Source organism: Sorex araneus, chromosome 1, assembly GCF_027595985.1.
Source record: "Sorex araneus isolate mSorAra2 chromosome 1, mSorAra2.pri, whole genome shotgun sequence".
NCBI lineage: Eukaryota > Metazoa > Chordata > Mammalia > Eulipotyphla > Soricidae > Sorex > Sorex araneus.
Window position 1 is genome coordinate 241,077,457 of NC_073302.1, and position 288,358 is coordinate 241,365,814.

The 288,358-nt window shown below is 44.0% G+C and overlaps 5 protein-coding genes and 1 pseudogene across 10 annotated transcripts in view; 4 read left to right on the forward strand and 2 right to left on the reverse strand.

Moving 5' to 3' along the window:
- PAN3 (poly(A) specific ribonuclease subunit PAN3) overlaps positions 1-3,703 on the reverse strand; it is a 135,693-nt gene extending 131,990 nt beyond the window's left edge. For 2 of the 6 annotated variants that reach the window (XM_055132246.1, XM_055132241.1), the window contains exon 1: positions 2,790-3,691. In XM_055132246.1, coding sequence (XP_054988221.1) covers positions 2,790-3,231 — 442 coding nt within the window. In that variant the 5' untranslated portion in view covers positions 3,232-3,691. Of the gene's footprint in view, positions 1-2,789 lie in introns of all 6 variants that reach the window. The other 4 variants (XR_008629289.1, XM_055132235.1, XM_055132260.1 and 1 more) reach the window with 4 other exon arrangements.
- Positions 3,704-58,832: 55,129 nt separating this feature from the next.
- FLT3 (fms related receptor tyrosine kinase 3) lies at positions 58,833-165,839 on the forward strand. Its single transcript, XM_012931837.2, has 24 exons — positions 58,833-59,105; positions 82,930-83,048; positions 106,540-106,742; positions 110,010-110,125; positions 115,081-115,210; positions 117,955-118,082; positions 119,127-119,266; positions 119,764-119,917; positions 121,207-121,375; positions 134,964-135,067; positions 136,008-136,116; positions 136,386-136,564; positions 138,518-138,624; positions 138,711-138,843; positions 138,932-139,036; positions 142,960-143,070; positions 144,054-144,207; positions 147,283-147,365; positions 148,550-148,677; positions 150,122-150,244; positions 152,390-152,501; positions 153,327-153,426; positions 158,928-159,033; positions 165,234-165,839. The coding sequence occupies exons 1-24, from the start codon at positions 59,063-59,065 to the stop codon at positions 165,354-165,356; spliced, it is 2,979 nt and encodes a 992-aa protein (XP_012787291.2). The 5' UTR covers positions 58,833-59,062; the 3' UTR covers positions 165,357-165,839.
- LOC129401172 (small nucleolar RNA U3) lies at positions 69,346-69,546 on the forward strand (annotated as a pseudogene).
- Positions 165,840-171,472: 5,633 nt separating the features above from the next.
- Positions 171,473-182,585, forward strand: URAD (ureidoimidazoline (2-oxo-4-hydroxy-4-carboxy-5-) decarboxylase). Its single transcript, XM_004604554.2, has 2 exons — positions 171,473-171,674; positions 181,894-182,585. Exons 1-2 carry the CDS (start codon positions 171,500-171,502, stop codon positions 182,238-182,240), a joined length of 522 nt encoding a protein of 173 aa, XP_004604611.2. The 5' UTR covers positions 171,473-171,499; the 3' UTR covers positions 182,241-182,585.
- A 7,873-nt stretch (positions 182,586-190,458) lies between these two features.
- On the forward strand, positions 190,459-196,179 carry CDX2 (caudal type homeobox 2). Its single transcript, XM_004604650.2, has 3 exons — positions 190,459-191,011; positions 194,343-194,488; positions 195,934-196,179. The coding sequence occupies exons 1-3, from the start codon at positions 190,459-190,461 to the stop codon at positions 196,177-196,179; spliced, it is 945 nt and encodes a 314-aa protein (XP_004604707.2).
- Positions 196,180-234,422: 38,243 nt separating this feature from the next.
- PDX1 (pancreatic and duodenal homeobox 1) lies at positions 234,423-238,869 on the reverse strand. Its single transcript, XM_004604555.2, has 2 exons — positions 238,467-238,869; positions 234,423-234,865 (listed from the first exon to the last, which is right to left on the reverse strand). The coding sequence occupies exons 1-2, from the start codon at positions 238,867-238,869 to the stop codon at positions 234,423-234,425; spliced, it is 846 nt and encodes a 281-aa protein (XP_004604612.1).
- Positions 238,870-288,358: the final 49,489 nt, after the last annotated feature.

Here is a 288,358-nt window from a genome sequence, read left to right on the forward strand (position 1 = left end):
GGAACCTGCTTGCCTGAGACTAACCCAGGTTCCATCCCAGACACTACATAAGGCCTCCAGCACCTGGAGTTACTCCTAAGCATAGCCAAGAACAGCCCCTAAGCACTGCTGTGTGGCCCCATACTCACCTTCCTCCCAATCAAACAAACAAACAAAAAAAACCTTTCAATACACACATACTGGAGAGAAAGTACCGAAGGAACCTGCTTGCCTGAGACTAACCCAGGTTCCATCCCAGACACTACATAAGGCCTCCAGCACCTGGAGTTACTCCTAAGCATAGCCAAGAACAGCCCCTAAGCACTGCTGTGTGGCCCCATACTCACCTTCCTCCCAATCAAACAAACAAACAAAAAAAACCTTTCAATACACACATAGATGATTCAGATTATCAGGTAAATTCAGGACTGCTTCATATTTAAATTTTTTTTTTTTTTGCTTTTTAGGTCACACCCGGCAATGCACAGGGGTTACTCCTGGCTCTGCACTCAGGAATCACTTCTGGCGCTGCTCAGGGGACCATATGGGATGCTGGGAATCGAACCCGGGTCGGGCGCATGCAAGGCAAACGCCCTACCCACTGTGCTATCGCTCCAGCCCAGGACTGCTTCACATTTAAAAATAAGTGCAAAAATGAAATGAAAGCAGAAAAAAATTGTCTCATTGATGCTACATGATCATATCACACCATAACAAAACCCTGAAATTTTCCTGTTAGCAATACCTTTTAGAAGATCGGTATTGGTGCCTCACAAACAAGTCCTCTAGAAAAAAGAAAAATTACAAAGTAGAGAGTGAACCAAGAATTAAAAATTAGATTGAAAATTAAACTTCATTTGAAACTTAAAATTCAAAGTGGCCATTATAGCACCAACAAATCTCTTCTCAGATTCCTGAACCTTATTTGCCACTGACACAAAATAATTTTATCTCATCCTTAATGTCACAACCTCTTTCCAAATGAGAGATAGCAAGATTGTGATATTGACATTATCACAATCATGTTAATAAAGCACGTCCAGGAGCTGGAGAGATAGTACACCAGGTAAGGCATTTGCTGTGGCTGACCAGAGTTTGACCTGACATCTCAGCCATATGGTCTCCTAGGTTCCACCAAAAGTGATTCCTGAGTGCAGAACCAGGAGTAACTCATGAGCACTGCTGGATGTGGCCCCCAAACCAAAAAAATAAAACAAGTCCAACAATTCAAATACATACATCAGTTATTTAATCAAATGCTATAAATGAATAAGAATTCATTTGAAAATGACCTCACTGTTAAGGGCCTATCCTCTCAAGCAAGATCTAGTCAGTATTAAAAGGCTACAATTTTCTTGGTTCCCATCCTTGAATGTCAATTTTTCTTCCACCAAGTCTTTTTACCTCTCACTTTACCTTTTTGTACCTTTCACGTTCCCAGAAATCCAAGAAAGATCGTGTTTATTGAGCCCAAGAGGCACACTGTTGCAAGTACATCTTTCTACAGGTAACAAAAGTACAATTCGGCTTCACTGCTTGCTAATCAAACCTAGTCTGAGGGACAGTAAAAACTGCAAAGGCGCAGCACAAAAGTGACAAGATCCCACAAACAAAGTAACCTTTCTTACAAAATCTTTGAAGGTTTCAAGTTAACATCCTGAGTCAACATCTCCAAATACATTCGTGGTAAAGGCTACCTGGACAAACGATACAGTATTTGCTGAGGGGCACAAAACACCTCGCCCGGCGGATACTTAGTAATCGACATGCTGCAAGGAAGTAAACCCACGAATGGAATTCATGTGCAGGTCTAGAAAGTGTTCTCGAGTCCAGGTGAAAGTAACCCCCACCCCACGTGAAAAAGCCAAGAAGTTCCGAATTCCCCCTCGCGTAGGAAACTTTCCCATTTGGCAGCGAAACGCCTCCCAGCGACTCCAAAACGAGACGAGAAAATCTGACACCTGCTCTGCATTTTTCTGCAGGGCAGCGCAGGGCCAAACGGGTTTCACGGCGACTCCTTATCGCCACTGTCAATTCTGCGGGCCACCGGAAAGTCGCCACCAATGAAAACCTGGAGGGGTGGGGGAGGCGCAGCACGTCTTTCTTTGAAACTGCCCGACTGCACCCGGGGCGCGCGGTGCCACACCTGACACCTGGTCCACCGCACGGAGCGTGGTGACGGCACGGGGCGGCGCGGGTGCGGGATCCCCGCCCACAAGCCGACAGAGCCGCGTGGAAACGCCTCCAACGCCGCCGAGACCCCGAGCGTAGCCGTGCAAACGCCGCCGAGTCCGTGCGGAGCCGGGCGAATCCTTGGAAAGCATTTCCTGCCTGGAAAGCCACGCTCCTCCAACCCGAGGACAAACTTTTTTCCTCCCCACCCCACTTTGTCCCCCCGGCTCCCGCAACCGACTCGGGCCTCCCACCCCCGGCCCCCACCGGGGAACCCCGAAGCTCGGCAGTCCCGGCTCCCCCCAGCAACTCCCGTGTGCCGGCAAAGCCAGCCCCCTAGCGCACCCCCCGGAAACGGGCCCCCAAGCTCTCATGCTCCCCCCCACTCCCGCCCCCTCCCCGGCCCCCACCTACGCTCCCGGGAGCCCGGCCTCCCCGCACGTCCCCGGCTCAGGGGAGGCGGCGGGGAGGGGAAGCAGGAAGGAGGAAGAAGGGCTCCGGCCGGGCCTAGGCCGCTCGGCGCGCCGGGAGAAGAGCAGGGGGTTCCGGGGGAGCACCGCGGGCCCGGCTCGGGGCCAGGGCCCCCCTCTCCCGCCCCGGGCCGCCGCGCCGCCCTTCCCCGCCCCGGCCACACTCACTCGCCAGCCGCGGTCCATCGAGCACCCCGCTGCTGCCGCCTCCGCCGCCGCCGGCCGCTGCGGCCCCGGGGCCCCCCAGCTCCGGCTTCTTGGGCCCCGGAGGCGGCCCGGCTCCGCCGCCCGGCACCGCTCCCGGCGGAAAGCCGGCGGCCACGGGCGCCACGGCCAGAGCCAGGGGGACGCTGTTGCTATGGAGGCCGAGGCCCGGGGCAGCCCCGGCGGCCGGGTCCTCATGCAGGAACTGACACTCCTCCCCGTAGAAGCAAGTCTTATCCTTGGCGTAGTAGCGGCAGTACTTGAGCTTCACTCCCGCCGCCGCCGCCGCCCCGCCGGGGACACCCCCGACCCCCGGCGGGGCCACCACGGCCACTGCCGCCGCCAGCGACGAAGAGGACGGGGAGGCGGCGGCCGAGGGGGGCGGGAGGCCGCCGCCACTGTTCATGGCAACGCCGCAGCCTCGCCTGCTGCCGCCGCCGCCGCCACCATAGACGGGAGAGGGGAGAAGAGGCGGCCGGTGCCGGATGAAAGCCCGGGCGGGTGGGTCTGTCCCGCAGCGGGCGCCGGAGCCGCCCGGGGAGAGGGGGAGGGGAGGAGGGAGGGGGAGGGGGCGGGCGGGAGGGGAGGGGGCGAGCCGGGACGCTCGCTCGCTCGCTCTGCGCTTCGCCTTAAAGGGGCCGCGCGGGACGCTGCACCGGTCGCCCGGGCCCGAGGGCCGCCTCGGAAAACTCGCGCGGAGGGGAGGGGGCGCGGCGGCGGCCGGCGGGTGGGGCGGGCGGAGGGCCCGATTTATTTTTAAATTCTGCCTCCTCTCGCCCGCTCGCGCTCCGCTTCCTCCTGGTTGTTTATTCCAGGTTCCTCTTCCTGAGACGGCCGTCGCCCCTGCGCAGGCGCGCGGGCACGCGGGGGCTTGTGGGTAGCGGGCGCGCGGCGCTTCGCGGGGAGAGCGGCGTGGGGGAAGCGGCGCAGGACGTCGGGGGCTCCGGGGCGCCCGCGAGCCGCCGCGTCCCTGGCCACGATGATCTGGCGCGCGACGGACCCTGCCCTTTGGGCGCCCGACCTCTTCTGTGTAAAGCCAGCCGCCGCCTCTTGGTTTTTTTAGTTTTGGTCTTGTTTTTTCCTTTAATGGAAAGGACGAGGAAACCAAATGTAAATGGTCGTTCTGAGAGGCCGCACCTGGGAATTGAACCCTACTTAGCCTTTGCTGTTGGAAGAATAGTTTCTCTCCTGTGTGTCTCACTTCTTCTCTTGACTTTTTCATCACCCGCCTCATGCTTCCTTCCCCCTTGATGCTCCTGAAAACTGTCGGGCTGATGGCTCGAACTTGTGGGCCCTGGGTCAAAAACTGATCCGAAACCGTTGCATAGTCCGAGTCCCCTGCTTGGTACAATTCCCTGCAAACTTTAAGTTCATTGAGGGGGGGCTGGACATAGGATCTCCCCCCACACCACATACACTCCCTCCCGATTAGCACTGCCAGAGCCCACCAGAAGTTTTCTCTTCTAAATGGACTGGGGCTGCTTTTCGGTAATACGTTCACTCTTGGTTTGAAATCGATTTCTAAAAAATAAAAATCGGACACACACTTCTGTCCGATCCAGTGCTTTGCCCCTATAATGTTTTTTTTTTTCCTAGAATTTTAAATGATTGCTGCTAGGGAAAGATAATGTGAACATTTTGGTTTTTCTTAAAGGACATTCTCAGAAGAAAGTAGTGCCATGTTGGGGCAAAGGGGGTGTTTTCTGGCAGTACTGAAGGAATTGTGGCAAGAAGAGGAGGTCAGCGAAGGAAGGATAGAAGCAAATGTAGAGGTACTACAAAAGGGGAGAAAATAGATTTTATAAAGCATCGACTAGTAAGCCTGGTGATGCACCTTAGCAAAATCGTAAAACCATGCTGTTGTGTTGCATCTTTTAAAAGTGTCTTCATGGGGCTGGAGCAATAGCACAGCAGGTAGGGCTTTTGCCTTGCAGGCGGCCGACCTGGGTTCTATTTCCAGTATCCCATATGGTCCCCTGAGCACCGCCAGGGGTAATTCTGAGTGCAGAGCCAGGAGTAACCCCTGTGCATCGCTGGGTATGACCCAAAAAGCAAAATAAAATAAAACTTATGCAACGAATATGAATGTCTGTTAAGGGTACTCAGAACCAAACTAGAAACTAGAGTAGCAAATGTTAATACTGTGCAGTTTTGATTGAACGTGCATGACTTCTCTGTACTCTGGATTGGGGAGGTGCAGAGCTCGCCCAGCCATTATTAATCGGTGTATTCGCTATCAGAGGATATTGAAGAGGTCTGACTCCTAGAGAACGGCCAGACCTTGCGGGAACAGAAGGTGAAAACCTCTGCTTTGAAATTGAATGTATTTGTAACAAATTGAGACCCTAAACTCGAAAGCACTTGGGTAAGTTGCTGCACTTCTCTGTACTTGATGCTTGGAGTCCAAGAATAGACTCTACTTCCTGAAGTGTAGACTAATAACGTTTCTCAAGTGCCACATACTTCCTTTGTAGCTGCTGAGGAGATCTCTGCCAGAGTTTTTCACTTACAGCAGACTGGAAAGGCCATTCTAGGCTACAAAGCAAACAGCTTATGCCAAATGGCTTGAGGTGAGAGATTGGTTGTTAAGAAGGAAAGAAAAAAAAAAGTGGAGAATTGAGTGGAGGATCATACCAGAATTGGCCTTACACGGGCATATTAAAGTATTAGGCCTGGGCCAGAGCAGTAGTACTGGTAGGGCACTTGCTTGCCTTGCATGCTGCAGACCCATTTTCCATCCTGGCACCCTATATGGTCTCCCAAGCCCCTCCAAGAGTGATTCCTGAGCGCAGAGCAAAAAACTATGGCCCCAACACCAGGAAATAAAGGATTAGACCTTTTCTTGAGGACAGTAAAAATGTTATGGAAGGGTTTGTAGGCCAGGTAAGTAGCTCAAAGACCCAGCAAGTTGGAGGCCTTGAGTTTCATCCCTGTAACCACCAGGCCCCTGAGCACCCCTGAGAGTGGCTCCTAGTAAAAATTTCGAATTACAATAAAGTAAACTTGCAATATTTTTTTAAAAAGTGATTTCAGAGTTTTTAAAAACTCAGTGGCATGTCCAAATTTCCCTTTAGAAAAGAAAAATTGTTGAATCTCATAAGAACCCTATGAGGAGAATAAAGATGAGTCATCACCACTTTGTCCATAAACAAATTGAGTATGGCCTGGAAGTTACAGAAGTTTCCAGCTTGTAAATGGCTGTGCCTTAAACTCGGGGCTTCTAATTATAAAACCTGTGTTCTTTCATTCCACACTGTTTGATTTCTGAATGAACACGTATGTCCTTTGATGGTTTGGATAGGAAAGTAGTGCCTAATGATTTTATTTAAGATTGTGCCAATTATGCATATCATTCATTCCAAGAATGAATTTGGGGCCAGAGCGATAGTACAAAACCATGCTGGGTTTGATCCTCAGCATCCCATATGGTCCTGTGAGCAACTCCAGGAGTGATCCTTGAGTACAGAGCCAGGAGTAAGTCCTGAGTACCACTGTGTGCCATGACATAATAAGCTGGTCATTTGACTTTTTAATCTTTTAATTTCTTAGGTTTTTTTGAGCCACACCTGGCTGTTCTCAGGGTTTACTCCCAGTTCTGCAGTCAGAGATCACTCCTGGCAAGCTCAGAGGACTAAATGGGGGGCAGGGGATCAAACCAGAGCCAGTGCAAGGCAAGCAGAGTGCCTGCTGTACTATCTCTCCAACCCCTAAATTAATATGTCTTAATTATGGTCGTTTGCTTCCTCTTTGAAAAATAATAGCTTATTTTTTTATGGGAGAGAAAATTACCTGTTGACTTGAAGAAGGAATGGAATATTGCTGTGCATACCTATAGTATGTCATAAAACCAATGGGGATGGATAATGTGGTAAGTGACAACTTGGGGACTCTTCCAGCCTCCCTGGTCTCTGCTATAGAAGCAAGATAAAGAAGGGATTTTTCATTTGAAAAGCATCACAAGAAGATGAACACCAAGGTGGCTTATTATTTTAACCCCCAAACTGAGGTTTAAGGCTGGAGAGAGAGCTCAACAGGTTGTACACATGCCTTGTATGCAGCAGGCCCCAGATCTGTCTCCAGCCCCAACATGATCCCCTGAGCACTGCTTTGGTGTGATTCGAAAATCAAATCCCCAAAAAAGAAGAAAAAAAAACCTCAAAAGTTTTTTGTTTGTTTTCATTTTTTTGGTTTTTGTTTCTTGGGCCAAACCCTGCAGTGCTTAGGACTTACTCCTGGTTCTGCACTCAAAGATTACTCCTGGTAAGCTTGGGGACCACATAGGATGCTGGTGATCAAACCTGGGTCAGTTGCATACTGCCCTACCCACTGTACTTTCACTCCTACCCCTAAAAAAGCTTTTAAAATGTGCATTTCTCTTTTTACTATTACTCTACTTGGCAAATATCTCCTAAGAAAATAGAAATAAATAAGAAGTTTAATGTACCAGGGTGTTTGAGGTACATATGAAAGCCAAGAAGAAAAACAGTTGCAAAAACCCTGAGTTATAAAACACAGGGGTAATGGATAGTAAAGGATTCACCTTAGCTTTTATGTTGCCATTAATAATGACAACCCTAACATAACATTAGGGATACAATGTAAACAACTGTGGCATTGTCCTCCTGTTATTCATTGATTTGCTCTAGCCACCACCAGTAACATCTCCCTTGTGAGACTTGTTGGTACTGTTTTTGGCATATCAAACTCGCCATGGGTAGCTTGCCAGGCTCTGCGGTGTAGGCGGGATACTCTTGGTAGTTTGCCAGGCTGTCTGAGAGGGGGGACGGAGGAATCGAACCTAGGTCAGCAAGACAAATGCCCTACATGCTATGCTGTTGCTCCAATCCAATGTAAACAATATGAAACAAAATGCTATGTGCTGAGTTGAGCATGTACTGGGCTGGAGAGAGCCTGCAGTGGGCTGGTGCAGCCTGCAGTGGGCCAGAAAACATGGTTTGAACAGGGGTTTGATTCCTGGCACTGCATGATTGCTTGAGCAAGAACATTAATGACCTCAAGGGTGTGGCCCCAAAACAAATTAAAAAAATTGTATGTGCTGTCTCACTATAAAAATGTAGACAAAGAAAAGTAGAAACAAACATTGAAGCAATCCTTTCAAGACATTACCAGATGCTTTTCTAAGGCAGTAAGGAGAATGAGATCTTACATTTTTTTCTCTCCTTCCCAAATCTGTATTATGAATGTAGTAATACTTGTTCTATAATAGAAAAAACAAACATTAAAATGCAAGTTGTATTTGGTTTTGTTCTGGAGCTACACTTGGCAGTGTGAGGCAACCATGCATGCAGTGCCAGGAATCAAACCCAGGTCTCCAGCACAATCAATTTTTTTTTTTGAACCTTAAGATGTAATTTAACCAAAACATTTTAATTTGAGAAGCAAATACTTAGACGTCTGTTGGATTGTTCTCTGTATTGTTTCAAATAAATTATTGGTTTGTTTTTTGTTTGCTTTTGGAGCACACCTGGTACTGCTCAGGCTTACTCCTGGCTCCGTGCTCAGGAATCACTCCTGATGGTGCTCAGACCATATGGGATGCTGGAAATCGAACTGGTTGACAAAATGCAAGGAAAGCACCCTAACTGTTGTACTAGGCCCTATTTCGTGAAGACAGCCTAGATACTTCTTGGCAATTCTTTGAATTTTCACTAGTCCAGTGTTTCTCAATGTGTATTCCATGAAAGACTGGTCCAATAATATATTAACTGGTATTATACAAAAGAAAAATGCTCTGTTGGAAAGTTTGGGAAATCAAATCCAAGGCTTTTTCTGAGACTTTAATATACTAATTCTTTAGAATGAACATTAAAGAATGCCGTTCCTTTTTAAATGTAGAATACACTAACCAGTTTCTAGTTTTTCTTCCACAGAACACTTTTCCCTCCTGTCATCTTGCCAAGTTAGCATTCTTCAGCAATAGAACACTATTCTAGCCACGTTTCTTCATATTTTCTCTATATAACTTGCTTTCACTTTTTTTTTTCAAGGGATGGAGAGACAGTATTAGGGCTCAGGCACTTGCACTGCATGTGGCCAATTCTAGTTCCATCCCGAGCACCACATGTGGCTCACCATGAACTGCCAGGCATCATCCCTAGCACATCCTGAGAACTGCTGGTATGGTATAGCTCCAAAACCTAAAACCTGTCTACTTTTTTTAGTTTCCCAACCCTTCTTCTTGCTTTTGACTTTTAATGTACATAAGAAGAAAACACTATTCTAAGTTATTGAATAGTAGTTCTTTCAATTTTCTTTAACTCATGTCCTCAACATATCTAACACTACTTCAAAAACCTAGTCATTTCCCTGCTGCTTTTTCCTAACTCACCTTTTAATTAGTATGTGAACATATAGAGTCGCATTTAAAGAACATTTAAGGCATCCATTTCTTCAATTGTGCAAGGCTGGAGAGATAGTAAGTCAGGTTTTTTTGCCTTTTACATGCTCACTGGGGATCCCCAATGCCCCATATGGTTTTCCCTGAGTACTGCCAGAAGTCATCCCTATGCATAGATCCAGAATTTAGCCCTGAACACTGCCAGATGTACCTAAAAAAAAAAAAAGCAGACAAATAAACAAACAAAAACTTTGTGCAACCCTTATAATTAGAAGCTAAAAGGGAGTGCAGATGTGGAGAGATAGTTTGTGGGTAGGGTGCTTTCCTTGCACACAGCTCATCCAGATTCTATCCTTGGCATTCCATAAGGTCTCCCAAGCCTGCCAGGACTGATTCCTCCTGCAGATCCAGAAATCACCCCTGGGCACCACTGGGTGTGACCCAAACCAAATCAAAACAAATATCAGAAACAACAACAACAACAACAAAATAATGTGAGTGGGAGAAATTGGTTCACATCCAGTTGTATTGCAGAGCTATTCTTGGCTCTATGTTCAGGGGTGATTCCTGGAGGTGCTTGGGATCAAACCCAGGTCGACACATGCAATAAAGCAAATTAACTGTACAATCTCCCTGGTCCCAGAAAACACAAACAAAAAAGTTTTTGTTTTTGTTTATCTCTGTTTTCACTTGCTTGGCCTGTGGCATGCCATCTTTGAAGATACCGTTAGCTTCAATGTTATGGAGGGTTTTGCCAACCTTGTCTTCAATGTACCTAAGGATTCTGGTCTGATATTGAGGTCTTTAATTGATTTTGATCTGACTTTTGTACATGGTGTTAGGTAGATATCTTTTATGTAAAATCATGAAAATGTATTTCCATAACTATATAGAGAGAGACTAGTAGACTAAACATAACATTTTAGTTTTATAAGAAAAATATAGGCCTGCTTCTATGTAATTTAGAAATTTGGTGTGTGTGGGGGGGGGTGTAAAAAAAAGGAGGAAGCATTGCACATCCCGCTGTGCTCAAGGCTTGCTCCTGGCTCTGCACCCAAGGATTACTCCTGGCATTGCCGGGAGTCTTATGCAGTACAAGACATTGAATTAGCTTGGCTGGATGAAAAGCGAGCATTTTACCCACTTTACTATTTCTCCAGCCCCTAAAATTTTATTTCATAAAATCAAAAGGGCCAATAGAGAGCTGTAGCAGTAGAACACAAGCTTACTATATACAAAGACCTTAGTTTAATCCCACATATCTGTTTTGTTTTGCTTTTGGGCCAAATTTGGAAATGCTCAAGTTTTACTCCTGTTTCTGCACTCAGGAATCACTTCTGGCAGTGTTCAGGGGAGCATTGGGGAATCTCTGGTTGGCCGTGTGCAAAATAAGTGCCTTATCCACTACAGTATCCCTCCAGCAAAATTCCCTGTGTCTTTGTGGCCTCCCAGGCATATTATTTTGTATTGTTTGTTATGAATAATCTGCTAAAAATGATCCAAAAATTCTCTTAGAGGAAAGTGTGTGAAGATTATTGTATTTCACTCTGGAGTCATTAAACCCTTGTTTTATGTGTTCTTTAACATTCTAAAGTATTGTCTATTTTTGCAGTGCTCTTCCCTTGCATCCCTTATCCTTCTTTCATTTATCCTGCCACTATAGTTCCCTATATTATAAGGAGCTGTCCTTGAGCCATGCTCAGCCTCAGTCTTCTGATGCCGCTTATTTGTAGACTCTGCAGAAATAATTGGGGCCAGAGATATAGCACAGCAGGTAAGGCACTTGCTGTACACACTCCAGACCCAAGTTTGATTGCTGGCAACAATATGGTCTCCCTCCACCCCCTGAACTCTGCCAGGACTGATCCCTGAGCACAGAGCCAGGAGTATGTCCTGAGCACTGCAGATGTGATCCCCAAAGCAAAAGAAAATAGAAGTATTTGTGAATTACATTTCAAGTAAATCACATTATTAAAATTTAACATAATTCATAGACTAGCATTTGAGTGAGTCTATGGAACACAAAATACAACATTAATGAGATAAAAAAATTTCATTGGATTTGAAAATTAAAATAAATGGAAACAGTTTTTTTTAAACTTTATTATACCTGGGTAGCACTTAACAAGTCTTTTAACCTCTCTGTTTCAGCTTCTTCATTTTAAAACATGGGAATAATACCTACTTTATAGTTTTGAGGTTTGAATGATATGATGAAAACCTTGTGGGAAAATTCTATTGCCAGTAAGTAAACATTTTTATTTGCAAAATAATTTTAACCATCTTTCTGTGTCAAAGGGACTCTATGTCTGACAATTTTATATTTTATTACCTTTAATATATTTTTTGGCATGCTAGCTCCTGCATCCCTCTAATATGATGATAGTGGCAATTACAGTAATGATGCTTCAAATTCTGTAGTGTGTCACCACTTATCAATACAGGTTTTCATTTATTCCTCCAGAAATCTTATAAAACAATTCAAATGAGAATATTCTAACATTGGGGAGTTGAGACATTTGAAAAATCCTATAAGATTCTATGACTAGTCCCATAATACGTGAATGTAGCCTCCTGTGAAGTGAACTCCTGTGATCTATGTTCTTTCTCCTGAACTATAGTCATGTCATTAGGATGCATGCCTTCCCACACTGGATTTCTTAAAGTTGCTTTCAACCTTCCTAGTATTAAATCTATTTCCTTCCTATCTTTCACTACAGTACAGTAAATCCATATTACATTCCCTTGTATTCTGAGAAAAAACTCATAAAACAGTGATTATATTATTAGAATATGAATGTAAGAAAATAATATTCCCGTGTATTTTTAACAATAAGTGTTTCATAAGAAAAATACTAGTCATACATTTCATTTTTCAAATTATCTAAGGATGTGAACATTCACACAATACCTCCTAAAAGACACATTTTACAAAAACAAACCAAAAATGTGGGGCCAGAGAGATGGTACAGTGGGCAAGGCACTTGCCTTACATGAAGACAACCAATGTTTAATCCTTGGCACCCCATGTAGCCTCCCAAGATGCACTAAGAGTGATCCTTGAGTGTAGAGCCTGGGTAAGCCCTGAGCACAACCAGATATGGCCCCAGAACAACAACTACATGCAAGGAAAACACATTTGGTAGGTACCTTCCTAGTCCTATAGCAGAGCTGTCTCTAGGAAAGATTGATTCTTGAGTATCCTTTACCAAAATTAAATCTTCAGTCAACTCTAATTCATTTTCTTGTTAATGAAGCTGTCTCTAAAACTATCATCATCATCATCATCATCATCATCCCATTGATCGTCGATTTTCTTAAGCGGTTTCAGTAATGTCTCCATTCGTCCTAGCCCTGAGATTTTAGCAGGCTTTCTTTACTCGTCCCTCCCAATGGTGCCGCATTGGAGGCTCTTTCAGGGTCAAGGAAATGAGACCCATTATTGTTACTGGTTTTGGCATATGAATACGCCATGGGGAGCTTGCCAGACTCTCCCATTCCAAAACTATAAGTAATCCATAAAATCATAAATTTGGATTGGGATATATTATGAGAATTGGGTAGCCAACAGTAACAATACTACACAAGCAGTCTACTAACAAGCTAATGTTACTATTAATTTGTATCAAGTACCAATAACTAGGATGATGGGTGATTTGTCACCTTTTTTTGAATGGTTATTGCCAGAAACCTGAGTTCTAAAACTTTCTCTCAGACAGACCTGATTAGAAACTCCCTATAGATAAGTTAGAGTTGACTACTTTTCACTTTTTTAACTATTTTTGACTTTATTATTACATGTTTTTTTTTTTTTTTAAATTTGGCCAAACCCAGCAATGCTCAGGGGTCACTCCTGGCTCTGCACTCAGACATTATTCCTGATGGTGCTCAGGGTGCCATATGGGATGCTGGGAATTGAACCCAGTTTGGTGTTGTACAAGGCAAGTGCCCTGCCCACTGTATTATCACTCCACCCCCTGCTTCCCATTTTTTTGTTTTTTATCTAGGATCTGTGATTTACAAAGTTGTCAATTATCAGATTATAATGTTCCAACTCCAATCCTAGACCCAGTGCTTGAGTCCCCCCATCAATGTCCCCATGTTCCCCCTTGCCCCAGTCCACCTCCCTATATATTCTTAAAATTGTATGTCATCCTATGCTGTAAATTCAGTTATATGTGTCTATATAAGTTTATTAGCAACTGTATGATGTTCATGTTATTTTCACAAAATTTTTGTATGTGCAAATCAAAAGCTTTCCTGTGTATAGCAACTATCAATGACGACTATGTTGAAAAATTTTGTTATTGTTGGTTTGGGGCCACACCCTGTGATACTCAGGGGTTACTCTTAGCTCTGCATTCAGGAATTACTCCTGGTGGTGCCTGGAGCACCCAGGATGGAATCCAGGTTGGCTATAAGAGAGGGAATCTCGTAATTGCTGTGCTATTGCTCTAGCCCTGTTGTATCAATTTTTGAGTTATTGTGATAGTAAAAGCAGTTTGTCACTTTTGATCACAAGTTTTCAAAGTACTTAAAGATTTTCATTCTTAAATCCTTGTGAGATATCTTTAAGGAAAATTAATTTTAATAGGAATTGCACCTACCTTGGAAATAAACCTGATAAGTATATTGTGTATGTGTGTGTTGTGTTTTTGTTTGTATTTGTTTTTTGATGCTGTTGTTTTGTTTTATTAGCCACACCTGACAGTGTTCAGGGCTTATTTCTGGCTCTGTGCACAGGGATCACTCCTGACGGTGGTCTGGGAACCATATGCCATGTCAGAGATTGAACCTAGATTGGCAACACGAAAAACGGCTTTTGTACTATCTCATTGGCTCTTAATAAGTGTATTTTTATCACCTGTAAGTTACCCTTGGCCTACAAAAGTGCCTTTTGTATAGCAAAATCACTATCACCATTTTTGTTAGCTAAATGCCTCTACTTTAGAAAATCACTTACTTTTAATATTATCACTTAATTATTAATCATGGTATTGTAATTTCAAAAATTATATGTTTGTTCCAGGGCAGATTTTCTACTTCATTTTCTGTGATTTAAATTTTTAAACCAATAAGACGCTGAAAATGATACATATTAAATACATGCACATTAAGAATATAATAAGATATTCCATTAGTACAATTAAAATAAAACTCTAGGACATAAGAAATTTTGTCTTTTACATCCTGTTAACCTCTTCAAATGAGTTAGGATCTAGTTTTATTATTCATCTAAAGTTTCTCACATTTGCCTCAACTTAAAAAGAGAAAATTAGGTATAGAAATCTTAAGACAAAGCAAGTATGAAAATAATAGATACTAAAAAAAGATAAAATGTACATCCCACAAAATAATAATAATAATAATAATTTTTTGCACCAAATGTTAATCCTGAATGCAAAAATGGCAAAATATCTACCAAATATAAGAATTTTATTAGAGGAACTGGAGATATAGTACAGAGGTTAAGGTGCTTGCCTTGAACATGGCTGACCCTGGATCAATCCCTGAGCACTCAGCAGGTAACAGTTTCCAAGCACTGGTAAATATTGTCCAAATCCACCCCCCAAGAGAATTTGATTGGATTCACAAAAATATATGCATGCACAATTATTTAACATTAGTTTATTAAAGCTTTAATAATTTAATAGTGGAAAAATGAAAGTATATTAATGGTGATATTTTAATCAGCTATCTTGATTTTTTTAATATTAGTAATTAGAACTTTATACCATATTACCAAAATAGACATTCTATTTATATATAATCATGGAAGACTTATTAAAAAATTAATTTAAAGCTTAATTTAAAAGATGTGGATTTTATTTGGTACATTTTCTAATTGGACTGGAGCGATAGCACAGTGGGTAGGGCATTTGCCTTGCATGTGGCCGACCTGGGTTCGATTCCTCCGTCCCTCTCGGAGAGCCCAGCAAGCTACTGAGAATATCCTGCCCGCACGGCAGAGCCTGGCAAGCTACCTGTGGCGTATTTTATATGCCAAAAACAGTAACAATAAGTCTCACAATGGAGACATTATTAGTGCCCGCTCGAGCAAACCTATGAACAAATGGAATGACAGTGCTACAGTGCAGTGCTACATTTTCTAATTACAAGCCAATCCACCTAGAAATCTATGCACAAAAATGAGGGGAATAAAACCTACTCATACTCTTTCAGACTTTTCAGAGGACAATGGGTATTCCTCCAAAAAATAGGAATTAAGCTTTCATATGACCCAGAAATTCCACTCCTAGGAATATACCACAAGGGCCAAAAAACACAAAGCAGAAAAGACATTTGCACTCCTTTGCTCATTGCAGCACTATTCACAGTAACCAAATGTGAGAACAATCCAAGTGCCCATGGACAGGTGACTGAATAAAGAAGCTATGGTACATATGCACAATGGAAAATTCTACAGCTTTAAGAAAAGATGAAGTCTTGAAATTAGCTGATACATGGATAGATTTGGAGAGTATCATGCTGAGTGAAATAAGTCAAAGGGAGAGGGATAGACACAGAACAATGACACTCATATGTGGTACATAAAAGAAACATAGTAGGGAATAACTAGTGACCAAAGGCAATAGAAACAAAGATTGGGAGAACTGACTGGTCCTTAGTAGGAAGTCTGTCACAATGTCGGGGAGGTGGGAGTGGGAGGGGGTTGGTGTAGGTCAGGGAAGGGACCACTAAGACAATTATAGAGGGAAGTGGAGGAAGACTAGATGCTAAAAGGAGGTCAAGTAATATGCATGATAGACTATTAGACCACAATGTGACTCAATGGGATTCAGAGGCAGAGACCCTCTGCCTGCTAACCCCCAACCTCTGGTGACCCAGGGATCACACCCATAAGCCACACCCTGCCACACCCTGCCTGCACCAGATAATCTCCTCATCAGCCACCCTCCAGATCTCAACTGCTGCTCCTCCCAGATGGGAGTATAAAATGAGGCCCCCATAGCCATGCCACCGGATTCCACACCAGGCTGTTTTCACTCGGGGCACCCGGGAGAGGGGGGGAGGTGAGAACTCTCCCCTCCCTAAGGGACCTAGCTCTGGCAGCTGACTTCCACTACCCAACTGCCGCCATGCTCCAGGCCACTTTCTGGACCGTGCAGCCATGAAGTTGCTGCACGACACTTTATAAGACACTTACTACCCATTTTCCATAATTACCACACCATATTTGATGGGGTTCAAACAGCAGGCAACAAATCATAGAGAATAATATATATTTATACACACACACACACACACACACACACACACACACACATCTATGTATCTTGGAGAGCCCGGCAAGCTACCAAGAGTATCCCGCCTGCACAGGCAAATCCTGACAAGCTATCCATGGCGTATTCGACATGCCAAAAACAGTAACAATAGGTTTCATTCCCCTGGCCCTGAAAGAGCCTCCAATCATTGGGAAAGACGAGTAAGGAGAGGCTGCTAAAATCTCAGGGCTGGGAAGAATAGAGACGTCACTAGTGCCCGCTCGAGTAAATCAATGAACAATGGGATGACAGTGATACAGTGTAGACCACAGTGCTGAAAATGGAGGGAGGGGGAAGGAAAAAATGCCTGCTATAGAGGTACACTGCAGGACTTGAAGGACATGGGGGGACACTGGTAGATAACTGTAGACAGTGGTGAAGGGATTGGTGTTGGAACATTGTACACCTGAAACTCAATCTTGAATTACTTTGTAACTTTATTAATTCATGGTGATTATATATATGTACATATATATGGATATGGATATGGATATGGATATATATTTTTTTTCAAGGACCTAAAGCCTATCTATTGGAAAGTAGATGAAGATGTTTATCAAAGCACTTAAAACTTACTTTTAAATTCTACAGGACCAAACATAAATAAAACTGAAATTCCAAACATCTGAAAGTCAAATGAATATGGAAAAAAAGGTCTTTTAAAAATCTATCTGGTATAGATATGATGTGTGGACACCGCACGTCTCTGCTACCTTGTGGTGGGCAGAAAGCTGGGGGCTGGACAGTCTACTTCCCTGCCACTCCCTCTTGGTCACAGCCTTCCCTGAGGCCTACACAGACTTTGGAGATCCTTCAGAACACTACAGAAGCAGAGATTAGCCATGCCCTCCCATGGGTGCTAAACCTAAAGATATATGTGGATTTTTATTATTAAGGACAAGAGAATAATAAACAAAATGAGCCAAGAGAAAGGAGGATAAGGGAATATTACTAAAGGATGAAGTAGGAAGCATGGAAAAGTTTTAGAGGAGCGGAGAGACAGTATGGGGCTTATAAGGTGTTTGCCTTCATCCCACGAGAAGCAAATTCAATCCCTAGCACCATTTATATGTGCCCTCAGTTTGATACCTTGAGCACCACCAGGGGTCTCTCCTGAGAACTAGGAATAATCTCTGAGCACCACTGGATGAGGCCCCGCATGCAGTGGTCCCCTCCAAAACTTAATTAAAGGGTTAAAATACATACAATCCTGGCAAGAGTGGCAATTAAAAGCAAAATATTCTTATTTATATCTTTAAAAAAATTTTTTAAATTGGCCAATCTTGGGGCAGAGCAATAGTGCAGCAGGTAAGGCATTTGCCTTGCAGGTGTTGGACCTTGGTTGGATCCCCGGCATCCCATTTGGTTCCCCAAGCACCGCCAGGAGTGATTCCTGAATGCAAAGCCAGGACTAACTCCTGAGCCTCCCTGGGTGTGACCCAAAAAATGCCCCCCCCCCCACCTAATTTGCCATCTAGAATTCAACACCCAAAGAAGATATCTTTTCAGGTTGAAGATGAGGGCAGGAAAGATAACTCAACAGGCAAGCATATAATTTGCATGTAGCTGGCCTGGTATGATCTGAGTCACCACATAGGATCCTCCAAATACTAACAAGCCTGAGCACAGAGTGAGGAGTAAGCCCTGAGCACCATCTGGTGTAACCCGACCTCATTTCCCCCAAATTTAGAGACTGTGTCACTAGCTGACCCATTGTAGAGGATTTCAGATGGACTATAAAGCTGTTTTGTGCAAAAGCAGTGCTTTTCAACCTTTTCACACTGTAGGACTGGCACCTACGCACTAGGCCACGGAATGGCCCTTAATAACCACTGCAGAAAGCCAGTGATTTTAAACCTTCTCATACCTGAAAACATGCGCTGGCAATTGAAATCGCTGACTTACTGTGATATAGAGGGCTAAATAAGTGGCTAAAGTTAAATGAATATGGTTCCATGTAAAATAATAATACCTTATGTCTTAAGCAAAGAATTAGAATACAGAATATGCTTTGCATGCAGGAGCCCTGGGTGTATTCTCATCACCACTTGGTCCCCTAAGCACCTCCAGGAATGAGCTGGGTGTATCCCAAAACACCACCACCCTCCCCTTTACACATACACACACACACACACACACACACACACACACAAAACAACACATACAAACAATAGTGCATAAATCATAAGCAGATATAAAGGACCATTTCCTGTACATTCAAAGAAATAAAGTAATCATCTTAGACTTCAATAAATTACAGACACATATTATAATCTACAGAGTAGTTACAAAAAGTAAATTCTATATGCAGCCATTTAAGAGGAGAAGGGATAGGATAAATATTTGATCAAAAACAAATCATGAGGTGCAGGAGTGATAGGGCTTTTGCCTTATTCCTGGCACTCCATATGGTCCCCAGATCCTGCCAGGAATAATTCCTGAGCACAGAGCCAGGAGTAAGTACTGAGCACTGCCAGATGTGCCCCCTCCCCTCAAAAAATCACAAAAGGAGAATAAAACTGAACTAGAGCAGTCAGAACAAATGGAAAACAAGATAGGCTTAAGCTCAGATGTGAATCATCAACATAAAGCATCAAGTTCCAATTTAAAAACTTACTTTCAGCCTTTCTCTGGCACCACCAGAGGAGTCCATATGGTGGTGTTCTGGGTTCCCACGGTAACTTAATGGGACACGTTCATCAAGTAGGGGAGCCCTTGCCAATCAGTAAACGAGGTGAAGGTCCTCCAATTCCCCTAGCAAAATCCCCTTGAATGACATCCACCTTGACTTCCAAAGAGAAGAGAATGTGGGAGTAGCATCTGCTGATAACTCCAGGAATGCAGTCTTTGCTGATAAATGAGTGTCCCAAAGTTCAGGGATACCACCAGCAAGCTGTGCTGGTTTGCTGCTGCCACTGTGCCACACCCATGGCTTTTCTCCTACAACTTTCCGTTACCAGATCCAGATGGTGCCTTGGAACCAGGAAGCCACGAATCGGAAGATGGACAATTTATCCCAGGACACCTTACATTACCCCGCGTGCCCCTGAGTAGTGCTAGCAGGCACCGCTCAGACCCCAGCCCAGAGCTCACTCGTGATCTGCGTAGTAGCTACTGTGGCCAGAAGTTCCCTGAGCACCCATGAGAGGGGACGGCTGATGTCTACTACTGGAATGTTCTGAAGGATCTCCAAAGGTTGCACAGGCCTTGAGGAAGGTTGTGACCAAGACAGAGTGACCAGATAGTAGGCTGTTCAGGTGCCAGCTTTCTGCTGCCCACCCCAAGGTGGCAGACACGAGGAGTGTCCACACATCAGCATGCTCCCACTGCTCAGACCGCAGGGAAGCCAGGAAGGGCTGATGGTTCTTCCAGAGACTCTTACACTGAAGATGGAAATCCAGTTTCTTGTTAAAAAAAAAAAGACAAATAGTCTCAAATTGGTTGGAGAGAGGAGAAAAAACTACACATTTGTGTGTGTGTTTGTGTGTGTATGAGAAAACTCCACATATGTAAAGTTTCAATTGGAGAAGAATAACTAGATTCAGGGATTCGTTTATATGATTGATCTATGTGCAAGATTAGATTTACATGATTGGGGTGCTGGTAGCTGCACGGCAGGGCACAGTGGGAGCCACAGAAAGTCACCACCACTACTCCAATGTGGGGAGTCCTGGTTGCCCGGGAGAAGGAGAGAAAACTAGAGCCTAAAGAGGCTGGAGCGGTAGCACAGTGGGTATGTTGCTTGCCTTGCACACGCAGTTGACTGGGGTTCTAAACAAGACACACCTATGGTCTCCTGAGCACTGCCAGGAGTGATTCCTGAGTAGGTTTCCCCTGAGCACCACTGGGTGTGGCCCCAAACTCAAGAAAGATGGGGGGGCATGGGTGGAGTTGAGTGAAATTTACAGGTGCATACTGGCCCCTATGGCAGTTTCTCAACAACTTCAGCATTATCCCGGGTAGCACATACTCTCAGCAGGTAGAAGCAGAGAAGCAAGGACCAATGAACCAGCATTAAAGGCTGGAGCACAGGCCTTGCCTGCAGGAGCCATTAGTCCACACGCTCACATTGCCAATGCATTGCTTCCAACACTTTTGGGCTCAAAAAGTAAAATGGGGGCTGGAGCAATAGCACAGTGGGTAGGACACTTGCCATACATGTGATCGACTGGGGTTTGATCCCTGGCATCCCATATGGTCCCCCAATTACCGGCAGGAGTAATTTCTGAGCACAGAGCCAGGAAGAAACCCTGAGCACCTCCAGTTGTGGCCAAAAACAAACAAACAACCACAACAATAAAAGCAAAGCAAAACAAAAACATGAAAGTAGCTGACGGGACTATAGACCTGGCATTTCCCCCACACCGAGGACAGCTTTTAGCTCAGTGAAAATGTGTGCAAGTGACCTTGGTGCCAAGTGTCCTCCATTGACTGTGGGTTCACTTCCACCTCCCAAACCAGATTCCTCCTATGGCCAGCATGAATAGAGAACCATACTGGGGAAATCATGACTGTGAAATGCAAGTTCTACTATACCTGACTTACACCACGGCCACGACTTATCACCACGACCACACACTCTTTTGCTTCACATATTTTTTGTTTGTTTGGTGACCACACCTGGTGGTGCTCAGATGCTGCTCCTGGCTCGGGGCTCTAAGATTGCTTAGTGGTGCCTGAGGAACCCTGCAGTTCCAGGAATTAAACCCTGGCCTCCATCATGCAAAGGATATGCTTTAGCATATTTGAGCTCTCCCTCTCTGTTCTGACTTTAAATTTTATTTTTTTTTTTTGCTTTTTGGGTTGCAATGCACAGGGGTTACTTCTGGCTCATTCACTCAGGAATTACCCCTGGCGGTGCTCAGGGGACCATATGGGATGCTGGGAATCGAAACCAGATCGGCTGCATGCAAGGCAAATGCCCTACCCGCTGTGCTATCGCTCCAGCTCCCTCACTTCAAACATTCTTAAATTTAAAATACAAACAATAGGAGCCAGAGCAATAGTATAGTGGATAGGCCACTTGCCTTTCACACAGCCAACCTGGGTTCAATCCCCAGTATCCCATACAGTCCCTTAAGCACTGCCAGGAGTGATTCCTGAGTGCAGAGCAAGGAGTAAGCCCTGAACCACCAGGTGTGGCCCCATAAACAAAAACAAAACAAAAATACAAACAATAGCAAAGGTATACTTCCCTGAGATGATTGACTAATCATAATTTTTAAAGAAGCAGTCATGAGGCTGGAGCAATAGTATAGTAGATAGGGTGTTGGCCTTGCACACAGCTGATTCGATCCCTAGTACCACATAGAGTCTCCTGAGCTCCACCAGAATTGGCCCTGAAAGCACAGCCAGTCGTAGACCCTGAGCATCACTGGATATGACACCCACCCCCAACGAATAAACGACCCCCTCATACACACCAAGTACAAAATAAATGAAACATCCTTTATACAAATGAGGGTAGAGTGTCTCATTGTTAGGTCAGGGAAGCTTAAAGAGTTTGAATGCATATGATAAGCTGGATACTCATAGAATGTGGTCCACAGCCCCAGCCCCACTCAGGAAGCCCTGGTGTCCCCTGGCACCCAAGCAGCACTGCCTCTTTAGGGATCAAGAATTGCAGGGGTGGTCTCCAGGTCCCTTTAGCATCACTGTCGATTTCATCGATTTTGCTTGAGCGGCACCAGTAACGTCCCCATTGTGAGACTTGTTGTTACTGTATTTGGCATATCAGATATGCCATGGATACCTTGCCAGGCTCTGCCATGCGGGTGAGATACTCTCGGTAGCTTGCCGGGCTCTCTGAGAGGGACAGAGGAATCGAATCCGGGTTGGCCGGTTGGCCGTGTGCAAGGTGAACGCCCTACTCGCTGCGCTATCGCTTCAGCCCTTTCAAAACACTAAAATATATTTCCCTAAATGGAGGTTGGGGGGTAGTGAAGGAAGAAAAAAAGTAAATGCTATTATATGCAAATCCTTCCTGCAGAGTTGTGACAGGGAAAGCATTAAGAATAGAATTATCATAGCTTGCAAAATTACTCCCCCTGCCCCAAAATATCTATTTGCCTATTATTGGGTATTATTCTAGAATTATACTCTCCTATTGATATCCTATAATACAAATAGCACAAGTTTAGCTATTATTAACTATTATTATTAAAATATATTATTTATATATTTAAGTATATTAAAACCAAAGAAAGAGAAGAAATAGGTCTTACAACTCTGATTTCTGTAATTCTATCATGTTATTTATACTACCAAGTATACCTGCTTTTTTCATTATGCCACTTGGTTTTCACAAAAGACCTACATTAATGCCTGTTTTTTGGCTAAATGAAATCCAAAGAGGATTTTCTTTCCCAGTGATGTGTGTGTGTGTGTGTGTGTGTGTGTGTGTGTGTGTGTGCGCGCGTGCGTGCGCGCTTGCTGGGAATGAACCAGATCCTCACATATACCATGTTTGTGCTCTACCACTAATCTATATACCCGGCTCAGGATTTTTGTTTTAGGAAAAACAGCCCAGGTGAAAAAGCTTTCAGGGTCTGTTTCATAGTGAGCCATTCTAGAGAAGACTGCAACCCACACACTATAATGTAATCCCACACATCTTCCCTAGGTATTTTAATTGTGGCAGCTGGCTAGTCTGAATATTCTCCCACAATACCTCCACTAACCCACCCCAGCCCCCAACCCCAGCCTTGCTCAGGGATTAGCACAAGGAATTCAGCCATGGTCCAAAGTGGAGAAATCTAATGCAGACTGGACATGACTAAGGTAGATGTGGCCATAGAGCAGGGGAGCAGAAGGTCTCTGTGGCTCCCCTGTCCACTGTTTCCCACCTGCCCTCCCCCACACACACTGAGATCAGTCCCAGTTTGGGGCTGTCAATCTCAGTGTAACCCTCCTCACTTCCCCAACTCCAGACATAACCACAGAAATACAGAAGAATTCTAACTCTAAAGCCACACCAACACCTGCAGGAAAGTGAAAGAAACGAACCCACAGAGAAAATTGGCAGATAGCCATTGTAAAAATAAATGGAATCCCTCAAAGACAATGACAAGTCTTAGGAGAGAAAATTTAAAGACACAGGAAGTAACTTTCAACGAACTGAGAAAAACCATCATCACCAAATGTAACAATGTTAGAGAATCTCAACTAAACATATATTCACTCCCAAAATGAAGATATACTGGGCCAGAGCTATAGTACAGGGGTAAGGCACTTGCCACATGGCTGATCTAGGCTGATTGCTGCATGTGGTCCCCACAAGCACCAGCAGGAGTGATATATGAACCCAGCGTCAAGAGTAGGTCCAACCAAGCATGACCCCAAATCCAAACTTTCTTCCCTGCAAAATCAGAAACTTAAGACAAAATAATAATGAAGGCTGTGCAATGTAGTGCCTGCCTGGCATGCGTGAAGCTCTTGGTTCGATTCCAGCACTATTACTAATAACTAGAATAGAAGAGTAGAGAGAAACAACCTTGAGGAAAAAATGAAGAAAATCCATGAGAAATATAATGTTTTAATAGAAAGGTGAATACCAAAATGTTGAGGATTTCAGAAGGTAAAGAGAAAGAGAAAGGAGCTGAGCTCATGTTTATTTACTTGACTTTGGGGCCACACTCAGAAGTACTCAGGAGCTACTCTCTGCTCTGTGCTCAGGACTCTCTCAATAGTGCCTAGAGGACCATGTGGTGCCAAGGATCAAAGCCAGACAAACTCACATGCAAATCATGTGTTTGTCTTTTAAAAAAATGATATACTGTGGTTTATAGTACTGTTTCTCATACACATAATTTCTCACACACATAATGGTTTCTCATGCATGTAATTCCAACACCATATCCATTACCAGTATACCCACCTCCCTCTCACCCCTCCTACTTCTAAAATCACCTTGCTCAGCTATCTCTCTGGCCAAAACAGAGATCAAAAACAAACAGAGATAAAAAACAAAACAGAGATCAAAAACAAAAGTCAAAAACTTTGCAAACCTAAGGAAAGAATGATACAGAAATATCCAGGGAACCCAAAGAACACTCCAAGTTTTGAATCCAAAATGACCTTAGTGGGGCTGTAGAGATAGTATAGTGGATAGGATGCTATGTTGCATGCAGCTGACCAGGATTTAATCCCTGGCATCCCATATGGTCCCCTGAACACTGTCAGAAATAATTCCTGAGTGCAGAGCGAGGAGCAACCACTGAGCATTGAAGAGTGTGGCCCCCACCCCAAAAATGACCATACAAAGTTATGCCAATGTGAAGTGATTTAATTTTTAGTTTATGATAAAGAAGTATCAAAAGCTAATTGAAAATAAAGGTAACATCCAAGAACATCCCTGCCAAATTTCCCCAAGGCCTCTCAGCAGAAACCTTAGAGTGTAGGAAGAAGTAGACTGTCATAGTCGAACTACTCACAGTTCTACACTACCAGAACAATAACACTTTGCGCTATAGAATTATGTAAGATGGAGAAAGAGTAGCTTTTTCATAAAAGCAGAAATTAATAGAGTTTACCATCACTGAACCTGTGCTAAAAATCATGGCGAATGGATCCAGAGAGACAGTGGATAGAGCCTTTGCCTTGCATGTGGCCATTTAGGTTTTGATCCCCCAGTACCCCATATGGCCCTCTGAGTGCATTAGGACTGATTCCTGAGGGCAGAGTTGGGAGTAAGCCTTAAGCACCTCTGGGTGTGGCACTGCATCACTGTATCACTGTCATCCCATTGCTCATCAATTTGCTTGAGCGAGCACCAGTAACGTCTCTATTGTGAGACTTGTTACTGTTTTTGGCATATCAAATACACCACGAGTAGCTTGCCAGCCTCTGCCGTGCGGACGGAATACTCTCGGTAGCTTGCCAGGCTCTCTGAGAGGGGCGGAGGAATCGAACTCTGGTCGGCTGTGTGCAAGGTACACGCCCTACTCTCTGTGCTAGCGCTCCAGCCCTGGGTGTGGCACAAAAATCAAAAACAAACTAACAAAGAAATTAAAGTGAAAGGAGCTGCTTGAAAAGTAGCAACAAAAGATAAGGAAATCTTGAGCAACATGATAACCACTGCTACAGAAGCAGAATCATGAACAATGGTAACATAGGACAAAAACCCAACATAAAAGCAGAGGACGAAAAGCACAGAATTGGCATGATTCAAAGATGATGAGTCAATACCAGCACACACAAAGATTGTTTTAGATATAAAGTTAAGTTTACAAGTTTGCTACAACTATCAAGGAAACTACAAAACAAAAAAATTTGGAGCAATTTTTTATTATTGTTGTTGTAATTTTTTTTTTGATGTGTATGGGGGCACATCCAGTGGTGCTCAGGGTGAACTCCTGGTTCTGTGCTCAGGGTCACTCCTGGCAGTACTCAAAGAACCACATGCGGGGTTGGGATCAATACATGCTGGCCATGTGCAGAGCAAGCACTCCAGCCCCTATATGATCTCTGGCCCCTGGAGCAGAGATATTTAGAAGAAAAAATTATATAGAGTGAATAACAAAGGGAAAACTTTTCACATAAAAATTTAGATAAAAAATAGGGGAGCCAGCAAATACAGACAGCATTCGCATCAGCAGTGGATGAAAGTTGCTTTCTCTCCACATCCTCACCAACACAGATTATATGTACCATTCTCACTGATATGAGAGGGTATCTTACTGTTGTCTTGATATGGATTTCTCTGATGATAAGTGATGCAGAGCATTTTTTCATGTGCCTACTGATCATCTGCTTATCTTCCTCTGAAAAGTGTCTAGTTCATCTTCTCTCCCCATTTAATAGGATTTTTGAATTTTAGTGAGGAATATAGCCATATATTCAAAATACAGATTCAACAAAACTGAAAACACAAGATCTAAGTGGCAACCACCAAAACTTTGTAATGTGTCTGTCAAACTGGCAGGTGGGAGTGGATGGGGATTAAGGTGGGGAGAAAATATGAAAATCACTGGTGGAGGGAAGTTGACACTGGTGGAGGGATTGCTGTTGAATTACTTTATGCCTAAAACTTGACTATCAGTAACTTTATAAATCATGGCTCTTTAATAAGAGTTTAAAAAATAAAAAAGGAAACTACAGACAGCAAAATCTCTAATGGCAGTAAGCTTCAAATATCAAAAATAACTCTAAATGTGTGTAGTGTTGGAACATTGTAAAACTGAAAAAAACCAATTATGAACAACTTTGTAACTGTATATCTCATGGTGCATCTATAAAGAGAGAGAGAGAGAGAGAGAGAGAGAGAGAGAGAGAGAGAGAGAAATGTGAACACGCACACAAAGCACAATTTGCTATGATATATACATAATTTAAAAGTTTTGCATCTGTAAAAATTTATAATAATAATGCTATAGACCTTTTTCTTTGAGACACACCTAGCTGTGCTCAGACCATACTCCTAGTTCTGTGCTCAGGGATTACTCCTGATGGGATTCAGAGGACTATAGGTGGTGCCAATGATTGAACTGGGGTTGACTGTGTGCAAGGCAAACATCTAACCCCTTCTACTAGTTCTCAAAAAAGGATCCCAGTGTTGGGGAAATACTTTGCATGCAGAAGCCCTGGGTTTGATCCCTGGTACCATATTGTCCCCCAAATACTCCCAGTAGCAACTTCTGAGTACCAGTTTGGGTGTAGCCCCTGAGCACCACCAGGCGAGGCCCTCAAACAACAAAAGCTCAAACAAAAAGAAGTCTCCAAAGTTATATGTGATTCAGATCCTTCAAAACTTGGGGTTCCTCCCTTTATTTCTAATAGCAAGGGGAAAATACTAGAGGATTCAGAGTTTAGGAGACACCATGAATACAGATGCTTGAATATTGGTATTTGCTACTCAGTTAAGAAGAAATTGCCTCCAAATTCTAAGTTGTAAAGTCACTGGAATAATTATTTAGAAAAATAATCACAACTACATGATTTTTTAGATATTTGGTACATATATTTAGAATGGGCTGGAGCGATAGCACAGCAAGCGGTTGGGCATTCGCCTTTCACGCGGCCGACCTGAGTTCGATTCCTCTGCCCCTCTCAGAGAGCCCAGCAAGCTACGAGAGTATCGAGCCCTCAGGGCAAAGCCTGGCAAGCTATCCGTGTGTATTGGATATGCCAAAAACAGTAACAATAAGTCTCTCAATGAGAGACATTACTGGTGCCCGCTCAAGTAAATCGATGAGCAACGGGATGACAGTGACAGTGATATTTAGAATTATGTGCAAATTGGGAGCGATGTTCCATAACATAATTAAGCAAATATACATATACATTTGTGTGTTGTATACATATTTGTTTCATTTTTTAAATAAAAAGGTTTTTTTTTGTTTTTGTGCCACACCTGGTAGTTTTCACGCCTTCTGCCTCTGTACTCAGTACTCCTAGAAGTTTCAGGGACCATATGGGGTGACAGGGATCTAACCCAAGTGAGCTACATGTGAAGTAAGTGCTCTATCTAATGTAATATCTCTCTAGCTTCCTTTTTATGTGTATCTATTTTAGGTTTTTTTTTTTTAATTTGGAAAGGGCCACCAATGCTCTGGGGACCATATATGGTAGTGAGTATAAAACCTGGGTTGGCAGTGTGCAAGGAAAGCACCTTATCAGCTGTACAATCTCTCTGAAATAGCCTTACAAATGCCTTTTTTGGATATTGTTGTTTTAGGCCACACCAGGCTGTACTCAGGGCTTATTTCTGATAGTGTTTGGGGAACCATATGAGATACAGGGATTGAGCCAGGGTTGACCTTGTGCAAGGCAAACACTTACTGCTGTAGTATCTCTGGCTCTTTCTTTCTCTCTTTTTTTATAGCCAAACAATGATGCAGAAGGAAGAGAAATTATTTTTTTAAAATCTCTTTATTAGTATGTCTAAAAATTCAAATACCTAGGAATAACTTATTAAAGGAGGTGAAAAAGTTATTAATTTAAAGCTATGAATCATTGTTAAAAAAATAGATGAGTAACACAGAAACGGAAAAATAATCCTCATTCATTGGCATTAAATGTGGTTTAATGACTATCTCACACAAACTACTGTATAGATACAATGCAATTCCTGTTAGAACTCCATGACATTCTTCAAGGACATAGAACAAATACTGCTAACATTTTTTTTATTGAACAATAAAATTTCCTGAAGAACCAAAACAATACTGAGAACAAAAGAAGATGAAAGATGGGGCCAGGAATGTGACGCAGCGGTCAAATGCATGTCTTGCATCATGAAATGTGTGATTGGATCCCCAGCACTGAAGAAACAAAAGAAGGAGATGGTGAAAGAGAAAGAGTAAGTAATAGGGAAGAAGGAGGGGGAAGATGAGAAGAAGTGAACTTTGTATTCCTTGGCTTTCGGCTATAGTCAAAACAGTGTAGTACTGAGAGCAGAAAAAAAAAAGTATATGATTGTAAGTCAAGAAACTACTAAGATCAGAAATTACAGAAATGTGGAACACGGTAGATGATATAAAAGATGCAGTAGAAGCTCTAAATAGCAGAGTAACAGCAGCTGAGCAAAAGATCAAGGAGCCCCAAATGAGAAGGAACAAAATACTAGAAAATAGCAGAAAGTGGAAAATAGTCTGAAAAGAAGTGAAAAGCATACCAGAGAATTATGGGATGAGTTCAGGAGCTACAAAATAAGAATCATCGAAATCCCTGAAGAATAGAAAGGCAAATTTGGTAAAGAGACAATGGTTACAAAAATCACCAATAAAAGATTCCCAGAGTTGAGGTTTACAGGCACTAAGATCCAAGAGGTCCGAAAGGTCCTGGTGAAAATAGACTCAATTAGAAAAACTCCAAGACATAGTATTCTCAAAATGACAAAATCCAAAGATAGAGACAGAATATACAGAATATTGAAGTAATAAAAAAATGGAATCTTACATACAAAGGGAATCCCAGAGACGTATAGCAGACCTATTGAATAAGACTCTGCAAGCTAGGAGAGATTAAAGAAATATAGTGTGAAACCTCAATGAAGTGAGCACCTCACCAAGAATACTCTATCCAGCTGGATTATTATTCAAATTTGAAGGAATAATTCAGGACTTAGAAACAGGCAACAGGTTAGGGGATTCATAGCCTTGAAACCAGTTTTGCAAGAAGTGTTGAAAGTTTGTTATGTGCCTGCCACGGGGGCCACGCTAACATATGGGAGGGAACCTGGGGACATTGGGGGAGGGATTGAACATTGGTGGTGGGATTGGTGTTGGAACATTGTACTCCTGAAACAGCTCTATTATGAACAATTTTGTAAATCACAATGTCTTAATAAAAAAAGCAAAAAAAAAATAGTGTAGTTACTGAACTATAACCAGTATTACCAAGGGAATAGAATTTAGAATCCAGAAACAAAACCTTAGTTAAATGGTACAGTTAGTTAAAGACAGAGTCAAGAGCATACAGTGGAAGAAAGTGTCTTCAACCAATGGTATTGGGAAAACTGGTTAGCCACATGCAAATGAGTGAAACTAGATTACCACCTTACACCACATACAAGTTAATTCAAAATGGATTAAAGACGTTGATGTTATGACTGAATTCATAAAACATATCAAAGAAAACATAGCCAAAAATTCTTCGTGATGTTGACTTGAGAGATTTCTTCCATGATTTTGATGCATTGGCAAAAAAAAAAAAAAGTAAAAGCAAAAATAAACAGATGGGACATCAAACTAAAAAGATGCATACTGTGAAAACTATGCTAAATTAAAAGACATCCTACAGAATTGGAGAAAGTATTTGCACACCATACATCTGAAAAGGGGCTGGAGCCATAGCACAGCAGGTAGGGCATTTGCCTTGCACATGGCTGACCTGGGTTTGATTCTTCTGTCTCTCTTGGAGAGCCCAGCAAGCTACTGAGAGTATCCCGCCTGCACAGCAGAGCCTGGTAAGCTACCCGTGGTGTAAAAACAGTAACAAGTCTCACAATGGAGATGTTACTGGTGCCCACTCGAGCAAATAGATGACCAACAGAGAGGACAGTGCTACAGAGCTACATCTGAAAAGGAACTGGAGCAATAGCACAGTGGGTAGGGCATTTGCCTTGCACGTGGCCATGAATGTGGCCAACCCAGTTTCAAGTCCTTCATCCCTCTCGGAGAGCCCGGCAAGCTACTGAGAGTATCTCGACCACAAGGCATAGCCTGGCAAGCTACCCATGGCATATTTGATATGCCAAAAACAGTAACAACAAGTTTCACAATGGATACATTACTGTGCCTATTAGAGCAAATCGATGAACAACTGGACGACGGTTCTATGACAGTGCTACAGTGGTACATCTGAAAAATGGTAATATAGAAGATACATACATAAAGCACTCACAAAACTCAACAACAAAACCCCAGCAACCCCATCAAAAAGTGGGAAATGGCTGGAGAGATAATTCAGTGTTTAGGGCACTTGCTTTACATGTAGCTAATCCGGTTTCAGTCCCTGGCATTGCATATGTACACGACACCTCATCCCCGCAGCATTGCTAGCAGTGATCACTAAGCATAGAGCCAGGAGGAACCCCCAAGCACTGCCATATGTGACTTGCTGGCAGACGTATAGCAGACCAAAGCAAGCCAAGAAAAAAATGAAGGGAGCAAAGAGTTAAACAAATATTTCTCCAAATAAGACAAACTAGTTGGCCAATAGACAAATGAAAATGAATTCAATATCACAGATTATTAGGAAAATGCAAATCAAAATGACAATGCCATATCACTTCACACCAGTGAAAATGACCTACTTCAAAAAGTCTGAAACAACCAGTGCTACTTGGTATATCTTAAGAAAGGGTCCCTACCTAGTTCACTGCTGATGAGAACGTATTCTGGCTTTATGGAAAACAATATGGAGACTGTTCAAAAATTTTAAATAGACCCATTATATGATCTAGTAATTCCACTCCTTGGCATCTCTCCCAAGAACATAAAAACACTAATTCAAAAAAAAACATGACACACCTACATTCATTGCAGTGCTGTTTACTATAGCCAAGATCTGGACACAACCCAAGTTTCAACAACAGGTGAGTGTATAAAGAAATTATATGTGTGTGTTCACAATGGAATAATAATCAATTATAAAAAAAAGAAAAACCCTTGCATTTTGCTAGAACAAATGACACTAGAGGTTGTGTTGTTAAATGAAATAAGTTAGAAGAAGGAAGATCATTATCAGATGATCTCACTCATATGTAGAATCAAATGAAGCAAAGTAAGCAAAAGCAACAAAGTAAGACACTTAATAATGACCAATGAAAATAAGACTTTGTTTTAGACTTTGTCAATAGAACTGAGTTTAGTAAGTATGGCAGAGGGCAGGAGGAAGGTGGACAATAAGGGATCTAGCGGTGGAGGGATATTGGCACTTGGTTGGTGGTGTGGTACAATAACATTGCATGATGAAACCATAAATAATAATACTATTGTAAAGCATGTTACTTCAATAAATAAATGTGATCACTATAGTCAATCAATTGTGTAATTACATATTATATGCTTGAAATTATCCAAAACTTGAAACATAAAACTTGTTAAGGGAGTATATAATAAATGCTTTGCCAGACACAAAAAAGTTAGTTAATTATGTGAGCTGATGGATGTGCTAACCTAATTGTGGTAATTATGGTGTAGAATATACCTGGGTCAAATCATCACAATTCATATTTCATTTATCATCAAAATAAGATGCCATTCAGCACAAGTTCACTTATCGTCTTACATAATACTAAGGTAAAAGTCTGATAATTATAAATTTTATCTTATATTTATTTAAAAAATCTAGAATTATTTAGGCATTGGGTTTTTAAAACTTGGGTGGGTCACTTAAGCAGTATCTATAATATAATTAATATAATATACTTTTTTGTTTTGGGGCTATGCACGGCAGTGTTTAGGGTTTACTACTGACTCTCGCTCAGGGATAATTCCTGTCAGGGTTCAGGGAGCCATATGAAATGCTGAAGATGAACCTAGGTCAGCCACATGCAAGACAAGCGTCCTACTTGATTTATTATCACTCCAGCTCCTATAATAGAATATTTTCTGATATAAAACAAATAACTCTTGCTTAAGATAAAATATTTTGCACTTTTATAGGCCAAGAATTTTTCTTAACTCTCTTCACTCTCACTACATTTCACATTTGTAGGTTTTACTTATTTCATGTAAATATTGAATTTATAAGCACAAACATTTTTTAAAGATTTTATTAATGACAGGGAAGACATGATAATTACCACAATGAGATCCAAGTGCTAAATAACATTTGACGCAATATATTTGCATTTATATTTGCAATATGTATGCATTATCACTTATATGATGAAAACTTATTTAAAACTATAAATGATAATAAACCTTATATTGTATTATATTAAATGCTTTGAATCTTTTATTTACATAGGTTAAAATCATAGAGCAATCAATCATGACAAACTGACTTATTGATTTATTTTCTGATATTCATTTCCTAGTCCTTTAACTTCGTTGGAGTGAGTGATATGAAATACATTTGTTATTTGCCTGCCAAGGAGGCAGGCTAGGGGGTGGGAGAGAACACTGGTGGAGAGAGGGTCATTGGGGACATTGATAGAGAGAGGGTCACCCTGGTGGTACGATGGGTGTTGAACATTGCATGCCTGAAATAACTCTATTATGAACAACTTGGTAAATTACAGTCCCTTAATAAAAATAAATCTAAAAAATAAATTTAATCATATTGGCATTGAAAAAATTGGGCTAGAGAGATAGCTTAGGGGTTAAGCTACTTGCCTTACATGCAGTGAACCATGTTTAATCCCCAGCACTACATATGATCCTCTGAGCATTGCCAGGTGTGATCCCTGAGCCAGAGCCAGGACTAAGCCCTGAGCACTGCTGAGTGTGGTTCAACACCCAACCCCCAATACAAACTAAAGATATAAAAATCGTATACACTTATGCATAAAAAGAAAAATACAAGCAAGTTAATGTCTATTTTTTACTTGTTTTATTTTGTTTGGGAGCCACCTCTGGCAGTGCTCAGGATTTGTTCCTGATACTATGCTCAGTGATTACTCCTGGAAGTGCTCAGGATTTGTTCCTGATACTATGCTCAATGATTACTCCTGGAAGGGCTTGAAGGATCCTTATGTGGTGCTGCTGGGGATTGAATCCTGGTTAGCTACGTGCAAGACAAACACCTTACCCATTGTACTGTTGATCTGGCCCCTAAAAGATTTTTTCTTTTTTATTCTTTTATTTTTTTTAATTCAAAAACTTTTTTTTAATTATTTCACTCTCAGAGCCCAGTTCTAAATCACTTTCTTATTCAGAATTATTGATTGTCTGTAACTTTTTCCACAGTCTTTAAACAGCAAAAAAAAAGACTGAATTTAGAGCAAGGTTTGGGGGAAGGAGTTGGGTTACGCCCAGTGGTGCTCTGGGTTTACTCCTGGCTCTGTGCTCAGGGACCAATATAGTGCCAGGGATCAAACCTGGATAAGGTGATGATGCAAGACAAGCTCCTTAACGCCTGTACTATCTCTTCCCAGAACTACATATTCTTTTTTTTTTACTTTTTTTTTTTACATATTCTTTTTATGCTTACATTTTCTTACCATTTCTTCATCATTGCAGTGGGACAAAAACAATGAATTTTTATCTGATATTTTACACACACAGCTTTGTAGGTAACTCCTCTCCTTTGTAAAAAAGGGTTTCAGAAGGTTACTTCTACTCCTTGACTTACTGTGTACAATGCACTTTAACTTGTTATCTAGCAGGTAGGCACAACATGCATTCTTATCTCCACTTTGCAGATTGGTAGCTGAGTCTTAACTTGCCCAAAGTTATGCAGCAGATTAAGGGGTGGGACGAGATCTGGAGCCAAGTCACTCACCAGAAAAACCCAATTTTCTACGTGCCTACTCTTCCTTTCTAACTGCATCGACTCACACCACATTCTAACCACTGCAACTTTTGTCAGCTGTAGAACTCTCCCAAAGATCTAGGGCTTCTTTAAAAATGAATAGTCAATACCTATGGCAGGTTGGCCGTGGCCATCGCTATAGTCAGTACTGGTCATGAAAGCACTTGATCAAGATTTCAGTTCTTGGCTAGAGACTTGCCTAGGCTGATGCATCTAAGCAGAAGAGTATGGTCTTGACCTGGCAGTCAGAGGGGTCCACCAGTAGGTAAATTCTTTAGATTTATATTTGTTTGTGAGGGAGGGGAGAGCACTGGGTTGGGAAGGTAAGTTTATTGTTGGGGATAGAACCCAGACTTTGTCCATGGGGGTGGAACTTGACGGAGCCACACTTCCAGGTCAAGATTTAGATTATTTTTAAATGCTTTAACTCTACCTTTTAAATATTATTAAGCCGGGGGGGGGCGGTGGAGGTTGGCCATAATTGGTGTTTCTCAGGGTTTATACTTGCTTCTATCACTCTTGGTAGGGCTTGGGGACCATATGTGGTGCTGGGGATTGAACCTTGGTCTGCCACAGTCAAGACAAGAGTCTTACCAGCTGGACTAGATCTCTGGCCCTGTTTTTTAAAATTTGAATCAATAAATCAAGAAACATTTTTTCCACTGAGTAAATGACCTACTGGGAAAATACATCTGTCTAGTTAAACAAAATAAAAAACTTTAAAGATGAAAATTGCTTAATTACTAGGTAACTAGATTGCTATATGGAATTTTTCTGTCATTAAGGGGGAAGAGTTTGGAGTTAGTAATAGGACTACAACATATATACTCTGTTCTCTTTCTTGGTCAACTTAGTTGTAAATGGTTGGTTTTCAATTTATAAGGAAAAAAAGAAAAAGAAGAAAGAGAAAAAAGAAAGATAAAGAGGCAAGACAGGGGAGCAAGGTGGAGAGAGAAGGGAGAGGGTGTGTGTGTTTGTGTGTGTGTGTGAGAGAGAGAGAGAGAGAGAGAGAGAGAGCCACACATTAACTGTATTTTCTTTCTTTCCTTCTCTCTTTCCTTCTTTCTTTCTTTCTTTCTTTCTTTCTTTCTTTCTTTCTTTCTTTCTTTCTTTCTTTCTTTCTTTCTTTCTTTCTTTCTTTCTTTCTTTCTTTCCTTCCTTCCTTCCTTCCTTCCTTCCTTCCTTCCTTCCTTCCTTCCTTCCTTCCTTCCTTCCTTCTTTCTTTCTTTCTTTCTTTCTTTCTTTCTTTCTTTCTTTCTTTCTTTCTTTCTTTCTTTCTTTCTTTCTTTCTTTCTTTCTTTCTTTCTTTCTTTCTTTCCTCTCTTTTTTCTCTTTTTTTCTCTCTCTTTCTCTTTCTCTCTCTTTCTTCCTTCCTTTTTTTCTTTCTTTCATTTTTGTATATTGTGCAACATCTGGTGGTTCTCAAGGCTTTCTCTTGTCAAACCAGGGCCAGCCACATGCAAGGCAAGTGCTTTATCTGTATAGTATTTACTTGGTCCCACTTTATTTTCTAATCCTTAATGATCTTGCTTTGATTGGAATTCAGCCTAAACCTAAGATCCTAGTCCCCTGCCCCTATTTATAAAAAGGACAAAAAAGTTTTAATTTTAGTTAAGTAATTGAACTGATGAGATGAATATTTGTACTCTTTATTGTAGTTCTCTGTTAAGTATCAGGAGATAGAACACTCTTATTAGTGATCATAAGCAGTCTTTTGAGATGAATCTTGTGTCACCATCCAAAAGCTAAAGTTATTGTTTATCTTTCTGGAACTTTAAAAAAAATTATTGAAACACCGTGAGATAGTTACAAGCTTTCATGTTTGGGTTACAATCACACAATGATCAAACACCCATCCCTCGACCAGTGCACATTCTCCACACCAATATCCCCAGTATATCCTCCCCTTTACCCTCTTCCCCCTGCCTCCATGGCAGACAATATTCTCCATACTCTCTCTCTACTTTTGGGCATCATGGCTTGCAACACAGACACTGAGAAGTCATCATGTTTGGTCCATTATCTATTTTTGGCATACATCTCCCATTTCAATGGATTCCTCCAGCATTATTTTCTTAGTGATACCTTCTCTATTCCATCTGCCTTCTCCTCTCTGCTCATGAAGCAGTCTTCCAGCTATGGGGCAATCCTCCTGGCCCTTGTATCTACTGTCCTTGGGTGTCAGTCTCATGTGATGTTATTCTATACTCCACAGATTAGTGCAGTCCTTCTATGTCTGTCCCTCTCTTCCTGATTCATTTAACTTAGCATGATACTCTCCATGTCTATCCATTTATAAGCAAATTTTATGACTTCATCCCTCCTAACAGCTGCATAGCATTCCATTGTGTAGATGTACCAAAATTTCTTTAACCAGTCATCTGTTCTAGGACACTTGGGTTGTTTCCAGATTTTGACTATTGTGAACAGTGCTGCAATGAACATATAGGTACAGATGTCCTTTCTACTGTGCTTTTTTGCATCCTCGAGGTATATTCCCAGAAGTGGTATTGCGGGATTATATGGAAGCTCAATTTCTAGTTTTTGAAGGACTGTCCATATTGTTTTCCAGAAAGGCTGGACCAGTCAGCATTCCTACCAACAGTGAAAGAGCGTCCCTTTTCCCCCATATCCACGCCAGCACTAGTTGCTTTTGTTCTTTTGAATGTGAGCCAGTCTCTGTGGTGTGAAATGGTATCTCATTGTTGATTTTATTTGCACCTCCCTTTTTTTGTGAGTCTTGCTAGAGGTTTATCGATCTTGTTTATTTTCTCAAAGAACCAGCTCTTGGTTTCATTGATGTTTCAAATTGTTTTTTGAGTTTCCATCTCATTAATTTCTGCTCTGAGTTTTATTATTTCCTTCCTTCTATTCGGATTGGGCTTCTTTTGTTGGTCATTCTCCAAGCTCTTAAGCTGTGAGGTTAGGTTACTTATGTGGACTCGCTCCTCCTTCCTGAGGAGTGCTTGTAGAACTATAAACTTTCCTCTTCACACAGCTTTTGCTGTGTCCCATAAGTTTTGGTAATTCGCATCCTCATTTTCGTTCATTTCCAGGAATCTTTTGATTTCCTCTTTGATTTCCTTTCTAAGGCACTTGTTGTCCAATAATAAGCTGTTTAATTTCCAGGTGTTTGATTTAGTTTTCTGTTTGTGTGTGTGATTTACTTCTAATTTCAGTACATTGTGGTCTGAGAAGATCGTTGATATGATCTCTATCTTCTTAACTTTATGGAGGTATGTTTTGTGGCTCAGCATGTGGTCTATCTTGGAGAATGTTCCATGCACACTTGAGAAGAATGTGTATTCAGCTTTCTTTTTTTTTTGCTTTTGCTTTTTGGGTCACACCCAGCCATGCTCAGGGGTTACTCCTGGCTCTGCACTCAGGAATTACTCCTGCTAGTGCCCGGGGAACCATATGGGATGCTGGGAATCGCATATGGGTTGGCCACATGCAAAGCACAGCCCTATCTGCTGTGCTATTGCTTCAGCCCCTGTATTCAGCTGTTTGAGGATGAAGGTCCTGTATATATCTACTAAGTCCCTTTATTCCATTTCTTCCCCCAGATGAAGCATGTTCTTGCTAAGCTTGAGTCTGTTTGATCTATCAAGAGGTGATAAAGCCATGTTGAAATCTTCCACTGATGTCTTTCTTCGGTCCCTCATTAGGTGCATATATATTTAGTATTGTAAGTTCTTCCTGTTGTACAGATCCCTTTATCAATAAGAAATGACCTTCACTGTCTCTTCTGACCTTCTTCAGCTTGATATCAATGTGGTCTGATATTAGGATGGCTACCCCAGCTTTTTTATGGGGATTTTTTTTGACTGTAGGATTGTTTTCCAGCGAGCTTGTGTTTGCTGTGACTGTTGAGGTGTGTTTCTTGCAGGCAGCAGAATGTTGAGTTTAATTTTCTAATCCATCCTGCCACTCTGTGTCTTTTAGTTGGTGCGTTTAGCCCATTGATGTTGAGATAAATTATTGTTATGGGATTTTGTCCCATTTTTCTGCTGAAATTTGGTATATTTGAGGGGCCTGTCTTGTCTTAAAGTAGCCCATTCAGTTGTTCTTGTAACCATGGTTTTGAGTCTATGAAGTTCCTGAGCTGTTGTTTATCTGTAAAACTGTGTGTTGTTCCTTCTATTATGAATGGGAGTCTAGCTGGATAAAGTGTTTTTGGTGAGGCATTTATTTCATTGAGTTTTTTCACTCTATCTCACCACTGTTTTGGGGCCATGAGGGTTTCATCAGACAAGTTGGCTGTGAATCTTAAGGATGCTCCTTTATAGTCAATTTTTTTCTTTGATCTAGCTGCTTTCAGGATTTTATCTCTATCTAAGGTTTTGGTCATTTTGATCAGGATGTGTCTTGGGGTATTTTTATTTGGATTTCTTCTAGCTGGTAGCCTTTGGGCCCCCTGAATGTGGTTGCATATTTTCTTCAGTTCTGGGATCATCGTAGCAATGATGTTTTTGACAGTTTCTTCTTCATCAGGGTTTTCTTCCTGTCTCTCTGGGACTCCAATAATTCTTATGTTACTCCTCTTGACTTCATCATGATCTTCTCTTGCTATCTGTTCCTGGATTGTGAGTCTCTTTTCCATTTTCTTTTCTTTTCTAGAGAGTCTCTGGACTTCATCTTTGAGCTCACTGATTCTGTCCTCAGCAGCTGTTACTCTGCTGCTGAGGCCTTTCACTGAGTTTTTTAATTCACCTACCAGGTTTTTCAGGTCTGAAATTTCCATTTGTAATTTTGTTTGCGTTCTCTGCATTTCTACTTTCAAATCCTCTTGTATTTTATTGGCATTGCTTTCCATTGTTTCTTTTAGTTCCGTAAGCATCTTTAGTAGCTCCCTTGTCTGACAAGTAAATTCCTTGTCAGAGAGGTTGTCTAGCATTTCTTTGCTGTTGGGGTCTTCTGGGCTAGCCTCTTCAATAACTAGTCTTGGTGGAGTTCTGTGTTGCTTTACCATAGTGACCTATATGGTTTATCCCTTCACGCTCACCATTACTATTCTGCTTATGACGCAATATTAATTGAAGTGGGCTTAATAAGTTATTGGCTAATGTGTTTCTGGTGGTTAAGCTAACCCAGTGAAAGTTCCAACAAAGAGGTTAACTTATGGTTCTTATGGGATATGAGCGGGGGAGAATAACTCCCCCAGGAAGGAGCCCTGACAAGGGTGGAATACCTGAATGGAATGAGCAGAGGGTGCCCGGAAAGTTGCAGCTTCAGGTGCATGCAGTGCGCCTCAATTCCCATCCCCTGCAGATCAAGGATGAAAACCGGCTTTCCTGGGGTCTAGTTAGAATCTCGGATCCAGGAAGGAGCCCTTACAAGGGCCGGATACCTGAATCTGTCTTTCTGTAACTGTTAAAGTTAAATGTTTATATGGGTAGGAGTGGAATTGCTGTAGTTATAAACATATTCAGAATCAATGCAGTATTAATTTTTTGATGAGAAAGTACTATTGATTGCAATGTTTTTGAAAAATTACTTGCAATATCAACGAAAAATGACTGGGGAGCCAGAGAGATAGGACAAAGGGTTGATTGCATGCTTTGCATGTGCAAGCCTTCAGCACCTCCCGGTGCCTGAATCACAGAGTGGGAAGTAGCCCCTGAGTATTGCTGGGTATGACCCCTACTCCAAAAAACAAACAATAAATGATGTGTTCCTTCCATAACTCTTTAGTCTTTTTGATTGCAATCACTATATATATAAATGAAGATTTTTGTTTCTTTATGGCTACATCTAGTACTGCTCAGAGCCGACTCCTGGCTCTGCACTCAAGAATTACTCCTCGTGGTGCTTGGGGGACAATATGGGATACTGGGGATTGAACCCACATCATCTATACACAACACAAGAACCCTACCTATTTTACTATAACTCCAGTCCCTTAATGGATAATTTTAAATTCCCAAATTTTCATGACTATGAAATACATGTGCACTGGGTGGCAGTATAGGGGTTAAAGGTACTTGCCCTACATGCAACTGACCCTAATTCAATAGTAGGAATTACGTGGTCCCTTGAGCACGTCAGGGAGTGACTTTTCCCCCACTCCAACACAGAACTAGAAGGAGTCCTGAAGTATCTGGGAAAATCTGAAGTATCCCCCCAAAACCAACCTCAACATGTGGTTGCTAAAAAATCTCGAATGCATACATAACTCTCATTATATTTCTATTGAAATTTAATCTGTTCATTTGAAGAGATTGATTACTTCAATTTCAATAGTCTTTTGCCATATCTCTCTCTTTTCATATAAAAAAATGGGGGAGAAGGGGACCCATCTGGTAGCAATTCCCAGCTCTGTGCTTTGATGATCCTCAGATTTGGGGAGCAAGTGGTGCCTGGAATCCAACTCAGGCTCCCACAGGCACAGTCTGCTTTCAACAGTTATCCTCTCTCTCTCTAGCCCTAACCATTTTCTTTAGCTATTAGTTATACACTCATTACACATGATTAACTTTAGCTTCTAAACAAATTATTGGCAAATTATCAACTTGCCACATGAGAATGGCTAGCTCACAGTTGCCCTGGGTCAGGAATCCAGAATGAGGTGGATTATTTCACAGGCAGCAATCAAAGCCAGGGCTGTAGTGGAAGGTGACTTCCTAAATGCCCACTACCAGTGATTGTAAGGCCTCAAGTTATTATTGGTTGTTGGCCAGAGACATTCATTTCTTGATGCTGGACTTTTCCATGGGAAAGTACTGGATTTCCCTTGGAGTGAATAAGTGAGAGAGCCAGGGAGCTCAAATAAGATGGAAGCCTCAATCTTTCTATGACCTAATGTCAGAAATGGCATCCTGTAGCTTTGCCATCTTCTTAGGCATATGGCTCTAGGTCCATTTTACTGTCAAGGGAGGTGATAAATAAAGTGATCAATACCTGAAGGTATTCAGGACCTTTGGACTATATTACTGGCTATCTGTCTAAGGGAATAAACTGGTTGTGAGCTGATTAATAATTTCTTGATGACTGAGACTGGTTCAAGGAAGCTAAATCTGTTTCCTGTTAACCATAAGCCTAAGTATCAAGTATTTGTACATGGCAATTTCATGTTCATTATAATCCTCACTAAAAGCATTTGGTAACTGCTAGAATGCTGAGGTTCTCAGCATTGTGTTCAAGATGTATTCAGTATATGAATTCATGATGTATCTGCTAAAGACATATGCATGAATATTAAATATGGTTCTTTACCTAAAATTATAGTATCATCACTGAAATTCTCTGAAATGTATATTTTTAAAACCCATAGCCTGCCAGAATTATAGTACAGTGGATACTACTTGCATGTGGCTGACCTGGGTTTGATCCCTGGCATCCCATTTAGTCTCCCATGCACTGCCAGAAGTGATTCCTGAGCTCAGAGCCAAGAGTAAGCCCTGAGCACTTTTGGGTGTGGCCCCAAAACAAAAATGAAAGCAAAAATCCATAGCCTAAAGTGCTTAGAATGACTTTGTTTGTGGATAAGTAATCATTACCCATCCTTAAAGACATATCTATGCTACTGGCAAGTTTTCAATATTGACAGTATTTCCACAGCATCAAAGTTTGCACTGCTCAGAGTGCCAACCAATTCCCATTTCAAATTAAAGTCTTTGGATAAATTTGATCCCCTGCCTTACATTTAACGAGATCATCTAATTCATCTCTTCTTCTATCCCAATAGAACTTTTCCATTGTGAACTGACTCATCATTGATTTCTCCCAATAGGACCATCACATAATAATTGTCCTAATTAATAATAATAGATCCTTTATATCTCTCTATCAAACCACGTGTTCCCCTTTCTGCCCTTTAAAAATCTGCTAAAGTTCCCCTTCCAAACTAACCTCAGGAGATTCTTAATCACACAAATCTAATTAGAGTTGAATTGAGGTACAGACCAGTAAGGAATTGGGGAGTTTCTATTAGGAGGGTGTATTGACATTTAAGATTTTAGAGGAAAAGGAATTTCTAGGTACAACCATAAAAATGAACATATATATCAGTAAGCAAAGAGACACACAGAAGCAAAAAGAAAAGCAAACGGGATACATGGGGATACATGTCCAAGGCTGAACACGGATTGAAGAGCAAGACTCAACTGATATATTTTGATGAAAGTTGTTGGCAGCAAGGGTGTCAGACATCTTTGAGAGTGGACTGTTGGATGCCAGTTAGATGGAGAAGTATGAATAAATGATGAGAGAACTGGAATGTGGGTTGTCATCCCCTCTACTTTCTTCTAGAAGCAAAAAGCTGCATGAGACTGCAAGTTTAAAAGGGTGGCAGAGGCTAGAAGGAATACATAATGAGCTAACTTTATTTTTAATTAATTTTTTTCTTTTGTTTAAACACCATGATTTACAAAGTTGTTCATGATATACACATTCAATGTTTCAACACCAATCGTTCCACCAGTATCCCCAGTTTCCCCCTCACCCCAAGCCTGTCCCTTTAGCAGCCACAGAATAATTTATTTTCTATTGCTTGCTACAATTAAATGACCAATGGAATTATTAGAAAATATTTCAATAATGGAAAATTTATAAAAATTATTATATCTCACCATGGGATTATGATGACCCCTGTGCTGAGAGTTAATTGAGCTGTTTGTTGCTAGTTGAAACTTTTGTGTTATTATTTTTGTTTATTGAGCTTTTTGGCTTGTATGTTACTTTCCCATATAATTTGATGAACTTCTACTGGGCTGTCAGCACTTGGGAATTTGGAGGTACTGCAAAGCCACTGATGTGACTGCACATGCCAGGGACTCCAGGAGCTATAGAATTGGGCCGATGAGTTTACATGGTTGAGGTTGTGGAACGTAAATGTGGCTGCTGGGGCTTCTGGAGCTTGGTTGGGGGAGGCTGCCCTGCCCCCTGCTGAAGAAGACCCCAGAGTTCTCAGCCTGAAAACAGATATACCTGGCATTTTCATTGGTTTGGTGTTTCTACAAATCAAATATGAAACAGTGTATTTGGGCCTTGGCTTGGAGGCAGCTGTGGGATGTGGATACAGCAGGGCAAGGACTTGGCCTGCCCCCTCCTGAGGACACCCCAGAGTTTTCAGTTAGAAGACCATTGTGATTTGAATTTTTGCAGCTAGGCTTCCATCTCGTCTGAGATTTAATGAGCTAGAAGTTAGTTAAAACAAAACAGAACAAAACAGTTTGAAGACATAATCAGCCAAATAGGCTGGTCTGAGTTACTATGGAAGGTGTAACAAGTCCTCACCTCATGATGTCAAATCTATAATCTATGATCCTGAGTACATATCACAACTAGTCTTGATCTTTAAAAAACAAATTTCAGCCTTGACTCTTTTTGAATCAAATAAGTAAACTTGCATCTCAGAGGTCAGACATAAAAATAAGCACTAAAATGGTAATGACCTGATGCCAAATTATAATGCTAATATTTTTGTGTAAGTGGTATGATAAATTGTGTAATCATTGTTATTGTTTCTAATTTTTCACAAGATTTGCGATATTTTGGTATGTTTAAGAGTGTCTATGGGCTGGAGAGAGAGTATGGAGGTGCTTAAAGTCCTTACCTTTCATGCAACGGACCCTGGTTCAATGCCTGGCATTGCACATGATTTCCTGCTTCCAGGAATGATCCTGAGCACAGTCAGGTGAGACTCCCAAATGAGAGAGAGAGATGGAGAGACAGAGAGACAGATACAGGAAGATGGAGAGATAGACAGACAGAGACAGAGAGAGATGGAGAGACAGAGATACACAGAGACAGAGAGAGATGGAGAGACAGACAGAGACAGACAGAGAGATAGAGAGAGACAGAGACAGAGAGATGGAGAGACAGAGACAGACAGAGACAGAGATAGGGAGAAATGCAGAGACAGAGAGACAGAGATAGAGATGGAGAGACAGAGACAGAGAGACAGAGACAGAGAGAGATGGAAAGACAGAAAGACAGAGAGAGAGATATAGAGAGACAGATACAGAGAGATATAGAGAGACAGAGACAGGGAGAGATGGAGAGACAGAGAGAGACAGATACAGAGAGACAGAGACTGAGGCAGAGAGAATCTTATATCTTAGATTTGGAGATTTGGGGATAGGGGGATTGGTCCCACCCAGTGGTGCTCGGGAACTATTTCCAGAGATAGACCTTGGGTCTTTCCCAAGCTAAACATGAGCTCAGCTCATTAAACTAGTCTGTGTTTTTTTCATTTTCTTCTTGGTTTTGGGGCCACACCTAGAAATGCTCAGGAGTAGCTCTTGGTTTTGCACTCAGGAATCACTCCTAGTGGTGCTATGGGGACCAAGTGGGATGCTGAGGATCAAATCCAGGTCTGCTTCATGCAAGGCAAACACCTTACCTGCAATACTATCTCTCCAGCCTCATTTCTAGTCTGTGTTTCTAAATGAATAACTAAGAAATAGTTAAATTTACAGTCAATATTTAAGCATTTAAGATACGCTATTATTAAATCTGCAAACTTCACCCTAATGTGCATATAAATTTATATGGTAACAAAGTTTGATTAGACTTTATTAGATGTTTAAAATGCTAAAGAGGAATAAATTAAGGGTGTGTTGACAATTTGAAATGTTTAAGAAAATTTGGTAAAGTTTTAAATGTTTAAGGATATTTAATAGTGCATCAATAATGGATAATTTAAATGTATAAAATTATGTATGAATAAATTACAAATAAAATGAATTTGAATTTCAGTAAGAACATCTGATCTATAAATAAAATAGATTTATCCATCAAGCTGAAAAGATTTTTAAAAATCTTCCAAAATTTGCAACTGCATCTGAATATAAAAATAAAATAGCTATAAAGTGCCCAATTTATGACACTTTTATTATTCACCCAAATGAAGAAATTTTCTTATTTTGTAAAAAATCTTTAAATTAAAGGTTATTTTTTGGGTCTTTTTTTTTTGCTTTTTGGGGTCACACCCAGTAATACTCAGGGGTTACTCCTGGCTTTGCATTCAGGAATTACTCCTGGCAGTGCTTGGGGGACCATATGGGATGCCGGGGATCGAACCCGGGTCGGCCGCGTGCAAGGCAAATGCCCTACCCGCTGTGCTATCGCTCCGGCCCCTAAAGGTTATTTTATATTTATAAAGTTGTTCACAATAATGTATTGCATTCAACATTCTAACACCAATCCCACCACCATTACACCTTCCCGCCAATAATATTTTGAATTTTTCCAACCACCACTCAATATATACTCCTGGTATAGACTATGAAATGTCACATGGTGACATTTGCTTCAGGAATTCTAAAATTTTTAACAGGGTGATATAGCTGGAGTTAAATTTTCAACTGGATAGTGACTTTAAAGTCTGGAAGCATCTTTGCAGCTCTGATCTCTTCCAAGATTTATTTGTGAGTTTCTGGATCATGGCAGCAGAGGCAGTTCATGGGCATGACTCCCTGGCTCCCAAAACACAGGGAGACAGGGGAGAGGTGGGGAAAGGAGGTTACCCATCCCTGACTCCGTGAGAGCTTGGAGATTTCAGTCAAAAAACACTCATATCTGAGTTTTTTTTAATGGATTCACTCATGAATGAGCCTCACCTAAGTTTGTGGAGATCTTCCCTGAACATGGTGGCAATTGAGTTCTAGAGATTTTTGACTGCTGTGTCTCTGTTGGGGTGAGTGAGTCCCCCCACCTGCCCCCCTCTGGGTTGCCCCAGATATGAGGTTCAGCTTAGCATGGGGTCTGGAGGCATCTTTCATGACCCCCAATATTATGGCCCCTAAGCCTCCAGTAAAGTTTTGTGGAATGTCAACAGGAACTGCATTTGATTTTATATTTTGCAGGGGGATGCCTCCAGTGGAACTTGGGGGCACTGATATATATATTCCACATATTCCACAAAATAGGTATTCCACTTCTTTGAGCTACATCTCTTACCTCTAACAATTATTTTCCTTTTGGGATTTTTGGCCACACCTAGCAATGCTCAGGGACTAATCCTAGCTGAGTTCTTAAAAGTCACTCCCTAGCTGTGCCTTAGGGATCATGTGGTGCTAGGAATTGACCTCAGGCCTTTAAACCATCTCCTTGACACCCAGCATTAAAAAAAAAAAATCTATCCATAAAATAACATATGTAAATGACTCCATTGCTTATTTATTGTTTTGTTTTGAAGCCACACCCAACAGTGATCAGGCTCCTAGCTCTGTGCCAAGGACCACTCCTGGCAGAACTTGGAGGACTATAATGTGGTGCTGGGATTGAACTGGAGTTGGTTGCATGCAAGACAAATTCTCCACCCACTGTACTATCTCTCCAGCTTATGACCCTACTTTTTTTTCTTTTTGGGTCACATCCAGCGATGCACAGGGGTTACTCCTGGCTCATGCACTCAGGAATTTCTCCTGGCGGTGCTGGGGAGACCATATGGGACGCCGAGGATTGAACCCAGGTCATCCGCGTGCAAGACAAATGCCCTACCCGCTGTGCTATTGCTCCGGCCCCATGACCCTACTTTTTAAAACAGGAATTTTTAAAAAATCTATGTATATTTGCTTATCTTTTATTGCATTAAAAACATACATTTCTGCCAGGAAAAGAACATTCTTTTTGGACTGGAGACTTCACTCAATAAGATGAACACACGCTTTACCTTCAAGAGGCCTGCATTCAATCCCCAGAAGGGCTGGTCCCCTGAGCACTCCTGGGGGCAAACCCTGAGCACTGAGCCATGAGAAACACCTGACAACTACTGAATCTTCAAACAGACTCAAATGAACATTAAAAATTTTTTTTTTTTTTTTTTTTTTGCTTTTTTGGGTCACACCCAGCGATGCACAGGGGTCACTCCTGGCTCATGCACTCAGGAATTACTCCTGGCGGTGCTCGGGGGACCATATGGGATGCTGGGATTCGAACCCGGGTCGGCCGCGTGCAAGGCAAACGCCCTACCCGCTGTGCTATCACTCCAGCCCCGAACATTAAAAATTTTTATTTAAGAAGCTGGAGCAATAGCACAGAGGATAAGGCATTTGTCTTGCACACGGCCGACCCGTGCTTGATTCCCAACATTCCATATGGTCCTCTGAGCACTGCCAGGGGTTATTCCTGAGTGCAGAGCGAGGAGTAACCCCTGTGCATTGTCAGGTGTGACCCAAAAAGAAAATAAATTTATTTAAATATGCCTGCATGTATGTCTTTATTTCTCAGTGTCAGGAATAGAACCCAAAGTCTCACATGAGAGGCATGCACTTTACCACTGAGTCACATCATTAGACACCAAAAGTATTTTTTTCATACAGAAATTTTAAAAAATATAATGATATGGCAGTAACAATGCAGAGTGAGGAGAATGTCATATTTCAGACACCAGCATATACTGAAGGGATTGGGGGTGGTGGCAAGAATAAACAGCATTTGCAAGGATTAGGAAGGAAGTAGTTTCAGGGCCAGAACACTAGTACAGGAGTTGGTGCCTTTCACACAATTGACCTGGCTTCAATTCCTGGCACCATTTATGAGCCATGCCAGGAGTGATCCCTGAACACAGATCGAGGAGTAAAATCTGAGCACCATTGGGTGTGGCAAACAAACAAACAAAAACCCAAAGCAAAACAAACAAAAAAAATAAAGAGTTTAATTTCCTTGAGGTGAAACCAAGTTTAAGTTTCTCAGGCTTGTGGGTAGAGGGAATGTTTTCTAGAGAACTGAGCATGTTTTCCTTTGGGACCCGGACATGACTGGCACATGTTCCTATCCAAGTGTCTATAACTTGGTATGAGTATTTGTTCAAGTAGCCATTGGGGTCATATTAGATTATTCATGCCTCTGAATACTGAAATTCCCTCCTCACTTATGTAATCTCAAGGCCCAGTACACAGGACAGCATTATAAATGTTGGCTGAAAGGGGGAAGAAGAATGAACTTTTTTTGCCTCTCCATTTGAAAATGCTGGCTCTGATTTGAAGACACTGCTCCCCATCTCACACCCCAACTCCTCAACCCCCAAAAAACCAACCTACTCTGAAGGATCTCATGGCCACACTGCTACAGGGACTGACGTTTTTCCCACTGAAATGACGTTTTAATTAAAGCATCATCTCTACAGACAGGATCCTTAAGAACTCTATTGATTCGAGAGAAGAAGCCAGCCGTTCTGGCGAGCAACGCGGCCGGAGAATGCTCCAGACCCAAGAGCAGGCCAGCAACACCGGGATCCAGACAGAGGAGGTACAGCCACTACACCTTCTCCAGATGGAGCCCTGGCGACAATGAGCAGCAACTAACACGGCTCCGGGATTCGGGACTGGGACAGCTCCGAACCGACCTTTTCTAAAAACTGAAAACATACAATCTTTTATTGCCATCCAACATGTTTGCCTGCTGGAAGAAAACCTCCAAATAATGATAGTGAGATCCCTGTTGAAAATTGAATGTAATCAAAGTAAGGAAAGAGTAAAGTGAAAAATGTCTGCCACACAGGCAGAGGGGGAGTAGGAGGGGGGTATGCGGGGGGTTGGTGGTGGATCAAATATAAAAACTTTGTAACTGTATCTCAGTGATTCAATAAAAAATAAAATTAAAAAAATAGAACTCTATTGATCCCCAGGAACCTCATATGGTCCCCAGAGCTTGTCAGGAGTGATTTAGAGCACTGATTCAGGGTAACTTCTGAGCATTGCCAAGTGTGGCACCAACAAAAAGAATTAATTTGGAAAACTATGAAAGATTTACCAGCTAAGTTTTATGAGATCTTTATCTAAAAAACAATGTAAGATATTTTTAAAAGTATTTATTATTTCAAGCTATTAAATTTTATTTATAGGGGCTGGAGTGATAGCACAGTGGGTAGGACGTTTGCCTTGCACGTGGCTGACATGGGTTCGACTCTCAGCATCCCATACTTGAGCACCACCAGGAGTATTTCCTGAGTTCATGAGCCAGGAGTAACCCCTGTGCAAAGCCAGGTGTGACCCAGAAAAAGAAAAAAAAAAGATGCTAAGACCATTTGTGTACAAGGTAGTGTTTGGACACCTGCTTTCATTCCTGTTGGGTTCCCAGGAGTGTCACCTATGAGACACATTTGAGCTCGGTTTTTGCAGAACTGTGGGGCTGTTTCCCAAAGCACCAGCACCACTTCCCTTCCCATCAGTGATGTATGATGGGACTGTGTCCCCACCAACTCTGGATATCTGTCATTTCTCAGACTCTGCTCCTCTCTCTGGGTGTGGGGTGTAAGCTCAACTAGACTGTCCTTCTAATCCAGTAGCCTCTAGTACCTTTGAATCCTGTAGATTTTTTTTTAAAAGCAAGTCCTCTTTGTTTCCTCAAATTCTACTCCCGGGCTTTGTGCCAATCTGCACACACTTCAGTAGCTATCTTCACCTTTCCTGAAATCTTCCTTCTATTAGTGGGGAGGGCTAAGGAGCAACCTGCCACCCACCCCACCCGCAGTCTCCTGATTTGTCATGCCCCACAAGCAGTGGTGCCCAAATGATCTTTACCTTCTGTTTTTATCAGGATAGTAGAGTCACTTATAGAACTGAGTCTAAATTTGCTCTCCCAGCCTTCTCATAGGACTACTCCTTTTACCCTTCTGCCTGAAGTATGCTAATTAGCTAGTTATTGGAACTTTCTTATGTTGTGAAAATTACCTCTTTATTTCAATTTTTTCCCCATTAATGTCTAGATTGCCGGTATTGAAGTCATGATTTCCTCATGGAGCCATTATTATTTAGCACGCTTCATTTCTAAGTTTCAAGATTTGGGATTCAAATTTTTATGTTATTCATTGTGAGATTTACAGACAGAGCAAGAGAAACATTTGTGTACATTGCTAAGGATAGAACTCAGAGTTTCATATATGCAAGACCTGTATCTTGCTCCGACCTACCCCCCTCAGTCTTGGTCTGGTTTATGTTTTTTTTTAACTAATTTATCAAATTTGGGGAGCACGTCTGTTGGTGGTAAGAGTTACTCCTGGCTCAGTTATTCCTGGTGGTGCTTATGTGACCATGCATGCAGCACTGGGGAGCAAACCAAGGTAGATAACACTCAAGACAGAGCTTTAACCTCTATACTCTCTCTCTAGCTCTGTTTTAAATTTATTTTTATTGAAATAACATAGACTGGAGTGATATCACAACAGGTAGGGCTTTTGCCTTGCATGTGGCCGACACAGGTTTGATTCCTCTATCCCTCTCGGAGAGCCTAGCAAGCTACCGAGAGTATCCCGCCCACACATCAGAGCTTAGCAAGCTACCCGTGACATATTCAATATGCCAAAAATTGTAACAAGTCTCACAATGGAGAGGTTACTGGTGCCCACTTGAGCAACTTTATGAACAACAGGACGACAGTGCAACAGTTCTACAGAAATAGCATTAGTTTACAAGAAGATAAATATTTACTTTTTAGGGGTTCAATGTTACCACACCACATCTACCACCAAAACTTCAAGATCCCTCTACTATAGTCCACGGGACCTTTGCAGGGACCCCATCTCTTGGTGACCTCAATTATGTGGTCAGAATCTATAAGTTTTTTCCCACTGGACATGCACTGTCTGCCCTGTTACTCTACATGTCACATATGATTTCATTGTCATTTGTCTTTCTTCTTTAGACTTATTTTGCTTAACACAACCTTCTCCAGTTTCACCCATGTTGTTGCAAAAAGTCAAGACTTACTCTTTTCATCTTTTCTTATAGCTGAGAGGTATTCCATTACATCTATGAATTATCTATCTATCCCTCTATCTACTACTTAGATATATCGCAATTTCTTTTTCCACTCTAATCTTTTTGTGCACTTGATTATTACTTGGCTATTATAAATAGTGCTGCAATGAACTCAGTGTGTCAAGTATCATTTTAATGTTATTTTTTTGAGATTTATCTCTATGGCCCAACATGTGTTTCAACATTCATGAAGGTCATAGAAGTATCACTGTATCACTGTCATCCCATTGATCGTCGATTTGCTCGAGTGGGCTTAGTAATGTCTCCATTCGTCCTAGCCCTGAGATTTTAGCAGCCTCTCTTTACTTGTCCTTCCCAACGGTGCCGCATTAGAGGCTCTTCTGAGTCAGGGGAATGAGACCCATCATTGTTACTATTTTTGGCATATGAATACGCCACAAGGAGCTTGCCAGGCTCTCCCATGTGGGCAGTAAACTCTCGGTAGCTTGCCAGGCTCTCTGAGAGGGAGAATAAGGCTATAAGCATTTTCGGCCACATGCTTCCAGGATCTTGGTTTTATGGTCTCTGGATGTTGACCATTGATTGGATTACATGGCTCCTGGGGCAGTTTCTGGTTGTGACCGCCTAGCTACTGGAAAATGCAGGATCTGGGTGAAAGAGGTCTAGTCCTGATCTGAGCAGGCTTGGAAATCTCAGCCCCGGGTCCCACACACCTGGGTTCCTCTGCCAGTTCCTTCATGCATGAGGCTCATCCAAGCATGTGGAGAGTTGCCTTGAGCATGGCTGTGGCTGGGTTCTGGAGCTCTTTGGCTGCCAGGGGTCTCTGCTCAGGGCAGGGAAGGAAACTCACCCCTCCCCTCCTAGGGGCTTTGGTGAAGACAGCCAGGTATGGGGGCAAGAGACTCTGTGTTGCTCTCTTCCAGGAGCTTGGTTTTATAGTCTCCACATGCTTGGACGAGCCTCACGCATGAAGGAACTGGCAGAGGAACCCAGGTGTGTGGGACTCGGGGCTGAGATCTCCAAGGCTGCTTGGATCGGGACTGGGCCTCTTCCACCCAGATCCGCCATTTTCTAGTAGCTAGGAGATCTAGCCAGAAACTGCCCCCAGCACTGTGTAATCCCATCAACGGCCAACGGCCAGAGACTATAAAACCAAGCTCACATAGAAGTATATTAAGGAAATAATTTCTCTTTTTGTGGGCTATAAATCCAATGTTGATATACTAATTTAGTTGCTCAGATCCTCTAAGTTCTTCATTTTGTTGTGCATCTATGTGATGATTTGCGATGACCCACTAGTTATTGCAATGAATGCTCTCATTTTCATTACCTGTCTCCTTTTCTAAAACTTGTTTCTTTAATTACCTCTAGAAGCAAATCTCTCCCTGCTTCAAAATTTGTCCTCTTAAGTTTTTTTGGAGGGAATGATGATAATAATTCCTAACTCATAGTATTGTCATGAGGATAAAATAAGAGAAGATGTGTAGAGTAATTGGAGCAGTGTTTGACACATTTAGAGCTCAGATGGTAGCAATTATATTGATACACAATGATTAAAATCAGGGATTATAGGGCCCAGGGATATTGCTCAATAGTAGTCCACTTGTCTTGCAAGTGGAAATTCTGAAATTGATTCCCAGCATTATAAAATAAATAAGTAAATAAATGCAGGAGTTACACATGCAAGCCAACTTAATTTCCAGTCTGATTCATCATCTTTTTAGCTAAAAGACTTAGCTAAAAGTCTTGCCAACTAAGAGAGTGAGTCTTAGATATTTTTTTATTTTGCCCTAAAACAAACAGGATCACTCTTGGCTCTGTGCTTAAGGATTACTCCTGCTACTGCTTGGGGGACCACTTGTGTTGCCAGGAATCAAATCAGAGGTGATCTTATGTAAGGCAAGTATCTTAACCTCTGTACTATATCTCTGGCACTAGATTTCTAATTGGATAAAAGAGTTTCATCTCACTCCATCTTCAAGTCAAAAATTAATCAGTCTGAATTTTGGTGCACTTGTTCCCAGGCATGAATGTCCATATATTTTGTATATTGCATATATTATATTTGTATATTGCATGTTGTATATAAATGCGTTGCATTTATATACACACATATACTATAATCTTGTATACATATATATCACATATATGTAATTTAACATAGTTTATTCTACATTTTTATAGCCCATTTAAATTTTCAACTTTTTGAAAGCATACTTTTAATGACTCCCATTTTTTGTTCTAAAAGTTACCCATTCTGTATTTCTTTTTTATAATAAAATATCAAATTGAAATCTATGTACTATAGCAATCAACAACTGACATTTGGGGGAAAATAAAGTGAATTAATTTCAAGGTACTGACTTTGAAGCATTTCTATTTACAGTGATTTAATTGTGTGTTCTCCCCACCCTGCTCCAAATATTTTGTTTTGTTGGTTAGTTTGGTTTGGGGGCTGCTCCTGGCTCTGTGCTCAGAGGCTATGTCTGGTGGTGTTCTGTGAACCAGGTGTGGTGCCAGAATTTGAACCAGGGTTTTAGTCACAGTTGCATGGAAAGCAAGTGCCTTAAGCTCTCCAAAATTTTTTAAATTTAATTTTATTTTGATAAAGTTGTTCACAATAATTCATTACATTTAATAATCCCACCAGCATTGCACTGTCTAACCACCATAAGAGGAAAGTGTGTCAAGATTGTTGTATTTCATCGAGCCATTAAATCCTTATATAAGGGATTACAAACATGTATGTAAAAACCAAACAAACGTATGTTTCTCTTGGTACATCAGTGGGGTAGAGTATGAGAGGTCACTCCAGGAATTCTGAAATTTAGAATATGATTATAGAGCAGATTGACTCATGGGTAAGACCTATGTCACACTCTTCTGGGATCTTTATTTCAGAGTCTCTGGATCTTGGCCATTAATAAGATTATATGGCACCAGGGGAAATTTGTGGGTGTGACTGCCAAACTATTGGAAAACATGGGAGCTGGGGGAAGGAGGCCCAGTTCTATTCTGAATGAGCTTGGAGATTTCAGTCACTGGTCCCGCATACCTGGGTTTCTCTGCATGTTTCCTCGTGGGTGAAGCTTGTCTGAGCCTAAGGAGAGTGATCGTGAGCAAGGTGGCAGTTTGGTTCTGGAGGTTTTCGGTTGCTGGGGTTCTGCTGGGGCAGGGAGGGAAACCCAACCCACCCCCTGTGAGTCTCCCTGGTGATGATAGCCCGGTGCAGGATTTTCTCTGCTCCCCTAAATATTCTGGATCCTCAGAAGTGACCTTATATGCAGCTAGCATCTTTACAGAAGTCATAGGAGTCATCAAGTTATAAATTAGGGTCATCTAGTCCAATATGACTGATTTTCTCACAAAAAGGTAAAAGTTGAACAGAGAAACAGATATTCACTCACAAGGAGACTCTATGTGATGATAAGAACAGAGATTAGGAGTGTGACAGAGGGTAAGGAAGGTCAAAGACTTCCCCAAGGGCTGCAGAGATAGTACAGCAGATAAACAGTTGTTGTACATGGCTAACCATGTACTATGTTATTGTAAGATCTAAACTATAATTTTTAAAATACATACAAGGCTACAGATGTAGCACAGGGATTACGGCACTTGCCTTATGTGAGGCTCACCCCAATTCAATTTCCCAACATCACATACAATCCCCTGAGCACCACCAAGTGTGACCCCTTGAGCACAGCCAGGAGTAGCCCTGGAGCACCACCAGATGTGATCCAAAGTCTAAATATATAAGCATAATATCATTATTTTAATACATAAATTTTAAGCAATATCATTAAATGTCAAAGATAAAACCAGATGTCATATTTTCCCAGTTATTTATTTTATTTAAATTTTTTTTTGGTTGACTTGACTCAGAATCCAAATAAAATTCTTGGTGGGGAAATGGATCACGCCTGTCAGTGCTCAGGGCTTACTGCTGGCTCTGTGTTTAAGGATCACTGATGGTGGGGCTCAGAGAACAATATGCAGTGCTGGAGATGGACCTGGGGTCAGCCTTGTGCAAGGGGAGTGTGCAAGACTACCTCCTGCAGTACCAAGCAAAATTCTTATGTTTCATATTTCAAATAGTCAATGTATCCTCATAACTTCCAAAGGTCTGGAATGTTCTGATAGTATTCTGGCATCATTGCCATGGTTGGTCCTACATTTCCTATAAATTGATAGCTGGATCTGGAATCTTAATCAGGTTCAACTACTTGTTTGGACAAAACTGTTTCATTAAAAAAAACTGTTTCATAGGTGAGGGGCCAGAGATATAGTACAGTGGGCAAGATGACCTGGCCAGGGTTTGATCCCCAGCATTCCACACAGTCCCCTGAGCACTTCCAGGAGTGACTTCTGAATGCAGAGCCAGGAGTAATTACTAGTATTTCCAGATGTGGCGCAAACACACACACACACACACACACACACACACACAGAGGTTACTTAATAGGTGGAAATGTTGCATCATATTTTCTTTCATTGTGAAATACAGCATACAGTAGTAAATATATATATATATATAACTCAAAGAATAATGATAAAATAGACATCTGGCACCCATCAGAGATTCAGAAACAGTAGAGAGGAGCAGGAGAGATAATGCAGGGGTTAAGACACTTGCTTTGCATGCAGCCGAACTTAATTAGATCCCTGGCACTACATTTGGTTTCCAAGCACTCTCAGGCAAGACCCCGAGCATAGAAGCAGGAGTGGCCTCCAAATAAAACATTTTGAAAACTGATAGCAAATTGTCAGTACCCTACAAATCCTGGTTTGTCTTTCTGATTAATACTCTTCTGCCCAAGCTAGTACATCTAGAGATTAAGCTCACTCTTATCATTTGTGGTAATCATTTCTTCATTTTATTTGCCTATGAAAATATTGTTTGGTGTTACTTTTATGTCTGTTACTCTTATGTCTGCTTTCTCTCTTCAACATTATATTTTTGAGATTCATCTTTACTGTTTCAAGTAACTTTAGCTCACTATTAAAATTCTGGTTAGTATTCTGTTATAGGAATATACCCTATTGTTTTGTTAATGAACATTTAAATTGTGCTCATTTTTGGTAATTAAAAATGATTACAAATGATTTGGTTCATTAGTAATGATTATAAGTCATAATGTAGGAACTTCTTGTGCATTTTTTGTACATATGTGAAGTTTATCTAAAGTATATACACAGGGACGAAACTTCTGTGTGTGGGGTTTGCACATGTTCAACTTAGTAAGGAATGCCAACTTATTTTTCAAAGCTTATACTGCCTGCAATTTAAAGTAACCCATTGCTCTGAAACCTTACTAATGCTCAGTGGTGACAGATTTTGCCAATTGGTGGGTTCAGATGCTATACTAATAGAAGATGTGGCAGACAAGACTGATGGAATGAACACGTATTTTGCATGCAGGAGGTCTGGGTTTAACTCCTAGGACTACATGATGCCTCCACCATCCACCCCAAAACAGCAGGGAGTAAGCCCTGAGCACTGCCAGAAACAGCCCAAAATAAAATCAGTTAATTAAAAGAAAAATATATATAACTAATCATCAGGGAGATGCAAATAAAAACAACAATTAAATACCATTTCACACCACAGATACTGGTACACACCAAAAAGAACAAAAACAACCAGTGCAGGCATGGATGTGGGGAGATAGGGACTCTTGTTCATTGTTGGTGGGACTGATGACTAGTCCAGCCTTTTTGCAAAATAATATGGACATTCCTCCCAAAACTAGAAATTGAGCTTCCATATGACCCCACAATATCAATTCTGGGAATATATCCCTGGGGTGCAGTAAATCAAAATAGAAATGACATCTGTACTGTATGTTCATTGCAGCACTTTTCACAATAGCCAGAATCTGGAGACATTCCAAATGTCCGAGGACAGAAGACTGGTTAAAGAAACTTTGGTACATCTACACAATGGAATACTATGCAGCTGATAGGAAAGATGAAGTCATGAAATTTGCTTATAAGTGGATGAACATGGGAAGTATCATGCTAAGTGAAATGAGTCAGAAAGAGAGGGGCAGACAGAATGACTGCACTAATTTGTAGAATATAAAGTAACATAATATGAAACTAACACCCAAGGGCAGTAGAGACAAGGGCCAGGAGAATTGTTCCATGGTTGGTAGCCTGCCTAATGAGCTGGGGGAGAAGGCAGCTGGAATAAAGAGGGGATCAGTAAGTCAATAATGTTTGGAAGGATTGCTCTGGATGGGAGACCGTGTGGTGGAAGTAGATAAAAGACCAAACATAATGGCCTCTCAGCATCTGTATTGCAAACCATAATGCCCAAAAAGAGAATGAGAGTAAGAGAGAAATTGTCTGCCAAGAGGCAGGGGAAGAGGTGGGATGTGGAGGGGAGTACTGGGGACATTGGTGGTAGAAAATGTACAGTGGTGGAGAGATGGATCAATATATGACTGAAATTCAAACATGAAATTTTTGTAACTATCTCATGGTGATTCAATATTTAAAAAATGTGTAAAACTAAGCTATGTCTCTGATGCATCAAGTTCACATGAATATCAATCAAACAGTCCTTGTACTTGTCCTTATATTTAGGAAAACATAGGACTTCATTTTTAGAAACAACTTTTAGGCATTTCACCTGTAAACTGGAGTACCGAGGATCGCTTGCAAGGCAAGTGCCCTACCCACTGTATATCTCTCTGGCCCCTATCCCATTATTATTGTTCACCTGTTCATCCATGGGTGTATATTGAATTGCTTCCACCCTTTGGCTCTTGTGGAAAATGAGTGTGGGGGTACAAATATTTCTTCACAACCTTACTTTCAATTCTTTGGAAATGCACCCGGAAATGGAGATTCTGGATTATACAGAATACAATACTAAATCGCTTAGAATTTTTGACAAACTCGGCTTTTCATAGTAAGCAACTCATATGTAATTTGATATGCCTTTCATATGTAAGCAACTCATAGTAGGAAAAATTGAGGAGTAACTGTTAACGATCGCAGTTTATTAGAAAAATACCTAAAATCATCGAGAGACTGGGCTTCTTAGCATTTACCAGCACTGCAAAGGCTTTGGACCCCTCCCCCATGTACGGGGTGCTTGACAAGGACTAAGCGAACACTTGGCTTGCGAAGGTCAAAGCGCACATTAAGGACAGATCCAGACGCACATCCAGGGATTTCCCGTCTCCAACACTATTGAATGTTCAAGAACCTTCAACCTGAAATATTATGCGATGAAGAACAAGAATTACAAAACGGATCATTCAAAACAGCCTCTGGGAAGCGACACCTCCGCATCTGGCTTCCATTTCTATGGCCTGCCTTGGTTGGCATTGAAATCCCGCCGCTTCTCTGCCCGCCTCTGCTTCCTGCCTCTTAGGAGCTGTCAGGGGCGACGAAGGACGCCAGTCCGTGGCTAGGACCCAGCAAGAGTGGCCAGAGAACCCTCTGCTCGCCGTGCGCTGTCCAGAGCCGCACGCGTGTGGCGCGGGTTGAGCCCAAAGCCATCCTGGGACCTCGGGCGCACGCGAGAGCGCGGAGGAGAGGAAGCGGCTCCTCTGCTGGCCGCAGGCTCCGGAATCCCCAGGAGACCATCAGGGGGCTCCCGAGGAAAGCCCCCTCCAGCCCGGGTCCGCAGCGGGAGCCGTGGGGCGCGTGCGTTCTCCGGCTGAGCCGCGCCCATCTCCCCCGCCCGGGGTGGCGGCGGCCGGGCGCAGGGGAGCGCGGGCTGCGGACCGCGGCGGGCACGTGGGCACGGCCGCAGCGCTGCGCCAGGCACCAGCTGGGCTGTCCGGCTCGGCCCAGCCTCTCGGCTGGCGCCTCGGCCCCCGCGGGTGGGGACAGGGATCCTCCCCCCGGCCACTTTGCACCAGTCCGAGGGAATGTGCGGTCGGTGACGCGCATCCTTAAGCGAGCCACCTGCAGCGCGGGGCGCGCCGCTCCGGGCGGCATCGCGGGGCTGGGCCGGCGCGGCCTGGGGGACCCCGGGCTCTGGAGGCCATGCCGGCGTCGGCGCGCCCTGGCAGCCGGCTGCAACTGCTCGGTAAGGCCCAGCGCGCCCACTCGCGGCCCCCACCCGGCACGGTGGCCCTGGGCGCGCGCTCCTGCGTCCCGGCCGTCCCCTCGCTCCTCCCCGCGCTCGCTCCTCGCCCCGTGCCCGTGCCCGCGCCCCTGCCACTCGCTCCGCACTGGCCCGCGGCCCCCCGCCGGCGGCCCCAGCCCTCGTCGCGGCCTCGCCCCCAGCCCCGCGCGCCCGCCCCGCCGACCCCGCCGCAGCGCGCTCCGGGTAGGCCGTGCGCGGCTCTGCGGCCCGCGGGGTGACGCCAGGTGACCTGGGCTGGTGCCTGCAGCAGCCCTGGGTGCCGCAGAGCCCGGGGGTGGGGCGGAGAGGGTCTTGATCGTCCTCCCTTTGAGTTCAGTGGTCTGGAGCGAAGTGGGATGGGGAAAAGACTCCCTGGTTCTGCCCTAGAACGAGCCATCCTGGGGAACGACCCCCGCCCCGCCGAATTTCCCCGGGATCAACGAAGAGTTACTTTGGGTGACATGATGCAAATCGGATTTACAGATGCAATGGCTACCTGCCCCTTCTCCGCCTCCTGGATTTTTGTACTGCCATGAAATCCCTGGGGGGTTTTCAAGGACTCAGCTGACTTCCCAGTGATTTGTTGGGCAGCTCTTGGTCTGGGGCTGGGAGAAGATCACCTTTGACCCAGTCATTTATTTGGAAAGATGAGGAGGTTGAAGGGTTTGGGGTGAAGGAGACCGGAGTGGGTAACCCGCCCGCCCAACCTTGGATTCTGATGCTAGTTCTGCAATCTTGGGGCTCTCCCCAACCTTGCTCCCGCACCCGCACGGCCCCCAGGTCTGTTCGGTGAGTGAGGCCGTGTAAACCTCTGCAGCTTCCACACTCCCAGAGTCAAGCCTCTGCCGTAAATAGAGAAAATATTTGCCGTAAAGGCTTGCAGGAATTGTTTCCAGTAGCTTTGTGACAGATCATTAGGACGTATTGGTAGGAAATGTAACATAAGTGGGGGGAAGAATGGGAACACAAAGATCGTGCATTTCTTGAACATTTATCATTGTAAGTTGGTAAATGTATACATCAAATATGCAGTACAATATGTTTTTTTAGAGTACGAATGTAAAAAGCGAGCAGTTTCATATGCCGTTAATCAATATGCGGATTTTCAGTAGCATACAAAGACTTTCTAAAAGTATGAGGATTAATACAACTGTATTTAAGATGCACTGACCTTTAATATGTGGGAACATTTTTAGAAATTTCAAACCACCAGTTTTTCTAAACGAGGTATAGTGTGCCCATATCAAATAGGTACAAAACTTAAGTCTGTCCTTTATTAAGTCTGTGCTTGCCCATATTACCAACATCAGATCAAGTTGTAGAGCAATTTTATCTGTACTCAGCAAATCTGGTCAATTTCTCCAAAAGCTGACACTGCTGTGACTTCCAATAAGAAGGTTCACCTGTTTTGCATTTCATATAAGCCACCAAATACTCTTCTGCATTTATTATGTCTAGCTTCTTCCACACCTCTTCGTGAGGTGGGATTCAACCTCATCCTCAATAGCAGTGGCCTTGTACTAATGCTATTCCTTTGCAGTCGCAGACTACGTACTTGATCCTTTCTATTGTCAAAGAACATGTAGTTTGTTTCCAATGACCATCCACTTTATCCTTGCTATTGCTGAACAACAATCAGGTTGTTTCCAGTTTGGAGATTATGATGCAGCGCAGTACTATGTACATTCTTATATGTGTTTTTTGGTGGATGGACATGACCATTTCTGTTAGTACTATCCCCACAAAGCCAACATGTTCATTTTGTTGATTCTGTCATGTTTTCCAAAGTGGTTGTACCAGTTTACACTCCACCCATTGCCTCATATCTTTGCCAACATTTGATTTTGTAGATTTTCTAAAATTGTGGAGGGAAAAACTTAAAAGTAAACTTTTAGGACTGGAGTGATAGTACAGTGGGTAAAGCACTTTCATGACATATGACTGACTAGACTTGGTCCCAGCACCCACATATGGTCCCCGAAGCGTTGCCAAGAGTGATCCCTGACTGCATAACCAGGAATAAGCTCTGAGCACTGTCAGGTGTGACCCCAAAACCAGATAAAAACAAAACAAGTGACTTTAAAATGTGTAAAATACTTAGAGTCCTTGATCCATACTAGATATGGTTCACATTTAACTTATTTTGTTAAGTTCTACCTTTTGTGAATAATGTGGAAATCTTCTAAGTAAAATTTAAAAAAACAGAAATATATTCTTCATGATCTTCAGTGTATTAGGTAGAATAGCGGGGGTGGGTGGGCATTATAAAGAAATGTTACTATTTTCTTTCACTGATGTCACAAAAATACATAATCAATGTCTGAAAATTAATACATAGAACATCAGAGCTGCCATTTTTGTCCTTGTTTCTTCTCTTAGTTTGTATTTTTTTTCTTATGACCTACTAACCTAAGGCAGATTGTTCCAAAGGTAAAGGGAAGAAATACAAGGGGAAGATTGAGATTAACAAGACACCAATTCTGTTAATCTGATTTAAGATTCCCTCCAATGCTAAAAGTCTTCTGAGTGTTGTCATCATACAAGTTTAGATTAGCTTTTCATTAGGTAATTGATAACTATTTATAGTAAATCTTCCTGTGAGTTTAATTGTGAACTACTTAGCTTTCAATTTAGAAAGTGACACTGATTTTCATAATTATAAAGGTACTTTCAGTAACTATAGTTATCAGGAAAGGGCTTTTAATCTCTTGTTGAATTTTCCTGTTGTTTAAGAAATAATCAGAGGGCCAAAAAAAATGTAAAGAAGGAAAATTTGCTTTTATTTAGGGAAGATCTCGGATAGGAAAGAAGAGAAAGCATGCATAAAAAAAATAGTTGACAAACGTCTATTGAATTCCTAATTTTGCCCTAAGTACAAGGGGTAAAAAGGTAAAAGAGATTGAGTGGGGAAACTTACGTATAAGCAACTATTCCATTCTATCTTAGAAATGCATGGTCATTGCCTTTCCCCAGAAGAAGCATTTGGCACAAAATTGGCTTTAGGTTACTTAAGTCTTCCAATGCAGTTATTATGATCACTACATATCTGTAAATAAAAAATATTGTGTTTCAATGAAGAGTGTTTCAACCAGGTCAGAGTTTTTAAGCAATCTCAGGGTTTTTTGCTCCTAAAATGACTGAAATGGGAATATGTTGTACTTAATGGTTGCAAGAAAGACACTGTTCTTCCACTTAAAATAAAGCTAATGGACTTTCCAGAGTTAAATATGACCATCATTTAGATCTTAGGAACAAGTAATCTACCAAATGTTTCTTTGAACAAATTTGTTTATTAAATTTTACTTCCAGAGAGAATTCCTGGTGACTGGAGAAGCATCCAGATAGTTCAGCCTCCTGACTTTCTTTTTTGTTCCTCTAATCTTGTCATCCTCTAATGAAAGGTAGAAAGCAATATGGCAAGAGCCCTTACGATTCTACATTTAAGATCACCATCTTGCTGACTTCCCAACTCGCTCAATAGATATTGGCTGGATCCTTGGGTAAAGAGTCTAATTTATGAGGCAGGGATATAGCTCCAAGACCTAGTATGCAGGAAACAAGCATCCCAAGCCTGCAGCAGCCCCTGGGTGTGGCCCTCAAGCCAAAACCAGAGTAATTCAACCAATAGCAAATATTCTAGAAGAAGTAGGTGATCTTGATTCTGGAAGGAACCCTGCAGAAAAAGAGTGAAAGATTGGGGGAAGGCAATTGAGAGGCTTGAAATTAGCTGCTCTGGTTTTATAATCTGCTTAGTGTGGTTTTGCCATATTGTGTTTCACTCTTCACTCACTCTGAAGCAGCAGACTGGTGAATATTGAGGTAGGTGACTTTGTCACCATAGAGCTTTTTAGTGTTTATTATGAGGTTTTGTGATCGTAATATTTTTTTCATGACTCCCAAAAGAGCTCCAGCCACTTTTTATTTAGGTAGCCATTATTTTATGTCCTAAGAGTATTCTGTCTTGGGGTATTTGATAAGCTTTAAACCTAGGTGATTTGATTACCTTTGGCCGATATCTTTTGGTGGTATCACACATTGTCCTTCAAGTGATGGAAAATTTTGCACAACTCACTCATGGTCATTAATTTGAATCAAACAATTCTATTTTATTGGATACCAACACATTTGGAGGAAATTTAAAAATAATACGAAGTATACACACAGTGTTCTTTTGTGGCTAGGGGAATTGCATAAGATCCCAAAAGAGGAACTATTGTTATTTTTTAGGCTAAACAGTGAAAACATTTTTTCACTCTTGTCATTGTAAGGTCAATGGGTGGTTAAGAGTTCTCTGTGGAATTAAAACAGGGTAGTCATTATTACTTATAGTGAGTGTATTTTGATTTTGAGCTATTCACTGAGTTCCAGATAGTTAGTACTTTGCTATCAAATACTTTGAGTACAATTTTCCTGATACTAGAGGTTATATTCTTGGAGGTAAATTAGGAGTGATAAATTAGAACTTACAAACAAGTTAGCAAATACGGTCTTTACCATGGATTTTTCTATGCTTAAGTTCCTCATTGACTTAAAAATAAAAAGGGGAAGGGGAGACGAAATATCCGAGCCCTTCATCAGCTAATACCTATGAAGAACAGCAGCCTTCCTAGCTAGGCGAGTGTTTGCAGAAAGATGTGAAAATTTTGGGTTATTTGTTTTATTTGGGAGGAGCCACACCCTCCAGGTCTCCAGGTTTACTCCCAGCTCTCTGTTCAAGGATCATTCCTGGCAAAGCTTGGAGGACCTATGGAGTACCAAGGATTGAACCCAGGTTGGCTGCAAGCAAGGCAAGTACCCTGCCTGCTATATTTTCTCCAACCCCAAGATGTGAGAAGTTTGAAGAGCTCATTGAGAGTCACAGGAATTTCCTTTATTTCCTTTATTCCTCTATAGTTTCTTAGACTGTCTCGAGTTCCATGATTTCCAGGACTATCGGGGTCATGGAATACTGGTTTGTGCCTTCCAAGAGCTCAATATATGGTTGGGAGTGTCAACAGGAAAGGGTCAGGCATAGGAAAGGGGAAAGGTGGAGCAACTCAAGAACAGACTAGACCCAGACAGAGTCTCTAAACCCAGACTGATAAAACAAGAAAAGTGTGATGACTTCAAGAGAAGCAAATGCTGCCCAAAGGACCAGAGAGATAGTGTGGAGCTTAAGGTACTCACTCTAGCATACGGCCTCTGCTAATCTCCAGCACCTCCTGGTCCCCTCGCAATGCTAGATGTGGGCCAACCCCTCTCCCCCCAAAAAAGACAACGGAAGGGAGAAAACCATCCCTGCGAAAGGGAGAGCAAAGAAAAACATGTGGAGGATGACAGTCTGGATTAAACAGAAGTTTTGTTTTCATTCCAGTTTTCTGGTACACGGCATAGAAAGTCTGCAGAATTTGAGTAATTGTCACTTAAAAGTTGAAATTCTGAGAATTGTTGGGTGATTGCTCCCTGGACAACTTTAAAGAAAAATCAAGGTTACCCAGGGCACAATGTCTAACATGTGCAGAATGTTTCATGATTATAATAAAGGAAGGACACTTGTTCTTTATCATATGATCTAGGAGTTCCCGAACTTATTTGGCCTACCACCCACCCCCTTTCAGGAAAAAAAAATTACTCCATTGACCCAGAAAATCTACATTCTTTAAGTAAACAGAAAATGCCCCAGTTGTTCCTGAAACCATTACTGCCCCACCTCCACAATCCCAGCATCCTTGAGGGATAAGTTTCACCCACTTTGGGAAAGATAGCCATAGCCAGGAGGCTTTGGATGGATTTCCCCAGGTCCACTATATCCCAAAGGAGATGTGTCTATGCACATGTGCATTTCAGGATGCTTCTTTGAAAAGAATAATTGCTTTCATCAGATTTGCCAAGGGATCTGGAACTCAAGAAAAAAGAAGGGGGTCCAGAGAGAGGGAGAAAGTAGAGCAGGGTACTTGCCTTGCATGTGAACAACCCAGATACCCCGTATGGTCCCCTAAACCCTGCCAGGAGTGATTCCTGAGTAGAGAGCCAGAAGTAAGCCCTTAGCACCACCAAGCATTGTCCCAAAATCTAAAAGAAAAGAAGAGAAAAAGCAAGAATCACAGCTGCAGGTTGTTGAAGGATGGTAAGCAGAGGAGTGACATGCTCTGATTTGGGTTTTAGGATAGTTCTGGAGTCTGGATGGATTATGGCTGTCGACAGTCAGGACTATGGCAGGCAGTCCGGTTAGGAGTTGTTGGCACTAACCCAGAGACAGTCCAGGGCTTAAAAGAAGGTAGTAGAGCAGACTGCAGGGTTACACATAGATTTGGGAATTATCAAGAAGTAAAAATGTGAAGGTTTGGCAACTGCTTGGGCAATGGGAAGTGAGGGGATGGGAGGAGCCAAAATGACTTCTGGATTTCTGGCTTTGGCCACAGTAACTATGTTGCTGGTATCGAGAGAGAAGATGGAGGAGGAAGTAGGTTTAGGAAGGAAAAGGGGGGAGTTCAATCTGAGTTAAAAGCTCCAGGGGCCTCCCAGATATATAGTGACACGTGTGCTTGGGCTACTCACCAGGAAATTTGGAACTCACCAGGCAAGGGAAGGGAGTTAAAATTCCTGAGAATTTACCAAGAAAGTCCATAGAATGATGCATGGGGGAAATGAGCCTTTCTAGTAACCCTGTTTGAAGGAAAAAAGGATATTGATGTGGTTCTTTCATACTCAGTGTTACTGATCTCGGTGGACTCAGGGGTGAAGATGGAGTTAGAAGACGCAGCCAAGGCAGGAATAAGTAAAAGAGATAAAAGAGAAGTATATTCTCACGGTGGATAATGAAGAGAGGGAATCAACTTTCAAAGCAGTGCATATAGGAGAGCATTCAACTGCAACATTCTCCTCCTGGAGTGAGTGTCACATCCCATGGGCTAAGGTTCAGAGCCCTCCCTGAAGTCCTTCATCAGAAAGTCATTCACAAATCCGGGTGAGTTATCACCCTCTACATTTCCAGGACCCAGGCTAAGGAGATTGGGTAGGTTGCTTCTGGGTGCTGGATTTGTTCTGACCCTTGTGAAGATCAGAGGGTGCTTCCCCACGTTCAGAAAAGGGCAGAGACACTCCTCTCTGGGCAGAGATAGTATTGAGTACTCAGTCACCCTAGATCAGCAACTTTGAGTTCTAAGCATGCGAGGGATGGAGGCCTGAAAATAGTAGCAGAAACATCTGCCAGTGGCCTGCTGGTTCTGGTTCTGGGAAATGATTTCTCCAGGAAGCTTGGAAGCAATGGCCACACAGACACATTATTCTGCAACTTCAGCTACAGACTTGCAATAGCAGGTGCCACACTTAGTGGCTGGTGGCATTTGACTCACAAAAACACTTGTTGGAATGCCAGTTAGAAGGCCGATATTTTCATTCAACCCCAATTTTCTCCTCCTGGAGAGAGCACTGGGGAGAGAGCATTATATCCCACTGGCTAAGGTTCAGAGCTCTCCTCCAGTCCTTCAGACAGTCATTCACAAATCCAGGTTTGTGCTATTATCAACCTTCTACACATCAGGTTCCCATGACCCCTACTCAGGTTGAGAAACTTGCTAGAGCAACTTAGAACTCAGGAAAACAGGTTACTTAGGAGGCTGTCAGTGCCAGTTGAAGAGCTGCACTGGGACCAGTTATAGGACTGGGGGGGGGAGGAGTGGAGGAGAGGGTGCCTCCATGCATTTTCTTGGCACACATATTCTCCACAGTTTGCGGGGTTTTGCCTAGAAGCTCTCAGCTCTCTCTGGTCAAGAATTTTTATTTATTTTTAAATTTTAAATTTTTATTTTTTGTTTTTTACGTCACACTCAGCGATGCACAAGGGTTACTCCTGGCTCATACACTCAGGAATTCCTCCTGGAAGCACTTGGGGAACCATATGGGATGCTGGGACTTGAACCCGGGTTGGCTGCTTGCAAGGCAAATGCCCTATTCGCTGTGTTATTCCTCCAGCCCCTCTGGTCAAGAATTTTTAGAGACTGTTAAATACACCTACAAATCTGAGTCTGTGCTGGAAGGGGGAGAACCTTTGGGACATTCATGGAAGAATGCTGACTCATGTGATGGCTATGCTGTTGGAACACTGTACAGCTGAAATGCTGTTACGAATTGTATTGCCAAGGGGATGGAGAGATAGCACAGAGGATAGGGCACTTAACTTGCATGCGCCTGACCTGGGTTTGGTCTCTGACATCCAACATGGTTCCCAAGCACTGCCAAGAGTAATTCCTTACGCTTAGTGCAGAGTGAGGAGTAAGCCCTGTGCATTGCTGGGTATGACCCAAAAATGGAAAAAAATTTAAAAATCATATGGTTGAGTCTGGAACAACACTTCAGTGGATAGGGCATTTACCTAACATGGGTCTGGCCTGGGTTTGATTCCTGATACTCATATGGTCCCTCGAGCCACTAGGAGTGATCCCTAAGCCTAGAGTTAGGAGTAAGCCCTGAGCACTTCCAGATGTGATTCCCAAACAAAGAAATGTGTGTCAGTCACAGTGCCTCAATAAAAACTGAGAAGGAAAATATCAAGAATTTTGCTTGAGTTCTAGGGACACAGCTTTAAGGACTGTGATTGCTTTGCATGCAGCCAACTCAGGTTCCATCCCTAGGATAAAATAGGTCCCTGAGCAAGGTTGGGAGTGACCCTGGAACACTGAACAGAAAGTAGCCCTGAACAGCCCCTGAACAGCACTAGTGTGTCCCCTGGACATTGTTTTTAGTAGAATGGACTCTGCAGCCCATCCTCCTCCCTCTGTGCCTGTAAACTTCCACTGCTTACCCAATCTGGCCATTCTGGGACAACTCTGTTCTGTGGTGTCCAGCGTCTTCACCCAAAGAATTCTCCCCCATTTCATTTGGTGAATCATCTCCTTAAATATTTTGTCTCCTTTTCAATTAGGTTGTTTCCTTATTCATGGGTTTACATTATTATTATTATTATTATTATTATTATTAATTATTACTATTTGCTGAGCTCAAACCCAGGACCTGACACATGCAAGCTAATCACTCAACCACTGAGTTACACACCTGGCCCACTGTTTTTACTATAAGGCTTAAAACATTCTTTGAATATGTTGTAAGCAAGTCTTTATGAGATAAGTGGTTTTGAAACCATTTTTATGTGGGGCCAGAGAGATACTACAGGGGTTGCAGCATTTGCCTTTCATGCGATAGACCTGGGTTTGATTCCCTTCACCACATATAGTCCTTTGAGCACCTCCACGAGGAGCCCATGAGCACAGAGCCAGAAGTAAACCTTAAGCAATGTTGGGTGTGGCCTGCAACACACACATTTCCGTAATATTTGTCTTTTCAATATTATCTTTTTGAAGAATAAAAGTTCATAAGTTTAATGAATTCTACTAGTGGAAAAAACCCTACACACTGCTTGGTCCCACCTAACAGGTTAAAAGCAAAACATAAAGGGAACAAAGTATTTATTTATTTATTTATTTTCACACAATTACTTTTTTTTTAATTTTCATTTTTTATTAATTCACGGTGAGATACAGTAACAAAAAGTTCATGTTTGAACTTTGATCATACAGTCATCCAACACCCATCCCTTCACCAGTGCACATTTTCCACCATCAAAATCCCCAGTTTCCCACTCCCCCTCCCATTTTCCATACCTTCCCCTGCTTGTGTGACAGACAATTTGCATAGTATTCTTTCTCTACTTTAGTTACCTTCAATATTTCGAGACCAGTCCTACCTCCCCTTGTATCTGCCAAAAATACAAAATACATAACAAGCAGTGTTTTGTACTGCTTGTTATGAATGTGCCACGCTTTAGGAATTCTAATATTTTAATAATTAGGGTCTGAAGAAATTGCTGCCGCAGGTTGCTCATGTCCGAGATTCCTGTGTGTGTCTCTGGATTGTGGCCACGTGGGAGCTGGTGCTTCTTGCTGGCTTCTAGAAAATGGCGACCGCTGGAGCTCTTAGAGGGCAGGTGGTGGGATGGCACCTGCCCCCATCTGGAATGGCCTAGCAGAGAATTTGACTATTGCAAAGTCCTGGGCCATCTCTGCCGCAAGTTGCTCGGATCCAAGATTTCTGTGTGTGTCTTGAATGTATGTTTTTGAGTACATGTGATAACAATCTCCAGTCACTGCTCAAGTTATTTGAACTGGGATGCCACATCAACTGCTAAACAACAGCAACTGTAAACCATGTGCAAGAGTTCAGACCAAAGAATATACTTTCAGGGATCATTTCTACAGTTTATTACTAGAGAAGTTTCTCTGATTCTGCAGAGCGCCTGAAACCATGAGAAGAGCCAGAGGATCATCTCCTGAGCATGAAACCTGTTCTAGGTATTGCTTTTGCAGCTGCCTTTTACATTGATGATCATTCTTCTCTTCCCTAGGAGAGGGAGAGGATGCAGTCTGAGCATTTTTTTGTATATCAGGAAAGGTCTCGGCTGTGCGGTTTGGAGAAATAGTCCTGGTCCCCACATACCCGAGCCATGTTTGTAGAAGCTCATGGTTGCTGGGATTCTATCTGGACAAAGTGGGGAGATTGCACCTGCTGCATCTGGGGCACCCCAGTGTTACTGATTCAGTTTGGGGTCCGGAGCATTCTTCGGTGTTGTGGTGCCTGCCGGCCAGGATACTTCACTCATATTTATTTTTATTGAATCACTATGAGATACAGTTACAAACTTTCATGTTTGAGTTTCAATCATACATGATGAAACACCCATCCCTCCACCAGTGCACAGTCTCCACCAACAATGTCCCCAGTATGCCCCCCCTTTCCAACTATCCCCCTGCCTCCATGGCAGACAATTTCCCATATCCTCTCTCTCTCTCTCTCTCTCTCTCTCTCTCTCTCTCTCTCTCTCTCTCTCTCTCTCCCTTTTGGGCATTATGATTTGCAATAGAGATACTGAGAGGTTATCACATTTAGTCCTTTATCTACTTTCAGCACACATCTCCTATCCCGATTTCTCCAACTATCATTGACTTAATGATCCCTTTTCTATTCCAGCTGCCTTCTCCCCCAGCTCATGAGGCAGGCTTCCAACTATGGAGCAATATTCCTGGCCCTGTCTCTACTGTCCTTGGGTGTCAGTCTCATATTATGCTATTTTATATTCCACAAATGAGTGCAGTCATTCTATGTCTGTCCCTCTCTTTCTGACTCATTTCACTTAGCATGATACTCTCCATGTCCATCCACTTATAAGCAAATTTCATGACTTCATCTCTCCTAACAGCTGCATAGTATTCCATTGTGTAGATGTACCAAAGTTTCTTTAACCAGTCGTCTGTCTTGGGCACTCAGGATGTTTCCAGATTCTGGCTATGGTGAACAGTGCTGCAAAGAACATATAGGTGCAGGTGTCATTTTTTTTCTTTTTGGGTCACACCCGGCAATGCACAGGGGTTATTCCTGGCTCTACACTCAGGAATTACCCACGACGGTGCTCAGGGGGCCATATTGGATGCTAGGAATCGAACCTGGGTCGGCCGCATGCAAGGCAAATGCCCTATCCGCTGTGCTACTGCTCCAGCCCCCCGTCATTTTTACTGTGCTTTTTTGCACCCTCGGGATATAGTCCCAGGAGTGGCATTGATGGGTCATATGAAAGCTCCATTTCTATATTGACATTCATTTTGGAGGAATGTCCAAATTGTTTTCCAAAAAGGCTGGACCAGTCGGCATTCCCACCAACAATGAATAAGAATCCCTTTCTCCCCACATCCATGCCAGCACTGGTTGTTATTGTTCTTGTTGATGTGTGTCAGTTTCTCTGGTATAACATGATATCTCATTGTTGTTTTGATTTGCATCACCCTGATGATTAATGATGTGGAGCGTTTTTTCATGTGCCTTTTGGCCATTTTAATTTCTTTTTTTGTGGAAGTTTCTGTTCATTTCTTCTCTCCATCTCTTGATAGGGTTAGAGGTTTTTTTCTTGTAAAGTTCTACCAGTGTCTTGTATATCCCGGATATTAAGCCACTATCTGATGGGTATTGCGTAAATATTTTTTCCGATTCCATGGGCTCTTTCTGTATTTTGGTCACTGTTTCTTTGAGGTGCAGAAGCTTCTTAGTTTAATGTAGTCCCATTTGTTCATATTTGTTTCCACTTGCTTGTTCAGTGGTGTTTCATCCTTAAAGATGCTTTAGCTTCAATGTCCTGGAGGGTTCTGCCTACATTTTCCTCCATGTACCTTATGGATTCATGTCTGATATTGAGGTCTTTAATCCACTTTGACCTGACTTTTGTGCCTGACATAAGACAGAGGTCAGAGTTCATTTTTTTGCAGGTAACTATCCAGTTTTCCCAGCACCACTTGTTGAAGAGGCTTTCCTTGTTCCACTTCACATTTCTTGCTCCTTTGTCAAAGACTAAGTGATCATATATTTGAGTGTCTGTGACAGAATATTCAACTCTGTTCCATTGGTCTGTGGGTCTGTTTCTAGCCCAATACCATGCTGTTTTAATTACTACTGCTTTGTAGTACAATTTGAAGTTGGGGAAGATGATGCCATCCATCTTCTTTTTCGCAAGGATTGCTTTAGCTATTCGTATGGGGTTATTGTTCCATATGAATTTCAGGAGTGTTTTGTCTATTTTTTGAAAAATGCCATGGGTATCCTGATAAGGACCACATTAAATCTGTATAGTATTTTGGGTAGTGTTGTCATTTTGATAATGTTAACCCAAGGAGCAAAGTATTTATAACAAATTTAATCCCATAAAAAAGGATTCAAGAAATTTAGCAGAATATAAAAGCATTTAGCAATAAGAGTAATTCACATTGTTTAGTAACCAATTTCAAATTAGCAAATAAGGGGTAAAAATTAAGCCCCAAGAGAAAAGTCAGTCATCCACAAGGGACTCAAATTACATACATAATATAGAATTAGGGGAAGAACATTAAAAATAGTTGTCTTAACTGTACCACATGTATTTCTAAAACTCTTAGGAAAGACAGTAGACATAATGTAAGAACATGGTAGAATAATCACACAAATGGAATATTTAAAACTACATCACACTGGATGAGACTGACAGATTAAATGATTAAAAAAAGATTAGTAATATTCAAGTTATATTGAAGAACACATCAGGGGGTGGTCAAAACAAAACAAAAATGAAAAGAAAAGAAAGAAAAATAAATCAGTGGATGTGTTTCTAGCAGGGAGAGGCCATGATTCTGACGGTGGTTTTCTAGGGTGAGGCTTATCCACCTCACTGCAGGTGCGTGAATCTCTACAATTCCTCCAAACATGGGTAACTACGTACTTTGTGCTAGTGGACACTGTGTTTCACTACCCCCACCCAAATCCACTTATTCCTGAGGCAATCAAGAGAGATACCAAGAACAAATAAGGGCTAAGATACAAGTGGTTAGGACACATCTGACCGGGTTCAGTTCCAGGCACCACATGGTCTCCAGAACCCTGACCCCAACATCCTCTGTGGTGACTTTGGTGGCTCCTCACTGCAGGCCTGAGCTTCATCACATCTTCGGTCCCTTGCTTTGAACTGCCACTCACTTTTAGCCTGGGCAAGATTTGCCATCAGGATCAAAGGGCCTCCTGAGCACTGCTTCAGCCCACCTCCAAAAAACTTATGCAATAATTAGAAAAAAGGGGCATAGGCATCTGCCTTGCAGATGGCAAACTTGGGTTCAATCCCTGGCATCTCATATAGTCCCCGAACTCCACTAAGAGTGATTCATGAGTGCAGAGCCAGGAGTAACCCCTGAACATTGCTGGATGTTGCCCTAAAACAAAGAAAAATAAAGAAAACAAACAGCAACATAATAATTTTTTTCAACACTGCAGTAACATTAGTTTACATCACCATATGTGTTTTAGGAGAGGGGGTTTGTGTCTCTTCATATGTTTGTTATCACACCATGCCCCCTGAAGAGTACCTCCACTGAAGTCTATGGCACTCTTGCATTCTTTTTCCCTACCCCTTTCTTTCTCAGTAACCTCTGTTCTGGTGTCAGAACCTAATGATTTTTTTGTTTTTGTTTGTTGGTACTTTTGCTTTGTTTCCTGAATGTGTTACACAATAAATCAGGATTTAATCCTGATCATATAATAAAACTAATTAAATTTCATAATATACACATTAGAGGTTTTGACATTAAAAAAATAAACAGGGGCCGGAAATATAGTACAATGGATAGGGTGCTTGCCTTGCATGCACCTGACTTGGGTTCGACCCCCAATATCATATGGTCCAAATATGAGCACCACCAAGAGTAATTCCAGCATGCAGAGCCAGAAGTAAGCTCTGAGAATTACCAGGTGTGGCCTAAAAAATAAAACAAAGCAAAGAATAAATAAAAGTTGAAGAGTGGAGGCAGAATACCTATTCAGAAAAAAGCTGGAGAAATTAAAGCATTAGATAAAGTATATTTTATAGAAAATATAATTAGTAGAACAGAGTAATAGGGCAAATTAGTACGACAGAGTAATTTCACAATGCATAAGATTAGATTAATAAAAGATATAAATTCCTAGATATATAAATTCTAAACACTGTGCTTCTAATAACAGAGCTTGAAAATAAACTGAGCGAAATCTGACTTGATTGCAAGGTGAAATGGACAGATCTATAATTATCTTCAGGGGGTTCAACATTTTTCCTTCAATGGTTGATGGAATGCAAAAGAAATTAGATATAGAAGACTTGAACAGTATCAGCCAACTGGCTCTAATTCACATTTATAGAATGTTTCATTTAATGAGAACTGAATCTACATTAACTTTCTTTAACTTTTCTTTTCTTGTGGGGCTTTAGCTAGCATCACTCAGGAATTAGTGCTCAGGGGTTCTCCTGGCATTACTTGGGGGGACCCTGCAGTGCTGGCATTGAACCCTGGCAACCTGCATGTGGAGCATGAGTCTGTTGAGTTATCGCTCCGATGCTGAATGTACATTCTTTTTCAAATGCGTATAATATACTTAACAAGTGTGATTATGTTCTGGACAATAAAAATGTCAATAGAAATTTGGAGCGATTGTGTAGGGGTAAGGCACTTACCTTATGCAACCACCCAGCATTTGATCCCCAGCATCACCTGTAATCCACTGAGCCTCACCAGGAGTGATTCCTGAGTGCAGACCCAAGAGTAAGATCTAAGCACAGTCAGGTATGTTCCCAAAATAGGAACAACAACAAAAGTTTCAATACATTTTAAAAAATGCAAGAAATCCAAAGTGTATCTTGTGACTACAATGGCATTAAATTAGAAATTGGTAACAGAGATACTTGGAAGAACCCCATATACTTGGAAATGAAACAATACATTTTAAAATAATTCATGGATAGAAGAAGAAACTATAATAAATTAGAATATATACTGAACTGGATAAAAATGAAAATATGTCAGAATGCGTATGATGCCCCTAAAAAATTTCCTAAAGAGGAAAATTTATAGCATTAAATTATTATTAAATAAATAGTCCCATAAAAATATAATACTAGAAGTGAAACTATCAAAGACTGAAAAATCAAATCAGTGATCTAAAATTTAAGCACAGAGGGAGAAATAAAAAAAATTAAATACCATGTAAGCAAAAATAAATTATGATCAGAATGAAAAATCATTGTAATAAAGAACAGTAAAATTGCTAAACCTCTAGTCAAATTAATCAGGAAAAAGATAAAGAAAACCTAAATTTCCAAACTTTGTCTTATACTAAGTTCCTCCCCACATGAGGAGTCTCTTTTCCTTTCTTTTTTACTTTCCAATAACTTTTTCTACTTTCTTAAAAAGAAAAGCAAACACCAAATTTCTAATAAAGAGGAAATATCACTACAAAGTCTACAGATATCAAGAAATATTATGGAAATATTATTATTAACAATCTTATGCCTATATTTTGACTTCCATTTAATTGGAAAGTTCCTTAGAAGGCATATACAAGTTTGTAGAAATAGGCTAATGGACTGGAGCACATGCTCTAATTGTTTGATGTCCAGGTTTGGTCCTCAGCACTGCATGATCCCTCAAACACCACCAGGAGTGGCCTTCTACACAGAGCTGGGGGGTTTTTAACTTTACATGACCAGGGGTTCACACTTAGCATGGCTCCAAAACGAACAAAATAACAACAAAAGATACACTACCAAATCTCACTCAGGATAAATTGGTAATATAAATAATTCTATTTACTAAAGAAATTTAATTTATAGATAAAAAGATTTCCACAATAAAAACTGTCAAAACAGATAACTTCACTTAAAAAAGTCACTATCTATTCAAACATGAAACTACATTAATTCTACCCAGCCATTTTGTGAGGCTAACTTTAAGATGTGAAGAACAGAAGATATTAAAGGAATACAAAAGGCAAACCTACAAATCAATAATTACCAGTATTGTTAATGCAAAACTTTTTGGCAATCCTTTAAAATTAAATCGAGCAACATATATAAAGCTAACATCATATTCAACTGGTTCTATTCTAGGAAGTTAAGCTTGGTGAGCTTTGGAAATCACCATAATAGTGTAGTTCACCATAATCACGGACTAAAAGAGAAAAAAACAAAAGCAAACATTTCAGCATTTGACAATTTAAAAAAAAAATTTTATTGAATCACTTAGATAGTTACAAGCTTTCATGTTTGGGTTAAAATCATACAGTGATCAAACACCCAGCCCTCCACCAGTGCACATTCCCCACCAACAATATCCCCGGTATATCCCCCCTTTTCCACCCTCCCCCTGCCTCCATGGCAGACAATATTCCCCATTCTCTCTCTACTTTTGGGCATTGTGGCTTGCAACACAGACACAGAGAGGTCATCATGTTTGGTCCATTATCTGCTTTTGGCACACATCTCCCATCCCGACTGATTCCTCCAGCCATCATTTTCTTAGTGATCCCTTCTCTATCCCATCTGCCCTCTCCCCTCCACTCATGAAGCAGTCCTCCAGCTATGGGCAATCCTCCTGGCCCTTGTATCTACTGCATTTGACAAAATTTAAATGTATCTCAGCAAGCTAGAAATTAAAGTAGTACTCTTCAAACAATAAGATACCAATTCTACTCCTGTGAAAAACCTTTAGCTAACCTTTACTTAATGTCAAATGGCTAAATATTTCCTTCTAAGGTCAGCAATAATTTGTAAAAAAGTACATACATTCTCACTGCTTCTCTTTATTGGTGTACTGGAGATTCTAGCCACTATAATAAAACAGAAAAGAAACAAAGAAATTCTAATTAGAAAAGAAGAAGTAAAATTGTATTTGCAGGTGACACGAAAATCATAGTAACTACAACTAATAAGAAAGTTCTGTAAATTTGTAGGAATTAAGATCAGTGTAGGGCTGGAGAGATAGTACAGCAGATGTGGTTCTTGCTTTGCATGCAATTGACCAAGTTCAATAGCTGGTACCCCTTGATATCCCTAAAACACCGCCAGGATAGTTCCTGAGCACAGAACAATAGGTAAAAACCTGAGCATGCCAGGTTTTTAAAAAAGTATAAGTCAATAATTTTCTACAATCATAAACTGAAGAAAAGAATTAAAATGTGAAATTGGGGGCTGGAGCAATAGCACAGAGGGTAGGGCGTTTGCCTTGCACACGGCTGACCCGGGTTCGATTCCCAGCATCCCATATGGTCCCCTGAGCATTGCCAGGAGTAACTCCTGAGTTCAAAGCCAGGAGTAAGGAGTAACCCCTGTGCATTGCCAGGTGTGACCCAAAGAGAAAAAAAAAAGTGAAATTGGGATAACTATAGGCAAAATCTATACAGTGATTATGGATAAATAATAGCTCAACCAGCTGGAGCATATGCTTTGTATAATGAGGCTTTGCAGGCCAAATCCTGTCAATACCCCTTGCTGCCAGGAGTGACCTTTGAGCATGGGTCTCTGAGTAGCTTCTACAAAGACAGGTGAACCTCCTCCCCCAAATTTGGTACACTGAAAACTGTCAAACATGGCTAAGCAAATTAAAGAGGACCTAAATAAAGATAAATATACCATACTTATATTTTGTAAGTTAGAAATGTTTTTAAATGTCTGTTTTGTGCACATTAACCTAGTCTTTCTATACAACTTGTCTTGAGGCAGGAGCAATAGTACAGTGGGTAGGATGCCTGACTTGATTGAAGCCATCTGGGTTCTATCCCTGGCACCACAAGCCTGAGCTCTCCAGGAGTGATCCCTGAGTGCAGAACCAAAAGTAAGCCCAAGAGCCTCTGTGTGGGGTTCCAAAACTAAAAACAAACAAACAAATAAAAACCCAACTTCTTTCAAAACCCCCGCAGAACTTTTTGCAATGACGGAAAAGCTGATTCAAACAAGAGACCCAGAACAATTTTGAGAAGAGCTAAACTGGAGAACTTACTATACTTGATCTCAAGCATTATTATTAAGCAGGGCATAATGAAACTGGTATCCAGTTACACAAACAGATCAATGAAAAAGTATAAGGATTACAAAACTAGCTCAGAAACATGCCGCTCATTTATTTTTAATGAGGGCACTGTTAACTAAAGTAAAAATGATCACTGCTGTGTGGAGAAGAGGAAGAAAATTAATTTCTCAGAGTTTAAAATTCAAGGTTGAATGGAGACAAAGGCCAACAGAGTTTGTTGTGTTTGTTTTGGTTTGGGGACCACATTTGGTGGTGCTTAGAAGACCATATGTGGAGCCTGGGATTGAACCCAGGCCTCCTGCATGCAAGTCACTGCAGGTGCCCCAGCCATTACAACCTCACTCTGCCCTCAGAGAGTTTTGATTAGCTGCTGCTTCCACATTCTGCCTCTGCCTCCCAGTGCAAATTTTGGTTCATATACAGTTATAACAGGTGGATTATTCTCAGAGGGAAAAATCCCATTAAAGTGGCTGGGCTTAGGAATTAGGCTGGGGGACTAGAATGATGGTACAGTGGGTAGGGCATTTATCTTGCATGTGTCTTGTCTTGTTTGATCCCTGGCACCCCATATGGTGCCAGGGATGGCTTGGGGCAAATTTCCCCCTGAGCCTGCTAGGAGTGATCCTTAAGCGCAGTCAGAAGTAAGGCCTGAGCACTGTTAGGTGTGGGCTAACCCCCATTCACCACCACCACCAACCCCCCTCCTACCTCTCACCCCCACCCTGAAAAAGGAAAGGAAAGAAAAAGAAATTCAGCTGAGAATAGCCCAAAGGACTGTGGATCCTCAGGAGCATGAGAGCCACAGCACTGCTAGGAGCATCACCCCTAAAGCCAGGACCTACCTGGGCACATTGCTGGGTGTGGCCCCCAAATAAAGCAAATTATCACTGAGTCTTTTACAAAAGACTCAGAGATAACAAAGAATTCGTCTTCTGACAGGCTTAGGGCAATTGCAAACATCCTGGTTGAACCAGAAAAAGATGCATTTTGAACTTTGTGATCTTTACCTGAGGCAGGAAATGTTTTAGGTTTGAGGAAATGCAAATTAAGAGAAAATAATTTGTCTAAAGATATTTTGATTAGAATCCCATTTGGCCTGGTTTTCGCAGCTTTTCTGGAGGTAGGTGTATATAATAGTGTCAACTATGGGCTGGAAAATGGATGGGGAAAGATGGGAAAGGGCCTTCAGAGCCTCCAAGGAAAGGTTCTCTTCTTGCCAGCTGACTTAAAGGACCTCTGTAAATTCAACCTCTGTGCATAGTTTTATCCCATATTATAGGAATAATTTAGTGGCTAAATCATAACTTTTCAACAAATTGTTTCAGCCACTGGGTACTCATATACATTCAAATGTTTTGCCATATAAATAGCCAACAGTGGCCAACAGGGAGAGAGAACAGGAATTAGAGGTGTTCCTTGCCTGCAGTCGAGCCGAGTTCTATCCCTGGCACCTTGTGGTCCATCGTCCCTGGAGCATCTCCTAGAGCAGTTTTGGAGGCCCCTGAGCCCTGATGAAGTGGCCCGGGTGGCCCGTGGGATGCAGCAGCACATCCTTAGGCTGCACATTGAACTATTGGCCCAGTTAACTGAGGATCACCAGGAGGGATCCCCAGAAGGCCTCCAATTTTTAAAAAAATAAAAAGCTGATTAAAGAACTTGGAACTGGAAGATAGCTCAAAGGCCTGAAGCACACACGTTGGTCCCCAGCACCACATGGCCCCAGAGAACAGAGCCAGGAGTAGACAACAAGCCCTGCCCCGTACCCCTTAACCCCCCAAAAGAACCTTTGAAAAAGTTGATCCTGGGCCAGAGAGATAGTACAGAGAGTAGGGCACTTGTCTTACATGTGGCCAACTAGAGTTCAATCCCCAGCATCCCACATGGTCCCCAGAGCACCACCAGGTATAATTCCTGAATGCGGAGCCAGGAGTAACCCCTGAGCATTGTTGGGTGTGGCCCCAAAGCAAAAACAAAAAAAAACACACTAATGGGGCCAGAGCGATACCACAGCGGGTAGGGCGTTCGCCTTGCATGCAGCCGACCCGGGTTCGATCCCCGGCATCCCATATGATCCCCCAAGCACCGCCAGAGTAATTCCTGAGTGCAAAGCCAGGAGTAACCCCTGAGCATCGCTGGGTGTGACCCAAAAAGAAAAAAAAAAGAAAAAAAGAAAAAAAACACACTAAGTGCAAAATCGAAAATGATTAGACTTTCAGGAGAAACATTTTTCACCTTAGATAGGATAGGAAGTTTTTTTAGGTAAAAATCTGAAAGCATAATCCCTAAGAGAAAGACTGAGGAACTGAATATCTCTAACATGAAGAGTTTTTGGCCTTCAAAGACTGGGACCCGGAAGATGGCTCCGTGGCTAAAACACCTGCAGGTGTGAGATGCTGGGTTCCTTCCCAGGTGGGGCACATGTGGAGAGTCCAATCCCGGCAGCTCTGTGGTCTGTGCTCCTCCATTCAATGGTGAGCACTGACCGCAGCGCATCAGTATGGAGAGTGCAATGTGTGCATCCCCTGGCGTGTGCTGTGAGAGGATAACTGAAGAATTCCCACCCCAGTGAGCACCATGGTCCAGGATTTGAGCTCCACAACCTAATACTTTCCCCCTGGTGCCCACACAACCCAGCATGTGTACAACCACCTCTCTGCCCCCAGCTCCCCACCCCTTAGTCATGTACATTACTTGAGGAAAAGAAGGGAAACAAATAATGGCAAGCTGTTAATTGGCAAATATATTTTGTCAATGATATATCTGATAAAGGATTTGTAGCCAGAATTTTGTTACTCCTGGCTCTGCACTCAGGAATTACTCCTGGCGATGCTCAGGGGACCATATGGGATGCTAGGAATAGAATCCGTGTTGACCATGTGCAAGTCAAATGCCCTACCCGCTGTGCTATCATTCCAGCCCCTTGTTTTGTTTTATTTTGGGGACACACCCAGCTGTGCTCAGGGATCACTTAGCTGAGCTCAGGAGACCAGATGGGGATCTGGGAATCAAACCCGGTTGGCTATGTGCAAAGCAAGTGCCGTACCCACTGTACTATCCACTCTCCCTCTGATTCTTTTTAAACTTTCAAAAAGTGATGTCAGTCTGGTGAAGGGATTGGTGTTTGGACACTGTGTTTGCAGCTCAATCAGTTTCAGTCATACACTGACAATTTTTTTTTTTTTTTTTTAGGTGTGTAAATGTTTTTTTTTTTTTTTTTTTTAAATTTATTTATTTTTAATTAGAGAATCACCGTGAGGGTACAGTTACAGATTTATACACTTTTGTGCTTATATTTCCCTCATACAAAGTTCGGGAACCCATCCCTTCACCAGTGCCCATTTTCCACCACCCGTAAACCCAGTGTCCCTCCCACCCTCCCCAATCCCATCTCCCCCCCACCCCACCCTGCCACTGTGGCAAGGAATTCCCTTCTGTTTTCTCTCTCTAATTAGCTGTTGTGGTTTGCAATAAAGGTGTTGAGTGGCCGCTGTGCTCAGTCTCTAGCCCTCATTCAGCCCGCAACTCTCTTCCCCCACATGGCCTTCGACTACAATGTAGTTGGTGATCGCTTCTCTGAGTTGACCTTTCCCCGGAACGTGAGGCCAGCCTCGAAGCCATGGAGTCAACCTCCTGGTACTTATTTCTACAGTTCTTGGGTGTTAGTCTCCCACTCTGTTATTCTATATACCATAGATGAGTGCAATCTTTCTATGTCTGTCTCTCTCTATCTGACTCATTTCACTCAGCATGAAACTTTTCATGCCCATCCACTTAACTACAAAATTCTTGACCTCCTTTTTTCTAACAGCTGCATAGTATTCCATTGTATAGATGTACCAAAGTTTCCTCAACCAGTCATCCGTTCTGGGGCATTCGGGTTTTTTCCAGATTCTGGCTATTGTAAACAGTGCTGCGATGAACATACATGTGCAGATGTTGTTTCGATTGTACTTTTTTGCCTCTCTGGGATATATTCCCAGCAGTGGTATTGCTGGGTCAAATGGGAATTCAATATCTAATTTTTTGAGAGTCGTCCAAATTGTTTTCCAGAAGGGCTGAACCAGTCGGCATTCCCACCAGCAGTGAAGAAGGGTCCCTTTCTCCCCACATCCTCTCCAACAGCGGTTGCTTTTGTTCTTTTGGATGTGTGCTAGTCTCTGTGGTGTGAGGTGGTATCTCATGGTTGTTTTGATCTGCATCTCTCTGATGATTAGTGATGTAGAACACTTTTTCATGTGCCTTTTGGCCATTCGTATTTCTTCCTTGGTAAAGTTTCTGTTCATTTCTTTGCCCCATTTTTTGATGGGGTTGGATGTTTTCTTCTTGTAGAGCTCAACCAGTGCTTTATATACCATTGATATCAACCCCTTATCTGATGGGTATTGTGTAAATATCCTTTCCCATTCTGTGGATAGTCTTTGTATTCTGGTCACTGTATCTCTTGCGGTGCAGAAGCTTTTTAGTTTAATGTAGTCCCATTTGTTGATCTCTGTTTTTACTAGATTGCTTAGTTCCGTGTCACCTTTGAAGATACCCTTATCTTCAATATCGTGGAGGGTTTCGCCGACCTTGTCTTCAATGTACCTTATGGTTTGTGGTCTAATGTTGAGGTCTTTAATCCATTTTGATCTGACTTTTGTGCATGGTGTCAGGTCAAGGTCTAAACCCATTTTTTTGCATTACACTGACAATTTTTAAAAGTTTTAATTGAGGGGTCAGAGGGATCACATAGGAATTATTGTGCTTACTTTGCATGTGTCAGAAGTAGCCCCCAAGTACTAACAAATGTATCCTCAATCCTTGCAGTCACTCCACCAATTTACATGTAGAAAGAGTGGTTGGCACACATAATAAGTCCTCAGTTACAACATAAATGTTATATTATTTGTTTTTATTTGGGAGGGGGGTTTCTATAGACTCTCATGGCTTGACACTCAGGTGTAGTAGTTCCTATTGATGCTCTGTGGACTGAAAGTGCCAGGGATTGTATCTGGGTCTCCACCATGCGAGGTATATGCTCTGACTCTTTGAACTATCTTCGAGACCCTTTCTTTTCCTTTTTGTTTAATTTATTTTTATATTTTGGGTTTGGGGTCACATGTGGCAATGCTCCAGGGCTGCTCCCAGCCAGTTATACTGGATTGTTTCTGGTGGTGCTTGGGGCACCAAAAGAAAAAAAATGATGACGTCAGAGAGTCCTGAATTCTCCTCAACCCATTGCCAAGGACCAGCCCTGGGTCAGGTTATTCCTGGCTTACCACTAAGGAATTACTCCTTACCATGCTTAGGGAACCATCTGGGATGCCAGGTATCAAATCCAGTTCAGTCGTATGCAAGGCAAACACCCTCCTAACTGTACTATCACTCTGGTCCCTTATCAACATTATTTTCTTTGTTCTGTTTTACAGTTATTTTTACAGCCATGATATTTGAGACTACAGCAAAACAAGATCTGCCTGTGATGAAATGTGTTTTAATCCATCATAAGAACAACAATTCATCAGTGGGGATATCTTCGCACTCTATGGTAAAGTAACATTAAAATGATAACTTGCAAGCTTTTCTCTGGAGACCATACTTTGTAAATTATCAAGAACCTACAGGTTACTTAGACTTTGTTTTTTTGTGTATTTAATGATATACAAACACATCTGGTGCAGATGAGGTCTATACTCATAGATTGCAGGTCCTTTATTCCATCAAGAATCATGTTCTCCGGATGGATAGCTCAATGGGTTTGGAGCACATGCTATGTATGGTCCCCTGAGCACTTTCTGAAGCTACACCTGAGTACCAAACCAGGAGTAGTTCCTGAGCACTGACCCAGTATTATACCAACATTATATATATATATATATGTGTGTGTGTGTGTGTGTGTGTGTGTGTTTGTGTATAAAATATATATTTTTTTGGCTTTGACGTCACAACAAACAGTGTTCTGGACTTACTCCTGGATCTGTGCTCAGGAATTATTCCTGGTGAGGTGTGGGGGACCATATGGGATGATAGAGATCAAATCCAGGTCAGTTATGTACAAGGCAAACACACTACCTGCTATACTATCACTTGAACCCCTCTTCCACTGTCACTTTTTTAAAGCTAAAATAGTTTTCTTTTTTTTTTTTTTTTTTGGTTTTTGGGTCACACCCGGCGATGCACAGGGGTTACTCCTGGCTCTTCACTCAGGAATTACCCCTGGCGGTGCTCAGGGGACCATATGGGATGCTGGGATTAGAACCGGGGTCGGCCGCGTGCAAGGCAAACGCCCTACCCGCTGTGCTATCGCTCCAGCCCCAAAGCTAAAATAGTTTTCATTAGAGGGAAGAGAGTGAGACAACACAGGCTTCTCCAGCAGGGAGCAATCATCATCATTTTGAACTACTTCCTCTTCCTGACTTTCCCGTTGGGTCAGTTACCAAGTCTTGTTAATTCCCTTTCTTTAATAGTTCTCATATAATTACCTCATATTTTTTTAGTCTCATTGCCACTTCCCTAATTCAAACCCTCATTGACTCCCTGATCGTCACAATCATACCGTAAGTGGCTTGTTCCTTCTACAGCCCATCTCAGAGAGGGCTGTCCCAACTGCCTTCTAAAGCAGCCTCCGCCTTCACCGCCTGGCCGGGAACCCTCAGTGCCATCCTATGACTTCACTGGCCCATGTCGCTCCATTGTTTTCCTCTGGCTCCTTTCAACTACAACTTTTTTTTTTTGTCACTCTCCTCCTTTAGGGTGTTTATCAACATCATGTAGAAATTTACTCAAATGAAGGAAGCTTAAATGCTAAGTAATTTAAAGCTTTAGAAGTCTGCATGAAACAAAATTGAGTGTAAGGGACAGAGTGACGGTGGGGTAGGGGTGGGTAGAGTGTTTGTATCGTCTGACCCGGGTTCAATCTTTGGAAACACTTTGGTACTCTGAGCATATAAGGAATTATTTTTGAGTGCAGAGCCAGAAGTAAACCCAGAACACGACTGGGTGTGGCCCCGCAAAACAAAGCAAACCAAAAATGAGTGTATATTTTTTAGGCAACTGTACAGACATTTCCAGTTAGGGATTCATACAAATGTGTAGTCACTAAAATGCACCATCACCTGCCCACTTCCCCCAACAAAGACATAATAACACAAAATATCTTGGATATTTTGAATAGTGCTGTAATGAACATAGGTGTACAAATATATTTTTGAATTAACATTTTTGGATTCTTGGAGAAAATACTAACAAATGAGATTTTGTGGGGGAATAGTCATAAAAGCTCAATTCTTGGATGTTTTAGAAGTCTCCATGCTATATTCCATAAAGGCCAGGTGACATTCCCACCAGCATTTCCATGAAGATTCCTTTTCCCCTCATCCTAGCTGGCACTGGTTGTTTTCACTCTTATTTGATGAGTGCTGATCTCACTGGTTTGAGGCAGAAGCACATCATTGTTTTGATTTGATGGAGTTAATGATAAGTGATGATGAGATTTTTTTCAGATGCCCATTGGCCATCTGAATGTCTTCTTTGGAGAAATACCCATATAGTTCTTCTCCACATTTTTCATTGGAGCTGCTTTTATTAAATTTTGTGAATGCTGTACAAATCTTGGTTATAGGCTGTTTGTTAGATGTATAATAAATGAATATTTGCTCCCACTCAGTGAGGATGTCTATTAATGTTAGTGACATTTTTGGGTTTATTTTTTGGGCCACACCTAACAGTGCTCAGTTGCTACTCCTGTTTCTGTGCTCAGGACCACTCCTGGTGGTGATCAAGTTGTCATGTGGTGCATCAGATCAACCTGGATCCTTCCAGTATCAAAGTAAACACCCAATCCACTGAGCCATCTCCTGACCCAGTCATTACTTCTGCAGTGCAGAAACTTCTTAGTTTGACATAATCTTATTTGTTTATTTTTGCTTCTGTTTTCTTGACCAATAGCATTGCATTATTAAGATGCCTCTGGATACAATATTATGGAGAGGTCTATGTGTTCCCAATGTATTTTTTGTCTTTAATATTAAGGTCTTTAATTCATTTTTAATTCATTTTGTGAATGGTGGAGATAAGGACCAAGATTCATCTTATTGCATGTTGCTGACCAATTTCCAACATATAATTTTTAGTAATTTTTTTTTTTGCTTTTTGGGTCACACCTAGCGATGCTCAGGGGTTACTCCTGGCTTTGCACTCAGGAATTACTCCTGGCAGTGCTTGAGGGACCATATGGGATGCCGGGGATCGAACCCGGGTCAGCCGCGTGCAAGGCAAACACCCTCACCATTGTGCTATCTCTCCGGCCCCCAACATATAATTTTTGAAGAGACTTTCTTTGCTCTGTTTCATGCACCCGGCTCCTTTGTGAAAAATTAGATGCCCATATATCTGAGGTTTTATCTCTGTGATGTAAGTTCTATTCTATTGATCTGAGAATCTGACTTTATTCCCCAGTTTTGTTTACCACAGGTTTGTAATATAATTTATTTATTTTTTCATGACCTAAATTCTTTTTTTCTTTTTGCAGTGGATCAAATTCATTTATTCCACACATTTGACCTCTCAATGGGCAACTAACTGTGCCTAAATAAATTTTTCACCAGTTTGAAGATTTCATTATAACAAACATAAAACAAAGAAAGACATATATAATGTGTGCACTCTTATATTGTCTGACATTTTTGAAACTTAGAAAATCCTAGCATGGAATAAGCAGTACAACTATCAAAGTAAAAGAGGATTCAATGAAATAAATATCATATTAACGAGGTTATCTTTTGTTTTAATGCTAAAGTTCTATCTAGACCTCTGCATGTTTGCTGCTTAATTAGCTTATTTGAGAGAAATGTCATGACCTAAATTCTTTATATATTTTTTAATAAGTTTTATTGGATCACCGTGAGATACAGTTACAAACTTGCATGATTACATTTCAGTCATACAATGCTCGAGCACCCATCCCTCCACCAGTGCACATTTTCCTCCACCATTGTTCCCAGTGTCCCACCTGCCACCGCCACCCCACCCCACTCCCTGTCTCTGTGGCAGGTATAATACTTCTTACTCTGTCTAATTTTTGGCTTTATGATTTGCAATACAGATACTAAGAGATCATTGTGTTTCGTCCTTGGTCTACTTTCAGCACACATCTCCCATCCGGGCAATCCCTCCAATCATCATATACTTAGTGGTTTCTTCTTCAACCAACTGTCTTTTCCCCCAGCACTCATATTCCACAAATGAGTGCAGTCATTCTGTCTGTCCCTCTCTTTCTGACTTATTTCACTTAGCATGATGCTCTCCATGTCCATCCACTTATATGCGAATTTCGTGATTTCATCTCTTCTGACAGCTGTATAGTATTCCATTGTGTAGATGTACCCAGGTTTCTTTAAGCAGTCGTCTGTTCTCAGGCACTCAGTTTTTTTTCCAGATTCTGGCTATTGCAAACTGTGCTGCAATAAATACACAAGTGCAGTTGTCATTTCTACTGTGGTTTGTTGTTGGGTTTTTTGGTGGTTTTTTTGGTTTTTTTTTTGCTTTTTGGGTTACACCTGGCGATGCACAGGGCTTACTCCTGGCTTTGCACTCAGGAAATACTCCTGGCAGTGCTCCGTGGACCATATGGGATGCTGGGAATCGAACCCAGGTCAGCCGCATGCAAGGCAAACATCCTACCTGCTGTGCTATTACTCCAGTCCCTCTGCTGTGTTTTTTTGCATCTCTGAGATATATTCCCAGGAGTGATATTGCTGGGTCATATGGAAGCTCAGTTTCTAGTTTTTGAAGGAATGTCCATATTAGTTTTCAAAAAGGCTGGACCAGTTGGCATCCCCACCAACAATGAATGAGAGTCCCTTTCTCCCCACATCCATGCCAGTACTGGTTGTTCTTGTTCTTATTGATGTGTGCCAGTTTCTCTGGTGTAAGATGATTATCTCGTTGTTGTTGTGATTTGCATCTCCCTGATGATTAACGATGTGGAGCATTTTTTCATGTGCCATTTTGCCATTTGAATTTTTTTTTTTTGTGGAAGCTTCTGTTCATTTCTTCTCTCCATCTCTTGATGGGGTTAGAGGTTTTTTTCTTTAAAATTCTACCAGTGTCTTGTATATCCTGGATGTTAAGCCACTATCTGATGGGTATTGGGTAAATATTTTTTCCCATTCCATGGGCTCTTTCTGTATTTTGGTCACTGTTTCTTTGAGGTGCAGAAGCTTCTTAGTTTAATGTAGTCCCATTTGTTTATATTTGTTTCCACTTGCTTGGTCAGTGGTGTTTCATCCTTAAAGATGCTTTAGCTTCAATGTCCTGGAGGGTTCTGCCTACATTTTCCTCCATGTACCTTATGGATTCATGTCTGATATTGAGGTCTTTAATCCACTTTGACCTGACTTTTGTGCCTGGCATAAGACAGAGGTCAGAGTTCATTTTTTTTGCAGGTAGCTATCCAGTTTTCCCAGCACCACTTGTTGAAGAGGTTTTTCTTGCTCCACTTCACATTTCTTGTAATATAATTTAAAATCGGGAAGAGAACTCAGCTTCCCATATTTCTCCCCCACCATCAGAATTACTTTGGCATTCATAGAGTTTTATTACTTCCTGTAAATTGTAACAGTATTCATGAACAGGGTGTTTCCTTTTGCTTGTGTCTTCTGTATATTTTAATAGTGATTTATAGTTTTAGTATTCTTTGTATTGGAAATCCTTCACCATCTTTGTTATGTTGATTCACAGTTCCTGATAATAGGGAGCACAATCCAAATGGGATCAAAAGTTTCTCTCTACCTCATTGTATTTAAATAAAAATAGCATGAATTCCTCAGTATTGATTTTGTAGCCTGCCACATTACTATATACACTATTATTTCTAGGTTATCCTTTTATGGAGTCTGTAAAGTTTTCTAAGTACAGTATCATGTCAACCCTGAATAGACATAGTTTTCATTCTTTTCCTGTTTGAATCCCTTTAATATATCTTTCCTGTCTGACTGCTTTCGCATGGATTTCCAGCACAATGTTGAATAATATTGTTGAAAGTAGATCTAGAGGAAAAGCTTTCAGTTTTTCACCATCAAGTATGATATTAGTCATCAGTTTGTGCCTGTGACAAACCTGGGTTGGCTGTGTGCAAGGAAAGCGGAAAGCACCTTGCCACTGAACTATCACTCTGGACCCTGCTAAGATTTTTGTGTGTGTGTGTGACTCTTTGTATCTATGTTCACCATGGATATTGCTCTGTAAATTTTTTGTTTTCTTTTTTATCTGTATGTTCACTCTTGGTGATACTCTGAGAATCATGTAATACTGTGGATCAAATTTGGGTCTCTAGTACACAGATTATGTGCTTCAGCCCACGGAACTCACTCCTACCTTGTAATTTTCTCATTTTTATGTCTCTATCTGCTTTTGGTACAGAGAAGTATTGGTCTCGTAAATTATTTGGGAGAATTTCAGTTTCTTTGACTTTTTGGAAGAGTCTGAGAAAAATAGAAAAATACAGTCTGAAGGTTTGGAAGAACTCACTGGTGAATCCATCTGGACTGGATTTTTTGTTTGGGGAAGGTCTTTTAATAAAGTTTCAATTTCTGTGTTAGTAATTGGTCTGTTCAGATGTTCTCTTTCCTCCTGATTCCATCTTGGGAGGTGATAGGATTTTTAAAATATGTCAATTTCTTTTAGGTTCTTCAATTTTGTGGCATTAAGTTTTTTACAATAATCTCAGAGATATTTTGAACATCTGTGGCATCTCATAACTTCTCCTCTTCTGTCATATCCAACCCACTAGGTTTTGTTTATTAAAATTTTTTTTAGTCTAGCTAAGAGTTTGTCAATATTACTCTTCTAAAAAAGCAGTTCTTTATCTCATTGATCTTGTGTGTGTGTGTGTGTGTGTGTGTGTGTGTGTGTGAGTGTGTCTGTGTCTGTGTCTCTGTATCTGTGTGTGTGTGTTTTTCTGTTTAGTTGATTTACTGGGTTCCACGTACCCTTTTGTTTACTTTTGGTTCCCTTTGTTCTTTTTCTAATATGTTAAGATGTATAGTTAGGATATTCATGTAGGCTTTTTTTGTTTCATGGTGAACATTTGCATTGCTGTTAACTTCCATCTTGGAGCAGATTTTGTTGTGTTTCATATGTTCCTATTCTCATAGGAGAATAAAAAAACTCATGTTTTTATTCTCATTTGTTTCCAATTTTTTTTATTTCTTTAATCTCCAATTTGACCCACTTGGTTGTTAGTAGTAAGTTGTTTAATTTGCAAGTATTTGAGTTTTCCAGAGTTTCCCATTTATAATTAATTTTTACTTTCATAGCTTTGTGATTTAAGAAGATATTTGATATGATTTCTATGCTCTGGAAATTATAGATACCTGTTTTATGTCCCACATTGTGGTCTGTCTTGGGAATGTCTCATGTACACTGGAGAAGAATGTATACTTGACTTTGAGATGGGGTAGGGGTGTGTGGAGGACCCTGTGCACGCCCATATATTAAGTGCATCTGTTCCAATAATATCGATTTTTTTCAAATTGTTATTATTATTTATCTATTTTTGCCTACTTGATCTTTCTAGTGGTAAGAGGTAGGTGTTAAAATTTCATCCAACTGGGGCTGGAGTGATAGCACAGCGGGTAGGGCGTTTGCCTTGCACGCGGCCGACCTGGGTTTAATTCCCAGCATCCCATATGGTCCCCTGAGCACCACCAGGAGTAATTCCTGAGTGCAAAGCCAGGAGTAACCCCTGAGCATCGCCAAGTGTGACCCAAAAGGAAAAAAAATTTCATCCAAGTACTGTGTTCCTGTTAATATCTTTCTTTAGATCTTTTAGCAGTTGTTTTAAAAATTTTTAGTAATCCCTCATTTGGTCCATGTACATTCATGAGTATAATGGTGGATTTTATTTTTTGTTTAATGTTTTAAGCTTTATATGGTGGGACTCATGGCTCACTTCTGGCAGTGCTCAAGCAACCATATGCAATGCCATGGATTGAACCCAGACCTCCTGCATGTAACACATGTTCTCTAGCCCATTGAATTATCTCTCGAGCTCAAAGTTTTCTTAATGTATAGATCTCTTGATCATTAAATAATTACCATCCCTGTTTCTTATAACTTTTTCAAATTTGAAATCTATATTGTCTGGTCCAAGTATTGCCATCCTTGTCTTTTTTGAAACAACCACTTTTTGTATATTTTTCCCAGTCGTGGGTATGACTGCCTAGCTATTGGAAAATGGGGGGCCAGGGTGGAGGAGGCCCAGACCTGATCCGAGGAGGATTGGAGATCATGTAATCCCATCAATGGCCAAGATCCAGAGACTATAAAACAAAGCTCCCAACCTCTTATAGGTCTAATTCTCCCTCTCAGAGAACCTGGCAAGCTACCGAGAGTATCCTGCCTGCATGGCAGAGCCTGGAAAGCTCCTCATGGTGTATTCGATATGCCAAAACCAGTAACAATGATGGGTCTTATTCCCCTGACCCTGAAAGAGCCTCCAATGTGGCACCATTGGGAAGGATGAGTAAAGAGAGGCTGATAAAATCTCAGGGCTAGGATGAATGGAGACATTACTGTGCCCACTTGAGCAAATCAATGAATAACGGGATGACAGTGACAGTGATAAAGAGAGGAAATAAGGGAAGATACAATTTTTTTTCTTTTTGGGTCACACCCAGCGATGCACAGAGGTTACTCCTGGCTTTTCACTCAGTAATTACTCCTGGGGGTGCTCAGGGGACCATATGGGATGCTGGGAATCAAACCCGGGTTGGCTGTGTGCAAGGCAAACGCCCTACCCGCTGTGCTATTGCCCCAGCCCTGAGAAGATACAATATTAAACAATAACAATCTCTTGATTTTGAATAGCACAACTGATTACCAAGCAGTGGGAACTGGAAAAGGAAAAAATCAGACTAGAAGTGATATAGAGATAGTAGTGGAGGATCTCGGGCACTTTGATGGTTCTGGGATGCAGCAACTTCAATAATGTAAACCTGGGGTCAGAGTCATTCTACAGAGTCATACTACAGTGGGTAGGGCTTTTTCCTTGCACTGGCCAATCGCCCATATTTCGTATGGTCCCCTGAGCTCCTACCAGGAGTAATTCCTGAGTACGAAGCCAGGAGTAAACTCTGAGTACCTCTGGGTGTGACCCCAAAACCAAAATCAACCGAACAAAATCCCCCCAAACAAAATACTCCCTAAACTTTAATACTTATATGCCCAAGTTCTCTAAACTATGATGATTTAATAATTATAGAAGATTGCTTTTCAAGACTTTTTCTTTGAACCTCTGCTTATCAGGACTGATGTGGTATGTCTTTTGTAATCTTGAATAGTTGAGTTCAATTTCTTAATCAATCCAACACTCCATGTCTTTTTATTGGTGAGTTCAGGTCATCAACATAAAAGACATTATTGAGATAGAGGAATTTATTGCCAACATTTTGCAGAACATTCCTCAGGGATTCCTGTAATTCAGCTATTGTTACAAATCAGAATAATCCTCTTAGACTTCTTCCACAGTTCCTTGATGTTGTCTTCATTTCTTTTCACTCTTTCTCCTTCTGTTCTTTAGTGGTGGTTTTCTACATCTTATTCTTTAGCACACTGATTTATTTCTTAGCTTCGTGACCATTCAGTGAATCTCTTAGTTCCTCCACCATGATTTTCAGATCTGTGCCTTCCGATTGCAATTTTCTCATGTTATTTCATACCTTTTCTTTCTTCCTTTCTTTCTTTTTTTTTTTGCTTTTTGGGTCACACCTGGCGATGCACAGGGGTTACTCCTGGCTCTGCACTCAGGAATTACCCCTGGCGGCGCTCAAGGGACCATATGGGATGCTGGGATTTGAACCCGGGTCGGCCGCGTGCAAGGCAAACGCCCTACCCGCTGTTCTATCTCTCTAGCCCCTATTTCATACTTTTTCTTTGTGAAAGATCTGTTTATTGTTTCCTTCCATTTTAATAAGCCTTTACCATGATCAATTTGAAGCTGTCATCTGAGAGGTTATAGAGCTGGTGAGTGCTGGGCACTGTTCTGTATTAGTTGCCTTTACCCATTAATTTTGGTAGACTCCTTCTTTCATCATTGTGCCTGCTGTGCAGTGAGGGTTAGGGGAAGTGTCTGGGTTTGTGCAGGCTTGGGTAATCATCTAAGGTTTGCTTTTACCAGTTCTCTGCAAAGCCTATGCTGCTCCGTTTATGTTGCATCCAGCCACTGCTGGGACTTAACAGTATAAATCAGTGTGACTTCTCTGCTCTCACACTTCTCAGTGCCTCTCGCTGGCCCTATTGCCTTAGTCACTGGGTTTGGGCAGCTGGTACACTAGAACTAGCCTTCCTTGTTTCACAATTTATTCCTTTTATGACTGGGCAAATGTTTGTACTCTATGTGTTTTGGGCATGGAATGTCGAGGCCTTGTCTTCACCTGGAGTCACCTATGACTTTTTGCTGCCATCTCAACTTGGCGTGCTGGAGAGTTTTCTCTGTCTGGAGTCAAAGTCATGTGCCCCTCTGCAGTTACTTGCCTGGGACCCTGCTAAGCCCTGACCAGCTTCTGCCTTGCCTTTGTTGCAGATGGACAGTCTTTTGACTGGAGATGAATTTACAGGCCATCATTACTATTCCTGCCCTCATGCAAATTCCTTCATTTATGTCTATGTTTTGTTCCATTCAGAGGTGCACTTCTCTGCCATCTTCATTTGGTGATAACTTTCAAATTTAACTCTATAAAAGCCTGTTTGAAAGACCATATGGACATTCCTATAAAAATTTTAAAAGCCTAGGAATTGAGCTTCCATATGACCCAGCAATTCCACTCCTGGGAATATACCCCAAGAGCCCAAAAGCAGAAATCAGAAAGGATATCTGCACTCCTTTACTCACTGAAGCACTATATGCAATAGCCAACATTTGGAAACAACCCAAATGCCCACAAATAGACAGCTGGATGAAGAAACTATGATATGTAAACACAATGGAATACTACACAGTCTTAAAAAAAAAGATAAAATCACATACTTTGCTGCAACGTGGATGGATCTGAAGAATATCATGCTGAATGAAATCAGCCAGAGGGACAGGGACAGACTCAGAGTGATCGCTGTCATATGTGGGATATAAATAAACCTTGCAGGGTAATATCAAATGCTCAATATCAAATGCAATAGATACAAATAGCAAGAGAATTGGTCTTCTGTAGGAAGCTTGGTGCTGGGGCAGGGGTGACGTGGTGGATAAGTTAGGGAAGGGAACACTAAGACGATGGGGAGGGGGAAAATTCCTGCCACAGAAGCAGGCTTGAGGGTTTGAGGGAAACTGGGGACATTGGTGAAGGGTGGTGGGCACTGCTGAAGAGATTGGTGTTGGAACAATACTTGCCTGAAATTCAATCATAAGTATCTTTGTAATTAATAATGATTCAATTTTAAGATAAGAAAGAAAGAAAAAGAAATACAAAGCTTTCAAGGAGATGGAGTGATAGTACAGTGGGTAAAGCATTTGCCTTGCCCCTGGCTGACCTAGGTTTGATCCTTGGCATTCCATGTGGTCCCCTAAGCCCCACCAGGAACAATTTCTGAGTGCACAGCCAGGAGTAAGCCCTGAGCACAACCAGTTATGACCTCCAAGCCAAAAAATAAATAAAACCTTTTTAAGTATATAATTTATTAATCATGGTTACCCTGCACACTAGAGTCCCAGAACTTATTATCTTCACAAGAAGTTTGTATCCTGGACAAACATTTCCTTATTTCTTCTCCTGTGCTAGTAGCTACTGTTCTACTCTTTTCCTTGAGTTTAGCTTTTACAGTTTTATCATATGGAAGAACATAGGAAAATACAGTATTTGTCTTTCTCTGACTTAGTTTTCTTAACATAATCATATCTAAAATTCAGGGCAGGAGTGATAGCACAGCGGGTAGGACATTTACCTTGCACGCGGCTGACCTGGGTTTGATTCCCAGCATCCCATATGGTCCCCTGAGCACCGCCAGGAGTGATTCCTAAGTGCAGAGCCAGGAGTAACCCCTGTGCATTGCCAGGTGTGACCCCAAAAAAGAAAAAAGCAAAAAAAAAAAAAGTAAAATTCATATTATCCCAAATGGCAGGGGTTTCCTTTCCTATGCCTGAATAGTATTCCTGTGTGTGTGTGTATGTGTGTATGTGTGTATGTGTGTATGTGTGTGAGTGTATATGACATTTTCTTCATCTGTCAGCAGACACAGGTTGTTTCAATGCCTTGGTTATTGTGAATCATGCTTTAATGTACAGGGAATTCTGCTATCTTTTTTTGATAAACTTCCATATTGACTTTTGTTTTAAGTGATTGCACCAATTTGCATTCCCACACACAGTACACAAGAGTTCCTTTTTATAATCTGCCTCACCCAAACTTATACCTTTTTTTATGATAATTCTAACAGGTGTGAGGTGCTAATTTATTTTGATTTTGATATGCATTTCCCTCCTGATTGGTGATGCTGAATATATTTGCATGAGGCTGCTAGCATAATCTGTTGGCTTTTTCCTATGTCTTCTTTGGAAAAATTTTGCCCAACAAAAAATTACTTTTGCTATTGAGTTGTGTGAATTGTGTCTATTTCTTAAATATTAGCACCTTGCCCAGATCTGAGGTCTGCACACACTCTCTTTTGCCATGCACTCTAGTTTGATGCGGTCCACTACTCATTTTTGCTGCTGCTGCTTTATGTTTTAGTGTCATATAATAAAGAAATTATTGCTGAACCAGTATCAAGTGTCTTTCCCTCCATGTCTTCTCCCAGTTGTTTTATGATCTCATGAACATTTAATTTGAAAAGAGCTAGGGAATGAAGATTAGAAGTCTTTCAGCCTTCTGTCCAGCTCACTACACTCTTTTCTTATGCAAAACTCAGGATTACACTAAGGCCAGTAGCTGTTATGCAATATTCAATTGACATCCATGAAATTTCTTAGTGTTATAGAGAGATGCCATCTTTTACACTTTGGCCTTTCAGATACTGGATATGCTTTGGGTATTTTCCAACTTCAATGAAAAGTGGAGTTATAGGGTTTCAGTTGTTTTTTTTTTTTAATGGCTTTGATTGGGGGGGCTAGAGAGATTGTACAGCAAGTAGGGCACTTGCCTTGTACATGGCTGATCCAGGTTCAATCGCTGATATTCCATATGGTCCCCTGAGTACCACCAGGAATAATTGCTGAGTGCGAAGCAAGGATAGAGTCCTGAAAATTGCAGGTTGTGGCCCCAAAACAAAACAAAACAAAATTTTTTTAAAAAATAGCTTTGTTTTATCCATAGCCTCAGTACTCAGATGAGACAGCTTTCTGGAAATCCTATAGTTAAGGAATGTTTTGAATAATCAGACACTCTTAGCGATAAAAGTTGTCAGTGTGACTCTATAAATCAAGCCTTTATTGTTAGTAATATTTCTAATATATACTAGAGCCAAAATTAGATGATCTTGCTCCTCCCATAATCTTGTAATCATTCTGAATAGCTGAGTATTTTTCATCACTTATAATTTTTGTCTGGATGATAGATCTGACCACCCCCTTGTATGATTCCTTTAAGCAGTATACACCTACTAATTCAAGTGGATACTATTACTATAAGAAGACATATACATATATATTATACACTATCTTCAAATTTGATTCCATGCAATGATTTGACTAGATGAAGTTGACCTACAGTCAGCCAAGTGAGGTGGCCTGCTCTCATTCCTGTTACCTAGTAATTAGCACAGAAATGTCACTCCCTTCCCCCTAAATCCCAGATTACATGGATTACCTATCCTCACCCAGCAGGCTGCATGTTCACTCCTACTTCCTTCCTTCAAAAATCTAACCCTGCAGTTGAACAGAATGCATGCCACCCAGACACCTAAAGCAAAACAACTCCCAAACACCAGTTTCTTTTTTTTTTTAATTTTTTATTGAGTCACCATGTGGAAAGTTACAAAGTTTTCAGGTTTAAGTCTCAGTTATACAATGCTCGAACACCCATCCCTTCACCAATGCACATATTCCACCACCAAGAATCACAGTATAGCTCCACCCCGCACCCCCACACCCCTAGCCCCCCCACACCCCTAGCCCCCCCCCGCCCTTAGCCCCCCCCGCCTGTGTAACTAATAAATTTCACTTTACTTTCACTTTGATTGCATTCAATATTTCAACAAAACTCACTATTATTGTTTGGAGAGTCTCTCCCCTAAAGTCGGACCTGCTGAAAAGAAAGCATTAGATAATTTGTTTTCCATTACTGATAATGAAGAGGTATGAGGTCGAGTGACCACACTTAGCGGCCTCACGGTTTTGGGTTTCTGTATTTTAGTATTTTAGTAACTAAGTCCAGAGAGATATCTGCCAGAAGTTGCATCATTGCCAACTTGTACTTCTTAGTTACATTATATTCCACATATGAGTGCAATCTTTCTATGTCTGTCTCTTTCTTTCTGACTCATTTCACTCAACATGATACTTTCCATGTTGATCCATTTATATGCAAATTTCATGACTTCATATTTTCTGACAGCTACATAGTATTCCATTGTGTAGATGTACCAGAGTTTCTTTAACCAGTCATCTGTTTTGGGGCACTCTGGTTTTTTCCAGATTCTGGCTATTGTAAACAGTGCTGCAATGAACATAGAAATACAGATGCCATCTCTACTATACCGTTTTGCCTCTCCGGGATATATTCCCAGGAGTGGTATTGCTGGGTCAAATGGAAGCTCAATTTCTAATTTTTTGAGAATCGTCCATATTGTTTTCCAAAAGGGCTGAACCAGTCGGCATTCCCACCAGCAGTGAAGAAGAGTCCCTTTCTCCCCACATCCACACCAACACCGGTTGTTTTTGTATTTTGGGATGTGGGCCAGTCTCTGTGGTGTGAGACGATATCTCATTGTTGTTTTGATCTGCATCTCCCTGATGATTAGTGATGTTGAACATTTTCTCATGTGCCTCTGAGCCATTCAGATTTCTTCTTTGGGAAAGTTTCTGTTCATTTTATCACCCCATTTTTTGATCGGGTTGGCAGTTTTCTTCTTGTGGAGTTCAACTAGTACATTGTATATCCTTGTTATCAACCCTTTATCGGGTGGGTACTGCGTAAATATCCTTTCCCATTCTGTAGATTGTCTTTATACTTTGGTCACTGTTTCTCTTGAGGTGCAGAAGCTTCTTAGTTTGAGATAGTCCCATTTATTTATCTCTGTTTTCACTTGCTTGGCCAGTGGCATGTCAGCTTTGAAGATACCTTTGGCTTCAGTGTCGTGGAGGGTTTTGCCGACCTTGTCTTCAATGTACCTTAGGGATTCTGGTCTGCTGTTCAGGTCTTTAATCCATTTTTATCTGAATTTTTTACATGGTGATAGGCAAACACCAGTTTCTTTTTTTTTTTTTTTGCTTTTTGGGTCACACCCGGCGATGCACAGGGGTCACTCCTGGCTCATGCACTCAGGAATCACCCCTGGCGGTGCTCAGGGGACCATATGGGATGCTGGGATTCGAACCCGGGTCGGCCGTGTGCAAGGCAAACGCCCTACCCACTGTGCTATCGCTCCAGCCCCAAACACCAGTTTCTTAAGGTTGAATTCTCTGTGAAGAAACTGAATTGGTAGTGTTTGACAAATGTATTTGAATAACCCAACACAGTTTTTTCAGGATGATGACTTGCAAAAGCCAATTCATTTAAAAATCTTCTTTTGAGAGGGTTATAACTACCTGAAGTGCACTCAAGAAGCTGCAAGCCAGCACCCAGCCCAGGAGGTCTGACACTTGGGTCTCCAGCTCAGTGATGCAAAATTCTGGAGGCATTCAGGGCCCACCATGACCACACCCTAGAGCACCTGGGATCCTTGCAGTGCTGGATATTGAGCCCAGGGCTCTGCATGCAAACCCTCTCAGCTATTCCCCTGCCTCACCCTGTTTGTTTCTTTTATTTGCTGAGTCACAACTCTCTTTTCCAGGGAACTGGGTTTATATTTGTTTGTTTGTTTCTTAATTTCTGAAGCTTATTTACATTTATTTATTTATTTATGGTTTTAGGCCATATTCAGATAGACTTAAGGATTATTCTTGGCTCTGTACTCAGGGATCACTTCTAACAGTGCTCAGGAGACATATGGGATGCTAGGGATTGTATCTGGGTTGGTCTCATGCAAGGCAAACACCCTATTCATTGAACTATCAAAGCAGATGCTTGTTTTAAAGATACTATCTCTCAGTCTAGAGAGATAGTACAGGAGTTAAGGCACTTGCCTTTCATCATGCTGACCCCAGTTCAATCCTGAGTTCCACATATGTTCCCAAGAGCACCACAAGGGGCCACCCCTGAGCACAGAGCCAGGTATAGTACCTGAGTCAGCACCACTGACCCAAACCATATGTACATATGTGTATATACAGATATGTAATATTATATATAACTAAATCAATGTGATCAACTTCAGTATTATGACAAAATTTCTTTTGTGGTTTTTCTTTTTAACATTGTGTTAATTTTGACATTTTGTTTTAAACACTGGTATTTCTTAAATACCAGTACTTTGTGATTACCAGCAGCCTTAGCCTAGCTGAGCACAGCTGTGTCTCCACTGGCTACTGGAAGCATGAAGTTTTCTGGCCAGGATTGGTGTAGGCCATTGGGATGCAGTCAGGCCTCCATGCTTTCACCAGGCAATTCCTCCTTATTCTCTCTGCTCTTAGATTTGTCTACACACATGCATCCTTCTTCAGAATATTTGGTTCGGATGGGGGTGGGGCTCCCTGCAGTTCTCAGAAATCCCAAGGGGCCCTACTGACAATTCTTGGCCAACTGAACTGTAGGCTCAGCTTTCCCCAGTGCTGACATCTTACATGATCATGTTAATAGTCATCAAAATCAGAATGTTACCATGTTAACATCTGTAGCTCCAGTATTTCCACAAATGCCTTTCTCCCTTCCACAATGTATCAAGGATCTCATGCTGCATTCTCCATGCCACCCCCCTCTTTATAAAAACTTTTTTTTAAGGGAGAGGAGGCTATACCCTGTGGTGCACAAGACTCAGAGACCATATGGGGTGCTTGGGATCGAACTCACATGCAAGGCAAATGCCCTACCAGCTGTACTATCACTTCACCGGCATCCACCCCTGTACTTCACTTTTTTTAATGCTCTTTTCTTAGAATCTTCACTTGGGCAACAGTTCCTCAGCTTTTGTTTGTTTTTTTGTTTGTTTCCTTGGGGGCCACACCCAGTGACGCTCAGGGCTTATTCCTGACTCTGAGCTCAGGCATCATTCTTATGGGCTCAGGGGACCATATGGTATGCCAGAGATCCAACCTGGAGAGGTGCATACAAAGCAGGTGCCCCACCTGCTGTACTATTGTTGTGGCCCAAATTCCTGAATCTTTCCTCACTTTCATCACCTCGACATTCTGGAAATATATCAGACCGTTGTTTTATGGAATTTTCCTCCTTTTGGGTTGGTCTGATGGTTCCTCGAAGTAAGATTGAGATGAAGCATCATTGGCAAAACCTTTGTAGATAGGATGCTTGGTGAAGAGTGAAGATCACGTCCTCTGTATCACTGGTGCTGACGGAAAGCATAATCTGGGGGACCATCATGTACCAGTTGGCTTTTTCCACTGAAGAGTTAGTGTTTGTCCTTCATAAATAACAAGAATCCTACTCAAGATGCAAAGGTCCTATTTCCCTTTCAGTTGTCCCCCTACTAATCTTAGCATCCACTCGGTGACTCATGTCTACAATATAATGTGTTGTTTGTTTGCCTAAGGATGCTTTTCTTTTTTCCACATTCCCTTTATGTTTGTTCACTGAAATTCTTCTGAAAGGAAGAGCTATTTCTTGTTTTTATTTATTCAAGTAGGAATCTACAGCAGTATGGGCACATGCATTTTTTTAAAAAATTATGAGTTATAAACAAAACCTTCATCTTCATTTTATTTCATCGGTCAAATTGTTTCAGCTTTGTAGGGAGCATTAAGCTCTGTAGTTTTCAGTGATTTAGATTGCTTTTGTGTCCTTTCAAAAACTTTTTGTTTGGGATTTGTGTCTTGGTTTTTGTTTGGGGGCCACACAGGGCAGAGCGTAAGTATCACTCCTGGCAGTGCTCTAGGGACCAGGGATTGAACTAAATCTCCTGCAGGCAAAGCATGTGCTCGGTCCACTGAGCACTCTCTAGCCCCTTAAGCATTTTGTTATTTGCTAACACCGCAGTACAGCCCAAACAGCTCTTTTCTTCCCCTTTTTGCTTTAGTCCTGATATCAAACACTTCTGCCAAGAACTACACACGCTCCCTGGAGTTTGCTTGGTTTCTAACAGCAATGAGAAACCAAGACTGGAGAGCTGGGCGTGGTTATTACTGCTGTCATCTCACTGCTTGTAGGACCTCTTAGCAGACAGAGCTAAGGAAATAAATGCATGAGTGGCCCTGGATCACCTTACTACACTAAATGTATATGTATGTGGCAGTGAACCCACTAGACATTATGACATAGGTTGGCTGGGAATAGTAGGCAATACCTTTTAGACTGGTCCAGTCATACTTAAGACATTCACACATGAGCAAACGACCTAATGACATATTTTTCAGAATGTCTCCCATCTCATACACAGCAGCATCATACTCTCACCTCCCTGATGTATCTCTCTTTAACATGTCTCTGGCCTGCTTTCTCTCAGGCATTCTCTGATTTTCTAGCTATCTATTTATTATCTTTCTCCTAAGGTTCATGCTGCTAATTGATTTGAATTTAAGAACAAATGGTTCATTATAACTTTCTTCCTTTCTTTGTAATTTTCTTTTGGACTTTCCCCGACCGACACCCTCCCCCCGCCCCCCCAGTATTAGTGTTGCCTGCACTTTCCTTCACTCCTCTGTCTCTTCCCTTCATTTAACTGTTCTTTGATTTAATTCTATGCCTATCCTGGCTTTCATGACCTACAACACTTTATTTTTTCATTCATTCATTTACACATGAACTAGTTTGGAACTGCTAACTCATATCCTGGTGAGGAACAGATTTGCGAACTAAAAATACAATATTTTTGTCTTTTGCCTTACCACATCCTAAGTATTATTTTCCAAATTTAATGAAGTTATTTTCTTTACACCCTTTCACTCTGGTTTTTTTAAAACAATATAATTAAATTAGTTTAGTTTTTATTCTGTTTTGAGTCATTTACCCTTTCCTCATATACCCATTGGTGTTTGGGGTCTTTTTTTCATTGTTGTTTTTGAGTGTGTGAAAAATTATGATAATCCTAATGGCCACAGCTATAGGGGGTGGTATATTAGTGAAGTATCTTTCCCCCTTTTCCTTACTACCAAGTTTCTATCATTTTCCTAGCCTATCTCCTATACTCAACTAATCCTTTAGATTTCCTTTTTTTTTTTTTTTTGCTTTTTGGGTCACACCCGGCAATGCACAGGGGTTACTCCTGGCTCTACACTCAGGAATTACTCCTGGCGGTGCTCAGGGGACCATATGGGATGCTGGGAATAGAACCCAGGTTGGCCGCATGCAAGGCAAACACCTTACCCGCTGTGCTATCACTCCAGCCCCAATCCTTTAGGTTTCTTTTTTTTCTTTTTTTTTTTTTTGCTTTTTGGGTCACACCTGGTGATGCACAGGGGTCACTCCTGGCTCTGCACTCAGGAATCACCCCTGGCGGTGCTCAAGGGACCATATGGGGTGCTGGGAATTGAACCCGGGTCGGCCGCGTGCAAGGCAAATGCCCTACCCGCTGAGCTATTTCTCCAGCTCCCTCCTTTAGACTTCTTTTGCACAAACAGTCATGTATATTTTCTTCCATTATCATGTTTTTTACATAATACTTAGCATTTTTATTTCTATTTTTTTCATTAACAGTAGATCAGGGAGGTGACTGCAAATCAGTTAACAGAGACAGTCCTCCACCTTCTATACACTCGTATTCCATTCTGCTCGAGTGTGTGGACGGTCCTCAGCTTGGTTAACCTCTCTCATACATGGGCATTTAGATGTCTCCAGTACTTAGCAACCACAAATGATGCTCCAATTAACTGTTGAAGAGACCTTGATATAGAAGTGGGAATGCTAGTTAATACTGTGTGTGTGTCAGTACCCAAAGGGTTGCACCTGTTTGCATTCCCCAATGGTCTGAGAGGACAGCTGTCCCTGCAGAGCCTCGCCAACAAAATATGTGATCAAATTCAAATGAAATTTTACACATTCATAAAGTTTTGCATGTTTGATAGATATGAAGTAATATGTCAAGATTGATTCAATTAATGCTTTTCTAATGATAACCTTGCAGATTTTTTAAAATATGTTTAGGGCCATTCTTTCTTTTCTTTTCTTTTCTCTTCTTTTCTTTTCTTTCCCTTTCTTTTCTTTTTTTTCAGTGATGCTCAAGGGTTATTCCTGGCTCTGTAGTACCCTACCCACTGTACTATTGCTCCAGTCCAGTAACATAGTATTATCAAATATTGACTAAATACACTTTATGATGCAAAGGGAAGTAGTAAGGTCAGGAATTACTCCTGGCAGTGCTCAGGGGACCATATGGGATGCTGGGAATCGAGCCCAGGTCAGCTGTGTGCAAGGGCTATTGCTCCAGCCCCTATTTTTTCCATTTTTAAAAACTGTGTTCCTTGTCTTTTGCCCTAATAATTTGCTTTATGTATTTGGAATATTTGCTTTTTATTTTTAGTACATATAGCAAATGTTTTTTCTAGCATGCCAGGTTTTGTTATTATTTTATTTACCCTATGTTTGTCTTTTATTTTTATTTAAAAAAATTTTTTGTGCCACACCTGGCAATACCCAGGGATTATTCTTGATGTTTCCTCACAGTACATTCCTTGCACTTAGGAGTGTACTCCTGGAAGTTAAGAGGATTATATGGGATGCCAGGAATTGAACTTGGGTTGGCTGCGTACAAGGCAAGTGCCCTACACACTATAATATTATTCTCCTATGCCTATCTTTTAATATCTACCTTATTAAAGGGCTGGAGCAATAATGCAGCGGGTAGGGCATTTGCCTTGCATGTGGGCAACCTGGGTTTGATTCCTCCATCTCTCTCGAAGAGCTGGACAAGCTACCAAGAGTATCCTCACCCACATGGCAGAGCTACCTGTGGTGTATTTGGTATGCCAAAAACAGTAACAAGTCTCACAATGAAGACGTTACTAGTGCCGGCTCAAGCAAATCGATGAGCAACGGGATAACAGTGACAGTGACAGTGACATTATTAAAATGCTGGGCTTTAGTGAGATCTTCTTACTATCTCCAAAGAAGTCATCTCTCCCCTCTTGGACTGTCCAGAGCATTTACATTTACACTTCAAAGCAGTTAGTATCTGTCTATGGGGCCTATTGTATTTCATCTTTAATTTTAGCTTCTGCTTCCTACTAGACTGAAAACACCTTGAGGAAAAGTGAGCATCTTTTCTTTTCTACTTTCATAGTAACATAGTAGCACTGTAACACTGTCAACCTGTTATTCATTAATTTGCTCAAGCGGGCACCAGTAAGGTCTCCATCGTGAGACTTGTGGTTACTATTTTTGGCATATCGAATACATCACGGGTACCATGCCAGGCTCTGCCATGTGGACGGGATACTCTCGGTAGCTTGCTGGTCCCCAGAGGAATTGAACCCGGGTCAGCCACGTTCAAGGCAAACACCCTACCCATTGTACTATCACTCCAGTAACAGTATTATCAAATATTGGCTAAATACACTTTGTGATGCAAAGTGAACAAATAAATTCAGAAATATGATTATATTTGTAATAAAAGAGCTAGCTTTCTCCTAAGCTGTAAATGTGTGAGACTGTTTGTGTATGTGTGTAATTGTGTATATGCATATATGTGTATGCCTATGTGTGTGAGTGTATGTATGTGAGTGTGTCTGTGTGTTTGTGAGTATGTGTGTGGTTGTGTATATGTATATATGTGTTTATGCATTTTATGTATAATGTATATTGTATATACATGTATGAGTGTATGTGTGTATCAATGCATGTGACTGTGTATGTGTAAAATGTATGACTGTACATGTATATGAGTATGTGACGATGTCTGTGTGAGTGTATATGTGTGTATGTGTTTGAGTGTGTCTATGTGTTAAGTATATATGTGTATATGTACGTATGTGTATGAGTATATGTGTATATATGTTTATGTGTGTGAGTGTGAACAAGTATGTGTATATGTGAGCATGTGTATATGTGAGTGTATAAATGTGAGAGTTTGTGTGTATACATGTGTACATGCATATGTGTGTATATATGTGCATGCACTATGCTACATGTCAGAAGGCAGAAGATAAGGGATTCAGCAGCAGAAGTTGCCACCACACACTTCTTGCAACATCTCTCAATTATTGATTGATTGATTTGGTTTGGTGGTGATACCTGATGGTGCTAAGGGGCTGTGCGGGGGGAGGACACTCTCAGAAGGGCTTGAGGGACCAAGCTGGTGCTGGAAATAAAGCCAGGCCCCCTACATACAGAGCACACCTTCAGCCCTCAGAGCCATCTCCCCAGCCCCTATGTGTCAATTCCTTTCTTTTCCCTAGGTTTTGGGCCACACTCAACAATGTTCAGGGCTTACTCCTGGCTCTGCTGTTCTGCACTCAGGGCTCACTCCTGGAAAGCTCAGAGGATATATGGGAAGCCAGGAATTGACCTCGGGTTGGCCACGTGCAAGGCAAGCACCATACCTGCTTGGACTAGCTCTCCAGCCTTGTCTGTCAATTCTTATTTCAGACCAATCATTGGAAAAGCATTTACTTCTATTATAGACTTTATGATTATTGTCTATATATTGCTTTGCTGCAATTGCTCTAACAGAGCGTTGCAGTCTGGATGCCTCACAAGGACCTATTAACCCCCGTCGTGGAGGCTGAGGGTATGCACACAGCTGTTCACAGAGGACTGAGAGGACCCCTTCCTGGCCTCTCCATGTGGGTAGACACCTTCCTCGTGTTCCTCATGTTCACCTGGCATTCTCCTTGTGTACCTGTCTTTTCTGAATCTGTCATTCTAAGGATGCCAGTCACACTGGGTTAGGGCCTCCCTCTGGCCTCACGTTAACTGAGATGACTTCTATAAAGAGCCCCTGTTCCAGTGAGGGAACATTCTGAGGTTCTCTGGGGCTTAGAACTTGGACATAACCGTGGGGACAACACAAATCAACAGTGACACAGATTCTGTAACATCACTTAGTACAATAGCCAAGATATGGAAATAACCCAAATGCGCAACTACATTCATACTTCTTGATGTATGAATCAAGAAGTTGTGGAATGCAAAAAAAAGGAAGAAGTTGTGGAATGCAACGCAGCTCTAAGAAAGAACAAAATTATGTGAGTTACAGCAACATGTACGAAACAAGAGTATATTGTGCTGAGTGAAGTCAGTGAGAATGAAAGGGACAGATACAGATCTCTCATATGTGAGACTTGGAGATACGCAGTGAAGTAGCAACAAAGGTGTAAAAGCAACATAATGGGGAATCTGATCCACACGACTGAATTGGGAAAGGATGAGAGGGACAAGACTTGGGGTTCTTGGGGGAGGGAGGTGGTCACACTGGTGATGGGATGGGTGTGGTGTTGGAATTATGACCACAAGAAAGCATTACTAATAGTATTGAAAACCAAAACCAATAATTTAACCTAAAACATAAAAATAATAAAAGGGGATACTTCACTGCCATAAAACCTGCCTTATTTGGAGTTTCTTTTCAGCTGTCCACTTCACATCTTAGAAGAGTTTCATAACATAAAAAAAGTTTCAGAAGTGCAAAAAAAAAAAAGTTTCAGAAGTGCAAGTTAAAGTCACCTTTTCTTTGGCAAGTCCTAATAGCAGGAGATTGGGTCAGCTTATGAGTAGTTCCAAAAGGTTTGGGTGCCGCATGCATCGTGCCCATGTAAGTGCATTTGGGAAGGTTCCTGTTAGGAATGAAACACGAGAAAGCATGAAACACGCACTTGTACTGAACCCTCTTGTTTCCCCATCACCTAGGCATCAGGGTCCGGGGCAGACCTGGGATGTGCCCTGCGGCCAGAGAGTGGGCCAGGGGTCTATGGAGCAGCCCCCGTGGAGGTGGACGTGGCAGCGGCCATCACGCTGCAGGTGCTGCTCAGGGACCCAGGGAATTTCTCCTGTCACTGGGCCTTCAAGAATGTCTCCCTCAGCTGCCGACCACGTTTTGATTTACAAAACAGGTAAGGTAGCCTGGGGAAGCAGTCTTCAGAAATTGTTGGGGGAAGGGATACTTTATTGCCATACAACCTGCCTTGCTTGGGCTTTCTTTCCAGCTGTCCTTATTTGTTGTTAACTCTTTCCTCTGGTGAAATCATGAGCTAAAGATGTACTTAGAGGGCCAGAGATATAGTACAGCAGGTAGGACACTTACCTTGCACCCTGCTCACCGGGATTCATTAGCACTGCCAGGGGAACCCTAGTGGTCCCCTGTGCAAGGGGTTGAGTGTTCCTCTGGCAGTGATCCTGCATGGAGTCAGAAACACACTCTGATCCTTTGGGCCATTTCCCTGACTCCAGTTCTTCTATTTTAATTAGATTTTTGTCTTAAATAGAAGACTTTAAAAAGGTTTGCTAATTAAAATGGTAAGAAACTTCTTTCTGAGAAATGTTTGGGGAAAGAATATTTGGTTTTATCAAATTCATTTCACATTATGATAAGCAGAATTGCCAATGATATGTTATATCCACAAAATATTTCAGTGAGGGGCTGGAGCAATAGTATGGCAGGTAGGGCATTTGCCTTGCATGCAACCATCTGGGTTTGATCCCTGGCATATTGGCCCCCAAGCCCACCAGGAGTAATTCTTGGATGCAGAAGCAGGAGTAACCCCTGAGCACCACTGAGTGTGGCCCAAAAACCAAAAGAAAGAAGAAATATATTTCCAGAAGAAATGAATAGGTGTATGAGGAACTTGTTCTCATTATCCAGAAGAATAGCTTAGCTGAGATGTCTAAACATCTATCTCTATCTAACTTTGTATTATAAATTGTATCCAATTCTGCACCTCATTAAAAAGGGGTATTGTTGTTTTTTGGGTCACACCTGGCTCCTCTCAGAGTTTCTCCTAGCTCTGTGCTCAGAGATCACTACTGGTGGGGCTAAAGGAACCATATGGATGCCGAGGCGGGAAGGGGAACCCAGGTTGGCCACCTGCTAGTCAGTGCCTTACCCGCAGTACTCTGACCCTTAACTCTGCACTTTTGATCTTTAACTGTGCTGGGCAGTGTCCCCTGCTGTGCCTATCCATTTGCTGAGACCCCATAAGCAAGGAGCACAGACCGTGCAAATGCCTGTTTCAGAATTTTAAGGCCATCTTTCTTCCTAAGTTTTGGGAGTGTTCTGGTATACCCCAGAACAGTGGAAGAAGTCTGTCCTTGCAGAAGTAATGTAATATGTGGCACCCCAGTGGCCAACAGTCTCGGCTGTCTCAAAATGTCATAGCAGAACGAGGTCTCTGTTACCAAGTCTTATACCAAGTTTCATTTCTTTGAGGTCAAACTCTTAAATAGTTTCAGGAGAGTACTGAGATTCTGCCACTGGGTTCTAAATCTTGGCACACATTCATTTTCCTTTCCTCTTTTGAAATTGTCTTACTCACTTCTGTTTTTTGGTTACTTTTACTTAGGGTTAAATGAAATCACTCTTACTGTTAAGAATTCTGGATTAAAGAATGCTCAAAATTCTCTATGTTCTAATGGACATTAGAACTTTTATTAACTTTTATTAGAATGTTTCTTCATCACAAGAGTCACTAGATTGAGACCAAAAAGCAAAGTAACAAAGTGAGGTTTGGGGTTTTTGTTTGTTTGTTTGTGTTTCTGCAGTTCTTGCATGTCTGTCACACAAAACAGGCTTCTTTCACTCTGTCAATGGTTGTGGTTTTTGCTGTAGGACAGGCAGCAAACTCATAGGTCATAGTTAACCAAACTCATAGGTCCTTAGTGGGTTAGTTAGGTTAGGAACAAAACATTTTAGCACCTTTTTACCCAGTAGAGAATCAAAGAAATTTATATCCAGATTCTGACTCATAACCAGAAAAAAATTGAATATGTAAGGTTTTGGAACTGTCTTCTTTCTCATTGTTGATCATATGCCCAAGGATCACAAATGGTATTAGCTCAGAGCTAGGAGAGAGATTAGTTCAGAGAAAGAAATACCTCTCTAAAACATCTGGAGGGAAAAAAAGTAAAAATAGATCTTGGAATTTCACTTTCTGTATCAGACTTTAAGCAGACAAGCAGAAATAAGCTCTTTGCACTTGTCCTAATTGTCTCCAAGACTACGGGTTCCCACCAACCCCCATTGGCTTATGCCCCTGGGAGTGGCATCACCCACTTGTGAAAGACCTGTGTTTATTAATTCAAGCACAGAGACACTGCCATGTGCTGCTTGGAGCACTCAAAGATCAGGTCTCCAGTGTAAGATGCATGCCAACTGCCTGCACATCTTGTCAAATGTAGATTTGATGGGCTGGAGCAATAGTACAACAGGTAGGGCATGTGCCTTGCACATGCCTAACTCAGGTTCAGTTTGTAGTATCCCATGTGGTCCCCTGAGCCCACCAGGAGTGATCTCTGAGTGCAAAGCCAGGAGTAAGCCCTGAGTACTGCCAGTTATGAAGCCTCTCCCCCAAAAAACACAGATTTGAGTTCCATCGGTCTATTCTGGGGTGATACATAGTGCCAGAGATTGCACCTAGGACCACACACATGCAAGGCACATGCTCTACTCCTTGAGCCACACTCCTGGCCAAAGAAAGTTGTAAGTTTACATCCAACATCACTCAACCAACTGCTTGGCGACAATTTTAAGATTTAGGAGGAATTAATAATCCCTTGATGCATGCCCACATTATTTTCCCGAAATGCATGCCCCTGAACAAATCTTTTTTTACCAAGAATCTGAAAAGTGAAGTTGCTAATGTGGAGACATGTTTCGCTTGACGTTTTGTGCAATGTCAGTGGACTTATGGCTTCTTTGGGGAATGCATGGTATTGGACTTTGCTTGAACTTTCTCATTTGGAGAGAGAAGCGCAAAACAGAATGTTCTTTCGCACGGTGCTATCTTAGTATGCAGTGGTCTGAGTCAGCAGATGGGGAACTGGGTCAGGTGATGGGAGGAATAGCCAGATGGAAACACGTTGCTCAGGAAGAGCCTGGGGTGCTCCTTCCCTGCACAGACTGGGGAGCTCTCTCCAAGGGGCTTCGGAAGCCCGGGGTGACCATGCTGGAATGGTTGTGGCTCACTCAGGGACAACTTCAGTCCGACAAGGCCCCAGCTGAGTGTGGGGTACCTAACAGGGGCTACGGTCTCCGAGGAGGGGCCTCTGTGCCACGAGGGAGGGATGCAGGCACCACCAAACCACTTTCTGACTCAAGATGGAATTTTATGTTCTGGGTTTCACACATTTTACAAAATAACCAGTTCTCTTTCTTGTGCCTTCAGAGGAGTCATTTCTATGGTCATTTTGAAAATGACAGAAACGTGGGCTGGAGAATACCGACTTTTTATTGAGAGTCCAGCAGCCAATTACACAGTATCGTTTCCAGTGAGTATAAGAAGTAAGTGCAACCTGTTACCAGGTACTCAGAATATTCCAGAGTCATGGTTTCCAAGCCATTAGCTTCCCACCTGCGGCCCTAGATGCAAAGTTCACCTTTCCCTCAACACATGTACCATTGAACTGATTTATTCAATTACCTTCCAACATCCACCTAAATTTCCAGGGACACTGACATGACCCATGGGTTAGCACAGTGGACATGCTTTTTGTTCTTGGTGCTGTTTATGTTTTTGTTTGTGGTTTTATTATATATTTGTTTATTTATTTTGGTGTGGGAATTGGCCTTTTGTTTTTTTGGTGCCAAAACAAAAAAATAGAACAAAACCAGACAGAACTTGTGGCAGGACAATCGAGTGCCAGCATCTAAACTTGGGAATCTAGCTTATGAAATATACATCTTTTGAGCTAGTTCTTGGTCCCTTCAAAAGGCCTATCTTCAAAAACCTCAGGGAATCCTCTATTCTGATGCTTCTTCTTTGTGTTTTTTGTTTTTCTTTTTGTTTTTTTTGGGGAGTCACACCCAGAGATTCACAGGAGTTATCCTGGCTCATACACTCAGGAATTACTCCTGGCGGTGCTCAGGGAATCATATGGGATGCTAGAAATCAAACCCAGGTTGGCTGAGTGTAAGGCAAATGCCCTACCTGCTGTGCTATCGCTCAGCACCTATCCTGATCCTTGTTAAGCTGCATGTCATGGTCTGGGGGAAATTCTCCAGGGACTGGATCTTACATGCTTTGCACACAGAAACTCTGGGTTTGATCCTGGCCACCCCATGGTTCCCTGACTCCCCCAACCCAATACTGACAGGAGTGACCCTAAACACCAACAACCAAACAGGAAACTATGAGTTGCAACGCCATATAGGGTGACTGAATGTGGTGGTCACAAGAAAAAAATCTTGTTTTAAAATAAAACTCTTTATGACTTACTATCAGTAAATGGTTCATATATCTATTTTATAGACCTGTATGCCTGTGGTAGTATAAATTTTCTTGGGTCAAAAAGGGGCCATGCAAACCATAATGCCCAAAAGTAGAGAGAGAGTATGGGGAATATTGTCTGCCATGGAGGCAGGGGGAAGGTGGGAAAGTGGCGGGGGTGTATACCAGGGAGATTGGTGGTGGGGAATGTGCATTGGTGGAGGTATGGGTGTTTGATCATTGTGTGATTGTAACCCAAACATGAAAGCTTGTAACTATCTCACAGTGATTCAATAAAATTTTTTAAAAAGGGGGGCCATGAGTGGAAAAGTTTTAGACCCCTGCTCAACTCCCATTTTATCAGGGGTGTCTTACTGGAAAGAAATGAACACATTTTGACCATAAGTCAGAAGATCTGGGATCTTACTTCTGACACTTGGCTTACAGTGACACTTAATTGTCCTGAGCCAGTTTTTCTTACATGTAAAATGAATGAAAATACACACCTCTGTTTGAGAAATATAGATCAGAGCACGGGAATTTCATGCATGAGGCCCCCAAATTTGATCCCTGGCTTCTTACAGTCTACTGAGCACTGCCAGGTATCTTTCTGGTGACCTACCAAGCACCACTGGCTATGGCCTTGGTAAGAGTTGTGCCACTGGGCATTGCCAGCACTGCATCACCAGGCTACATCTGCTGAACAGTCAGGCCAGTGGGGAGTGACCTTGGGTCATAAGACCTGGTGGGAAGGACACCCGTCCACAAACCTACGGATAACATACCTTGCTGGAGTGTAAAAAGACTCTGGATGATGGGGGTGTCTGGATTGCCCCCTGCAGCATGAGCCACTGGGCTCATGAGCCTGATGAGCACTTGGGAAGGAGATGATGTGGCCAAGGAGACAAAGTGTCATTTTACTCATTTTTGTTAAATTAAGAAATTGAATTTGTATAGTTGGAGAACTAGTACAGTGGATAAGGTGTTTGCTTTGATCCCCGACACTGCCCTGTGGTTCCATGAGCTCTGCCAGGAGTGAGTGATCCCTGGGCACTGCAGCATGTGGCCCATAAAACTAAAACAAAAAAACAGAAGTGAACGCTCATAGGCATTTTCATTCCCAGCATGATCATCTGTAGTGTTCATCTTGTCGTGTTCTGTCCTAAGTCAGCCTGTGAGGCAAAAGCAAGTCAAGTCAACATGCATCCCCAAACATATGCCTTTTGTGTTCTGAAATATAAGACCAGAGATCAAGAAGCTCATGGAGCAGGAGATGCCTTTTAGTCTTCTATGGTGCCTGCCTGCCATCTTTCTTTCTCTCTCTCTTTCTCTCTCTTTCTTTCTTTCTTTCTTTCTTTCTTTCTTTCTTTCTTTCTTTCTTTCTTTCTTTCTTTCTTTCTTTCTTTCTTTCTTTCTTTCTTTCTTTCTTTCTTTTTGTTTCTTTCTTTCTTTCTTTCTTTCTCTTTCTTTCTTTCTTTCTTTCTTTCTTTCTTTCTTTCTTTCTTTCTTTCTTTCTTTCTTTCTTTCTTTCTTTCTTTCTTTCTTTCTTTCTTTCTCTCCTTCCTTCTTTCTTTTTCTTCTTTCTATCTTTCTTTCCTCCTTCCTTTATTTCACTCCTTCCTTTCTCTCTCCCAGCAGTGCTCAGAGTTCACTCTTGGCTCTGCACTCAGGATTCACTCCTGGAAATGCTCAGGAGACGGTATAGGGTGAGGAAATTGAACTTCCATTGGCCATATGCAAGGCAAGCAACTTAACCACTGTACTATCTCTCTGGCCCTATGATTCTGATCTTGTTCCCTGTCTTTTTCCCCAAGCTCCACACACCTTTAGTGTAAGACTGTCAGCAAGACATTACTAGTATGTTCTCTTTTTGCCAATGTTTATACAACCATAAACACTTCTGATTTCTACAAAACATGTGGACAGCTGTTGTGTTTCTCTTAATCTCAGGGTATCATCTTCTTCTTTTAGATTTACAATGTGAAAAATTGTAGCAACAGTATTTCAAGAAAATTAAATGTTGTTAGCATTCTGCTAAATAGTGGGATTCAAAAAAATTTGGTGGGTAGACTTACTGTGGCATACTTGTGACTTTTTCACAGCCCCTTTGAAAAAAGAGGAAAGGGTTTAGCGAACCACAAATTCAGTTTAGCCAACAGCAAGGCATCGTTGCTAAAAAAGGAAATCTGAACGTTAGCAGTTTTCTCGAAAATGTCATGTCTACCTGAATCATTCATCTTAGCCAATGTTGTAAATCACGATGCCAAGATAAATAGGCATTCCCAAACCCAACAATGTGAAACAACAGAAAAAAGAAAATGTCATGTCTAGGTTAGAGGAATAAATGGAAATTATTCCCAGTGATAGCATCTGTTTCCATACAAATATTGTCAAAACAGAGCAACATGAGATTGAAGAATTGTTCTTTAAATTGGCATCACCTGCAGTTATTGGGAATGCCTTCTTTTACCAGCAGTGTTTTTTGTTGTTTTGCTTGGTGTTTTATTGTTGTTTTGTTTTTGTTTTGGGGTTTTTTGGTTTTTGGACAGCACCCAGTGGTGCGTGGGTGCTTCTGGCTCTGTGCTCAAAGTTTACTTCTGGAGGTTCTCAGAAGACCATCTTCATTTAGTGCTGGGATCAGTGTCTGGGATCAAAGGATAAAGCAGGGATTCACAGCATTCAAGGCAAGTGCCTGAGCCCCTACACTATTTCTTTGGTCCAGAGAAAGAAAGGGAGAGTAGTTCCAGTGCAGTGGAACCAAATTCTTAAAAGCCAGACTCACTAGTTAAAATGCCTTGCATAATATTGACCTCCATTGACCTTGATTTCTGCTTTTATTTTAAAATTTATTTTATTTTGATTGTTGTGCAGTCCACACCCAGCTGTGTTCTGTTTGGGCAGTGCTCTTGGGACTATGCAGTGCCCAGGACCTAGCCCAGCCCCTCCCTCATGTAAGGCATGTACCCTACTATTTGTTCTACATATTGCACCCCACACACACACACACACACACATCACTAGATACCAGTGAACTTTATTTTATTTCTTTCTTTTGAAAGTGGGTACTTAGGCCACATTGGTGCTCAGGCTTTACTCCGGGCTCTATGCTCAGAGTTCACTCCTGGCAATACTCAAGGAACTCTATGCAGTATGAGAAATCAAACTAGAGTCAGCTACATGTACGGCAAGAGCCTTAGCTGCTGTATTATCTCTCCAGCCGATAAAGAGGATTGCTGAAATACTGAGCCAGCTATCCAGAGGGGTGGTGAACTCTTGTTCCCAGAAGAATCCAAGCAGGAGAAAAAACAGTTATGTTCAGCCAGTATAGGGATTGGCAACTGGCAGAAGGAGAGAAGTGTCAAAATCTAATGTGAATTGGAGGCTAAATTGAACCTCTGAATTCTGTTTTAATTCTAACTGCATCCCACTGTAACTCTTAATTTCTTCTTTCTTTTTTTCTTGATTTTTGGGCCACACCTGGTGATGCTCAGAGGTTACTCCCGACTCTGCATTCAGGAATCACTCCTGGCGGTGCTCAGGGGAGCATATGGACTTCCAGGGATTGAATTAGGGTTAGCTGCATGCAAGGCATGAGCTTCACTCACTGTGCTATGGCTCCAGCTGCTAATTTTGAAGTTAATATGTTTATATGTTTCTTCCCAGTTCCAGATAAAATCACAGGAAGAAACTTGGACCCCCAAGTGAAAAATGGGCTTTATTTAAAGCTTTGTGTTATTCCTGATTTCTCCTTGTCTTTATAGGTGTATTGTCTTTTCACTTGGTTTAATTACACTTTTATCATCTGTGGATTTATTAAACACCCAGAGATGTAGGCTCAGATGACAAATGACAGAGTTAAAGTTAATGTCTTGGTGAGGATATCTCTGATTTCATGTATGAGCAGTTACAGAAGACATAGCTGTGGCACGGACTTAACTTTTCTAAATGATGTAGCAATACACTCTTAAAGAATAATTCCATGGCAAGTACCATAAAAATATTAAACTGTTCATTATATATGGTGCTCTAGATACACTGCTCCACACATTAAGGAGACCGTACTTTAGAAGATTGGAGAATCAGGATGCCCTGATCTGCATCTCTGAGAGTGTTCCAGAACCGACGGTGGAATGGGTGTTCTGCAGTTCACAGAGTGAAAGGTATGAAGCGCCAGAAATAAACACTATTATTATTTCCCTCATGGGCTTGCCTCATCTGTTGACATCATGTTGTATATCCAATTTATTGCAATTTATTTATTCGTTTATTTATTGGATGGAAGGGGAGGGTGGTCATGCTCTGTTGTGTTCAGGGGCTACCCCTGATTCTGCACTTGGAAGTTGCTCCCAGTGGTACTCAGGGGATGATGCAATTCTAAGGATGAATCTTGGGCCTCCCACATGCAAAGCATGCTTCAGTCCTTTGGCCTTTCTCTCCATTGCTTATTACCATTTTAACAGGAAGTCATTTCCTCGAAGAATGACAAATGTAGACTTCTCAGGAGGATAATGAGGATGTTTTTATCAGAAAGGCTGTTTTGTTTTGTTTTGTTTTGTTTTGTTTTGCTTTGCTTTGCTTTTTGGGTCACACCCAGTGATGCTCAGGGGTTACTCCTGGCTTTGCACTCAGGAATTACTCCTGGCAGTGCTTGGGGGATCATATGGGATGCCGAGGATCGAACCCGGGTCGGCCGCGTGCAAGGCAAATGCCCTACCCGCTGTGCTATTGCTCCAGCCCCAAGGCTGTTTTTTTTTAAGGGAGGAGGGACACAGTCAGGTGTGCTCAGGGCTTTACTCCTGACACGGTGCTCAGGGATCACTTCTGGTGGATCTGGGGCACCATATGGGGTTCTGGAGATTGAACTTGGGTTACCCACATGCAAGAACTCCTTACTCCCCTTACCAGTTCTCCAGTTAAGGAGGCCTCTGGAACTCGTTGTGTATCATGTCACCCACTTCCGGGAATCCCTGGATATTTCATATACAAATAAATGTCTTTTCATATTTGTCTGTTTAGTAGGGCAATGGGGTCTGTGCTGACCCCCAGAGTATTGGGGTTGCTCCTTTCCATACTTGGGATCATGTGGTACCAGAGATTGAACCTCAGTCACATACGAGGCTAGTGCCTTAGACCTTATAGTATCTCTTCAGCTCCTAAAAGTCCTTTTAACTCAGGACTGTTGGTTACCTAAACATCTGATTGGAAGAGGAGAAGGGTAGTCATCAGAGTATTTAATTCCCAGTTTGAAAAAAAAAATGCCTGTGTTGGGACCAGAGAGAGTACAGCTGGTAGGGCACTTGCCTTGCATGTGAGCAACTCGAGTTAAATCCTGGCATCCCACGTGGTCTCTCAAGCACCACCCATAGTGATCCCTGAGCACAGAGCTAGGAGTAAACCATGAGCACTGCTTGGTGTGGCCCAAACAAAACAAAATGAAAAGAAAAAAAATGGCCTGTGAATAAGTGTTTTCTTGTGATCTCTTTGGAAAAGCAGTCTGATATAGTTGATTGAGACTGTAGAATCTAGCCTGGGTGTTCCCTACATGTGTGACAACTCACCTAACCTCTTGTGCTTCATCAAAAGAAGGGGATGGAAAAGGACTTAGAGACTTGCTATGTTGACAAGATGAATCAAAGTACCTGAGGCACACAGAACAGTGTCTGGCAGAGAGTGAGTGCCAATAAGTGTTTACTTTTGTTTCTCCTATGTCTGTAGCTCAGTTCCTACAGTCAGAATTTGTGCATTTTGAACTAAATGAGGTTTCTTTAACTTTGATTAAGAAATGTAACTAATTGCTAGGTGTGTGGCTCAGTGATAGCACATCTGTGAGGTCTGTGGTCCTATCCGTGGCATTGTAATTGAGAGAAAAAATGGATGAAATAAAGAGAACAAGTCAAATAATACTTCCAGAGATAGTAATCATAGCACTGTAGCACTGTCCTGTAGCACTATCATCCCATTGTTCATCGATTTGCTTAAGTGGGCACTAGTACCATCTCCATTGTGAAACTTGTTGTTATTGTTTTTGGCATATCAAATACACCACGGGTAGCTTGCCAGGCTCTGCCATACGAACGGGATACTCTTGGTAGCTTGCCGAGCTCTCCAAGAGGGGCGGAGGAATTGAACCCGGGTTGGCCACATTCAAGGCAAACGCCCTACCCACTGTACTATTGCTCCAGTCCAGTAATCATAATATAAATTATATTATAATACCTAATTTTATTTATTTATTTTGGATTTGGGGGCTTCACCTAGTAATACTCAGGAGTTACTCCTGGATCTGCACTCAGGAATCATTCCTGATGGTGTGATTTAAAGATACAACCTGTAGAGTACCAGGGATCAAAGCTGGGTCAGCTACATGCAAGGCAAGTGACTTGCCTGCTGTCTCTCTCTCTCTGGCCCTGATAATACCAAATTTGAGAGAAAAGATATTAGCTGATAAGTGTGAACCATGTGTACAGGAAACAGATGGGAAAGTCACATATGACATGATAGATGAATTTTGTTTTGTTTTGATTTTTGGGCCACACCCACTAGTGTTCCAGGTCTATTCCTGGCTTGTTGCTTGGAGGTGACTTCTGGTGGTGCTTGGGGAACTTGAGGTGCCAGAATTTGAAGCCATGCCTCCTGCATGCAAAGTCTCCTCTCAGTCCTTAAAGTTCTCTCTGGTTCTGACACACCAGAATAATAAGAATGCTATCTCAGAGGAGTGCACTGGTGGAGGGATAGGTGTTCGATTATTGTATGACTGAAATTCAAACATTGATTTGTAACTGTATCTCACGGTGATTCAATAAAAAGAAAATGTGTAACTACAGTAGTTATTTTGTCTATTCCTTAACATGTATTTACAATTTTAAACCATATTCAGTCTAATGTCTTTTATTTCTCGTTGCAGCTGTAAAGGAGGAAGTCCGACTGTGGCTACTAAGGAGAAAAGTGTCCTACGTGAATTGTTTGGAACAGACATAAGGTGCTGTGCCAGAAATGAGCTGGGCAGGGAATGTACCAAGCTTTTCACAATAGGTAGGACCATCATATCATGCCTATCTGCCTTTTCCTTAGGAATGTGGAGCAAAGTCCAACCACTGCCATAATTATTCCATTTCAGAGATTCTTTACAATTAGCCTCTACCTCTTTAGCTTCTCTACACGGAGATTCAACCAACTGTGAATGGAAAATTTGTACTACATGTTTAGTCTAGGATGGCATTGTCTGTCCAAACATATCCAAGACTTTTTCTTGTCATTATTCCTTCAGTAATGCAGAATAAAATCTAGTTGTACTGTATCAGATATTATAAGAAATTTAGAGGAGATTTGAAGTATTTAGGAAACTGTACCTAAGTTATGTGCAACTAATATACCATGTTGCATAAGGATTTTGAGAATACATGGATTTTGGTATCTTCATGGTTCCTTAGAAACAATCCATCATGTATACTGAGGGACAACGATAATTCTTTGATAATTTTGGGGGGATGGCCACACCTAGTGATATTCAGGGACTACTCTTGGCTCTGTGCTCATGGCTCACTCCTGACAGGCCTTGGGGGAACCATATGGAATCGAACCTGGGTCATTATGTGCAAGGAAAGTGCCCTTCCTATTGCACTATTGCTCTGACCCCTCTTTGATAAATTTTTAATATAACAATGGATTCCTTCCTAACTGCTGCTTTCATCCTAAAAACAGAGTTTGAAAGATTCTGAGAGAGACATAGACAGAGAGAAACACACAGAGAAAGAGAGACAGAGAGAAAGAGAGAGAGAAGTGTCTGCCATAGAGGCAGGCTGAGGGAGTGAGTAGGAGGGAAACTAGGAACACTGGTGGTGGGAAATGTTCACTGGCAAAGGGATCAGTGTTGGAACATTGTATAACTGAAATTCAATCATGAACAACTTTGTAACTGTGTATCTCACCAGTGATTCAACTAAAAAGGGGGATGTAGATCCTTTTATTAAAGTGCTTAGTAACATTTGAGTTGACATTAATCTCTGTTCTTCATAATGTGGGGGAGGAGGACAGGAACCACTGTTCTTCTGATCTGGGATTGTTTTCACCTTGTAGATCTAAATCAAACTCCTCAGACCACACTGCCACAAATATTTCTTAAGGTCGGGGAGCCCTTATGGATCAGGTGTAAAGCTGTTCATGTGAACCACAACTTTGGGCTCACCTGGGAACTAGAGAACAAGGCGCTGGGGGAGGTAAGATGAGTGTTTGTATCCTGGAAATGCAGTTACAGTGCAGGATGAAATCATCACATTGGCTATGGTTGGGAATTATCACAAGGTTGTGGGGGATGGAGGGTAGCTAAGATAGAGGAAGTTCCATTATTATAACACTAGTTGAAAATGATCACTCTGGACAAAACTAAACTGTTGAAAGTAGTTAAAGGGAAATACAGGATAACCCTCTGGCATCTGTATTCCAAACTATAATGTCTAAATTTAGAGATAAAAAGAGAAAGAACAAAGGTGCCCCCCATAGAGGCAGGTGTGGGATGGGGAGTAGCTTGAAGGGGCAGGAGGGAAACTGGGGTCACTGGGATGTGAAATTATACTGGTGGAGGGATGGGTGTTGGAACATTGTATGACTGAAATGCAATCATGAACAGCTTTGTAATGCTCTATCTCACAGAAATTCAATAAAAAAATTTTTTTAAGGAATCATTACATTGAAACTTTGTTTTATTAAAACCTAGGGCAGCTACTTTGAGATGAGTACCTATTCTACAAACAGATCTATGATTCGGATCCTATTTGCTTTTGTATCATCAGTGAGAAGAAATGACACAGGATATTACACTTGTTCTTCTTCACAGCATCCCAGTAAATCAGCTTTGGTTACCATCCTAGGTAATGCAGCCTCCTTGTGTGATCTTTGTTCCTATTTTTAATTGCTTTAGTGTGGAATGTAATATGTAGACTGCAAATTGAGGTGTTTTTTTTTAATATAGCGTTAATGGGGGTGAAAGCTGAGAAAAAATGGAATAGTCTTTTGCAAATATAAGCTGCCACCCCCTTCCCACTCCAGTTAAGCTTTGCCCAGTTGAATGATTTTCTTCGTGCATTTGCCACATTGTGATACAATCATACTTTTGTCTTCCAATAGACTGTAAGAACAGGACAATCTCTCTTTATGTGTAATCTCAAACCTGGCAGAGAGTCTGGGACAACTAGGCACTCATTTAAGGCTTGTTCTAGGGGCTGGAGCAAAGGTACACCAGGTAGGACACTTGCCTTGCCTATGGCCAATCCAGATTCAATCCTGGCACCACATATGGTCCCTTGAGCAACACCAGAAGTAATTCCTAAGTAAAGTGCCAGGAGCAACCCCTGAGCATCTCTGCATGTGTCCCAAAAACTTAAAAAAAATTGTATAAAAAGGCTAAAGTTGAAAAGGGACACTGAGTGGTACCAGGTTTAAGTCATCTCAAGTTAGGTGGCAGCTTTCACCATAATGGAAATCTTAAGAAATGGAGAGATATCCTTGGCAAACCAATGACTAAGCATTCTTTATGGAAACTTTGCAAATTATCTTGGACTAGTTATTTCATTTGTGACCTGAGGTTAATATTACGGGGAGTATTATCATGGCTAGCCACTCTGTTGAAAGTGAGATCTTCTTTTGTATTTTGGGCCATATCCAGCAATGCTCAGGGGTTACTCCTGGATCTGCACTCAGGAATCACTCTTGGTAGGGTTTAGGGGATCATAGGGGATGTCAAGGATAGAACCCAAGTGGGCCACGTACAAGGAAGTGCCTTATCCCCTGTACTGTCTCCCTGGCCCTAAACAGACAACGAGGTCTTCCAAAGTATCAGTGGGCTCAGGAATGAGCAAGGTGGGTCTGGCTAGGATAGGCCTGAAGCCTCTTCTGCAGAAGCTGCTTCTTCACTAGTACATTTCTCTGGGAGGAGAGTCCATTACTTACATCCAATTCTTAGAGGAAACTTGGTTGCACTCTAAGATGATGCCACTTCAAAGCTCGTCATAACTGGGACAAGGACTGCTGCTGGACTTTTGCAGGAGGACTGAGTTTTCTTGCTTTATACTGATAAATTGTTTGCTTTCTGATCCATTGCCATGTAAATGCTCATTGTCTTATACCTGCAATTTTATTTTATCTTTTTTTCTTTTTACAGAGAAAGGATTTATAAATGTTTCCAAATCAAATGAAGATTATGAAATTGGCCAGAATGAAGAGTTTTGTTTTTCTGTCAGGTTTAAAGCGTACCCACAAATCAGATGTACATGGACCTTCTCTCTCAAATCCTTTCCTTGTGAACAAAATGGCCTTGATGATGGGTACAGGTGAGGCAGCAAAGCTACAGGACTTGTGTCTACTTGTGGCCCAAGACTGCTCGTTGTCCTTGGGAAGAGCAATTTTGTCGTATAAGTTAATATATATTTGCCTTGGCACAAAAGTTGAGAAAACACACAGCAGATGTGAGAATCGGGTGTTTGAATGCCAGTTCAGATAATGTTAACAGTATGAAAAAACAAAAAAGAATCCTACTAGTTAGGTCTAGTTCTGTGGCCTTTTCTGAGTCATCAGAGGGTTACTTCCTATTCGAGAGTGCCCAGAGGTAGCACACAGACTCTTCCTTCGCATATTTGCCGATGATTGAGGAAGTAAAACTCCTGAAAAAAAAAAACAACAGGAAAACATTGCCAAAAGGTGTATAAAGATTTTAAAAAGCAAATGCAGAAATAACCCCATAATAAATGCGGAAGGACAATTTTGTTTTCCTAGGAATTTGTACAATCATACTCAAGGAGAAAAGCATTTATTCTGCTTTAGAGGAAAAACCAAACATTTACTCTGAAAACTTCTTTAATCTGGCACCTTTTATCTCTTAGAAAGAATAGCCTACATAGCATGATTTCAGGCCTGACTATGTACCATTGAGAGAGACTTGTAATTTTTAGGAGGTGAGGGGCACAACCAACGATGCTCAGGGCATACTCCGGGCTCTGCACTCAGGAATCAATCCTGGTGGGCTCAGAGGACTATATGGGATCCTGGGATCTGACCAAGGTCTGCCGAGTACAAGACGAACATCCTTCCCTCTAAACTCTCACTCCTGCCCCAAGACTTGTCACTTTTTTAAGCAACTTAGGTCTCTAACCTCCTAAACAGAAGCCATTTGGACAAAGATTAAAAACGTGAATCTGACCAGGCTCACATGCTTGAATGAGGAAACAAACAAACAAATGGAGCAAAATGCCCAGATTTTACACTTTCTTAAGGTGGGAGGTGGGAAGAGAAATCATACACAGCTGTACTCAGGCCTTGCTCCTGGCTCTGAGCTCAGGGATCACTCCAGGTGGTTCTCCAGGACCATATATGGTGCGGGAGGACCAAATCAGGGTCAGTTTCTACAAGGCAAGTGCCCTACCTGCTGTACTAACTCTCGTGATTGATCTGATGATTTCTATCCCGGGTCTATATGTGAATTATACAACATAGTTGCTACCAGTCACATATGGATATCAAGAATTTGAAATATGGGCTGGAGAGATAGCACAGCGGGTAGGGCGTTTGCCTTGCCCGCGGCCGACCCGGGTTCAAATCCCAGCATCCCATATGGTCCCCTGAGCACAGCCAGGGGTAATTCCTGAGTGCAGAGCCAGGAGTAACCCCTGTGCATCGCCAGGTGTGACCCAAAAAGCCAAAAAAAAATAATAATAATTTGAAATATGGTTATTTCAAATTATAATGTACTGTAATTGTAAAATAAGCACTAGATTTTATTTTATTTTTAAAATTTTATTTTTATAAAGTTGTTCACAATAATTTATTACATTCAATATTTCAACACCAATTCCGCCATCGTTACACCTTCCCCCTACCATTATTTTGAATTTTCCAACCACCATCCAAGCCTGCCTCAAATGTAGATGATAAGTAATTTATTTTGTATTGTTTGTTATGAATAATCCACTAAAAATTCTCCAAAAAAGATTTCCCTAGAGTGTGTGAAAATTGTTGCATCTCTCCTCAGAGCCATTAAGCCCTTGTATAAGAGATGTATAACTGGAGCTGGAGTAATAGCACAGCGGGTAGGGCGTTTGTCTTGCACACGGCCAATCGGGGTTCGATTCCCAACATCCCATATGGTCCCCTGAGCACCACCAGGGGTTATTCCTGAGTGCAGAGCCAGGAGTGACCCCTGTGCATCACCGGGTGTGACCCAAAAAGAAAAAAAAAGAGATGTATAACTAATATGTCATTACAGGTTGAGCCTTGATCAACATATATATTCTTGATCAAAATCAGTTGCCTTCTATTTTATACCCCATCAAATGTAGTATGCTGCTGTTGGTATATCAGCATAAAGTGTGAGATGTCACTCCAGGAATTCTAAAATTTTAAATAGGGTACTAGAGCTGGAGTTAAATATTTAACTGGATGGTGATTTGAGGTCCTGAAGCATCTCTGCATCATGTTGCTCTCGTCCAAGATTTATTTGTGAGTCTCTAGATAATGGTCATTCATGAGCTTAAATGGTACCCAGAGACAGTTTGTGGGTGGGACTGCCAGGAATGTGGAAGCACAAGGAGATGGGTGGATGGAGCCCATTTTTGACAACTGTGTGAGGCTGAAGGTTTGAGTCACAAAACCCAGATACCTAGGTTTTTCAGCGTATTCATTCTCATAAGTTTGGGGCTCGTCCTAAGCCTGTGAAGATTGACTGTGAGTGGGCAGTGATTGGGCTCTCTAGAGTTTGCAACTGCAGTGGTTCTGTTGGAACCAGTGGAGGGACTCACCCGCCCCACTCTGAGGTCCCTTGGATGAAGTCAGCTTGGCACGGAGTGAGGAGAAATCTCTGCATCGTGTTGCTCTTTTCCGAGACTTATTTGTGAGTCTCCAGCACTAGATTTTAAAGACAGATAGGGCCAAGAACATGGTTTAGTGATAAAATGCATGTGTAGCAGGCAGGAGAGTTAGATTCAATACCCCCACACTGCAGTGCATAAAAAAAATGCAGTGTAGCTCTTTAATACTTTTATATTGATTATACATTAAGATAATAATATTTGGAATATCATGAGTAAAATAAAATCTGTTGTTTTTATCCTTTTCGTGCAACTGGAAATTTTAAGTTATAGGTGTGACTTGCATACTTGTCTATTACATAGCACTGGTATGGATGAGAAGTAAGAGTTAAATTGTTTCCCCCTTTTGATACTTCTCAATGTTTCTTTCATGGTCACTGTGCTATTTTTCTTTGTATCCAAGAGCAATCTGTAACTGACTCTTGTATGCATTTTAATTTTTGTTTATTTTATCATTTCTCTTTTGGATTGCAATGATTCTTTCCAGTATGAAATGGTAGCTTGCTGTGGAACCCTTTTTGTACACCCCAAATCACCTCGGTCGGCTACATGCAAGGCAAACGCCCTACCCGCTGTGCTATTGCTCCAGCCCCAATATTTTGAATCTTAAGAGGTTGTGGGGATGGAGGGTATATGGTTTCTTGCAAATCTTACCAGGTTCGATTCCCAGCATCCCATATGGTCCCCCAAGCACTGCCAGGAGTAATTCCTGTGCATCGCTGGGTATGACCCAAAAAGTAAACATTTTTTTAAAAAAGGATTCAAAATACTCATTAAAAAATTAATAAGTTTAGAATAGAGTCTTCGAGGACTGGGGATATATAATACAGATGTTATGGCACTTGCTTTAAACATAGCCAACTCCAGTTCAATGCCTGTGCTACATCTGGTCCACTAAGCATAGAGCAAGTGATATGCTCTGAGCACAGCTGGGTTTGGTCCAAAACACAAAATAAAGAAGAAAGGGGGAAAAAACAGAGCCTTTGGCTTGTGAGCCTTGGTCAGCCTTTGGCTGACTCATGTGCACTCCCATACATAACTCAGGGCTATTCTACAGCAACACTGTTGACATCCTTGGCTAAATAATCCTTTGTCAGTGGGGACTGACCTGTCAATGCACTGTAGGTTGTTTCGAAGCTCCTCTGCACTGCATGTCATAGCACACCACATCTCACTATAACAACCAAAACTATCTCCATCCATTGCCAAACATCCCTGATGAGGAAAAACAGCTTGTGGATGAGAACCAATATGTCAGAAAATCCCATTGGCCTAAGTCTTTATTCTGAATCATCATATTGTTGAGGTGAAAAAAGGCTCACAGAATGGACCCAACCCACAATGTTTATTTTATTCAAAAAGTTCTTGAGCCAAATTTAAAAACAAGTAAACTTTATTTGTGCCATTCACTTTAGAATTTATATCCATGTATATTCTTCATGTGTAAGTAACTAAATTAATTTTTCTCCCTCCCCCCACCAAAAAAAGTTCTTGAAGAGTTACCACTATTGTTGGTTGATTATATTATGGGTCCCAGTGCAAGGGGAAGATGAGACTCCTTCATGAAAAAAAATGCTCAAAACATTGAATGGGAACACAAAGGATGAAGAATCCAGACACGCTTCTGAGTGCTCTAAGTGGTTTTGTTTGGGTTTAGGTTTTGACCCACACAGGCTTTTAACAGTTATATGGTCAAAAAAGTTGTCCAGATGTTATATTTCATTTTATATTTTATGCTCAGGACTTATTCCTGGCTCAGAGATTACTCCCAGTTGTATTCAAGGGACTATATGGAGTACTAGGGGTTGAACTCAGGTTGCCTGCATGCAAAGCGAATACCTTCCCCACTATACTGTCTCTTAGGCATCCTTAATGGTTTTCACTCTCAACATCAGACTCTGTGTTGAGGTAAGGCATGGCAGATTAGGTCATGAACTATTCTCAACTTATCATTTGTAAGTAAACAAGTTGCAAGTTTACTAATAAATTAAAGTACTAATACAGTTTTCATCCTTTGCTTATTACCTAATGTCAACAATTTAAGTAAATTTTTGTGAGATCCAGTATTTTCATCATATTGGAACTGTTTTTTTTTTAACCTTTTTTTTAACAGTGTGTCAGCTTCTTAGATGATCTTTCTTTTTTCCTTTTATTTATTTATTGGGGGGCCATACCCAGTGATGCTCAGGGGTTACTCCTGGCTCTGCACTCAAGAATCACCCCTGGGGACCATATGGGATGCTAGGGATCAACCCAGGTTAGCGCATGCAACACTAATGCCCTACCCGCTGTATTATTGCTCCAATCCCCTATTGTTTTATCCCCCATGGAATATGTGTGTGTGGTGTTGTTGTTGTTGTTGTTGTTATTGTTTGTTTATCTGGGATTTGGTCTACACCTGTTTTGTGCTCAGGGCTTCCTCCTGGCTCTGTGCTCAGGGATCACTCCTGGCTCTGTCCTTAGGATACCAGGATCAAACCTGGGTCATCCAGGTTCAAGATAAGCACCCTGACCACTGTACTATCTCTGCTACCCTCATAATATAGTCTTTAGGGGTGACTTAATAAACAAAGTGACACGGGTTTTTTTTAAACATGTGGCCAAAAGGTCTGTGTGATGAAACTGAGCCTGAAAAGGCCCTAGTGTGGTCGTGGCGTGTGTGCCAGAAATCTTTCACATCTTCATTTCTCCAGTTGACTTCCTCAAACATCTTACCCATGTTGGCCAGCACTGCCTCATGGCTCCCATTTTCTTTGGTTCTAAGTTCCCAGCAGTCAGGTCATCCAGATATGGAGAAAAAGTGCCTTTGCACTTTTTGGTTTCACCTGGTGTTTTGAATGTTTTTCTATTTCTAGAGACTTCATTTCAAACACCCAATTTTCCTGTAGATTTTTCCAGTTCTATGGTTTAAAAAAAATCACCCAGATGTTATACTTCATCATTCCTTTTGAAAGACTCTCTTTAGGCTTGTGTTTTCTCTTTCCCTGAAATATCTTAAATCTAGATTTCTAGAATTATTCTTAATTCTAGAGCCTGTATATGCTCTGCCCATGGTGGGCATTACTTAAATGCTCATCAGTATGGGACAAGATGGAAATCCTCTGGGTTCTGAGTGGTCAGGTAGGATCGTTACAGAAGCATATGGAAAGGCAGTTCTCAGGCCAGAGCGATAGTACAGCAGATAAGGCACTATTCAGCTCACCCTGGTTTGATCCCCAGTACCACGTATAGCTCTACTAGCAGTGATCCTTTTTCATTTTTAAAGGAGTTTTTAAATGAAATTTCCATGAGATATACAATTGAAAAGTTGTTTATGATTGAGCTTCAGTCTTATAATATTTCAACACCCATCCCTTCAATCCCTGAGCACAGAGCTAGGAGTAAGCCCCAAGCACCTCCTGGTGTGATCAAAAAACAATAATAATAATAATAAAACAGAAAAGCAGAACTCAGATTAATCCATCTTGTATGACTATAGGAGTACATTAATATACTCAGGAAACTTTTATTTTCCCAAAGGAAATTAAACTTGAATGTACAGAAAGGAGGGGAAATTTGAATAGAGAAATACCAAAGGCCTCCAGTTGAATCCAGTACCCTCTGTTTTTGCTGTTTGTGACAATGGTCCTGCTCCTTCTCTTTCAAAGATCACACACACACACACACACACACACACTTGTATATATAATCTCATTTTCTGAAATGTGGCAACAGGCTAAATTACTCACTCAATCACATAGGACAAAGCCAGTATCCTCATTTACTCCTGTTTTCTAAAATTGTCTTAGAAGACCAGAGCAATATTACAGTGGGTAAAGTGCCTGCCTCATATGCAGCAAACCTGGGTTTGATCCCCAGTATTCTATATAGTTCCCTGAATACCTCCAGGACTGATTCCTGAGTGCAGAGCCAGGAGTAACCCCTGAGCATAGCCAAGTGTGGCCCCAAAACAAACAAACAAAAAACCTATCTTAAGAGGCCAGGGACATAGTACAGGGGTTAATGTGGTTTCCCGAGCATCTCCAGAAGTGATCCCTGAGCAAAGAGCCAGGAGTCAGCTCACTGAATGGTTTGCATTACTGGGTGTGACTCTGAACTACCCTCTCCCAAATTCAATAAACAAATAACATTTTTAAAGGTAAAATAATCTAATAACTCCAAGAATTTCACACCCAAAGATTGAATTTATAGCTATATATCCACCATGATAAAAAAAAATGCATAAGTGTATTTGTATAGACACGACATTAAATGTGGCATTTGTTGCCTGATTTTTTTTTTTTGCTTTATGGGTCACACCTGGCGATGCACAGGGGTTACTCCTGGCTCTGCACTCAGGAATCACCCCTGGCCATGCTCAGGGGACCATATGGGATGCTGGGATTTGAACCCGGGTCGGCCGCGTGCAAGGCAAACGCCCTACCCGCTGTGCTATCTCTCCAGCCCCTTGTTGCCTGATTTTTTTTTAGTTTGTTTTAGGGTCACACACAGCAGTGCTTCTGAGTGACTCCTGACTCTGTGCTCAGTGATCACTCCTTATGAGACTCAGGGGACCATGTGGGATTCTGGGATTGACCTCATGCAAGGCAAGTGCCCTACCTTCTGTCCTATTGCTCCAGCCCTAGTTTCTGATATTTTTATTTAAAATGTTTTATGGATATCTGTATATGCTAATGAGTATACAATATATCTATATTATTATATCTTACACTATTTGTATGATAATTTTTAATAGTTGCAGAGTTTTCTACTTCTTAAGCAATTTTAGCTAAATCTGTTGATAGGAGTTTACCTCTTGCATCTTTCTTCTAATTTTATTTATTTTAGTTTTAGCTTTTGGGTCACACCAGCTATGCTCAGGGCTTCCTCCTGCTCTGCATATTATGGGGTGACCATATAACCATAAGGTTTGCTGGGTATAGAACCAAGAATGGCCACCAATGGCCACATAAAAGGCATATGCCTTGCCCCCTGTGCTATCTCGCTAGCCTCCTCTTTTTATTTTTATATAATTGTGTACTTCACTGTATAACCTTGAATACAGCTTCTCAATTTAGTTTTTTGGGTTTTTTTTTTTGCCTTTTGGGTCACACCCAGCGATGCACAGGGGTTACTCCTGGCTCATGCACTCAGGAATTACTCCTGGCGGTGCTTGAGGGACCATATGGGATGCTGGGATTCGAACCCAGGTTGGCTGCGTGCAAGGCAAACGCCCTACCCGCTATGCTATTGCTCCAGCCCCTCAATTTAGTTTTTATTCAAGATGATTCTTAGACCCAATTATCTTAATAGTAATGATAACACAATACATAAATTATAAGCGCTTCAGACAAAACTGCTTTATTTTTATTTTGTGACCTCCCAAGCAGTGTTCAGAGGGCCCTGGGGCCCCTCTTGGTAATACTCACCCAGTAGGCCCACACTTCAGGGCAAGATCCCCGGGATGTGGCTTTGCTCTTTGTGGAACCACACAGATCTCTCCCGGGATGCTCAGGTCCACCAGGGCCACACATGATAGTGCTCAGGGGCCACGAGGACTACACTTGGCAGTGCCAGGCATTGAGTAAAGCCCTGCACATGTAAAACATAGACTGACCCCTAACCTCTGCTCTCTTCTGGCCCCTACAGAAAAAATTTACTAAAAAATGCGTTACTAAAAATTGAATAGAAAATTCTCCCCCAGCCATCTGAAGTTGATGCTATTACTACTTCATTTTACAGATGAGCAAACTGAGATATAGAAGTTAAGTGATTTGTCCAAAGTCACGCCACCGACCAGCAACAAAGCTGAGATTCCACCAAAAACCAATCTTCAAAAGCAGCCTGTGTCACCAGTCTACCTCTTATCACCAATTCATTTCTAAAATGCAAGAGTTCCAAACACTCGTGTATAAGGAAAAAGATACAATGTGCTCTTCAGTTGTTTAAAAATTATCAAAACTACTCAGGGAACCATATGTGAATGGAACTTGGGTTGGCTGTGTGCAAGGCAGGTGCCCTATCCACTCTATTAAAAAATAACCAAAACTACTGCAGAGAGAAAGCACAGGAGGGAAGACACTTGCCTTACATGCAGCTATAGCGCTATGATCCTGGTTCAAATCTCTAACACTACTTATGGTCCCCTGAACACTGCAGGGGTCATTTCTGAGCACAGAGCTAAAAATAGCCCCTGAGTACTGCTGTGTGTGGCCCCAAAACTGCCCATCAAAATGCGGAAGACCAGGGCTGCCTTGCATGCAGCTGACCCATGCCTCATGGTACCCTGACCACTACTAGGAAGAATCCCTCAGTGCAGAGCCAGGAGTAAGCTGAGTTTGACCCCAAAACAGTAACAAGAAAAAAAGTGAGGGACTAAGGAGATAGCTGAAAGGGCCAGTTCACATGTTTGGCATGTGGGCACATTAGATTTAATCCGTGGCATCACCTGGTCCCTAGGCATTACCAGGAATATTCCCTGAGCTCTGCAAGATGCAACTTAAAAGTAAAAAATAATAAAATGAAAATGAGCATGGCATTATATACAGTAGTATTAAACCACCAGCTCCTCTTTCACCCCTTCCTGTCCCTATCAAGCTAAGAACAGAAATTTCAACAGATAAAATTCAATTTCAGCTGCACTGTATTGCCCCCAGATTCTCGCCACCCAGAGCCACACTCAGAGGGAGGTAAGGTCCCCCATGACCTGATAGGGTGTATGGGACTGAGTAGGTTTTATCAGCTTTGGCATGCCAGTTTTCTTTTTTTTGGCTCTATGTGTGTGTGTTGCTGGGAATCAAACCTAGGGCCTCACACATGCAAGGTATGTGCTTCCTCACTGACACACCTCCACCATCTCCATGTATTTGATGCTCACTTCTGAATTATTGACCAGTATCTGCCCTGGAAGAGTAAAATCATCTCTACCATAACAAATAGTATTCTGTTAAGATGGCACAAAAGACTTAAGAAGGAAATGTTTGCATGCAAAGCATTTTGCTCTGGTCTGCATTATAATTAATATTTTGTCTTTTCTTTCTCCTTCCTTCTTCCTTCCTTCTTTTCCTCCTTCCCCTCCCTCCCTTTCTTCCCTCCCTTCTTCCTCCCTTCCTCCTTTCTTTCTTTCTTTCTTTCTTTCTTTCTTTCTTTCTTTCTTTCTTTCTTTCTTTCTTTCTTTCTTTCTTTCTTTCTTTCTTTCTTTCTTTCTCTCTTTTTTCTTTCTCTCTTTTTCTTTCTTTTTCTTTCTTCTTTCTTTCTTCTTTCTTTCTTTCTTTCTTTCTTTCTTTCTTTCTTTCTTTCTTTCTTTCTTTCTTTCTTTCTTTCTTTCTTTCTTTCTTTCTTTCTTTCTTTCTTCATTTCTTCTCTACTTCCTCACATGGTGCTTGACTATATAACCCCAGAATAATTATGTATATTTTTAAATTTGGGAACAAAGTCCTGGAGCTCAGAGGCTACTTTGAGCATATTGCTTGGGGGATCATGCTGAGCTGAAACTGAACCCAGGCTTCTTGCATGAAAAACACCCCAAGCCGTTGAATCATCTCTCCACCCCGGAGAACCACATTTTCTGTTGGGGAACAAAAGAAAATCTCTTCTTGTACCATTTCAACTCTGCCTCCTAGTTTGAGGTTCAGGTGTCACTGTATTTATTTGCCTCCCTCAAGCTGTCCTTCGGCTTTCTACCATCCTTCTATCACTTCCACTCCAACCATTTCCTTTTTATTCATTAGAAATAGGCCATGATAAGAAATTCCCCTTTATAGTTCTTCAGTCCTTTTGTGAACCAGGGAAACACCAACCACAACAACAAGAATGTGTTAGATACTCTTCCATGAAGCTTTTGGTATGTTGGAAAAACACATTCTCCCATCATGGAACATAGACACAGATACAGAATATTAGTGTCAGATGATCATGATCTCCAAAACTGCTCTAACAGTTACTTGGATTGAATTTGTTTTACTTATTTGGGAAGAAGAAGAGCAGGTATCCACGTGCCACTTCCAGTTCTATACTCAGAGGTTACTCCCAGCAGTGTTCATGAGACCATGTGGTGCTGGGCATTGAACCTGGGCCTCCTATGTTTGAGGCATGCATGGAGCCCTTCAAACTCTCTCAGCAGCGCTGGAGTAATAGCACAGCTGGTAGGGCATTTTCCTTGCATGTGGCCGACCTGAGTTCAATTCCCAGCATCCCATATGGTCCGCTGAGCACCGCCAGGAGTGATTCCTGAGTGCTTGAGCCAGGAGTAACCCCTGTGCATCACCGGGTGTGACCCAAAAAGGAAAAATAAACCTCTCTCTCAGGCTTCAGGTGTATGGCTTGAATCTTGGGGATCCACTTGGATTCTCAGCTTCCATGACAAGTCCGCTCCCTGTCATTTCTGTGTTCCTGCTGCTTCCCAGCTTAGCTCTTTCCTTTCCCTCCCGGTTTTCTCAATCTTAGACAATAATCATTATTTCAACTCTGAATTGTCAAATTTGAACTTGCACATCTCCTCATCACACTCAAGACACTATATTGTTATTTTTTAAATTTCTTTTGTTTGTTTGTTTGTCTTTGGGCCACACCCACCAATGCTCAGGGTTTATTTCTGGCTCTGCACTCAGGAATCACTCCTGGCAGTACTCTGGGGACCATATGGGATGCCAGGGATTGAACCTGGGTTAGCCACATGCAAGGCAAACAGCCTACCCATTGTACTGTCCGCCAGCCCCCTTTATTTTTTTATTTCTCTATGCATGACTTTTGCATCTGTTTCCACCACCAAACTGAGTTCTGTGAGAACAAAAACCTAATTTTTTTGAGTCTGCGTTATCCCTGTAATTCCACCTCAAAAAGACTCTACATTAACAGCATACTGACCTGATCAATGAATTAATGAACTCCTGGGTTTCTAAATAAGTGTTCAGATTCCTCTCTAATACAGTTTTCCTACTCCCACGAGTGTAAGCAGAAATGTAGTGAACATTCATGCTTTTCCTTGTCTCCTCAGGATTCCACAGCATCTGCTTGCTGGTTTATCCACCCAGTTGCAATAATTTGTGTTGTTTTCTTTTTCTTTATCTTTGTTTTATGCCATACTTAGTGGTGCTCAGGGATTTTTTTCTGGGTCTGTGCTCAAGTATGATTCCTGGCAGGGCTCAGGGCATCACATGGGTGCCGGGGATGGAACTCAGGTTCGAAGCATTTAAGGCAAACTCCCTACCCATTGTCTGGTTGCCCCATGCCACCCCTGAGTGATTGACTCACAATACTGACCTTACCCTTTCTTCAACTACAGCTCATATTGTACCTCTGCTGCAGACAAGGAGATTCCCCCTTTCTCTCCACTGTGTCCCCATAAATTTCTCTCCTGCCTTCATTATTCCCCTTTTGATCTTTTCTTTTGCCTTCTCATTGATACCAGCTTATCCACAATGATCTGGCTCAAGACCTATTTCTGTGAGATCTTCTGAACATTTCTATTCATTCATTCATTCATTCATTCATTCATTCATAGTGGTGCTGGGGATTGAACCCAGGACCTCATATAAGTGAGGCTATGCTCTGCCACTGAGCTACTTCCCTATCCCTCTATACCAGCCTCTGTCCCATTCATTTGTTGTTCTATTGACCTTCAGATTATTGCTTTAACTATTCTACTTACTTGTAGGTTTTGTCCACCCACACGACTTATGATCTCTTTGGGATAAGAGTTGTGCTTTATGAGGGTTTTTGCATTTTACATAGCTCTTTGTTCAAAGTCATCTTCCACTTCAAGTCCTGATGGTGTTTGTTTGATTGGTTGGTTTGGGGACCACACCCAGCGATGCTTAGGAGCTACTCCTTCCTCTGTGCTCAGGGTACACCCCTAATGGTACATGGTGGACTATTCAGTGCCAACAATTGAACCTGGGCCTTCAGCGTGCGAAGTGTGTGGCCAATCCATTGAGCCAACTCTCCAACCACTGCTATTTGTACTACTTATAGATCTACCTGCCCCTATGCAGGCTTTTTTAAAAAATTAAGTCTTTTATATAGAGATATCTGAGCAAGCCTTAGATTTTCTTACTTGTCATATGGCCCTACCACTTTGAGAGTTCTGGGGCTTCTATTTCAAGGGAATTTCCCCCTCTTTCCTCAGAGCATGAAAACTATCAATTTCTCTTGTTCTCCTACCTTGCCTGCACTCACATTCCACTATCTTACCGAGCATCCAATACACATGGTAGGCACAGTGGTAATCTTTAGTACCATATCACCCATGTCAAAATAGAGTGAGTGTCTGATGACTCTCAAGTAGAGACTAAAATCTGCTGAGACCCTCCCAAAGATTTCTAGGAAAGCTATGTGATTCCTTAGCACTGTTTTTTGCTGTGCTAGTCCAGTTTGATTGTAGCCCTTCTTGGAACTACATCGGAGAACCATCCTTTCACATAGAAGAGTTATGAGCACCTCTATAGAGATTACCCCATCTTTTCAGGAAGTTGAACTCAGCAGAATATCTAAGACAACTACAGCAGGAGTCTTCTTGGCTCTGGAAGGAGCCCAGCCTATATCAGAGCTTCTCCACCTTTAATGATTTACACTGCAGTATCTCATCAAGTGTGGGAGCAAAGAGAGGGGGGCAGAGATTATGTATTTCTAACAAGCTCCTGGATAAAGCTGGGCTGTGCTGCCTGCTAATGAGCCCCTTGGATAGCAAGGGCCTAACATCTAGAACTTTCTTTATGTACTGAACTTTGGAGTGTGAGGTTCTCACTGAACTCTGGGGGAGTGAGATTCTCAAGGAAGAGTCTGCTGTGTAGCCCAGTATTTGATTCACCATCTCTTAAAAGAATCTTGCCAAGGGGGCCAGAGCAATAGTACAATGGGTAGGGCACTTGCCTTGCATGCAGACAACCTGGGTTCAATCCCCAGCACCCCATATGGTTCCCAGAGCACTTCCAGGAGTAATTTTTGAGTGCAGAGTCAGAAGTAACCCTTGAGTATTGCTGGGTGTGGCCCAAAAAACAAAAACATAGATAGATAAATAAGTTAAATTAAAAGAATCTTACCAAGTCTGTCTTTTATTTATCTTTCTTTTTTTTCTGGGCAGCATATCTAAATTTTGCAACCATAACCACCAGCCTGGAGAATATATATTTCATGCCGAAAATGATGATGCCCAGTTCACAAAAATGTTCACACTGTATATAAAAAGTAAGTTCAATTATCAGGGAATTTGATTTTCATCTTCTTTTAACTCAAGTTTTTTAAAAATTATGACCAGAAAGAGCTAAGTCATATTTGGAAGGAATATAAAACTGATTTTGTATGCCAGAATGCTTAAAAATTATATTCATATCCACAGGCTTTGCTTATGCAAGTATACACGTATATGCAAATTGTATGCACATACCTTACTTTTCTGTGTTCATCCTTTGAAATTAAGGGACTTTTTCCACATCCTCTCTGAATAAGTTTTGGTGGTATAACCTTTTTTACCTTAGCACTTTGAAAGATTATGTTCAGGAAAGGCCAAAAGTCCTATTACCAGCCATTTCATTTTTCAAAAGAACTTTTATGAAAGAGGGGAATACAGGCTTTCTTCCCCTCTGGAGAAGCCCAGATTCTCTCACGAGCATGTATCTCTCATTCTCTCCCCTCAAACTTCTCTAAATTGTTTTGAATAAAAACTTTTTCTGAACACACACATACACAGTGGCGGGGGGTTAGGGGGAGTACATTTTATTGGGACTTTTTGAAGATATGTCTCCTGAAGCCAAAACTCCTTTTAAGGTGTGCAGCCCATGGTCCAGCGAAGAGGGAGCTTGCTGTGTGAGTGGCAGACTCAAGTTCAATCCCGACACCACCATAAGGTGTGCGGGTGGACAAATGCCCATGCCAGCTCACTACAGAAGGGCTCTGGCAGTGAAAATGATGGTCTCAGACATGGGCTAGGACTGCCTGCCTCTCCAAAAGTTCAGACAGGAGGAGGACACAGTCTCCAAAGGTCTCAGATTCTCCTGCAGGTGGCGCCCACTCAGAGCCCACACAACTGGCTGCCCTTCACAAAGAGGAGCCCATCGAGGCCAACTCTGAAGGCCTTTCTGGGAAGGCCCTTCTAACATGAGCTCATTTTTCATGCCCTTTTCTGCAGGGAAACCTCAAATACAAACTGAAGAATCCGCAAGTCAGGTGTCTTGCTTCTCCGACGGCTACCCATTACCATCTTGGACCTGGCGGAAGTGCTCAGACAAATCTCCCAAGTAATCAAGACATTGTTGCCCTTCTATGGGAGGAATATGAAGCCTTCCACTTCTTCCCACCCCCACAGTGACTGTTTATCCTAAACACAATGGAAAAGGAATGATGTATTGGTAGCCAGATATATCCTAAAGGGTGATAGATTCTTCCCCGATAGGTTCTAATAGATGAGTGTCCTGAAGCTGTCCAGAGAACCCCTGCCTAGTCCTAACCCCTGCCTAACCTGAAGGAGTGAATCCCCACCCATGTGACATCTGCCCTTTCTTTTCAGCTGCACTGAAGAAATCCCAGAAGGTGTTTGGAATAAAAAGGAGAACAGAAAAATGTTTGGGAAATGGGTCTCCAACAGTACCCTCAACTTGAGTGAGGCGGTGAAGGGATTCCGGGTGAAGTGCTGTGCATACAATTCCCTGGGCATAGCATGTGAAAACATTACTTTAAGCTCATCAGGTAGGCATTAGCTGTTGTCATAATGTGTCGTCAGGAATGCCCCCGTCCAATGTAGTTGTTGGGGAATTTTACAAGAGATTGCAAGTTCAGTACAGGATGCAAAATGGCTTATGAGTCAGCTAAGAATCCCCACTTGAATATCTATTGGTTTATCCTTCAGGGACTTAGTGGCTCCTACTTGGTCATTGTGACTCAGAGCTCAAGCAAAGGAGATGTTCACACATTTGTTTGAGTGAGTGTCCACTGAAGGCTGCAACTGCAAGACAAACAGATTTAAGTCATTGGAAGTTATCTCCTGGGCTTTTGGCCTGCTGTTCTGTAGTTTAATAATCTGTCTTTTTAGGGCCCACCTCAGTTAGACAATTCTGAACTTTAGTTACCTACATGAAGAATTTAGAATCCCCAACATTGCAACACTAACATCACCACATTGAAAGGGTATCTTCTTTGTGGATACACAAACTTCTCCTTTTATCTGCCTTGTATATTCTGTAGGTTTAAAGAAGTATAATTTTTAATAACCCTTGTAAAACTTAAAAAATTATTTTTTAAAGTTGTTCACAATATTTGATTACATTTAATATTCAAACACCAATCCCACCAATATTGCACCTCCCCACCACCATGTTTCGGATGTTTCCATCCCAAGCCCCAAGCCCTGCCCCAAAGCAGACCCGAAATAACATATTTTGTATTGTTTGTTATGAAAAACTGCTGAAAATGCTACAAAAATTTTTCTTTAGAGAAAAGAGTGTGAAGATTGTTGTATTTCACCCAGGGGCCATTAAGCCCTTCCATGAGATATCACTAGCATATGAAGCTTGAGCCTTGTGTGCTTCTATCTATCTATCTATCTATCTATCTATCTATCTATCTACATATATATATATATCTGTTAAAAAATATATTTCCCTCTAAGATTGGTTGCCTTGTACTTTAAACCTCACCAAAAATGGTGCTCCCCAAATGTGGTGCAAATCCATACTCTTGAAGTATGGGTATGGTGCGTCATGTGAAGTGTCCAGGAATGGGTTCACTCGTGAGTGAGGCTAGGCCTGAGCATGTGGAGAGCGGCCATGAGCCTGGTGGGGGTTGAGTTCTGGAGATTTTCAGCTGCCAGGGCTGGGTCCCTTGGGGAGGGCAAGAGAGGGGTCTCACCCTCCCCCCTCTGGGTCACCCCAAGTAAACAGCCTGGTGTGGGTAAAAAAAAATTAATAGGTCATTATCAGGGTCAGAGAAGTAGTACAGTGGGTAAGGCGCTCACCTTGCATGGGGCCCCAGCAAGTACCACCAGGAGTGATCAGAGTACAGTTGGGTATGGTCCCCAAACAAACGTAATAATAAATGTGTCAGAGTCATGTTAAGTTTTCTAGAAAGAAACTTGTCCTTTGTATGAATATTGCCTGATATTCCTTTGTTTTTTTTTGTTTTGTTTCGATTTTGGGCCACACCTGTCAACACTCAGGGCTTACTCCTGGCTCTGCACTCAAGGATAATTCTGGCAGCCTTGTGGAGCCATATGTAGTGCCAGGGATCTAACCTGGGTCTGCCTGCGCAAGGGAAGCACCCTATCTGCTCTACTATCACTCAGGCCCAAATATTGCCTGTTCTGTGAGAAGTGGAGTATTAGTAGAGTCTTGTCAGGACTATAAAGAATGGTTGGTTTGCTTAAGCCAAATGTGAGTCTTTTGTTTGTTTGTTTGTTTGTTTTGGAGTGTCTGTTTGTTTTTGTGTCACACCTGGCTTTGCTCAAGGTTTATTCCTAGATCTGTATTCAGGGTCACTCCTGGTTGGCTAGGGGGGCTATATATGGTGGCAGGGTCAGTTGCATGCAAGGCAAGTACTCTGCCCACTGTACTCACTCCAGCCCCCAAATGTGAGAGATTCTAATGCGTGCTCTCCTCCATTAGCCAGGGGTTCTAACACATTGCTGAGTGACATCTTCTATTTTAGGTCCCTTCCCTTTCATCCAAGACAACATCTCATTCTACGCAACGATTGGGGTCTGTCTTCCCTTCATTGTCGTTCTGATCATGCTAATTTGTCACAAGTACAAAAAGGTAAGAGCAAAGAGGAAAATGCGCCATTGCTTCCTGTTTTTTACAGCCCTGTCTCTGGCTAACTGGCTGTTGTTTCATCTCTGAAGCAATTTAGGTATGAAAGTCAGCTGCAGATGGTCCAGGTAACTGGCTCTTTGGATAACGAATACTTCTACATAGATTTCCGAGAATATGAATATGATCTCAAATGGGAGTTTCCCAGAGAAAATTTAGAATTTGGTAAGAAGCGAGTGCTCCAAACATGGCACGTATTTTCTTTTCATTGGAAAATCTTTGACGTGCACACACACTCTCTTTTATCTTACAGGGAAGGTGCTAGGATCAGGTGCTTTCGGGAAAGTGATGAATGCAACAGCTTACGGAATTAGTAAAACAGGAGTCTCCATCCAGGTGGCTGTCAAAATGCTAAAAGGTACAGTAGAAGGGGATGATACCCAACAAAAATTCACAGAGATGAGGATCACAGCCCCACCACCCACCTCTCTTTTTCTGTCTCTTGCCATACAACCAGACAAAAAGGGAATGAGTTGGGGCTAGTGCCAACCAAGTGATTCCTGAAAAATACAAATCACTAATACAAAACCCCTCCTTTCTTTTCTCTCCTTGTTCAGTATTTCAGCCTCAGTATTTGGGGGTACTGTTGCCTCCCACAGATGTTGTTGATCACAGTTTTGACATGAACTTCAGACTGAAACCATCTGTGTTCTCACTTCCATTTCCTGCTCCAAGGGCCCCCTCCTCTGGGGAGCAAGAGTTCACCCCACTGGTCATCTGTGATCTCCCACAAACAGACTGATGAGCAGTTTTCAGGCTTTGAAGGTTTAGCAACAGTTGATTCATCTGACTGTTCTTTACCTCTTTATCCCATTGGTACTGGCATGACCACTAGTGACTTACAATTGTTTTTTTATTATTCAGGGGAGGAGGTGCACAGGAGTAAGCAGCAGTGCTCAGGGCTTACTCCTGGCTCTGTGCTCCAGGGTCACCCCTGGCAAGACTTAGGGGTCCATACAGGGTGCTGGGGAATCAAAGCCGCTGTGCTGTCTCTCTGGCCCCCAGTGACTCACACTTGAATGTGATTTCATGATCATAAATTGCAGCACTTAAATCAACATCTCACTTTCTTCTTTCGGTCTCCATGTCTCCGTGTTCCTCTGTTTTGCCTCTGACCCGTATGTATATCTCACTGTCCTTTGTGGACTCATCACTTTCTATCTGGCTTTCCATGAGGAATTCACAAAGACACTTTTAGACCACCTCCCACTTTCACTGTTCAGGCTCCACCTACGCTAGGTCAGCCACACATCCCTGTGACTGTGTCCTTATACCAATCGTGCACATCCTCTGTCCACAGATCTCATGGCTGTGTGTCCTTTCTGAGCTCTTTACGTTCCTCCGTCCACTTGCCCAGAGGCTTCTTAATTCTTTTGTTTATTTCTTCTTTTTTTTCCTATCTTCTGGACCATACCCATTGGTGCTCAAGGGTATTCCTGTTTCTGCACTCAGGATTCACTCCTGGCAGTGCTCTAGGGAACCATCTGGGATACTGGAGCTTGAACACAGGTCGGCCACGTGCAAGGCAAGCACCCCACCTGCTGGCTGTACTGTTCTTCCAGCCCCATCTGAAATTCTTTTAATTCAGCTTATCTAAGTGGGACTGCTCCAGCCCTGGCTCTCCATCCACATTCCCTCACTCAGTGAATGGGTTACAAGGCCAGGCTAACTGGGAACCAAGGACCCGTTCCTAAAACAGTTCTCTTTCTAACATGCCCTATGCCACTCCTGTCAGTTTCCCTGCTTGGTGCCTATTGTGTTCCTGCCCTTCTCTCCTAACTTCTTTATTAGCTGTTAGCCCAACTTCTCTTCTGAATGACTGAATTAGCCTTCTGAGCGTGTACCTGATATGCACTCCATGCAACTCCTTTTGAATTCCCTAGAACTGCAACCAAAGCAGTTTTTATTTGCCTTCTTAAAGAATGTTGAGGATAGGAGCTAGAAAGATAGTATAGCGGGTAGGGCACTTGCCTTGCATGTGACCGACCCAGGTTTGATCCCTGGCATCCCACATGGTCCTTTGAACACTGTCAGGAGTGATCCCTGAACACTGATCCAGGAGTTACCCCTAGCACTGCCTGCTGTGGCCAAAAAACAAAACAATTTTGGGGTAAGGGATAGTAGCGACTCCCAGCAGAGCTTGGGGGCCCCAGGGTCAGTTCTGGCCTTGGAGTGCTCTGGATTGGATTCAGCATCTTAAGTAAGCTAATTTTTTACTCTACCATAATTATTTTTTTTTTGGTCACACCCGATGGTGCTCAGTAGCTACTCCCAGCTTGGGACTAATTGGGAGATCAACCCTGGTGGTACTTGAGGGACCCTGAAGTACCATGGCTGGAACCTCTGCCTCTTTGCACGCAAAGCCTCTTTGCACTCACCACCTTCTGACACCCAAGGGATGACTATGAAAGGCAAAACTGATCATATCATTTTCTGAACATTTCCAGTTGCTCTGACAACTCTTGGAACAGGCTTCCCAGCCCTGCCACCTTTGCTGCCGCTCCCCTCCCTACCTGGCTCTCAGCTCTCTGCCCTCTTTCACTTCCTCCACAGAACCAAGCTCCTCCCTCAGGGCCTTTGCACTGACGGACCCTTCTGCTTCCCCTTCCCCTTTCAGGCACTCATCTCCCACTCCTCTCCTCCACATCTCACATCTCTGCTGAAATATCACTTCTCCAGGAAAGCCTCCCCTACCACAGACAAGTGCAAGTTCCTTGCTAGCCGCCTTTTTAGTTCTCTGTTGGTTCTGCTGCCAAAGTCTTCATCACCACTGTAATCACATAAGTGTTTCTCTGTCCAATCATTGTCTTCTCTGACACTTTAGCCCACAAGACTCATGAGGGCAGGACCTCTTTGTTTTGCTCTACTCTCTTCTTTCTTCATCTTTGTCCATCTGTTCTTTCCCTCCCTGTGAATTCACCTGACTGCCTTCTATAATTCTCCAGGTCTCAGCTTAGACTTTTGTGGTCACCAAAAAATTAGGTGAGCTATTCCTGTTGTGGGTCTACAGTACCCCTGTGCTCATTGACTACATTTCCTGTACTTGTTTATTTGCTTGTCTCCCAGGACCCTAAGCTCCAGGAAGATAGGACAGTGCCTTGCTTATCATTCCTTCTCTCTATGATTGACACAGTGCCTCCTATAGATCTTATAGTCAATGCATACTCTTTGATGAATGAATGAATAAATGAATTTCAGGCAATGGAATGTGTAAATGCTTTAAAAAAGTTAAGCACACCACAGAACATATGATTTTTCATGAGATACAAGACATGGACACTCTAAAGCTGTAAAGCCCCACAAAACATGAGCTATTAAAGGGTCACAGAGCACATAGAGAAGAATCTTACTGCCAAGATTAGCAAAACCAAGAGTACAAAAGAAGAGCATGTTTCTTCCTTCCACTTATTAGCTTCTACTGTGGAGGAAAGCAATGTATTTTTATTGTTTGATTCTTTGAGGATCACCTTTAAGGATTTTAATTTTAGTAGATAAAGGAATATCCAGTAGAAAAGCACTTTATTAGGTTCAACATTTATTCTACAATCTTTGAAATTTTTTCTTTCTTTTTTTTTTTGTTTTGGCTTTTTGGGTCATACCTGGCGATGCACAGGAGTTACTCCTGGCTCTGCACTCAGGAATTACCCCTGGTAGTGCTCAGGGGACCATATAGGATGCTGGGAATAGAACCCGGGTCAGCCGCATGCAAGGCAAACGCCTTCCCCACTGTGCTATCGCTCCAGTCCCTTGAAATTTTTTCTTAACAAATAAGATATTTTATTCAAAGATCCTCTCCTCCTCCTCCTGCTCCACCTCCTCCTCTTCTTCCCTCTTCTATGGGGTTTGGGGGAGTTTGATGGTCACACCCAGCAGTGATCAGGGGCTTATTTCTGACTCATTTCTGACTGAATAGGGGGACTATATGCAATGCTGGGGGTCAAACTGAGATGGGCCACATAGAAGATGAGCACCTTAAACCCAAGACTATCTCTCTGGCTCTTTTTTGTTATTTACGTAAATAATCTCTAAACTGAAGGAAGTAATAATTCATTAAATAGGGTAGAATAGAGAGATAGTACAGTGGTTACCTTACATGTAGCCGACCTGGGTTTGATCCCCAGCATCCCATATGGTCCACCAGAACTGATCGTGAGTACAAAACCAGGAGTGACCCCTGAATATCACCCGAGGTGGTCCCAAAACAAAACATTTCTTTAAAAAATAGTGTAGAATTTCTATTTCATTATACTTTTGCATTTCTTTATGCTCTTCCATCTACAGAAAAAGCAGACAATTCTGAAAAAGAGGCTCTTATGTCTGAACTGAAAATGATGACTCATTTGGGAAGCCATGAGAATATTGTGAATCTTCTAGGGGCATGCACCCTGTCAGGTAATCAATTCTCTCTACACACACCTTATCAAAAGTATTTTAAGGGTGGGAGGATTCCATCAAGGATGGTAAGTGGTAATCAGAATTTTGTAGTTCCCTTATTGATTTGAAACAAAGTATGGGGTGGTTATCATACATATTAAGAAGCAAGAAGCTGTATTTCTAAAACAGACATTGTTGTCAACCAATGTTACAGCCACAAAGCAACAAATTTAGTTTGCATAAACTATACATAAATTATGCCAAAGAGCACATTTATTTTCACTTCCCTCATCTTTTCTCATTAAAAGGATGGGCCCTCAAACTCAAGTAGAAATAGACATTGAGGACTTATTATTTAGTTGAATCAGCCCAGAAAATGTCTCTCTTCATTAAGGTATGTCACTAAATTTGAACCTTCTTGAAAACAATACCAACACTACACTTTCATCTTGTGGTATGTGACTCCAACTACTCAGTACAGTAGTGACAATAGCTGCAGGACTTGACCATGGCCCCAATTGGCTGTTTCTGACAAGGTACAGCCAACGCAGGTTTCCCACTCCATTTTCCCATAAGTCAGTGGCACATGCTCTTCACCTGAGCTCTCATTTCTGATTTGAAATACCCAAATGATGTACCTAAGGATATTCTTTCTGGAACAGTAGCTTGAGACTGGGACTTTATGGATTTAAGAGGAATTCGGGGATCTAATTATTCCTTCTCAGAAAACAAATCTTCAAGTATTTAGGAGGTGCTCATTGCAACTGGAGAATCAGTGGTCCTTGATTATTATAGGTGAGGACAAATGTATAGGGACCAAAGTAGAAGGCAAGGAGACACTTTCCAAAAGATTTTGATCACAGAGCTGAAGTTGGACAGAAAGTATGAGAAGAGAGAGAGACTAATACAATTACATACTCTCCCAAAGTCAGAAGAGACACGAGCTGTTAGCAAATAAGTTTTTTTTTCTGTATCTCTAATAAACACTGTCACTATTTCAGGACCTGTTTACTTGATTTTTGAATATTGTTGTTATGGTGATCTTCTCAACTATCTAAGAAGCAAAAGAGAAAAATTTCACAGGACATGGACAGAGATTTTCAAGGAACACAATTTTAGTTTTTATCCTACTTTCCAGTCACATCCAAATTCCAGGTAAGAGACCGGATCACGGTCGCATAACTGTACACTCTAATACCTCCCTCTGGCCAGTTCCTAAAGGCTGAGTCCAGCATGGTGTGGCCTGGGGAGTCTGAAGGATGGGACAGATCTAATGAAGTTAGTTCCCTTGTTGATTTGGAAGAAGGAGACTTCTCCCATTCCTACCACTCAGATACTGTAGCTGAGCTACATTGTCCACATCATACCCTTGACACATTCAGATTGGAGATACATATTCAGATATTGAGATACTGGTAGAGAGAATTAGATATTTTTTGTAATTTTTTGACATATTCCTTGAGAACACTTGGGTTATGGGAGTGTTCCCCTATTGCACAAGAGTTCTAAGCTCATAAATTAGATTTTTAAAACTTGAGACAACTTGATTGACAAATTATGACAGGGACAAAGTAAACTGGAGGTGACATCTTAGCCCAGTTGTGCCATCTGTGGAGTTCCTGAGTGATTTACAATCTTGATGGAATTTCTCATGTCAGCGTGTTAAGGGGCTCTTGGCCTCATCCTTGGAAAGTTTTTGCCAATTACTAACATTATAGCAGTGTAACACCTTTCTCTGAATTAATTCTCAGACATTCAATTGAGAGTAGGACCCCTCAATCCACTTTACTTTCCTATTTTTTGCCATATGTGGAAGCTCTCTTATTCTAAAGGCAGATTTGTAAGAATTTTATCTTTCCTCAAGACCTGTGGAGGCTTGAGATTCAAACCTTGTTCTCTTCACATGAAAGTTTCAGTCAGGCCTATGGCCTTCGAGGGTCTGAGATGGAGATTCAGTGTCTTAATGGCAGAAGGTCCCCAGAAGATGCCCAGATGTGGCTTCATGCAGTTGTTCTTCATCACCTCTTACCTGCCACACCAGCCCTCCTTTTATGTTCATTTCTAAAAGATAATAATGATGATGTTACCCATATACTCTCTATTCTCATTAGTCCAGTGTTTGATCCAGACCACTGTGGCCACTGATAAGAAATGCTATTACATTTATCATCTTTGCTTACTCTAGTTTCTGGGGAATTAGATTCATTGAAGCAACTGCGTACTGTGTATTTGTGATCTGAAAGTATTAAGTCATTTGGAAATTTTAAATTTGGATAAACATATGTATGGGAATAAATTGAACACTATATATAATAAAGTGAACAGTTCTGTTGCATATGTATTCTAGGAAAGAAATTTTCATTGTTACTATCTATTAATTTCATTTAAAAGTAACTTTGTTTCCAATTTCTAAAAAAGTTAAGACTAATTTAAAAGTTAAAGAATTGCAAAATTCTTAAAGGCCCTATGGAAGATCAGCATTAAAAGTTATTTTATTTTTATTTTATTTATTTTTTATTTTATAAGGTAGTTCACAATATTTTATTACATTTAATATTCAAACACTATTACACCACCATTACACCTTTCTACCACCATGTTTCGGATGCTTTCATCCCAAACCCCAACTCCTGTCCCAAAGCGCAACCGAAATAGCATATTTTGTATTGTTCATTATGAAAAACCGCTGAAAATGCTACAAAAAAGTATCCATAGAAGAAACAGTGTGAAGGTTATTCTATTTTGGCAGGGGTCATTAAGACATTTTTTAGGATATCACTAACATGTTGTTAAAGGTTGAGTGATGTGAACTTTCGTATATATATCTGCAAATATGTATATATGCGTGTATATATATGTACATATATATAGTTCCCTCTATGATTGGCTGCCTACTATTTGAATCCCATCAAATGTGGTGTGGAACTCTTGGAGAATGGGTAGGGAGTGTCTTATGATGTGTCCTAGGGCTGCAAATGCTGCCACGAGGTCCAGGAATAGGTTCACTCATGCATGAGGCTCTGCCGAGTGTATGGGAACTGGCCTTGAGCATGGCTGCAGTTGGGTTGTGGAAGTTTTCGGCTGCCAGGGCTGGGTCTCTTAGAGTGGGGAGGGCTCTCACCCACCCCCCTCTGGGGTGCCTCACGTGAAACAACCTGGCTCGGGGTCTGGTGGCATGGCTGTGGCAGGCGTCATGTTGCTCCCTTCCAGGAGAAAAAGCCGTGCAATCTGGAAGATCAGCATTACATGCGCTTTTAAAAAGAAAGTGGGCTGAGTTTAGGAACAGAAGAATGACATGTAAGTCAAAAGATGCAGTCTAGGGTCTGGCGCAATAGTACAGCAGGTAAGGCATTTGCCTTGCATGCATCTGTACGGGTTTGGATCCCCAGTATCCCATATGGTCCCCTGAGCACCATAAGGAGTGATTCCTGAGTGCAGGAGTAACCTCTGAGCATCGCTGGCTATGGCCCCAAAAACAAAAACAAACAAATAAAAATGCTGCAATCTAGGGCCAGAGAAAGTACAGATAGTACAACAGGTAGAGCAACTTGCCTTGCAAGTAGTTGAACCAGGTCTACTCTCCCATATTTCGTATGGTCCCCTATGCATCACCAGGAATAATTGCTGAGTGGAGAGCCAGGAGTGACCTCTGAGCATCACCAGGTGTGGCCCCCAAATTTTTTTAAAATGCTGTCTATATTAATTTTGTGATTTGAGCAAATTATATCTGTCTGACCAAGACTAATTTCTAGTTTGTAAATATAAGATATTTATACCCAGCTCAGAGATTTGTGACTGGAATTGGGTGAGATCATCTTTAAACAAAAAGACTCCCATACAGAGGTCACTCCTGTCCAAGTTAGACTAGCAAGGTCAGTTACAACAATGTTTTTTAATGTTCATGAAAAATGGACAAGTTGAGGGGCTGGAGCCATAGCACAGCGGGTAGGGCGTTTGCCTTGCACGTGGCCGACCCAGGTTCTAATCCCAGCATCCCATATGGTCCCCTGAGCACTGCCAGGGGTAATTCCTGAGTGAAGATCCAGTAGCAACCCCTGTGCATCGCCGGGTGTGACCCAAAAACCAAAAAAAAAAAAAAAGAAAGAAAGAAAAATGGACAAGTTGAGGCTATACTTTTTATTGAAAAGTCATTTCTTTGATGAATTAGTTTTGTGGTGAGTTAAATGCCCAATGTAAATAGTGGTTAATGTAAAAATATTTTTTAATTAGTATGCCTGGTTCAAGAGAAGTTCGAATACACCAGGACTTGGATCATATCTCAGGGTTCAACGGAAATTCATTTCAATCTGAAGGTAATATTATATTCTCACTAGTAACATTTTAACATGTAAATGGATATAAAATTTTGTGCTAGCTATTTTCAGCTGAAGTAGCTTTGTCTCAGTAATTAGTTAGATTAGCACTTGATTATATGTAGGAATTTTTGAAAACCATTTGGCAACTTAATTAGTAAAGAAAAAATGTATAGATTTATTTTAATGTAAACAAACTACCAAGTCTATATTAGACTACTCTTTGTACTATCTTCAAAGAATCTGAATTTTAATTTCAAACACACTTGCCTGGGTTGATCAGAGATCTCTGGTGACCACTGATATGGGTTGCATGGAGCTAGTTAGTTGGCTTCTGAATGTGCCATAAGGGGATTTCCACCACCACCCCCAACTCCCATCTGCCATCTTTCCTGGGAGAGCCCTTTGTGTTAACTAATTTTTTAAGTATGTACGTGCAAAAGCATGTCTTCTTTGCATTACCATTTATATTCTTTATTAATGTATATTTAGATATTTAAAGCATTACAGGTTGTTGAAGGCCAAACGCTTATATACTGTGTGTTTATTTAGTGTTTAGTTAATAAATACTGAGGACAACTTTATTTGATCAGGTTATTATTCTTAAAGTTATAAACTAATTAGAAATAACCTGATGTGTAGAAAGAAAAAAAGAGTTCTGGGGTCAGACAAAAATTTTGTAACTTCTGATTCTTCATTTTCTGCCTGGATGCCTTTGGACAAGGCATTGTGTTTGAGCCATAACTTTCTTATTTCTAAAGTGAGCCAATACTTTCCTTTGTAAGACTTTTAGAAGGATTCAGTGGAACGAAGCTATAGGATGAAAGCGCATCATTTGTTGCATAAAATGTAATAGGTTAATTGTCACTCTTCTCACCATAGGACAAACTGCTTTGTGCAGAGAAGAGAATTTAAACTCCTGCCAGATCAGGAGGTCATGAGAGCAGAGCAGCAGGAGATTTTATCCCTCTAACCAAAAGACTTTTAGGCAATTTCTATAGGTGGCATAGGCCTCAGTGGGCTGGTGTGGGGCTTCCTATCACCCACACCAGGAAAATGCTGTTATAGCTTCTATTGGTATGCCCTGATGTCTCACTTCACTGTGGCTTAGTAACCTCAATGCGAGTTGGTAAGGCAAATTCTTAGGGCTGTGGCAAAAAATAAGGACCAGTTCTATTTTATAGATGAAATTGAATATGAAAACCAAAAAAGGCTGGAGGAAGAAGAGGACTTGAATGTGCTGACATTTGAAGATCTTCTTTGCTTTGCCTATCAAGTTGCCAAAGGAATGGAATTTTTGGAATTTAAGTCGGTAAGCTCCTGTTACAGAAGAAGCTAAGCACAACAAAAAGATTTTGGAAAAAGAGGCGTATTTATTTTTTCTTATGCATCCTAACATGTATCCCCTAAGGTCTCTTTCTCCACCTCCACCACCCTCTGCTGGAGTCACACAGGATATTCTCAACTGGCTATACTCTTGGCCTGGGATCCCTTAGTAGATCATGGTTGTCATGGACCTCACAGGTTGAGATGTCTGATAGGAAGTCCTCAGGAATCCCTACTCAGAACAAAGTGTGGCTTGTTCAGATTTGTCCAGGTTGTGGCCTGCACATGGAGGGCTGGGGGGTGCAGTGAGTGGAGGTGCAATCCAGCCCACTCTGCTGGTCACAGTAGTCACCTTAGGTGCCTTTGTCTCGCTGTCCTAAACTGCAGTGGCTTGCAGGAAACCTTCAGCCTCTTCCACCTGTAGCCCCAGATCTATTACAGTTGTGTGTGATGCCAAGTTCCTGGAACCTACCTCAAACCATGGCCTCTACCAGGATTTTGCATTTTCTTTATAATTGCCCTGCAGCTCTGACATTCTGTCTTTTCTTTCCTTTCTTAAATGGACTCACTGTAAGGTACACAGTTACAAAGTTGTTCATGATTAGGTTTCAGCCACATGATATTTCAACATCCATCCCTTCACCAATGTACATTTCCCACCACCAATGTCCCCAGTTTTCCCCCAACCCCCCATCCCACCTACCTCTATTTCAAGCACTTTTCTCTTTCTCTGTCTCTGTCTTTCTTCACCCACTACCCTTTCCTTTTAGGCACTAAGATTTGCAACACAGGTACTGAAAGGTTATCAAGTATATCCCTTTACCTCCTTTCAGTACTCAGTTCTTTTCCAGAGTGATCATTTCCAACTATTATAGTCATAATGGTCCCTTCTCTGTCCTAACTGCCCTCTCCCCCATCTAACCCCCAACTGTGGCAAGCTTCCAGCCATGGACCGTCGTCCTGGCCATCGTCTCTACTGTCTCAGTCTTTTCAAACGTCTCAGGCTAGAGCATGTTAAAGCTATTCTCAAGCTATTTTATGTATTCATTTTTCTTACTGTTCATGACCTTCCCTGTTTCCCAAACTTTTTCCCCCTCTTTTTTCCTTTGAGTCTCCCATTTTCTCTCAACACATCCTCCTCCCTTTACCTCCATTCTTCTCCCTGAATGTTGAAAGACTAATTCCAACCATATGTTTTGGTTGGAAACCATAAAAACTTACTATCCTGGACAGCAGGTAGGCACTTTCCTATAATAATGGAATATTCCACAGCCAGACTAGTTGAAGAAGCCAGCTGCCACAGCTACTCAGTTTGTTCATTCATTTCTGTCTCCTAGAACTCTTACTGACTTGAAACTAGTCAAAAGAAAGACTGTACTTTATGATCAGATGCATTGTCATGACTAATGGTCCAATTTTCTTTTGTGTAGTGTGTGCACCGGGACCTGGCGGCCAGGAATGTCCTCGTGACCCACGGCAAAGTGGCCAAGATCTGTGATTTTGGCTTGGCTCGAGATATTATGAGCGATTCCAACTACGTCATCAGGGGAAATGTGAGGCTGCCTTTCCTTAGACATTTTTTTACATGGGGCTTTGTTTTGCTGTTGTTGAGGTTCAACATCTGTATATCTAAGGGGTGCATAACTGTTTGATTGATGGGGGTGTCAAAAGACTTCCTGATGGCAGTTTGCTTTCTTTTTCTTTTCTTTTCTTTTCTTTTTGCCACACTTAGCAGTGCTCAGGGCTTCCTCTTGGTTCTGTGCTCAGGGATCACTCCTGGCAGTGCTCAGGGAACCATATGGGGTGCCAGGGATTGACCCTGGGGTGGCTGCGTGCAAGGCAAGTACTCAATTTGATGTACAGCCCTGCAGTTTGCATTTTTGGGCTGAAAAGGGCTTTCTGCAGCTTCAAGGATAGTCATTCTATAATAAAAGTTGACCCAAATATTTTCCTTCTTCCTGGGGCTAGTTAGAATAAACCAATTCAGCACTTTACTGGGCACACAGTTAAAAAAATTTACTTGACTTGCATTTATCTTAATTCCCTTTGCTATAAAGTGATTCTTGAGGTATGTTTCCAGTTGTGCAAACAGGTTCTAGTTAAGCATTGTTAAAAAAATATCATGTGTAGTTAAATATGAAATAGATATTTTTAAAAGGCAGGCTGTTTTGATTAAATATTGGTTAACAATCTGTGTTGCCTAACAAACTTTTCCTTATCTAACAAGGAACAATTTTTAAGAAAGGATGGAGTCTACTTGTGTCTTCTATACTTGAGTACTTGAATCTCCTTGTATGTGAACAAGGATGGCATTAACCATTCCATTGGCATGTATTCCCTTTTCATTCTGGGCTCTGCATTTGGGGTTTTCTGGGGTTTCTTGTACTCCCTTGTGAAATAATAACAGTAATGCTGACCAGCCCTGCCCAAGTGTGAAGTGCTGTTCTTTGCACAAAGTACTTTGCACATAGTAATTTAGTCCTCAGAGTACCCCCTCACGGGGGAGAGGAAGTAGTAGCAAAGAACTGTGACTTGCTGGTGTTTCCAAGGATATGGACCAGCACCCACATCCTCGTGTACGCAAACAACTCAAGTGTTTCCCAGGAGGTGAGTATACTCACCTCAGAGTTGTTGTGGGAAGAAGCCAATAAAACCTACTTGAAAGCATCTGTCCGGGTAAACACCTGATAAACACCCAATAAATAAAATTAAAGTGTATTCCCACTGGGATCAAATAGCCCTCTTAGCTGATGTCATAGCTGTGCTCCTGCCCTTCTGGCTGATGAAGCTCATGCAGTTTCTCTCCCTCCCCTCCTGACAGTCTCCAATGTTGGAAGGTGAACTCCATTTGAAACCATGATTAATTGCCTTAATGAGCCAAATGAACCAGACGAGCCTGCTCGATTCTATCTCTTTATCAGTGAGAATTTTTTTCAATTTCCGTCCTGAACTTTGATTTGACTTGGCAAAATCAGATCTGTGAAGGGTTCTTCCACCCTGTACCAGAAACTCCCACAAAAACACTCTGACAGTAACCCACTCATTCTCTGGGTATTGATTCTAGTCTAAGGTTCTGGAAATTATTAGAGTCCCAGAAGCCAGCCTGAAATCATTTCTGAAAGTGATGACAAGTGGACACCTCATCACATTCTTTTGGCTGGCATTTCTACCAAAGTTCTTCCAAGAAGTGCTTTTACTAAATGTTCTCCAAATCCACTAATATCTATTGACCTTTTGGCCACTAAGTGGCTTCTCCTTTACGAAAAGTGTTGGAACTCACAAAGCACTGGTTTCTCTTTAAGATGATGGGCTTCTTGTTTTGTGTTGTTTTTGAGAGTATGCTATTAGATAGGAGGTGGCTCAAAGGCTTGGAGTGTATAGTTTCCATGCAGAAGACCTGGGTTCGATCCCTGACACCTCAATGCTGGGTGTGGCCATACACACTAAAACTAAATTTATTTCACAGACTACTATACTAGAAAGCTAACTTGAAAGTGACATACTTGAGGAACATGGTTTTCTTAAGTAGACTTGGATCAAAAATTTATCATCTAGCTAGAGAGATGAAAAGTAATGTTGTTGTATAGAAAAAGTCACCATTTGGAAAATCAAAAATTTATCATCTAGCTAGAGAGATGAAAAGTAATGATGATATATAGAAAAAGTCACCATTTGGAAAATGTCTCCTGACTTTACAGGCCCGCCTGCCTGTGAAATGGATGGCTCCTGAAAGCTTATTTGAAGGGGTCTACACGATTAAGAGTGATGTCTGGTCATATGGAATATTACTCTGGGAAATATTCTCACTTGGTAAGTTTCATGTTTTGGAGAAGCTTCTGCATATTCCACCCCCTAGGTCCACCCTCAAAAAGGTTTTATCTCTGCTATTGTAGTGATACAGTGATAGAGTGATTGTAGTGCTATGTCAGAGTTTTGGGGTTAGTTTTTTTTTTGAGTTTTGAGTCACACCTGGCTCTGTGCTCAGGGATCACTCCTGGTGTGGTTTGGGGACTGTATGTGATGTCTGAGGTTCCTTTAACCCCTGTATTATCTAACTGTCAAGTCCCCACTGGGATTTTTTTAAGTCAAAGGTTTCTATTGAAGTAACATTACAACATAAATTTCAGGTGTGCACCATTATAAATGAGTATCTGTTTACACTAAAGTTCACAGATAAAAATCCGACTTAATTCTTCACTGAACAATTGAGCCCTTTCATTTGATTTGCCCACCGCTCTCCCCTAATCCCTTCTGGTAACCACTGATTGATCTTGCAGTTTAAAAGTAAATGTTTGACATTTTTAGCTCACTCATTTGTTTGGTTTCTGTGTATGCTTTTATGAGTAAGATCTTGCTTATTTTTTCTCCATCTGGCTGGCTTCACTGGATATAATGTGCTTCAGGTCTAGCCATGTTGTTGACAGTGACCATTTTATGTTTTATTTGCAAATGTCTTTGGGTCTATCATCCTCTCCCCACCAGCCTCACCCTCAACCCCCTGACCCTTATTTGCTTGTCTCAGTGGTCTATGGGTCAGAGCAGTCTGTGGGTCTATGTGGGATCCTGGTGTTTGTCAGTTGAGTGACTAATTAAACCAACAATAAATAAACAGTGATACTTTAATGTTTTTCCCAGGTGTCAATCCCTACCCTGGTATTCCAGTTGATGCAAACTTCTATAAGCTTATTCAGAGTGGATTTAAGATGGATCAGCCCTTTTATGCTACGGAAGAAATGTAAGTGTGAAGTATAGTGTTTGTAAATCAGCCACAATCAGAAACGTGCGTTTGTCCAGCTTCACACACTGTGGGAATGGTCAATAGTTTTTCCTGTGAAGTTCATGTGATTCCTCTTCAAAAATTAGAGAAAGTGAGGGGCTGGAGTGATGATACAGCAGTTAAGGTGTTTTCCTTCCATGCATCCCACCTGGGTTCAATCTCTGGCACCCCATATGATTCCCTGAGCCTGCCAGGAGTGACTCCTGAGCAGAGCCAGGAGTAACCCCTGAGCACTGCTGAATGAGGCCTCAAAACAAAAAAACAAAAAACAAAAAATTCAGAAAGTGAATGACCTTTCTTTTTTTGTGCCGGGAATTTCCGAGCAACACTGGACCTTTCCCTGCTCTAAGTGACTCATTTCTGGGCTTTAGTTCACTTGCTCTTGACATCCTTTTTCTCAGGGTGAGACCACACTCAGTGATGTTCAGGGTTACTCCTGACTCTGCACTCAAGAATTACTCCTGGTGGTGCTCAGGGAACCATATGGGATGCCTGGGATTGGACCCAGGTCAGCTGTGGACAAGGCAAACACCTAACCTGCTGAACTAATTCTCCAGCCCAAACTCTTGACATCCTCAAGGGTAATGAAATGTCATCTCCTGACTTCTGGTCCACAAGACATTTCTGCAAATCCATTTCTCTTCTCCTTTTCTTCTTCTCCCTCCTCATTCTCATCTTCTTCTTCCTCTTCTTCCTTCTTCCTTCTTCTTCCCCCTCTCCTCCTACTCCCCCTCCCCTTTATCTCCCCTTCCCCTTCTTTTTCCTCTTCCTTTTCTCCCCTCCTCCTCCCCTTCTTTTTCCTCCTCTTCTCTTTCTCCTCCATCTTCCTCCTCTGCTCCTCCTTCTCCTCTATTTCTCATATTTTCTCACAATTCTAGAAGTAAGTAGTCTGAGACGGTAGCAAGCATACCTTGTTCCATAGAGACTTGGATGAAAATGCATTCTTGCCTCTCTCCTACTCCTGGTGGTGGCCTTTGAGCCTTGCCATTCCATGACATTCAGCTACGTCACCCTATCTCTGCCTCTCTCATCACATGGTATTACTCCCTCCAAAATTACTCTTTTTTTTTTTTTGCTCTTTGGATCACACCCAGCAATACACAGGGGTTACTCCTGGCCCTGCACTCAGGAATTACTCCTGACAGTGCTCAGGGGACCATATGGGATGCTGGAAATAGAATCCAGGTGCAAGGCAAATGCCCTACCCACTGTGCTATCACCCCAGCCCCAAATTATCCTTCCTTATAGGCATGTTGGATTAGAGCTCAACCTAATGACCTCATCTTGATCTTATTCCATCTCCCAAGATGTTCTAAGTAACACCAAATTCACCAATTACTGAGAGTTACTTCAGTGTGTCATTTGGCAGGAGGCGAGGGAAGCACACAATGCAACCCATAATGAAGAATTTAAGGAAGCTCTAAGAGATCAATTTTGGACTACTGGCAGGCTAGTAAGTCCACAACAAAACCTCAGAAGAATATGGGTTTTCAATAAGAGAAATATTGGGAAATATGAGGGAAAAAAGCTGAGTAAGAATGGACAGAATCTTGGAAAAAAATTAGGGGCAGATATAATAAACGATGGAGAATGGAATTTCAAAATAGAGAATGATCAGTTGTGCCACTGATCATTCTCCATTCTCAAAATGATCATTTGTTCTGCCAGAAAAGGTTGTCTTTTTTATCTTTACTGAGGCACCGCTGGGTTACAGCAGTGATCTTCAGCCTTTCAAAATCTGAGCCCAGGACTAGCAGTTAAAAAACACTTTGGTAGGGGGCTGGAGCGATAGCACAGTGGGTAGGGCGTTTGCCTTGCACTCGGCCAACCCGGGTTCAAATCCCAGCATCCCATATGGTCCCCTGAGCACCGTCAGGAGTAATTCCTGAATGCAGAGCCAGGAATAACCCCTGTGCATCGCCAGGTGTGACCCAAAAAGCTAAAAAAAAAAAAAAACCACTTTGGTAGATCAGTAGTTTGCAGCCTTTTAGCTTGAAAACACCAGCAGTCCACAGACTGATTGTTGAAAACTATTCGAAACTCTTTGATGTGACTGTGTATGTTTTAGGGTTACATTCAAGGCCCTTCGTGTTTATGTTATCACAACGCCACCAAAATGTCAATAGGCCCCACCACCACCCCCCACTCCTCTTGGACCCCCCCTCTTCTCTCATCACCCTTTGGTACCCTCAGTTCTGTGGTCAGAGTTTAAGGATTTGTTTTCATTAATTTTTGTCTGCTCCCTTGCTGAATGACCATATGTGTGATCATTCAGAATGTGTCTATCTTCTTCTAACTTATTTTTCTTAGTTTACCTCTCTCCAGTTCCATCCATGATGTATGCAGCTAACAGCATAATGTTCTGTTTTTTGCAGAGCTGAATGGTCATCTAATACAGTCTATATATGTACCACAACTCTGATTTATCCTGCTTTTGGACTCTCAGGTTGTTTTTAGATCTTGGCTACTGTAGATGGCAGTTCAGTGAACTTAGCTGTGCATGTATCTTTTCAAACTAGTTTTTAACTATTCTTGGGATAGAAATCTAGGAGTCAAATGCTGACTCATCTGGAAGTTCTGTTCTTATTTTTTTTTGAAGCATCTACAAACTGGTTTCATAGAAACTGAACCAGTTTGTATTCCCATTGACAGAATCTGAGGGTTCCTTTTTCTCCACATTTCCTCCTTCCAGCAACTTATTTCTATCCTTTTCTTCTTCTTTTTTTGCTTTCTGGGTCACACTGGCAATGCACAGGGGTTACTCCTGGCTCTTCACTCAGGAATTACTCCTGGCGGTGCTTGGGGTATCATGTGGGATGCTGGGAATCAAACCCGGGCCTGCCAAGTGCAAGGCAAATGCCCTACCGCCGTGCTATCACTCCAGCTCCTCTTTTTCTTTTTTATATATAATTAATTTTTTAAAAAAAACACATCTTAGAAAATGTGGTTTTAATAGTGTTAACATTTATAGTATTGCGGTACAAAATTACTACATCTACCATCTGGTCTTTTCAAAGTAGGTCATTTTCACAGGTGTGATATTTTTATTTGAATTTGCATTTCCCTGAATCAATGAGAATCAATATTCTTTTTTATGTGCCTGTTGGTTAGCTGACTATCTTCTTTGGAAAGGAATTCAGCTTTTTCCCCCAAGTTTGGATGGGTTATTTACTTGTTGAGTTTTGAGAGTTCCCTGTATATCCACAACCCTTGTTCAAAGTATACTGTGCTAGTATTTTCTCTATTCAGTGGAATACCTTGTTTTATTGCTAGTATCTTTCACTGTGCACAAGCTTTTTTATTTTTGATGCAATTTCATTTGTTCATTTTTGCTTTTGTTTCCCTAGCCAGAGGTGCTCAACTTCTAAAGACACCACTGATACAATATCAGAAAATGTATTTCCTGTTCTTTCTTCCATGTATCTTATGGTTCTGGCTCTCACATCCAAGTCCTTGATCCCTTTTGAGTTAACTTCTGTGCATGGGTGAGATAGTAGTTCAGTTTCATTCTATTGCATTCCACTCTTCAGTTTTCCTGGCATCATTTGTTGAAGAAAATTTCTTCTCTCCTTTTTATTCTTGGTCTCTTCCATCATTGTAAATTAAGCAAAGTAAACATTAAATATTTCATTGACTTTGTAACTTATTTCCATGTTAGGATTTAATTCTGGGTACTCAATTATATTCCATTAGTCTGTACATATACTTTGAAGACAAGGAAGTCTTAGGTAAGGCAACAGTTATGTTCCAAACATGTAATAGATCATAAATAATATGTGCTCTAATTTTAATTTTTTTGTTTTGTTTCAATCCTGCTGGGGCTACATGCAGGTAGTTTTCAGTATTTACTTCCTGGCTCTGTGCTCAGGGATCACTTCTGCAGGACTTGGGATACAGGATTCCGGAGATTAAGCTAGGGTCGGCCACATGCAAGACAAACACCCAACTGAATGCGCTATCTCTCTGGCCCCAATCATTTTTTCCTCTTTGGTTTTTGTGTCAAACCCAAGTCTTGTTCCTGGCTGTGCACTCAGGGATCTGTCCTGGTGGGCTCAGGGAACCAACAATATGGGGTGTCAGGGAGTGAACCCTGGTTGACCGCTTGCAAGGCAAGCACCCTACACACTGTACTATGGTACATACAGCCTGGAGTCACATGTAGATATAGTCCTACATTCATCTGAGTAAATATCTTATCTACCATCCTCATGCTTGTTCCTTGACTGTTGCATGTAGAGAAGCCAACTATGTTTGTGTGTGGCTGTGAATGTGTGATTGCTGTGTAATGATTCAGCAACAGCCTGGCCATGTCTGGACATGGTCAGATTGGACCCTGTCTCTGCCTGCTCCATGGCCTCACCTGCACCCAAGCAGGTTGACTGCTCATAGCAGAGTAATTATATTCATAGGGTGAGTTGGTCCTGTAATTATCATCCAGGTTACTAACAAGTCTTACGATTACAGTTACAACCTAGAAATTTCTGGATTTTGATCTTTTAACGAGTGATCCTTGGAAGGCCAAAGTCATTATGTATTAAGAACAAAGGTGATTCGGTAAACCCTCCTACCACTTCTGCCACCTGAAACTAAATCTGCTGGGCTTTTTCTTTTCATCTTAAATTATTAATAGAGAAGGCTTTGCAATTCATTGTGTAGCTTCCATTTGCATTGAGGTGATAAGAGTATGGAAGAATGGAAGCGGAGGGGCAGGGGTGGGGGTGGCACAAAGACGCTGCTGGCCTGCTCAAGGCTCAAGTTGCACCTCAAAAGTATGCTGGTCTGTGATCTTCATGAGTTGGAGATTTCCCGCTTTGAGAAGCTACCATAGAAATGGGAGTTTGTAAACCCAGAAGAAGCAGAATTATTCTTACATGGAGACAGTTTCTCCAGGCACTAAGGGAAATACTGTTCACCTTTATGCTAAACATGATTTTTACTCAGATTTTTTATATACCTTTACATTTATATTTACATTATATTTATATGTATTGTGGAGGTAATTTGAGACTTCTAAGCAAAGTAAACATTAAATATTGCATTGACTTTGTAACTTATTTCCAAGAACTCAGAATCATTTTAGAAATCTATTGGGAAAGTATGATTAGGAGACCAAGTTTTAATTGGCTTGATAAGAAAGGCTTTAGTTCTTCTTGTCATAGTAAGCAAACTGAAAACAGAATTTCCTACTTCTCTTCAAGTACTAGGAGTAGAAAATAAAATGCCAAAATCTTATCAATTAATCCAGAAACTTGGTCGAACCCATTAGGAGGGCCAGTTTCTCACTGTATCCTCCATAGGAAAGAGCTGATTTGTCCTTTCTGATCAAATTCTAGAAGGAACACAAAACAAATGTTCTAAGTTTCTCTCCCAACAAGTAATGATGCTGTATTTGGTGGAAAGTTGTCTTTTTTGCTACATGTGGATTTCCTCACCTTGATTCTTGATCTCTTGCTTTATAGATACTTTGTGATGCAATCCTGCTGGGCTTTTGACTCAAGAAAGCGACCTTCCTTCCCTCATCTAACTTCATTTTTAGGATGTCAGTTGGCAGATGCAGAAGAAGCGGTATGTATTAGCACTTAGATTAAGAAACACTGTTATGAAGGAAAGCAAACATTCAGAATACTTAAGGTCTGGGGCTGGAGCCAGTGAGCAGGGCGTTTGCTTTGCACGCAGCTGACCAAGGATGATTCCCAGCATCCCATATGGTCCCCTGTGCACCACCAGGAGTAATTCCTAAGTACATGAGCCAGGAGTAACCCCTGTGCATCGCCGGGTGTGACCCAAAGAGAAAAAAAAAAAGAAGAAACAGTACTTAAGGTCTGCTTCCTAAGAGTCAAACATACCACTTTCTTCCTGACCATAGTTTGTCTTAGCTGTTTTTTTGTTGTTGTTGTTTTGATTTTTGGGTCACACCCAGCGACGCTCAGGGGTTACTCCTGGCTCTGCACTCAGGAATTACTCCTGGCGATGCTGGGGGACCATATGGGATGCTGGAGATTGAACCCGGGTTGGCTGCGTGCAAAGCAAATGCTGTACCTGCTGTATTATTGCTTCAGGTTTAAGTCTCATTCATACAATGATCAAGCCCTCATCCCTTCACCAGTGCACATGTTCCACCAACAACAACCCCAGTATACCTCCCATACCACCCCCTCCACCTGTGTGGCTAATGATCATCACTTTACTCTCTACATACTTTGATTACATTCAATATTTCAACAGAAAACTCACTATTATTATTTGGAATTTTCCCCCAACAATCAAACCTGCTGAAAAGGCATCATTTGAATATTTGTTTTCCATTGCTGAGAATGAAGAGTATATGAGGTCGCACGGCTGCTGTCATGGCCACACAGTTTTGGATTTCTGGTATTTTTTTTATTTTCATTTATTTTTGTTTGTTTTTTGGGTCACACCTGGAGATGCACAAGGGTTACTCCTGGCTCTGCACTCAGGAATCACCCCTGGTGGTGCTCAGGGGAACATATGGGATGCTGGGAATTAAACCCAGGTCGGCCGCGTGCAAGGCAAATGCCCTACCCACTGTGCTATCGCTCCAGCCCTGATTTCTGGTATTTTAGTAATTAAGTCCAGAGAAATTTCTGCCAGAAGTTGCATCACTGCAAGTTCGTACTTCCGGTTAGTGGGCTCTATAAGATGGCAGTCGCCACTCGGCCACTGCCACCGCTGCTGCCGCTGTGAAAAGGAAAGGCCAAGAGAGAAAAACCTTTCCCCTCTTGGGGTGGCATGGGGTCACACTCAGCTCACAGTCTAGAGGCATTTATGTAAGAAGCTGCTGGGTGCCGAAAGTAGTTAGTAGGCCTCCGGGATCATGGTGTTTTAGGAGCAGAGGAGCCGTTCGTGTGTGGCTGCTCCGGGTTTCGTCTGGGCAGAGAACGAGTACTCTTCTACCTTCTAATAACTCTTTCTGCAGTAGCAAGTCACTTAACTTCTCCAAGGCTGTTTCTCATATTCCTGTAAAATGCGCTACTGAGCCATCCACATGACCTGGTGTAGTGTGTCTACAGGAATAATATCCCTGTTCAAATCTTCTTTTTTTTTTTCTTTTGGCTTTTTGGGTTACACCTACACCTGGCAATGCTTGTGGGTTACTTATGACTCTGCACTCAGGAATTACTCCTGGTATTGCTTGGGGGACCATATGGAATGCTGGGGATCAAACCTGAGTTGACTGCCTGCAAGGCAAATACCCTACCTGCTGTACTATCGCTCCGGCCCCCCTGTTCAAATCTTGACTCCCTCATTTCTTTCTCTAATTGGGTAGGAGTACACCTGGGATGCCACAAGAGCCATACTGTGCTGGCTATCAAACCTGATATTCCCAAGGCAAAGGAACACCCCAGCCCTTTGGGCCACCTTTGGCCTTTCATCATTGATTTCTCATATGGCTTGATGAAGTCATTCAATCTTGAGAGAGGAAGACTTCACTTTCTTGGTCTGAAATATGGAATCAACAAATATCCTTTTTTCCCCTTTTTGTTTGTTTCTGAGTCATATCCAGTGGTACTCAGAACTTTCTCCTAGATCTGAGCTCGAGGGTCACTCCTGGTGGGTTCAGGAGACCATATGGGTGTGCTGAGGATTGAACCCAGGTCAGCCGCATGCAGAGCAAGCACCTTACCTGCTGAGCTATCTCTCTGTGCCTCTCAGCAAACACACTTTTTTGGAGGGGAGGGGAGATTCTGGGCCACAACCAACAATGTTCAGGGGCTAGTCCTGGCTTTGCACTTAGGAATCAGTCCTGGCAGTCCAAACTTAGGTATGGCCCTTGCCTTGCATGCAACTGACTCAGGCTCAGTCCCCGGTATCTCATATGGTCCCTTTAGTATCATAAGGAATAATTCCTGAGTTTGGAGCCAGAAATAGCCCCTGAGCATCTCCAGATGTTGTCCAAGCCCCCCTGCCCCCTGCATTATAGGAAACCGTCCAAGGAACTTATAGGCTCTTGCACCTTTGAACCATCAGATAAATTGAATGAAGTGCTGGAGAGGAAAAGAATGAGCTGTTTGAGGGGAAAGAATGGAATAATTTTAGGGGCTGGAGCAATAGCACAGAGGGTAGGGTGTTTGCCTTGCACACGGCCGACCCGGGTTCAATTCCCAGCACCCCATATGGTCCCCCAAGCACTGCCAGGAGTAATTCCTGAGTGCAGAGCCAGGAGTAACCCCTGAGCACCGCTGGGTGTGACCCAAAAAGAAAAAAAATGTAGAATTGCAAATGGAAAAAGTATGCTTTAGTATTTGTCTTAAAGACCCAGATCAGAGGCCAGAGTGGTAGTACAGCATGTAGGGCATTGGCCTTGCACACAGTCCAGCTGGCTCGATACCCGGCATCCCAGAAGGTTCCCTGAGCTCACCAGGAGTGATTCCTGGGTGCAGAGCCAGGAATAAGCCAGTAACCCTCTCACGGAAGGAGAAGGAGAAGGGCACTCTGGTGCCAAACAGAGTGCAACAGGCTGAGCACATGCCCTGCATGCAGGGCACCTGACTCACTCACTCACTGAGGGGGGACCTGTAAGCACCAAGCAGGGAGTAGCTCTTGAGCACCACCTTCTGTAAGCTCTCTTCCCCCCAAAATAAAGAGGAACGAGAGAGACGGTAAGTTGGTAAGTTACTTGCCTTACACGCAGTCAACCCAGATTTCCCAAGCCCCTCCAGGAGTGATCCCTAAGCACAGAGCCAAGGGTAAGCCCTGAGCACCTCCAGGGGTGAGCCCTGAGCACAGAGCCAATAGTCAGCCCTGAGCACAGCCAGTTGTGACCGCAAACTGAAGAAACAAACAAGCAAAATGAGCCAAGGCCAGCATTGCTCTTCAAGGCAGGAGATCTCTGTGGACAGACACAGTGGAAAATCCCTGAGACAATGTAACAGTTAAGTTGGGAGCAAAGAGGGAAAACCCATAAGGAAGGACCCTTGCAAAAGCAAAATCAGAGAAGAGCTTTCTATAGAGGGAAGAAGAGGCCTGCTGGGTTCTTCTGAAGTCCTGCCATGAGGGCAGTTACAGGGTTATAAGAAAGTCGGGTCAGGGTGGATGTTCAAGAGGCAAGTCTGACCCTAGTAAAACAGAAAGATAAAACCGAACCTACAAGTACTGCCTTGTATGCAGCAGACCCTGGTTCAATGCCAGGCATCCTGCAGGCTCCTCTGAGCACTGCCAGGAGTAATTCCTGAGTGCAGAACCAGCAGTAACCTCTGGTTGCTGTATGTGACATAAAAACAAACAAGTAAAAGGTGAAAGATTTATACAATCTGAAGAGAAACCAGAGCATAGTAGAAATGACATCTGTACCTATATGTTCATTGCAGCACTGTTCACAATAGCCAAAATCTGGAAACAACCCAGTTATCTGCCCTAGAACAGATAACTGGTTAAAGAAACTTTGGTACATCTACACAATGGAATACTATGCAGCTGTTAAGAGAGATGAAGTCATGAAATTTGCTTATAAATGGATAGACATGGAGAGTATCATGCTAAGTGAAATGAGTCAGAAAGAGAGGAACATACAAAGAAGTACTGCACTCATTTGTGGAGTATAGAATAACATCACAGGAGGCTGACACCGAAGGACAGTAGATACAAGGGCCAGGAGGATTTCCCCATAGCTGGAAGCCTGCTTCATGAGCGGAGGAGAGAAGGCAGATGTAATAGAGAAGGGATCACTGAGAAAATGATGGCTGGAGGAATCAGTCGGGATGGGAGATGTGTGCCGAAAGTAGATAATGGGCCAAACATGATAACCAAGTCATAATGCCCAAAAGTAGAGAGAGAGTATGGGGAATATTGTCTGCCATGGAGGCAGGGGGAGGGTGGGAAAGGGGGGTATACTGGGGATATTGGTGATGGGGAATGTGCACTGGTGGAGGGATCGGTGTTTGATCATTGTGTGATTGTAACCCAAACATGAAAGCTTGTAACTATCTCACGGTGATTCAATAAAAATTTTTTTAAAAAGTAAATCTATGAGCTTGGGTTCAGTACAGAAAGCGAAGGAACCATGATCAGTCCATCAAAATGGAAAGAGAGAAACAGTTTTCATGGAATTACAAAAAGAAAAAAGTTGGGGGGGGGGCTGGAGTGATAGCGCAACAGGTAGGGCGTTTGCCTTGCACATGACCGACCCGGGTTCAAACCCCAGTATCCCATATGGTCCCCTGAGCACCACCAGGAGTAATTCCTGAGTGTAGAACCAGGAGTAACCCCTGTGCATTGCCGGGTGTGACCCAAAAAGAAAAAAAAAGGTGGGGGGAATGACAAGAAATAAAACTATTTAAGAAAGAGAACTTCAGGGGCTGGAGTGATAGCACAGCGGGTAGGGCGTTTGCCTTGCACGCGGCCGACCCGGGTTCGAATCCCAGCATCCCATATGGTCCCCTAAGCACCACCAGGAGTAATTCCTGAGTGTAGAACCAGGAGTAACCCCTGTGCATTGCCGGGTGTGACCCAAAAAGAAAAAAAAAAGAAAGAAAGAGAACTTCAAAATAAAGTTGGTCATCGTTCAGGCCACAGTCACATGCTTTAAAGCAGGGAAATGAGAATTCACCCAGAAAAAAATTTTAAAAGCCCCCAAATCCATAGAGCAGAAATGAAATGGCCTTATCGCAGTCACAGCTCTCTGAGCCCTTTGAGAGAGGACTCAAACAAGTGCATGCTGCAGGCTTTGCATGTGGCAGGCCAAGTCCCATCCATGGCACAGCAAGGTACCCTGAGAACCACAGGGAGCAACCCTCAAGCACTGAGAGAGGAATAGAACCAACAGAAATCACCTAAAGAAATAGCAGTATTGGGGCTGGAGCAATAGTACAGCAGTGGGGAGGGCACTTGCCTTGCCTGCAGCCAACCGGGGTTCTAGCCACAGCATCTCATATAGTCCCCTGAGCACTGCCAGGAGTGATTCCTGAGCCAAGGTTTACTTGAAAAAGGAACCAAGAGAGCCTGATGGGCTGAGTGCAGGCTTGGCATGCAGGAGGCCCAGGTTTGATGGCCGGTACCATCTGGTCCCCAAGCACTCCAGAGAGACTCCCACAGGTACCAAGCTTGGAGTCACCTTGAAACACCTATGAGTATGGACCTCAACAAACAAAAGGCAGAAAATAAAATATAGTGTTCAAATTCATCTAGAAGAACCAAAATTGTTTTGCCAGTTAATATATAGACTAAAGGACTGGGGATATAGCTCAGTGATAGAGCACTTGCCTTGCATGTATGAGGCCCTGAGTTCAATCCCTAGCAGCACCTGCCCCCTGCTTACCCCCCTTTAAACTGACGCATTGTTAAAATAGATGATAATAGGACTGCAGCAGTAGTATAGCAGGGATGGCCCTCGCTTTGCATGTAGCAATGTTCAATCCACAGCACCCCATATGGTCCCCAAACCCTCCCATGAGTGATCCCTGAGTGCAGAGCTAGGACTAAGCTCTGAGAACTGCCAGATGTGACCCCAAAATTCCGCTCCCTCCAAATGTTGATTGTCAGTGGGTAGTGCAGTGATAGTGCAGTGGGTAGGCTATTTGCCTTGCACACAGCTGACCTGAGTTCAATCACTGGCATCCTATCTGGTCCCCTGAGCCTACCTTGAGGGCAGAGAGCCAAGAGTAAACCTTGAGAACCCCTGGGTGTGGCCCCCAAATGAAAAATAAATGATTTAATTAAATAAAATAAAAATTTAAAAATAGGTGATAATGTGCTATACAGACACACAGCAGGCCATTCTTCATAAGATGTGTTTCTTCCCCATCTAGATGTACGAGAGCATGGACGGGCATATTTCGGAGCGTTCCTCTGTCTACCAAAACAGGAGGCCGTTCAGCAGAGAGGTGAACTCAGGACTACCCTCTCCCCAGGCCCACACTGAAGATTCATAGAGAAACAACATAGTCTTAAGGGCTTCATCTTCTTTGTCCACCCTCCCCAGAGCCCCTAAACCAGCTGTAGATTACCAAAACAAGATTGATTTCATCAAAGAAATATATATATGTGTGTATACATATACATATATATATTCTCAACTGCTGCTTTGCTGGACTCTTCTCTAGAAGCTCTCCATATTTACTCTTGTTTTCAAAGGAATTTTTGTAAAAATCAAATCATCCTTTGCATAAAGCAGGAAGAGTTGATAATGAACTTTCCCTGGAGCACCTGCCAACTCCAAAGGCTTTCTCAGGCAGGCTTGAGTGGGAATTATGTCTGAACGTCTCGTATATTCTTGTAAATATGTGAGAAACAAAAGCATTTTGCTAAGGAGAAGCTAATATGATTTTTTTAAATCTATGTTTTAAAATAATTGTACCTTTTTCAGCTATTTAGTGATATATTTTATGAATGGAAATAAAATTTCTACTATAGAAGTGTTTGCGCTTGAATTGCCAGCAAGGATTTACACGCCTCTGAGCAGATGCTCTGCAGCTGACCTCCACCTGGAACACTCTGCAGATTCATAAATAATTATTTAATTGGAAATAACATTGGCTTATAATATTAGAATCATCTCAGGTGTCCGTCATCGTACCTCAACATCTGTAGATTCATACATTTTGCCACAGAAGCCTATTAGCCTGCTTCACTAGACAGCTGGTATTCTGATCCTGTCTGCGCATTCTCCTAGCTGCTGACAGGGCCAGAGCCATAGGACTACGGGGAGAGTATTTGCCTTGCACACAGATGACCCAGGTTTTATCCCCGGTGCCACATGTGGTCCCCCAAACCCCACCAGGTGTGGTCCCTTATTGTCGTGACAGGGGTAAGCCCTGAGCACTGTAAGGTGTGGGGTGGGATGGGGTGTTGGCCCCCAAACCAAAAGAACCGTTTACCCTGGGCATTCCCTGAGCACTCTCTCTCTCTTTCTCTCTCTCTCTCTCTCTCCCTCTCTCTCTCTTTCTCTCTGTCTCTTTCCCCTCTCTCTCTCTCTCTATGTCTCTCTGTCCCTCTCTGTGTCTCTGTCTCTATCTCTCTGTGTCTCTGTCTCTGTCTCTCTCCCTCCCTCCCTCTCCTCCCCCCTCTCTCCCCCCTCCCACCTCCTGGTCCTATCCTCCAAGTGTGGTTTCAAAACCAAATAATAAAAGTAAAGCTTCTTAGCAAATGGTGCTATTAAACTACATATTTGGGTTTTTTTTTTTTTGGTTTGTGTCCCTGACTTAAAAATTCTAACTTCTGAGCAGTGTCGGGTGTGTTCCAACAAAAGGAAGAGGGAAAGGAAAGGAAGGGGAGATGAAGGAAAGAAGGAAGGAAGGAAGGAAGGAAGGAAGGAAGGAAGGAAGGAAGGAAGGAAGGAAGGAAGGGAGGGAGGGAGGGAGGGAGGGAGGGAGGGAGGGAGGGAGGGAGGGAGGAAGGAAGGAAGGAAGGAAGGAAGGAAGGAAGGAAGGAAGGAAGGAAGGAAGGAAGGAAGGGAGGGAGGGAGAGAGGGAGGGAGGAAGGGAGGAAGGAAGGAAGGAAGGAAGGAAGGGAGGAAGGAAGGAAGGAAGGAAGGAAGGAAGGAAGGAAGGAAGGAAGGAAGGAAGGGAGGGAGGGAGAGAGGGAGGGAGGAAGGAAGGAAGGAAGGAAGGAAGGAAGGAAGGAAGGAAGGAAGGAAGGAAGGAAGGAAGGAAGGGAGAGAGGGAGGGAGGAAGGAAGGGAGAGAGGGAGGGAGGGAGGAAGGAAGGAAGGAAGGAAGGAAGGAAGGAAGGAAGGAAGGAAGGAAGGAAGGAAGGGAGAGAGGGAGGGAGGAAGGAAGGGAGAGAGGGAGGGAGGGAGGAAGGAAGGAAGGAAGGAAGGAAGGAAGGAAGGAAGGAAGGAAGGAAGGAAGGAAGGAAGGAAGGAAGGAAGGAAGGAAGGAAGGAAGGAAGGAAGGGAGAGAGGGAGGGAGGAAGGAAGGGAGAGAGGGAGGGAGGGAGGAAGGAAGGAAGGAAGGAAGGAAGGAAGGAAGGAAGGAAGGAAGGAAGGAAGGAAGGAAGGAAGGAAGGGAGGGAGGGAGGGAGGGAGGGAGGGAGGGAGGGAGGAAGGGAGGAAATGAAGGCGAGAGGGAGGGAAGGAGGGAAGGGAAAGGAAGGAAGGGAGGGAGGGAGGGAGAGAGAAGATGGAGAGATGGAAAGAGAGGGGGGGCAGAGAGAGAGAGAGAAATTCTCAACTTGTGTAAGAACACAATGTCCAAGCTCTAGTTTTAGCAAAATCGCTGCTCTTTGGACATCCCTGATCCCCCGCGCTGGGGCCTTGTAGTTATCTGACCAGTAGGTGGCGCCCGAGGATTGCCTGCAGCACCCTGAACGGCAACCGCGGTTTCAACACCAAATCATCACAGACTATGCCCCGCCCCCAGCCCGAAAGAAAACTAGGTTATAAACCACTGAACTATCCTCTGATTGATGTTTTGTTGTTGTTGCTGTGTTTTTGTTTGGGGGCCACACCTAGTGATGCTCCGGGTGTACTCCTGGCTTTATGCTCAGTGATCACTCATGGTGAGCTACAGGGACCATATGCGATGCCAGGGATAGAACTCGGGTCTGCTGCAAGTGCCTTGCCTGCTGTACTACTGCTCCAGCTTTCCCCTGATTAATTTGGGAAGGAGGGGTGCTGCAACTACACCTAGCGGTGCTCAGGGCTTACTCCTGGATCTGTTCCCAGGGATCATTCCTGGTGGTACTCAGGGGCTGGGGTTGGGGCTGGAGCGATTGCACAGCGGGTAGGGCATATGCCTTGCACTTGGCCAACCCGGGTTCAAATCCCAGCATCCCATATGGTCCCCTGAGGACCACCAGGGGAAACTCCTGAGTGCAGAGCCAGGAGTTAACCTCTGTGCATCACTAGGTGTGACCCAAAATGTCAAAAAAAAAACAAAAACCTGATGGTACTCAGGGGGACCATATGGGGTACCAGAGATCAAACCAGGGTTGATTTGGTTGGTGAGCATCAAACAAGAAAAGGTAAACCCCAGAAAAGGTAAACCACTATTGTAACTTCCTAAATTACAATATTTTTATTTTTTAATATTTTTTATTTTCTTTTAAAAATTTTAAATAATTTTTTCTTTTAATTTATTAAACTCATCTAAATTTCTTTATTTATTTCTTTTGGGGTCACACCCAGCGGTGCACAGGGGTTAACTCCTGGCTCGGCACTCAGGATAACTCCTGGTGGTGCTTGGGAGACCAATTGGGATGCTGGGAATCGAACCCAGATCAGCTGCGTGCAAGGCAAGTTCCCTACCCGCTGTGCTATTGTTCCAGCCCCTATTTTTTAATTTTTTAATGAATTTCTCTCTCCATAAACCACCCCAGAGTTTGGGATGCTGGAGATAGCTGGAGAAATACGGTGCTTTGCTTTGCATGTGGTCAATCCAGGCTTGGTCCCTGTTTATCCTGGGTCCCAGCTCACCCCCTGAGCCTACCAGGAGTGATCCCTGAGCACGAGTCAGGAGTAAGACCTGAGCACCTCCAAGTATGGCCTCCAAAAACAAATTAGAGAAAAATATTTTGCTAATTGGGAATTTCATGACTGTGCAGACATCACAGGGATCCTCTACAAACCTAGATAATATTGCCTGCCACACACCAAGGCTCAGTGCTAAAGCACCTCCATGTACAACCACCATCATATCTGTGGTCTATGGGTGATCAAAATGTCACTGAGTAATAATTAACCTTGCATCGTCCTTAATATTTGCTTAATTTTTGTTTTTATATAGGCCACACCCAGCAGTGCCCTGGGTCACTAGGGCCTCAAGCTCTCCTCTGCACTCAGGGGTCACATTTGCTAGGCACATGCAGAACCAATGGAGCCACATCCCCAGCCGCTTCCTCTGTAGCTGAAGACCAGGCTAGTAAAGGTGGAACTTTTGGGGTGCAGAGAGCCAGAACAGTGGATAAGGCCTTGCATGCAGCAGTCCCCTAGCACCACCAAGAGTAATTCTTGAACTCAGGCCAGGAGCAATTCCTGAGCTCAGAGCCAGGAATAAGACTTTAACACAACCAGATGTGACTATGCACAAAAAAAAAAAAATTTTAATCAGTGAGCTGGAGAGGAGTACAGTGGGTAGGGTACTTGTCTTGAATGTGGTCAGCTGGGGTTCCATCCCTAGCACCCCAAATGGTCGCCCTGAGCCTCCCCAGGCGTGATCCTTGAGCACAGAGTGAAGAATAAACCCTTGAGTACTACAAAGTGTGGCCCAAAATACAAAAAAATTATGCAGTGAAACTTCTGGTATCGGATTTACCCACTTCTCAGTGCAATTCCATCAGCCTCCTTCTAAGTAATTGGGGCCTGGGTGGATCAATGTTTTCATTGTGCTCTAGGAAATCAGGGTGAGTTCTGGGCTGGGGAAGTGTCTGCAGAGTCATGACAAAATTGGTGGCTCTCAATACCGCAGGTACTCTTGTCTCCTACCTCTCATGGATGACGGGGACAAACATGCCAGGTATATTGATGCCAATGGAATTGCCTGTTTACTGACTTTGACTCAGATGCAGACCAATGTGTGACTAGCAGGACCTCTGGGAAATGTTTGTATTTTTAACTATAATGGAAAAGCAGCCATAATTTACTTCATTTACTTGTTTGGGGGCTGGGCCTGTAACCCAGTAGTTCTCAGGAGCCATTTCTGCCATCATCAGGAGTGATGCCTGGTGTAGCTGGTGGTTCTGTATTCAGTAAGGTGAGTGCCTTAACTCCTGGACTATCTCTCCAGCTTTGTCACTTTATTTTCAAATACTATTCCCTCCTTTCATTTGACTTTATCTGGTACAAGATTTTGTTTTGATTAATTTTTTTTTAGGTTTTTGGGCCATATCCAGCAATGCTCAGGGGTTACTCCTGGCTCTGCACTCAAGAATTACTCCAGACGGTGCTCAGGGGACCATATAGGGTACCAGGGATCGAATCTGGGTTGGCCCGTGCAAGGCAAGTGTTCTATTTGCTGTACTATCACTTCACCCAGATTTTATTTTAAGAGTGTGTGAAGGAAATTGGAATGAGAAATTGACTCCATGTGGTCAGTTGATGGATCAACTCACCCGAGGTGTCCTGTGGACCTATTGTAAAAAGGATTCTGGGTACCTAAACCACAGAAACAAACAAGATACACATTCTCCAGGTTCATGTAACCAACTGGGCCCAAGACATGACATGTAAATAAAAAAAATAAGCAAGGTGATATCAGGTGAAGAATAGCCATATTCAAAAAGAAAAATAACATATCGAGGCTTCTAGAGACTACTCAGAATTTTGCTGACTTATTCCTTAAAACACTACAGTTCTGTTTAATGGGCATTTACTAAGCTCCCATCACGTTCAGCACCTGAGATACAAGGAAAGCGTAAGTGTGCTCTGCCACAGTACCAGGAAATCAAGTTCTAAATGTGTTGAACCCATGACCTTTCTTTGAATTATCCAGAAAAACATCCCTGGAGACCAATGGCATTAAGATGTTAATTGATCTATCAAGAGGTGACAAAGCGGTGCTGAAATCTCCAACGACTGTTGTGTTGCAATCAATGTCTTTCTTCAAGTCTATTATCAGTTGTTTTAAGTGTTTTGCTGGTCCCTCATTAGGTGCATAAATGTTTTAAGAGTGTGAGTTCTTCTTGATATACAGATCCCTTGATCATTAAGAAATGGCCTTCACTGTAACCTTCTTCAGTCTAAAGTCTATGTTGTCTGATACTAGTATGACCACCTCCAAAATAGAAGTTAATCAAACACAGAAACTAATCAAGTGCCTGGAAATTAAAGATGTTAATGACTCCCAGAGGACTGGAAGCTGAGACTGACAGGCTCCTGCCGGCTCTGATTCTGGGCAGGGTTCACCACACCAAGCAGAGATCTCTGCTCTCTGGATTAGAACCTTAAGCCTGTGTTTGCTCATTGCACAAGTATTCTGGATGCACTTTTCCCAGAGGCATTTCAGATCCTCCAAGTTGCTATTGCACCAAAAAATCAACATGTGCAACTCCACAAATACCACCCCTGAGCCGAGCTGATGCCAGTCATTGCCCTAGAGAGGAGCCTGTGCCGTTCTTCTTCCTGCCCAACAATCCGAGCAATGGACATCAACAAGGTCAACTCCATGGACTTCGGAGAATTCGTGGACGTGTTTGGGAATGTCATTGAGCGATGTCCTCTGATCGCAGCTGCTGTGTGGTCCCAGCGTCCATTCTCTGACCTGGATGACTTGGAGAAACACTTCTTTGACTTTATTGACGGTCTTCCCCAAGCAGGTAAGGCTCTGGTGTCGGCTGGAGTCTCTGCCAGGAGGTTGTAAATATCATTGTAAGACACCTCCAGATATTCTAGTCTTTATTGCTTATAAGCAACGTACTGATTCATCTATTTTGTTGTAAGGTTTGGGGAGTTCCTGCAGGTTTGGGAAATGGAAAGCAGGTCCCTGCAAGATGTCCAGTCGAAAGGGGTGTGAGAAATAGCAATGTTGGCCTGGGTGAAGCAGCTGTTAATATTAAAGCTCTGAGGTGGGGAGGAAAGAACAGGCCAGGAGGCCAAAGGTCAGGCTGAGGGCCCAGCCTCTCTCAGTGTGTGTGTGTATGTGTGTGTGTGTGTGTGTGTGTGTGTGTGTGCGCGCGCGCGTGTGTGTGTTCACTTTAGTAATATGATATCAAAATGGACATTGAGATATCAAAACATCTCAAGAGCCTGGGAAAATAGTGACTAGTCAATGTTTTTGTCAAAAAGTGCAAGTTTGGCCTAGGAAAGCAAATTCATCCAGTTCAACAACTTCCTAGTTGAAAACAAGGCCTGACAGAACTCCTGTGGAGAAAGAAAGAAAGAAAGAAAGAAAGAAAGAAAGAAAGAAAGAAAAAAAGAAAGAAAGAAAGAAAGAAAGAAAGAAAGAAAGAAAGAAAGAAAGAAAGAAAGAAAGAAAGAAAGAAAGAAAGAAAGAAAGAAAGAAAGAAAGAAAGAAAGAAAGAAAGAAAGAAAGAAAGAAAGAAAGAAATGGATGACTGTGAGAAGGGGACCCCACATCGGGGCGGGGCGGGGGGGGGGTAGGGGAGGGAGAGTCCAACCCCAGTGACTCAGAAGGACACACATCGCCTTGCAGGAATCCAGAGACCCTGAGTCAGTCTTCTCTTGCTCCGCTCTGGCTGTCTGGCTGCAGGGCTGGGCTGCCTTCTCCAATGTGCCTTCCACGCAGGTCTGATTGGGGGCTTGAGCTCATCTCTTTCCATTTTAAGTCTCACCTAAGTCCAGGATGCTGGCATCCAGGGTGGTTTCCAATTGTCAAAGACCATATTCAGAATTAGAAAATTCTTTTCTCTCATCTGAGGCATACCTAGGATGGTGTGGTATGCTCACACTAGCAGGAACGGCAGTGTGAAGGATGAAGCTCTCCATTCCACCACTGGCTAAGACTTTGGTGAGAGCTGCCTTCTGGTTGTGAGCTGACTGGTGACTCACAGGAATGGTCCAGCCTTAACCTTGATGAGCGAAATGACTCATTTAAAGGCCCAAAGCTTGCAAAGTAACCAGGACTGGGTAAGGGAGCCTGTGTTTGAATGTCTGAGGAAAGAGAAGTTCAAAGCCAAGCCTTCTGAGGCCGGAGTTATAGTGCAGTGGGGAGGACACTTACCTCCCACATGTCTAACCCACTTAGAGACCTGACGCCCCATAGGGTCCCCTGAGCATGGTTAGGAGTCATCCCTGAGCTCCATGGGGTGTGGCCCCATAGCAGAGAGGATATCAGTCCCAAAGGGTGTGAGCACCGTGTGAGTATCTTGCTTTCTTGAGGGTGTGGCTATGGATCAGGTGTAGAATGTATGCTTTGCTTACGGGCTTCTGATCCCTGGCACTAGGGGAGAAAAATCCTAGATTTATTTCAGTACCCAAAGGGCATAGGGACCCTGGGGAGAAAATATTCTGAGAGGAAGTCAGGATAGAAAGACACTGTGGGCCAACTTCTTGTTCTGCAGACAGGGTGCCTAGATTTGATCCCGGTATCATGTGGCTCCCCAAGTAGCACCAGGAGTGACCCAAGCACAGAGCCAGAAAACAGCCCCCAATTACCATCACATTCCTTCCCCCCCTCAAAAAAAAAAGTTAGGTTAGCAGGAACAACTTCAATCTAGTATTTATTGATTTGTCTAGTAATTCAGCAAATACTGACCTGGGAGTTACCCTATGCCAGGAACTTAGATAATTAAGATTTTTAAAGACAATTAAGATTTTAAATCCCTTATTTCTGGGAGAGAGCTGTGTGGACCTGGTATGAAAGGAAGTTCCATCCCTGGTCCCACATGGTCTCCTGAGCATCCCCAGGATGCAGAGAGCAAAAAGTAACCTCGAAGCATTGCTGACAATCCCCACCAACCCCCCAAAAATATCTCCATTTTTTCCCCACCTAAAATCAAGTTGAAGCTGGCAAAGGTCTCATTAGGTCAGTGATGTCGCTGCTGCCCTGGACACTGTTCTTTGGAGGCACCACCCTGGGGGTGGAGCCTGCCACTTAGCATCCAGTGGCAGCTTGAGTGGGGCCCCTCAGCCTCATCACCTTAATGACATTAGAAAGGAGGTGTCAGTTGTATTACTAATAAGGTCAGCAATGGCTAAAAGAAGTTCACCACTTACATGGGTGTGTTTCATGCGTTTCCCCAAGTGCTTGGCATCTGTTAACTTATTCAATCCTCCTCTTAGTGCCATGGAATCAGCACTAACAATAACTCCCCCATTTTACAGCTGAGAAAATCAAAGTATTGGAGGGTCGAGTGACTCAGCTAAGGACACTGACATAGCTCAGCTGCAAGTGAGAGAGCTGGGATTCAAACCCCGATACTCACTCCAACAGCTTCTGCTTGTTTGCTTTTGTTTGGGGGCACACCTGGCTGTGCTCAGGACTTTTTGTTGTTTTTGTTTTGTTTTGTTTTGTTTTTTGCTTTTTGGGTCACACCCAGCGGTGCATAGGGGTTACTCCTGGCTTTGCACTCAAGAATTACTCCTGGCAGTGCTCAGGGGACCATATGGGACGCTGGGAATCGAACCCGGGTTGGCTGCGTGCAAGGCAAACGTCCCACTTGTCGCTCCAGCCCCTCAGGGCTTACTCTTGACTCTGTCTTCAGGGATCACTCCTGGTGGCACTTGGTGGGACCTAAGCAAGCACGTGAGCCCCTGTACTATCTCCCCAGGCTCCTAAAAGTCCAACTTTAAAGAGGTGTTCAGATTTGGTGCTTTATCTGGTTGAGGATTTGTTTTTTTGGTAATCAGAGAATGTATGATACCCTTCAAAGAAAACTGAAAAACCCCGTTTCTAGAATAAACTAACGATAAAAGCCCATTTTGCTCATGCTATGATAATTGTTGGCCAGTAGGTGGCAGTCCAGGATCAATATTTGGCTCCAGAGCTAATTGGTGCCTGGTCCTTTTCTAACTTCAGACTGAGGAATAGTGATGATAATAGAAGTAACAGCAATGGACAGAAGTTTCACACACACACACACACACACACACACACACGGTAAACAAAATAAACCCACCCCATACCAACTTGTGTTAAAAATTAGAGTACGGGCTGGGGAAATATTTTAAGGAGCTAGAGCAAGCACTGCACGCTGAAGGCTTGCAGATTCTCTGCTTCACCTGGTCCCCAAGAGCCTCCAGGAGCAACCCCTGAGCACACCAGAAGTGGCCCCCCAAAAAAACAAAAAATCAACAAGTAATCACACTGTCATCATGAAGTCACTTGACTTTTTCTTTGTAGTGTTTCTGAATTGCAATAATACCATAATATATTGAAATGCAATGCAACAATTGTAATCTATATCTATTACAGGCCATAGCTGTTGAATTAAAATAATAGTTCAATACTAATTCCCTTGGTGCTGGGGATTGAACCCAGGTTAGTCATTTGCAACTGCTGTACTATCTCACTGGCTCCACCAAATTACTAATTTTTAAAATTTGGGGTGGGGAATATTAGTACAGCAGATAAGATGTTCGTGTTGCATGTGGCCGACCGAAGTTTAATCTCCAGCACCCCATATGTATGGTACCCTGAGCACGACTAGGAGTATCCCTGAGTGCAGAAACAGGAGTAAGCCCCGAGCACAACTGGGTGCAGCTCCCCAAAGAAACAAAAAAATACACGTTTTGGACTAGACCTGGTGACACTGGCGGGGGTGGGGGGACCATATGGTGCAGAGATCCCACCAGGACCTTCTGCATACAAAGCACGCGCTCCAACACTGTGGATTAGCTTCCTGGCCCCGAGGTGCAACCAGAAAAATGTGTTCAGTCAAAGATTTATATTACAGAGAAATAGGACAAATTTAAGGCACTTACCTTGCATGCAGCCAACCCCAGTTCAACCCCCAGCACAGTATATGGTCCTCCAAGCACCACCAGAAATAATCCCTAAGCACAGAACCACTAGGAAACCCTGAGCACTGCAGATGTGGCCCAAAACACACACACACATCCCTATATATGTATGTGTGTACATATGTATATAGGTGTGTGTTTATATATATATATATACACATATATATGTGTGCATATATTTGCATATAATATATGGGCCAGAGAGGTAGTTCAATGGGCTGAGTGCATGCTTTGCATGCAGGAGGCTCAGGTTCATCTCCCCATACATCATGGTCCCCCACAAACCACCAGAGGCAAGCCTGCAGAGCACTGAACCAAGTGGTAGGTAGCCCCTGAACCACCAGGTGTGACCCCATCTTCCCCCTGCCATGTTACAAGTATGTGTGTGTACAACATCCCAAAGGTGATATATTGATTGACAAATACCAGAGTAACCACCATGCCCAGGATGCATTATTCATTAGGACTGGACTAGTGAATAAGATAAAGTCTCTGCCTTCAGTGCATTTGCATTTTAGTGAAGAGATTGCATTGCATGCAACTACAAAGCTCACAGGGGGTCGAAGTCACTGGACGAAGATATGTAATGTTGCAGATATGCCTGGTGCAGAAGGTCTTTCTTGGGAAACGACATTCAAATTTAAGGTCAAAGAAAAAGCGTAAAGCAATCAGATCTAAAGAAGAGAAGAAAACAATCAGAGAAAGCCACACGAAGAAAAGGAATTGAAAGCTTTCACCACTTGGGAGCCCTGAAAAACCCTGGTAAACCCAGGAAAGCAGAGTCTCAGGAACTGTAGGACAGAGGTCAGGATGGAAAGTCAGAACTGTGGGTCCTCTGGGCTAGGACTAGGGTAGGAACTGTAGAGAGATGTGGCTGACATTAGAAACTGCAGATCTTCTGGACAGATTTTGATCAGAAACCAGGAGAACTTAAGGATAAGGCCTAAGAGTTTAGTCTAAGAAACGACTGGCTCTACTGGTGCAGTCTAGAACCAAGAAAGACTTGAGCCTTGAGATGACAGAGAAAAAGGAACCCTCCAAGTCAAAAATGCTGAATAATGACCCAGATAAAATGCTGAGTACTCTGTCTAACTGTAACAAAGGAATTTGGCAGAAAGCGATGAGCTAGATAAGAGTCCCAGTGTTATCAAAGAATTGATGGCATTTAAGTCCAAGGGTCTGGGCTGGAGCGATAGTACAATGGGTAGGGTGTTTGCCTTGCATATGGTCGACCCAGGTTTGATTCCTGGGTATCCTATATGGTACCCCATGCACTGCCAGGAGTATGACTTTAGTGCAAGCCCCTGAGCATTGCCAGGTGTGACCCACAAAACCAAAAATAAAATTTAAAGAAGATAATAAAGCCAAGGAACTAGACAAGTCATCAGTGTTCCTTGGCTTTATTATCGTTTTTAAATTTTAAATTTTAAAGTGGGGAATGAAGGGACGGGGGGGGGGGAGACTGAGTCCCTGGGGTACTGCAGTGATCTGTCAGTGCAAGAATCGGGGATGCAAGCAGGCAAGTGAAGGTCATCTGTCAAAGAGAGAGAGGGGCCCAACAAGTGACAGCTCCTGATAGAGAGGAGGACAGAGGACAGGCTGTGCAGTGAGCCCAGATGGTCATCTGTGAGCCTATGAATGCAGATTGGCTGGCGGGCATGACTGAAAGCTGCTAGAGAGAAAGGACCTGGACAGGCAGGTGAGGAAGTACAGGCTCTGTACTGTCAGTGCCTTTGAGGAGCTTTGCCTGAAGGAAGAGCAGGCACATGGACCAGGAGGGAATCAGGAGGGATTTTATCTGTTTAAGAAGTAAAGGCCTGAGGCTGGAGCGATAGCACAGTGGGTAGGGCATTTGCCTTGCACGCGACCGACATGGGTTCGATTCCCAGCATCCCGTAAGGTCCCCCGAGCAATGCCAGAAGTAATTCCTGAGTGCATGAGCCAAGAGTAACCCCTGTGCATCACCGGTGTGACCCAAAAAGAAAAAAAAGCAAGGCCTGTTCACTTTATGTGAGTGCACGTGGGATGAGGAGTGGTGATGCCCAAGGCTTGTGTGATGGTGAGGAGAAGACAAAGAAAGAGCGGGAGAAACAAATGTGTTTTTTTGGGAGGGGGTCTGAATTTTTTTGAGGTACTATGATTTACAAGGTTATTCATTATCAAGTTTTAGTTATACAATTTTCCAACACAAATCCCATCAGCAGTGTCAGGGAGCACTTCTGGCTGGACTCAGGAACCATATGGGGTGCCAGGGATTAAACCCAGGTGGGCTGCATGCAAGGCAAGTGCTATAGCCACTGTACTGTTGCTCTGTCTTTGGAGCCATATTTGGGGCCTCCTCCACATGTGCCCCCCACCAGGGTTTACTTCTGGCTCTGCACTCAGGACTTACTCCCAGTGGTGCTCAATGAACCATATGGAATGCCGAGGGTTGAATCCAGGTTGCCACGTGCAAGGCGAATGCTCTTCCCACTCTACTACCACTCCAACCCTGAAAATAATGTTTAAGGGTTATAGTATGAAATGTCCGGAGGGGGCACCAGTATGTAAGTAGAGATGCTTTTCCTTGATAGAAGGAACAAAAGACCTATCGGGCCAAGAAAATGTTTAAATTTGGGGGTTCTGGTGGGCAGTAGTGGAGTTCTAGGTCAACTGTCTGTTCTGCAGTACTATTCCATGACCGTACCCTGACCAATACACAAGCCTTAGCTGTAGTCATTCTTCATTCCAGATGCACACATGAGTATATCTTATTTCCAGAGATCCCTGTATATTCCCTGTTCTATTAAGTGAGTCTCAGGGTGTGGAGCTATAGTGTAGCCAGTAGGATGCTTGTCTTGCACTTAGCCCACCCAGGTTTGATTCCAACATCCCATATGATCCCCAGAGCCCCACCAAGAGTGATTCCTGAGCACAGAGCCAGGAGTAAGCCCTGAGCACCTCTGAGTGTGGTCAGAAAAACAAAATGATGATGATGATGATGATGATGATATGAGTTGAAGCTCAGTGCCAGAAATGTTTCTAGGTGCAAAAAGCCATGACTGTGGGCCAGAAAGACAGTACTGTGGGTAGAGCTTTTGTCTTGCTTGTCACTGACCAGGTTCAATTCCCAGCATCCCAAATGGTCCCACAATCCCTCCAAGAGTAATCCCTCAGCACAGAGCCAGGAGTAAGTCCTGATCACTGCTAGGTGTTGCCCAAAACCAAAAATTTATGACGGTGGCCAGAGAGGTAGGACAGGGGAGTAAGGCTCCTGCCTGTCATACTCAGACCCTGGCTGAATCCTCCAGGAGCAGACCAGAGCACAGAACCAAGAAAAATCTCTTGCACCTCAGAGTGTGGCCCCAACCTGCCCCTCATCCATGACTTTTGGATGAGAGCAAATAGCACACGTCCACACCTACTTACATAGAAGTGGCATGCCGATCACAGCTGATAAACCTAAGACTGAGGGAAGGTTGTGGAAGGCAGCTGGAGAGGGAATGCTCACCAGGCACTCACCCAGGCTAGCAAGCACCGGGTGGCATCTCCGTGTGCACCCAAAGTTGGCACACACCTGCTTCACTTTGGAGCAGAAGATCTAGGGTGAGGGGGACTTCAGGATGAAATTCTGAAAGAAATGTGTCTCAGTTGAGGTCAGAAGGGGTGGCTAGGTGGCCGCCTCGGGGATAACTCCAGGTCTCTCGTGGTTTCAGGTAATAAAGATCAAGGCAGGTGCTATTTCTTGGGGCTCTGCACCGTACCTAAATCCTCAGCTCATTTTCTTTCCATCTGCAATCAAGGTGTGTATGTGTGTGTGCGTGTGTGTGTTTAAATTCTACTTCCTCTTTTTGCGTCTCTTCTCGATTTTTGACCTTTTCTTGGCCTCTTTTCTCTCTTTTCCCCCAAACAGACCATGCGCTCCTTCTTTGGCACACACACACACACACACACACACACACACACCAGGTGATCTTTTCCAGGGAGGAAGACACTCACACACACACACACCAGGTGATCTTTTCCAGGGAGGAAGACACACACACACACACACACACACACACACACACAAACACACCCCAGGTGATCTTTTCCAGGGAGGAAGACCAGGGAGAAAGGAGCAACTAGAGCGAGACTGAAGGAAGAGGTGGCCGGCAGGGGGCGCCAAATAGGCACCCCGTCCCCACCACCCCTGCAGGAACTTCCCCCCTCCCGCCCCCCACCCGCCCACACTAATTTCTAGATCTCTAAAGAGCAGGGGTGAAGAGAGGGCGAGAAGGAGGGTCCCTCAACACCCAGGCTCTCGGCCCTCTGGCGGGGAGAGAAGGCCGAGAGGCATCTGGAAAGCAGTGTTGTTCCACATGTCGCCGTTCCCGCACTGCCCAGGGAGGGGGTCTGGCTGGGGTCCTCTGCACGGGGTCGACCACCCCTGCCCAGAGCCCAGAGGAGTTGGGGCGGACGCCTCCCCTGCGCTTTGGCAGGGCGCTGAGCTGCTGCTAGATGCGGCAAGAACCACCTCACGTATGCAGCGCGCCAGGTTCAGGGTCCGGGAGGAGCGGGCGGTTGTAGGGACGGATTGCAGAGGCGACTGGTGCTTGTTATTCAACTCCCCTAAACCTTGCAGAGTTGGGGACAGCCCGTGCCCGGAGCATGACTGGAAGCTGGCTGAAGTCCAGGAGACAGACGCCATCAAGTGATGAAATCGGGTTCCCTCCCCCCACCCCACCCCCCGCCAGCCTTTCAGGGTCGTCGTTTAAATGGAGGTGCCCCCACCCCAACCCCAATAGCTCTCACCATCTATTATTGGTCCAAAACGTGGATGGTCAAAATCCCAGTTCTTTCATTGGATGGAAACCAAGATAAGGTTTGACTAAGTGGAGGTTGACACCTTAATCAAAAGCTTTATTATTATTATTAATATTATTATTGTTTAAATGACACCTCCTTTCCCCTTTCAGTAGAGCCCTAGGAATATTCCCAGTACCAGAATCAGATGCTTTCAGCTACATGTATCTGGCCAGTCCTTCTGCCCAATTTCTGCGTTTGCTAATCGGCTGTGGATCACAGATTTGCAGCATTAGCCGCGGCGTTTTGGGTAAATGAATGGTGTCTAATCCGCAGCAAGTTAGGTGTCATTACCCTCATTGTATAGTTTATGCTTAAATAACCCTATCGGAAATCTGGCTCAGCCCTGAGACTCTAATTTTGCCTTTGGAGATCTAAGCAAATTGCTGGGCCAAAACTCCAGGAAAGCCCTGGATTAGGATTGCAAATCCCCACGCATCCCAGCAGGGGAGGGGGTTTTCCCTGTGAAACCTAGGAGATAATGAGAGGCTAAAAACAAAACAAAACAAAGCGCCCCGAGTCACTTTCTACAGCCTCCTTCGGGGACCTGCAACCGGAAAGAGGGAATGAGTTTCAGAAAAAGGAGGTTGGGGAGAGGGGGGTGAGGAGGAGTGAGGGGGTGTTAGGGTAGAGGAAAGCCACTTTCATGGAGATCACTTCGGAATTGCGTCTGCAATGCTCCTCTTCTCTGCTATTCGGGTTCCAGAAACTCCCGAACTCACACTATTAGGGTCAAAAAAATATCCCGGACGTTTATTTGCCAAGCGTCACGGATTGTTAGTTACCGCTGCGGACCCTCCCCGCCCTTCTCCTTGGGAACAGAACGAAATTCATTCCGTGGCCTTTGCAGGAAGTCTTCGGGGGCCCTTGTGTGCGGGCCCTCCTCGACATCAAAGCCCCCTGAGAGCAAAGGACTTTGAAAAGATACGAACTGCTCGGGCTCCTTATCTCATCCCTGCTCCCTCCCGAGCAAGTCGTAAATTCCGAGCCGCGGCCGCCTCTCCCCGCGGATCATCTTGCCCCAAGGTCTCAAAGGACAAACTTGTCACTTCCCGCCCCGCCCCTGGGTTCTGGTTCCGAGCCGGATGCGTGCCCGAGAAGGGGCGCAAGTTGCGGGGTGGGGGGTCCCGGGCAACTCCGGAGTGGGTCCCGCGTCCCCTTCTGGGTGGCCAAGCTTCATTCTCGGAGCCCGCTTGGAACGGGGCTGGGCAGGGGCCCGGGGGCGGGCTTCGGCCTGCAGGGCGCGCTCCGAGCCGCCTGCGCCACGCGGTGCCGTCTGCTTCTCCGCAGGTCAAGAGGGCATCCTGCGCTGCCACCCGGACCTGGCGGGCCGCGAGCTGCAGCAGGGCACGCTCACCGCCGAGTCGCAGCGGGAGCAGAGCGGCGCGGGCCTCACCAGCCTAGGCGCCGACGAGCGGCGCCGGCTGTCGGAGCTCAACGCGCAGTACCGCGCGCGCTTCGGCTTCCCCTTCGTGCTGGCCGCGCGGCTCAGCGAGCGCTCGGCCGTGCCCCGAGAGCTGGCGCGCCGCCTGCACTGCCCGCCCGCCGACGAGCTGCGCACCGCCCTGGGCGAGGTGAAGAAGATCGGCCGCCTGCGACTCGCCGACCTCCTGGGCAGCGACCCAGCCAAACTGTAGCGACCACGCGAGCCTCGGCGCGACCCGGCTCGGGGCGCCCTGGGCACGAAGCTGGTGCGGGCCTGGAGAGGCGGCCGTGCGCCGCACCGAGGGTTGGGAGAATCGGGGGGGCCCCTACCACCAACGCGCCCCTTTGTCCTCCGCACACGCGCACGCTCTGCCGAGATAGCTGCCTGGTTCCGTGCTCTGCCTCGGTGTATCCACTCACTGCTTCAATTCTTCCCTCCCTTTGAGGCTTGTGGTCGCCATCAGCCCTTGTGGATCCGAAGCCGTTTATCCAGCTGTTTGGCTGCCCACTGTCTCCCGCTAAACCCGAACTGCAAAGCAAAAACCGGCCCGGAGGGGCGCGGGGAGGGGGTTTTAAAAAAAGAAGAAGAAAGAAACCTTTTACCCCACTGTGGTTTGTCTGATTTTTCTTCTCCCACCTCTTTGCTGCGCCCCACCATTAACAGGGAGGGGGGACTTTCTCACTGAGGTGGGGGTTGCCTCTGTGCCTCAAACCCCAAAGGGAAGCTTGTGTCTGGGCCCAGGGCCCGTGTCGCGAGCCGGCGACAGTGGTGGGTGGCAGGAACGCACTGGGCGTGGGCAGGGTGGGGAGGCGCCTTGGGGGGTGGACAGAGCTGCTTCGACCCTTGCAGGTGTGGAGGTGGAGGTCACCGGGCTTGGAGCTCAGAGTGGGCCCATGGGTCTCTCTCAGGCCCCGGACTCGCCCGAGAACGTTGGCTCAGCTCAGTGCCCGTCATTAAATAGAAAGTGACACTAGTAATAAAGTTGGGAGTGTTGAAAGAAACAGGGGACCCTGCCTCGGGTAGTTGAGGTGCTGGTGGGACTCTTCCCTGCTAACCTGCTCCACCAGGGACCTCAATAGATCTGGCTTCTCCCTGTACCTGCTCCTCTCCCCCAGTTGAAACCTACCCCCAGCCCCTGGCCTTTGCAGGTTGGAGGGTCTAAAGCTAAATAAGCAAAGACAGCAGACCCGGTGGGTGGTGCTCAGGACTGAATCCGGGCTCTGTGCTCAGGGATCACTCCTGGTGGGGATCCGGGGGACTATTTACGGTTGGCTGCGCACAAGGCAAGTGCTAGACCAGTTGTACTGTCGCTCAGGCCCCGCTGTCGACTGTTTGGAAGACCAGAGATGTGGGATGGCAGGAGGAAGAAAACCTTTCCCATTAAAATACATAAAATAAACAGTGGTGTGGCTGTTTGCCAGTCCGGAAGTGTCCTTGCTGCGTAGCGGGGGGGGGGGGGGGGGGGGGCTGGCATTCTCCAGGAAGAAGCAAGGGGCTCTATACAGTGTTCCTTCGTGAAAGCCAGAGGTTTGGAGGGTGTTGGGGATGTGTGGGAAGTCCACAGCCAGCACCCCTGCAGACCCGCGCCAGGCCTCCTGGGCCTGCGCCAGACCCGGGTACATAGCGCAGGGACACCAGGTGGTCCCAGCCAGGCCCTCAGGACAAGTCAGCTTCTGCGTTCTTTGACCGGGAAGTGGGGGGGAGGGGCAATTTGGGCCTGGGGCTAGACGCGGGTTTCTCTCCCATCCGGGTAACCTGGGGGCTTTCCTGACTCGCATGGCACTCCTGCTGCGGGCTGTGTTCTGGCCCGAGGTTACTAAGGACAGGGAAGGAGTCTTTCCAAGTGCCCTGTCTGAGGTTACGGTATGGGGACTCAGAGAGATGTGCTCCCCCAAAAAGGAGGGAGTAGAACTCCCTACGGGGAAGTGTCCCTGCTGTCTGTCATGTGGACCTCCAGCTCACCCCGGGCGTCTCCAATTACAAGAGTTACATTTCAACGGTTCAAAGCTTGTCCTGGGAAATTGTTGATTTCTGCAGGAGGGGGAGACGTTGGATCCACCCACCCCTTCCGAGGACTTGGGGTGGGGTTGGCGGGTGGACGAAGGGCGAGGACGAGTTGGCGGAACCGAGTCTCTTCCAAGGTCATCAGGGCCTTGGCAGCCGCAAGGGCGGGCGCGCAACGCGGGACGTGGGCGCGGGGCTAGGGAAGGTCCTTCTATCAAATGCTGGAGGCCTCCTCCTTTTTCCTTCCCCAGAGTCAAGAAGCGGACGCTGGTCCTCGCACGGGCGGGCTGTTTCTCGCCTCCAACAATGACCCGCTTGGACTCTGTGGCCCTCGCTCTCGAGGTGTTTCCCCGTTGTAGCGCTGGTTGCGCAGGACGCGGGAGAGAGCCGAGGCAGGGCCCCAGCGCCCACGACCCGGGGATCTCCGCGTGCGCTCCAGTCTCTGGGTCGCCGGCGCAACCCGGATGCGGTCAGCCCGTATTGGGGGAGCGCAGAATTAATCAGAGCACATTGCAGGCTGAATTACTTGTGAATTCGTTATTACTTTTGTTCTTCTTCTTTTTCTTTCTTTCTAATTTTTTTTTTAAAGCAGTGTCAACGCTAAGAAGATTGGGAGGGTCTGATATTAGTTTCTGAAACCTTCAGCGCCCTTCTTGCGCACTTCCCTTCCCAGGTAGGGCAGTGATTTTCATTCCCTTAAAATGCCCAAACCCAGCGAGTACAGGGCTTGTAGAAAGGAGAGGAGAACCCATTGGCACTCATCTGTGGGAAACAAATTGATTGGGGGGTGTCCTTTTAATTTCCCCAGAAAGTCGAGGGTTTGGGGACTGAAGCTGTCCCCAAGTGCTCACGGACAAAGGGAAGAAGTGTAGAGGTGTGGTGGGGTAGAGACAACATGATTGTTTAGCATAATCTTTATTCATTTAAAAAGTGACACGTTCTAGTCACAGGCTATTGACTTCAATTTTTTTTTAAATAAAGAGCTCTTTTCAAGACTATTTCCTACAGGACGAGAGGAGTTTATGTTTTCTTTGATGGAAACAATTCCAGAACAAATTTGAGGTGAAATTCACCTTTCTGGAATAGAATAAGCGGCCTTAAGCAGGTGCCTATAGAAGAGAGAAATAAAACGAGGGCGGGAAGTAGAAAGAACCGCCCCCACCGCAGAACCTGATTGCTCTGATACTATTTGGTGTGGGGGTGGGGTGGGGAGGTTGGATTCCGGTAATCCTGCTGGTTGGTTTTGTGGTGGAGAGACAATGTTTCTAGGGTGGCACCCACAGTCTTAGTAATGATTAACATCTGTACTGAGAGCTGCAGGATGCAAAGGATGCATCCAGGGGTAGTTTGGTGTCGCCAGTGCAACAGTGAGCTGTGTGACCTTGGAAAAGTCAATGACTCTCTGGACCTCAGGTTCCCGCTCTGGGAATTGGATGTTACACAGATCTGAGCTTCTTGTCTGTTGAGAGAAACTTCCCAGTGGGCCTGATGGACACAAGGAGTTGTGAATCTTTCTCCTTTGTCACCTAGCCTACCTGGGGCTTCCAGGGAAGAGATTTTCATATGATAAACAAAGGTCACTCTATGCACAAGACTTGGTGACTGGGCAGATGGTAATGAAGGGCCTCCATGCCAAAACCACGTGGTGACTTTTGGCTGCTGTGGGCCCCAGATCCTTGTTCTCCTCGGGGGACTTCCTCTGGGGCAGAGCTCTCGTGACCTGTCTGCAGGTTCTGATTCATTTCTGTGCATGTCTGTCACATCCCATTGGATTGTGTCAAATCAGTCCCACATACTTAGCCACGTTCTCTAAACTCAGTCCCACATATTTAGCCACATACTCTAAACTCAGAAAAAATAGCAGGCAACCTCCAATTCTGTTTGCATCATGGTCACTCAGTGCACAGAACCAGGTCTGCCCAGAATGCACCTTTATTCTTTTAGATCCGGATTGGAGGGAAACCGATGTACACCTTAATTCAGACAAGAAAGCAATTGGCCCCTCCACCGAGACAGCTGTTTCCACACTCCTTCCCTGTGCCCTGTCCCCAGCAGAGAAACTCTAGCCCCTACCAATGCAAAAATGTTTCCTCCAAGCACCGGAAAAAATGCAGATTGCTGGGGAGAGGGAGAGAGACCGCCTTGGCCCCCTTGGTGGATGTGGGCACATCTGCTCCTGAAGACAAGCCTGGACAGCTGTAGGCAGCTGCCACAGTCCCTCCCTGCTGTCCAGGACCAACGTGGGAGGCTCCATTGTGGCCTGATAGGGCCAGCAGGCAGTGGGCTCTAGGGAAGCCCCACAGAAAGAACCCTGCCATCGATTTCTTTCTTGGAGATGTTAGTTGAGTGATCTGCGGTGAACAGGGTGGGGTGAGTGGGGTCAGAACAACCATTATCGAACCTTCCTTTGTGCAAGAGGGTTACTGATTGGGCACAGTGGCTGAAAGACTCCCTAGACCCCAAATTAAGTGGCGATCGAGTCTCTTTTCTGCAGTGTGGAACAAACACGGTCACAGTGAGGCCAAGAGGAATCATTTTTTCACATGTAAACTTCACTTCCTTTTAACTCTTTCTTATCGATCCTGGGGATCCAGGTCAACACGGGGTGAGGGCTTCCTCTGAGCGCCAAAAAAAGGGGTCTGGAAAGGCCCCGTGCTGTTGAATACTTTCCTCCAAACCCCTTTTTGTGGGATTCAGAAAGAAGACTTGTTGGTTAAGGTGTGCGCGGGCAACCTGCCCTATCTGTGTTACAAGGGTCATCAGCGCCCCAGTTTCCAGGAGGCGCAGCTATGGGGAAAAACTGGGTCCCCCCAAGCCGGAGCAAACAGCAGGAACCTTTGAGCAGGGAGGGAGCTGCGTCAGCTTCAATGATCTGTGGATTCAAGGAGTGTCTCATCTGCCTGGAGGCGGGGCCGCCCCTTCCCTTCCGGAACCTCCTGCCCCCCACCCCCCTCTGTACCCCTACCCTCCCCACCAGCCACCAGCCGGGATCCTGAAAGCCCTGGCGCTCTCCAAGGAATGTGGAGCAGCTTCTGCAGCCCCAGTAACAAAGAGCTGTCCCTTTGATGGCCCCCCTCCTCACTCTGACGCTTCTATTTACCTGGGTTTCTTTCTTCTTCCATCTCCTGCCTTTAAAGGCCAGCAATGGCACTGGCTCCAGGGGGTCACGTCAGCCCCAGGCCAGCCCCAAGCTTCCCAAACAAATCTTTCCCAGAGTCTTGGGTGGAAGGTGTCTCTGGTGGGGGCAGCCAGGTAGGAGGGAGGATCATCTGGGGGTGAGGTGAGCCCTGGGACTGACGTCCTCAGCTCTGTCCTCCCTGGGGTGGTCCCAAAGACCCAAAGACTCACTCAGCACCCTGGGATGCAGCCTGGTGAGCACTGCCAAGACTTGTGTTCTGTGACTCTGCTGTGGATGGCACCTGTGTTTTCCTGGGCCATACATGTGCACCCAGAGTAGAAGGGCTGCCCACATCTCTAGAAAACCTTTGATAGGCCCCAGAAGATGTGCCAGAGGTAAAGACCCCCCCCACACACACACCCCACCACCAATCTCTATTCCAATCAGTCATCTCAAAGTCCCTCTTCCTCATTCCCACCACCCCACCCTGCCTTTGGGCACCTGCTTTCACTCTGAGGAGCTTGTCCCAGAACCCTTTTCTCAAACCCCACAACCTTAGGGGTGTGTGTGTGGAGGGGTTACTTTCCATAAAGCAAGGAACCGAGTTCCCCCATTTTCTTCCTCCAGTCTCAGTATCCCAGATGAGTTTCAGACATCCCTGTGATCCAGCCCGTCAGAGCAGGTATCTGGCATGGCCCTGGTGCCACAGAAACCCTGGATGCCTTCCCCCCTTCCCTGCAGCACCCACATTTGGACAGGCAGTCAGAGCCCTTTCTCCCCTGTAGAGCTTAGAGACTCAGCTGGAAAACCAGGATAATTAGCCAGTGGCCTGCGGCTGGGCCATAAAAACGCAGGAAGCAGCCACCACAGGGCGGAGGGGACGACCATGCCCAATAAAAGGATTGTTCCAAAGAATGCCCACATTCCAAAGACACCAGCTTGCGCCTGGACCTCAATTTCCAGAGTTGGGGGCTCACCGTGGGATGAGGGTGTGGGGGATGCAAAGAGGAGTTATGTCTCCAGGAAGGGGAAGATGTTTGCTAGATCTAAAGTTGTAGGTCCCACCACTTAACCTTCTACTTTCCGACTTTATCAGGCCTGAAGACCACCCCCCTTCCTCACGGCCCCCTCACTCAGACTCTCTGTGGTAATAGGATTTGCAATTGATTTCCTATTGGCTTTCTTGAGCGGTCCAGAGGCACTCAGCTGTCTCAGCCAGGCCTGGGAGACCCATGAGGAAAACCTGCTCAGGTGCCCCAGCCCCCCACCCCCTTCCTTTAAACCTTCTTTCTTGAGAGACACAAAGGATCAGAGAGACACAGGGGCGGCGGGGGCGGGGAGTTGAGTATGGGTATGGGGCAGACCCCTACCCCACCCCCTCTAGTTCACATCCCACTTGACCTGGTCTGGGTGGTGTCATCAGTAACACGCAGAGAATGACAACACTAGCTTTGTTCTCCATCCAGAGAGAGATGTGGGATGGCGGGAGATAAAGGAACTGGCAAAGCATGACCAGGTTCAGCAGAGATGACAAGATGCAGTCGCCAATATCAGAGAAACCTTAGCCGTGATCATGGCCAAGAGCAAAATCAGGAGGGAGGTGGATGTCCAGCTGGTTTTCTGAGCACTGAAAGCACCAGTCTGCGGGTCCTAGTGCTGGGGATCCTCAGGTCCTGTTCTGGCAGCCATCAGAGTGTGGAGAGAATAGGGGCTGAAATCCTGCCGTTAGTCATTCCCACAAGACTGAGAGTGAGGTGAGCTGAGAGCGCAGGAGGAGAATCCTGTCTCCCTGAGCTCCTGGGGTGTAGCTCCCCTGCCAGATTCCTGGGGCACCCACCTCCTGCACACGCTGCTTCCAAGTCTGTCCCATTTGGAGCTTCTGAGAAGTTACCCATTAGTAATGGCTGGGGGTTGCAGTCATTCGCATCTTCTGGGGCTGAAGAGTTATTTTCTCCAGAAATGTTTTGCTTTGCAAAGATGAAAGTGTCTTTAAGGCAGAGCCATGATATATGATGTGTAAGTGTCTTGGTTCCTATTAGCCCAAATCCTAAACTCCATTTCCCTTGAGCGTTAATAGAAAATAGAAGAGTGCAAATAGAAGACTGTGCTCACTAAATGCTCATCAACAACATACCGGGTAACCCAGCCATGCTTTGGAAGTAAGCAAAGGAAAGAGGAGAATATTAACCCTCCCCCCCACACACACTCCACTCCCAGCTTTGCCCCAACCACCATTGTAGCCAAATTTATGTCTCAGGTTCTTGGTAATTTTAAGTCTTGAATTAAATGTTTACAACATGAATTGCTTCACGTTGACATTAATCCTAAATGTCAGAGGGACTTGGAGATGCAGGCTACACCTAGGCTCATAATCGAAAGTCCTGCAGAGGATGGGTGGTGTCTTTGGTATCCTGAAAAATATGATCAACGGTGGCTGTGCCTGGGCCGTGCGGTCGCCCTGGACAAGAGGGCAGAGCCCAAAGCACTGTCTGGGGGGCCTAAGGGTTCCCAGGTTTCTAACCACCACCCCCTCATCAGAAATGGTGCCATCAAAGCAATGGCTTCCTTTTCCTTTCCCAGACCCATGGAGCATCTAGACGTCTCATGTCAACACCCCCCTTCCTTGCAAATGCATCAAGACACTCCTTAGTCTCCAAGCCCTGATTCCCACCGAGGCGGCTCATCCTCTGCACGCCCCCCCCCACTTCTTTTGCAAGTCTCTTGATTCCATTCTTTGAACCTGTGATTGGAGGTTAAAGTGCACCAGGTTGGAAGGAGGAAGTCTTAACAATAAAGGTTTGAATATTTAGCTGTGATCGGGTCGCAGCCCACCAGTGAGCTCAGCCCCCCTCCCCACCTCAACACACACACCCTTATCTTTTAAAATGCAAATCATGTTTCGGGGGTTTGTACGCTGGTGCGCTGCAGCGCCTCGACGTCTCCAGCCATTGGTGTCTGTGTCATTACTAATAGAGTCCTGTAAACACTCGTTAATCACGTAAGGCCGCGGGCCCGGGCTCCGCACGCCAGCCTGTGGCGGGTCTTCCCCGCCTCTGCTGCCCAGTGGGAAGGCGGTGGGAGGAAAGAAGGAAGAAAGAGAGGGCGGGCGCGCCGACCTGCCAGAGGGAGGGACCTGCCTGCGAGGCAGAAGCGCCGCGAGGAGCCCGCGGAGCACCGCAGGGCCGGGCGCAGCCTCCAGCCGCCGCCCGCGCCGCCTGGTCCCCGCGCGCGCCCCGCGCCCCGCCGCGCCCCGCCAGCGTCAGTTCCCAGGCAGCATGGTGAGGTTTGCTGTGGGGCTCCCGCCACCATGTACGTGAGCTACCTCCTGGACAAGGACGTGAGCATGTACCCCAGCTCGGTGCGCCACTCGGGCGGCCTCAACCTGGCGCCGCAGAACTTCGTGAGCCCCCCGCAGTACCCGGACTACGGCGGCTACCATGTGGCGGCGGCGGCCGCGGCGGCCGCGAACTTGGACAGCGCGCAGTCACCCGGGCCGTCGTGGCCCGCTGCCTACGGCACCCCGCTCCGCGAGGACTGGAACGGCTACGCGCCGGGGGGCGCCGCGGCCGCCGCCAACGCCGTGGCGCACGGGCTCAACGGAGGCTCCCCGGCCACCGCCATGGGCTACAGCAGCCCCGCCGACTACCACCCGCACCACCACGCGCACCACCATCCGCACCACCACCCGCACCACCCGGCCGCCGCGCCTTCCTGTGCCTCGGGGCTGCTGCAGACGCTCAACCCCGTTCCTCCCGGGCCCCCCGCCCCCGCCGCCGCCGAACAGCTGTCCCCGAGCGGCCAGCGGCGGAACCTGTGCGAGTGGATGAGGAAGCCCGCGCAGCCGTCGCTCGGAAGCCAAGGTGAGCGGGTGGAGGCTGCCGGGAGGCGCGCGGCTGCGGGTGCGCACCCGGCATCGGCAGGGGCGCAGCACCGACACACCTCGGAAGAAAGCCGAGCGCCTGGCCCAGCGCGGGAGGCTGCGGTCTCGCTCCCGGCTCGGGCAGCCGGAGGCCCCCTCCCGGTGACGCGCCTGGTTCCTAAGCCCAGGATTTAGGCTTGCGGGAATGTCAGCCCAGAACGGCCGGAGAGGAGGGCTGTTGCAGCCGACCGGGGTTTCAACGGGGGCGGGCGCAGCTCTTGAGTCTCAGTGGGAGAGGGGGACTCGACCTCCCACCACCTGCAGACTGTGCTCCTTAACCTTTTTGTTGTTGTTGCTGTCGTTTGATCCCCTGTCCCGCCCGCGATTATTTTTTCTCTATGTGAACTCAAAGAGACGTGGCCTCAGGAGGCCAGGAGAGCGCACGGCCGCGTTTAGACCCGAGTTTGGACACTGGAACCTTCTCGAGGGATGGGACCGTCTGGGGCTGAGACGCTGGCAAAAGGGTGTTCGCCCTCGGGGCGACGGTGACGGGGCACACCCTGGTCTTTGGACCCTTGATTGCCACCGCGCGCTGGAGGGTTGGGGCAAGAAGCGTGGGAGTTCCCGGGTGTCTAGGGAGAGCGCAGCCAGCTTGGAAGAGGAGGCTCGGTGCAGGCTCTGCCACCACTAACCCAGACCACCACCGGGTCATTCATACCCACAACTTGGAAAAGTGTTGGGGTCGCGCGTGGGCTCGGTTCCCACGATGGAGACAGTGGCTCGGGAGCTGTCCTTTTAAAGCACCACCGAGTGGAAGGGAGTGGGGGTAGAACTCCTTGGTTGGGGGGAGGGGGTGCTGAGAACTGCTAGCGTGGGCTTGCATCCAGGTGGGAAGGAAGTAGGTGTGGTGCAGCAGGCGCTGTTCCCCTCCTCACCCCGTCTCTCCGAGAAGTTTTCCCAGCCCTCTGCACTTCCGCTTTTTTCTGGTCCCTGCGTCCTGGCCCAGCCCGGGCCGCGTGCAGGTTATGGACACTTTGCAGAAGTTTATAGCCAATTACGGACGTATAAATCAGAGCGGCCTTCAGGGCTGTCTCCGGGCCTGGGTCTGTGCGTCACTGCACGGGACTGCGGACAGGGAGAAGGATAGGGATAGGGCGAAGGTCTTGAGACCCCCCAGTTGATCCCTTCTGAAGGGCAGGCGCCCCGGAAAGAGCGCCCTTCTCCGGTTGGGGGAGGGGAGTGAACAGGGAAGCCTTTGGCGTTTCCCGGGAGCGTGGCTGTGGCCGGGTCGCTGAGAAGCAGTCTCTGAGGCGCGCAGGCCACGGGCGGAGCAGATGCGAGACCGCTGTGAAGTCAGGGTTGGAGCAGAGGGTTGCCGCGGCGCCGGGCGCCCTTGTGATGTTAATGTGGGGTGGCCCGCGGCCCGCGCGCCGGAGCCCGGCTCCTCTGGGACGCGTCATCCGTCAAGACGCGAGGGGGGCGGTTTGCGGCCCGGCCCGCTTTGATATACACCTTCCCAGCCCTGCCATTGTCTCTTTTTTAGGGCCCGGAAAGAGGGTGGCGACTTTCGCAGTCAATAATGAATTCTGACAAGTCCCTCTCATCTCTGCCCTCCTCCAGCCCCCTCTTTCGTTCCCAGGGGGTGTGGGGCGCGCCGCCTCCCAGGTCCATGAGACTTGGGGTGCAGGGTGCATAGGAGGGGTTGCTGGGTCACCATTTCCCCTACTGGGCCCGATTGCTGAAAGCGCAGCCAGGGGGGTAGAAACGCGGCATCCACGCAGCCCGGCTAGGCAGGGCATCTCGGCAGGTTGTTCAGCGCCGATAAGTCTTTCCCTTGCTCGCCGCTCCCCAGCCCTGCAAATATCTTTGGGGCTGGGGGGATGCGCCGGGGCTCCAGGACTAGCGCCGCCTTGTGCTAGTGCGTGAACCTCTGCGGTCCGCAGTTTCCCCCTCCGTAGCGCCCGCAGCCGCCATCGGTTCTGGGCGTGCGGCGGGGCGCGCGCGCGCCGCCCCGCAAGCTCCTGGGACCCTGTGGGTTTCCTTTACTTTCTTCGCAGGCGCGGGGTCGGGGCCTCTGCGCCCATTCAAATGCGCCTGCCGGGCCGTGTTTATGTTAATGCGCCTGGCGGGGAGGGGGATGAAAGCCAGGCCGCCATTTGCTCAGTAGTGGTAATTCAAACAGAATGCGGTTGTTATTAAGGCATTGAAAGGGCTTTTCTTTGATAAGATCGCCTTGTTCTGCATTGTTTGAGACTGTGTTCCCTTTTCAGCGGCCCGGAGGAGCTCCCTCTGATCCCGCCTGTATCTTCCCAGGGCGCTTTTGTTGTAGTTTGCAAAGGGTTTTACCTGAACAAAGTCGGCCTGCAGGGCATTAAACACCTCCAAGCGACTCCCAGACCCTTCAGATCTTCCTGTAAGACGCGGGCACTGGGCGATTGAACCAGTTCTGGGTCAGGAAAGGCCCGACCTGACCGGGAGCGCGCGGGAGAGGAGCGCTCCGGGCCGGTGATCGGCCAAGAGCAGACTCCGGACAGGTCTGGGGAGACGTCGAGGTGGGGCCTGTTCCGACGACATGGGCACTATTTGTCAAGGCCCTTCAGTAAAACAATCAATCGGAGGTTTAATATGTTGACTCAATGAACCGAGCCTCCATCGCTGGTCAGAACGGCGCTGGATGGGTTTGGAGCAGAAAGACAGGGAGATGAAAATAGAAAAATAGATGGCCGGATGCCGAGTCTGGCTCGGCCAAGTACAAAATGTTCCCAGGGGGTTTTCTGCCTGAGGGACCCCCCCCCCCAGTTCCGAATTCCACCACGTGGGCCTGATTTGCGGGGTGGGAGGGTGATTCTGGTGATCTGCGGGAACCTGTTCGTTGTATCCACTTCTAACAGAGTCCACCTTTCCCAAACAACACATGCCCACAATCTCAGCTGCTTTTTATTTTTGGGACGGAGGGGGGAGCAGTCCACTTCTCTCTGGAGGGCCTGAGAATCTGAATATTCCTGGACCCTGGGGAGGTCTTACGCCCTGTCCCCTGGGCCCGACTCAGGCGGATCCTATCTTCTGTCCTGCGAAGTTTCAGTTTTTCTACATGTTTAAAAACCACTTAACCCCAAGGTGAGTTGAGTGACTCTGACAGCCCCATACTCTCCCCCACACACACACCCTGCCTCTGGGGGGGGGGGCTTGTCAGACTCTGCAGGAACCAGCCAAACTTGGGCCCCCCGGGGTGGTGCAGGAAGAGAAATGAGCCTGGGTTAGGGAGGTTTGTCATTACCCGTGACTGATGGGCTGCCCAGGGGCACAGCGCCTGACTTCTCCTTCCTCCACAGTGAAAACCCGGACAAAAGACAAATACCGAGTGGTGTACACGGACCACCAGCGGCTGGAGCTGGAGAAGGAGTTTCACTACAGCCGCTACATCACCATCCGCAGGAAAGCCGAGCTGGCTGCCACACTGGGACTCTCCGAGAGACAGGTGCGAATTTCCAGCAGGCCCAGGCTCCACCACTGTGGGGAGGAGCACTGAGCATGGAGCAATAGTACGGCGAGTAAAGCACTTGCCTTGGATGCAGCTGACCCGGGTTTCATCCCTGGTATCCCATATGGTTCCCCCAAGCAACACCAGGAGTAATTCCTGAGTGCAGAGCCAGGAGTAAGCCCTGAGCATTGCTGGGTATAGCCCCCCTCCTTCCTTCCAAAACAAAACCCTTAGTCCCCAAATCTCAGAATGCAGTCGACCAGTGGGAAGGATGGAGCAGCAGGCCGCAGAGCGATTGTTGTCTAAGTACTCTTTTTTTTTTTTTTTTTTTTGCTTTTTGGGTCATACCTGGTGATGCTCAGGGGTTACTCCTAGCTCATGTACTCAGGAATTACCCCTGGCTGTGCTCAGGGGACCATATGGGATGCTGGGATTCAAACCCGGGTCAGTCGCGTGCAAGGCAAGCGCCCTACCCGCTGTGCTATCACTCCAGCCCCCTAAATACTCTTTTTTAAAAAGACTTGCTAGTCTTTTTAAAAAAGCCATCTAGTCCTTTTTTGTTTCTTCAAGTTTATTTATTTGGGAGAAGGAGAGATTTGGGGGATAATCCAGATGTGCTCAGGACTTATTCCTGGCTCTGTGCTCAGGGGTTACCACGGGTGGTGTTCAGGCAACCATATGTGGTGCTGGCCAAATACAATGCAAGCCCCTTAACCTCTGTACTATCTCTCAGCCCCTACCTCCATTGTTGTTGTTACTGATTTCCCCTAGTTTAGGGGCTCACCGAAGTGCAAAGAGAGAAAAAAACAGCATTAATTTAATCCAGAATTTTATTTGGCTTAATAAAGACAACGAAAGCCTTTGTGCTAGTGCCTGATGGGTGTGAAGATATAAATGACCCTAAATCCCTGCCCATTGGTATGAGAAGGGTGAGACAGGGCTTAGCTCCTACATACTCCATGTGGTCTTGGGGGCAGTAAATTCACAACCAGGAAGCCCCACATTAAATCTCATTCTCATTTCCACAGCGGAGCATGAGTTGCTTTCAGTTTAGCTTTGACGGGCCAAAGGTTGTTCTCTTCAAGCACTCTAGCCCCAGCCTCTTGCCTCGTCAAGAGAGGGCCTTGCAATGTCTGTTTTCCTTGCTTCTGAGACTCTGAACTCTTCCAGTGAAGCTGTAGATAAAGGTTGTTATAAAGGTTGCTTTGAAAAGGAACCCGGGAAGGGGGCCAGAGAGGAAGAAGTATTTTCTCCTGGGCTTGACAATGGCTCCCACCATGGGCCTTGGTGGGCTGACTGGAGGGGGTTGGTGAGGTGTGAGGTACCTCAGCTACAGAGAGAGAGGGGAGGGGGTCCATCATGCTGGTGCTCTTGGCCACTCCATTCTCCCTTACACCTCTTATTTCTTCATGGCTTGTTTTTCTCCTCCTCCACGTTTCTAGGTGAAAATCTGGTTCCAGAATCGTCGTGCCAAGGAAAGGAAAATCAACAAGAAGAAGTTGCAGCAGCAGCAACAGCAGCAGCAGCCACCACCCCCCTCTGCACCACCCCAGCCCCCACCAGGCCCCTTGAGAAGCGTCCCGGAGCCTCTGAGTCCTGTGTCTTCCCTCCAAGGCTCTGTACCTGGTCCTGTCCCCGGGGTCCTGGGTCCAGCCGCAGGGGTATTGAACCCCACAGTCACCCAGTGACCCCGAAGGCCTGCAGCAGCCTAGCCATTTCCGAAGGAGCCCTGAGGAGCACAGTCTCTGCTGGAACCTTCCTCCCACCCCCCACTGCCCACAAGCTCACCGAGTTCTGAGGAAAAATGGCGTTCAAGAGCAAAGACCAGTGGGGTTGGAGGCTCAAGGAAGCCATTCTCCCAGATTCTGACTTTTGGTGTCTGGCTTTTTTGGCTCACGAGGACATTTTTTTTTTTTGGCCTCATGGGCTTCATGGTTTCCTGTGTTCCTGGCAGAGGCAGGGCCGGGATGGCTAACCAGGCCGAGCCTTCTCCCAGCTCTTCACTGTCCCAATCCACAGGATGCATTTTTGGTTGAAGCTGAGGGGAGAGAAGGATTCTGGAGGGGGGAAATGGCGGCTGCCCTTCCCCTCAACTTTCACAGTTCAAGGACCTGCTGGCCTGTCTGAGGGGCAGGCCAGACTTGTTTTTTATTTTGTATTTGTATTTGTTGTGGTGCTGGGGATTGAACCCAGGTCCTCACAAACGCAGGGCACGTGCTCTACCACTGAGGTGCCTCACTGACCAAGAGCAGGCAACACGGAAATGCAGAAGCCAGACATCGAGAGAGAAAGCTGGACTCCCAAAGACTGAGCAGCCCCTAAGACTCTGTCTTTCTTCTCTCTGCTGGTGTGTGGGGTGGGGGTGGGGGTCGGGACCACGGCCTTGTTTAGAAAGCCTGTCACCAGAGCTGCTCTGGCCTGAATGTGTGTCAACGCTGTAAATGCCAGAGCCCGCCTGGACTTCCTGCCCTCTTCACAGTCTTGGGCCTGATGAAGGGGAGTTTTTGTTGTTGTTGTTGTTGCTGCTGTTTGGGTTGTTGGTCTGTATAACATCCACGCCAGCATTTAAGAAGCCTTCTGGAACCATGGGGAGAGACGTGGTATGGTGAAGGGAATGGGGTGGGAGGGGATCAGAACAACAATTGGAGTTGTTGTTTTTTTTTTCTAAAAAGAAACAAGATCAATGAACTTTCTGGCTTTCAGAATCCTGTATTTATCTTCTGCTTTCTTCTACAATTATTCTTCTTATAAGAAATGCAGTCTTGGGAGAGGGAGCAAAGTGATAGTACAGCAGGTAGGGTGTTTGCCTTCCATGCAATCAACCTGGATTTTATCCCTGGCACCGCCTGTGGTACCCTGAACCCCACCAGGAGTGATCCCTGAATACAGAGCCATGAGGAAGTTCTGAACAACGCCATGTGTGCCCCCTTCCCCTGCTCCCCCCCCAAAAAATAGGGAAGAAATGCAATATTAGGCTAGAGAGACAGCCCAGAGGGCTGCATGCATAGCATGTGGGGGAGGGGGCCCAATTGGATGCTAGCACTATGTGTTCTCTCAAGCACCACCAGGAATGACCCTGAGCATAGAACTGGGATAGCCCCCAGCACCATCAGCCACGGCTCCCCACCTCGTTCAAAATAAAATATTTTCTCTGCTCCACAGGTAGATCGATCAGGAAGGAATGGTGAAGGTTATCTGGACATCCTCAGTTTACCCCAAGGTCTGAGTCCTGAAGGAGCAGGATCGGAGACCTTCCCTGCCCCAGAGCCTGAGCCCAGCCTAGCACTGAGGAATGTGGTTCTCCCGGGGGTGCCTGTGGGTAAAATGCACACCACAAGGGTCAGCTGCTTCCCAGCTGCAGGGTCCGAGAGTTGAGGGTGAAAGAACCCCCTCGTTGCATCTCAACAAGTCCGAGGCCACTGCTGGCATTCCTTTTCATCAACCATTCTCTTTCTAGTGGTGTTCAACAATCCAGACTGTTGCAAATAAGCGCTCGCTGAAAACGCCTTGGAGAGGGAGGCCAGGAGAGATAATGCAGGAGTTAAGGCATTTGCCTTGCTCGAAGTGGACCAGGAGCCATCTCTGAGCACAGAGTCACTGACTTGACCCTGAAACCGAATATAGATTTCCGCCCCCCCACCCCCCCCCCCCGCCATCATTTTCTAAGGCAACATGTCCATGATTGTAGCCGGCTGTGAATCCTGGTTTTATATTTCTTGTCCTGCCCGCTGGATCAATTTCCTTATCCCACTTCTCACCCACCACCAACCTTCAGAGAAAACTTCTAAGAAGATCCTTAGCCGGGCCGCTGATTCCTGGCCCATACGCTGGGGTCTCGATTGCTGTCTTCGAAGTTTTGGGTCCTGGACCATCACAGGAAGCCCTGGGGGATAGGTTTTGGTGTCTCTTTCAAGTTTCTTGCAAAACCCCAGAATCCTCATCAACTCTCAACAGAGTGGGAATGTCCCTGGTATTTGGGGAAGATTAGCAGAATTTGAAGACGTGGTACATGCCCCCCCTACCCCTCCCTCGCCTCCGCCCTCCCCTGAGGCATCGCTCCCTGTCTCTGGGCCGAGGGTGCATCCTGCTTGGGGATTGAGAAGGGGGCCTGTGCAGGCTGAGGATTGGGGGTATTGGGAGCGGGATCCGGGGTGCGGCGGGGCGGGGGGAGACAGCGCAGATCCCGCGCCCAGCCGCGCCCACACGCCGGCCTCCACGCCGTCGCCGCAGTTGCTATGCGTTGCTGTGAAACGCCTATCAATAAAGCCTGTTTGGACAGTGGAGCGAGAGCACAAGGGTTGTTTGCTTAGTGGTTAGAGGTTCAAAAGTCGTCATTGTCCCGCTGCAAGCGATTACAAGTTCTTCCCCCTGGCCCCGCCGCCCTCCGCTCGCGGGGCGCCTGCGGGACCCGGACGGGGCACGCTGCAGCGCTCGCCAACGCCAGGATGGGCTGGAGCTGCGCGCTCCCCGCGGCCCGGCCCGGCCTGGCTCAGGAAGAACTGCCCCCGCGTGACAGCCGCGGCTCTCCGACGCCCGGGCGCCAGGCCTGCAGCACGCCCGAGCCGCGGGGACAAGCCTAGCGGGCCGCGCAGCCCGGGAGGCTTGGCGGTGTCGGGCCCGGGCGCGCGGGTCGGTCCGGGCTGGAGCGCTGGAGCGACCCCGAGCCCTCGGCGCCGTGTTCGGCGGCTCGTCCTCGGCCCCACCACCAGGAGGCGCGCGCGCTCTGGGAAGAGCCGGCGGGAGCCCCGAAGGTCCGTAGGTTAGACACAGAGCGCTTGGGAGTGCCAATACCAGCGCCGCCTCCGCCCAGGCTGCCTGCGGAGGGACCCCAACACCGTGAGGTGGTCCCCATCTGTGGTCATCCGCCTGCTGAAAAGAAGTTCAAACCGAGTTAGGGAGAGGAGGTTCTCGAATCTGCTTTATAAAAACCACAGCTCCCCGCCCCACCCCCTCCGCCTGCACACACCACCACTTAGGTAGGCGGATAAGGGATTCCCCGACCCATGCTTACTTTAAGGAAATACCAATAATATGCACACAGATACTAAAAATACGGGAAAGGTCGAGAGGTTACAAAATAGAAGTTACAAAATAAGAAAAATAGGGAAGAGTGTTGTGGAACTCATTTTAAAAAGGCATGTATGACTGGATAGATGGAGTATAGGGGGAAGGCACTTGCCTTGCAAGCAGCCGACCTGGGTTTCGCATATGGTCTCCCACCTCCAAACCACTAGGGGTGATCCCTGAGCACAGAGCCAGAAGCCCTGAGCACCGCTGGGTGTGACCCCTTCCAAGAAAAGGATATAAATGGGGAGAAAACAGCCTGAGGGTTTTGGTTTTTTTCTCTGTGAACAATGACTTTATCATACTCATCCAACAATAAAACACAAGACTGATATGAAAACTATGAAAGTTTACTTTTTTCTAGTAATATCTAGTACAATGCCTCCTGTAGCCAAGAAAAGTAATCTTAAATATATTTAAATATGTAAACATGGGGCTGGAGCAATACCACAGCAGGTAGGGCGTTTGCCTCGCATGTGGCCCACCCGGGTTTGATTCCCAGCATCTCTTATGATCCCCCAGCACTGCATCGCCAGGTGTGACCCAAAAAAGTAAAAAATATATATATATACGTAAACAGCAATTTTTTTTTTTTGCTTGCAGCCATGTGAAATAGTAAGAGAAAGCAAACTGCAGAAACAAAAGAAATTTAAACCACAGAACTATTTTTGTTTGCTTTGGTCTAGGGGGCATACCCACCATGCACAGGGGTTACCCTGGCTCTACACTCAGGTATCACTCCTGGTGAGCTTGGGGGTCACTAGAGGGGTGGGTTGGCTGCATGCAAGGTAAACATCTTACCCTCTGTAATATCACTCATGGCCCCAAAGTCACAGAATCTTAAGGAGAGATATGTTTTAGGGTCACTGCTTGATATTGGTTTAGAGATGAGCTGCTATTTCAAGATTAGATTGATCACCACTTCTTCTATAATATGTGAGTGAAAGCAGGGGACAGCATACTTTGATAACTAACCCCAGTACTGACAGGAACTGATTCTTTTTTTATCATTAACCATCTTTGCCAAAGTGCTGAAGCTTCCTTACAAGGAACTTTTGAACAGGAATTATTCCTCACATCACGTTAGAAATATTCCTTTCCACAAGACACTCAGCTTCACTGATATTAGGAAGCTGGGCTCCAGTCTGTTGTCTCTTGTTTACACTGCTCAGAAGCTGCATACAATCCCAAGAGCTAATAACGTAGATGTAAAGATGAGTTTAATTCCTGCTCTCCATTGCTTATTTACCCTTACAACTACTAGCAAGAATGCTTCCATGGGGCTGGGGCAATAGTATAGTGAGTAGAGTGCTGCCTTGCCCAGCAATTCCTGGCACCACGTCCCCTGAGCCTGTCAGGAGTGATCCTGAGCACAGAGTCAGTAGTAAGCCTGAATACCACCAGGTGCAAAAGAAAGAGAAAGGAAGAAAGAAAAGGGAGGGAGGGAGGGAGGGAGGAAGGAATGAAGGAAGGAAGGAAGGAAGGAAGGAAGGAAGGAAGGAAGGAAGGAAGGAAGGAAGGAAGGAAGGAAGGAAGGAAGGAAGGAAGGAAGGAAGAAGGGAGGGAGGGAGGGAGGAAGGAAGGAGAGAGGGAGGGAGGGAGGGAGGGAGGAATGAAAGTGAGAGAAAAGAAGGAGAGAGAAGAGGAGAGAAAAAAGAGAAAGGAAGGAGAGAAAGAGGAAGAAATGAAGGGAGGTTGGGAAAGAAGGAAGGAAGAAACAGAGAAAGAAAGAGAGAAAAAAGAAAAGATGTTTCAAATAATTTTTAGTTGATCTTGGGAAACTCACAATAGTTGGGAATATAATTGAGAACAGTTTTAGGATCTATCCAGTCACCTTTTACCAAAAGGAACAGTGGAAGGCAGTCTTAACTAGAAGTCTAGCTTGAAATATTTTTTAAATTTTGAAACCATTCCAGCCAACCAACCTCTTCATATCAATTCTGTACATTTCCAGGAGCTACCCCGCAATGGGCAGCTCCAGGTTCAGTTCTTTAAAGCTAGATTCATCATCAGAAATCATTTTAAGGAAAGTCTTTCACCCTCCTCCTTTGCATTCATTTACATAGAGGAAAAACACAGAGGGGGCATAACTTAGTTTTGCTTTGGAGAATAAGGAAAATATTCATATATACATAATGTACATTGACTTGTAAGCATTTAAAATTAATACCTAAGTTTCTTAAACCACACAAACTATAAAATTCTAACCCTTCTAACTTTCAATTTTTGTTAGTTTGTTTTTGCCTTCTTTTTCCTTTTACCTCTTCTTCTTAAAGGGAGAGTCCTTATGATTTTAGGAAACCAGGCAGAATTTATTGATAACTAAGGGGAAAGCTGAGTGATACTTGGCCAAAACAATGTCTTCTTAGCTGCAAATTAGAAGGGGTATATACCTTTTATCATTAATTTCTGCAAATTATGGAATAATATCTGGTGGGGGTGGAGGGTTGGCTCTTAAATTCTAAAAGAAGAAAGTAGAATCTATCAGTTGCAGAGATTAGAACAACATTTACCTTGACATTTTTCTTAGAGGAATTAGTGCAGAGAAGGTGGGGGCAAGGCCATAGGTGACCTTTTGGCTCCTATTTCCCTAGTCCTCAAACATCACTTTTGTTTTAACAACAGCTTTCTCAAGTAGAAATTTGTGATTAACCAGAGGCTATAGATAGTATCAACGAAGTTTCCAGAGCCCCCAAGTTAAAGAACCAGTTTGTTCTTCCTTCAGCAGGATCTTGATGATTCTGTGCTAGGGACACAATACACCAGGACATAGCCAGTTTTTGTTGTTATTGTTTTTTTGTTTTTCACGACCAGTTTTGATTCAAGAAAGGTTCCCTGAGATGAAATGGTGCATACATCATTACTTTACACAAGCACAAATTTACTTAAAAGACAATCAAGGGCTACAGAGATAGTATAGCAGGTAAGGCAATTGCATGTGGCTTTGCATGCTGCCAACTTGGGTTCAATCCTAGGCATCCTTTAAGGTTCACTGAACACTGCATGATCCCTGAGCACAGAGCCAGCAACCGCAAGGATAGATGGATTTGGCCCCCCCAAAATCACAAAAAGGGGCAGAGTGATAGTACAGTGAGTAGGACACTTACCTTACATATGGCCAAGCTGGATTTTATCCCTGCCATCCCATATGGTTCCCCTCCCTCCCCCCCCCAAGCACCACCAGAAGTAATTCCTGAGTGTAGAACCAGGAATAACTCCTGAGCATCTCTACATGTGCTCCCCAAACAAAACAAAAATCATTAAAAAAATATCACTAGGTCATGTACCGGAATAATGTGGCAGTATTTTATTGGTAAGTAGGACTCCAGGCATTTTATACATTTTGATATTTGCATTTCAATTCTACAAAATGAATTTTCTTTTAATTGTTTATGCTATCTCAATAGAATTGATAGCCTACTGTCATTACACTTTGTATCTGCAGTATGACAATAATAGGTTTTATACAAGGGGTAGTTGATAAATTCCTGTCCAACCCCAGGAAAGCAAACAATAAAAAACAATGTCACAGGAGCTAAAGTCACAGTAGTACAAACATACAAAGGTTTGTTGTGTGGCACTTAAATAATTATAACCTATAATTGATTAGTAGAATCAGCAACAAAGATTAAGGACATAAACCATAGATTAGGAGTTGTTAAAATGATCTGGGCAAGCTCTTTTACACGTAAAAGACACTTAGTCTATTGTTCTTTCAGTCTGTATCTGTCTAATGTGTTAAAAACAACCACAAAATAACCACAAAACTCAAGGGAACCAAAGCTAGAGAGGAAACTTGCAAGGAGTGTGTGTGTGTGTGTGTGTGTGTGTGTGTGTGTGTGTGTGTGTGTGTGTGTAGGGGAAGACACACTCACTTTCTAGGCAAATGGTAGGGTGTATGTGCACTCCCAGAAACAAATAGAGAAAAAATATAATTAAGCAAGAACCAGAGACTATTGTCCAATAAACAGCAAGAAGTCGCAGAACAACAGGAGAGAATGCTTGCCTGAAATTCAAATTTAAAAAATCAAAATGTGGGGCTGGAGCAATAGCACTGTGGGTAGGGCGTTTGCCTTGCACGCGGCCGACCCGGGTTCAATTCCCAGCATCCCATATGGTCCCCTGAGCACCGCCAGGGGTAACTCCTGAGTGCAGAGCCAGGAGTAACCCCTGTGCATTGCTGGGTGTGACCCAAAAACCAATAAATAAATAAATAAATAAATAATCAAAATGTAATTTCTCCCTCAAATCACATCCTTGCAAAATAATGCAGGGTTTCAGAAATTTAAGTTCCTTTTGACATTTGGTCTTGTTATAATTTTCATGGTCTCGACAAATTTCACAGAACCATCTTTATAGTCTTTTATCTGTTAGCAAGATCATTTTAAACACATCATACACTGATTCAAATTGACAGTTCTCTTCCATGATCTTAAACTTACAGAAAGATAGCACCTAACATTGATTTCTCATTTTAGGGTTAGTTTCTAGAAATATATGTTCAGTGACCTTCTGGTGACAATTGGCCGGAATTGAGAACTAAATGGTCAATTGTGGTCCTGGAGAGACAGTACAGAGGGTAGTACAGAGCTAGTACAGTTAGCCTTGCACATGGCTGACCCAGGTTTGATATCTAGCACCCCATATGGTTCCTTGAGCACTGCAGAAATGACCCCTGAATGCAGAGTCAGGAAAAAGCCATGAACTCTACCAGGTATGGCCCCAAAACCCCAACACTAAAAAGATAAAAAGGTCAAGTGATCAAATGATTGATGCATGGCTCATTCGATGGGTGCTCTTTGTTCAAATAACCATGGTGAATGCAGCCAGATGTTACTTCTGCATTTTTAAGGTCAGAGCACCTAGACAAGAAGCAAGCCGTTTTCTCAGCTATAAGTTTTAATTCATTGTCACCTCCCACTAGTAACTTAGTAAAGCTAAGTCTTCAAACATTTTAGATTAAAATATATATATATATATATACATACACATATATATTAAATTACACTGGCCTGGAGAGGTAGTACAGCAGATAAGGTGCATAGGATTACCAAGGTCTAGCAGAATTATCGGTGAGCACAGAGCTATGAGTAAGCCCTGAGCATACTGGGTATGGCCCCTAATCAACAAAAATCATGAAAGAAAACTTGTTCTTTGTTCATTCACCAATGGAGCAGATGCTCCAAAAAGGCCTAGAGAAGCACTGTTCTGGCTTTGAGGTACTTTCAGGAAAGCTAACAGTGTCAGTATAATTGCAATATCATCTCTTCCTCTGATGCCTGGACAGTCCTCAGGACCAGAAGACCAGAAGACCATCCAGGACTATGTGTTTCCCCCAGCACTCAGGAGGCTTGGGAGAGCTCCAGGCTCTCTCCCCAGCACAGGAGTGTCTGGGCCTAAAAGGTTGCCCCCTGGCTGCGGGTGCCAGACAGCGCAGAATGCATAACATGTCTGTGTCCCTATGAGACGGAGGCTCAGTTTTTGCCTCCTGGGGGCTCTCCACAGTCTCCCCTAGGTGTGTGATCTGATCTTGCCAAAGAAGTCGTCGTCTTTCTTTCTTTTTAAAAATTTTTATTAAGGCCACATGACTCAGGGAATGGAGTAATAGTACAGCAGGTAGGGCATTTGCCTTGCACGCTTTTCCCAGTATCCCATATGGTCCCCGCCCCCCCCCCCCAGCTCCACCCGCCAGCACCACCAGGAGTAATTCCTGAGTGCATGAGCCAGGAGTAATCCCTGTGCATCGCAGGGTGTGACCCAAAAAGCAAAAAAAAAAAAAGTCACATGACTTACAAAGTTACTCATCAGGGGTGGAATGATAGTACAGTGGGTAAGGCATTTGCCTTGCACATGATGAACCTGGGTTCAATCTCGGAATCCCACATGGTCTCCCAAACACCACTAAGAGTAATTCCTGAGTACAGAGCCAGGATAAGCCCTGAGCACTGCTGGGTGTGGCCCCAAAACAAAATGAATAAATTGTAAAAAATAAACAGTCTCCAAAACAAAATTATTCATCATTGAGTTTCAGACATATTATACTCCAGCACCAATCCTATCACCAGCATCTTTTCCCCTCCACAAGGCTTCCCAGGCTCCCAGTCCCCAACCCTTCACCCCCAGCCTACCATCTTGACAGGCACCTTTTAAAGTTTGGCTGTCAATATTCGAATCTCTTGTTTTTAGTGCTTTAACTCTGTGGCATCTTTAGCTCTATGGCTCCATCACACCATTAATGTACTCAGATCCCCTTGACCCCTGCTCCTCACTGTGTCCCAACAATCTATTCTTCCCCACTAGGTTTCTTTCCTTCTCTGACCTTCTCCTCCCTGTTCTCTGGGGCCAAGGGTGAACTAGGCATACCTCCATTTTAAACTTTACAATTCTTCATCCAGTTATTCTACATACTACAGATTAACAATATCATCCTGTGTTTCACCTTTTCCTGACTTACTTCTTTTAACATATCCTCCAGTTCTGTGTTGCTGTGAATTGCATGATTTCATATTTCCTTATAGCTGCATTGTGTGTATACACCATATCTTCATGATCCACTGATTTACCCTATCATTGGGCAACTAGGTTGATTTCATATATTAGCTACGGTAGTAAGTTCTGCAGCAAATAATGGTATGCATGTGTCTTATTTGAATGAATGTTTTTGTGTTCTGATGCCTAGCAGTGGAATTGCTGTATATGCCACATCTTTATCCACTGATCTGTCACTTAGATTTTCCCCAGATCTTAGCTACTGTAAATAGAGAAGTAACAACACAGAGGTGCAGAGAGCTTTCAAAATAGAATACTATGCATTCTTTGGTTCAATACCTAGGAGTGGAATTGATAGATCATATGGTAGATCTAGCTTTAATATCTTGAGAGAGGCCAGGTTGATGGAACAGGCATAAAGGCACTTGCCTTGTATACTGCAGACCGTAATTCAAGCCCTGGTACCAAGCACTACCAGGAGTGAGCCCTGAGCACAAAGTCTGAAGAAAGTCCTGAACACCATGGGGTATGTTCTCAAATATATATTGCGGTTGGGCGTTCTCCTTTTCTGCGGCTGACCCGAGTTCGATTCCTCTGCCCCTCTCGGAGAGCCCGGCAAGCTACTGAGAGTATTGCGCCCGTAGAGCCTGGCAAGTTACCCGTACATATTGGATATGCCAAAAACAGTAACAATAAGTCTCTCAATGAGAGACGTTACTGGTGCCCGCTCGAACAAATCGATGAGCAACGGGATGACAGTGACAGTGACAGATATATATATGTACATATACATTGCATAGACATATACATGTATTATGTATACATATTTATAATATAAACTGTACTGTAGCACTGTCGTTCTGTTGTTCATCGATTTGCTTGAGTGGGCACCAGTAATGTCTCCATTGTGAGACTTGTTGTTACTGTTTTTGGCATATTGAATACACCACGGGTAGCTTGCTGGGCTCTGCCATGCCGGTGGGATACTCTTGGTAGCTTGTCCAAGAGGGGTGGAGGAATCAAACCTGGGTGGACCATGTGCAAGGCAAATGCCCTACCCGCTGTAAAGCACATACATTCTTGAGAAGCTTCTATATAGTCTCCCATAGATGCTAGACCAATTTAAATTCCCACTAACAGTGATAGCTACTTTTTCTCCAAATTCCCATCAACACTTTCTGATCATTTTAAATATAGGATATTCTCACACTGTGAAGTGATATCTCATTTAAGTTATTGTTAATTTTTGTTTTTCAGGGAAGCATGGTTTTTGACCCACACTCTGCTATGCTCAGGGACTCCTCTAATTCAATGTCAGGGCTCACTCTTGACAGGACCGGGGGACCATGTGATACTGTGGCTGGAACCCAGGGCACTTGCTTATAAAACATTTCCTCTGACCTTTTGAGCTAACTCCGAAGCTGCCACTGCAGTACTTATTTAACTTCCCTGACATGAGGTAATTAATTAATATTTTTTCATGTGCCCTTTTTGGGGTTTATTTGTTTATTTCTTTGGCTTTTTTGGGTCACACCCAGTGATGCACAGGGGTTACTCCTGGCTTTGCACTCAGGAATTACTCCTGGGAGTGCTCGGAGGGACCATATGGGATGCTGGGAATCAAACCCGGGTTGGCTCATGTGCCTGTTAACTGTCTATAGGCCTGCTTTGATGAAATATCTATTTATATTGTCTCCATATATTTGGGGTGGGGCTGTTTATTCATTGAGTTTTGTGAATGTTATACATATCTTTTTTTCTTTTTGGGGGGCTCACACCCGATGATGCTCAAGGGATACTCCTGGCTCTGCACTTGGGAATTATTCCTGGAGGCACTCAGGGGACCATATGGGATGCTGGGAGTTGAACCCCGGTTGGCCACGCAAGGCAAATGCCCTACCAGTTGTGCTATCTCTCCAGTCCCAATGCTATACATATCTTGGGTATTAGCCCAGATATATAAATAAGAGCATTTTGTTTGGCATAACCCCATTTGATTGTTTTTCATTTTGTTTCTCTTGTTTTAGGAACTGAATCCTAACAGACATCACTAAAAGCTAATATCACTAAATATAGGTTTATGGCCTGTATTTTCTTCAAAGTATTTTCATAGCGTCAAAGCTTTAAATCAACTTTGACTTAAATTTGTGCGTGGTGCGAGATCGTGAGCAAGTTTCATTCTTTTTGTGTGTGTGTGTGTGTGTCACACCTGGCAACGCACAGGGGATACTCCTGGCTCTGCACTCAGGAATCACCCCTGGCGGTGCTCAGAGGACCATAAGGGATGCTGGAATCGAACCCGGGTCGACTGCGTGCAAGGCAAAAACGCCCTACCCGCTGTGCTATTGCTCCAGCCCAGCCAGTTTTATTCTTTTGCATGCAGCTATCTTGCTTTCCCGGCAATATTTCCGCAGATTCTTCTTTCTCTCTTTGATGTTCCTTTCTCTATTTGATGATGCGATGTCCTTTTTCTATTTGATTCTTCTGGCTACTTTGTCGTAAGTTAAATGTTCATATAGGTGAGAAGTGTTTGCTTTAGAATTTTCAATTATGTTTTGTATCTTTTTGTTTTATTTTTTTGCTTGTTTTTGGGCCACACCCGGCAATGCTCAGGGGTTACTTCTGCCTCTGCATTCAGTAATCTCTCCTGGCAGGCTCAGGGGACCATATAAAATGCCGTGGATTGGACCCGATGCAAGGCAAGCGCCCTACGCACTATACTATTGCTCTGGCCGATCCACACATCTTCTTCTTACTTCCAATCTCGCCCTGTTTTGATGACGACGAGAGCTTTGCAGCATAGTTGAATGCTGGGGCGTGTGATGTTGTTCTTTAGTCTCAGGATTGCTTCGGTTCCACTTGCAGACGGCTATGCGCCAAGTACAAATCGGACTAGTGCAAAGAGGCGACCCAGAGCCGTCCCAGTCGGGGGGCACAGGGCGCGCAGCAGCCGTGCGGGGGACAGGATGAGGGGTCAGTCTTTGTGGACCCGGAGCAGGGAGCTTTCCTGCCTTTAGCAGACAGAAGGCTGCGTGCGGGGCCCTCCTGCACCGGTTGAGTTGGCGCCAGGTGACCGGCAGGCGGCGCTGCTGCTCCGGCGGTGCGCGCTACACGCCCCGGCGCCGCGCCCGGCCAGGGCTCCCCGCCCAAGCGGTGGGCAGGGCTGCTCCGCGGAGCCCGACGCCCGCCCTGCGCCCCGCTGCTTCCCGCCTCCCGGAAGGGGGCCGGGGCTTGCATCGGTGCAGACCGTGCGGCCTTGACCGACAGTTGCCCGGCACGATTGCCCGCAGCCTCGCCTCCCCTGCAGCGCCGCAGCGCCGGGGCCTCGGGGGAAGCCAACGCGAGTCTCTCGGGTTCGCCCCCACTGCGGCTCCGGGCGTCTGCCTGCTTGAACGACCAGTGGCGGTTTTGAGGGCTGATCCCCGTTCTGGGGCCTGCTGGAGGGGGGGGGGGGGATGCAGGGCGGAATCACTCTTAATCTCGTCTCCCAGCTAAATAATTTACTCGAAGTCTCCTCTGGCTGCCAATCGCCTTCCTGCTTGGCGCAGCCGGCGGGGGTGCAGGGGAGAGAAAGGCCAAGTCTTTAACCCAAGTTAATATTAATCGCGGTAGTGGGGGCGCCGGCTCATCCTGCCTCCTCGGCCGCGCCTTCTCCAAGCCTAACCCCACCCTCACCCCCCTCCCCCATCGCCCTCGGACCTTTCTTTGCCCTCTGAGGATTGCACTTCTACTTTGGGGTGCGCTCCGGAAGTCAGGACGCCGGACCCCGGAGCCGGGGCGCCCCGGGGCTGGGTTAACCACATCCTCCTCTCGTGCACCAGAGCGCGGCGGGTGGCAAAGGTCGAGCGTGCAAACGGCAGCGGCCCCGCGCAGTAGCGCCGCCCCGCCGAGACTTGGCTCAGAGGCACAGAATTCAAGATAAGGCGCCAGCCGAGTCAGCAGGCGGGACAGGAGAGGCTCCTGCAGGAAGGGAGCGGGCAGAGAAAAAATAAGGAGAGGGTGGGACGTGCGGGCTGCAACGCTTACCGAAGGCAAATGCAACCCTGAGGTTGCAAGCCACACGCATCGATCCAGTACAGAGAACCCCACCAATGGCTCTGTGCTCAGGAAGGACGCTTGGCAGGATTGAACCCAGGTCAGCCAAGTGCGAGGGAAGTGCCTTAACCTCTGTGTTATCTCTGACCTCAAGAAATCTGATTTTTTTAAATATAAAAATTTATTGGAAATTAAGTAGAAAAGAAACTCCCTGGCAGGAAACGAACTTAGTATAGGATTAAGTTCAAGAAATCTGATATTCGGGGCTGGAGCGATAGCACAGAGGGTAGGCCGTTTGCCTTGCACGTGGCAGACCCGGGTTCGATTCCCAGCATCCCATATGGTACCAGAGCACCGCCAGGGGTAATTCCTGAGTGCAGAGCCAGGAGTGACCCCTGTGCATCGCAGGGTGTGAACCAAAAAGAAAAAAAATCTGATATTTAAGGGAGGAAGAGATAGTACAGCCGGTAAGGCACTTTCCTTTCCTGTGGCCGACCCAGTTTAGGTCCCTGACATCCCATATGGTCGGTCCACTGAGCATCGCTAGAAATAATTTCTGAGTGCAGAGTCAGGAACTCCCTGAGTGTTGGTGGGAAACAAGAAACAAAGAAATCTGAGTTTTAAATAGAGATGGGGCTCACGAAATCAAAGTGCAGGCTTGCATGTGGAAGTTCTGGGTGCAGCAAAAATAAAACAAGAGCAAAAATGGAAAGAAAATCTGAAATTTTTTTTTTCCAAAAGAAGACATCTATGGCCGGGGCTGGAGCGATAGCACAGCGGGTAGGGAGTTTGCCTTGCACGCGGTTGACCCCGGTTTGATTCCCAGCATCCCACATGGTCCCCTGAGCACCGCCAGGAGTGATTCCTGAGTGCAGAGCCAGGAGTAACCCCTGTGCATCGCCAGGTGTGACCCAAAAAGAAAAAAAAAGACATCTATGGCTAACAAGTAACATGAAAAAGGTACTCAGGAAATGCAAATCAAACTCTCAGTATGGTATCACTTAACACTATTAGAATTTTCTTTACCAGAAAGTTTAAAAAAAAAAAGCCTTGGTCTAGAGAGACTGGAGAGATAGTATAGGGGTGAAAATATCTTTCTTGCCTCCCGCCAGATCCTGGCATCCCCCTGCATCCCTGACACAAATATGGTTCCCTGAGCCCTGCCAGTAGTGATCCTGGAGCACACAGCCAGGAGTAAGTCTTGAGCATAGTTTTGGTATAGCTCCAAACCAAAAGAAAAAAAAAAAACTAGCAGAGCTATTCATGGAGAATATTATTACTGGGGGAGAAACTGAAGAAGAAATCAAATATATGAAAAAAATGGAAATCTAACAATGAAAATATTTAGCATTCCTAAGAAGAAAGGGAGGGGATATTCAGCTACACTGAGTTCATTTATATAATCAATCCTTTAATCGTTTTTTCCCCTCTAAACCAAGCACCTGCATAAGCAAGACTCTACACTGTCTGTTACAGTATTGATAAAAAATACTGTTTATAATTGAAGGGATAAAATACTGTTTATCATTGAAGGAAAAATATTACTGTTTTTGGAAAAAGTACAAAACTTTTTTTTTTGGCCACACCCAGCAATGCTTAGGACTTACTCCTGGCTCTGCACTCAGGGATCACTCCTGACAGGGCTCAGAGGAAAATATGAGATCCTGGGGATCGAACCCATGTGGGCCTCATGCAAGGCAAACCACCATATCTGCTGTTCTCACTCTGGTCCCAGAAGTTAGGGTTTTAAATTTTCCCCCTGGACCTGTTTGGCTTAGTGGGTTCTGAATTGCAGACAGCATATAGGAAGCACTGGATTCTCACCGGTGAGGACTTGGAGGTTTTCATTTTTCAGGGGATGTGATGTTTGTACCTCCCCATATGCCATAACAGTCTTCAGGCTTAGGAGACAGTCGACAGTTTTCCACTGGACAAACAGGGAATACTTACAAACTTCTCTTGGTTGGTCTTAATAATCATTTAAATATTATAAAAAGTATGAGCCAGAGCGATAGTACAGTAGGTGGGGCCCTTACCTTGCACGAGACTGACCCTATATGGTCCCCTGTTCAACACCAGGCATGATTCCTGAGTGCAAAGACAGAAATAAGCCCTGAAAACAACCGGTTTTCAAAAAAATAAAAAATAATTAAAAAAATAAAAAGAAAATTAAAATTATGAAAAGTATCGATCATCATTAAAATTAAAGATCAGAAATAGATATTATTGAAAGTGAAGACCCCATCCCCAAACCATTATTATTAAATGGTCACCATCATTAAAGGGCCACAAAATTTTCCCATGCTCTGAGTATCCTGTTTTCAACTTGCATTCAGAAAGTTCTTTATTTCTTTGGGGAAAAAAAATCTTCTTTGAAACCTTGCTAGTTGAAAGCATTTTGCTGAAAGAAGTCAATTTTCCTGGGGTCTTACAATTGATGGCTCACTAATGGTAAGAGTCCTGCAGAATATTGTTGGCTAAGGAGGTCTGAGTGATGGGACAGGAGTACAGGATAGATGCAGAGAAGGTAGTGGAGGAACACTGAAGCTGGTGGTGGATGGAACACTGCCTGAACATTACTGTTGAGAGTATTGTAAACCACAGTGCCTACATTAAAATTGATGGAATTTGGACCAGAGAGATAGTACAGTGGGTAAGGTACCTGCTTTGCACAGGGATGACCCGGGTTCAATTCCCGGCGTCTCATATGGTCCCCTGAATGCTGCCAGGAGTGACTCCTGAGTGCAGAGTCAGGAGTAATCCCTGAGCACAGCCAGATGTGGCCCCCAAACCTAAATAAATAAAATCAATGCAAGTTGAATATATATATCCACGTAAGCCATGATAGTTTGCAATTACCATGGCAATCCTATGAGGTAACCAAATATGTTTAGAATTTTTGAGTACAGAGTCAGGAGTAAGCCTACAGAATAAAGAATGCCCAATGGCCATGGAAACAAAGGACAGAACAGGTCATCAGTAGGAAGCATGTCACCTGGAAGGGACTTGGGGGCCAGGAGAGGGAAGGGGCTCCTACAATGGTGAAGAGAAATGTTCAACTGGGAAGAGGAGGGGAGCTGAAAAATGGTAGAGTGTTATGCACCCTATCAGTAGCAGTACTGTATCAGTACTTGTACTAGTATCAAGAGCGAGAGGTTTTTCTTACTTTCTTATTTTACTTATACATTTGAGTATATACTTTACTTTCACATTTTAAAAATTTACTTTTAAGTCTCTAGATTACAACATCCAGAGACTTAAAAGCAAGCTCACAGAAGAGAGGGATGCAGAGAGACTCTTGCCCGCACGCCTGGCTGTCTTCCCCGGGGCCCCTCAGAGGGGATGGGCTCCAGCTTCCCTCCCCGCCCTGAGCAGAACTCCTGGCAGCCAAAGACCACCAGAACCTAGTCACAGCCATGCTCAAGGCCCCTCTCCACACGTTTGACAATCCTCACGCATGAAGGTACGGCAGAGGAACCCAGGTGTGTGTAATCCCATCAACGGCCAAATCCCATCAATGGCCAAAATCCAGAGACTTAAAAGCAAGGTCACAGAAGTGTGGCCTCACAATTTCTTATGACATACTTTTCCCTCTGGGAGAAACTACCAAGTTACTGAGAGCTTCCTGCTTACATAGGACAGCCTCGCAAGCTTCCCATGGTGTATCCATATGCCAAAGCCATTAACCAGCTGATCTCATTCCCCTGACCTTGTGGATAGGATGGATGTAGAGGTTACTGAGACCATTCGAGCAACTCGACAATCAACGGGATTTCGTGATTTTACTTTTAGTTTTTAATTTTTAATAGCGTGTCATGGTTACAATAGTGTTCAAATTTATGGTATTGATGCACAATATACCTCATGTATAGGTCTTTTTAAAATTCTATTTTAAAAACTTTTTATTTATTTTTTAATTGAATCTCAGTGAAATACACAGTTACAAAGTTGTTCATGATTAGGCTGACACCCAAGGACAGTAGATACAAGGGTCAGGAGGATTGCCCCATATCTGGAAGCCTGCTTCATGAGCGGTGGGGAATGTGGTTCCCAGGAGTAATTCCTGAGTACAGAGCCAGATAGGAGCAAGCCCTGAGTATGATTGGGTGTGGCCAAACTGTCTACCCACCAAAAATGAATAAATAAATAAATAAATAAATGAGAATAAAAATGAGGGTGGATATTAATATATTATATTTAACCCAATTTTTAGAAATCATTTTGATTTGAAGATGTAAACAATATAAACTAATTTTTGAGATATTTAACATTATTTCCTACTAAATGTTTTAAAACCTTTTTTGTTTTGGTTTCAGGGTCAAACCTGGTGATGCTCAGGGGTTACTCCTGGCTCTGCACTCAAGGATCACAGCTGGTAGTGATGGGGGGACAATACGTGATGCCAGATACTGAACCCTGGTCAGCCGTGGGGGAGGCAAGCATCTTACTCACTGTCCTATCATCCTGGCCCTTCATTTTTCAAATTTGATTTATGTTTTGTGCTGTCAGTGAAGCTCAGCTGGAATCTCAAAAGTTTCGTATATCAGGCATGGCTAGTGGCTCCTCTATGCATATCTCCAGCACGGTCTTGATTTGTTCTTTTGACAGGTATTTGCCACACTCCTGTTATGTGATGTTTCAAGGGTCAGGCTAGGTGCTGAAGAATTGTATCTGGTCATGACATGCAGTAAAGCGGTAAACCTTCCAATGGAACAGGCAGGGGAGAAGTAACGAGCTAATAGGTTAAATGAGGACACAGCACATCATTACTGTGGAGGAAAACACAAAGCAGAGAGAAATGCAGAGAGTTACTAGAGAAAATCAACTTCTGACTTAAGGGCTAAAAAGATCATCTTACAGAGGTGATACTAGAATAGAAAAGTAGGGGACTGCTCCAGGCCACATGGCAGCAGAGGACCTGGGCTGTCCCTCCCTGGGTCCCCGCCTGCCCAGCAGACTGGCTATCACCCCCACAATGTGCCATCTTAGCACACCAACAGCCCTGGCCCAGAGACTCCCAATTGAATCCCAAAATGGATTAGTACCATATAGAGATGTCTCTGGAACCCAACCATCTACAATCTAGAAATTCACATTTACAATTGCGCCCGTGCGAGCTCTCATGATATTCAAAATGAGCTATGGAAAATAAATTATCTAGCGTCTGCCCCTGGCAGGTAGGCTTGAGTGGTGATAGGAAATTTTCGAGCAAAACATAGCTGATCTTCCATTGGTCATCGATTTGTTCGAGCGGGCACCAGTAACGTCTCTCATTGAGAGACTTATTGTTACTGTTTTTGGCATATCCAATACGCACGGGTAGCTTGCCAGGCTCTGCTGTGCAGCCTCCATACTCTTGGTAGCTTGCGTGGCTCTCTGACAGGGGCGGAGGAATCGAATACAGGTCGGCCACAAGAAAGGCGAACGCCCAACCACTGTGCTATCGCTCCAGCCCCGAGCAAAACATAATACCCCAAATTAGAGAGAGAGAGTATTGGGGAAATTGTCTGCCAGAGAGGCAGGGTGAGGACTGGGATGTGGGGGAGGGATACGGGGCGGAGGGGATACTATGGACATTAGCACTATAGCACTGTAGTCCCATTGTTCATCGATTTGCTTGAGCAGGCACCAGTAACGTCTCCATGTGAGACTTGTTACTATTTTTGGCATATCAAATACACCATGGGGAACTTGCCAGGCTCTGCTATGTGGGTGAGGATACTCTTGGTAGCTTGCCCAGCTCTCTGAGAGGGATGGAGGAATTGAACCTGGGTCGGCCGTGTGCAAGGCAAACACCATGCTCGCTGTGCTATCGCTTCAGTCCTGGGGACATTGGTAGTGGAAAATATGCACTGGTGGAGGGATAGGTGTTTCATCATTGTATGGCTGAATCTCAAACATGAAAGCTTTGTAACCCTATCTCACAGTGATACAATTAAAAAAAAAGTAATGTGGAGTTTATGCCCAATTTAATCAACTTAATCAATGACTGAACAGATAGCAGTACTCCTACATTATTAATAAAAAGAGAAAAGAAAAGTAGGGGGCTTGAGTGATAGTACAAAAGGTAGGGTACTTCCCTTGCACATGGTTGACCTGGGTTCAGTCTCAGACATCCCATGATCCCCTGAGCACCACCAGGAGTAACTTCTGAATGCAAAGCCAGGAGTAACTCCTGACCATCACCAGGTGTGGACCAAAATAAAATAAAATAAAATAAAATGAAAACCAGTGACAAAACCAACAATAGGCTAATTCTTTTGTCGTGCTTATTTATCATAGAACAGATGCTGCTTTCCTGTGATCAAAACAACTCGTTTTCATCTTCATTGAACTCCACTAAACAGCATCATTTCACTCCCATTTCCCTTTGTGGAGACTGACATTCAGTAAATTGCCCCAGTTTGCACAGTGACTGGGATGACCTCAGAGAAGACCCACCTGGGCTGAAGCTTAGGAAGTCAACGCCTATGAGTGTCCCCAACACCTATGAAGGTTCCAATTCTGGGAACCTTGAATGTTGTCTTTTAGGGTGAGACAGTGCAGGGGTGACTGAATTCAGAAGCCTGAGAGTGTGACCTTGTCCTGGATTGTGCAGGGAAGCTGGGAGAATCACAAGGTCCTTATCAGGTGGCAGCAGAGGGAGATGTGAGCACAGGGAGTATGAGTCTCTGGAACTAGTGGTGGGAGGAAGAACCTGGAGCCAAGGAATGCAAGGGACCTCGAGAAGCTGGGAAAGCCAGGAGGTTGATTTTCTCCTAGAACAACATGCTAGAACAGTCCTGCTGGCCCCGATCTTAGATTCCATGGTCTCCAAAGCTTTTGTTTTTGTGTTTGGGGACCACACCTAGTGGTGCTCAAGGTTTACTCCTGACTTTGCACTCAGGGATAGTCAGGAGTGTAAACCTTATGGGCTCCTGGTGGACCCACTCCTGGTGGGCTCTAGGAACCATATGGGGTGCCAAGACTCAAACCTGGGTCAGCTTCATGCAAGGCCATACCCACTGTACCCTTGCTCTGGCCCCTGATCTCCAAATTTAAAGAAAATGCATTTGTATCTTATCAGGGGTTGTGGGGGATCCACAGCAAGTGAGTTTGGGGTGCAGGGTTTGCTCTCAGTAATGCTCAGGGGCCCATGCAGTGTCAGGAATGGTACTTGGGTCTCCCTCATGCAGCCCTTTGAGCCACTTCCTGGGCTCCCAAATTTGTTATTCTAAACCATGGAGTTGGTATTCACTACACAGCAACAATTGGAAAAGAACATAGGAAATAGATCAAGAGTCATTTTCTGTTCTCTTTGCTCCAGCTCTTTGCCTTCCTGTCCTAGTCAGACTTCCCCTGCCCTTCCCAGTCAGTCTGATCTTGAACTAAGGAAGTCCTAAGCTAGCCTCCCCACAGGCTGTGCAATTTGACCCCACATCTTTATTTCTGGTTGCTGAGTCCCTGCAGGTCACCAGTGATTAATGAGGTGAAGAAGGGTTTACAGACTTCTAGAAGACTTAGTTGTAACTTGATATACTTTCTGTAGGAAAAGGGACAACAGTTTACCCAACCTTTCTTTAAATCATGCCATCACCTCCCTACCCATAAAGTCTTAAATAAGAAGAAATGTGAAGACCATTTATGAGCCCTCTACTCATAGATGTCATTAATAACATTTTAAAGTTTATTACTGGGGCATGAGCAATAGTTCAGAGGGTATGATGCAGGTCTTGCTGGTGGCTGACCCAATTTTGATTCCTGGCACCACATCTGATCCAAGAGTCCTGCCAATGGGATCCTTGAGTGCAGAGCCAGGAGTAACCCCTGATTGTGTCTGGGTATGGTCCTTTCTCCCAAACAAATCCACTTACTTAAATTACCTTTTATTTATTTATTTATTTATTTATTTATTTATTTATTTATTGCTTTACGGACCACACCTGACTATGCTTAGGGGTTACTCTTGGCTCTGCACCCAGGAACTACTCCTGGCGGTGCTTGGGCGATCATATGGGATGCTGGGGATCGAACGTGGCAGCCACATGCAAGGAAAACACCCTACCCACTTTACTATTTATCTGGTCCCATTTATTTATTTATTTATTTATTTATTTATTTATTTATTTATTTATTTATTTTTGCTTTTTTGGGTCACACCTGGCGATGCACAAGGGTTACTCCTGGCTCTGCACTCAGGAATTACTCCTGGCAGTGCTCAGGGGACCATATGGGATGCTGGGAATCAAACCCGGATCGACCGTGTGCAAGGCAAACGCCCTACCCGCTGTGCTATTGCTCCAGCCCCCAACTGGTCCCATTTTTAAAGCCATTTTTTGTCTTTGTGAATTGCAAAAAGAATCATAAGGGGATGTGCTTTGTTTGTTTGTTTGTTTGTTTGGAGGCCACACACAGTGGCCTTCCCCTGTGAGGTTGTTCCTAGCATGGTTCAGGGGACCATGCAATATTGGGGCAAACCTGGTGGACTTCTGTCAGAACTATCGTCCCAACACTCTGGGATTGTACTTTTTTGTTTTGTTTTGTTTGGGAGCCACATCTGGCCTTGCTTTAGGGTTACTCCTGACTCTGCACTCAGGAATCACTCTTGGTAGTGCTTGCAGAACCATGAGATGCCAGGGATTTAACCCAGTTGACCACATGCAAGGCATATGCCCTATCTGCTATACTACTGCTCTGGCCCCTGGGGATGTATTTAGTAACTCTACATGGTTCTATGGTCATATACACCCTCTCAGATATTTAGTAGACAGTGGACACAGACACAGAATTTATGAGAACTCTCTCAATACTCTGTCAGTGTCACTTATAGACTGCTTGGCATATGGCTGACCAGGGTTCGATTCTCAGCATCCCATATGATCCCCTGAGCACCTCCAAGGAGTGACTACTGAGTGCAGAGTATACCTAGATATGGCCCTTCTTCCCAAACAAACCCACTTACCAGGACGACTTTATTTTTTTCACTTTATGAATGGAGAAAGGAACAGCCCCAAATAAGCCCTCAGTCTGTCTTTACCAACCGATGGTTGAAGTAAGCACTGATGCTTGAGTTTCTAATTCCAGTTTCTGCTCCACTTTTCCTCATCATTGCAGAATTGACAGCTACGTGGTCCTATGAGTGATAACTTGGATGAATAAACGTTATGTGTGAAGTGATTTTCTTTTCCCCTAAAGTTAAATAAACTCCCGGGTTTATCCAATTAAATTGCCTGTCAATGTAGTCATAGAGTGACTGTTTTCAAAAATAGGTAACATAACCAATTTTGATGAAAGACAGACCTGTAGCTAATTCTGGGAAGTACTCATAAAACAAAATTCAAGCAGGGTTGGAGAGAAAGTACAGCAGATAAAGTGCTTGCTTTGCATGCAACCAACCTGAGTTCTCTCTTCGGCACCACTTATGGTCACCTGAGAACTTCCAGGAGTGGTCCTTGAGTACAGAACCAGGAGTAAGCCTCACTTATAATGAATGAAAAAACCAAAAACCCAAACTTAAAGAAAATTAAATAAGACCCACCAATAAAATGTGAAATTTATGTAATATGACATTTTATTGTATTTTATTTCTTTTGAATTTGGGGCCACAGCCCGTGGTACTCAAGACTTAGTCCTGGCTCTGTGCTTAGGGATCACTCCTTGCAGTGCTTGGGAGGCCCTGTGTGATGCTGGGGGTTGAATTCCAGTTAGCGTTGTGGAAGACAAGTGTTTTAACCCTTGTAGGACCCTCTGATCTCTAATGTAACATTTTAAATTAACAATACATATTTATATGGGCTGGGTGAAAGTACAGCGGGTAAGGCTGTTTGCCTTGTACATGGCTGACCCAAATTTGATCCTCAACACCACGTACGGTCCCCTGAACACAGCCAGGAGTGATCCTTGAGCACAGAGCTAGGAGTAAGGCCTGAGCACCATTGGTGTGGCCCCCAAACAAACCAAAGTACAGGTTTTTCTCCCATACACATTCCTTAATAGCATGTCTTATGGGCATTAAAGATATTCTCTTCTTTTATAAAATTAAAAAAAAACTTCTGACTTTTGGGCCATATCTAGTGGTGCTAAGAGAAAACTCCCTCCTCAGTGCTCTAGGGTAATTTCTAGAAATGCTCAGGGACCATGCATCTTGATATCCCACCTGCAAAATATGCTCTCAGTCTATTGAACTATCTCTCCAGCTACCTCTCTGACCCAAATACCCTGTCTCTCTTTATAGGGAGACCTTCTTATAAAAACTGTGTAAAAACTGAACTTTTGAGGCTGGTCTGGGCTATAGTCCAATGGAAAGGTGCATCCTTCACACAAGACCCTGAAGTTGATTTTTGGTGAATTTGATTAGTTTGATCATAGCTTTTTTGTTTTTTCTTTTTGTTTGGGGGACACAGCTGGCAATTCTCAGGGCATACTTGTATGTCTGTACTCAAGGATCACTCCTGGTGGGACTCAGGGACCATATATGGGGTTCCGGGGATTGAACCCCTGTCAGCCACATGAAAAGCAAGTGCCCCCCTCACTGTACTATTGTTCCAGTCCTGAGCATAGCTTTTTGATTGTTTTATTTGGAGTCATAACTGGCAGTGTTTAGGGCCCACTTCCAGCTTTGTGCTTGGGGGTACTCCTGGTGGTGCTCTATGAACTGCTGGGGATCAAACCTCAGCTGTCATTTGTGAAGTACCTGTTCAACCTATTGAGCCAACTATCTGGTTCTCACCCATGTAACTGCGTTTTGTTTCCTTTTTGGGTTACACCTGGCTGTGTTCAGGCTTACTCCTGACTCTGCATTCAGGGATCAATCCTGGTGGGCTGAAGGGACCATGTAAGGTGACAGGTATTGATTTTTTGGGAGGGGGTCACGCCCGGCGATGCACAGGGTTTACTCCTGGCTCATGCACTCAAGAATTACTCCTGGCGGTGCTCAGGGGACTGGATGGGATGCTGGAAATCGAACCTGGGTCGGCCACATGCAAGGCAAATGCCCTACCGACTGTGCTATCGTTCCAGTCCCAGGTGTCGGGTATTGAACCTTTGTCAGCCAAATGCAAGACAAGCATTCTATCGACTATACTCTCTCTTCAGCCCCATCACCCACGTAACTTTACTAACTATCCAACTTCTAAACCTGCCCTTATATGAATAAGCTAAGCCATCTGATAATTTATACCAATAAACTGAAAGTTTTATAGAGGCTTCTCACTAATTTTGTGAAGTCTCCAAGCAGCCAAGAAGGAATGCACAATAAAACTTTCAGAGCTGAAAGAAAAATATAAGGGGCTGGAATGTATTATATTGGATAGGTCATGTCAATCACCAAGTTCTGTCCGGAGAGATCCCCAGCTCAGAGCCAGGAGTTAGCCCAAGCACTGCCAGGTGTAGCCCTAAAACAAAATAAAAATAAATAAGTAAATGAAAAAGAAAAAACCTCTAAATCCTACTGTTTCTCCCTGGTTGATCCATCCTTACTTTCAAAATCACTTACATTGACTTTAGTCCAAGATTTAGTCAGGAGACAAAACAACCACAACAAAACAACACAAAACAATACAAGTCATGGCAGCAAGAAGAATCAGCTTTTGGAAATCCAGGGAAGTCAAGAGAATGCACACCAGTCTGTATTTGTTGTTACTGTTGTTTGGGACACACCTAGTGGTGCTCCAGGGTTATTCCTAGCTCCTGCACTCAGGGGTCACTCCTGGCAAGCTTAGGGGACCATCTGGGGTGTCGAAGATTGAACCTGGGTTGGATACAGGTTCAATACAAAGCAAACATCATTCCCATGTACTATCATTTTTGCTCCAACCATGCACAATATTCTAGGGGCAGTTCCTGCAAGAACCCGTTCCTGCACCCCCACCCCTGCCTGGCTTGGGCAACAAAATAAGGAGGTTGTGAATATGAACACTTAGAAAATTATTCCTTTTGTCTTTTTGTTGTTGTTTCATTTGCGGGGGGGGGACATGCAATGATGCTCAGGGTTTATTCTTGTCTCTTCGCTCAAGAGTTATTCCTGGTTGGGCTGGAGCAATAGCACAGTGGGTAGGGAGTTTGCCTTGCACGCGGCTGACCCAGGTTCTATACCCAGCATCCCAGATTGTCCCCTGAGCATCGTCAAGAGTAATTCCTGAGTATATGAGACAGGAGTAACCCCTGTGCATCGCCGGATGTGATACCCCTCCCAAAAAAGCAAAAAGAATTATTCCTGGTGGTGCTCAGGGGACCATATGGGGTGCTAGGGATGGAACCCCAGATCGGCTGTATGCAAGGCAAGCACTTTACTGACTCTAGTACCTCTCTGTACTAGATACTTCCTCCTTTTGGCTGGGTGGGGGAGAGTTGGATTATACATACCCTATGATGCTCAGGTGCTACTCCTGACTGTTCTAGGGGTGCTTCGGGGTGTTCCAGGTGACCATGTGGTGCCAGGATCTTACTACCCCCCCCCCCAGAGCATGTGAGCAGCCCCGTGAGCTATCTCTTTACCCTGACCACAGGAACTGAAGGCAGTGATACTGGAGCAGAAACTCAGGGGGATAATGCCTTCAAGAGGTGCTGATTCTGGGTGGGAGAGAAAGCACAGGGGTAAGGATCTTGCCTTGCATGTGGCTGATCTATGTTCTATCCTCGAAATCACACACGATTCCCAAGTGCCTCTAGGGTGATCCCTGGGCACAGAGCCAGAAGTTAGCCCTGAGCAGCATAGCCAGGTGTGGGAGAGAAAGAGAGAAAGAGAGAGGGGGGGGGTGCTGATTTCGAAATAAGCAATAAGCTGGTACTAAGGGTTAAACTGTTCTGGTAGAATGGGCCCCTTTGTGATGATGTACACAGGAAGGAAACACGGAGTTCCTACTAGTGCCTCCTGCTGGCTTGCAGACTGAAGCAAAAGCCAGTTGTCAGAGGAGAAAGGCTGGGTTCAGAGACGCTGCTCAGCACAATAGGAGGGCAGGTTTGAGACTTAGAAATAAGAACTTGATAATCATTTCTGGGGTAGGGAGATGGCTCAAAGGGGTCATGCACATGCTTTGTGTGTAGGAAGTCCAGGTTACATCCCTGGCACCACATTATTCCCCGAGCAATCCCCAAACAGTGATCACACAAGTATTCCCTGAATACCCCTAGATGTGGCCTCAAACAAGCAAGCAAAAATTATATCTGGATTGAAAGTATTTGACCTGAGGTCTACCCATCTACCCCTAACCCTTTCATTATTTCTTGTCCATGTCAATGTGGGTTTCTAACAAAGGCTCAAACTAATTAAGACGTGTTTATTTACTTAATTTTTATTTGGGTGGCAACATACAGTAGTGTTCAGTGCTCAGTCATCATTCCTGGAGGGGGTTCAGTGAACCATATCGAGAGCCAATGATCAAAGCCAGGTAACCTGCATGCAAGACAAGCGTCCCATCTATTGCATTATCAGCTGGTTCCCTAATTAGGACATTTATTTACTTACTTATTGCTTTTTGGGTCACATCTGGCAATGCACAGGGGTTACTCCTGGCTCTGCATTCAGGAATTACCCTTGGCGGTGCTGGGGGACCATATGGGATGCTGGGAGTCGAACTTGGGTCAGGTGCGTGCAAGGCAAATGCCCTACCCACTGTGCTTTCACTCCAGCCCCCCTAACTAGGACATTTAAACCAAAAAGTTTAAATAGCTAAAGATCTAACATAATTCAAAGCAGTGTTTTCAAAACTATATGTCAAAGTAGGAATATATATGTATATACATTATATATACATATATGTAGGAATATATATATGCATTATATATGTACACCATACATATATATATATGTATTAGGGGGTCACACCTAGTTGTGCTCAGATTTTTTTTTTTGCTTTTTGTGTCACACCTGGAGATGCTCAGGGGTTCCTCCTGGCTCTGCACTCAGGAATTACTGCTGGCAGTGCTCGGGGGACCATATGGGATGCTGGGAATCGAACCAGGGTCAACCGCATGCAAGGCAAACGCCCTATCTGCTGTGCTATTGCTCCAGCCCCAGCATTTGAGTATTTACCACAATTTGCTAATGAGGAAACAGAAGTTGAGGTACCAAATCTTTTGTAATACTTTTAAAGGGTAAGAAATATTGAATAAGGGGGCCAGAGCAATAGTACAGCAGATAGGGTGTTTGTCTTGCATGAGGCCAATCTGAATGTGGTCTCCAGCATCCCATAGGGTCTCCCAAGCACCACCTGAGTGATTGCTGAGTGCAGAATCAGGAGTAACCCTTGAGAATTTCTGGATGACCCAGAGAGAGAGAGAGAGAGAGAGAGAGAAGAAGAAGAAGAAGAAGAAGAAGAAGAAGAAGAAGAAGAAGAAGAAGAAGAAGAAGAAGAAGAAGAAGAAGAAGAAGAAGAAGAAGAAGAAGAAGAAGAAGAAGAAGAAGAAGAAGAAGAAGAAGAAGAAGAAGAAGAAGAAGAAGAAGAAGAAGAAGAAGAAGAAGAAGAAGAAGAAGAAGAAGAAGAAGAAGAAGGGAGGGAGGGAGGGAAGGAGAGAGAGAGAAATGTTGAACATAGAGCTGGTAGAAGTCAGAGATATTTCTTCTTCTTTTTTTTGCTATTTTTTTGGGGTCACATCCAGTGATGCTCAGGAGTTACTCCTGACTTTGCACTCAGGAATCACTCCTGGCGGTGCCAGGGGACCATATGGGATGCTGGGAATTGAACCCAGGTTGGCCTCAGGCAAGGCAAATGCCCTACCTGCTGTGCTATTGCTCCAGCTCCCAGAGATATTTCTAATGGACAGCCACAGCCTTCCTCAATATGCTGGAACAGGAGGAGAGACATGGCTGAACTCTCTCTGAATGCTCATTTGAGTCTGGAGCTTTTTGATAGACAAGGCAAACACAGAATTGCATAGAGCTCATTGTCTGATGAAAGCAAGCACATACATTTATCTGAACAAACTTCCTTCCAGCATTGGATCCCAGAACACTGAGTCTGGACTGTATGTAATAAAGGGAACTGTTTCATCTGTGGTTTCTACAGAAAACAATGATAATTCTGTCTACAGCCCACTTGCTGTCCCTGATATCTACCCTACCCCTTCCTCTTTAATGCCATACCCCTTTTGTTTTCAACTATACAACTGGCCACCAGGAATGAAGACTGTTCATGGAGGCTTCTGGGAAGGTGTTTGCATACTAAATGGTGCTGAGGGAGGGCAGGTGAGAATAGCATAACTTCCTGGAAGAGTTCTTAAAGTGAAGTGGACTGTATTTGTTCTCTACTGCTACACCCCACAGTTGAGTGCATGGGATAACAGGAATTAATGTATCCCAGTTTCTGAGGTCAAAAGCCCTTTTGGGATTCAATAAGTTCTTCTAGGTGGGAATTGAGCTGTGGGCCAGAGGGGGGCATACCCTGGAAAGATTCTGTGTTGTGGCAGAATCCAGGTCCAGTATTTATAGGGCTGAGTCCTTTAACCCCTAGAGGCCTCTTTCCAGTCCTTGTAACAGGTTCCCCACATCCCAGGGCCAGCTTGGCGCAACTCTATCCTCTCTCACTTGGAAACTCTCTCCTTCAGTTATGTCTCTTGGATTCCAGCCAGAGAGTGGTTTAGGTTTTAAAGGTTTGTGGGTTTAGATTGCCCCCCCGCTGCATGTTTCAGGATAATATCCTGATTCTCTTCTTCCCAGCCTGATTTCATGAAACCCCCTTTGTTATATATGATTGCAGAGTTGAGTCTTTTAGGAACTATATGTTTAAGGGAGCAAGAAGTCTCAGCAAGAAGTCTTCCTGCCTCCCCCCAAAAAAAGGGGCTGGAGTGATAGCACAGTGGGTAGGGTTTGCCTTGCACGAGGCTGACCCGGGTTCGATTGCCAGCATCCTGTATGGTCCCCTGAGCACCGCCAGGAGTAATTCCTGAGTGTATGAGCCAGGAGTAACCCCTGTGCATCGCCGGGTGTGACCCCCCAAAAAACAAGCAAAAAAAAAAGAAATCTTCCTGGCTTTTTCTCTCCAGCCACTTACAAAGTGGGAATCAGACTTGAGACGATGGGACTGTGACACTAGGAACACCATGTTGGGGCAGCAGGAAGGAAAATCAAAGTAACATTCTGGAACAACATTCTAGTTCTGAATAACCAGCCTTCAGATGTTCTGGCATGAGAGAAATCAACTTCACTTTCAATCACTGATATTGGAGTTTCTATTAGCCATAGCTAATCAACACAGTAACATAAAGAAAATGACTTATTAATGTGGACCTGAGACAATCCCCAAGTTTCGGAGGCCAAGGGACTCTTAAGTTCTACTTGTCTGTTTGTTTGCATGTGGTTTTTTGGACATACCTGGTGATGCTCAGGGCTTACTTCTGGCTCTGCGTTCAGGGATCACTCTTGGCAGGTTCAAGTGACAATAATGAGGTGCTGGGAATTGAACCTGGGTTGGACACATGCAAGACAAACAGCCTACCCACTATGTATACATAAGCTCTGCCCTTTAAACTCTACTTTCTGAAGGGTCTTTCTATCTTTGGTCATCAGACTTCCTGCATGAGTTAAAACAAGAGTGACTTCCACATAAAGCTGTTTGAATGTGGCATCAATACTTCTGAAACCAACCTTTTGCCTCTATGCCTTATCAGCCCCAGAGTATCTCTGTGGCTCAGATGCTCACTTGTGACAATCCGGGATAGGATAAACACCTGGCACCCCCAAAGGGTGAATCACATCCAGTTTGTGTCACTGTTATGGTTTGAGCTGGACGAATGAGGAAGCACTCAGCAACTGAAGAACGATATGCTATCTCAAGCCCTCACCCCCACCTACAATGTGCTTCTCAAACACATGATTTAACCTGCAGGAAGATCACATGAAACAGCTTGGTCCCTAAGTGATAGGTAGGAAGAAAGGCTTCAAGGGACATCTCAGAGTTACAGGCTCAGTATAATTTGCCCTCAGTTCAGAAGGGTAATAAAGAGTGGACTAAGAAGGAGAGGTTGAACCCTGCTGAGAAAACAGTACTTCTAATGTACACAATTGGTCAGAGATCCTTTTCTTTCTCATCTGGGGGCCAAAGAACATCTGAAATTTAGCTGGTGCTTTACCAAAGTCCATCTATTCGTGTCAGAGAAAGGCCAAGGAGATATCACCTCCTCTACTCTATTGCTGTTCTGTGTTGTTCTTGCAACACTAAATAAAAAGAAACTATGTCTCTATTGATTGCAATACACTCAATGGCATAATCACTTTATCAAAAAATTCTGGGAATTATTTAGCATATTTTATTGGCTTTCTAGAGCTACAAAAGTGGGACTCATTTCTTTCTTTTTTTTTTTGCTTTTTTTGGGTCACACCCGGCGATGCACAGGGGTCACTCCTGGCTCATGCACTCAGGAATTACTCCTGGCGGTGCTCGGGGGACCATATGGGATGCTGGGATTCGAACTCGGGTTGGCCGAGTGCAAGGCAAACGCCCTACCCGCTGTGCTATCACTCCAGCCCCAGGAACTCATTTCTTGTAATATATTGATTTCAAAATTCGATTCTCGGTATCTCCTATGGCCCCCTGTGCCCTGCCAGGAGTGATCCCTGAGTGCAGAGGTTGGAGTTAGCTCTAGGTGACTCAAAAACAATAAAAAACAAAAAAAAAACCCCAAAGTTTCATAGCATATTTAAATGGGAGAAATTATTTTTCATTCTTTGGAAATCAGATTAATTGGGAATTAAGGATAACAGAATTTATTAAAATGCTAGAAATCATAGCAGGGGCTGGAGCGATAGTACAGAGGGTAGGGCATTTGCCTCGCATGTGGCTGACTCAGGTTCAATCCCCAGTATCCCAAGCAATGCCAGGAGTAATTCTTGAGTGCAGGGCCAAGAGTAACACCTGAGAATCGCTGGGTGTGACCCACAAAAAGCAAAAAAAAACATAGCAAAAATTGGTTCTGGGGGGACATGCCTGCTGATGCTCAGGTCCTAGCTCTGTGTTCATGGGTGGTTGTGGAGCCATGAAGGGCCAGGGGCTGGAGAGACAGCACAACAGTACAGCACTTGCTTTGTATGCTGACCTGGATTTGATCCCGGCATCCCAAATGATAACCCTCTGTACCTCCAGGAGTAACTTCTGGTTGAAGAGCTAGGAGTAAGCCTGAGCATTGCTAGGTATGCCCCTTCATGAAAAAAAAAAAAGGCATCAAACAAACAAATACCAATCGAAGCTTAGGCTCTCCTCAGCCCACTGATCTGTCTCTCTGGCCCCATGAGATCATTTTAAATTCATATTCTTATCACAAGAAGTGAGAATTCAGTATATTCTATAAGATTGACAAGACTCTTGAAGGCAAGTGCCCTACCTGCTGCCTGGCCCTAAGTACAGTCTATATTTAAGAGTGCCACATGTATGTCCATAAGGACATACTTAAGAGAGATGAGGAAGCACTCAGCAACTGAAGAACCATATGCTAACATATGCTAACCATATGCAGGTTAGGGTGTCTTCACCCTTTAAGGCAACTTAGCTTGGAGTTGGGTTATAAAATATCACCTAAGACTAGAGCTCTGTGTGCTTTCAATCTCATGACATTTCATTTAGAGAGAAAAATGATTTCTTAAACTTTTTTCTTTAGTTCTGCGACTTATAATACTACTAAGGATCGTTTTCCAAGCACATAATTCCAGTACCACACTCCTACCCATTGTACCCAGCTCTCTCCTCCAAGGACCCAATGCCCCTCCCTTTTATCAATCCCCTGTCCCAACTCGGTTTTGTGGATCAGTTCTCTTCTGTTGTGTTGCCATTGACCCTTTGTTGTTTGTTCCCTTGCTGTGTACCTTTAGTCCCATATAGGAGAGCTTATTCTGTATCAATTCCTTTACTTCTCACTGACTTCACTCAGCATGTTACTTAAAAATCCCACCCATGTTGTGGCAAATCGCTTGATGTTGTTCTTAAAAGAAAAACATATTTAATTTAATGCAAAAAATAGTAATTTGGGGGTTTTATCATGCCCATTAATTTCACAAAAGATCAATATGACATAATATGGATACCTGACAAGCCATCACTAGATAGCACCAAAAGACCCACATCAGACACTTTTACTCCTGAACCAACTGGGAGTGGCCACTATTTGCAGACTTGACCCCCCTCCCCCACAGTGGCTATATATGCTCTGCCCAGGTTCTGCAGTCCACAGGGAACACACCCATGAAGGCTGGCTGCCGACATGCTAACTTTGCAGCAAGAACTTTCTGCTCCTTGCTGTCTGCCTCCTGTCTCTGATCCTCGTCAGTGTTATTGGGATCTCTAGTTAATCAGCTTCCTCTGACACAGACCTCCAGCACTGCTCCAGAGACCTGGGGACATGGCCATGGCCGGCGGAGGGAACATCACCAAGCCTCAGAGCACTGTAGGCAAATGAGTGAGTGACCCAGGTCATGAGATCTACAGAATGAAGGAAGATAAAGGACCTTAAAAATAAGAGTGGGACAGAGAGATAACAAGGCGGCGAGTGCTCTTGCCTTTTAAGAAGCCTACTTGCATTTGATACCAGGCACTGCACAGAACACCACCGCCCCCAGCCCCACCAGGAGTAATCCTAGAGCGCAGAGGGCAAGGAAGAGGGAACCGCGCACCCATGAGTGACTAAGTGAAACGCGCCCGCGCCCGGGACAGACGCAGGACACAGACAGCGACGGCCCAGCTCGAAGAGCCCCGCGGATTCCCCACACAGTCCCTCACCACGGGTGCAAGATTCCAGCACAGTTATGTGTTGTGTAGCTCCACATCTCTGGGCTTTACCGATGCAAGTGTGAGAGAAGAGCTAGGGGGCGGAAGTGCGGAATCCTGGGGCTAGCAGACCCAGCGCTGGCAGGAGCCCAGTGCCCCTCCTGCGTCCCAGGTCGGGTACCGGGAACTTTCCTCGGGGGTCTGCGGAGCGCGGGTCTGAACGGGCGGAACCGGGATTGGAGAGCGCGCTTGACCGCCCCCGGCCGCCAAGCAAGGATCACGCAGGCGCTTGGGAGTCGATCACTTGGTTGGCCCAGAGAGGCTCCCCAGGTGTGTCGGGCTTTTATTTTTGAGGAGCTCCCAAGAAATCTGTTTTTAGGGTGTCTTCCCCCTGGGCCCACATTCTCGCCACTACACGTGGCGAGTCTCACGTCGAACCCCGCGCGGGTGGCTGCACTAGGCCTGCGTTCACTGTTGGGCTCCCGTGGCTTGGAGGACCGAAAAGCGCGCGCGGCAACCCCCGGCGCCTGCCACTCCGAGGCCCTCTCGGCCCCTCGCCTCATCGGCGCTCTCCTGTCTCCCGGAAGGCCAGCCTCGACCGGCAGCGACGTTCGCCTCCTCCACCCGCCTCAGACGTTCAGACGCGACAGCATACGTGCCGACCAGGAGTGTGCAGTAACGCTGGTAAAGGCTGGTTTCATATTCGTTGTGAGTTCATCTTATAAACGAGGAAACGAAGAGTGGGGCTTGCTGTCCCCAAGTTCAGCCAGACGCTGTATGAACCCGGGACCTCGTCTGCGTCCGAACCACGAGTCCAGCTGGGCGACCGAGACGCGCACTCCGCAGACCAGAGACGGCAACTCGCATTGCAGCTGCCGACGCCTCTGTGAGTGACGAACCCCGGAACCCACACGATTGCCCGTGGTGGACAGGATGGACACTTGGAAACCTCCGTGGCCTCCGATATGTCTGGGGGCAACCTCCCACTGGGACAGATAGCAGGCTGCCAGAACCCCAAGGCCTGAGCAACCACGCTCAGAGAATCGTATGTGGACATATTTGGGGGTTGTGGGGGCTGTAGAGACAGTTCAGGCCTGGTAGGACACTTGCCTTGCACATAACCTACCCAGAGTTGATCCCTCCCCGCCCCCACCCCCACGCTGCATATGTTCCCTGGAGCACTGCAAGCAACAATCCCTAAGCACTGAACCAGGAGTAAGTCTTGAGAACCGAAGAATGCGTACCTCTTACCCCCACTCCCCAAAAGATTACTTTGCAGAGCCCCGCTTATAAGTGCCATTCAAACTAACATACATCACACTCACATATGTCAAAGGAGAGTTCAAGAGTTCCCCCCCACACACACAGCACATCTAGGATGGTCTCTGAATTGATGATGTCGTAAATAGCAGCTAATATTTGCTGAAGGACAACTATTTCCTAGAAACCTGAATTAAATGCTTCTGGTGGGGGGCATTTTCTGGGCCACACCCAGTGGTTCTCAGGGGCTATTCCTCAGCACTATTTTTGTGGGGTTATGCCAGGTGGTTCCCCAAATTGCACCCTTCCCCCCACATACAAAACATGAAATCTTGACCCCTGAAATAAATGCTCCTGCCTCCAAATAAAGTTTTCCCTTTATTCTTTGGTTTAAACTTCACACTCCAGAGGGAGAGGTAGCACAGGGTTAAGATGCATGCCTTAGACCCTCGCAGCAAACATCAGGATTCCAGGCCAAAAATTGCTGAGAGGTTCCCTCAGACCTCCTTAGCATCAGTTGGAAGACTCACATTCCCCATGCCCCACAAAAAAAATTTAAAACACTCTCACAAGTCAAGTAGGATGCCCCCCAAATTTAGAGGTGAAGAGACTGAGTCACAGAGAATTAAAGATACTGTGTGAAATAATGAATGAGTATTGGAAACTTCTGGGGGGGGGGTGACCCAGATCTGTTAGAGGCTAGAGGCAGAAGCCTCTGGTGCTAAGTAGACTCAGGAGAAGGTTCTGCCCACCTGTCCATCAACTTTCAATTTCCAGAAGAGTCAAAACTCCGTTTCTCACTAAAAGAAAAAAAAAGAAAGGAAAAGAAAACAAAAGAAAAGAAAAGAAAAGAAAAGAAAAGAAAAGAAAAGAAAAGAAAAAGAACTAAACTGCAAACTAGCAACAACACAGAACCAGCCTCAAGCTTTGCAAAAAGAGAGTAAGAGCAGCCAGTCCTGGGAGTGAGCAGGTGGCCCTGGGGATAGGCACTGGCAGGCTGGGGGGTGGGGTGTGTGTGTGTGTGGAGGGGGGGTAAGGCTGTGCCTCTGTCAGGCTCCTGGCAGCCTTGAGGATGGAAACTCACTAATATAGGACTCATTCATCCCCAGCACAGCACTGAGTCTTTGCTTAGAGTCCTGGGGAAATGGTTCCACCTTTCCCAGCCTGCATTTGATGAGGACTGAGGTGAGGGCAGTGGGGAACCATGGCAGAAGGTTTCCCTGCCAGCACACTGCATTTTCTTGCTCTGCCCATCCACACTCAAGGTGGCATTCCTAATGCCCTGCCTCTAAAATTCATCTCAAATACACTGTTAAAACAATGTCTCAAGGAGAAGGGGAGTGACTGATGCAAAGAGCTGAAGGACAGGCATTGAATGTCTGAGCTTCAGTCTGAGGAATTAGCCCATCTCTGGCTCCCACTCCTCTGTACATGGTTTACCCCACCATCCACTTTTTTTTTCCTGCTTTTTTCACTAGGCTGGAGCAATAGTGCGGCGGGTAGGGCATTCACCTTGCCTGTGGCCGACCTGGGTTCGATTCCTTTGCCCCTCTCGGAGAGCCTGGCAAGCTACCGAGAGTATCTTGCCCACACGACGGAGCCTGGCAAGATTCCCGTGGAGTATTCAATATGCCAAAAACAGTAACAAGTCTCACAATGGAGACGTTACTGGTGCCCGCTTGAGCAAACCGATAAGCAATAGAATGACAGTGACAGTGACAGTGCTTCTTTCCCTGCCATATCTGGTGGTGCTCAGGGCTTGCTCCTGGCTCTGCACTCAAGAATCACTCCTGAGGTGCCTGGGGGACTGTTTGGAATGCCCACAAGGCAAACACCTACTATTTCATTCTGGCCCCAGGTGCTTCTTAATTAAGGGTTCTTCCTAGTCAGCAACAATTTTTTATAAGTTGTTTTCATTTTTTAAATGAAATAAATGAAGGGGCTGGTGAAAGAGAGTACAGGGGTTAAGGAATTTGTTTTGCACGTGAACTATCCGGATTCCATCCCCATTACCACATATGGTCTGCGATATTTGAGTGGAGAGCTAGGAATAAGCACTGAACACCAGCAGGTATGGTTTACTTCCCATACAATCAAACAACGCCCCCCTCCCCAACAAGAAGTATCTAAATGAAATCAGAGTCAGACCTGGTGCAGTGATGGAGCTTGTGTGTGTGAAGCCCTGAGCTCGCTCCCCCAGCACCGCAGTCCCAGGACTATTTCGGGGAATAATCCTCCAGCTGGGAGTAACTCTTGAGCACAGCCGAATGTGACTCTCAAACCAAATAAATAAATATATGTTTGAAAAATAAAATGAAACAAAACAATTACACCACAAGGAAAGTTTGGTAGGAAGTGGGAATCCGTTTTCATCTCTTTGCTTGTCATCCGTGTTTATTCAGTGTTTCTTGAACACAGTTACCTGAACACAGGCCCAGACCCCGAACCAAGATGACTTTGTCTAGAACCTCTAGGTAATTTGAAAACTTTAAATAGGAAGAACCGGCTCTCCAAACTTTCCGGGCCACCTAAATGTTTTCAAAGACGCGGACGTTTCCAAAGACGCAGAGCTGGTGCAACCCCCTTGCTCGCCTCCCTCTGGGTCCCGCCCGCAAAGCCCCCGACATCTTCAGGTTAGATATGGCGATGGCGATGGTTCGGGAACATTGTTTCCTCCCGCAACCCTGCGTTCCCACGCCCCTCTCCTCTCGCCTTGCCGGTTCGCAGGAGCAAGGGGTACAGGTAGGTACCTGGATCTTTTACCTCTGTTATTTCCGCACTGTCCATAGACCCCAGCCCTGCTACTGTCCGGACTCCTTTACGAGATGTTCTCGGCTTCTCCGGGGGAACCGGTGCGGGTTTGAGCTGCTCGAACAGGTTTTTTAGAAGGAAGGGGCGCCAGGATCTTTCTGTTCTACCGGCCGAATTGCGCTGACTCTTTGAAACCTCAGGGATCTCCTCTCGACGGATCATTTGTAAATGGGATAAACAGCGGAGGAGCGGGGTGGCTCTCTCCTCGTGCTGATGGAGCCTCCTGCCGTCCTGCTGTGGGGCTGACCACTATGGGCAGCCTTCTAATCCGCATCGCTCCCGTTGCCTAAGGCTGCGCTAAAGACGCCCACGGTTCTGGAGCACAGCGACGCGCACAGCGCCTCCAATCCCACCGCGGCTCCCTAAAAGCCCCGCATAAGACAAGGGAAAACGAACAAAGAAGCAAAACACAGAACCCCCAAGGCGTCTCTTTCTGCAGGATCTGCCCGTGACTCCCCACGGCTCCCCGACTGGCTCGGGAGAACCGGCAGCTCTCGGTCCCGTCAAACCTGCAGGCCGCTAGTCCAAACCCAGTGTCCTAGACCCGCTGGCCCCGGCCCACCAGCGGTCGGGGCTGACGAGCAGGGAGGCATCCCCCTCTCTCACCGCGGTTCCTGCGGCCGCAGGGGCGCCACGCTGGACGGCTGAGGCGATGCGCTCAGCCCGGGCGGCAGGCGACCCTCGTGTGCTGCGGCGGGGACAGCGGGCGGCAGCGCCCCGCCGGGGGGCGGCGGGGGCGGCAGTGCCAACAGCTCGTCCCCCGACGTCACCGCGCAGTCCTGCTCGGGCTCCGCGTTCCCGGCGCCGCCCGCCGCGCCCCCGCAGCCGCGCTTCTTGTCCTCCTCCTTTTTCCACTTCATGCGGCGGTTCTGGAACCAGATCTTGATGTGCCTCTCTGTCAAGTTCAGCATGACGGCCAGCTCCACGCGGCGCGGCCGCGAGATGTACTTGTTGAAGAGGAATTCCTTCTCCAGCTCCAGCAGCTGCGCGCGCGTGTAGGCCGTGCGGGTGCGCTTGTTCTCCTCGGGTTCCGCGTAGGCGCCGCCTGCGGGCGACACAGCGGGTGAATGTGGTCCTTCGACCCCGGGTATCCTCAGCCCTGCCCTGCCCCTGTGCCCCCACCTTTCAGCCCACACCCTAGCAGAGCCCACGGACCCCAGCTCCTCCCCCGGCCTTTCCCTAGGAAATGGGCGTCGGGACCGGGGAAGCGCTGCTCAGCACCCCACTCTACCAGTGCCGAGTTCTTTGCTTTCTTTTCTTTTCCGCGGTGTGGAGCATTGAGCCCTCAAAGCACGGGCTCCGAAGCCAGAGCCAACAGCCCCCAAGAACAGTCCTTGAGTGAGTTCAAGTAACCGGTGTTTGGGTTGGAGCCACTTAGAACCCACCGCGCCATTCATACCTACACGACTGGATTCTGCCTTTGAAAAGTGCTTTTGACACAAGACTTGAAAAACACAATACAACACAACCCCATCGTTTTTGAAGATGTGCCACAGTAAGAAATAGATCTCAGACCACTATCCAAGCCATGCACTGATGTATAACCCACAGCAAATTTACAGATTGGCACTAGATGCGGTCTAGTTTTTCCCATTGTTTACTATTTCATTAAAAAAATTCCCTGGATTAAATTTCAAAAAGATATTTTACTGGATTGAGATCCAGTAAATTCATTTTATCGCTGAATAATGGGTGAAGTAGAGATTTGAAAAAATATCACATTGAATGAATCAAAACCAGAGCTTATGGCATCTACTGTTATGTCTGGCCTAAATTATTTTAGTTTTTGCAATCAATTCCAACTCAAAGGCTGGCTGTCCTTTGAACTGTCCTTTCAATGTCTACAATAGCCCCTTACCTCTGAGCAGATCCTGCCCTAAGATGAGAAGGGAAATGAATTGGGCCTATCCTCACAGATCCTGTCTTCCTGGGAGCAAAATGTGGGATAAAAATAAAAGGTGGCCAGGCCTCCTGAGCCATAACTGTGGAGCGGGAGCTCAGGAAAGAAATGAGTGGTAATGGCATCAAGGGCTCAGGGTTCCCAGCTGCAAGCCCAGGTCCCAGGAAACAACACATTAGCAAGCACGGTTTGTGCTGGCTAGTGGAGATCATTCCATTTCTGTGTGATAAATGTACTGGCTCTGCCTGGGCCACATAGCCGGGAGAGAACATGGCCAGGTTGGGGGAAAGTGAACTGTCTTAGCACCAGCGTACAGAATTTCCCCTGGACTGGAGCTAAGCCTTAAGCCTTAGGACTCAAAAGCTTAGTGCTTTGGTAGGGGCTCAGAAAGAGTGTGTGTGTGTGTGTGTGTGTGTGTGTGTGTGTGTGTGTGTAGGGGGTGGGTATAGTTAACTGCCTGATAGAGACCACCCGGGTTTCCTCAAGGTGAAAAGAAAGCACCCAAAGGCTCAGATTAGAAGGCCTTACCAGGGCCTTCTTCAGACCTTACACGGGGAGGCTTAAGTAAAGGAACACTTTATTCTACTTATTACTCTTTGGGAGGTTACAGCTAGTAGTAGTGCTCAGGGTCTACACCAGGTTCTGTGTTTGGGGGTTCTTCCTGGCAGTGCTGGGGAGGGGGGGGAGACTATGCCTGGACCTCCAGCTGCAAGGCCTGCCTTTCAGCTCCTTGAGCTCTCTTGTGAGGCCTAAAGAACAGTTTTAAAGAACACTTTTAAAGTTTTAAAATCAGGGCCTCAGGCGCTGTTCCGCTGGTTACCGTGCCCTACTTGGGAGATGCAGGTGCCCAGATGGAGCTTTGGGAGAAGCTGTTGGTGGCATTTGGGGAAGACTTTCTGGGTGCTGGGCGTAAAGTTTAGGGTTAGCTGATCAGTGAGGCTCTACCATCAGCATTCCCATTGCTAAAGGAAATGGGAGTTCTTCCCCAGGGGCGGGAACCCCACCAGGAGCTGGCCGGAAGTTTTCCAGCTCCTGAAGTTCGGCTGGATCGAAAGTTTTCCGGAGAGAGATGCTGGGGGTTGTGCGCAAGCGGCAGGAACCGGCGGGTGACCGAGCGGCGGGCCACAGGGCCCGATTCCCGCTTTCCCAGCGTCCAGCGCTGCCCAGCAAAGCCCCACTTTTCTTTCTGGCTCCTTCAGTCCGCGGGGGTGCAGGCCCCACCTGAGCAAGTGAGTGTGTGTTAGGGTTCGGAACTGCGGCATAGAGGAGTGACTCCAGCTCAGAACGCCCTTTTCCAGGACACCTTTCGCGCCTCTTTACCCGCAAGGAAACCGGGGTCCCAGGGAACCCGGAAAACCTCCGTACACTCCTGGCGCGCTACAAGAAGGGGGCCTTGGAGGAAAAGCGGCTCTGGGCGGTAATGTCTACTGAGCGTCCCACTCCCCAGCCCTTAATAGGGGGGCACAGCCTCTCACACCCCCAGGTGCCCGCATTTCCCGAAACTACCGCGCGTTTGCCAGAGCAGGCCGCAGGACTGGTTTAACCTCCCCCTCACCAAGAGCCAACCGCTGGGAGTAGATGTGGGAGGTTACAGCCTCTTTTGCCCCCGCACCCTGTTACCGAGGTCTGGAGGTCTCACAGGCAACTGGAACACCACAGTGAGCCGGAGAGAAGAGAAGAGCTTGGGCACCCTGGACACCCACTTCCCAAGTCAGGCGCCCCTGCCCAGCTCCAGCAGGCCGGCGGGCCAGCGCGAGGACCCGGGATGCGAGTGGTGGTGGGGCGCCAGGATCCCAGGGGGACACCGCGACAGCCTCGTCCTGCTGCTCACGGCTGGTAGCTGGCCGGAAAGAGCAGCCTAGTGTTTGCAGTGCAGGTGTGACCCGTGGAGCAGCGCACGGAAGCGATAAAGGCAGATCGGGGCTGCAGCCCAAGCCCCGGCGGAACTCCGGAAGGGAAGGGTTTTTGGGGGTGGGGTGAGGTTTGAGGGGCGCCTCCTCCGAGCTGCAAGGCCCACCTTCATTTTCACGGCAGCACAGCGCCTCGGGCTGTGGGGAGCCGGGTACTCGCCTCTTGCGCTGCGGTGCAGCGAGACCCTCATAGAACTCTTTTCTTGGGAAGCCAGTACGCCCCTTCCCCCACTTCGAACTTTTTGGTGGGGACCAAAGCAATTCAGATTACAGACGACTCCCCTGAAGGCCTTGCTCCGGGGTCCCCCCTCGCCCGCTGGACACCTTGGTTCACGGAGGTTCTCCCCCTCTTTCTCTGTTTTGCTGCATCTCTCCAGCGCCCCAGACTCGGCTAGCTCGTCTGGAGGGAAACCGAGCCGGCGGATTCAGAGCAAAAGGTGGCGCGGATTAGAGGCATCCCCTAAGACGGGCAGCGCCCGGGGTCCTAGGCTCGCCAACCCTCCGCTGCTCCTCCGTCCCCGGCTCCGACCCTGGATTCCGGCGTCAGCACCCGGGGGCTCGGCCTGTTCTCTCCGGGAAAGCCGCGGCCGGCGTACGCTCCCGCCATCCCGGGAAGGAAGAGGTTGGACGGCCGCAGGAGCGCAGCGCAACGCCAACACCACTTTAACGTGCAGTGGAAACGTATAGCCGTGCCCGATGGCCTGGCCGGCTCTCGGGATGCACCTTATACTCCCCCGGGACTTGTTCGTGGAGTCGGGGAACGCTAACCGAGAGAGGGTCCTCGCAGGTAAGGGCAGGAGCGGGTGAGGACCAAGGCGTCCGGGAGCCAGGCTTACCTGCCCACTGGCCTTTCCAGGCGTGAGCCTTGGTAGACTTCATCCACGGGAAAGGCAGCTGCACGCGACTCTGTTCCTCCAGGGCGACTGGCTCGACTCCATCCGGGAAGGGCACGGCGGGCGGGTGTTGGAGCGCGAGCTGAGCCGGGAGGTGATGGTGGAGGTGAGCCAGCGCTGGGTCATCGGCGAGCGGGGGTACCTCGTACGGGGAGATGTCCGGGGGGCTGCCCTGCTCCAGAGCGCCCAGGGCGCCGGGGAACTGGGGCGGCGGCGGCGGGGGCTGGCGGCCCATGTACAGGCACGCCGGGGGGCTGGCGCTGAACTCAGGCGCGGGGCCCCGCTGGAAGGCGCACGGGTCCTTGTAAAGCTGCGTGGTCGCGTAGTACTGCTCATCGCCGTTCATGGCTGCGGGCGGGCTCGGGTGCCGCCTTTAGGCAGCCGGAGCCGGGGACTTGGAGCGGTGCGGCGCTGCGGCTCCCCGCGCCGGCTTCGCTCGCTCCCTTTGACAGCTCCGCACTGCTCTCGAGCGCGCACCCTGGTCGGCGGGGACTGGCGGGCAGGCCGCTGCGCCATAGGCCCCGCGGTGCCCCACGTGGCTCCTCCTGGGGCCTTTATTGGCCTGGCTGGCTGACTTAAGCAAGGCCCAGGTATCCAGGATCGCCTGCATTGGTTTCAAATCTCTCCGCTGAGTTCACTGCACACTTCTATGTGCAGCTGGCAGAGAGGTGAACATGATACTATAGAACACCACTTACGTGTAGGAACATTTTCATCGCTCTTTAGCTAAAAAGCTTTTTTGAGGGCCGGAGAGACAGTACAGCTGGTAGGGTGCTTGCTTTGCACGTGGCCCACCCAGGTTCCGTCTCGGCATCCCATATGGTCCCCCAAGCATTGCTATGAGCAATTCCGCAGAGCAGAGTCAGGAGTAACCTTCTGAACATCGCTGGGTGTTGAAAAACAAAACCATTTTTTTAAAAAGGCGAAACTGGTGATATTCAGGGCTACTTCCAGCTCTGTGTTATGGTTGTGTGTCTTGGTTGTGTGTCTTGGCACGCTTGGAAAACCCTCTGGTGATGGGCTCGAACCTGGGGTCTCCTGCTTGTAAGGCATACTGCTTTTGGATGCCCTTTAAACATCTCTCCAAGCCCTTTCATTGTGCTTTGCTTTTTAAAAATTATTTTTTAAATCAAATCACCGTGAGGTACACTGTTACAAAGTTGTTCATGATTGGGTCATTGCACTTTAAAAAGATGTTTTCCTTATATGTTTGATAAAGCACAAAATTGGCTTAATTTGTTACACATGTTGAGGGTGTGTTAACTATAAAGAATATGGTCCCCAAAGGTTTGGGAGGGTCACACCTCTGCAGACTAGAAGTAGTTAGATCTATTTTCTTTATGAGATCTGTTGGCTCTCCGTCATATGTAAAGCTGCACAGTGATCCTTTTATGGCTTTCTGAAAAGCAAGCAATGACTTTGGAAGTATGTTCCCCAGGCGGTTTAAGAGTGGAAGCATTTAATTTAATGTATCATATAGTTCAGGTAATGTATTTATAACAGTATTGACATTTATGATCTTGGTGTATACAGTTTCCACATCTGAAGAGCATTCCTTTTCATCTGGAAAGGTTGAGGCTCATTTGGCCAACTCAGAAAATAGTTTTTTTGTGCATGTGGGGTGATGGTGGTGGTAGTAGTAGTAGATAAGTCCTAGTGTTCTGGGGACCTGGGTAGTTGGCACGGGTTTTCCAGATCCTGAATGGCCCTTGGGAAATACTGAGATGCTACTGTAGTTCTTCAGCTGCAGTACTACTGCACCCAGCCAGGCTGGAGAGAGTTCAGAGAGCTTAGCAAAGAAATAAAAGCATCTATTAGTTCTATAACTTCTGGGTCTTCTGATTCATGAGTTTCAAAGAACCCTCCCTTTCCAGCAACAAGGTGCTAATGACCAACTATAGGTCCTAGCCAGAGCCACACTGCTAATCCAGGGCATCCTAGACCATCTGAATAGGTTCTGGCCAAACCACCGCCACAAGTGGCTAAGAAAACTGGACATTTTGCAGAAAAGCCTCCACAAAAGAGAGCGAGAGTCCCAAAGCACAGCTTTAGAAAAATTACTGCTTTTTTACTTTGCTGCAGTGCCAACGTCTGTGAATTTAAATAGTCTTCTGGTGGGAAGAGCCACGTCTTAAATAGCTTGCGGTGAGCGCACTAGTCTGAAATACCTTCATTTTTCATTAAAAAACAAAACAAAGTCAGCTGGTAATCTCTCTGCAAACCCCTTGCCTTGTGAGATGCTGGCGCCGACTTCACACTTGCGTGTCGAGGAGTCCCGGGGCTCGACGCGGACTGAAATGCGGGGCGCTTACCGACGGTGTGGTGGTGGTGGTGGTGGTGGTGGTGGTGGTGTGTTACCGTTGGAGGCGACTTTAGGGCTCAGAGCTGCTCAGAGGCTCAGGAAGAAGAGGCCTTGCCAACCCTACGTCCGCGTTGGTGAGCCCATTGTTGGCGTGGCCGCGGACCGGTGCTCGCTATCACGGGCCGCGAGTGACCGCATCGATCGGAGGGCGGCTGGGTCGCGGCGTGTTGACCCTCGGAGATAATCTGCCTAGTCTCCGGGGTTGGCTTGGCTACGCTGTTATGAGCGGGCTGCAAGCTCCGCTTGGGACAAAGCTCCACCACCATCCCCCACCCCCATCGCTGTGCTTCTCCCTTTCCCTCTATGTCTCTGGACACCCCCGCAATCCCATTTCAACCTCCAGGTCCGGTCCGCCGCAGCCTCTTCCCGCTCCTCGCCTCGCCCGCCACTTCCCCGGACCCAGAGTGTTTACTTTGCTCTTCTCGTCTAATTGCACATTTGTAAGCGGGTCTCCATTTCGATGCTTCATTTGCTCGCACTTAATATTTTTGCTCAGACCTGCAGAAAGGGAAAGAGGCGCTCAGCAGAAAGGCAATGCGCCCACCGCGCCGGTTGCAGGAAAACGGGGGGGGGGGGGGGGGGCTCTGCGGGAACAGAACTAGGGCGGGGGTGCTGAAGGTGTTCTTGGGAGGCTGGTTCCCACTTTGGCAATTAGCATTTTCTGCAGCTGCTACCTAAAGAAGTGACCTAGAACACCAAGATCAATAAGCTGTTGCTGTTTTTGTTATTTATTATTATTATAGCTTACTGGGTTTTTGGTCTGACTGACATGAAGTTATGGGTTTTTGGGTTGAAGGCAGGCCCGTCAGTCCAGCAACCTCACGGATTGTATTTCTCCTGCCCCACCAGTTCCTGCTGTCATAAATGCGCCAAGTCCATTACAGGTGAAATGCGTTTCCGCTCGAATCCCCGCTGACGCTGACGCCTGAGCCGCTCTCGCCTCCCACAGGCCCCGGAGCGATACCAAGCCATTAGGCGAGCGCCTTCCCGAGCCATTTAACAGCAGCTCTTATGGATAAACAAACAAAAAAGGCTGTAAACCAATTATAGTGTGGACAGTGAAAAAGTCGTTTATTAGCAGGACGTCCTGATAGCCCACGCTGATATTGGCGGTCCTCGCCTGCCCTCTCTCCTGCTCCCTTCCAGAGACGTGCTGGGCACCCTGGGGAGGACCAGACCTGCTTACGGAAAGTGGCCAGGTTTCACAAGGGCTGGTCAGGCTTCACCAACCAGGCCAAGGGCTAACCTGCTCTAAGTAATTGTATCTCATTGAAAAGTTAAAAGAGAGAACTCAAGACCTGTCCATGTTAAATCGGTACAGATTTACCACATTGAGGCATACTCATTTAAAAAATTTATCTAATTTAAATGTTTTTAATTTTAGGCATGTGGTCTACAATACTGTTCATGATAGGGTTTCATGCTTCACACATTCCCACCACACTTCCATTAGTGTCCACTTCCCTCTACCATTGTCCAGGGGTCTCCTGGACATCTTAATCCCTCCCTTCCTTCCCCGTCAGTCAGTTTCCTCCTAAAGATCACTTCTCAGTTTCTGTTGCCTTTGGGTATTTATTATTCACGGGCTTTGTTTCTTTCTATGTCACATATGAGAGCCATCGTACTGCATCTATCCCTCTCCTTCTGACTAATTTCACTCAGCATGGTACTCTCCAGACCTATCCATGACGCAGCAAGTGAGTGATTTAATCTATTCTTGAAACCAAGTAGTATTCCGCTGCGTACATGTACCATAGTTTCTTTACTCATTTGTTTTTGGGCACTCGGGTTACTTCCAGATTTTGGCTACTGTGAAAGTGCTTCAATGAACATAAGCATGGAAATGTCTTTTCTAAACAGAGTTTTTGGACCTTCGGGTAGATGCTGAGAAGTAGAATTGCTGGGTCTTATGGAAGCTAGATTCTCAGTTTTTTTGGAAAGTGTTCACATTGCTTTCCAAGAGGGCTGGGCTAGTCAGCATTTCCCACTGAATGAGAATCCACTCATCTTAAAAAATAAAATAAAATAAAACAAAATAAAAGCTTGCCATTTAAATACAAAGTAAACACTGAATTGAAAACCTAGAGCAAACTATGTGAAGTACGTAATGAGAAATTCCCCTCCATCCCTGCATCTGAACCTTTCCTTCTGTTTGCAACCAGGGTGTGAGAGGGGTGGTTTTTATGGAGGGGTATGCTCAAAAGGGGGGGGGTCACTTCTGGTGGTGCTCAGGGATTACCACTGGCTCTGCTTTCAGGGATCACTCTTAGTGGAGTTGGAGGGACCCTGCACAGTGTTTTGGATCAAATCTGGGCCAGGTGTGTACAAGGCAAGTGCTTTCCTCACTCTGCTGTTTCTCTGCCCGTTCCCCCCCCCGACCCCCCGCCAAGTACATCTTTTTTTCACATCTTGTTGTGTGAAAAAAAGATGTCACCCATCCATTCTGGGTTCAGTCTGCTCTATAGTACATCCTTTAGAAATCCCATCTTTCCTCCTCATCTTAGTTTCAGAGCACCAGTTTCTTTCCTTTTCTTTCTTCTTATTTACTTATTTTTTTAAATTGAATCACCATGAGATACAGTTACAGACTTACAAACTTTCATGATTACATTTCAGTCATATAATGATTGAGTACCAATCCGTCCACCAGTGCCCATTCTCCACACCAATGTTCCCAGTATCCCTCCCTCCACCCCCACCCCTTTTCATCTTTTGCCTCTGTGGCAGGCACATTCCCCCTTACTCTCTTTCTCTTTTTGGGTGTTATGGTTTGCAATACAGGTACTAAGAGGCCGTCATGTTCGGTCTATAGTCTACTTTCAACACAGACCTTCCATCCCAAATGATCCCTCCCACCATCATTTACTTAGTGGTCCCTTCTCTATCCCAGCTGCCTTTTCCCCCAGTATGTAAGTAAGGCCGGCTTCCAAGCTGTGGTGGAGCACCAGTTTCTTGCTGTCATTGAAATTCTTTTTTTTGGTGGGGGGAGCCTTCCTCTCTTTCCCCCTTTCATATGACTATGCCTTTGTTCTCCTGGGTCAGGGCCCAAAGAAGACTTGACCCCTACTTCCCTGGTAGCTCCAGCCTCCTTCCTGAGTCATCCTATTTCTCATGTGAATTACTTACGGGGAGCATGAGCATTTTAACTAGTATTTATTGATCAAGTGCCTATCTAGGCTGGATTATGTGCTTATCTGCAATCTCTTTGAATGACCAAAACTCCTCAGTGGTAGAAATGTTTTGGCTATGGAGCTGGAGCAATAGTACAACGGGTAGGACACTTGCCTTAACCGTGGCCAACCGGGTTTCAATCTATTCTAGGGTTCAATCCCTAGAATCTAATATTGTCCCTCAATATTAGAGGCCACAGTCAGGAGTGGCCTCTGAGTTCTGAACCAGAAGTAAGCTCTGAGTATTGCTGGGAGTAGTCCCAAAACAAAAAAAGAAACAAACAATAAAAGAGAGCTCCTAGCAGCTGCCTCCCTCTTCTACATCTGCCTCTGCTCTGCTCTTATATATGTCCTTGAGCAAGTTCTGTAACTCCACTCAACCTTCCTGTAATGATCTGTAGCATAGAAATAATAGAAACTGTCTGAACAAATAGAACCATCTCACGGAGGAGAATAACTATAAGCACATGGCTATTCTATATGATTTCAAGTTTTTTACCTCTGTTAATCCTCACAAAACCAATCCCATCAGGTATTGCCATTATCCCCTGCAGGAAACATAGGCATAGTAACATAAAAAATTTATGTTACTTGCCTAAAATCACATAGCTTATAGGCAAATGAGCCTGCATCTAAACTGAGATTGTATGTCTTAAGAATCCGTTCTTCCAGCTGGAACACTGAATTAGCTTGCTATATAGTAAGGACTCAAGAATTATTTTGGTGTTTTTTTTTTAATTGGGTGAGTGTTGTAATACCCAATGGTGCTCAAGGATTATTCCTGGCCTATAGACCATATAGGATGCTAGAGATTGAACTTGGGTTAGTTATCTGCAAATCAAGTGCCCTTGTATTGCTTTTGTGAGGCAAAATATCTAATGTTTTGACCTTTGGGATTACTCAGTTAGCAACTATCTCTTCCTTTCTCTTCTATTATTGCCTTGAATGCACCCATAAGCACTTAACTATTAGTTATTGCTGCATTCAAAAGAATTGCTGAACAATTTATTGCTGTAAGCCCATGTCTGGGGATAAGCCCGGATAGCAGAGCCTGGGAAAATACATGCCATAGACAGTGGGAAGAAGCACTAGCTAGACATGTGCCTGTGTTTTAGGGAAATATGTCCGAGTGGGGGTGAGTGCTTAAAAAGGGTAGGTGAGGTGGTGGGCACCAGCTCCAGTCAGCATTTCATACACAAAGATCAACAGTATGGGAGATTTCCCTTTTCTACATCTGGAAAACCTGAAAGACTAGAAGTGTTGAGCTAATTGCAGCCAAGCAAGGCCTTGGCTTTGTCAGTGCTGCAGCCTGGCACTCGAGTCCCATGGCATGAAATCATTCCCTCTGCATTTCCCATGGTTCTTCCATTTTTAGGTTGGAGATAAAGTTATTCTTACAAACTCAGCAAACACGCCAAGTCCCAGAGAGAAAGGAATGATTTTAGTGTGTGGACTGGAGCTGAACTGGAATCTGGATGCCTTTCCATGTTCTCCAGGGCAGGCAGGTTAACTTGTGTAAGGCCTATATTCTTTGTGTGGATGAAAGGACCACTCATACCTCCCCCATCAGTGATTCCTCTTCATCTCCTCCAAATCTAAGGACCACACAAAAGTGTTGAAATGAGACATATTGGGGGCCAGCATGTGACTCAAGGTGGGCTGCTTGTGCCTTGCTTGTGGAGGCTCTGGGTTTGCTCTTTGGCTCCATATAGCTTCCCAAGCACTACTTGGAATGGCCTTCTGAAGAAAAAAATTTTAAAAAAGAACATCAGAAAAGCACAATTAGAAAATTTTAATTCTTGGGGCTGGAGCGATAGCACAGCGGGTAGGGCATTTGCCTTGCACCCGGCTGACCTGGGTTCGGTTCCCAGCATCCCATATAGTCCCATGAGCACTGCCAGGAGTAATTCCTGAGTGCAGAGCCAGGAGTAAGCCCTGTGCATTGCCGGGTGTGACCCAAAAAGAAAAAAAATGAATTCTTGTCATTAACTCCTAACTCCAAACAGTATTGTGGAAGGCCCCACTTTTCAGTGCCTAGAGTGAATCTGTACCTTTTTTTTTAACTCTTTCTTTTTTTGAGGGGGGTAAGGTCATACATGGTTGTGCTCATGGCTTACTACTGACTCTGAGGTCAGGGATCACACTTGGAATGGATCGGGGGACATTAGGTGATGCCAAGGATCGAACTGGGTTGGCCATAAGCAAGGTAAGTACCTTTCCCCATATTATCTCTTCGGCCTCTGTCCCTTCTTTTTCAGTGATAAAATAAAAGCTCATGTTTTGATTGTGATTTCAACTTTAGTAAATTTCCCATTAGTAGTTCTACCAGGATAAATGCCTCTTGTCAGTGCAAAGAGTCATATAAGAATACATTTATAATGTATATATGTATATACATATATATATATATTCTTCTTGGGTCACACCTGGCGATGCACAGGGTTACTCCTGGCTCTGCACTCAGGAACCACTCCTGGCGGTGCTCAGGGGACCATATGGGATGCTGGGAATTGAACCTGGGTCGGCCTCATGCAAGGCAAACGCCCTACCTGCTGTGCTATCGCTCCAGCCCCTGTATATTTTCTCTAATTATGTATTTTTAAATTAATTTTTAGTCTCTAATTATGTATTATAGAACATTTGCATTTTAGGCAAATCCTATGCAAGGATCAATGAAAAACTCCTGATTCATGGAGTAGGGATTCTAGTGTAACAAGATAATTGTGGTGCAAACATCTGAGCCTAATCCCAAACCTACTGACCAGCCCTATGTATTTTCAAAATTTATTTATTTCTATTGTATCATCATGAATTACAGTTATAAAGTTATTCATGGTTGAGTTTCAGGCGTACATTGTTCCAACACCAATCCCTTCACCAGTGTCCATTTCCTTCCACAATGTTCTCAGTTCCTTTCCTGCCCCCCTCTATGGCAGGCAATTTTTTTCTTATTTGTTTTTTTCTTCCCTTTAGACATTGTTGTTCATAATACTTTTGCTAATGGAATGTCATGAATATTAGGTTACCTCTTTTTTTTTCCGCTTTTTGGGCCACATCCAGCAATGCACAAGGGTTACTCCTGGCTCTGGACTCAGGAATTACTCCTGGTGGTGCTCAGGGGACCATATGGGATACTGGGAATTGAACCCGGGTCGGTCTCATGCAAGGCAAATGCCCTACCAGCTGTGCTATGGCTCCAGCCCCCTAGGTTACCTCATTTCAGCACTATGTCCTCCTCCAGAGTAACCATTTCCCTTCCCCATTATTGTATTGTTTCTTCTTGCTCTCCCAGTGGCAAGCTTCTTACTGAAGACCACTTTACATTCCCTTCATTTTGATCAGCTTTGTTGAGGTTGGGCTGAGGCTTGGGAATCTGCTTTAAACACCCAAGTCTAATGCACTCTATGAATTGAGATTAACAACAATAAAAAGCGTTAAACAGTAATTAATTTGCTATCTGGAGATTCAAAGGGAGAAAAGGTTTCCTTTTTTGGCTACCCTCCTTTCTCTTACTGTTTTATTCTTTGTTGCTATTGTTTGTTTGTTTGTTTTCTTTGTTGCTTCCCCTGCCCCTTCCCCTTTTATTGTTGTCGCCATGATATTGCGCATTTGGTTGTGATGTGCTGAATATTGCAGATTGCTTTTTCAATTATAATTCTAGGGATCCCAACAGCAGTGCCATGAGGATCACACTTGGCCCATGTGGAGGTGTTGGCTTAAGGCAGGTGCTTTACTACCAAATTACTTCTCACCATTCCTTGTACTGCTTTTTTATTCTGTATTTGGGTCACATCCATTTGTATTCAAGGCTTACTCCTGGCTCTGTGCTCAGGGATCACTTCTGGCAGGACTCAGTAGACTACATGTTGTACCAGGGATCTAGTTGGGTCAGTCACATATAAGGCAAATGCTGTATCTGCTGTATTATCTCTTCAACCTCCTCACTAATATTCTTAATAACACAAAGCTTAGAATATTTATTTTATTGTTATTTATTTTTAAATTTTTTGTTTTGGGGACGTACATAGACTTGGGGGATCATAGGGGTTCCAGGCATTGAACCTGGGCTGACCACATGCAAGACAAGGTCCCTCCCTGCTGTACTATCTCTCTGCCCCCAAGTTGTATATATTTTAAATTGGGCTGTGAATCATAAAGTTATTGTGAGGTTTAAATGAGGAAATGCATGGGGAAATGATTGTGTCAGTAGAGAAAGCCCTGAATCCCTAAATGGACAAAACATACAAACCTTGTGCATTTTCATAGATTTTTTTCCCCCTTTCTTATATGTTCATTCTTTCTTTATGTGTCTAGGGATTTAGAAGGGATCAGCGTGATCTTACTTTATTATCGTGCTTACTCCCACTGAGCTTTTTAGTAACAGTAGAACTCTCCTTGGGATGTTAATGTGGCTCCAGTGTGGGCTCAGCAAAATTGACCTGAGCACTTCCAGCCACAGTAGCTAACACATAAAGGCAAATAAAGGGAGGCAATAAAACCAAAGCAAATTGATTCATCTCCAGGCAGTACCATTAACTTGTGTCTTAATGCCTTACTCTCTCTAGGCTGAACATGACCAAATAGCTTCCTTTAAAGGTAAATGAATTTTATATAATTTGCAGCTAATTCCATTTAATTCTGCCTACATGAGCATGTGATAAGGGAATGTTAAACTTGTTAACAACAGGCTAAAAGGGGCATGAGGGAGGAGGCCAATATTTGATTTCCAAGTGCTCTGGTTCAGCGCTGAGAAATCCAGATTACTATGAGTGTGTTGGTTTCTTGGTTATTTGCTTTCTGTTCTCCTAGCTCCCGAGTAAAGGGCAGTGAGAAAACACGAGGATCCCATCTGTCACAATGGGGCCAGTTACAACAATAACAACGACTCTTTTTTATAAAATCAGTCTTCGTTTGACAAACTCCCTTTGGACTGCAGAGAATCAGGAAGAGTAAAAATAATAGAATCAATAACAACTTTGTTATCTAGTAACTTAAACAATCCTTGCCTGCTGGGATGGCAGAACAGGCTTTCTTATCTTAGAAACAGGAAAACTTTCTGGATAGTAAAATATTTTTCACAAAATGTCTCTAACTAGATTAGGTTTCTAGGGAAAGTGCCTGAGGTAGGGACCATGCCAGGTTCTAATCACCTTGACACAATATTTTTAAAACATGGGAAAGAATTTGGATCTTTAAACCTAATCCATAGTATAACATTTTATTTTTCTGTCCAGACAACACTAACTGTTGTACATTTTTTGATTATTGAAAACTTTAAATGGAAATTTTTTCTTTAAATGTCAGGGTTATCTGGTTAACTTAATTTTATTGTCATTTTAGCACTTGTCTACATCCCTCTTGCCTCTAACTTGCTCTTCTGAGAGCACCCAAGTCTTTAGAGTGGAGAGATACTGAGCATCTAGCTGGGAAAAAAGTCAGGAGTGGGTCTGTTTTGATTTGGGTGTTCATGTTTATTTCTTTGCATGTATATATTGATGACTAAGTTCAAGAGTCATGAAACCTATCTTGATTTGAAGAGAGCCATTTCTCCTATAGACCAGGTGTTCCTAATAGCTAATTAGAAAGTACACACACTACAGAGAGTGTCTTGACCTGATTCATCCAGATAATTGAAGAGAAAGTAGATGCTAAGGGGCTTAAAGGATCAAGTTAGTCTCTTTACTGCTCCAATTCACATTCAAGAGTTTGTCGCCTGAATGCTGAGCTTTCAGTCTAGACTCTGTCATATCACATTTCCTTGCCACTCTAACACCTTAGATAGGGTGTCTTTAAAGTGTGAACTCAGGCAATATACATAAATTTTTGTATTTCATGTTTACAGAATGAAATAATCTTGATTGTCCCAGACATAATGCCCAGCCTGTATATAAACTGACCTGGTTTCTCTTGCTTTCTTGGGAGAGAAGTAAAATTAAATTTCTGGACCTAAAATTTAATTTGGGAGAAGAAATAGTTTTCTCCTTTTAATAATGCTATATATTGTACAACATAATCAATCAGCCTTGTCTGCTTCATTTACAAAGCAATTTGTTAGACTCTGCCAACGTGGTCACAGTCAAACCTTGAAGTTTCTAAAAGTTGGAGTTAGAGATTGCCACAAATCCTGATAAACTCCAGTGCTTTCTTACCTTCCCAGCAAATTGTGACAGGTGATAACAAAAAGGCAAACACAAGTCTCTAACCCCTAGACAGGTGTTATCTGTCTCCAAGCCTGTAATTACACAGAATTTGGAGTTTTCTCAAGAGAGTGGAGTGACACTATTTACCTTTTTTGTATTTATATGACTGGTGGCCAAACTTAAATATAATAACTAGAGAACTTTGGTAAGGAAAAGTAGCTACTGGAAAATATTCCCCTTTTCTCTTCCTTCATTTCCTTATGGATGGCTTTCCAGCAAGTCCCAGGGCCCATTCCATCTGCTCTTTAAAATTTCCTAGAACTTCCAATCTGATGATCCCTTATCATGAGGAGAGAAAAGGACTGTAGATGGTTTATACACGTTTTAATTGATATATATATATATGTTTATTAAGTGGTGTCAATAGAGTTATTGTTTCTTCCTCTGTTTTATTTTAACCTTTTTGTAATATCTGGTGGTGCTCAGGGGTTATTCCTGACTCTGCACTTAGGAATTACTCCTGGTGGTGGCCAGGGGACCATATGGGATGCCAAGGATCAAACCTCAGTTGGCTGCATGCAAGGCAAGCACTCTACTCACTGTACTATTTCTCCAGCCCCCAGGGGAATGAATAGTTTTGAAAAGAAGGAAACTGGACAAGATATGACCAGTTTCTCACTTCTTATCCAATTCAAGATTATTTTCTCAAAAAATATTTGAAAAGACTCAATTTGTTCAAGTTCAAAGAAAACCACTAACTAGGACAATAAAAGAAGCTAAGCTCTTCTGGACCAACTTCTGCACAGAGTCTATTAGGTTACTAGATGTTTCCCAATTGTCACTTTCTTACTCTACTCTCCATTCAGAGGAACCCTGGAGAATAGATTCGGTTTATACTTCCCTCCCTCCCTCCCTCCCTCCCTTCCTCCCTCCCTCCCTTCCTCCCTCCCTCCCTCCCTCCCTCCCTCCCTTCCTTCCTTCCTTCCTTCTTTCCTTCCTTCCTTCCTTCCTTCCTTCCTTCCTTCCTTCCTTCCTTCCTTCCTTCCTTCCTTCCTTCCTTCCTTCCTTCCTTCCTTCCTTCCTTCCTTCCTTCCTCCCATTCTCCCTCCCTTCTCCTTCCCACTCTCCCTCCCTCCCTCCCTCCCTCCCTCCCTTCCTCCCTCCCTCCCCCCTTCCTCCCTCCCTCCCATGAACTCTAATCTAAACATCTATGATCTGCCAGGGCCTGTGGCACGTTTTGGGAATAGTATAGGACAAGATATTCTCTTTACCCTGGAGACCTTTGATTTTTTTAAGTTTGTTTTGGGGCCACACCTAGTGATGCTCAGGGGTTACTCCTGGTTCTGCACTCAGGGATCACTGCTGACGGTGCTCAAGAGACCATTTGGGATGCCAGGGATTGAACCCTGGTTGGCGGTGTGCAAGGTAAGTGCCATACGAGCTGTACTATTTCTCTGGCTCCTGGCCTCTGATTTTTAGTATTGGGACAAAAGTCAGCACAAAAACAAACGCACAGCAAAGAACTTGTTGCCTCAAAAGTATGACTCTTTCCCTTCTTCTTGGAAGCTAGTGAATGGATTACTCACTAGATAAAATCTTGCTTTGCCTTGTGGCCCAGTTTCCATTTATTCCCTGAAAGCAGAAAGCTTTCTGGCCTCATCATGTACTAGCACTTGACTTTGGACTTTCAGCTGGCCAGTGTTGTTGATTTCTCATCTACTGAATGACCAGTGGCCACTTGGAGGCCACTTAGAAGCATGGACTCTGGAGCTGATCTGTATCCCAGCATCACTGTTAGTTATATAGCCTCTGGGAATCTCTCTGTCTCCCTCTCTCTCTCCCTCTCTCTCTCTCTCTCTTAGTCTCTTAGTCTCTCTCTCTCTCTTTTCTCTCTCTTATTTTGGATTTTGGAACACACAGTGGTGTTTGGAGCTGGGCTACTCCTGGTCTAGTACTTGGGGTAAACATCGTCTGCCAGGGACAGAACCCAGGGCTCCCACGTACAAAGCATGCACTCCAGCAATTTGAGCCACTTCCCCAGTCTCAACAGCATGTTGGCTAAGTTTCATAACCTCTCTGGGTTTCAGTTTCCTCTTCTGTAAAATGGGAAGAATGATATTATCTATCACATAGAGTGATACCCAGTGAGTTACTAATATGTGGGAAACCTACTGAATAGAACATAAATTGAAAAACTTTTCATTCATTCATTCACTCATTCATTCATTTGCTCATTCTCAACAAATATATAGAATCTGAGCACTAAATGTCTCACACTGTGTGATGTATAAGAGATGCCATAGTAAAGTGGAGTGGAGGATGTCTGCTTTAAAGAATACTCTAGTCTAAGAGGGACTCAAGAAGCTAGAGAGGAAATTTTATTTTTTATTCATTTTTTTTTAGAGAGGAAATTTTTATTTAGTGAGGTATGCACTAAATCTCTGATGGGACACCCATGGCAATGGCTCAATCTATGGGTGTTTTCTTTTTCTGCTTTATTCATTCTTTTTTAAAAAATTATTGAATCACTGAGATAGTTATAAGCTTTCGTGTTTGGGTTACAATCACACAATGATCAAACACCCATCCTTCCACCAGTGCACATTCCCCACCACCAATATCCCCAGTACACTCCCCCTTTCCCACCCTCCCCCTACCTCCATGACAGACAATATTCCCCATTCTCTCTCTCTACTTTTGGGTATTATGGCTTGCAACACAGACACTGAGAGGTCTTCATGTTTGGTCCATTATCTACTTCGGCACAGAACTCCCATTCCGACTGGTTCCTCCAGCCATCATTTTCTCAGTGATCCCTTCTCTAGTCCATCTGCCTTCTCCCCTCTGCTCATGAAGCAGGCTTCCAACTATGGGTCAATCCTTCTGGCCCTTGTATCTACTGTCCTTGGGAGTGCTTTATTAATTCTTAACTAAGACATACACCTTCAGCTCCTTCAGGATAATCCTCAGAGTTCTGGTTTTTTAGAAACATAAAAATGTGTCAATAATATACATAAAAAACATTTTGTAACTTAGCTGCTTCTAAATGTATAGTTTAGTAGTGTTAAATCACATTTTGCATAACTAATCTCTAAAATTCTTTTCATCTTGTGTAGCACAGGAACTCTACACACATTACATAATGACTCCTCATTGTGCTCTCCCAAGCTCAATAATTTTATAATTTTTATGACTTTCTTCATTATCTTATGTTCTCACCATCTTAACCATATTTACTATGAAGAGGACATAGCTTTCAGCCAAGAGTTCCACTTGTTGAAGATACTCCTCTGAAATAGTTCCATCATTTCTTTTCCTGTTGCTACTGTTGTTTTCTGAAAGTCTATGAATCTAGGGACTTTTGAATTTTCTTGTTAATCATTGGGCACTTCTCATTATTTATCCTTGAGCTTACCTCTATAGGAAATCATGAAAAAACAAAGGGAGACAAAGTTTCACATATATCAGAAGGGAAAAAAATTAGAAAGCACATGCATATACATGTATCTTAGATGTATTTTCCTTCTTTCTTTCTTTCTTTCTTTCTTTCTTTCTTTCTTTCTTTCTTTCTTTCTTTCTTTCTTTCTTTCTTTCTTTCTTTCTTTCTTTCTTTCTTTCTTTCTTTCTTTCTTTCTTTTGTCACACCCAGCAATGATCAGGGGTTACTTCTGGCTTTTCACTCAGGAATCACTCCTGGTGGTGCTCAGGGGACCATATGAGATGCTGGGAATCGAACCCGGGTCGGCCGTGTGCAGAGAAAATGCCCTACCCACTGTGCTCCAGCCCCAGATGTATTTTCTTAAGTATTAAACTGTATTCACTATGCTTGTCCACTATGCTCAGAACACGATGACATGGAATATGGACCAAACTGTGAAATGAAAGTAGTTAGAGAATTTCAGTGACTGCTGAAATAAGATAGTAGTTAAAATAAGAGAGTATAAGCTAGAATTATGTTAGAAATAGGGGAAAACCCAGAGTTTAATTGAAAGTGACCGCAGGATTTGGTGATCTGGTCACTGTAAAGGAAAAGGTGACAGACCTAGAATGGCTATTTGCTGAGTATTGACTGACAAGTCATGGTCTGAGTCCTTTGCCCATAGAATCTCATTTATAGCTTATGATACTCCTCTGAGTAAAGAATTACTCTCATTTGCTATTGAAGAAGTTTGTAAAGATTGTTTAGCTTACCCAATGTTGTATGCATAGCAGCTGGCTGAATCATATATTCATCCAGATTTGTCTAACTCTAAAACCTATGTATGGTTTTCTTATTATTAAGGTGGCGTCCATCAAGGCTGCAAATTTGGCAGACTGAAAAAAACGCTTTTACTATTATCAAAAAAGGGTATGTTGGGGCTGGAGTGATAGCACAGCGGGTAGGGTGTTTGCCTTGCACGCGGCCGACCCGGGTTCGAATCCCAGCATCCCATATGGTCCCCTGAGCACCGCCAGGGGTAATTCCTGAGTGCATGAGCCAGGAATGACCCCTGTGCATTGCCGGGTGTGACCCAAAAAGCAAAAATAAATAAATAAATAAATAAATAATGTTTAAAAAAAAAAAAAAAAGGGTATGTTGAAATAGGAGCCAGATAATGATTAGTCTTATTAGCCCATGCTGAGTTTGGGATGAAGGTTGGTAATCAAGGGACTCACCAGGCTTTGAAGATGAAGTTCTGAAAGTAAGGACAGACAGGGCATGTGGTGAGCTAGAGATCTAGTGTTGGTGGCTGAGTGAAAAACTAATTCTGAAAAAGAGACATGGATAAAATCTTAAGGATATACATACTTCAGGGTCAGGAAAAAGAGTGATCAGTAAGTCTGTATAGAAAAATTCAGTGAGATTTTAAGTTATTATTTTTTCAGATAAGTTTTCTACATCCCTTTTCTGTCATCCTTCTGGAATAAAATACTATATAAATGTTCTTGATGCTATTTCCATTGAACTCTTGTGTTATTTTGGTGGGATTTTTGTGTGTGTATGATTTGGTAGAAAATAGTAGTACACTTGCTTCAGTAAGGAAAACGGTCACCAGACAACAGGTTCTGGATTGTCTGTTACAATTCAGAGAGTCATTTAAGAGTCCTGAGCAGAGGAGGGAAACCACCTCATCTCCGTGCAATACCATGATTTCTCTTACAGCCAGGGCTGGTGATTTGTACCTGCATCTATTAGGGTCCCATTTCCTGTCTAGTCTTCCTTTTCAATAGTAGTGCCCTCCCCCCTGTACTATCTCTTTGACCCCTGGATCCCTGTTTTTACTTTGTCTTTTGAGGTTTGGGGGTTACACCCAGATGTGCTCATGACTTATACCTGGTTCTGTGCTTAGTTATCACTTCTGGCAGTGCTCAAGAGCCCTATGTGGTATAGGGGATCAAACCAGGGTGAGCTTCATGCAAGATTAATGTCTTTCCCACTGTATTATCTCCTTTGCCCAGTAACCTATTTTTGCATTAAATACATGTCAGTTTTGCTGGTTGGGTGAATATTTTCCACTACTCTGTCTTCCATCACAATGATATCTTTTATTTTTTCCACTGTTGACCCCTCTATTGTATTTTTGTTTGTTTTAGGGCCATACCTGGGGTTCTCAACACATATCTCTGGCTCTGCGCTCAGGGATCACTCCTGGTGGGCTCAAGGGACAATATGGGGTGCTGGGGAGAGAGCCTGGGCTAGCCACATGCAAGGCAAGTGCCCTTGCTATACTGTCTCTTTGGAGAACATGTAAGCTGAAGTTATGCATTCAAGTTCGGATAGAACTGACTGAGGACACAATTACATAAGGACAGTACAGTGTCAACAAATTAAGGAATGTCCAGGATTGTCCAGAATCACCAGAAGCTGGTGAGCTACAGCATAGTTTATTCCTCAGATCCCACAGAAAAAAACAACACTACTGACATCTTGATTTAGACTTCTGCTTCATGGACTGTGAGAAAACAAATTTGTGAAGCTAATGAGCTTGTGGTAATTTGTTATGGCAATACTAGAAATCATGACAAGTTTCATTTCTCTCTCTAATGAAAAGACAGCTCTCCTGGCCCTCCTTTCTACTGTCCTTGGGTATTAGTCTCATATTATGGCTTTTGTTACATTCCACAAATGAGTACAATCATTCTATTTCAGTTTTTTTGTTTGTTTATGGTGCCATGTATCAAACCCAAGACCTCACACATATAAGGCAAGGACTCTTCCACTGAGCTACATCCTCAATACTTATCTCAGTTCATTTTACTTTATCAAAAAGTGATTTTATTCCACACCTAGCTGTGTTCAGGGCTTACTCCTGACTCTGAGCTCAGGTACCACACGGGCAGTGCTCAGGGGACTATATGCGGTGCTAGGGATCAAACCCAGCTCTGCCTCTTGCAAGGCAAGTGTCTTACCGGCCATGTTAACTATCTTGCCCTCATCTCAGTTCTTAAGAAGCATTCCTTGCTTTAGAAGACCACTCTTGTGCATTTCATGGAAACAAGTACAACTTGGCATGAATATTGAGCACAGAGCAGTATTGAACACATTATTGGGCTCAGTTCTAGAATGACATAGATGTGAGTCAGACCTGGTTCATTAGTGAAGGCAACCTGGGACGCACTCATGCAAGGTCCAGATCTAGCTATCTCACACCTCGCCAGGATGAGGAGAAAAGAAGTTAAAGAATTATACCAAATAAGATGTTCCATTGCATGGTTTTAACTGCACAGTAAATCTAATTTGCTTTGTTTTAGTGAAGGAGAAGCAACACGGCATGCAATGTAATGAGTGTTTGTGCCCACTGCATCCCAACCCCCAGTCAAATTTACATGTTGAAAACCGATGTGAAGTTCTTTGGAGATGAAGCCTTTGAGAGGTGTTAGATTGTGAGAATGGAGCCTTTATGAATGAGATTCCTGCTTTTATAAAAGAGACCCCAAGAGCTTTTCTGCTCTACCATATGAGAACACAGGAGTAGAAGACTTTTATCAGGCACTGTATCTGCTCATGCTACCATCTTGTACTTCCCAGACTCTTTGAGAGATCATTTTTTTTTTTTTGCTTCTTGGGTCACACTCGGCGATGCTCAGGCGTCATTATTCCTGGCTTTGCACTTAGGAATCACTCCTAGCGGTGCTCAGGGGACCATATGGGATGCTGGGAATCGAACCCGGGTCGACCGCGTGCAAGGCAAATGCCCTACCCACTGTGCTATTGCTCCAGCCCCGAGAGATCAATTTTTTAAAAAAAAATTTATTAGAGAATCACTGTGATGTACAGTTACAAACTTATGAACTTTTGTGTTTGCATTTTACTCATACAGTGATTGTTTACCCATCCCTTCATCAGTGCGCATTCACCTCCACCAATGATCCCAGTATCCCTCTCACCACCCCCACCCCATCCCCCACCACCCCACTCTTCCTCTGTGGCAGGGCATTCCCTTTTGTTGAGAGATTAATTTTTTTGTTTGCTTGTTTGTTTGGCCACATCCAATGATGCTCAGGGGTTATTCCTTGTTCTGGACTCAGGAATTACTTGTGGTAGTGCTTGGGGAACCATATGGGATGCTGAGGATCGGCCATGGGAACCTGGGTCGACCACGTACAAGGCAAACACCCATTCAACTGTGCTATCTCTCTGATTAGGAGTCACAGAATGTATGATACTAGAGTCACCCCCTTATCTTCAGGGGGCATGTTTGAAGACTGCCAATGTATGCCTAAAACTAAAACAGTACTGAACCCTAGATATACTGTGTGTTTCCCTATAACACATTGTTATGATAAAGTTTATTTGTAAATCAGACTCCTTAATATATTAATTGATAATAAAATAAAACCAATGATAATAATTATCTGAACATGGCTTCTCTTTCAAAAATATATTATTGTATGTAGTATTTTTGGGCCATGGTTGGCATGGGTAGCTGACTATGGTGAATGGAACTGTGGATTGCATGGGGCGACTCTGTGTTCTACCTCGGTTGAGTGGGCCAACACCAAAAAAAAACCCCATCAGCCCGCAACACTCATTGAAAACAGGAAGGAGAAGGGCAACAAGGGGCAAAGTGAGGAATATGGGGTTAGGAACCACTCAGTGCTGTAGGGTCCAAGAAATCTCTGAGACTCTTACTAATGGGCCAAAGTTCTTCAGCATAATCAGATGCAGATCACACAGATGAAAAGACCATGCCTTTGCAGTTCTGTTTTGTTGGGTTGTTTGTTTGTTTGGGGGCCACACCTGGCAGTGCTCAGGGCTTATTCTTGGTTCTGTGCTCAGGAATTATTCCTGGTGGTGCTTTGGGGATTATATGGGGTGCCAGGGATCAAACCTGGGTAAGCTGTGTGCAAGCCCTTCCTACCACATGCAAGGCAAATTTACTATCTCTCTTGCCCCTGCAGTTTTTACTTTTAGAAAATGTTTTTTCAATTTTTTGACTTTTTGGGCCATACCTGGCAGAGCTTAGGAATTATTTCTGGCTCACACTCGAGGACCACTCTTGGAAGGGCTCAAAAGATCATATTATAACATGCCAGGGATCAATATCCTCAACCGTTAAATATATAGTAAGTATACAAGAAGGTTTATGGATTCTTCCACTCGACTTTCCTTCAACCTTTCCACTCTCCTTTTAAAATTTTGCCTTGCTGTTTGTTGTTTTAATGCTGGAGTGGAGTCTAGGCCACAACAATAGTTCTACACCCAACAGCGGACAGTGATACAGACAGTGACTGGAGGTAATGCAGTCTGTAGAGAACGGTGCTAGAGTCAGTGGTAGGCAGTGCTACAACTAGTGATGGGCAGTGCCGGGGTCAGTGTGGGAGGTGCTTTGGCTGGTGGTGGGCGGTGCTATTACTAGTGGTAGGTGATGCCACTTTGGAGGGTGAACTGAGCACCTCAGTCACACATGGTAGGTCTGTGTCCTACTACTTTGCACCCCTCTAGCCTCTCCTTTCCTTCTAACATTATACTATTGTGCTAAATGTGGAGGCCTTTACAATGAAGCTGATGCAGTCAGTTAATGGTTTTGATTTATTGTGAACAATAGTTTTGAAACATTCTAGTAAAAACAGAGATTAACTTACCTCTTCACACTTTTTTGTGTCCTGAAGCACACAGATACCTGGCTTTGAAGCTTGAAGGAAATAAAAACACGAAAGAACACTTTGGGATTTGAAGGACCAGGGTTTAAGGTGAGTGGGAGGCAAGTTGGGGAAGAGAAAAGAGAAGCAGGAAACCATTTTTCCAGGATTGATTTTTAACGCCCCCCCTCCACCCAACTCATATCAATAATCCTTCACAGAGCTGGTTAATTATCAATTTCCATGAGAAAGCAAAGCTGCCTTGCTCTTTTAAAGCTTTGGAACACAAAGTAGGCCATAGAACTTGCTTTCAGTTCTCAGAGCTTTGGATTTTCCTGAAGGATATGTGTGTCTCCAGCAATCCCTGTGTGCTTTAGCACAGGCATGTAACTTATTTTGATGTTTATACCATCTTTTGTTGTTTCCCTTTCCTTTTCTTTAAAACTGATAAAATTTTTTTCTGTATTTCCAATTTCCTTATATGCATAACTGGAAACTATAAGTTAATGAGCAATTTTTAAGAAATTCTTTTTTTTTTTTTGCTTTTTTGGGTCACACCCGGCGATACACAGGGGTTACTCCTGGCTCTGCACTCAGGAATTACTCCTGGCGGTGCTCAGGGAACCATATGGGATGCTGGGATTCGAACCCGGGTCGGCCGTGTGCAAGGCAAATGCCCTACCTGCTGTGCTATCACTCCAGCCCCAGTTTTTAAGAAATTCTATTAAACATTTTTCTTTTGGGAAGAAGGGATTTGGGGCCCACACCTGATGATTCTCAGAGCTTATTCCTGGCTCTGTACTCAGGAATTACTCCTGGTGGTGCCTAGAGGACCACAGGGCATGCCAATGATGGAGCCTGAGAGGCTGTATGCAAGGCAAATGCCCTACCCACTGTGCTATCACTCTGGGCCCCTGAAACATTTCTTTAGGTCTAGTAGCATTCCACTATATATATATATGTACATATATATATATCATAATTCCTTTATCTAGTCACCAGTTCTTAGGAAAAAAGTACCATTAATATTTCTTGATGCAGGTAACTAAGGGTTTAGTCACATTTTCTCACATGGTACTCAGGACTTAGTCCCGGCTTTGTGCTCAGGGATCACTCTTGGTTGTGCTAAGGAATCATGTGGTGCCTGGGATCAAACCAGGATTGACTGCATTAAAGGGAGCACCTTTACCCCTGATTTATCTCTCCTACCCCTTGGCAGTGGAGTTTTAAAAATCACCTATGTACTACTATAGGAAAATAAGATTCAATAGTATAGGTTAGTCAAAAGTAGAGGATGGAAGAAGATACACTAAGCATACATTACATTCATGGAAAAAAGAAATGATTGTCAATAATAGGTAAGGTAAATTTCAGGGTAAATTAAGTTGCTCTAAATAGGGACATAGCACAATAATAAAAGATCAATCTACCAGGAAGGTACAATAATTCTAAACACCTTCCCCATAAACACTAGCATCTTAATATGGAGCATAAACTGAGAAAACTAGGAACAATTGGTTCATAAAGTTGGGGATATTGACACAATACTTCCAGCAATTGTCAAAACTGAAAAATGGTGGGGCAAGAGTGATAGTACAGTGAGTAAGGTGCTTGCCCTGCATACATCCAATCTGGGTGCGATCCATGACACCACTAGGCTTTTTGAGTCCACCAAGAGTAATTCCTGAGTTCAGAGCCAGGAGTTACCTCTGAGCATTGCCAGGTGTGGCCAGAAAACAAATAAAAAACAACAGCAACAACAACAAAGAAAAAACCCCAAGAAGGAAAATTCAGTGTGTCAGTGTCAGTGTCATCCTGTTGTTCATTGATTTGCTTGAGCAGGTATCAGTAACGTCTCCATTGTAAGACTAGCTGTTACTGTTTTGGGCATATCGAATATACCACGGGTAGCTTGCCAGGCTCTGCCGTGTGGTGGGATACTCTTGGTAGCTTGCTGGGCTCTCCGAGAGGGACGGATTAGCAAGATCAAAAGAGAAGATATGGAAAACATAATTAATTGGTAAAATCTAATCAATCTATAAATCATTGCTCCCAGCAATAAAATATACTTCTTTTCTTTAAGTACTCTGCAACATTCATCAAGATAGACCAAATTCTGGTCCATAAAACAAACTTTCATACTCTGAATAGAATTGAAATTATATGGAGTATGCATATGTTTTGTGAAAGTTATATGTTTAAGATATGATTTATTTTGAGTCAATTTTTTATGCATGGCATTTAGGTCATGTTGTATTAAATTTCCCTTTTCAAAAATGCATTTTAGGGGCCAGAAAGAAAGTACAGTGGGTAGGATGCTTGCCTTGCATGTAGCTGACCTGGGCTTGATACCTGGCATCCCTTATGGTCCCCTGAACCTGACAGGAGTGATTCCTGAGTGCAGAGCCAGGAGTAATCCCTGAGAGCTGCTGCATGTTCCCACCATCACAAAAATCATTTTAGAGGCTGAATCATTAATAGTACAGTGAGTTAAGGCACTTGCCTTATCCCTGGTAGATTCAGGATCCCTGGCACACCATATGGTAGCCTGAGCATCACTAGCAGTGATTCCTGAGTGTAGAGCTAGGAGTAAGTCCTGAGCACTGCTGGGAATAGCTTAAAACCAAAATAAAACACATGTTAGTGCTTCCCAAGCAATGCTTGGGATTTTGAGGGGGCCATTTGCAGCAATACTTGGCCAACAAGTCCAGATAGTTCAATGCTAGGGTCCAGGTATGCTGTAGGCCACCAGGGCTACACCTGATGGTACTCATGGGATTTAACTCAGCTCCTTGTGTGCAGAACTCATGCACCCCTGAGTTTCCAGCTATGTCATTTTCCCTCTTTAAAAATATTTTCAATAGACTTATTTCAATTGATTAAATTGACATACTGTATTATTTTCAGGTACATAATGATTTGATAGTTGTATATATTGTGGAATATTCACCAAGATAAATAGTTCATATTTATACATCGTTATCAACAAATGTAGTAACATATTTCTCTCCTGTAATAAAAGCTTTTAACATTTACTATTTCAATGACTTTTCAATACCATGCTTTATTTACTTTGGGGACCACACCCCAGTGGTGCTCAGGGGTTACTCCAGCACAGTGCTTTAGGGGAGGTTCTCAATAGTACATGGTCTTTGGGGATTTATGGTACTGGGATTAAACTGGGTCTCATACATACAAATCATGTAGACCAACCTGTTGTGTTATCTCCTCAATCAATTATTTTCAACTCTAGTTATTAGACTGTGCATTATATAATCAAGACTTACTTATAACTGGAGGTTTATATCTTTTGACATTTTCACCTTTAAAAAAATCACCTCAAGGTTGAGGTCAGTCAATGTGTGTGTGTGTGTGTGTGTGTGTGTGTGTGTGGGCACGAGTGTGTGTGCGCGCACAATGCCAGGGATTAAATCCAGGGCCTGGGTTTGAATACATGCAAGAAGAGTATTTTACTGCTCAGCTATATCCTGGCTGTCAGCTGTATTTTCTTTTTTCAGTTTAAGGATGTGCAACTGCTCACCACTATTGAAAAGATCATCCTTTCTCTGTTGATTCACCTTTGCATCTTTGTCAAACATTTGTTGGGCATTAATGGAATCAAACTAGAAACAATAACAGAAAAAAATAGAAAGAAAATCTCTCAAAGCTTGAAAATTGATCATTAAAGTTATCCATGAATCAAAAAGATCAAAGGAAAATGGTAAAGTGTATGAAAGAGTGTGTAGTATTAGTGGAAGAATAGACAGATCAATGGAGCAGAGAATCTAAAAATAAATTCACATAGAGGTGTCCAGTAAATTATTGATAAAGATGCAAATCAAAAGAGAAAATGTAGTCTTTCAACAGGCAGTGGTGGATGGAGCATTGAATCTCTGGTAATTGAAAAACATGACAAAAAAAAGGAACCAGAGTGATAGTACAGTGGGTAAGGTATTTGCACCACTTGCATGAGGTGGAGCCTTGGCATCCCCATATGGTCCCCCGAACAATGCCAGGAATAATTCCTGAGTGCAGACCCAGGTGTAATACCTGAGCACCACCAGGTGTGACCCCAAATGCCAAAAAAGTTACAGAGAAATAAGGCAGCAATAAGAACTAAAAGTCCTCCAAAATGAACAAAGGAAAGTTACACCTTTCCACAGATGACATGGTGATATGTAGAAACCTTTCTTTTCTTTTTCTTTTCTTTTCTTTTCTTTTCTTTTCTTTTCTTTTCTTTTCTTTTCTTTTCTTTTCTTTTCTTTTCTTTTCTTTTCTTTTCTTTTCTTCTCTTTTCTTCTCTTTTCTCTTTTCTTTTCTTTTCTCTTCTTTTCTTTTCCTTTTTTTCTTTTCCTTTTTCTTTTAAAAAAAATTTTATTGAATCACTGTGAGATAGTTACAAGCTTTCATGTTTGGTTACAATCACACAATGATCAAACACCCATTCCTCCACCAGTGCACATTCCCCACCACCAATATCCCTGTTATGCCCTCCCCTTTCCCACCCTCCCTCTACCTCCATGGCAGACAACATTCCCCATAGTCTCTCTCCCTCCTTTTGGGCATTATGGTTTGCTCTAAAAGCTTCTTAACAGATTCAGCAAAGGTTCTGGATATGAGATCATTGCATAAAAAGTAATCACATTTTAGCCACCAAAAGGAAAAAGAAAATGAATTCAAAAAGGAAATGAATAATAAATATAAAATAATTCAGTTAACAGGGGCTGGAGCAATAGCACAGCGGGTAGGGCGTTTGCCTTGCACGCGGCCGACCCGGGTTCAATTCCCAGCATCCCATATGGTCCCCTGAGCACCGCCAGGAGTAATTCCTGAGTGCAGAGCCAGGAGTAACCCCTGTGCATCGCCAGGTGTGACCCAAAAAGCAAAAAAAAAAAAATAAAATAATTCAGTTAACAGTATATTTAAAGTAAGATACTAAGAACCAATTCAGTGAAGGGACAAAATAGTATATATTAAAAATCACAAGATATTGCTAGTAGAAATTAGAGAAGTGCCAGAGAGATACTCTTTGGACTATCTGTTTTACATGTGGCCAAATCTGGTTCAATCTTTGTTTCTGAGGCTGGAGCAATAACACAGAGGATAGTGCACTTGCTTTCCACGCAGATGACCTGGATTCTATCTCCAATATTCCATGTGGTCACTGGAGCACTGCCAGTAGTAATCCCTAAGTGCAGAGCCAGGAGTAACCCCTGTGCATCACTGAATGTAGCCCCCAAACAAAAACCAAAATCAATCCCTGTCTTCACATCTGCATCTGTCTGCACATAGCTTTTAAGGTTAATGTTTTTGTGTTATTGGGGAAAATTAAAAAAATATTAGTGAATCAATGTGAGATACAGTTACAGACTTACAAACTTTTGTGCTTGCGTTTCAGTCATACAATGGTGAATGCCCATCTCTCCACCAGTGCCCGTTTTCTACCACCAATGGTCCCAGTATCCTTCTCACCACCCCACCCCGTTCTCCCCCCCACCCCACCCGCCCTCTGTGGCACCACATTCCCTTTTGCTCTCTCCTTTTGGGTGTTGTGGTTTGTAGCAGAGGCATTAAGTGGCTATCATGTTCGGCCTATAGTCTACTTTCAGCCCACACCTCCCATCCCGAGCGAGCCCTCCTAGCACCCTTTTCTTGGTGGTCCCTTCTCTATCCGAGCTGCCTTTTCTTGGGGCAGATTTTTTTTTAAAAAATTCTGCCACCATGATTTAAAAACTGTTAGTAGGATTTTATACATGAACTATTCCAGCATCACACCCTTCACCCAGGTGTCTAATTCTCTCACCATTGTCCCGGTATCATTTAACCCCACTCCCCACCTCTGTGAAAGCTTCCTATTGAAGACAAGTTCTCAGTTTCTGTTACCTTTGGGCATTTGCTATTCACTATTCTGTTTCTTCACACCCTGCATATAAGAGAGATCACTCTGTGTCTGTCCCATCCCTGGACTCGTTAAAATTTATTAACAGGCCTGAGTGAGATAGTACAGTGGGTCGGGCATTTACCTTGCACACAGCTGACCCAGGTTCAATCCCCGGCATCCCATAGGGTCCCCCAAGCACTGCCAGAAGTAATTCCTGAGTGCAGAGCCAGGAGTAACCCCTTAGCATCATTGGGTGTGTCTCCCAACCCATCCAAAATTTATCAAGATCTGTTTTCTTTATTACCTCACCTAAATCTGCACGAGTAAGTGTACAGTGAAGCAAACATTTCCTTGATCATTTCTTCATTAGCTCATATTCTACCCACTGCATTTTCTCCTTCTAGCACTCCGAATACTTGCATAGAATCTCCAGAGCTATCTACCAAGAAGCTATTGTTTTCCTTTATATATATTTTCTCTTCCCATTTTTGTCTTGGGTTTTGAAATGGTTTCTTCCACATGGTCTTTAAACCACACTTTAAAAATATTTAGAAAGTGATCTCTGGTCCTTTCAGCTCTTTTCTTCCTCCTTTCTCTTGGAATGAGCAGATGATCCAAGACTTGATAAGCATACCTTCCACTCCTAAACAATATAGAAACCTACAGGTCCTAAACAGTATAGGAACAGGCTGGTTCCTGAACCTGTCTGCTTAGTTACTCCCAGGGACTTCTTTGGAGTTAGATGGAATTTTCTCTGCACTTGAATCACTTGCTGTGAAGAGGGCATTGGGTTGCCTGTAGGCCCTTTCCCTTCCATAGAGGAATGTAATTGTTAGCAGCCAGCAGTCACTAAAAATTAAGACATAAAAAAGAAATGAAAAGCTAGTTGTTGAGTCAGAAGGCAAGTTGTATGAGAGATTTCTTTCACATTGCACTGCATCTATTTTATTTTCCTTTTTACTTTCTTTTTTTTTTTTTAGTTATGTCTTTGTTTTTGGACCACACCCAGTGATGCTCCAGGGTTATTACTGGCTCTGCACTCAGACACTCAGGAATTACTCCTGGCAGTGCTCAGGAGATATTATGGGATTAAATTCACATTGGTTGCTTGCAAGATAACTGTCCTACCTACTGTACCATCACTCCAACCTAGTTTACACATCTTTTCTGAGGCTACATATTCTCTCCTTGCTTATTTGCACTGCAATCCAGTTGCTTGTGTTTGAAAGGGTCTTGGTTCATATAGACAACTAAAAATAATGTGGTACCAGGAATGATAAGAACAAAACACTGTTCTACTAAAATTAAAAGTTAAGGAAGTTCTTCATTTTGGAAATGTGTGTGTGTGTGTGTGCGTGCGCGTGCACACACATAATGGCTCATGGATTTGCATAGATCATAACATTCCAGGATGAAGGAACAAAGGGAAAATGACCTTTTTTTTTTTTTGGTAAATTGTCAGATTTACAAAAAAATTGGACCGGGAAGACTGCTCAAAGGGCTGAGCATAGGGGGCTGGAGCAATAGCATAGTGGGTAGGGTGTTTGCCTTGCACACAGCTGACCCGGATTCGATTCTCAGCATCCCATATGGTCCCCTGAGCACTGCCAGGGGTAATTCCTGAGTGCAGAGACAGGAGTAACCCCTGTGCATCTCTGGGTGTGATCCAAAAAGAAAAAAAAAGGGCTGAGCATATACTTTGCATGTTGGAGTCCCACGTTTGATTTATAGAACCCCATGATTCCATGAGAAATGTTGGAAAGGACCCTTGAGCACCACACACACTAAGAGAAGTCCCTAAGCCTAAAAAAAATCACAACACCTTTAAAAGGCAATCGCTGTCACTCTTTTTTGTTTGTTTTAATTTAGTCACTGTGAAATTACAGTAATTCATGTTTGAGTTTCAGGCAAATAATTTTACAATACCGATCCATCTCCAGTGTCCACTTCCTTCCACTAACCCCCCATCACATTGCTTCCCACCCACCAGTATGCTTCTATGAGAGACACTTTTTAAATATGTTTTTGTACTGTGGCCTACAGTACTGTTGCTGATAGGGTTTCATAAATAACACTTAACCACCTTTTAGCACCACCTCCATCTCCAGGCTGAATGCTTCCCTCTACTTTAGATGTTGCCCCCTCCCTGTCCCCTCAAGTGGCTTATTTTCTACTGAATACCAGTTTTCTCATGTTCTATTTTTCCATTGTCTTTGTGCATTTGTTATCCTACCATTATGTTTCTTTATATCCTGCATATGAGAGAGATCATTCTGTATTGGTGTCTCCTCCTCTGCCTAACTTCACTCAGCATGGTACTCTCCAGGTCCCTCCATGTAGAAGTAAATTTCATGACTTTATCTTTTCTTATGGCTCAGTAATATTCCATTGTGTTTATGTATCATAGTTTCTTTATTCAGTTGTCTGTCTTTGGACACTTAGATTGTTTCCAGATTTTGTCTATTGTGGATAGTACTGCAGGGAACATAGGGGTGCAAATCTCTTTTCTGTTTTGTTTTTGGGCCCTTGGGGTATATTTCAATAAGTGGAGTTTTTGGGTCAAAGGGTAGCTCAATTTTTAGATTTCTTAGGAACATCCATATTGTTTTCCAGAAGAATGGCTGTCAACTCTTATTTGTTACTTGTCAATAAGGATATTGAGGATATTGACTTATCTTCACCTTGAAGTAAAATTTCCTTTTCTAGAAAATTTCTACATTGAGAATACATCATGTGATCTAGTACTGGCATAATATTTTTTTAAAAGGAATTTAAGTATGAGTTTTACACTAATACTGGGTCGTCCTTCTGAAGTCACAAATGAGAGACTGGCTTGGTGTTCTTGGGGTTGAGTCTTTGAGGGAGATAATTAATGATTAAAAATTAGATTAAAACTTGTATGTCAAGTGTGAATCTGGAAAGCCTGAGAGACGGAGAGGGTGAAAGCAAGGACAAGCTAGCAAGGCTGAGGGGAAAGGTGTGCCAAGGAAAACGCACCATTCAGTAGCATTCTGTGGGGAGACAGAAACTAGTAGGTGTAAGCCGAGTGGCCTGTAGGGCATCATTTTTACAGAGAAACAAGGAATATACTGCAGGTAAAGGTAGAAAGAATTTATTTATTTTTGCTAGTGCCTCACACAAGCTCTCTTCCCCCAGCCATCTCTGGTTTCTATGTCAGAAAGACTCTTAACTCTCAGTGAACTGAAGTCAAAATCCCAAACTGAGTATCCGAGGTGACCTGGGATGTCAAGCCAGAGTAAAACAAAGCTTGAACTGGAAGTTGATTAGGTTTGGACAGAGAAGTGAGGGGGAGCCCCAGAGAATGATTGGCATCCCTCAAAAAAAAGGAGATGAGCCATTGTCTCATCCCTGGGAAGAGGACACTTTCAGGCCTGCTCACCAGGGGCCACTCTTCAGGAAATGCACCAGGAACTGGGTTTTGGACTGCCCAGCCTCCGGAATGAGAAGAAATCAATGTCTTTTGTTTATGTCACCCAGTCTTGTATTTTATTACAATAAACAGAGAAGACTAAGACATCCAGTTACTGAAGTAGTTTCTTCACTTTATCAACATTGAGGACCTATATGTGCTAGGTGCTGTGTATACATATTTTTTCTGAATCATAAATCATGAGTGTGAATTATATATATATACTTACAGAGTAGACATTATTTATTATTATTATTATTATTATTATTATTGTTATTATTTGCTTTTTGGGTCACACCTGGCAATGCACAGGGGTTACTCCTGGCTCTGCACTCAGGAATCACCCCTGGTGGTGCTCAGAGGACCATATGGGATGCTGGGAATCGAACCTGGGTCGGCCGCGTGCAAGGCAAATGCCCTACCCACTGTACTATTGCTCCAGCCCCAACATTATATATTATTGATGATACAGTGTAACATGTACTATTCGTATATATTATATTAATATTTAATTTATAAATGTCCTTTATTCCTACTTCATGTTGTCTTCCTTCTTTCCTTCCTTTTTTTTGGGGGGTCACATCTGGCAATGCTCAAGTATTACTCCTGGCCCTGCACTCAGGAATCACTCCTGGCAGTGCTCAGGGAAACTTATGGGATGCTGAGGATCAAACCAGGGTCTGCTGCATGCCAGGCAGGTGTCTTACCCTTTGTACTATTGTTTCAGCCCAAAATAGTTTTATTTTTAAAATTTCCCTCCTGAGGTGCCGGAGCGATAGCACAGCGGGTAGGGCATTTGCCTTGCACGTGGCCGACCTGGGTTCGATCCCTGGCATCCCATATGGTCCCCCAAGCACTGCCAGGAGTAATTCCTGAGTCAGAGCCAGGAGTAACCCCTGAGCATTGCTGGGTGTGACCCAAAAAGCAAAAAAAAATTTTTTTAATTTCCCTCCTGAAACTTCTGTTTTCTTTAATGACATTGTATTGACTAATGCCCCCTTGAGCAGTGTTAGATAGTTGCGGAGATAGTAGATGTTTTGCCAAGTTTCTGATTTCAATCAACATGCTTATAGCTTTCATTAAAAAAGATGTCAGCTATAGAATTGAGTCGTATGTATTTTGCCATATGTTTTCAAATATAGGCTTAATTATTGCTTAGTTATGACAAAGTCAACAGATGAGCAGATGACCTTCATCTGAAAGATAGCTTGAGGCTTGAGAGCTTAATGGGCCGGAGCACATACTTTATGTGGTTGGATCCCTAGCACCACATAGTCCCCTGAGCAATGCCAAGAGCAACCTGCTAGCAATAAGCCAGAAGTAGTACTTGACCCCTGATTGTAGCTAAAATTAAATAAATAAGTGCTCATCAAACTCCCAGCTTGTATTAGAAGTTTGTATATTTTATACCTATATGTTAATGATAGCAAAGCACTGAATATGTCACAGTAAGTTTGTACATAGAATAAAAGTAATTTCATGTGTAATTTGACATATGTGTCAAATTACTTATACATACATATATATGACAAATTACAGATTTGACACATGTAAGATATATATATATATACATTAATATCCTTTTTTTTTAGGGGGTCACACCTGGTCATGCTTAAGGCTTACTCTTGACTCTGTGTGCTCAGGGATATCTCCAGGTAGTGCTCAGGACAACATTAAGTGGTGCTGGGTATCAAAACAGGGTGAGCCATGTGCAGACAAGTACCTGAACCGTCATACTATGTGACTCTGAAGAGAAGGATGCATACCACACTGTGAGGTACATGTGGAAACACCAGGCTTAGCCAGGAGACAGAGGACACAGGTAAGAACCTTCATCTTCATCTTGTTCAAAACAGTATGACAGATTTTTATGGGAAAAAAATGGGTAAGAAAAGTGAGCAAGGCTAGGATAGTTAGTGAGAATAATTTCTGCAGAGTCTTGGCCTCAGGCTTACTCCAAGTTGTCGTATAGACCCTGAAATGATTATAACTGCAGATAGTGACCTGGAATGTTCTGAGAGCCTGATAAAAAAGGTGGTCTCAAAGGCAAGTGGTGCTTTCCAGGAACTGGGTAAATCACAATGATTCTAGGACATCAACAGGGCCCCAGGTTTGGGAGATTCCAAATGCAGAAAATAAAAACTTTATAAATATAGCATGTTAAAGAAAAAATAATCCATTTATATTCTCTCAAGTTCTTTTAGGAAAAATATTTTAAATTTTCTCAAATATTTTTCAGCATTTATTGAGATAACCATAGATTTTTCTCTTTAGACTTAATAGTATTATGAATTGTATCAGATTATTTTGTTCTAATATTACCTATTTTTGATAGGCTGCTACCAGTTTGGCCATAGTTAATATTTTAAAATATCTAACCAACTTTTGTTTTTTTCTGTTTTGGGACCATACCCGGTGTGCTCAGGAGTTACTCTTGGATCTGCACTCAGGACTTATTGCTGGTGGTGTTCAAGGGGACTATATGGGTTTTGGGGAATAGAACCTGGGTCAGCAATGTTCAAGGCAACTTGCTGAACTACCACTCCAGTCCCTAAGCCATTTTTAACAAATATTTTCTATACCTTGTTATTAACTTAGAATTAAATTTAGATTAAATCATCATCATCATCATCATCATCATCATCATCATCAACAACATCATCATCATCGTCGTTGTCCCGTTGATCATCGAAGGAGGGAAGCTGGAGCGCCCCCCCCACCCCACCCCAGGGGCCCCGGGGAAGACAGCCAGGTGAGAGGGCAAGAGACTCTCTGATTAAATATTTATATTAAAATTTTGGTTGAATATTTCGTGGCAGATTCGATATGTCAAAAACAGTAATGATACGTTTTATTCCCCTAGCCCCGAAAGAACCTCCAATTGTTGGGAAAGACGAGTAAGGAGAGGCTGCTAAGATCTCAGGGCTGGGAGGAATAGAGATGTTACTGGTGCCCGCTCGAGTAAATCCATGAACAATGGGATGACAGTGATACAGTGATTATATTAAATATAACCCACCTATATATTTTTTAACAAGAATGAAGTTTTATACAAGTACATCTGAGGCATAGATGCATATAAATCACTTGGGGACAAAAATTGAGAAAAAACTGGTAGGGGTGAATAAAGCCTATACAAGCAGTAGAAGTTGGCATCCTGCCAATTCCAACTCTGAGCTCACTGCAGAGCTGGATTCAGTCAATTGAGAGACATTAGTCAATGAACTGTAGCACTGTTGCACTGTTGTCCCGTTGTTCATCAATTTGCTCAAAACTTCCTGTATTTTAATAATAGTAGAGCACTGAAAAATCTCACAATAAGTTTATACATAGAATAAAAGTAATTTGTTATATTTTGACATATATATATATATTTGTTTGTTTTTTTAGGCCAAACCTGGTTGTACTCAGGGCTTACTCTTGGTTCTGTGCTCAAGGATCTTTCAAGGTGGTACTTGGGGCACCATATGTGGTGGTGGGGATTTAACTAGTGTGAGCCATATGCAGACAAGCACCTTAACCACTATGCTATCTCTGTGATAGTATAGCAGGACAGTGTTGGGGGTGAGGGCATACCTAATGGTGTTCAGGTCTTACCCCTACCTCTGCTCTCAGGGATCACTCCTGGAAGTGCTCAAGGGATCATCTGGGATGCTGGGGATTGAATCTAGGTGAGCCACATACAAGGCAAGTGCCCTGTGCACTGTATTATTGCTCCAGCAACTGAGATGTATTTTTATATGTAAATGTAGGTGACTATGCAAAAATTCGATCTTACTCTGTTCTTAGAATCACTGTGAATTTATAAGATACAAACAAAACCAGATTGGTAATGATGTGTTATATTGGTAGTGTTATAACATTAGTAAGTTGCCATTGGTGCCAAGAATTTCCAATCTGTTGAAGAACTCTTGTTAAATCCTGTTGCTCATCAATTTGCTCAAGCGGGCGCCAGTAACGTCTCCATTCATCCCTGTTGTGTGCTAGTGTAGTCCAATGGCGTCTGCTCGCTCTGGGATCACGAAGAGCATCAAACCGTTCATTCAGGGTCTTGATGAAGAAGTCTGACCATCTCATAGGTGGATGGCCAGGCATATTATATTATAATTATATAACAATTATATTATATTTATGTAATTAAATAATTATAAAATATGAATATTTAACCAAAGAAATCAAAGGACAAATTTGACTTGATTGACACTATAGTTGTAGTTCTAGAAATTTCAGTTTGTACATTGTTTTTTGCTTTTTTAGGGGGGTCACACCCAGCGATGCTCAGGGGTCACTTCTGGCTCTGCACTCAGGAATTACCCCTGGCCATGCTCGGGGCACCATATGGGATGCTGGGAATCGAACCCGGATTGGCCGCGTGCAAGGCAAATGCCCTACCCGCTGTGCTATCACTCCCGCCCCTGGTTTGTACATTTTTTAAAGCTGAGAGTTGTTGGCTTGTTGACAATGGAAACTTAAGACTGATGAGCAAAATGGTAGTTCAAGGGAGGATGGATTGAGCTCACTTCTTACTCCTAGCTCTGTGCTCAGGGGATCACTCATAGTGGGGCTTGGGAAACCATAAGGGGTGCCAGGGATTGAACCCAGGTCGGCTGTATGCAAGGCAAGCGCCCTACCTGCCCTACTGTCTCTCTGGTCCCTGGAATTAGGTTCTAAACACTGAAAATTAAAAACAAAATTTTTACTGACATTGTGATATTTGTTATTCTGCAGGACTGGTCTCCATTGCCCATTCTTCAGCTGTTAGACATTTGAATTGATTCCATATCCTGCCTGTTGTACTAAATGCTACAATGAACAAAGGTGTATGTGTACCTGTGTACATTTGTACATCTGTGTATGTGTGTGGTGTGGTATGTGTGTATCTGTGTGTGCATGTACGTGCATGTGTGTGTGAACTCAGATCATTCTTGATAGTGCCAGGGATCAAACCCAGGTTTGACTACTTGTAAAGTAAGTCTTATTTATACCAGCTGTACGATCAGGCCAGGAGGACTGATCCATGGTTGAAAGCTTGCCACAAGTTGGTTGGGGGGTGGGATGTAGAGCAGTTAGGACAGAGAAGGGACCACTATGACAATGATAGTTGGAAATGATCACTCTGGACAAGAACTGAGTGTTGAAAGGAGGTAAAGGGATATACACGACAACCTTTCAGCACCTGTATTGCAAACCATAATGCCCAAAAGGAGAGAGAAGGGGGAGAGAGAGAGAGAGAAAGAAGAAAAATGTCTGTCATAGAGGCAGGCTTGTGGGGGAAGGAAGGGAAACTGGGTACACTGATGGTAGAAAATGTATTCTGGTGAAGGGATGGGTCTTGGAACATTATAGACTGAAACCCAATCACAAACAACTCTGTAACTGAGTATCTCACCATGATTCAATTTTTTAAAAAAGTAAATTAGTGCTACTGTGTTTTGGGAGTAGATGCTGAGAAGTAGGATTTCTGGGTTGTTTGGAAGCTCAATTCTTAACTTTTTTTTTGTGCCCTACCTGCCATACTATTGTTCTGGCCCCAATTCTTACTTTTTTGAGGACTCTCCATACTGTTTTCCACAGAAGCATCTCCATTAATAATGAATGAAGACTCCTTTCTCATCACATCCACATCAACACTGATTGTTTCCAATCTTTTGGAATACATGTCAGTCTCACTGGTGTGTTTGGATTTGCATTTCCCTGAGATAAGTGATGGTGAGCACTTTTCCAAATGTATAGTTTGGGGAGGTGTCTATTCATCTTCCTTCCTCTATTGGGATTATTGGGGATTTTGTTGTTGAGCTTTGTGAGTGCTTTATAGATCTCGGATATTAGCCCTTTATCTGATGCATTGTGTGCAAACACTTTCTCCCATTCAGTAGGGTATTTTTCCTGGCTATCACTCTTATATAACATATCCCTGGAGGAATTTGGTAATAAAATAAGAGAATAAACACTGTCACTGTCATCCCATTGCTCATCGATTTGCTCGAGCAGGCACCGGTAACGTCTCCATTGTGAGACTTGTTACTGTTTTTGGCATATCAAATATGCCACGGGGAGCTTGCCAAGCTCTGCAAGGTGGACGAGATACTCTCAGTATATTGCCAGGCTCTCTGAGAGCGGCAAAGGAATCAAACCTGGGTTCGCCACGTGCGAGGTGAATGCCCTACCCGCTGCGCTATCGCTCCAGCCCAAGAGAATAATAAAATAATAAAATAATTGTTGTAAATATTTTAAAATTGGGGCCAGAGCGATAGTACAGCGGGCAGGGCGCTTGCCTTGCACACAGCCGACCCAGGTTTGGGGCCGGCATCCCGTATGGTCCCCTGAGCACCTCCAGGAGTGGTTCCTGATTGCAGAGCCAATACTAACTCCTGAGCATCACCGGTGAGACCAAAAAGGCAAAAAATATATATTTTTAAAATTTTCTCTAGTGCGTGTCTGAATATGTTAAATATTCATAGTAAAAGTGCAATGTCAAATAGAGGAATAAGGGGACTCAAAGAGACAGCTAGATCAAAGTATACATTAGAATTGATTGTAGGATGAAGGTGGCATTTAATTATTTTGTGGGGAGTGACAACTTAGTAAATGGTATTATAAACAGATATACGTTTGTTAAGAAAATAAAATGAGGGGCTGGAGCAATAGCACAGTGGGTAGGGCATTTGCCTTGCACGCGGCCGACCCAGGTTCAATTCCCAGCATCCCATATGGTCCCCCGAGCACTGCCAGGAGTGATTCCTGAGTGCAGAGCCAGGAGTAACCCCTGTGCATTGTCAGGTGTGATCCAAAAAGAAAAAAAAAAGAAAAGAAAATGAGGGGCTGGAGCAATAGTACAGGGGGTAGGGCATTTGCCTTGCATGCAGCCCACCTGGGTTCGATTCCCAGCATCCCATATGGTCCTCTGAGCACCATCAGGGGTGAGTCCTGAGTGCAGAGCCAGGAGTAACCCCTGTGCATTGCCAGGTATGACCCAAAAAAAGCAAAAAAAAATGAGAACTGGATAGAGAGATAGGACAGGACTTACAGCATTTGCCTTATAAGCAACAGATCCTCGTTTGATCCCAGGGACCATATATGGACCCCTGAGCACTGCCAGAAATGAACCCTGAACACAAAGCTAGGAGTAATCTCTGAACACTGCCAGGTATGGCTTCAAAACAAAGCAAAGCAAAATAAAATAAAATAGCCCATACATTCAAACAAATATTAAAGTCTAGTCTTTAATCTCTAAAGAAATGTGTGAATTGATTCAAGTTTTTCATATATTCCTCTGACAACAGTAAAGCCTTAAAAATGTGTACATTTTGTGAGAGATTAAAATTTATTAGGAAGTGTTTTTAGTAGCACTAGAACTACATTTTATTAAGATACCAAGTTTGTAAGTGGGAGTAAGGTTACATATAGAGGTCAAAAAACTTCATTTCTGGGAATGGAGCAATAGCATAGCGGATAGGGCATTTGCCTTGCACGAGGTCAACCCGGGTTTGATTTCCAGCACCCCATTCGTCCCCCAAGCACCATCAGGCATAATTCCTGAGTGCATGAGTTAGGAGTAACCCCTGTTCATCGCGGGTGTAAAGCCGAAAAAAAAAAGAAAGAAATTTTATTTCCAGAAAGTTGCTGAAAAAAATTAAAATTTTGGTTTTAAAAAAATTTAGGGAAGAAAATTTAACTGAAATATACGACAATGTAAACAGCAGTGATTTTTGAATGTTTGGTTGTATTATGCATGTTCTTCCTCCTTTCTAAATTTTCCGTGTTGCACAAGTGTTCTAATAAATAATAATAGAATTTAATGTATTTTAATAGTAGCTGCTTAATATCTAACCCTATGCCTGGCCTTTAGGGAGACATTCAATAAATGCTTATTATATTGAATTTTTTTATCCTTGGTGACTAAGCCCACCTACAATTTTTAAACATTTAGAAATCTCTCTTTCCGGAAGGGATTTTAAAAGATGGTTTCCATAACACTTAATCTCTGGGTACATAATAGTTGAGTAATTCATTAATTATCCAAGCTGTAGATTTTCCAGGAAACAGAGAATTTAGACAGAAATGTAGTTAGAAGTTCTCTTGGCACTGAAGTCAAATATAAAAGCTTTCACAGACATGCAGATATTCTAAATTACTTCTACTTAGTTTCCATAGTTTAGAGTTTTTCACAGGATGACAAATTAAATGCAGCTTTTTCTAAAAGGCAGGTAGTTTTTAAAAGTTTTTGTTACTGTTACTAGCATAAACCATAGAATGAGTTACTGACCCCAGGAAAAACAGAAATTAAAAGTCTGGTTTCCTAAAATCTTGCAAAAGGGCTTCTTAGAAATTCCCTTTTAGGGACTGGAGACATAGAGCAATGATAAGGTGCTTGCCTTATATGCAGCTGATCTCTGAGCCCTTCCAGGAGTGGTTCATGAGTACAGAGTTAGGAGTAATTCCTGAGCACTCTGGGTGTGACCCCCCCCAAACGAGAGAGAGAGAGAGAGAGAGAGAGAGAGAGAGAGAGAGAGAGAGAGAGAGAGAGAGAGAGAGAGAGAGAGAGAGAGAGTCCTCTTTATTAACAGCTCAATTTCCCAGGGTCTCTCGGAGAGATTCATTGTTTTCTCAGCTACTCACGTTGGTATTTGCTGGACTAAGGCAGCGTTTGTGACCTAAGAGCCTCTGGACGTGGAATTTCTTTTCTCAAATCTCCAGATTTCCCCTCATTCAAAACAAAACATGGCGCCACCTATTAACATTCTCTAGTATTACATTATGAGAAATTCTGTGATTCATTTTTTAGCAATCAAATACTTTCTGAACTCCACTTTATGTTCCAGCACAAACTTCGGGTTTTGGAGATGAACAAGAGGGTCTGAATTCTCAATTTAATTGAGAAGAGAGAGATAATTTGGGGTTTATGATGTCAAGGGAACATGCATCATTTTATCTCTGGTATTTAGCATGGATGTGACCCAGACAAGACTCCAGTTTGATAGTAGGTAATATAACAACAACAGCAAAAAAAAAAAAAGTTTTGAGTTTTAAAAATCAAAAGCAGCTTTTATGGTTGGGGAATAGCTATCATGTTTGACAGATGTTGCCTGTTCTTGGGACAGTTAGAAATACCACAACAAAATTCAAATAAATAATTATATCTGAGATTCTGAAGATTACTAAGCGAAATTATCTTATTGGTAGTTCCTATATTTTCAGCTTCCTATTATGAATTCTTTAGAATAAACTTAAATTGGTTCTCAATTTCTACTTTTATTTGCTTCTAACAACTTTATGATTTTGTGATATTTCTCTCAGTAGATATGAGAAAAGTCAAAGAGATCACAAATATTGTGCAAATCATTCCAGCCAAAACTCTGAGATCAATTATGATAAGGAACAAGTTTATTTTGAATTAACTCTGAGTCTCATTTGTTTCTATTTCCTCTGCAGTTCTGATCACCTTGTTAGCCTATTCATTCCTATAGGACTTTCAGGTTTGTTCAAACCATAGACTCCAGTATTTCTTTTTATTTTGCTACTCCTAAATTTGAAAAAAAAATGTAATAGGTAAATGTCCCAGGAGGATAATTCAGAGAAGAAAATAGTTAGTTATCAAATTTTACAGATTTTTTAGTTGAAGGACTCAGAGGTCCAGACGCATTTCACAGTTGATGGAGTGTTGTATTCTTGAGATATGTTACTTTTGATAGATTTAAGTATGATTTACTTGTCTTTTTTAATTTGTTAGTGTTGCCAGGGATTAAGCCTAGTGTTTCTCATGTGGGAGGCATGAATTCTACCTCCGGGTCACATCTCTGGTCCAATTTATTCATTTTAATTGGTGTGTATTGGTGTGCAGTGTTCTTTTGTGACTATTTGCTAACTTATTGTTCCCATTGTTAAAGATTTAGCCTAGCTGTTGTTGTTAAAAGCAACAATGCTTGCTTAATTATTTAATCACGAAGACTCTCTTTTGGGTTCTATAAGTGCAGATTCATTGCCAAGAATCTGGTTTGTAGGGTTATTACTGTGTGGGGTTGAGTCCCACCTGTGGAATAGAGAGATTTACTTAATCAGGATTTCTCGACCAGGATATTCCAGCAGGCTACAGGTGGTAATTGCATAAGTGGGCACGATGGCAGAAGCCAACCAGTAAAACGGGGGTGGGGGGCAAAAGAGGGAAACAAAGTCAAAGGGGGGGAGAGTTGGAAAAAAAGGTTAAAAAACACTGATTTAGCAGTGTTTTAGTTTGATCCTTCTACCACATTCATAGTATTACCTACGTAATCATTTCTTTCTTCACTTTTGAGTTATTACCTCATTTACCCTCTGGCATTTACTGTTCTGATAAAACGTCTGTTGGAATTTCTTGGTAGATTGTGACTTTTCAATTGTCCCTTCACCCTTAACCTTCAGAATTTCACTATATCTTTACGTGGAATTAATTTTTCTAATGTTCCTGCTTAATACCCAATGTACTTGAAAGTATGTTTTTTTTTCAGTTCTGAAATGCTATTTGCATGATTTCTTTAAATCTTTTTCTCTGTCATTGCCTTCCTTATCTTATTTTGGAACTCCTGCAAGACCTTTCTTGGAATCTCTCAATCTTATCTTCAAGTCTCTTTAGTTCTCATTAATGTTTTATTGCTTCTCTGTGTTGCATTCTAAGTTAATTTCTCACTACTGTTTTTTCAGTTAAGTACTGATTTTATCTTTGACTATGTCATGTCTAAAATAGATTCCATCTGTTGCATAGTTATATTTCTCTTTTCTAGAATTTCTGATGTTTTTGTTGTTGTTGTTGTATTGTTTTTGGGGGGCACATTCACAGTACTCAGGGCTTACTCCTAGCTCTGTGCTCACCAAAAACCACATGTGATGTTGGGTATTGAATCCAGGTCAATTGCTTACAAAGCAAGTGGCCTACCTACTGTACCATACTCCTGTCCTCTCTTTGTTTCTTTATTGATCTTTTAATTTCTTTTTAAAATTAACCTATTGTTGTTTTATTTCTGTTAGTTTTATTTCTTTATTTAAAGGTCCTAGATGTGGATTTTTTTAGCTTTTTTGGGTCATACACGACGATGCACAAGGGTTACCCCTGGCTTTGTGCTCCTGGCAATGCTCAGTGGACCATATGGGAGGCTGGGAATCAAACCCAGGCCAGCCGCATGCAAAGCAAACACCCTACCCGTTGTACTATCGCTCTAGCCCCGGTCCTGGATAAGTTTATATGTGTTTTGATGAGACTATTTTGTAATATAATTTTTGTAACAATATTTCATATTCTGATTTTGTTGGCTGATTTTTTTAAAGACAAGTATTTTGAGGATTAATTATTTATATATTTGCTAAACTGATAAGAACAAAATGTTGTAGGAGATTGGCATAATGACAAGAGGAGAAATTTTTTTTTTCGGTTTTGTTTTTGGACCACAATCCAGCAATGCTCAAGGGTTACTCCTGTCTGTGCTCTCAGAAATTACTCCTAGCAGTGCTCAAGGGACCATCTGGGATACCGGGTATTGAGCCTGGGTTGGCCGCGTGCAAGGCAAACACTCTCTCTGCTATACTATCACTCTGGTCCTCCAAGAGGAGAAATTTGAATAGAACAAGTTTACTTTAATCCTCCAGTTTATTTTATGCTTTATTATCTAGAGGTTAAAATTGAAAAGTTAAAATGTTGAAGTTGCTGCCTATGAATCTTTATAGATTACCTATGTAGTACAAATGAGTAGAAGGAAGGAAGGACTAGAGCATTACAAATCAGTGAAACTAATGCTGGAGATAGTACAGCAGGCAGAGCACTTGCTTTGCGTGTGGTTCACCTAGGTTTGATCCCTGGTACCACATCTGTCCCCTAAGCCCTCAGGAGTGATCCCTGAGCACAGAGCCAGGAGTAAGCCCCGAGCATAGAACCAGGAGTGAGCCTTGGGCAGTCAGGGGTAATCCGTGAACATACCCAGTTGTGCCCCTCCCCCATTTACACAAACACACACACACACACACACACACCAAAGGAAAAAAAATAGTGAATGCTAGATAGGCATGACAATACTGACTCCATCTATTTTTTATTTTTCATATTTGGGGGCCACACCATGTGGTGCTCAGGAGCCACACCTGGTTCACTGCCTTAGAACCACAGCCAGCAATGTGTGGGAAAACCCTAGCAGAGCTGGGATTTGAACCGGAGTCACTACCGCAACCATAGGCTAGGCAAGTGCATCAACCTTTGTACTATCTCTCTGTCCTCCATTTTTCATATTACTTATGGGGACCTCTCCAGCAGTGCTAAGAGCCCGGGACCATTCCTGGTGATACTTGGCCTCATGGTACAGGCCTGGATTGTTGTTGAATGTTTTAATGCTATACTGCTCTGCCTGCGGGTGCTAAGGGCCACCCGGGGCTACACTTGGAAGTGCTCTGGAGGTCACTCACCACCAGGGATTCAGCTTGGGGCCTAAAGTATGCATGACTCCACCTGTGTGCTATCTCCTTGGCCCTCCAACTGATTTTTCATTTTTCTTTCCTTTTCTTTCTATTTTTCCTTGTTGTTATTGTTTGCTTTTGAGTCACACCCTTTGCTGCTAGGGGTTATTCCTGGCTCTGCACTCAGAAATCATTCCAGGTGGTGGTGGTTGGGATACTGTGATGAAACCTGGGTCAGCCTTGTGCATGGCAAGCACTCTGCATTCTATACTATCACTCTGGCCCCCTTTTCTTTTAGCTTCTTTATTTTTGGGCCACACCCTGTGCTGCTCAGGGGTTTCTCCTGGTTCTAACCTCAAGGATCATTCTTGGCAGATTTCAGGGACCATATGAGTTGCCAGTGCCAGGGATTGAACTCAGTCGGGCTCATGTAAGGCAAATTCAAGTACCCACCAACTGAACTATCTTTTTGACCCCCATTTGTTTGATTTTGAATAGAAAAAAAATTATTGCCTTTTGGGTTAAGTGACAATTAGCACATTTTTATACCACAGGAACTTAATATATCGGTTGGTCTCTTCCTTTTATTTCTAATATCATAAAACTTTTTGAATCTTCACCATTAAAGATGGGCTTTTCTCATCTGTGACTTTGCCTCTCCCCACTCTTTATTTTCCTTACTTTTGTTTTCCCTCAAAGCACATAAGAATCAGCCACAGGGTTAAAGAGATAGTACGGGGCTAAGACACTAACTTCGAATGCTGCTGACCTACGTTGACCCCATATTGTTTGCTTAAGTATCAAGTATAGTTCCTTAAGCATCACCAGAGACAATTGCTAAGCATCATCATCATCATCATCATCATCATCATCATCATCATCATCATCATCATCATCATCATCATCCCGTTGATCCTTGAATTTCTCGAGTGGTCTCAGTAACGTCTCCATTCGTCCTAGCCCTGAGATTTTAGAAGTCTCTCTCTGCTTGTCCTTCCCAATGATGCTGCATTGAAGGCTCGCTCTTTCAGGGTCAGGGGAATGAGACCCAGTTTGTTACTGGTTTTGGCATATAAATACACCATGGGGAGATTATGAGGCTCTCCCATGTGGGCAGGAAACTCTTGGTAGCTTGCCAGTTTCTCCCAGAGGGAGAAGTAGGCTATAAGATATCGCTTCCGGGAGCTTGCTTTTAAGTCTCTAAATGTGGGCCGTTTATGGGATTACACAGCGCCGGGGGCAGTCCCTGGGTGTGACCGCCTAGCTACTGGAAAATGGGAAATCTGGGCAGAAGAGGCCCAGTCCCGATCTAAGCAGGCTTGGAGGTCTCAGCCCCAGGTCCCACACACCTGGGACCTGGGTTCCTCTGCTGGTACCTTCATTCGTGAGGCTCATCCGAATGTGTGGAGAGGAGCCTTGAGCATGGCTGTGGCTAGGCTCCGGAGGTCTTCAGCCGCAGGAGTGCTGCTCAGTGTGGGAAGAGAAGCTGGAGCCTATGCCCTCCGAGGGGGCCCGGGGAAGACATCCAGGCAGGCAGGCAAGAGACTGTGAAGCATAGAGCCAGGAATAAGCCTGAACACCATTGAGTGTGGCTTCTAATTAAAACATCAGCCACTTGTACAATGCTGTTGAAAAACAGCAACTTCTGATTTCTCCATTCTAAAAAATATCAGCAGCAACTATTCTTACCTCCTAGATAGTTATTTTATATTTACAACCATGTTTACAAACAGTACAATTGAATGAGTGCTTCTTCATTTTTTTTTTTTTTTTTTTTTTTGCTTTTTGGGTCACACCTGGCGATGCACAGGGGTTACTCCTGGCTCTTCACTCAGGAATTACTCCTGGCGGTGCTCAGGGGACCATATGGGATGCTGGGAATCGAACCTGGGTCGGCCGCGTGTAAGGCAAATGCCCCACCCGCTGTGCTATTGCTCCCACCCCTGAATGAGTGCTTTTTTTTGGTTTCACCTTTGGGTTTTGACCTCACCTGGTGATGCTCAGGGGCTTCTCCTGAAGCAGTGCTTGGGGGTTATTCCTGCAGTTCTGCCACCTGGCAAAGCACCAATTCTGAGTTATCTCCCCAACCAGAAGGAATGCTTGAGGATTTTTCTATTGGTTCTCCATCAGGATAAATAATAACAGCCATCATCACTCAGCGTTTAGCATATAAGGCACTTTTCTGGCTGCTTCCCATATATTAATTTATTTAGTGGCCATAATAAGTCTAAGAAGTGTGTTGTTATGTAAACTATTTTGCAGATAAGAAAATAGAGGAAGAGAAGAACTTAGAAATTTGCCCAATGCCATTCATTTGATAGTGGCTGTGTTGGATTCAGACCCTGGGGATTTGGCTCAAGGTCTCACGTGTTTCACCTCACTTTCTTTGCCTCTGGTGTCAAAGCAGAAACTTCTCTGCTCTCACCAGAGGCTTGTCCCCTTGAGTTCATTCAGTACTTCTCTGAGGATCTCAGCTTCTCTCTCTATTTATTTTCATTAGTTCAGCTCTGTTATCCCAAAGAGGAAACTTCCCTCCAAGCCTACCTGCTTGCAAATGATGGTATCATGTTTTCTTCTTTTTCCCTGCCAATGGTTTCAGTATCTTCACCTCTTAATATTGTCCTCTGGTAATCTAGTTTGTACTGTCACCATTTGTTCTGGTAACTGTTGTTGCATGCAAATTGCCACTAGATATAGTGGCTAAAACCAATGATTATTTTGCTCACAATTTCTAGCTCACAATTCTGTGGGTGAGGAACTTAAGAAGGACTGTCTGCACAGGTCTTCCACAGTCTTCTTGTGGCTGTGGGTAGATGTTGGCAATGGCTGAAGACACGATCGGGGTGGGACCCTGTTGGATGACATTGGGTTGTCCTTGATGCTCCCACAGGGAGCTTAGGTTTATTGAGTTGCTCTCACAACAGTGAGACTGTTGTCTCAACAGTGGATTGGAGTGATAGCACAGTGGGTAGGGCATTTGCCTTGCACGCGGCCGAGCCAGGTTTGATTGGTCCGTCCCTCTCAGAGAGTCTGGCAAGCTACCAAGAGTATCCTGCCCTCATGGAAGAGCCTGGAAAGCTACCCGTGGTGTATCAAATATGCCAAAAATAGTAACTACAAGTCTCACAATGAAATGTTACTGGTGCCTGCTCAAGCAAATCAATGAACAATGGGATGACAGTGCTACAGTACTACTCCCACAATGGTGCCCCTGAGACACACCCAATTCCATCAAACACTGATAATCCTATATTGCTTCTCTCTTTCCTTTATGTCACTTGCATGGTTTAGCAATGTCCTTTCTGTATAAACACAGGAAGACAGTTCATATTATGCTTTGTAACATGGGAGTTAATTGACTCCGAAATAATGTTTACTCCTGGGCATCCATATTTACTTGACTTAAGCCTCAGTCGCTCTTAGTTCCTAGCACTCCAAAAGCAGGGTCCCAATGAAGGGAATGGATGGACCCATTCCCTTGGAACTTCATGTGCTCCTTAGTAGCAACCTGTAAGCTACTCTGGCATTGAAAGAGGACAAGCTAAGCACCATAAGTATAATAAGCTAAGAGCATGGTCATGGGACACATTCTGTCATGACCCAAAAAGAAGTAACTGAATAAGGACCCTACTTGGGTTGAGAAAGACTAACCTGGCCTGAGGACTGTGATCTGGGATATATATAGTGAGATGTCCCTAGGAAGAGCCAACCTTTAAGCTTAATATATCTTTTACTGTGTTCATGCAAAATGACTAGAAATATCATAAGAAGTAAATTTACTATGATTGTTTAAATGAATTACTAGCTGAGGAAAGAATAAATCAATACACTCTGGATGGAATCCCGCCCTTGAGTTGATAGCCTAGTAATCTGGAGTGCTGAACCCTCAAATGAGATTTTGTCTTTTAGTTAATCCCCTAGAACTTCCCCTGAGGGCGTGGCTTTACCTCTGTTGTTATGACAATGTTCAATCCCACCTATGTGTGCCCCACCCTTCATAATTTCTATATAACTATGCTGTAAGGGGTCAGAGGGGTAGAGGACTTCGAGGTCTATGAGGAGACTAAGATGATGGAACTATGACGACTGGGACTACGACCAAAACTACCACTATGATTGTGTTATAAGAGGAAAGCTCCAACTATTCTGGGGAGGAGAGAGAAATAAACTACCTACCAACCAGCCTGGGCCCAGTTCCTTTTTCTCCATTCCCCTGGTCCTTCATCTGTCCATCACTGATCAGGGGAATGGCTCTCGGCCACTGAACACTCGAGTCCCCGGAGCCCCTGCACTTTTCTTTGAAACTCATGGGACCCAGAGAGGCTCACTCAGGAATGTCTGTCCATGGAAACACCTCCACTTGGCCCTTTCAGCAGGATAGGCTCAGGACAATCATGGTGCTGGCCTTGCATCTCAGGGTAGTATCCCTAAAGATCCAGGCAGAGGATCTTTAAGGGTGTTGCACATGCCAGAAGTTCCTTCAACCATCCACACCATCATGGAGTGAGTTCTCCGTTTGCTCGAGTATATCAGAATTTAAGTAACTATTCTACTGCTGATGGGCCCTTGGGTGGTTTCCACTTTGGAGTTGGCTCCCCTCCTCTTGCCATGTCTCAGACCTCTATTTTCTGTCTTTGCCCCCTCATGGTCACACGAGTGAGCCTTTCTCTGGGTGGGTGTGGGGGTGGTCTAGGGCTCCAAGCAGCCAAGCCTATGTCCTGTCCTGTCCTCCAAACTGACTTCCTGATCCTACTTTCCAGGAGTAGCGGTGTGGGGAGACATCATTTCTCCTCAATCCCTTTTACTCTTGGGACCGAAGCTCTCTGTTGTATTCAGAGATGCTATCTCTCAAGGAAGCTGCTGTTTTTTCCCCTCCCCACCCCTGTGGTCCCTCAGGTCAGTGGGGACAGGGACCTGGTTGCTCTTGCCTGGAACTTCATGTGCTCCTTAGTTCGGTGCCTGTACAGTGACCAGTTGGGGTCAATTTTTGATCGGACCCTGTCACTGGCTCATGGACCCTGTCACTGGCTCATGGGCATGAGGCTTCCAGGAATGATTCCTGAGCACAGAGCCAAAAATAAGTTCTGAGTATAGCCAGGTGTAGTGCCCCAAACCCAAGAAAACAAAAATAAAACAAAATTCATCCAAGGTAAGAGAGGTATTAGAAGGGTTAGGGCATGTGCATTTTATATATATATATGCAGGTGACCTGGGTTCAATCCTAGCACCACATATGATCCCCTGAATCAGGAGTGAACCCTGAGCACACCTGGGTTTGGTTTCCAAACCAAATCAAATAAGCAAATAAAATATAGGGTATTTTTGGTTTTTTGGGGGGTCACACCTGGCAATATTCAGGGCTCTGCACTCAGGAATTACTCCTGACAGTACTCAAGTGACCATATGAGATGCTGGAAATGGAAGCCTGCAAGGCAAACACCTATCTGTTATCCTATTGCTCTGAGCCCCAGTAAGATATTGTCGAACTGTCGGACTGTCAACCTGTTGTTCATTGATTTGCTCGAGCAGGCACCAGTAACATCTCATTGTGAAACAGTAACAAGTATGAGTGAAGCTCACAGAACCAGGCTCAAAGGGACCCGGAAACCAAGATCCTCTGCCTGCTAACACCAAGCTCCGGCAACCCAAGGGTCACACATATAAGACCCACCCTGCCGATGCCAGATAAATTCCTCATCGGCCAACCTCCAGGACCCAACTGCCGCCACACTCCAGGCCGCCTTCTGGATGCTCAGGCAGAGCCTCACGTACAAGTGAAGCCCCACAGAACCAGGATCAAAGGGACCTAGAAACCAACAACAGTAAAATATTAAAATGTTTTAAAAAACCCCTCATCATTAGGTCTGGAGAGATAGTACCAGAGTTAAGACACTGTCTTGCACATGACTGACCCAGGTTCCAGCCCTGGCATTGCACAGGAGTGACTCCTGAGCACTGAGAAATATGAGATGACTCAGAATGGCTCTACTTGAGCCAACCCCAAAGTGGAAACCACCCAAGGGCCCATCAGCAGTAGTTATTTAAATTCTGATATACTTGAGCAAACAGAGAACTCACTCCATGGTGGTGTGGATGGTTGAAGGAACTTTTGGCAAGTGCAACACCCCAGGATGATGATGTGGAGCAAAGGAAGCCAAAGACATGGACCTGGGGCAGGGGAAGAGGGAGGGGGCATGTCTCTGTGGCTCAGGTTTGAGTTCAATTCCCAAAGTGGCCACATGTGCTGAGGGAGGCCTCTATTGCCCAGCTGTCTGTGTCCAGAGCTCTGCTCTCTGTAATCCCCAACACCTTCAGCAATTTATTTCCACTGCAGCCATAAATGTGACCTCCCAGAGCACCACAGAGACCCCCAGTGTGCATCACAGCTGCAAACTTTGGGCATCACAACTAGGTCTATGCACTCCCAGTCATCATAGAATGGGAAGGTGAGAGAGGAAAGACTGAAGAAGAAAGTGCTTAGGTAGAAACAGTCCTAGGGGCCGGAGACATATAGTATAGCAGGCAGTACAGCCATGTATAACCTTGCCTTGATGTGACTGTCCCAGGTTTGATCTCCAGCAACACACTTGTACTAACTCCTAAGCACTGCCAGGAGTGATCCTTGAGTGCAGAGCAAGGAGTAAGCTCTGAGCACCATTAGGCATGGCCCCAAACAAAAATAAATAAATAAATAAAATAAATTAAAACTGCCCCTAGACTAAGTGTATCAACTGGTTTCTTAGGTGAGTGAAGGATATGCTGATTGAAACAGGCTCCATGGAGGCTGATCTAATCCTCTTTCTCCATCTGGTTGCTGGTCACTGAAGGTTGACAGTCACTGAACTTAGGAGTTGTGACTCTGTTCTTGAATGATACATTTATACCATGGCTGTCGAGTTCCCCTGAATTCAGAATATTCCTTCATACATAGCTTTATCCCAGGTTCCCAGGCAAGTCACTTCCTTCTCTGATGCAGTGAAAGGCTCTTGGAGGAAGGAAGGAAGGAAGGAGGGAAGGAAGGAAGGAAGGAAGGAAGGAAGGAAGGAAGGAAGGAAGGAAGGAAGGAAGGAAGGAAGGAAGGAAGGAAGGAAGGAAGGAAGGAAGGGAGGGAGGGAGGGAGGGAGAGAAGGAGGGAGGGAGAGAGGGAGGGAAGGAGGGAGGGAAGAAGGGAGGGAGGAAGGAAGGGGAGAGAAGAGGGGAGGGAGGGAAGGAGGGAGGGAGGAGTTGATTTACATTGGAGGGAACGGAGTATATATTCTCCCCCTACAAACATCCTGTGAATTGTGCCCATCCCAAGCTGACTCAATGGTCATTCAGAAAGACCAGTTCACTTGTTCTGCAAGGGAGAGCTCTCACACAGACCTGAAGACACACT

Excerpts from the sequence above, each read along its gene's own strand:
- CDX2 (XM_004604650.2), top strand. The coding sequence starts at position 190,459 with ATGTACGTGAGCTACCTCCTGGACAAGGACGTGAGCATGTACCCCAGC. Across the intron at positions 191,012-194,342 it reads GCCGTCGCTCGGAAGCCAAG|TGAAAACCCGGACAAAAGAC; the intron begins GTGAGCGGGTGG and ends CTTCCTCCACAG. Across the intron at positions 194,489-195,933 it reads TGGGACTCTCCGAGAGACAG|GTGAAAATCTGGTTCCAGAA; the intron begins GTGCGAATTTCC and ends CCACGTTTCTAG.
- FLT3 (XM_012931837.2), top strand. The coding sequence starts at position 59,063 with ATGCCGGCGTCGGCGCGCCCTGGCAGCCGGCTGCAACTGCTCG. Across the intron at positions 83,049-106,539 it reads GGATATCTTCGCACTCTATG|GCATCAGGGTCCGGGGCAGA; the intron begins GTAAAGTAACAT and ends CCCATCACCTAG. Across the intron at positions 138,625-138,710 it reads TTTGTCACAAGTACAAAAAG|CAATTTAGGTATGAAAGTCA; the intron begins GTAAGAGCAAAG and ends TCATCTCTGAAG.
- PDX1 (XM_004604555.2), bottom strand. The coding sequence starts at position 238,869 with ATGAACGGCGATGAGCAGTACTACGCGACCACGCAGCTTTACAAGGAC. Across the intron at positions 234,866-238,466 it reads CTGGAAAGGCCAGTGGGCAG|GCGGCGCCTACGCGGAACCC; the intron begins GTAAGCCTGGCT and ends TGTCGCCCGCAG.
- URAD (XM_004604554.2), top strand. The coding sequence starts at position 171,500 with ATGGACATCAACAAGGTCAACTCCATGGACTTCGGAGAATTCGTGGAC. Across the intron at positions 171,675-181,893 it reads TGACGGTCTTCCCCAAGCAG|GTCAAGAGGGCATCCTGCGC; the intron begins GTAAGGCTCTGG and ends GCTTCTCCGCAG.